Genomic DNA, 283,500 nt, shown 5'->3' with positions numbered 1-283,500 from the left:
TACAGGCCATTCCTGCCTTGCAAGGGGGCTCCAGTACCCTTGTCACAGTCCTCACCGGTGGAGGAGACCAGATGCTGATCCTCAGAGAGCCCCCCCGCTAGCCCAGCTGTCCCCAGGCCTCTGAGTAGGACTCAGTAGTAGTCCATCCAGGACTCAGTAGTAGTCCATCCAGGACTGCGGAAGGGAGAGATACACTGTGTCCTTTTCACCTCTGTGCTCTGGGGCAGGAGGCAGCCGGCAAAGGGTTTTAGCCGCTGCTTACCGCTCCAACCCTGGGTGAGTCACTTACCCTCCCTGAGCCCTCCCTTCCATACCACACAACAGGCCACTAGCCAGGGACCTGAGGCCTGGGCAGCTGGTGGGGTGGTGCGGGCAGGCCGGCCAGTGCCTGCATAGCCTAGGAATGTGTTTACTTCCCCCGGTGCTGGGAGGAAACTGAGAGGGCCCCTGCTGGATTCCTTCCCAGCCAGGCCGGCAGGCCTCTCCTCCTCCTTCCTGGGTTGGCCACATTGTTTTAGGGAGCCCCTCCTAGCAGCCGCTTTTGGGGGCTTTCCACCTTACTCCCTCCCTTCACAGATACAAACCCGACCCAGCTGGGGCTGCCCACTGGTGTCAGGCCCTCAGCCCGGAACCAGGACCCTGCTGTCCCCCCAGCTCTGTGTCTAGCCACTGAGGGACCCTGACAAGTCCCTTGCCTTCTCTGGCCTCAGTTTCCCCTTTTCTAGGACGCAGGGACCCTTCCGTCTCAGGACTCAGAGCCTCCATGTGGCCTCCTGGAAGGCGGAGTAACCGGATGGCCACAGGCGCCGGCTATGGTCCGCTCACCCCGATTTCAGTGTCAGGATGTGCCGGGCCCTGTTCTAGGTGCAGCTGACCCAGCCGCGACCGACACAGAGGCAATCCCTGGCCTCACCGGGCACCTGGATGGGTGTTGGACAAACGCCTCATTCTAAACTGTGGCGTGTGCTGAAGAGACTTCCTATGAATGAACTCTCCGAGAGGGAAGAGATCAGGAGTCAGAGGAGTCCTCACCCGGGAGGTGACTTTTCAGCTGAGATAGGGAAGAGTTCGTGCCAGTGTCACCAAGAAAGGGGCAGGGAGGCGTGTCCCAGGCTGTGGCGCAGGTCTGCCTGAATGAGGACAAAACACTGGGTGGGGGAGCATGGGGTCAAGAAGCTGACTCCACCATTAGCGCCCAAGAGACCTTAGAAAGGGCCCTTAACCTCCAGGAGGTTAATTGTCATCATCTGCAAATTAGCAATAATAATATTTAACTGGCAAGAGACATGTGAGAACGTAGTCACGTAGCGCCCCCTGTTTATTTCAGGACCTTGTGAAAAATAGACATCCCCACATCCCATAGGGCTCCCTGCTGAGCAGAGAGCCCTATGCGATGCGGGGCTCCATCCCAGGACCCTGAGGGCATGACCTGAGCGGAAGGCAGAGGCTTAACCCACTGAGCCAGCCAGGAGCCCCTGCTCTTTTTTTTTTTAAGCTTTTATTTTCAGGTAATCTCTACCCCCAACTTGAACTTGGGGGCTTGAACTCGCAGCCCTGAATTGAGACTCACACGCTTCACTGACTGAGTCAGTCAGGTCCCCCATCCTGCTCCTCGTTGTACTTTGCATTTTCATGTTACATTTTAGGTATTCCTTTAAATTTCTGTAAAGGGGATATTATTATTACTATCCCTAGTATGGCTGTTACTATTAAGTGTATAAGCTGGTCAGCAAATGTGAGGACTTCTTATCACATATTCCAAGTATCTCCAGCTGCACTGATCTAAAATATACTGCATCATAGGATCGAAAGCTCCTTGCAAACCCAAAGCCTCACCTGTGTGCCTGGGCACTGTGGACATGGGCATCTTTTCCCATGGGGCTCTGGGAAATGGCATGAGGAATGCACTGAAAGTGGACAGGCCCTGTGAGGAAGGAAGAGAACTGGAGGACAGAAGTTCTGGGAGCCCGTGGGCACCATCAGCAGGACACTGGCTGGCCCTTCTGAGGGAGAGAACTTGGTGGTATGCAGATGGGATGAATGAAGATGAGTAAGAATTTTCTAGCACATCCCCAAGAATTCTACTCCAGAGAAGAAATGACCGTGAGACGTAGCAGTGGTATGAGCTATACGATTATCCTTTAAGCAATGCTTTGGATAGAATTCCGTATATTTGGGGGATGGTGGTAAGTGACATGGGAAAGTCTGAAGAGATAACGTCATTGACGAGGATTAGATCTGACTACAGGAAACATAAGTACAAAACAATAATGGCTTACACAACATGGATGCTTATTATCCCTCCAAAAAAGTACCAAGATGGGTGGTCCGGGGCTTCTTAGTGGCTCTCTAAATCTTTCTGGTTCACATCCACCTTCCCTAGGGAGTGGCCCTATCCCTCATGGGACAAAATGGTGGCCATCATACCCACATTCCAGGAAGATGGAAGATAGGACAGAGCCAGAAAGATGAAAGGACGGGGCACTTGGCTGGCTCAGTTGGTGGAGTGTGAGACTCTTGGTCTTGGAATTATGAGTTTGAGCCCTACATTGGGTGTAGAGATTATTTAAAAAGAAAAAAAAAAGAAAGAAAAGAAAAGAAAGATGAAGGGACAAAGATGGAAAGGGCAAAAGAAGATCCTCAGAAGCTCCCAGGTTCTGCATCCCATTGGCCAAAACTAAGTCACATGGCCATGCCTAATGGCAAAGAAGGATAGGAAATGTAGTCTTCATGTAGGTAGCTACCATTCAAGCTAGTAAGTCCATCTTTGTGGAAGGGGAGAATGGAAAAATTAGCATGATATTTCTGATCTCTTTCTGCTCTGAAAGTTCAGTAGATTGTGATTCCTCTTTTTTTTTTTTAAAGATTTTATTTATTTATTTGACAGACAGAGATTACAAGTAGGCAGAGAGGCAGGCAGAGAGAAAGGAAGGGAAGCAGGCCCCCTGCTGAGCAGATAGCCCGATGTGGGGCTCGATGCGGGGCTCGATGCGGGGCTTGATCCCAGGACCCTGGGATCATGACCTGAGCCGAAGGCAGAGGCTTTAACACACTGAGCCACCCAGGCACCCCTGTAGTTTGTGATTCTTGACCCTCTATCACTATGGCAAGGTCTTAACCCTTGCTTTCTCTGTCTCTTTTTTTTTTTTTTTTTGTTAAGATTTTATTTATTTGACAGAAAGAGACACAGCAAGAGAGGGAACACAAGCAGGGGAGCTGCAGATGGAGAAGGCAGAACCAAGCTCTCCGCTGAGCAGGGAGCCCAACGCGGGGCCTGAACCCAGGACCCTGGAATCATGACCTGAGCTGAAAGCAGATGCTTAATGACTGAGCCACCCAGGCACCCCTGAACCCTTGCTCTTGATCCAAAGTGGGTATCTGAGTGAAATGGGACACACCGAGATTGCCGAGGGAAGCCGGGGAAGGCTTGCAGGGTTGCCTGATGTGAGAGGGGACAGCCTCTCTGTTCTTTAGGATGACTGAACACCACCCTGATATTTGGAAGCTTCTCACTGGGAACCTGTGAGCTCAGCAACCTACAACATTGCTTTTCCCTGGGGCAAATGAAATGTTCTGTCATTGACTTTCACAGGTTGAGAACCTATGAAAAGCACACTTGAAGGATATTTCCACATCTATGCAAAGATGGAGGTGAAGCTGTTGTCCGCTATGCCGGGAAATGTTCTGGATTGAACTCCTACAAGGACATCCATTCTGGAATTCAGAATCAGGAAAATACTTATCTCTAGCAGAGCTCCTGTGGTTTTCTTTCTCTGCTAACAAAGTGGCCCTCTGTTTTGTGTTTGCGCTCTCAGCAGTATGACTCCTCGTCCTATGGTAACACCACTTGCTTTTCTTTGGCTTTCATGTTCTTCTGGTTGGGCTAATTCCACCCCTTCTTCTCCTTTAGGGGGAGGGCGCCGTACCCAGGCCTGCCAAATAGAGTCATGATGATTGTTTCCTAGATTGGCTCATGGGGAAGCCTGGCTTCTGAAACGATGCCCCTGGGGCTACTGCTGAAATTACTGAGGGGTAGAGGGGTGGGGGATATAATTTTTCCCGTGCGAGGTACAAAACAAGACGTATATCTGAAGTTGATGGTGACCTTTTTTTTTTTTTGATGGTGACCATTTTTATTTTATTTTATTTTACTTACTTACTTAATTGATTTTTGAGTAAACTCTATCCCCAATGTGGAGCTTGAACTCACAAGAGTTGTATGTTCCACTGACTGAACACGCCAGGCATCACCCCCTTTTAAAAAAACTCTCCTCCTCCTTCTTCTTCAATTTGCTGGTGAGCATCTTTGCACCCTGTAGAATGAGTTTGCTTGAGAATAAGGGGAAAAGGCCAACACCGAGGACAGCAGAACAGGGATGGAAAGTGTGACATGTGCCCAATGACATGGTCTGAGCTTCTGGATCCAGCCATCCCAGAATTTCCCAGCATATGCGTCAATGTTATCTTTTTGGCTCAAGACAGTTGGAGCTCGGTCCCCATCAATTGCTGATGGAAAAGTCCCCCATAATACACTAACCGAGATATAATTCTCCCTGGAAGGGGAGATAAGAATTTTGCTGAGGAATGCAGAATCATCCCTGGTGTGATACACGTGCTGCTCCGTTTCTTTCCCAGGAAGCATTTTGGGACCTTAATGCGCATGCCTGCTGGGGTGGCGGTGCCTGAAGAAGCGGTTGCCAGGGACTCTTCTCACCTCTGTGCATGCGTGACAGTCCTCCCACTGTGCGGTGAAGTCCGTTTTTCCTCCCCTTCAATTGTGAAGCTTGGCTTGCTGTATGACTTGCTTTGACCAGCAGAATGGGACTTCAGGGACCCTGTGCTCGTTCCAACCTTGGGTCTTAAAAGGTTTGCAGCTTCTGCTTTTGCTCTCTCAGACCCTGAGCTGCCATGGAAAGAAGTGTGGCCACGCTACTGGAGGGAGCATATGAAAGACAAGGCCGGCGCAGCCTCTGGATAATTCCAGTCACCACACGGAAAGCACCAAGCATGTGAGGGAAGCCATGTTGGACGTCCTACTCTCAGCCACACAGAGCACAAGGGGCAAAGTGTGCCAATTTCCTGATGACGTTACCTGGGCCTTCGGATCCAGCCACGCCTGAAGCCAGCCCAGCTGGAAGCCGCTGAAGCCAGCTACCTGAGGGCCAGCACCATGTGGAGCAGAAAAACTACCCAAATGAGCCTGGCCAACCCATAGAATCATGAGAAATAATGAATTGCTGTTTTAAGCTACTAAGTTTTGTTCTGTTTTGTTTTAAGATTTATGTATTTATTTGAGAGAGTGTGGACTCGTGCTTGCACAAGTAGGGTGAGGGGCAGAGGGAGATAATCTTCAAGCAGACTCCCTGCTGAGTGTAGAGCTGGTCTCCAGGCTTGATCCCATTACCCATGAGATCATGACCTGGGCTGAAACCAAGAATCCAGAGCCTAAAGGACTGAGCCACCCCTGCACCCCTTAAGCCTCTAAATTCTGAGTTGGTTTGTTCTACAGCAAGAGCTGACTGATCTCCCCCCGCTTGAGCAACTTTGGAATGTCTGGATGTGTCACTGGGTAGCTTATTTGAATTTCAGGAACTTATCCGCTCATTGAGATATGCTGTTGGGATGTGCCAGAAGAGCAGAGCATGAGGACTGAGAATCTAGCACAATGAGGGGCGGCACTTGCTTTGGCCCTGCAGAGTCTGGGTGGCAGGGAACTCACCTCAAGGAAGAGAAAGCTCAAAGCCCACATTTCTGCCCGGGAGCCCACGCGTTGGTGAATGGCTGACATCCTTTGGGAGGAAGTTGTTCCAATGCCCTCCAGCCCGGCAGCCTTCAGCAGAGCCTGATAGTCCTGGCAGCCCAGGCGGTGCTGGCTGAGCTGGCACGGAGTAGGGACAAGTGGGTGGAGAGAGACAGTGCAGTGGAAACGTCTCCCCCGAGGCAGGCTGGGCCCAGGGCAACTACAAATCTTTGGGTCCTTACAAGGTTGGAAGGCCCGGGGCCTGGAGATGCAGCAAGGGTAATGATTTTGAGGCTCCTACCCTCCTTTCTGGGGGCAGGATTTTAACCTAAACCATCTCAAATCCTTTCAGGAAGTGGACTGGAGGAAGCAGTGGGTCATAGATGCCTGAGAGTGGGGACTAGCTCACAGAACCCGCCCCGCTCCCGCCTGCCCCACCTGCTCATCTCTGGGCAGGGCCCGACGTGTGTGAACGTTTGTGTGTGACTTAATACAGTTGAGTTGTGAACGTGGGCACTTGTGGGAGCTGTGTGAACACGGGTGTGTGTTTGTGTGTGTTTGAGAGTGAATGTGAGAGCTGAGTGTATACACCAGTGTATGAACATGCTGGTGAGAGTGCAAGCTGGGTGTGCATTCACGTGTGTGTGTGTTCGTGTGAAAGTGTGATCAGGAAGCGTGTGTTAGTGTGTACCTCGATGCATTCCTGGGTGCACATCAGAGCTGTGAGAATGTGTGTCAGTGGGAGTGTGTCTGAGTGTGTAGGCGTGGGCATGAGAACGGGAGTGTGTGTGCCTGTTGAGTCTGTCCTCTCATAGCACCCGCAGGATCTTTAGAAAAGGAGGCAAAGACCTGCAGGGTGCCGGTGCTCCCAGGGCGAGCCCAAGCCCCAGGGGGCACAGTCACCCCGCCCACGCATGACCGGGCGGGGCTGCCCTCCCTGGCCTTTCCATTGGCCCCTCCCGGGTGTGGTCCCAGCTGGGCATTTCTGCCTCGCCCCTGGACTGCCCACCCGAAGGCTGCCCTGGGAGGGGCTCCTGCCAGGACTGCAGAGTGTGGGGGTGTGGGCCGCCGGCCCGGAACCAAGAACACGCTGAGATGCAGGAGGCACTTGTGAAACTTTTTCCTGACAGCAGTGAAGCTGAAAATCCCCAGGCCTCCGCCTTCGCAGATTGCCAAGGTCACCGGCTCCCTTTGGCTCGGAGCTCGCTCTCTGTCGCCCTCTTCTGGCCGTCTGTGGCGGCAGATGCTGCGGGAGGCCCCCATCCTCATGCAAAAGACAGCTCTGCCCGCCCCCACCCCACCCCGTGTACCCAGCGCCCCGGGGCGCACAGAGAGGGTAGGCAGGCCGTACACTCCCCAAGTCCTGGGATCTGGGTTCACTGTCTCCTGGATGGCACTTGCAGGTCTGACACTCAGTAGATGCCCCACGTTGGGGGGGGGGGGGGCGGGTATCATGGCAATGAATGCATAGATTGGGTCAGGAGTCAAAGAACAAACTGAGGCCCAGAAAGGAGAACTCATTTAGCTAGTGGCACATGCGGGATTCATCCTGAACCCTCCAAGTGATGGGGGCAGGGCTTCTGCCTCAGCTTCACGGTGGAGCGAGTCTTGGCCTTTTCCTGCTTCGCATGAGCCAGACTTTCCCATTTGACTGGGCTGCCCCAGGAGAAATAGGCTGTCCCCAAATTGGGGCAACCGGGCCAATGGAAGCTGAGGGGGCAGGCAGCCAGGGCCTGGAACCCGGCCTGTCTCGCTGGGCACTCTGCCAGGCACCCTGAGGGATTCTGCTGAGCTGGCCCATGCCTGGGGTGGGGAGATGACGGGGACACAGACATGCCTGGAGCCAGAGGGGGTGGGTGGGTGGCCCAGACACCTCCATTCCACCCCCTGCCTCCACCATGGTGTCACTGTCCCCCAGGGACACTGAGGGCACCGAGTTTCAGAGGGTCCAGGCTGCCCCAGCTCTTTCCCCGGCCCCTGGAGCTCATCCCTAGTCTGGCTTGTTCTCTCCGGTGGCCCCGAGCTGCTCCCCTGCCCTTGGGTGACACAGGCCACTTGATTCCTGCCCTGGGGCTCCTAGACAGTGATAGCTTGCCCCCTCTCCTTTAGTTACTTAGTGTAGAAGAGGGGAAACACACAAAAGCAGAAAGAAAACGAAATCACCCGAGATACTGCTCTAGTGATCGGCCCCCCCCCCCAAGTAGACTCCGTAGCTCCGCCTTCGCCTGAGTCTGGACTGATGCCTCCCCTACTGCTTTCTCCAGGACTGAACACCTCCCCTACTGCTCTGTGTGGCCTCACCCAGTCCACCCGCAACTCTCCCTCCATCCCCAGGGGAGGCCTCATGTCCCACCCTCTTCCCTCACTGTTCCTGCCTCAACAGCTCAGAAGCGCTGCAGGCTGCAGGCACCAAGACTCCATTTCCAAACGAGGTGACAGGGAGGGCCCCTCCCCTGCTCTAAGACCTTCTATGGCTCCCAGGCAGACAAGAGAAGGCCCAGATGGTTTAGTCTGGCATTCGAGGCCCTGTATCATCTGTCTAACTCCACCCCCACCATCATTCCACATTGTAAGTCCCCAGGAAGGGTGGGCTTCTTTCTGGAAGGCCAGCCTCCTCTGATGGCTGGTAAGGTAAGTGAGAATAGGAACTATGTCCATCTTATCTCTGTATCCCCAGGGTCTGGCTCAGAGCAGGCTCTTAGTAAATGTTCACCAAAAGGAACTGAACAGGTTCGAGCAAATCAGTTTGCTCACCAACAGCAAGAAGCGTTTTTGAGCAGTATTTATATCCAGGTGTCATGCTGTTTGCATCACAAGGATTCCTCACTTCGTCCTCAGAACGATGGTCGAAGGTTCTGCTGCTATAATGCCCATTTTCCAGATGAGAGAACTGAGGCCCAGAGGTACTAAGTGATTTGCTCAAAGTCCTATGCAGCATCCTGCCCCAGCCCGTGGCCTACCCACTCTCCTAGATGGTAGGGTTTGCCTGATCCTGTCCTGTGAGCCCATGGGCTGTCTGCTGCCTTTCCTATTGCTTTTTCCCACCCTCCATCTGGGCCCAATGGCCTTCCGTTCTGCTCTCACTTCAGGCTCCTTCCGGGACCTGAGCACTGCCTGGCAAGGCTCTGTCTGGTCTCAATTTGCCTGGCTGTGACTGAGCCTGGAGTGTGTGGGTTCTTTAGAAAACAGAGCACACCTGCTCTTTCGTGTGTCTAAGTGAGGTTCAACAGGTCTATTTTAGGTCCTGAGACTCAAGTTCCCCATGTGAGCTTGAACCCGATGTAGCAATGGTGAGGCTGGCCTGGGAACTGGGGCCCACGGACAATCGCAGACTCACTCTGTGGCTTTGAGCAAAGGAGCTGAGTTTTGCTGGGCCTCAGCTGCCCCATCTGGACAATGGGCATGAGAATATCGACCTCACGGTGTCACTGGGAGGATTAAACATGAGCTAGCAGGGGAAGGGACTCCCTAGATGGCAGAGCTGCTAATGGTGAGTGAGGACCCCATGGGCTGGGGTCATCAGTGCCTGGTTTCAAGGCTGTGAAGGGGAAAGGGAGGATGGATGGTGCTGGGGCCATGCACGGGCTCTCCAGTGAGGATGTGTGCAGTGGGGGTGGAGGGGGACAGGAGGAACATGGGCTTGTGAAGTTAGGCAGGGCCCCTGCTGAAGCTGCTGGGGATCCTACAAGAGCTGCTGAGTCCCCTCTTCCTCGTTATGCTTCTTTTTTTGTTAAGTCTTAATTGCTCTTTCTGCTTACAAAAGCAGTCTCTGCTCACTGCGTGAAGTTCAAACACCACCAAACTGTATCACGGAGGAGGTAGACAGTTTCCCAGATTCATGTGCCCCAGATGTAACCGCTGTTGACATTTCCATGAATGTTCTTCCAGATTTTTGATGACTAGATGCATATTTTGTAATTAAAGGAGCATGTTCCTTGAAGAAGATTGAAAGCAATGCAGAATATATAATATGTACTCCTTCCCACACCCTCCTCAGACCCAACCAGAATTAACAGCTTTGGAGGGATCTCCTTGTACTTTTTTTTTTTTTTTTAAGATTTTATTTATTTAGGGCGCCTGGGTGGCTCAGTGGGTTAGGCCGTTGCCTTCGGCTCAGGTCATGATCTCAGAGTCCTGGGATCGAGTCCCGCATCAGGTTCTCTGCTCGGCAGAGATCCTGCTTCCCTCTCTCTCTCTCTCTGCCTGCCTCTCCATCTACTTGTGATCTCTCTCTGTCAAATAAATAAATAAAATCTAAAAAAAAAAATATTTTATTTATTTATTTGATAGAGATCTAAAGTTGAGGGAGAGGCAGGCAGAGAGAGAAGAGAGAGAGAGGAGGAAGCAGGCTCCCTGCTGAGCAGAGAGCCCGATGTGGGCTCCATCCCAGAACCCTGGGATCATGACCTGAGCCAAAGGCAGAGGCTTTAACACACTGAGCCACCCAGGCACCCCATCTCCTTGCACTTTTAATATGCCCCACAGTCCACAAGCGGGCATAAATGAGGAGGGAGAGCAATGGTTATAGACACCAGTGAAACAAAGCTGTGCTCGGTAAAATACGTCAGTGAGGGCTTGCGATCATTCTATACACACATAAAGAGAGTTGTTGCTTCCTCCCACAAAAATGGAATCACACTGTGCATATACTGCCCTGTCTGGTCTGGGAGGCAGGATTATGTGGAAAGATTAGTCACAGGGATCCCGAAATTTACATGAAATTTACACTGGAGATGGGAAGTCTTGCATTTAGATGAAAAGAACTGATTGCGTAAGTGTAGGTCGGGAGAAACCTACATTCCCAGGCTGAGTCACAGCCGCCTGTGGGACGTGGCTGCAGCCCAGGCTTGCACGAGTAGATGCTGAGCTTTCAAAACAAGGGAGGTGATGGGGTTTGTGTAGCCTGGGCCTGTCCTCTGTCCGCCTGAGGCTTCCCTTCCCTTAAAGGCTTTTGTAGCCCTTACCACGGTCCATCCAGTGACCTATATGGTATCTTCTCTCGTGAAAAAGTCTGAAACTTCTCCCTTCCATGTCTTATTTCCCACCTCCCTGGAGCTCCCATGTCCTCTCAGCTTCAGTGAAGGCAACAAAGTCTGCCTATTTGCTCAAGCCATCCCCAGGAGGGTGGGTGGGGGGAATGCTGCTCTCTGACCTTCCCTTCCCTCCCACCTCAGATCCCTCTGGAGTCCTATGGGCCTTTGCTCCCACACATACCCATCTCTCCCCACCTCCTTCCTATCCTGCTGTCTCCACCCTGACATCTGACAGTCCAGTAGCCACCCCAGAGCCAGAACAGAGATTTAAAGTCAACTCTGATCTTTTCGAATAGGTATTGTGATGAATAGAATGGTGGTATCCCAAAAGCTACGTTCAGATCTGTTCTTAGAATCTGTAAACATGGGGCGCGTGATGGGCTCAGTTGGTTAAGCATCTGCCTTTGGATCGGGTCATGATCCTAGGTCCTGGGATTGAGCCCTGCATGGAGCCCTGCATCAGGCTCCTTGCTCTGAGGGGAGCCTGGTTCTCCCTCTCCCTCTGCCCCTTACTTTTCCTGTATACTCTCTTTCTCTCTTTCAAATAAACAAATAAAATCTTAAAAAAAAATCTGTGAATAGGATCTTACTCAGAAAAAGGGTTTTGCAGATGTGATTAAGTTAGGATCTTTTTTTTAAAAAAGATTTTTAAAATTTATGTATTTGACAGAGAGAGCAAGCACAAGCAGGGGGAGCGGCAGGCAGAGAGAGAAGCAGACTTCTGTTGAACAGGGAGCCAGATGCAGGGCTTGATCCCGGGACTCTGGTATTGTGACCTGAGCCAAAGACAGACAGTTGACTGACTGAGCCACCCAGTCACCCCCAAGTTAAGGATCTTGAGATGAAGAACTTATCCTGAGTTTTCCGGATGGGCCCTGATTCAGTGATAAGTACCCTGACAAGAGACAAGCATGCACAGTGGAGATTGGACAGAGAAAGAGGAGGAGGCAATATTGGGCAGAGATTGGAGTGATGTGGCCTCTGGCCAAGAAAACCACCAGAAGACAGAAGAAGCAAGGAACAGGAGCTTCTCTAGTGTCTTCAGATGGATCAGGGCTCTGCTGTAGCCTTTATTTCAGATTTCTGGCCTCTGGAACAAGGCGGGAGGACATTTCCATTGCAGTGGGCCTCCTGGTTTGCTATCACCTGTCACTGCAGGAATCCAGATGATACACACCTGTGGTTACAATAATATAAAATGTAAATGCTAGGGGGTCTTGCTTTTCTAGGTAACCCCTGTTCCTAGTTTCTTTTCTATTTTCCTAGGATTTCTTCATAGAGACAGGACTCTGTGAAAGGGGAGGGGCTCCTGGCCAGCTCTGTCCGTGGAACACGTGACTCTGAATCTAGTGCTTATAAAAAAAAAAAAAAAAAGAAAAAGGAAGTGGGAAAGGGGAATGCATTTTGATCCCTCTCCCCCCTCCCCATTTAAGCATTTAAGAGTGACCTTTCAAAATGTATCCAGCTGTGTCACTCACTGCACTTAGGTGCAGTGGCCACACCCCCATCATGCCCCTTGAACCTCATCTCACGCCCCCTCCCCTCCAGGTTGCAGCCTCCCTGGTCTCCTGGTGTGAAGATCCCACCTCATTTTGCCTCAGGGTCTTCACACCCATCCTTGCCCCTGCCTAACCCCTAGGCCCTTCTGTCCCCATTGTCATCTGACCTCTATTCAAATGTCACACCATCCCCCCAAGCCCTCTTTGGCAGTCCTCATCCTGCCACTTCTTATTATACCACTCCATTTCATTTTCTTCCTTGAATTTGTCACGATATAAAATCGACTGTGTTGGCTTCCTTGTTTTTGTCTATCTTCTGCTCTAGACAGGAAGTTCTTGGAGCTGTGATTTGGTGTGTTCACACTTCCATTCTGGGTACCTGGAGCGGTGCCTGGCACATAGTAGGCCTTCCCTAAACATTTGTGAAATACATAAATTAACCCTGAAGGCCAACCACTTTCTAGAAACTATGACATTAAGGAAAGGGTTCTTAGAGTCCATGGAACTCCTAACATAATACTTAACATTTTGTGTGGATGTGCATTATTTTCCATGGAGATGGTTTGACAGCTTTTATTAGATTCTTGAAGGGGTCCTGATCCCAAAGATGTGAAGGGGGTCTTAAAATCAGGGCTTGATTGTGCAGGAAGAAAAACAAAGTTAAATTCAGCTGCCAAGGTCCACTGGGAGCTCTGGGCATGTTTAGCCTAGAGGAGAGAAGCCCAAGGAAGCCAGCTTCATTGTTTGTAAATCTCTGTAGGCAGTGAAGAAACTTGGGAGAAATAAGAATTTCTCCCCAACAAGGGAAGGCCCTTCTGACAGTCAAAGCTGACTTAGGGCTGACTGTTGAAGTGATGAGGTTCTTGACACTGGAGGTATGCAAGCAGATGTGTATACCCTTTTGTCAGAAATTGTTCTGGGATGAGCAGGCCAAGGAAACACATAGTTCTGGGATACAGGAGTGGCAGATGGCTTGAGTCAGTGGGGAAAGTCTCTAAATTAATGTCGCTGTGGTTCCTTCTAGCCTCCCACAAGCTGGAGTGCAACTGACATGCCCCTGCATGTCCCAGAGTGAGCCACCTTAGTGACATCCTCATATTCCATAAGTTGGTGTCCACCGTGCCTGGTCCCATGACCCTGAGAGGGGCTGTCTGGATCTGAAATGCAGAGACAGGCCTAGGTGCTCTCTTCACAGCAATGACCTTGGCCTGTTCAGGCGGCCAGCCAGGATCACAGGACTGCTGGGGTGTGTTATCCCCTGCAGCCCAGACTGTCCTCCTCTGGGGTTCCTCAAGCTCCCTCAGTCTCCCTCAGGGACAGCAGCTTTCTTTCAAGCCCTTTCTTTTGGGACCAGAGCCTTCCATTTCACTTCCTTTGTCTTGATCATCTGATCACCTCCTGCAGCAATTTCGGGGTGACTTTCTGTTGTCCCCATAGGAGAGAAGCAGCTCTCAGGGAGCCAGAGATCCCTTCTCCTCGAAGCAGGATGTAAAATCTCTCTTTGTGGACCCAAAGGTCATTTTCCTCAGGGCACACCAGAAGGCAGATGATATGGTGCCGCAAGAAGGGCTCTTGGCTTCAAGGTCAACAGGATGCCCTTGGAACCAATAGCCTGTTGGGATCTGTAGTGGGGTCAGTCCTGGTAGGCAAAGTCTCCCAGGGCTTTCTTCCCACCGTGAGGCAGCTGGAAGACCAGATTGGACACTCCTCTCTCCAAGGTTATATAAGAAATGGTTGGCCTGTCTGTGGGGCAGGTGCTAGATGGTCCCAGGTCCTGACCGAGCTCTTTCCTGGTTATGGGGCTCTGGACACATGTCTAATGCTTGAAACCTGTTTTGTGGGTGTACTGTAAGGGACCATCACAAATCTCACAGATGTGACAACACAGTATAAAACAAATTCACAGGGCCCGGCACAGAGTAAGGACTCAATAAACCAGGCGCTATTATTCTTATTATTGTTAGTAATAGTACTCTTTTAATAAGTATTGCTTAAACTCTTTGGGCCTCTGTGAAAGTGAGATGACAACATGCACCTCATTGCAAGGATCAAATGAGGTCATGGAATGGAAAGTGCATTTTGAAATGCAAAATCCGACGTAAATGTGTCATTGATAATTGAGCTAATGGTCAGTGAGAATTAGTAACAGAAGTCCTTCTAAGCAAGGAGGCCTGTCTTTCCAGGATAGGCCACGAGGGGGCAACCTCTCTTCCTTCCCCCAGTCACGCCCCCTCAGCCTCTCCTCCAGGAGGGACCAGGTCCAGGCTTCCCAGCAGGAAAAGGAGGTGTAGACTGTCCTGCCAGAAGAGCCTGAGCCTATAGTCCTTGGGATATGTCACCAGACTTGTCCCCAGGCGTGCCAATTCCGTCTCCTCACAGGACGGAGGCCTGTGGTATTTAGGGATGCGTTAAAAGCTGTTGCTGTTTGAGGGCGGTGTTCAGAAGTGGTCTCAGCACTGACCTTCTGCAAGGGAAGGTGGGATCTCATACTTCCGTGTGTGTGTGATGGAGTCTGTCCTCACAACGCGGGAGTCCTCTGGTTGCCTTGTTGGCTGCTGTAGACCCCGCGCCCGATGCACATACGGGGCTTCCCAGGGAAGGCCGGCAGAGTTCACTGAGGTGAACAGAGAGGGTCATCCTTCTGTGGGATACTTGCTGTTACTCCTACGCACCCCCAGCACCCGGCCACCTCAGCCCACAGTGTGCAACCCTGTCAGGAAGGCCCAGCTTAGCTGGCGATAAGTTCCCCAAGGGGTACTGTGGGAGTTCTAGAAGGACCCACCCCAAGGACAAGGCCAGTGAGCATCTGACTGGGTCCTGTTTCAAAGTGAACAAACTGGGGGTGTATGGTAGGGATGAGGAGAGTGGAGTGCACAGTGACAGGGGCTCGCCCTCGGCCTGCCTCTCCCACCCCTTCCCTGCATCTCTCAAGTGGCCACAGGGACATCCGGCTCCTCAGAAGAGGAGGGCAGACATGCAGGCGCTCCTCCCAGCCAGTGCTGGAGGGCAAAGGAGAGACATGGGAGGCGTGTGCGTCTGGGAATTGTCAGGTAATTGGTTGTTTGTCAGGTGGTTGGACTTGTTTTCCCTCCAAATGTAGCAGAGCTTGGAGGATTGTGCTAAAGGGGAAGGGACTGCATTTAGAACGACGCCAGGTGTTGGTGATGATCCCAGTACAGCTGGAGTCCGGAGTTCACTCTGAACCCTAACACTTCTGTGGGGTGTGATTTCCTATTTGACCTGCTCAGTCACACCTTTGGGACTAAAGGGGACAGGTTGCCGCATGGCTAGGCTCCTCGGCTGATCCCTTGGTCCCACCCCAATGGATCTTACCTCATGGGACTCTTTCCTTCCCTAACCTGCCATAGCCGGGTGTTCCTAGACGTGGCATGAAAGCTTCCTGGGGCTTTTGACTGCCCTGATGCGGGTCCTGATTGGTATCTCTGCTGGCCCCTAGAAATGGCTGGCAAAGTGAAGGCACTTGGGGATTATCTCAGCTGGGGTTTCGTTCTGGGCTGAATTGTGTCCTCTCTCACCCAATTCATGTTGAAATCCTAATTCCCAGTAACTCAGAATGTGGTTGTGTTTGGAGAGAGAGTCCTTAGAGGTAACTAAGGTTACACGAGGTCATTGGGCCATCCCTGATCCTGTAGGACTGGCTCACAAGAGGAGGAGGTTTAGGCCACAGACACATAACCGAGTGAGAACACAGAGAGAACACAGCCATTTACAAGCCAGAGAAAGAGAGAGAGTTCTCAACCTTGCTGACACCTTGATTTTAGACTTCTGGCCTCCAGAAGTGTAGGAAAATGTACTTCTCTGGTTTAAGCCCCCTGGTCTGTGGTACTTTGCCAATGGGCCAAACAAACTAAAACAGGCTGTTGGGTTCTCCCCTGCCTTTTCCTCCTCCCCCTTTCCCCATGTTCCCAGGAAGAAACAGGACACAAGGCAAGGGTCCATCACTTTATTAGAACCACAGGGCGCAGGATGGACCACTTGGGTCTCAGTGAGGGATTGTTTTACCCTCTCCCCCATGGGAAGCCCCAGGCAGACTGCCTGCCAGTAAGACTGTGATAAGTTCCTCAGGGGGTGCTGTGGGAGTTCTAGAAGGACCTGCCCCAAGGACAAGGCCAGTGAGTATCTGACTGGGTCCTCTTTCAAAAGTGAACAAACTGGGGGTGTATGTTAGGGATGAGGGCAGTGGAGTGCACAGCGACAGGGGCTCGTCCTTGGCTTGCTTCTCCCACTCCCTCCCTGCGGCTCTCAAGTGGCCACAGGGACATCCGGCTCCACAAAAGAGGAGGGCAGATGCACAGGGGCTCCTCCCAGTCTGTGCTGGGGCCAGGCGCATGGGAGGGAGGGCATGAGGGCCTCAGGTTAAAAGCATAAACACAGACTTGATGGGATTCCAGCTTATTATTAGGTGGGTGACTTGGCAAGTCTCTGAACCTCTCTGCGCCTTGGCTTCCTCGTCTTTGAAGTGGAGTGAGTGATGGCAGCTCCCTTGCTGGGCTGTAGTGAGGACTGAATGAGATGGTGCCTGGGAAATGTCTAACACAGTGCCTGGGAAATTGTAAACGCTCAACAAATGGATGCCATTATTATTGTTGTTGTTGTTATTATTATTTATCGAGAGCAAGTCAGCTGTCTCCGTGGTCAGGCCAGCTCCACTATATATAGGAGGAGTCAGGGAACCTCATCCTTCATAAAGGTCCTCAATATGGTCTGCTAGGAAGACAGCTAGAGCCCCATGTTAGAGCTGTCTGGTCCTTCGGAGTATGGGGACCAGACCCGCAGGTGAGCATTCTGGGGCTATGGCACCCGCCTACCTACCAGCTCTATGAAAGCACTAGGAAAGGTTTTCGAGAAGGTCTAGTGCAACGGCAGGACCACCTCGGTCTGTGGCATCGAGTCGTCAGCACTTCCTGTGTCTATTCAGACAGTTTGTTTGTTTGTTTTGTAGATTTTGCTTTTGGCTAAGGAATTGCCACAGGCCGCTGAACTTGGAATCAATTCTGGCTCTGCCTTTGGCTGCCAGGGTGACCCTGAGGTGGTCACTTCACCTCTCAGCCTCACCAACCACACTGACAGCTGTGAGGACAGAGCCAGGCTATAGAAGCCGGACTGAACTCCAAGTGATGGAGGCATCATAGGTAATGAGATGGTGGGTGGGAGACTGAGTTCGCTGGTGCAAAGTGCCTGGGGCAAGGGGAATGGGGGGCGTGTGTGCTGTGTGTGTCAGAGAAGCTCCGGGGCTCCTGGAAGGAAGGAGAGGCAGGTATCACCACAAGAGGGCGCTCTGAGCTTTTTTTGTCTTGGGGCTTTGATGAAAAAAGTTATTTTCATTTTTCTGTGGTTGCATTGCAAATTGAGCTAAGACTTATGGTTTTTAGTTTATCTAACTGCTTTAATAAACTACTAAAATAAACTTGTGTGTGTTTATTAGTTTATCAATAATGTAGATACCATATCCTGTCCCCCATCGCAGGGCATGCTGGGAAGTGGGGTGAGGGACAGGGGTGGGGACGGGAAGAAGCACATACTTTATGGTGACCTGGTTCAACCACGCCTCAGCTGAGTGCCTGCACAGATTTCCCAAGAGTACAGCCGTGGTGAGGTTCCCTCATCCAGTCTCATAGGAATGTTACGAAATGGACAAAATGGAAAGAAAAAGCAGCTTAAAGGTCAAGAACACTGTGTGCAAGCCCTCTTACCTCCAGTGCATGGCCTCTGCTTGAGCCTCATCCTGAGCTTGAGCTGAGGTCCCGCGGGGACAGCTCGGGTGGGGGGCAGGTGAATCCAGCTGCTAAACCATGACCTCAAGAACAGTATTTCCAGGAATCCCCATCTTAGCATCTAAGGGATTCCTGGGAAAACTGGACCGTGAGGACAAGGTGAGAGAGGGGCCTTCAGCACCAAGGCACTGCCGAGTCCCTAAGGACTGGCGACAGTCTTCTTCTGTGCCCAGCCCCATCTGCAGGAGTCAGTGTGGACGCCACGGGGTGCAGGACCGGCTGATTGCTCCAGCAGGAGCACTGACTGGAACTTCAATCGCCCTGGAAAGTACCTTTCCTGTAGTCAGAGGCCGTGTTGTTGACCAGAAACCATCTGGTGGCATCCCAGCCCCCCGTTTCCCCCCATGACTGCCGGGACTGTGTATGTTCTCGAGTCTCCAGCCAGAGGGACGGTTTGAGTCTAAACCCTGGGCAGATCAGTTCGCAGTGTCCGGCCACTTCCTCCCTGGGGATCTCCAGCAAGCCTCTAGCCTCAGCTTTCCTCAGCTGTCAAATGGGAGAGGAAAGGACCTCCCGGATGAGGTGTGACAGATGCAGTCTGGGACGAGGGATAGGAGTAAGGCCGTCCATGGGATTAGTGGAAACTCCCTAGATCTGTCTTTGTGAAAAGTGACCCAAGATGAAAGGAGAAGACCAGATTTCTTTAGTATGTTCTCCTCCTGCTCTCCCCCCTCCCCAGTTCTAAAATCATATGCACTGGACTGGGTAAGAACACAAACCTGAAAGCAGGCAGGTTAGGCCATAACCCAGGCTGACACAAGCATAATGGTTAAGTCATTCCCATGTTGAATGACTTAACTGAGCCTCAGTCTCCTCATCTGTAAAATGGTCAATAACACTGGCCACCTCCCAAGCTCGTAGGGAGGTTAAAGAAGATGGCACTTAGCCTGGTGATTCTCTGCTATTCCTTGCTTGTCGGAAGCCTCTGAGACAGGCTGGACATTTGTGTAATGTCAGGACTGGCTCAGGCAATAGCCTGGAGCCAAGGTTAGGCACCCGAAGAATGAGGAGCCCAACTCAAAGCTTAGGACTTTTGTCTTTAGGGACGCAAGTGTTTTTAGGAATTGTCCAATCCACAAATGACGAATGGCTTTCAGCTCTGAATCATTAACAATAGCTCTCCATGACTTAGTGTTGAGAAGGATTCTGAAGGCGCCTCTGAACTCTTCTAGAAAGGATGCCGTGACTGATGGACAGGGTCCACCATGGGCTCGGAAAGAGAAAGCAGAGGCAGGGTGTCGCGTACCGGCCACCGCAGAGTCGCCCAACACCTCAGTTACAGATGGACCCACTGGGGTGCCCAGAGGAGTCAGGATTCAGTCAGAATCATGAAGCCGATCATGGCATGGGTCAGACTTGAGTCCAGAAACTTCCTTGGCATGAGCCGCTAGCGGCGGCATGGAAACTGGAAACTCTTCTATCCTTCCCGATATCTCCAAGCAGCGTCACCACTTACCACATCCAGGCTGATGGTGGCAGACCAACTTCTCCCTTCCCGAGCTACAGTGCTTCATCTCAGACTCCCAACTGACCAGAGATGCAGCACTGCACCTCAGGCTGGGAGACAGGGCGCGGCTCAGAGCCGGGAGCTGCTGGTGGGGTTCCACCCTAGGCAGGAGAGGGGGTGTCAGTGGGGCCACAGCCCCACTCTTCCCAAGACTGCTGTGACTGTCCCCACTGCGTCTCCCTCCCATGCTCAGCCTGGCTTCCCAGCCCTCTGGGACCAGCCCTTCGCCTCCCGTTTCTTTTCTTTTGCTAAAAACCAGCTTTATGGAGAGGTAATCCCCCCTCCCCACTCAAAGTGTACAATGAGACGGTTTTTCATACATTCACCACTTGTGCAAACACCGCCACAATCAGTTTGAGAACACTTCATCACCCCAGCCAGAGACTTCTTATCATTCAGCCCTCCCATCTCCCATCCGCCCCTCACCCCCACCACCCTCGGCTTTGGGCAGACTGCTTTCTGTCTCAAGAGCAGCCTGTTCTAGACAGTCCAATAAATGGACTCATCCAATATAGTGACCCAGTGCCCCACCTTTATGCTCTGTACACTCGAGCCAAACATCACGTTCACAGTACTTGATAGTTTACACCATCAAACATTAGCCTTGGCCTCCTACCTGTTGTCCCTGCTTCCACTCCCCCTCCCCCCTCCCCAACTTCCCACCCATCCTTCCCAGACACCCTTCCAGAGTGATTTTTCAAATGTAAGTATGGTCATTTCTCTTCCATGTGTAAGATCGTGAAGGTGCTCCTCCTCCTTCTGGCTCACTTCTGAAACTCACCAAAACCCCCGATGCCTCTTCCTCTTCCCCCTTACCCCTGCCTCTGGGCTCTCAGGGGCTGTGCTGTTCCCCCTTGTGCCCCCTGCCCGTCTCTTTGTGAGCTCAGTGTCTACTCAAAAGGCCACCTTTTCTGGGAAGCCCTCCTTGACTTCCTCAGACATCAGGACACCCTGGTCCATGTCCTCACACATGCTGGGCTCTCTTTCTAATCCTGCACTACACCTGTGGGCTGCATGACCCCCCTGGGAGGGAAGAGACCTGGCTGCTGGCTGTGCTCACCCCTAAAAGCAGCTTCCAGCCATATCCAGGCCTGGCGTGGCTAGTATGCAGTTCCCTGGGGATAGTGCCCACATTTGTTAATTTGGGGGTTTCCTTGGGGCTTGCTGAGGTCTTTGTACATGGTGATGGGCCCAAGGGAATGCCTTTTGGTGGATGACTGAATGGTCCATGTAGATAATTCATTTTCCTCTTGAGACCTGGCTTGTGTGGGAACCTCTGAGTGAGCAGGCAGAACTCCCTCTGCTCCTCCCGTCCCACCAAGCTCCCAGGGCACCCCCGGAGGACCTTCCTGCTTTGCTGGATGTCTACTGCTATGGCTTTGATAACAGACGACAGATACTTTCAAAGATATCTGAAGGCCTAAGGGGGGGGTGTGTAGACTTTCCCTAGGGCTGGAAGAAAGCCAAAACAAAAAACAAAAAACAAAACAAACAAACAAAAACACCTCCTTAAAAAGAAAGGGTCTCTTAGGCCTCTACCAGAAATCTGAAATCTGGCCTCTCTCTCAGGTCTGCCTCTAGGGGCAGGTCAGTCCCCATGGCCCCCTGAGCGAGACAGCCCCTTCCTGAGGTAATCCCAGCCAAAGAAATGCCTTTCTCTAATATGGAATTCTCTTGTAGGAAATCTTTCCGAACTGCATCTGTGTGGGGAGTGATTCCGGTGTCGGGACCCACCAGGCCCACAGCCTGTCCACTCCACTCTCGGATGCCCCCCACCAACAGCCCCGTGAGAAAAAATGCTCAGCCTGCCCCACTCGGAGGTTTCGTAAGAAGCTGGCGTGTGGGGTCATGCCGACAAAGTGAACTTTCATGACCAGGAACGGAGCTGATAAAGCTAGTCCTGCATTCCTTGGTGCACAACTGTCTCCAAAGCCTTCCCCAGCCCGACTTTGGCCTCCCCCCTCCCCAGCACTCCCGGGAGCAGCTCTGTGGGGTACTTGGGGGGGGGGCGCTCAGCACTCACTGCCTGTGGAAGACAGTAACCCGAGTTACTACCTGTCAGTTTGCTTTTCCATTTACCCTGGGGACAAAGCCTGTTTGGTGCTCTCCTGTCTCTGACATTTTGCTCGCTCCTGCTTCTTCCTCTCAGGCCTCAGGCCTCAGGCTCAGGGCCTTGGGCCAGGGGAAGTGTGGTAACACCCATCCATTTTCGCTCCGTTTCCTCTAACCTTCATCTCCTCATGATGGGCAGTGTTACAAGTTTTCACGGGCAGTACAAATGACTCATCTTAAATGTACAGGTACTGGGGTGCCTGGGTGGCTTGGTGGGTTAAAGCCTCTGCCTTCGGCTCAGGTCATGATCCCAGGGTCCTGGGATTGAGCCCCGGGCTCTCTGCTCAGCGGGGAGCCTGCTTCCTCCTCTCTCTGCCTGCCTCTCTGCCTACTTGTGATCTCTTTCTCTCTGTCAAATAAGTAAATAAAATCTTAAAAAAAAAAAGTTGTTAAATGTACAGATACTAAGACTATTTGCAGAGAGGGGAAGAATACTGAAGGGGGTGTCTGAGAGGTAGCGGTTGGGGAAACTGTGCCCCGCTGCTTTTAGCCTTCAGCTCAGCCAGTGAGGCTGCTGGGGCAGTGTTGTCACCTCCACGTGGAGGACCAAGGTGGAGGGGAGATGGTGCCACTGTCACAGCCCGGCTTGAAGCAGGGGAGTTGAGGGCTGTTTCCAGCATACCCCACTAGGCTCCCAATGTTGTTGCAAAGATGGCGCCTCTCCTGGGTATGGCGATGGGAAGTAGATGGGGGAGGCAACCCCACGGTCCAGTGGGAGAAACTCTGATGCAGGGACAGGGGCTCCATGAGCAAACTTTGACCGGGAGAATATTATTTACCTCCCTCTCCTCTGGCTATAGGCTGCACCGTCCTGTTCCCTTGTATCTAGAAAAATCTGGGGATGCTGACTGTCATAAGAATAGTCATTTATTGACTGTTTTAATTGTGCTAATCCCGTGTCTCCAAGTCTCTGTGGGAAGGGAATTTTCCAAGTCCATGGAGTTAGGAGCTGAGCTGGGTTCCTAACTCAGAATAGCGCCCTCATTTTAACCTCTATGCTGAATGTCTCCTCCCCCAGCCACGTCACCAATCCTTTGGGTTTGGGACAGGGTCTAAATATTTCACTGGAACATTCAGCCAACTTAGGGCGGCTTCTATCTGCCAAGCGGAGGTGGGACTGAACCTGACTGGGTCCTTGCCCTGGAGGAATGCAATCAGGCTGAGATGGAAGGAAAATGTCCCTGGCAAGGTCAATAGGGGGCAGACCCAAGTGGCACAAGAGGGAGCCTGAGAAAGGACTGCCAAGGTCTTAGAGGACAAAGAGTTTCCTGTTCTAGGGGGAAACTGGGAGGGCTTCCTGGAGGAGGTGCTGGTGGGCTGGGGGGGGGCAGAGATGCAGGAAGGGTGTCTTGGCTCTCTTTGCCCTGGGAACTGCTTCTTTGAGTCTTTCTTACGTGCCCAGCAGGCAGACAGTGCTGGCCCTGACCCCTGGTCTCCTTCAGATGAGAAGGGGGTCGGTAGCCCTCCTATTCCACTTGCCCCACGAGAGGCTCCTGGTCCCCAGTCAGGAGATGGGGGGCCACTTGGGAGACCTGAGCTCTATCACCAGCTGGTGTGGTCACTCTTCCCAGGTGCTTCCCCTCTCTGTGGCTCCATTTCCCCTCTGTCAAAGGAGATGGTCGAACAGGTGGCCTTGGTCTCTTATAGGGCAGATTCTTACCTGGTGCTGGCTGGTGGCAGGCTGGAGGGTTGCTCCCAGAGAATGGGCCAATTTCCCCTCCCTGCTCTCCACTGTCTTCAGGAAATATCGCTAAGCCCAGCTGGGGGAACCTCTGTCTTCCTGGGAAGCTCCGGGAGGCTGGGAAGGAGAAAATAAACAGTGGCTGTCTGGGTTTTCTCGCCAGGCCTGAGTGAGGAGGCCTCCTTGGCTCCTTCCCTTATATGGCCAGGCCGCTCTGGGCTGGGAGCCCGTCCCTTTGCTTCCCCACCTCCACCACCACTGAGGGCTGGGGGCCACGGCTGGTCACCTGGGACTCTGGTGCTGCAGTGGCCAGGGCAGGGCTGAAGGTGTCGGGTGGATCCCAGGACATGTCCCCAGAGTCGCCTATATAGGCTGGCCGGGCCTCTGGGTTACTTGGGGTGGGGCCAGTGAGGAGGATTTATACTGGGAGGACGGGGGGGGGGGGGGGGGGGGGCGGTCTCAACCTGGTCCCGACTTCATCCCCAACTCACTGTGTGACCTTGGCCAAGCCCTCTCCCTCTTCTACCTCTGTTTCTCCCCGTGTCGAAAGGGGATATGGAAAAATACTCATTAATCCTCACAGTCAGTCCCACGAAGGGGGAGTTTTGTACTCCATCTCACAGAAGGGAAAACAGGCTTGGAGAGGCCAGCTGGACAACAGCTATCCAGCTAGAAAGGGAGCAAGGCAGGGTTTGAACTTGGGGCTGACTTTGGGGTCTGTGTTCTGATGGGCTGATTGCTGAGGCTGCTCTCAGTGATAACACTCAGACGCGTACATGTGTCATAGGAGACCGGGGATCCCAGTGCCCAGGACCCAGGCCCGAAGGAGGCTGTACTGTTTAGGTGTCCCCAGCACCTCACACAGGGCTGGAGAGCAGACTCGGCTCCGGAAAGGGAAGTTGTGGAATCATTTAATAGCAGACCTCAGTAGTCAGAACTGTGCTATGGGCATCATCTCCCAACTCCCAGGCCCATTCTGAGGATTGAGCAAAACAATGGATGGGAAAGCACCGAGATGTCTCTTTTATAATTGGCATTGTCTGTTCATAAGTCCCTTTTCGCTGTGTGAAGTGCCTGCCTTGTCTCGTCCCTAGGCCGCTGTCTCCCAAGCTGAGCCGTTCCCGCTTGCCCAGCTGCAGGGCTGAGGGATGAGGGTGGATCTGCTCAGGGCCTGGGCTCTGGGCCCTGGCGGTCAAGATCTCGGGAGGGGCTGCGGGAGGGGAGGTAGGGGTGGGTTGCTGGGAACAGCTCAGAAACAAGCCTTGCACAAGCACCGACATCCTGTGTGCTTTTGAGCTAGCCCATCCATCATCCTGGCATCCTGTCCTACCCGAGGCCCTCTTCCTGGGGCCCGGGGGCAGGTATCCGGGGCTGAGGCCGGGCTGTCAGCGTGGCCGAGAGACCGCAGCTGGCAGCTCACAGGCCTGCTCAGTGTCGGGGCTGGACAGTGGGGGCGGCGGCGGGGGGGGACGGCGAGGTGCCTGCAGCCCTCTTAATCCAATTTGTTTAGACCCAGGCTCTGAGGCTTGCTGGTTAGCGAGGGAGCGCTGCGTGTGTGTGCGCTGTGTTTGGAGCACCCGCTTGCTCGCAGGTGTGGGCCAAGCCGAGGTGAACAGGTGTGCTGCATTATGTAAGTCAGTACTGGGCCTCGTCACCTGTCCTAGAGTGTCAGCGTCTTGCCAGAGCCATGTGTCCTCCTCCCGCCCCCAGATCCTCATCGTACACTCTTTCCACCCTCAGGAGATCTGGTGCCGGAACCCCTCACTGCAACTGACTGTCCGTGAGAGAGTTCCTTCACTTACTTCCCCGTGCCTCAGTTTCTCTACCTGTCCTACGGAGACTGCACCTCACCCTGCCTGCTCCACGTGCCAGGGACTGGAACTGGCAAGTGTAGAAGAATGTGATGGATTGTGGGGGGTACTGCTCTGGTTTCTTGAGCCTCACTGTTGCCCAGCGCTACACACCCCAGGCTCCAGCCTGAGCTCCTGGACCCTTCCTAACCTCTGGGAGCTGGTTCTATTATCACCAGGCTGACCGACCTTGGGTTCACCTGGTCCTAGAGCCTGGCCCTGTCTACTCCTTCCCAGGGAAACTTGCTGTCGTTCTCCACGTGGCCCCCAAATCTGTTTTCTGTAGCAACAGGCTTTGCCTTGCTAGTTGGTTGGGAGCCTGGGGCGGGGTGGACTTTTGCCTCCTGATTGGTTTTCCCTTCTTTGATTCCATTTCTTTTCGCCCACAACCCATGCCTAGCCACCTTGAATTGCCAGCACCCCCTCCATCAGCAGGGGCCTTCCTTCAAGTCTTCCCATTCCCAAGACCTGGTTTCTTGGTCATTCTGAGGGCTGGGATAGGGAGTGTGTCCTAAGAGGCAGGGCTCCTGCCTGGGCCTCCAGCAGCAGGGGTGGGGCTGTAAGAGGGGGTGTGGGCACTGGGTAGGGGCCGGGGAGACACTCACAGCTCTGTTCTTGGGGGCCCCTGCTGCCGCCCTCCTCTCTGGTCCTCAGGAGGGCCCTCTCCGCAGGGTCGTAGCAGTGGCTCCCACCAGCCAGCGCCTTGCCTGTGAGAAACAAAGACACCAATGGCCTCTTAGAAGGATGCTGGGGTGCCCTCTGGCCAAAGCCTACCCTTTGGGGGGTCCTGACTGGGCTTCTGTGCCCCAAGGTCCTGAGGATGGGCCTGGCCTCCCGTTGGGTCCTCAAAAGCCACAGGCTGAAACTGCTGGGAACTTCCAGGCCCCAAAGAGCCTGCTCCCCGGGCCCTAGGCAGCCAAGGTGCCACCTTGCTTGCCTGGTTTTCAGTGGGTGTCTTGTGAGGGCCAAGAAGCCCTGAGAGCAGGAGGGGCTGCTTTCCCTTCCCTGCACACTAAGGCCCCATCACGAAAGAATGGTTCTGGAAGGAAGTTTTCCAGCAGACCTTTTGACAAATGGCTCCACTTCCGGCCTCACAGGTCAGAAAGGAGCCGATTAGGGACAGGTCAAAACTTGGGGTTAAAACCATGGCCAAGGCCGAAAGGACAGCCCTGGGGCTACCTGTGACCACTTCCAGCTGCACGAGGCTCTCACCCTGCAAAGGGCCTCCTTCCATAACCACAGGTGTGCTCTCAACCATGGCCAGAGGTAGGACTAACCCCCGCTTAATTGGGCTTCCGAGCCGCCCTGCAACGTGCCCAGGCTCATCACCACTGGCGAGAACCAGAGGCAAGCTTGACCCTGGGGCTGCTCATGCTCCCTCCAGCTGTCTCTGGAGCCCGAGGGGCAGCCGGCTGGTTGACCCTGAAACAAAACTCACATCGTTACGGTCATTGCAAAAGCCGCTGTGCCCTCTGCTGGCCTTGCTCATTTCCAGGGAACACAAGGGCCTGGGAATGGGCCACATCTGCGAGCCAGATGGCACCACAGTGGGAGAGGGCTAAGGTCAGGGCTCCATGCAGGCACACGAACCCGTGCCCATAGTCGGCTCCCTCTGGAGAGGACTCCCTGCCCTCAGCTCCCCTTCCTTGACTCCCTTATGCGTGTGCATGTCCTACAGCCTGTGCTCTCCTTGGGCTCAAGGGTCCTGGGGTTTCCGCCATTTACTTGCAAAGAGCAGAGAAGACAGGCCCTGGAGCCAGATGGATCTGCCCTGAATCTCTCCCTCAGCTCTTTCAAGCTGTGTGGTTGAGAACTGGTGGCTTCACCTCTCTGAACTTGGGCTCCAACCTCAGGTTTGTCTGTGAAGGTCAGATAAAGTCAATGTCAAGCGTAGAAGTTCAGTTGGTGGCACGTTGTGAGCCCACTTAAATGGCTGCGATTTCCATTATGAGCCCAGGGCTGGGCCCACAGCAAGACATAGGCATGGGAGAAAGGGAAGCAGGAAGGATGAGGGCAAAGGTCCAGAGAGGCATCCAGAGAAGATGTGGAAGCTGGGGGTGGGAGCTACCGTGTGGGGCCCTGTTCCATGGCCCCTCTGTTATGTGGCTTCTCTGGGCCTCTGTTCCCAGGACGCCCTCCCACCCCCTCGACACCCCAGCTAAGTTCACTAGCCTCACACGCTCCCTACTTCCTCCCCAGGGAAGGCGGCTGCTGGGGACTTTTGAGCCAACCCTGGGAATGCAGTTGGAGGCTGAATGGAGAGTGATGGAGGAAAAGGAGGACAGGGAGAGGAAAGGGGCCCCCACCTGCCTGGCCCAGAAGATCAGGGCTGCCTCGAGATGCTCAGACTCTGGGGCGGGGGTGGCGCAGGCAGAGGATCCCCATGCCTCTCCTACACCCTGACCTTTCAGTGAGACCAAAAACAGGGACACGCAGTGACAGTGACAATAGCCATCATATAGTGACTTATACTGGGACATGCTGTAATCATAACAATAGCTTTCAAGGTGCTAAACACTTGCCAAGTAGTTTCTTGTACAGAGGCTTTCGCACAGTCACTCAGGAGTTAGCTACCATTGTCATTCCCATTTTACAGATGAAGAGACTGAGGCCAGCAGAGGTTATAGCACGCCCTCAAGGTCACGTGGCAAGTGAGTGTCAGGCTCAGGATTGGCTTCAGGCAGCCTAACACGCATTTCCACGGCTCCCCTGTGAGATCGACTATTCCTGCTACCTTTTTTACAGAAGGACAACCTGAGTCAGTGTCTCATGGCATTGTGTCAGGCCTGTGTTCTTTTTTACGGAAAGGCGGTTAGAGCAGAGAAAGCATTTTTCAGTGTAGATGGAGGCGTGTGGGCCCTGGCAAGGCTGTGCGTCTCCAGAAGCGAGGAGACTTCTCATTTTGGTTTTTATTGTGCCTCTTGTCCACAGTACTTCCCCCTAGCATGCTGTCTGTTTAAAAAAACACACACACAAAGAAACATGACAAAGGGAATAGTTTTCCCTTCTGTCCTGTCCACTTCCCAAAGAACTGGAACCTCCAGGGTCCAGTTTGCTGAGACTGAGTGATGCCTTTTGGATAATACAAATGCTGGTTTCTTCTGGAATGTGCTGGAAAAAGCAGCAGGTTAGACACCAGGTCACCTGTAGACAGGCTGTGTGATTGTAGACAAGTGCCTTCCCCTCTCTGGGCCTCACTGTGATGTGGTGGGAAGGGTCTGTGCTCCACGGATAGATAGATAGGGGGAAGGCTCGACCAGGCCATCCCTTCAGGGTTAGCGTCAGCGTGAAGGAAGCTCTGCATCGATCTTCCATGATCTCATGAAATGAGAGAGAAGGAGCCTCAGGGTGGAGACTGGGGCAGTTGCCTCTCCCTTTCCCCCTTTCCCACCCTATGGCTCAGCCCAGAGCAGGCCCCAGGGACCTGCACCAGGTGGATTTTCTGCAGCAGGACTCAGTCTTAGGACGTTAGTGCTGCAGGCTCTCTAGTCACACACCCATTGCTCAGATAGGGAAATTGAGGTTCGGAGAGGAGAAGCAACCAGGTCAAAGGGACTCAGGCAAAGGCCCAGCTGGGACTGACCCTTTCTACTCACTGAGGAAACCTAATCAGTTAGATCTTAGCAAAGGGGCCCTGGGAGGAAGGCGGGAGAGAGGGGGCCTTTAAGTTCCTTTGGCTTTGAAGATGGAATAATCATGACTTCCTTTTCTAAATATCTTTTGGCCCTTCCTAGAACCAGATGGCGGATGTTTGGAATTTATGTTGTAAATAGTGTTTAAGAAGGGGATGGGGGTGCAGATGTCTTACTTTCTCCATCTTCCCAAAGCAAGATCTGAAGGAGGGAGTTGGGGGAGGGGAGCTGGCTCTGATACTGGGGAGAAGAGTGAAGTGAGAGGGAGGAAGAGAGAGGAGAAGGGGAGAATAAACGAGGAGAGATTGACCGAGAGTGAGGGCAAGAGGGAGAGAAGCAGGGAAGGGAAGAAAGTGAGGGAAGAGGGGGTGAGGGGCGAGGAGAGGGGAAGAGGGAGAGAAGGTGGGCGGAGGAGATGGGGAAGGGGCTCTCCGGCTAAAGGCTCAGACAGACTCCATCTTGAGTTCAGGAGCAAACCCTTGAGTTTTCTAAGAATAGCTCAGCCTTTCCCCCAGCGGGGCTGGCAGCAGGGACGGGAGAGAGGCACACTTGCCCTTTTATGGTAAGAAAAATTCAGATCCTCAGAGGGGGAGCTGGGCCAGAGCCTGTAGTTCTGGACAAAGCCCAGCCCTGGGGTCTGGAGTGGGACAGTCTGGGTGGGAGTTGTGATTTGGTAGGATGTTCTGGCCTGGGTAGCTCCATCCCCTGTGAAGCAAGGGCTGAGGTGATTGCCCTGGAAAGCCGGGGGTCCTGGTGTAGCCCTAGTGATGGGGGTGGAAGGGCTCATAGAGACATCTGGTCTACCCTATCTCCCTATTTTTAGAAGAAACTGTATCCCAGAGAAGGTAAGAGACTGTAGGACAATTGAGGTGTCAAGGTAAATAGATCCCAGGCTCACATGCCCATTATCCTAACAGACAGTGGGGTTAGTGGAGAGAGCACTGGCCTGGGCGTCAGGAGACCCAAGACCCACTTCCCTGTTTGCACACAGTTTGCTGTGTGACCTTGAGCGATCTGCTGAACCGCTCTGGTCTCAGGTCTTCTCACTGGAGTAATCTGAAGGGCCTTCTTAGCTTTTGGCCTCTCTGGGAATTCCAAGGCTGGATGGCAGAGCTTGGGCATAGAATATGCTGCCCCAGGCAGAGGGGAATCTGTAGGCTGTTGTTTTCTTCCTGGGCCTGGCCTACTTCCTGCGCTGGGGCCAAAGCTCAGATGGACAGAGACAGAGACGAGGCCTCACTGGAGACTGAGGTAGATCACGAATGGATCCTCTGACGGTTTAAGCTGGTTGGGGCCAGCCCCTCCCCAGACGCATTAAGACTAGAAAAGGCCTCATGCTCATGGTCATGATCAAGGTTATGTGGAGAGTTGGGGCAGAGCCAAGAATAGGACCCAGGGCTTCCCCTCCCAGCCTTGGGCTCTTTCCTCTGCAGGAGGCCTCCCTCTGCAGCAACCAACAGTTTGGGGGATTCTCTCTGGCCAGGAAAAGGGCCTTCCTGGGCAAAGCAGCCAGAGCTCAAACACGCCATCACCTTTTACCTACTTTTGGAGATAGTTACATTCTGGAGGGGCACCTCACTCTCCCCTGATCCCTTCCCTTGGCTTTGAGGACCACACCATCCTTTCTATCTCTGGAGAGAGGCAGGGAAGAGGCAGGGAAGGACGTACAGGTCTGGGCAGCCACTCTGGCAGTGTGATCTTGGCCAAGCCCTCCCTGCCATCGGCCTCAAGGTTTTGTTTGCATCTATAACCCGAGGAGGGGGCCTGATGTTCTTGAAGGTGCCTTTTGGCTCTAACAGGATTATGACAGGAGGAGTTTAAAATTCCATGCCAGGAATGATTACTAAGCACCTGCCCAGATCACCAGGGAGAATGAGATGGGTTTAGTACTGCTCTGTAGCTTTATACTCCCTTGAGATGGGGACCCAGAGCCTGAGACTCCTGGGAGCCCCCATCCTGAGACCTTCTGTCTATTCTGGGAACCTGGGCTGATTCTCTGACCCCAGCTTGAACCCATAGTTCACGGAGCTCTGGTCTTGAGTGTCTAGGCATCCCTCGTGCTCACTCCCAGGACACCGCCCGGGCCTGGCTATCCCCTTGACTCTTTCCCTCATGGCCGTCTACCTCCCCAGGCCCTGTATGGTTCCTCTTCCCATCTGCCCACACCCCATCTCTCCACACTCATTCTTTCTGTGACTCAGCCCAAAGAGGAGGCTTGCTTTCCTCTCCCAGCCTCCTGCGACACCCCCACCCACTGCTGGGGGAGAGGAGGGACAGGAAAGAAAGGGGGACAAAAATAAAGCATCTTGTTCTAAATTGGAAGTTTTCCTGTGACCCTCCTGGAATTTCCATGTAGACTCTCCGGGGCGTGTGAACAGAGCTCCCAAGGACCCCGGGCCCCTCTGCCTCATTCCTGCTGGGGTGGAAGGCCATCGGCTGAGTGTCCCCCAGGGATCCAGTCTTAAAACCAGGCTCCAGGTCTCCCTGGTCAGTGCTGGCGCTCCCTGGGAAGGGCAAAACGCAGCAGTGGGGTGAAAGGAAGTAGGAGGGAGGAGGGTCCCTCGAGAGCCCTTGTGAAGTCAGGGCAGAACTGATGTAATCCCTAGCTGGGAATTTGATATCCCAGTGGCGGGGGAACTCAGTCCTTAAGGATTGTCCCAAGACAGCTAGGGCTGTGATGCGAAGACCCAGGCTGGTGGTGGGAAAGGCCATGAGGCCCTGACTCCTCTAATGTTTGATTTGTCTCCACAGTGTCTGTGCTAAGCTTGTATAACTCTGGTGATAGGGAGCTCACTGCTTCCCAATCACCTTATCTTTCTTTCAACACAGGATTGGACTACACAGGATTCCTAATATCCCACTGACATCAGCCTCTCTGGGGCTGCATGTCCCGTCCTTTAGGGCTACAAGGAACAAGATCCTGTTCCCTAGAAAACTCTTCTGAGGTTTATAGATGGTGACTACAGCCCTTGGGCTTCCTACCCCTCTTGACCCCACCCCGGGGTCTCCTGTCCCGTGATTTGACATCTCAGAGTCACCAATGCCCAAGTCCCCAGGTCTCTCCCCTGCACTGGGGCTCCTGGCCTGGTGGTATGGAGGCCCAGGGAAACAGGCTAAGTAAAGAAAGGGCCTCCCTCCCAGAGACAGGTGCCAGCAAGGACTTCCACCAGTCTATGGAGCTTGGTTGCAGGCTATTCAAGTCACTCCAGGGCCAAATCTTCCTCTACTTTGCCAGCCTCAAACCTCACTGAGCTGCTAGACCTACCCTCTGTTCCAGCCAAACGGGCTCATTTGCTGTTCTGAAATGTCCTTCCAGTCCCGCCTCCACACCTTTGTACACAGAACTCTCTACCTGAAAAGTCTTCTGCCTTCTTCTCTATCTATCCAAAGCATGCCTCTGCTGCTCTGACTGCCTCCACTCCAGATTTCTCTCCCTGAGAGTCTGGGGAACCACCGTCACACGTGGGATGACCTGAACTCTCTCCCTTCCATCCCAAATCATGGACCATCACAGCCTGACAGGCCCACAGGGACAGAGGAACTTACCCGAGTGTGTTGGCTGCAGAACTGGGGTCAGAGTCTTAGCCTGAGTTTTTCCATTTCTCCCCATCTTGTTCCAGCTTATCTCAGAGGACACCCTGGGACTCCATGAGGTTGTTGGGTCATATGCTCGAGGTCTGGCAGTCTCTGGGAAGACTGGTCAGTGCCCTCTGACCCTGGTAGACCAGCTGTGGGTGGGTGCCATGGCCACTCTAGACGCCATCCTGCGATGCCAGCCTCCCTCTGGACACTTTGCCCCCTTCCCCGTTTGCCTGAATGAGGATGAGGAGGAGGATGGTATGGGGTGGCAGCTAGTGACAGCTGAGCTGTGTCCCTGTTAAGTGCACAGTATATTTTCCAGTTTGGGGCTTTTCCATCTGCCTTGGAGCATGGCGTGGGGCAGAGGAGGGCCATTCAGGAGGGAACCTAGGCTTGTGGCTGTTATGGGCACTTGACGAGGAGCCGGGGGAGGCTGCTGCTTCCAGCCTTGGTCTAACTTACTGCCCCCTCCTCAAATCTCTGATGGGCTGTGCTGGCTCAGGGGCACCCAGGACTGATGGGGCCCCCAAAGGTACTCAGCCCACACTAAGGGGCGCTCATTGGCAAGAAGTACTGTTTGGTACTTTGCACAAACGACTAAATCTCTCAGCCTCTGGGTCCCCAGAGAGGAGATGGTACTTACCTCAGAGAGCGCTGGGCAGAGGGCCCAGCCCTTGGGAAGACTTGGTATATGACAATTGTTATTTTTGAGGGGACAAGGGTCACTTATCCTCCTGGGGGAAAGAAGAGTGGAAGCCCACTATGGCACCTCCTTCCCTCCCAAAGAAGCTGCCTGTAGTTCAGCAGTCCCTGCTTCTCCCCAGCTCTGGTTCTCATGGACAGCTGTCGCCCAGAAGCAGATGACCCACCTTTTGCATTAGCTTCAGAAAGTCAGGGGTGGCCCAACGCTATGTCACGGTGCCGACGTGGTGACGTAGGCACTTTCTCTCCCAGGAAGCATCACAGGGAGAATGAATGCAGCTCAGCAGGGGATTTTGAGAGAGAGACCACGTTCCTATAAGTTTTATCACAGTGGATTGTTGTAATTGTTCTATTATATTATTAGTTATTGTTGATGTCTTACTGGGACGCATGTGTAAATGAAACCCTATCATCGGTTTGCATGGATGGGGAAAAGCATGGTACGCATAGGGCCCAGTCCTAAGTGTGGTTTCAGGCATCCACTGGGGGTCTCAAGACTTGTCCCCTGTGGCTGACGGGGGACCCCAGTTATCACGTTTTAGCAGCTAGTGGTTGTCGAGCACTTCCTGTGTGCTAGCCCCTATTCTGAGGGTCTCAGGAGTCTTAACCCATTCAATCCAGACAACCCTACTCCCTGACGAGACAGGCATTCTCAGCACGTCTGACATCACAGGTGCTACGAGGATCATCTAGAATTCAAACCCAGGCGGCCCGATGGCCACTCAGCACCTTTAACCACCAGCCTCTTGTGTCTTAGCTCTGCTCTGGCAACCCTCTGGCCTGCCACCCTGGTCCCCTCTTTCCCTAGGTGCAGAGTTTCACCCCACCTCTGAAAGCCCACTGGCTCAGGGGTCGGTCTCAGTTTCCTCATCTGGACAAAAAGGGGGCAGGATGAGTCAGTCTCCATGGGCCATGAGAATGGGAGACCGGTGCTATGCACGAAGGCATGTTCTGAACTGGACACAAGGTTTCTGGTGGAGAAGCCTGGCTGTCCACAAGCCTCTTTTGCAACGGGGTGGGGGCCGCCTCTGTGGGCTCATGCATGCGTGGTGAAGCCCCATGGGGCCTGTCTAGACAGGCTGTCAGGAGACGGCAGCCACCACGGGCTCTTTCCCCTGAATTCCAGCGGATGATCTGGCTGGCGGCCTCTGCTTGGGACATATTGTGTACTCTCAGGCTGGGGATAGGTCACACAGGCAGTGCCCGCTCCTGCCTGCAGAGCCTTCTGGATGTTTTGCCCCTTGGGGCATGCTGTGTGCATTTCTAGATACCCACATGGACCATGGTGGGCGGCATTGTTGTTTCTTACCTTTTTTTTTTTTTAAAGTAATCTCTAGGCCCAACACGGGGCTTGAACTCACAACCCTGAGATCAAGAGTTGCATGCCTGACTGACTGGGCCAGCCAAGCATCCTCCTGTCATTCTTTATTATACAAATTGGAAAGAGACAAAATAAAACATGTTGAGGTATATATACTTCAAGGAATCTGACAATGTTAAGTGTGGCCAAAGACGGGGACACTTGGATGCAGCCGGTAAGAGTGTAATTTGGTTTAGCCACTTTGGAAAATAAACTGACAGGCAGGTACCCCGGAACCCAGCAAGCTCTCTAGGTATCAATTCCAGAGAAACTCGGGTTCCTGGGCCCCAGGAGACATAGACAAAAATAGTCATAATAACAATAATACGGAAAAGCCCTTATCACGGTTTTTGCATGACCCCATGGGCCTGAGCTCTGGAGACTGTTCTCTTGGAAAGCTGCGACTGAGGCAGGACCCAGGTGTAGCCCAGCGGGGAGGACCTCAGCAACCATCTCCCTAGCTCCTTGAGGCTCACATGGGGAATCAGATACAGCCCCGAGGGTCCATTGTAGCTCTGGGCCTGAACTTTCTATTCCTCAGTGCTATGCGTACCAGCAATTCCCCACAACTGGCCAGTCTGGGTAAGGGCTGATTTTGCTCAAAGAGCTGCAGGGTGGTTCTTAGGGACCAGTGACAAGCAAGGTCCTTTCCTTCCTGGGGCGGCAGAAGGACTGAAGGGAGAGCAGTGGCTTTGAAACTAATACAACATGGGGGTACAACTTCTGGCGAGCTCACACTCTTAGCCTCGTCTCCTCTCTGAAGCAGGGTTCCTCGTCACTGCTCTCAGAGGGGCTGTGCTGGGCCGGCTAAGAGCAAACATTCTGGAGTTGCAGACTGGGTTCAAATCCCCTCTGGCCACGTTTCATCGTGTGACCTCGGGAAATTCTCTGTAAATTAGGGATAATGGGAACGATGCGGATTCCTGCCTCTCTGTAATCCTAGGAGATCGAATGAGACCACAAGCCCTTCAGCCTGATACCTGGCCTCCCAGGAAATCTTCTGTGTACGTTCACGAGTAATGTTGGAGAGTCTGCAGGCAGTTCTGGGATGGAGTGGTTGAGGGGCGGGGCAGGGGGTGGGAGAGCCCTGGGGAGGGGGGGGGGGGGGGCAGAGGCAGCTGGCACAAGACAGTGTGACATTAGGCAAAGCCGGTTCACCTTGGTTCCCTCACCTGTACCATGGGGATCATGATTACACCACGTCACAGGGTCATTGTGATGACTAAGTGAAGGAATTTCCATAAAGGCCTTCGGGATTGCCCAGAAGTGATAATGCGAGAGAATTCTCTCTATACCACTGTGGTGCCCAGGGCCTGGTGGAGTGGCTACTTCCGTCCCAGCCCAGGCATCCACTCTCTGAGGGACCCAGAGCAGTGCTCTGATCAGGGATGCAGTTGCTTCAGCTGTGTCTGGGAAGGACCCAGGCTGATCGATAGCCTAGCATTCCCAAAACTCTGTCTGTGTGGGAATTCTCCTGGGAGCTGGAAATGCAGATTTCTGGGACCCCACCCAGACTCCCTGTCAGTGGATGAGGGTACTGTGGTTCAGACACCACACTGAGGGACACATTGCCCACACCGTGTGCTGTAAATGCAGGAAGGGAGACCTCACGGAGCCTCGTAGGCATCTCAAGCTGATTCCACTTCCGTGTCCCTTCACCTCTGACCTTTGAACTCATGCCTCCTGCCTTTTTCCAGACCCTGTTATCCCTTTAGCAACTCTGAGCGTGCTCTGTCTGGGTCTCATTCCCACTTCCCTTTAACATGGCTAAGGTCATCTTGCCCCTCAGGAGGAGTAGGGTCTGGCGGTAGCCTAACACCCACCCAAATAGGCCCTTGCGTGCCTATGTCCCTCACTCTCCATGACAACCGAGTGATGCTAGAACCAAGACCAGACCCATTTTATAGAGGAGGAAGCTAAGGCTCAGGGATGGCAAATGACTTGCCCAAGGCCACTTGTCTGGTAGGTAAACCAGCCAGAACTGGACCCTGGCATTTGGATTCCAGAGCCTTTTGGACCATTATGGCCTCAAGCCTTTTGTGACGAGAGTGGGGCAGGTGAGGGTGTTGGGTGGGCTGGCGCTGGAGGATTGTGTCCCCTCCGGGCCCTTGATGCGGCCAGAGCGTATTCACAAGAGCCGTGTTGCCTGCATGCCTCCCAGTGTGGATCCCAGGCCTCTGCCCCCACACAGCCTGCCTCCCACGTCTCCTGCCGGCCTCTGAGGCCCCCACCACACCACATCACCCCTCCTGAAACCCTCTGCTGTCTGTTCTCTCTTCATCCCACTCTGAGGCCCTGCACCCCTGATCGGCCCCTTCCCCACTGGAGGCTAGTGGCAGGGTCAGGGGTGGGACAGGCTCATCTTGAGGCCTCAGACCTGTGGGCTGGTCCTCCCCTGGCTAAGGCCCTAGTCAGAGACCATTTAGCTCCTTTCTGTCACTTGAGGCTCAGCCTCCAAGAGCTTCCGTGGGCTTCCGGCATCTGGTTGGACTCTAAGTCTCTGGTCAAAGGGCAGACTCAGCTCAGAGACTCTGGGGAAACTTCCTACCACCAGCTGCCTCTTAGGCTCCAGAAGGACTCAAGAAGCCACATCCTGCATGGAGACCATGTTGTCCAAAGGTTTCATGATACAGATGGCCCAGAGAGGCTCGGGTGCCTGTCCAAGGCCGCAGGGCCAGGCAGCGAGAGGCCGAGCGGGGACTGGAGCCCATGTCCCCGTCCCCCGGCCAGCACCCTCACCTTCCTGCCTCTCTGCCTGTCTGCCCGAGGCTGAGCTGACAATGGCTTTGTCTCCTGCTTTGCTTCTTGAAACCATTATTTGAAAACAGTTTTCCTTGCCAGGAGCCCCAGGCTCTCAGAGCTGTGAAATCAAACCTCACAGAAAAGGGAAGAAGCAGTGTCACTGCAGAAGCCGGGGAGACGAGGCCCAGGCCCGGGAATGGCTGTGAAGCTGGGGACGGTGGGACATTACCACCCACCGCTCCCTCTGCCTCCACCGCCATGTAATCACAGCCGCCGGGAGTCCTCCCGGCCGACAGGACTGCAGGTCAGGGCGGGATGGGCGCTTAGAGATCATCCAGTCCAGCCCCTGTACAGATGGGGAAACTGAGGCCCAGAGAGGTGGAAGCACAGAGCAGGTTAGCAAGAGAGCAAGGACCAGGCCCCAGATGCCCCCCCCACCATTTGCAGACCCCGTGCCGGCTACTGGTTCTTACCTTTCCAGGGGTCTGTTCCAGGAGTGGCTCCTTGCAGCCTGGACGCGGGGGCCAGCCCATTTAGGGGATTGTTGTGGGGGTGTCATTTCTTCTCAACTAACTTGGCCGGGCCTCTGGCACCCCTCATTGCCACGGGGCATTTTTAAACGCCTGGCACGGGGCCCCCCTCCCCTTAGCTCCTTGCTTGGTGCTCCTTGGCCGCAGACGCCCCTCTGCCTTTTACCTTATATGAGCTGAAGAGGCCAGCCTAGTGTTGGGGTGAGGCGGGTGCTGAGTCCTCCCGGGGCCCCCCATTGGCCCGAGCGCCCGCCACGTGACCGCCTCGCCTTGACCTGCCCCCGGTGCCGAATGTTGCTTTTACCCCCTAAGGAAGGAGTGGTTGACAATTTTCATATTTCTTCTAAATTTGGAGATTTCAGACAATGCTGGGAGGCTTGGCTCCAGCTGCCAGAGGCCCATGTGGAAGTCATTAAGGCAGAGAAGGGGGCCGGGGGAGAGAGGGAGACAAGGAGAGGGAGAGGAGGAGGAGGAGGAGGAGGAGGAGGAGGAAGAGGAGGAGGAGGAGGTGGAGGAAGGGGGTCGGAGTTCTGAGGGTTGCCAGTTGTCAGCCTGGGAACATGAGCAAACTCCCTGGGAGTTTGCTGTGTATGAGAATTTCCTTCCTCTTTCCCAACCCTAGTGTCCCAGGACTGGAGAGGGTGTTCTGAGACTTTCTGGGAACCCCAGTGGGGAAGACACTAGTGCTGGCTCCTGAAGTCCTGTGGTCTGGTGGGAATGGCAGGGGATGGGAGACCATGAGGAATTAAATTGCCTCTTGGGAAAGCTGGGACCCCGATAGACCAAACCTTCATCATTGTGCAAAGGAGGCCCAGGGCCCCAGACTGGAAGGGCCTGTCCCATCACACAGGAGGCCATGATGGTGTAGGACCTTGGATCTGGCTCTCCCCGCTGGGGCACTGTCCCAGTGGTGAGAAATGGCCATCTCTCACCCTACGCCCCCTTTCTCATTATGCTTCCCGTAGATTCCTTAGCATTTTTCCTGCCCAGGGTCTTTGCACTTGTAGTTCTTTCTGCCAAAAAAGCCCTCTCCCCAGAGTTTCCCATAGCTGGCTCCTTCTCCAGCATCTGGTCTCAGCTTAAAATCTCCTCTGGGAGAGGCTTCGCTGCTCACTGTGGTACCCTCTGCCACTCGCCTCGCTCGTTGCCTTGCAGGCTGATTTTATACATTTCTTGGTGTAGGCGGCCCACAGTGCCCTTGGAGAATGGCAAGAAAGCTGTCTTCCGAGGGGCGGCTGCCATAACATGGAAAGAGCCTCTCTGAGGCCCGTGGAGGCCTCCTGCCAGTGGCCAGCCGTGCCCCGTGTCAAGCACTGCCACCTCGTCCCTGCCTTTGTTGCTCAGAGCTTTCCCCTCCGTGGCCAGGTCGGCTGGAACCCAACTACCTCTGTTCACATTCTCCTTCAGTCTCCCAGACCCCTGGCCTGTACCCATCCGCCAGGATTCCTTCCAGTACATGATCTTGTGCCGTCCCGTGTGGGGTGGCTGAGTGTCCCTGAGGTGGGTGGGGTGCTGAACCTGACACTAGCCGTGACCTTCAAAGGCTCCTAATCTGGTAGGAAAATCTTCACCCCTGCCTTGTTCCTTCCGAGGGAAGAATTCGCTTCACGTCAGGAGGCCTGTGCACTTGCTGCCGTCTTTGCCACGTCCTAGCTGGGAGGTCTGGGAGGTCTAACTGCTGCTCTGAACCTCCCTTTCCTCCTCTGTGAAATGGGTCAAGACTGCCCTGTGGTGTTGCCATGGGGGTCAGGTGGAGGAGGGGGGGCACCTGCAGGCCTAGGGGACAGGTCAGGCCAGGCTCTGGAATCAGACTTAGACTATGCTCAGCACTACCTTTGCTGTTTCTGGAGAGGGTGGATGGGGGTGGGCCTGGGAAAGTTATTCCTATCTGTGAACTTTGGCTTTCCTCCTCTGTAGGATGGAGCAAGAACAGTCCTCCCTACCTCCCAGGGTTGGTGTGAAGACAAAACGAGACCCTGCTAGGAAGGGGTTAGGCCAGTGCCGGCTTGTGAGTGAGGGCTCAGGTAGATCTTAGATACTATTTATTAAGGGTTATGATGCCAGACCAACACATGGCAGACCCACCATGCCTTTGATGTCATCCCTTCATTCCCGAACCAAGCACACGGGTTCCATTCACGAGCCCATCCATGGACAGGGAAGATCTCGGACAGGGAAGGGCTTGTGACCCTCCCTTCCCACCCTGGTCACTGTTCGAGTTCAGCGCTCCAAAGCACCACCAACGGATCCCAGGGTAAAGCGAAAAGCAGCCCAATAGAACTATCAAAATTAGGGAAAATCCCCTTTGAAGACTGTGAAACTTAAGTTATGCTTCTGTTCATCCTGCTGCTGTATAAGGATCAAAGATTTTTCCTCAAGACAGGAAAGAAAAACAGTAAAACTACCAGTGTAAGTGGCAGAGAGACCCACCATTTCAGAACCCGAGAACCCCGTGCCTGGCTGAGCAGAGAGTTGGCTGCCTGTGAGCCAGCAGGCTCTGTTACCAGGAAGTCCGTCACCAGGGGTCAGGACAAGGAAATGAAGTGACCTGGAGACAGATCCTAGGACAGGAGGTGTCCCGGCACCGCAATATTTTAGAAGGCTAACCAAAGGCAGCCGTTGGTGACTCAGTCCCTATAAATCTGTCTCAGACATTTTGAAGCCCATTTCTATTTCCTCACATACACTCTCTCGGGAGTTATGAGTGCTTATGTGTATTGACCACTCTGTTGAAGTGGCTTTCTTTCCAGACTGTGGAAAGCAGCCTTGAAATCCCTGCACTCCCAGAGGAAACAGGTCAACGAGACTCGGGCGTGGTGTATGTGAGTAAGGCGTCCCGGGAGGGGAAGGGGGCTTCTGGTTAGGAGGTGGGTATGAGAGTGTGCTTGGTGAGTTGCTGTCCTCAGAGCGGGGGGTGCAGCTAGGGGCGAGGGGGAATCCAGCCAGGATAGTGAAGGGTTTAGACTTAGACCGGAGACTCCTGGGAATTGGAAGAGCTGCCTATCTCTACAGGTGACCAAGGATGAGATTGAGGTGCTACAATGGGGAGCTTCAGGGAGATTGAGTTTGTATCTACATAGGAAGGACTTTTAAGTCATGGAGGTACCCAAGGATGAAATGGGCTAATGAGCTGTCTTGGTAAAGGGATGAGTTCTCTCTCTGTCACTAGAAGAAGGGAAGCAGAGACTGGATGACAAGTCTCTTCCATCCCAGAGATCCTCTGACCCCCAACCTTTCTCTATCCCCCCCCAGTCCCTGACTTCATGCTCATCTGACCCAAAAGGCACGTCTCAGAGGTGATGGGTTAGGAGATAATCATGGATTGAAAAGGGCCATAACCTCTGAGTTCAAAATCAAGGTTCAGATGTTTTCTTTGGTGAGCATAAGACTTTTGTGCCATTGAGTTTGATTCTGAGATGAAAGTACTCGTTAGTGAAGAAATGCTTAGAATTGTAATTAAGTCAATTTCTCAAAAACATCATTTCATAGACAGCTGTCCCCCGGTATTACTGAGGCTAAAAATCTTGGCACAGAAAAAAATATATGGTTATAATCCCATTTTAGTAAAATTATGTGCTACAATGGGATATCACTTCACACCCATTAGGATGGCAATAATAATAATGATAATAGCCCCTAGATACTTCCATACTTGTGCACTGATGTTCACAGCGGCAGTATTCATAACAGCCAAAATGTGAAATACCCACATGTTCCACAAGTGGATGAAAGGATGACTAAAACATGGCACATACACACAATGGAGTATTATTCAACCGTTAAAAAGAACAAAATTCTGGTACTTGCAGCAACATGGATGAACCTTGAACAGATGAGCAAGTGAAATAGCTCAGAATCCAAAGGACAAATGCTGTGTGACTCCACTTCCATGAGATTCTTAGAATAGACAAATTCATTGAGATGGAAAGTAGAATTGTGGTTGCCTGAGCCCGCCGGAGGGCAATGTGGATTTACTGTTAACGAGTATAGATTCTCTGCTTGGGATGATGAGAAAAGTTCTGGAAATGGATAGTGGTGATCGTTGTACAACACTGTGAATGTATTTAATTATGTACTGAAAAATGGTTAAAATGGCCAATTTTATGCTATACATATTTTACCAGAATAAATGATGTGTCCGTTGTTGGGGATAAGAGCGAATGTAGCAGGGTGCCCGCTGGAGGCTAAGTTTGTGTTTTGTCTGTCTCTGAGGCTGCTGCGCAGACCGACTAGGACAGAAAGTCACTGAGGAATGCCTGAGAAGCATGTCTCTGGGAAAGGAAGGAGGGCGAGCTTCCCATTGTCTTGGGAGAAGGAAATACCCAACCTCTTGTCTGGATCACCTGGGAAAACCAGTTGTGGGGAGGGAATGGCCACGTCGCACAACCCTTCCAAACCTCTGCAACCCGCTGGCACATGAATGTTGACGGGATGTGGGACAGGCTTGCGTTGCAGGGCCCTGGGTGCTTGGCTTGGAGCCCTTCCCTGGTCTGGGAGAACATCAGCTTCTACCTTTGTGGCTGCTTTGGGAGTGTGGACTTGATGCACAACTTAGGATATGACTCACCGACACCAGCTTCTGCTGGATATTCATGTCTTTCTACCCCAGTCTGCATACCTGCCTGAGACACCTGTAAGGACTTGGGGCCCCCTGGACGCATGTGAAGAAGGTGGTGAGAGCCTTGGAGAGATAAGCTCTGCCGCTCATCTGATCTCCTGCCGTTACCATCCTTTGGGCCTTGGACATTTGAACCCTTGGGATCAGTTGGGTCACACCGATCAATCACACCTTGAACCATGCAAAGGAACCCCTCCATAACACGTGTGAGTGTGCATGTGATTGCACATGTGTGTGAAAAGGCACGGTTAGATGTCTGAGAGAATTAGGAATTTGAGTGATTTTGCCTTACTTCATTATTGTTTTCTGTATTTGAGATCCCTGATTTATACTGAGCATTTATTGTTTTTCCCTATCAGAAAAAAGGGGAATTATCACTTTTTAAAAGGCATACAACATGGAGATCCTGCAAAAAATTAAAATAGAAATACCATTCGATTGAGTATTCACTACTGGTATTTATCCAAAGAAAAAGAAAACACTAATTGGAAAAGATACATGCACCCCTATGTTTAGGGCAGCATTATCTACAAGAGCCAAGATACAGAAGCAACCCAAGGGTCCCTCCATAGATGAATGAATAAAGAAGTGGTACATTTACACAATGGAGTATTACTCGGCCATAAAAGAAGAATGAGAGCTTGCCATTTGCAACAACATGCAGGGACCTAGAAGGTAGCATGCTAAGTTGAAATAAGCCAGGACTGAGAAAAGACAAAAGCCATGTGATTCCCCCCCAAGCGTGGAATCTATCAAAGCAAAACAAACGAATAAACAAACAGGGGAAACAGACCCATAAGTCTAGAGAACAAAGGGATGGTTGCTAGCTGGGCAGGGTTGGGGGGAAGGGTGAGCAAAACAGGCCAAGAGGAGTGGGAGGTACAGGCTTCCAGTTAGGGAGTGAATAAGTCATGGGGACAAAAGGCATAGCAGAGGGAGTGAGCCTATGTCATTCTAGCAGTGGTGTGCAGTGTGTGGGGACAGACAGTAGCTCCTTCCAAGGTGAGCGCAGCTGAATCACTGGTGGACGCTTGAACTGATGTCCCATTGTATGTCAGTGATACTTCAATTTAAAAAAAAGGCGCACAAGCCTTCACCAATGTATTTTGTGTTACAACTTACAAATGCCGACTAGGCAAAATCAAAAATTGAACAGGATGTGAGTCATCCAGGAGATTAGGACGAGTCAGGGAAACCACTCCTGCTCATTCCAGCAGAAAGGAACTCACCACAGGGAATTAGGCACTCCTGCAGTTAGGAAGGCTGAAGAAGCTTCCAGCATGGCCTGGAAAAAGGACTCAGCTGACGACACCACAGGGCTGTCCCTCCTGCTGCTGTTGGAAGCACCGAGCTCCAAAAGGGCAGCTCCTGGGGGCCGGTCAGCCTGCACAGGTGGGTCAGGTGGTCACCATCTTCCCGAGGAGTTTCACCTCCCCACCCGGGAAGTGGTTCTTCAGGTCACAGAAATGGTGGTCTGTGAAGCAGAGCCCATGGCATGCAGCTCCAGAAGGGCCTGTGTCAAGTTCTTCTCCAGGACCATGCGGGCCTCCGTGGTGTCCTTGCATGTTGGAATGGCTCCTGCAGGTCCGGAAGAGGGCACGGCCAGTGTGCTGACTTTGCATCTTCAAGAGCTCGGTGCCCTTGTACTTTTTCTAGGCCAGCTCATGGAAGTAGTGGCCCACGTCCAGAGCCACATCGTCAGGGTTCGAAGCCGAAGCCTAGAGAGAGGTCGGTGTAGGAGGCCTGCAGGTGCGTGTTGACCCAGCAGTTAATGGAGGCCCCCGTCTTAGTGGAACATTCTAGGAAGCTCATGGCTCATTGGCAATAAGGAGTTAAGCTCAAAATACAGTTTTGGCTGGTCCCAGAGGCAGAGGATGGCTGTGAAGATGGTCCCAAAGATTGTGGCTGGAAAAGAGGTTGGAGGGTGGTAGGAGGCTGAAGAAGAGGCACACTTGGGTCTGTTCTGTCCAAACACTGTTGAAGCAAGAGACAGATCCACGGGCCCATTGGGTGCAATGCCTGTATTCTTTTCTTAGGGCTGCCGTAAGAAAGTACTAGAGCCAGGTGGCTGAACCAACAGCGTATTGTCTCCAAGCCTGGGAGGCTAGAAGTCCAAGAGCAAGGTGCTGGCAGGGCTGGCTCCTTCTGGAGGCTGCAAGGGACAATCTGCTCCTGGCTTCTCGTAGAGGTTCTGGTGGTTTGCTGGCTGTCTTTCATGTTCCTTGGCTTGAGATGCATCAGCCTACTGTCTGCCTTTATGTTCACGTGACATTCTCCCTGTGGGTGTCTGTCTCCAAATTCCACCTTTTCATAAGGACACCAATCAAATTGGATTAAGGTTCACTCTACTCCAGTATGACCTCATCTTAACTAATTACATCAGCAATTGCCAGATAAGGTCAAATTCTGCCACATTGGGGGTTAAAACTCAAACCTATGGATTTGGGGGATTACAACTCAGCACATCCGTGATAGAAAATTGCTGTGGAAAACACGTAGGGTGGTACTTGGCTTCAGCTACAATGAAGAAGCAGAGATAGGACATTCATCTAGAACTCTAGGAGGTCTGGGAAATGTTTCAGCCTATTAGGTTCTGCATTAATGAAGGTACTCTAGGGGTAGGTTGGAATGCTGCTTGGCCAACCCACCATATCCCCCACCTAAATCCAAGATCCTCCACCTGAATTCTCAGTCCTGGTCGTTTTGCAACTGGCAAAATTCACACCACTGAGCCCATGAGCCTGGGGTACTGAAAACAGCACTATCTTAGAAACCAGGAGATGGGAGTCAGACCCTGGCCTTACTGACTTGTTGGGTGACAGCCACAGCTAATCAAACCTACCACCATCCACAATTCACCCAACAAACACTGCAGGGTTCACAGTTATCACCACAACTCCAGAATCTCGGGCCACACACTGGTAAATCTTTTTTCTACAAGACCTATCCACTCAAATTTGCTTCTTTATTCTTTCTATCCTGAGATCTTTAAACAAGATTATTGTCTATTCCCAACCATGATCGATTTCCCGCCACCACCATTTTTCCTTTTTGGGCCCTGGTTATTGTGTGTGTGCGCAGGCCAAGCCCGACATTCTCCTTTGATGACAGGTAAATGATCTAGAAGGCAACAGAGGCAGGAGGTCAAGTTCTCCTCCAAGCTGTGCCACTAACTCGCTGGGCGACTCGGACCCCAGTTTCTCCACTTGTAAGCAGGGTCATTACTATCTGCCCACCTGGCAGAACTTGGGCAGGGTCCCCAGAGCTTTCTTTAGGGGAGGGACTGTGGTGTTTGGGACTGCTCTGTTCCATCCCTAGCCTCAGGGTCTGGGTCTGTGTCTGGTGCTTTCTGTTCTCATGCAAATATAGGTAACTATCGTATCCAAAGTGTTGTGGAAAGGGAACCAGACCATGTGTGGTACAGTTTAGGGTGTTCTCACACAACACTCTTTTATGGCGAGGGATGAAAAAACTCAGCTCTTTAGTGGCTTCAAAACAAACAGGAATTCATTGTTGCATGCGACTGAAAAGTCCACAGGTAGATCAGCTTTAGGCATGGCTGGATCCGGGGACTCAAACAATATTCCTGGAAACTCTCTCATTCTGAGGATGGATCCCGGCAAAGGGAGGAAGGGAAGAATGGAGAGAGAAAGGTGGCGTACAGAGCAAGATGGAGTCACGTCAAGCAGTGACCCAAGAAGCCAAGGGCGTTGTAGCTAAAACCGGATATGCCAAAACCAGCACAGGCTGACCACACTCAGAACCTCTGACCCGCAGAACCAGGGGAGGTCTGCAAAGGCTCAACACTGATTGAATCCTTTTAAAAGGAAGAATTTTTGCAGCAAACCGTCAGAATTCAAGATGCTGACCCTTTCACATCTGACCACATCAAAAAGCAGCTGCCGTCAAGGGCTCTGCCCAGTTGAGGTCTGAGCAGACCCGAGATCCTCCACTGCTCAGACATAGCAAGCAGCACGCTCCGAGAGCTGCCCTGGGCAGACGGAGGCCTCATCCCAGCCGGGCACTCACAGGCTGACTCCCCATTCGGTTCGTTAACTTCCTTGTTGCATCTTGTCTGTTCTGAGACTTTGGATTGTGTTTTGTTTTGTGTGACGTGTAAAAAGCCGAGTTAAATACGTAGTGAAATGTCACGAGTTTGGAATCCCAACCTGCTTATCATTGTGCTAACCTTGCTTTATGACTGAATAAAGCTGACATTGTGAAAAGAAGACACAACTTGTACATGCACTTTCATGGTGTGCTGGCAACAGACGGGTGCTACGAATGCGCCCAGAAATAATGATGCTGTAGAGGACACAGTGCTGAGTGATAGGAGAGGTCTCGGTGAAGCATGGGAGGATTTCAGAAGAGGGTTGAATGAGAGCATTCGTGCGGGCTTTTACTCATTCATCCAGGTCGTCAGCACTAAACTCCCATGCGGGGCTTCGCACTGGACCAGGGCCTGGGGCTCTCAAGGAGCTCACAATGGCTAATGGAGAAGGCAGGGAATTTGGACAGGACTGTGCACAAGGCACGCTTGGAGGTCATAGCCGGTCTGGGAATCTGGGGAGCTTCTTGGAAGCAGGCTGTTGGACTGGAAGAGTGAAAATAGGAAAAGGCATTTGGAACAGAAGGAGCAGCATGAACAAAGGCACTGGGTCTGGGTTCAGAACTGCTCGGAGGCTGACTTACTGGGTGGCACTGGCCACAAGACTTTCCCAAGCTGGGCCTCAGGTTTTCTCTTCGCACAGTAAATGGGCTTGGACAACTTGCTACATAGTCAGGAAGGGGAAATGAATGACAGGCGCTGGTTTGGGGCTGCTCCTCCCTCTACTGGATGAGACCTGACTCACTTCAGGTGGCTTCCCTGGCTTCCTGAAGGCCACACCCCTGGGGCCCAGCCAGAGGCGAGGGAGGGAGCGAAAGGAACACATCCTGAGTAACCTGTATTTACGTTTGAATAGGCGATCTCTGCACTTTTGTGACCATCAGAAAGCTCTAGATGGCATATCATAAAATGTAAGTGCCCCCCAAGCCCACCTTCTCATCTCCCCACACTTCCCCTCCCCAGCGCAAATCTGTTACTGAGTTTTGCTTATCGCGGCGGCAATGGTCTATGCAGATGCTAGCAAGCTCCCTCGCGTGCTGTGTACACATAGGAGCACACTATTCACACTGCTCGGCACCTGCCTTCCTTTCCTTAATCGCGAATCTCGGATACAGCCGCCTATCATTTTGGAGAGGGCTGCCTTGTTCTTTTCAATGGCTGGAGAGGGGCACTTTGTGGATGGGCCCTGCTGCAGGCCATTAGTCCTGTGTGAATGTAGGGGTGAGCCTTTTGAAGGTTCGCAATCCTTTGATAGCATCAACAATGCTGCAAAGCCTGTCCTGGTATGCGGGGTGTTTTTGCATGGGGCGGGAGGGGGGGGGATTCTCTGTCACAAGAAGGCCTAGAGGAGCTGTGGTTGAGCCAAGGTCTTATGTGTTGGTGGTTCTCACATATTGCTCGAGTCCCCCACGCCCCCCCACAGAAGCAGTAACCGGTCTGTCCTCCCTGCAGACAGTCTGGGCCCCCGGGGGGGGGGGGAGGGGGAGGTATGGGACCCTGGGGAGGAGCTCAGGGCCAGCTCCCAAGGGGGGTGAAATCTGGAACCCGAGCAGAGACAGGGCCCGTGAGAAGTCCCTGGGGTAATGACAGTGACACAGGGTCTTGAAAAGCCAGGGGTGAGGTGCGTGCACCCTGCCAGTTGCCCTCCCTCCACCAACAGTTCAGTGAAAGGCCTGCTTACCATTGCAGCCTTGCATTTCCAGGAATGGTGCTCAGGTGATGAAGGAACGGGAGCTAGTGGTGCCCGGTGTGTGTGTGTGTGTGTGTGTGTGTGTGTGTGTGTACAGGAGCTCGAGTTAGGAGCCGGGGCCTTGGAGAAGCAGTTGTGTCAAGTGAGGACTAATCTGGGAGGAACTTAAGTGCCTCTAAAACTCAATGAACGAGGGAGAATTCCCTACACCTGCCAGGAGTGTGGGTAGGGAGCTGAAGCCACTGGATCTGGACATTAAAGAAAAGTGACACTGCGGTGCCTGGGTGGCTCAGTCGGTTAAGTGTCTGCCTCTGGCTCTGGTCATGATCCCAGGGTCCTGGAATCAAGCCCCACATTGGGCTCCCTGCTCAGCGGGGAGCCTGCTTCCCCCTCTCTCTCTGCCTGCCCCTTTGTCTGCTGCTCTGCCTACTTGTGCTCTCTTTCTTTTTTCGGCTTTTTTTTTTTTTTTTAATTTATTTATTTGAGAGACAGAGAGAGAGCATGAGAGGGGAGGTCAGAGGGAGAAGCAGACTCCCCATGGAGCTGGGAGCCCGATGTGGGACTCGATCCCAGGACTCCGGGATCATGACCTGAGCCGAAGGCAGTTGCTTAACCAACTGAGCCACCCAGGCGCCCCTTGTGCTCTCTTTCTATCAAATAAATAAATAAAATCTATAAAAAGAAAAAAGAAAAGTGACAGTGGACAGGGAGAAGGCAGCCACTTGGCTGACGTGCCCAGTGACTGACGTTCTCAGCACCTCTAAGACTGGGTGGTGTCCCCCTGTCCCCCTGCTGTTCGTCCCAGTTTCAGTCTGCCAGAACTGCAGTGTCTCCTTCCCTTGCCTTCCTGTTTTGAAAGGGCATGAGTAAGCAATTTGACCTTGGTTTCTGGGGGACATGAGAAAGGAGGTACTCCTGAAGTGTTTGGTGATGGTGGTGGGGCGGGGGGTTGCTTCCCTGCTGCCGGTCCATCACCAGCTCATCTTTTGACTTGGGCAGTAGAGATCCTGGACCCAACTCCCTGGGGTCTGGGACCATCGGAACAACACTCCTTCCCCAGCACTATTTTTTACCAGACCACCTGCCCCCAACAGCCCCTGCCCTCGACTCTGTCCTGTATTCTGTGGATCCTCCCAAAGATCCCCAAAGCAGGCAGACAGGTGGGACTTTTTGCCCCACTTTGCACAGGAGTAAACCTGGGGTCTAGAGAGCAGCCTCCCAAGGAGGTGCTTCCTGCCCCCCAGCATTGCCTCAGGGAACTTCCTGCCTCCAGGAGGGGATGTGCGAAGAAGCAAAGCCCAAGCTCTCCCACACCAACAGGACCCCAGAGGTGGTGAGCTGACTAAGGGGACATTAGGAGACATGGAGGGTGGACTGGCCCTCTGCGCCTTTCATGCTGTTGACCCCATATTACCAACAGCAAGTCCCACAGAGCTGGGCCATGTTGTTAAGTGTTCTGTAAATGTGTCTGATGGTTATTCTGTGCAAAAGTACTGAGTGAGGGGCTGGAAGTAGGGACAACTCTATGTCACTAAACTCTGTGTCACACCATAGTGGCTGGAAACCAGCACAGCTCTGGAGCCCGTTGGACCTGGGTTTGAATCCAGGATTTACTATAGTTTAATAATGAATTTAGGGGTGCCTGGGTGGCTCAGTGGGTTAAGCCTCTTCCTTCAGCTCAGGTCATGATTTCAGGGTCCTGGGATGGAGCCCCGCATCAGGCTCTCTGCTTAATGAGGAGCCTGCTTCCCCCTCTCTCTCTGCCTGCCTCTGCCTACTTGTGATTTCTCTCTCTCTGTCAAATAAATAAATAAAGTCTTTAAAAAAAGGATGAATTTACTATTTACTTGCTATCTTCGTGTGTCTAAATGTTCAAGCCGCTCAGAATGTGGAAAAATCGGAAAGAATGAGAGGTACTTTTGTTTCCCAACTCAGAAGAGCAAGCAGGAGTCAAAATCCTGGAGGCTGGGGGTCCCCTTACTCTACCCAGAGTTAAGGAGCACTAAGTTCCAAGTCTGGGTCCAGGGAAACCTCAACATTTTTTATCATAATACCCTAGAAGTAAACAACAGTTTTTTAAAAATAAATGTATTTTATTTTATAAGTCGTTTTTCAAAGATTTATTTACTTATTTCAGAGAGAGAAAGAGAGAGCAAGTGAGAGAGCACGGGGTTGGGGGGGAATGGCAGAGGGAGAGGCAGAGAGAGAATGTCAAGCAAACTCCCTGCTGAGCTGGGAGCCGGACGCCGGGCTCGATCTAATGACCCTGAGATCATGACCTGAGCTGAAATCAAGAGTTGGGTGCTTAACTGATAGAGCCACCCAGCTGCACCTTAAGTAAGTTGTTTTTTTAAAGATAAATCTCTATAAATTCTGTGAAGTACTATTTTATGAATATATCATATTCTCTTAGAAATAAAAAATTGAAATGAGAGGAGAGAGAAGTAAAAATAGAAGACCCTAATATTTTCCCTGAGCTTTGAATGACTCCGCATGGTGGAAACCATGAACCTAGCTTTAAGATAGCACAGGCCTGGGCTGTCCAGGGGACTTAGAAGGGGGTGTGTGTGTGTGTGCATGTGTGCATGAGCCCGTGCGCTAACTCAGAACTGAGGCGCTGGGACATTTGGGACAAGGTGAGGATTTGGGGGGTTTCCTGCATGGTGGGGGCCTGGGCTGCGCTTGCAATGGAGGCCTGAGTGAGGAGGAAAGTGTGTCTATATTGTAGGTGGGCTGGACATTTCGTGTCTTGGCCTGGGAGCAGCGTGGCAAGATCCTTGTACCCCGACTTGGGCTGCATTAGTGCTGGGGGGACTTTCCCTTTCCCCACCCCCAGAGCCCCCTTAGATAACCCCCTTGCCTCCTTAGATGGTGAGCTTAATCAGAGGGACTTAGTTACATATTATATTATATTGTTAGTTATATATAACATGAGGGACTTCTCTTTTACTTCTATCTTTGCTAATTTCTATCTGTGTTAAGGGAATAAGTATATTCATATAATAGTATTTTACAGAATTTATAAAGATTTATTTAAAAAAATAACGCCTGGGTGGCTCAGTGGGTTAAAGCCTCTGCCTTTGGCTCAGGTCATGATCTCAGGGTCCTAGGATCGAGCCCCGCATCGGGCTCTCTGCTCTGCGAGGAGCCTGCTTCCCTCTCTCTCTGCCTGCCTCTCTGCCTACTTGTGATCTCTCTCTGTCAAATAAATAAATAAAATCTTTAAAAAAAAAATAACTTACTGAAAGTCAGGTTATTTATTCATATAAGCAAGGAGCTCGAGCAGCCTCTAGCCCATGTCCCCCGGCTAAGAGTGCTAAGAATGACCTGCTGTTGCAGGGGTTCAGTTTGACAGAGCACGGAACAGTAATGGGACCCCTGTTCCACCTGCTTGCCCTTGAGCTCATTCATATTCGTAGTCCCTGTATGAAAGGGTCATGGGCCCAGCACGCTTCCGCTGCGCTACTCTGCTTGAAAGGGTTATGGTAATGGTTATTGGAGATAATTTTCAACTGGGAGCACCTGGCTGGGGGGATTAGGGAAAAATTAATGCCCCTAGGCCTTGGCTTAAATTCACCTTACTTATCATCTCTCCCTTTGCCACTGAGACCTCTCCCTGCCTCCTAGCCTCCGCCCTGCCTCTGTCTCCCCCCGCTGACGCTTCTGGGGGCGGAGGCTGATCCAAGCCTTCGTAAACCATTCAGGACTGTTAAACAAATCCTATAATTAGAAGCCAGGTTTCCTAAACGAAGTGAAAAATGTAACGTTACCCTTTGTTTGTTCACTGGATGCTCAACGCAAGTCCCATGACCCAGAGGAGCTGTGACTTCGGGTTTTCAAGAAGCCTTAATAAGGTAATGTTTATAAAGTTAACTTCACAGCTCTACTGGAGCACAACTCCATGAAATGAAGACAAGCCGTAATTCCAAGGAGGTTCTACTCTCACCACCCCTCCATCCCAGCGGTGAGGAATGTTGTCCCCTTGTCCTCTTCTGTGGTGTGTGGAAAGGCCCAAGACTGGGACTCAGGGCAGTGGGTTCAGGCCTCAACTCTGACACTGAATGGCTGTGTGACCTTGTGTCAGTCTCCTTCCATCTCTGAACTTGTGTTTCCCCATCTATAAAAGAGAGGAGCTGATGAGACTTGCTTATTCTATGTCTCTTCTAACCTGGATAGTCTACGGTTTGATTTCCGTGTCTCTCCACCATTGGGTTTTATCTGAAGCAAGGATTCGTCTCCAAATTTGACCTCCCTTCTCTGGACTTTCCAAAAGGTCTTGGTATAATGAACCTTGGGAAGAGAATAAATCTAGTTTGGGATTGGCAAGACTTGTAGATACACCTTTCCTGCCTCAGCTTTGAACCCTCAAGCTCCTCCCTCAGGAAGTGAAATGCATGACAAAAAATGTGAAAATGACCCGTGGAAGGAAGAAGAACTCAACTCTTCCAAGGAATTCACGCTGGCCAAGATGGGGAACAGTGGAAAGAACAGGGGGTTGTGCTCTCTGGAGATGGTAGCCCCTTGTAAGTTAACAACTTATTATGGTAGCGTCATAACAGCTGACATTCTTGGAGTTCTTGCCATGAACCAGACCCTGCGCTGAGGGCTTACATCCATCCTCTCAGTTAACCTCACAGTAAATCTGTGACTTAGGTATTTTCTCATTGTCTTCATTTTACAGATAAGAAACTGACACTTAGGGGCACCTGGGTGGCTCAGTTGGTTAAGCGTCTGCCTCTGGCTCAGGTCATGATCCCAGGGTCCTCGGATGGACACCCAGTCGGGTTCCCTGCTCAGCGGGGAGCCTGCTTCTTCCTCTGCCTGCCCCTCCCCTGCTTGTGCTCTTTCTCTGTCAAATAAATAAATAAAATCTCGAAAAAAAAAAAAGAAACTGACACTAAGAGAGGAAAGAATGTGCTGGAAGGAAATAAATGGTTGCAAAGACTCCAGAACCTATTCTTGACTCCTGTCAATGCACTGATCCTGTTGGGGTACTTGTGGAAGCGTCCATCACTCTGGGTCACCGAGCGATTCTGATGAGCAGAGCACACTCTGACAGCCTACGTGGGACTTGTGACAGAGGCGAGAAGGACACCTTTGCTGGAGTGAGCCTCTGAGGTCTGGGGGTTGCTTGTTACTGTAGCACAATGTGGCACATCCTGACTGACACTGCTTGTCATAGGGCAGAAGGAGCAGCTTTGTTCTGTATGTTCTCAAAGAACAAATTTGTCTTCAGCAGATGGAGGGAGCAGGGGGGGTTGACATTTAAATCAAGCAAAGCCTAATAAGAGACTTGGGAACATTTGCTAGGAGTATCCTTGAGAAGCCAGCAAAAGGACTGTAAAAATCCTGCTGATCCTGAGGTTTGAAGAAACAGTCTAAAACATGCAAAGGTTTGTAGGGTATTCTGGAAAGATAGTGTCAGAGCTAGGCCTGGGGTCGAGTTAACGGGATAGAATGCAGTGGAATCCCAATATGGAAGACAAACACTGTGGACATAGCTATGTAATCACCAGACTGAGGAGCCAAACAATTCCAGTTTTTCCAAGAGCGCCCTACTGGGGGAGAGAGAGACTGGGGTCAGCCCCACCCTAGAATTCTCTCCAGAGCTGACTCAGAAAACATGTCTGCCTGGCACAAAGCCCTCTCGCCAGACACATCTCCCTTCAAGGTAGGCTTCTTCACAGAGCACAGTCTGGCCACGTCAGAGAGAATTTGGGTGGACTTTGGTCCTCTGTGTATACTCCTACTGACCTGGGGCGCCCACCTCTAACCACTGCCTTGTTCCAAAGCTTATGCCCTAAATTGGGGCAAAGGTTAGGCTGGTGGCCAAAAGTGGCCTCGGGATCCAGGCCTTCATCCTAAGCTCTGCCCCTTTTCTCTATGCTTCCCTTCCCTGGGCCTGTTTCCTCTTCTATAAAAATCTTTATATTAACATGGGGTTGCTACAAAAGGAGTAAATAAAGTCAAGGATGTAAAGGGCTTTGTAAACTGTAGAGTACTATTCACACACAAAAGCTATCACTCTTACCACCAGGCAATTATTAGCAGCTTCTGACTGGATCCTAAGGCTGCATCACCACCATCTCCCGGGGCCAGAGACCTGGCCTTGGGTTTGCGTTAATAATTTGTCTTAAAACATTTTTAAAAAGTTTGCTTATTTTTCTAGTAAGCTCTACACCCAACATGGGACTCGAATTCATGACCCTGAGATCAAGAGTCGCACTCTCTTCTGATTGAGCCAGCCAGGTGCCCCCTTGACATTATCTTCTAACATTAGGACAGTTTGGAAGGCTTCTTTCCTGGGAACCAGATTTTGGATGTGGTTGGATTCCCCACCAGCCATTTCTTCTTCCCTCACAAATACAATTTTTATGAGAACCGAACTTTCAACAGAAATTTGGCAAGATGGGGCGCCTGGGTGGCTCAGTGGGTTAAGCCGCTGCCTTCGGCTCAGGTCATGATCTCAGAGTCCTGGGATCGAGTCCCGCATCGGGCTCTCTGCTCAGCAGGGAGCCTGCTTCCTCCTGTCTCTCTGCCTGCCTCTCTGCCTGCTTGTGATCTCTCTCTGTCAAATAAATAAATAAATAAATAAATAAATAAATAAATAAATAAAAGAAAGAAATTTGGCAAGATGTTACATTCTGGAGACATTGTACCTTCTTCCACATGCTCTGAGAGCTGAGGTCGTGGGCTCCAGCCATGCTCACAGATGCAGGAGGTATAGGAGACTGAGAGGAGGGGCACCCAGACACAGTCCCTAAGCCTGGTCCTGAAATCTCAGTATTGTTGTATCCACCATCCTCTTTTGGAACATAAGCTCGGAACTGTCTTGGCTGTTCAGTGCTGTATGCCCAGTGCTGAGCATGGTATCTGCCACATTACGTATTTGTGAAGAAGGGAGTGGACCCTCTTCAAGGACTCTCAAGGCTCTTTACGGCCCCTACCGTAAGGTCACAGCTCATAGAAACTTCTAGAGAATCCTGGGCACAATATTCAAATTCCCACCTGGGCAGTTTCTCATTACCCTCAGGAACAGGTTCCTACCACACAGACGGGAGGTTCAGACCTCCTTCTGCAGGAGCCCTAGGAGCCTGTACATTTCTGAGGCTGGTTTCTGGGTGGGGAGGCAGGTTGGGGACAGAGGCCTTGGCTACAGCCATTAAGGCTCCTTGCTTGCCGAAGGGCAGTGGGATAGGCCTCACTGCCTGTTCCCCAAGTGGTAGGTACTGGGGAGCTCCTCTTGTGCCTCCGTAAGTCCTGCCCTGGTCACAGCTGCCCCCAGGCTCCTGAGTCAGGCCCTGAGAAGCATGTGGGTGAGTAGGCCACATTCGCAGTCTGCAGGGGGCTCCAGAACGTGCACATGTAAGAGCCCATCCACAAAATCGCACTCACACAGACACCAAAACAAACACAATGAAAACATGGCTCTTTGAGCCAGTGACAGAAGCCAATATGTGAGGCAGACTCTGATAAGTACCATGCCTTTCAGCTGTGTTTGGGGAGCAGGCCTTTGACCCCAAGCTATGAAGGAATTCCCCTCTCCATCCTGCGTCCCCTGGAGGATTCCTCTTGTATAAACAGCCAGGAGGCACCAACCTCTTTCTCTCCCACCTCCCCCCAAAGCCAGCCTTCTTCCGCTACCAGCTCTGGGCTCTGGAGGTCTGAAGAGAACATTTCTCATGCTGTACCCTTTTCCTGCTTCTGCTGGAGGATCGGGCCTCCCACCCAGAACAGACACAGCCCCAACCAGCAGGAGGAGGGCCTGACAGCTTTCAGGGAAAAGTCAGGACTCTGGATCTTGTAAGTCCAGACGTCCTATAAACTCTGACCAAAGGATAAACATCCCCTGGGACTGAGGGGAGGATGTGCCGGTGGGCCGGGGGCCCGGCGCCTCTGTCTGCCCCGGGGACAGGCTGTTTAGCCCATATTTCTCACAGGCCTCTTCGGGCTCCTTCCTGTTCCAGGTCTGGACAAGCGGAGGCAGGCAGGACAACCCCACCTGGGAACCCGGGGCCTTAGACATAGGAGACTCAGACCTCTCAGGGCTGGAGGGGAACTTCTAAAAATCAACAAGCCCAGGCCTTTCTACTTTTTATTTTTATTTTTTTTAAGTAGGTTCCATGCCCCAGTGTGGGGCTGGAGCTCATGACCATGAGATCAAGAGTTGCACAGTCTACTGACTGAGCCAGCCAAGCATCCCCCACCTTTTCCTCTTCTTAAATCTCCCTCATACCACTCCCAATGGGTCTTTGGCCCTCTACTAAAAACAACTCTGCCAAAGGGGAGCTCACTTTTTCCCAGGGCAGTTCATTTTATGACTGGGACTCTGACAGTTAAAAAGTTCTAAAAGAGCTGACCAGAATTGTTCTTTGTGAAATGGACTAAGCAAGAACAAAGAATAACAGAATGTACAACAGAATGATAGCGGGGCCGTTCACTGAGCACCACGCCGTGCCAGGCACGTTACCTGCATTATCTTGTTAACCCCCTCCTTTCCAGGAGGACACACACAGGCTCAGAGAAGTTAGATCACTTGCCCAAGGGAACCCAGCTGTTGCGTGCCAGGGCTAGGGGTTCAGGTCACTCTGGTTCAAAATCCATGCTTTAAATATTAGTCTATACTGTTTTTCCACCATCAGAAAGCAAATATAGCATACACACCCACAAAAATACCATACACAAGACATAGGCACACACAAAACCAACCAAATGACAATAAAAACAGCCAAAATTCGCCAAATATTAAGTAACAATTGTAGGCCAGGAAAATCATAATTTTTAAAAATCTTTATTTTAAAATTTATTTTATTTATCTGAGAAAGAGAGAGAGAGAGCACAAATAGAGTGGCAGGCAGGGGGAGAGGGAGAAGCAGGATCCCTGCTCAGCAGGGATCCCGATGCGGGGCTTGATCCCAGGACCCTGAGATCATGACCTGAGCTGAAGGCAGCCGCTTAACTGACTGAGCCACCCAGACACCCCGGCAAATCATGATTTTTATGATGAATCCACTGAAACAACCCTCGAAAGTTACTGGGTCTTACTGATGTTAGGAGAAGAGGATGTGGCCACATCTGAGGGGATGGGTGAGTGTCCGACCACCATTTCTGAAGGCAGCCATCTCCCACTACACCATATTGCATTGTAGGAGGGGACTGCCGCATAATGAAAGAGAAAACTTTCATAATTATAATTATTATTTTCAACCATGAAAGCTTTAGAGAATAGGATGTGTGTCCTCAGAGAGAAATCATCTCTGGACAGGATGTCCAGAAGGTGTCCTGCTAAGATGTTTTAAACGGAGATCCTACGTAGGTAGGAGCTACACAAGACATCCCCCAGCTCGAGGGTCTGTGGGTGCTGAGCGCTCACAAGAGACGAGGTCCGGGGTCCGGGGTAGAGTTCATCTGTAATTCGGAAATGCGAACTTGGTGTCTTCAAGGCTGGCTGCTGGGCAGACACCCAGTCCCAGAGCACATGCCCACCTCTTAAGAGTCCTGCCCCGACTCCCATTCCCTTGACTGCCCCCCGCAGGGGAGGAGGCATTGGCACCTGGCCTGGGCAGAGGATCCTGTGGACGTGGCTGCCCCTCAGCCCATCTCAGGGGCCGCCCGTTCACCCAGGCCTTTCCCTTTTTTGAGAACTGGGAGCTTGCTGGCTGGGTCTGTTCCCACCAACAGTGTTCCCGTCCAGGGAGCTTAAAATAGTGCCTCTTGGCTGGGGCTCTGGAGTGAGCAGTGAGGCAGGCATTTGTGCAAATATGGGCCTGGGAGAAAGACTCCTACCCAGGAGGGTGGCGGGCGGGGTGGGCCGCGTGGCAGGAGAGCCAAGACCTCCTGTGGAGGATGCATCCTCCTGGCCACAGCCCCCCTCCATCTCAGAGCGGAGGCGCCTCTTAGTCTCCCGCCTCCCCAGACCTTACTGGGCCCACTTGGGCAAGTCTTTAACTGCATCCCCCAGGTCCTCCTGGCTCCAGGGTGGGCCCACTGGAAACGGGGCCGCTGCGTTCTTCTGCATGTTCTATCCTTGTTCCCACCTCACAACGTCCTCTCCACCTAAGAACATTCCAGAAGCATCCTTAAAGGCACAAATCAAAATGTGTTTTCACAAGACTGGTGACAACTGCAGCCCCTTTAACCGAGCATTTACTTTTGTCAGGCGCTCTGCTAACTGCTTTCACACTCATTATCTCTTTGGAGCCTCACAACGTGCTAGCCAGGCCAAGTTATTTTCTCCACTGTGCTGAAGAAACTAGGGTTCAGAGAAGTCAAGTGACTGTCCCAAGGTCACAGAGCTGTGGGTTGGTAGAGGTGAGACTCAAAAACTCAGGTCTGTCAATCTCTAGAGTCTGAACCCTTAGTCCTGGGCAATCCCCTGTCTACAGGTCCCTGCTGCTCTGGCCTCCCATTCTCCATTCGAGCAGTAACACTCCATAGTACAGTGGCTTGCATCAAGGCATCTAATATCTTGTGAATGCCTACTAGGCATTCACTAGGTGCCAGGAACATTGCTGGGTGCCGTGCTCACAGCCTGGGAGTTCTCAGATCCCCTGAGGATCTCTGATTCGGGCCTGGGCTCAGTGACCTCCCCAGCATTCATGGTCCAGGTCGTTTGAGGATGTCAGTGTGAAGCTGAGGCAAGCATAGCCCCTTCTCGGTGACAGCCCCTCCTCTCCTTCCCCCACAGCAGGGGACAGCATGGACAGGAATCAGACAGATTTGCTTTGAAGGCTCTGTGACTTTGGGCTCCCTGAGCCTCAGTTTCCCCACTCATAGATGACGGATAAAATTAGGACCTCACTCCAGGGTGCCTGGGAGAGTTTAACGAGACAGTGCGCGTGAGGGACTTAGCACAGTGCCGGCAGTCAACGAGTAGATATTAAGCAGTAGCTGTTATTATTACTCATTGTTCTTTTCTCAAAATTACGATATCTAGCTGACAGGTGCCTAGGGCCTAGCACCTGGGAGGTGCTCCATGTGAAGGGCATCACTCAGGAAGCAGACAGAGGCGCCCGGCCCCGATCACACCCTCTCACTCTTGGTGGCTGTGCCGTTCCTGCTCTGACGTGTGAGCTGTCCCTGGAGCTGGACCCTAACAGTAGGGTCACTCAGGCTGTCAGGGGCAGGCACGGGACCCATGCCCCACCACCTGGTCCCCTCATTTGCAGCTCCAGGGCCCATTCCAGGGAAAGGGGGGAAGGGCAGCTTGAAGTTCCCTCAGGGCTTGCTGCGCTCTCCAGGGCTGTCTGGCTTTCTGGTGGCGCCCCCTGGTGGCGAGAACGGCACTGCTCATGGTGGGCCCACCTCCTAGGGCTCTGGTGGCTCTGAGCAAGACAGCACACTGCTTCTGACTCTCCAGCTCATCTGCCCCTTCCCTCATTTATGAGTGCTGACGACCCCAGCCTTGCTGTGGGGCAGAAGGCCCTGAAGCCCAAGTTCTTACGCCTCCCCCTCAGGCCTGGGTTGAGTCCCGCAGCGGTCAGCCAGCATGGTGGGCCAGGATTCACACTTAGGACATCCCTGACCACAGATGACCTTCAGTGGTTTCTAGAAACCTAGGCTGGAAGAAAGGACTGCCTTCCAGGCCCGAGATGGCCCAGGAATGGGACACCCAGTGATGGTCACTGGGCCCATCCATGACTCCCCAAGCACCTGTCCGGGTACCCCACAGATCCCCCTCCCTACTGGGAGGAGTTTCCCCCCCACTTCTGGAGTCCCAGCCTGGCTCGGAGCTGTAGGTGTAAACTTTGGGGAAGAACAGTAAGAGGAGATTGAGGTGTGCTCTACCCAGCCTCTCCCGGCTCTGGCACCAATAGGCCTGTGGGCCTGCATGAGGCCCACCCCTCCTGGGCCTCTGTCTCCTGTACTAAAGTGGTGGTGGGGTGGGGGAACCGGAAGAGGATGGGTAAGGGCTCCTCTAGCTCCCAGACTGGCCCCTTGTTAGGTGTGGATTCCCCGGGGCCTGCATCGTCAGAGCTCCGAGGCTGGGAGCCTGGAATCTGTATGGACAAGCCCTGAAGCTGGAAGCCGGGAAGCTAAGTCCTGACTTGGGGCTACAGAGGCGAGGGTGTGTGTGGGCCAGCAGGTAGGAGAGTGTGGTGGTTTCAGGGGTCCTGGGAAACAGAGGAACCCCCAGGCAGCCAGGTCCCTGCCTTTTAATTTCGCATTTTGTGGGTGCCTAAGTGGGGGTGGGGTCCCCCCAGCTGTGTGCTGGTTGGACCCCCCCCTACCAGTAGCAGCAGAGGGGGATGGAGGAGGCTGCCCCATCCCTCGCCTCTCACGCTTGTTCCGAGGACAGTGGCGGTGGGGCTGGGGCTGCCCGGGATGGGAGTGGGGGCCCTTGCTGCCTGAGGAGGTATTTTCAGAGTCCCCCTCCCTCCAGAGTTTCCAGTGATAGAATAGAGGCCTGTCTAGTATTTGACCAAATATGGTGGTATCTCTCGAAGAGCTCCAGCCCCAGCCGGTTTCTCAGTTATGCTGTGGAAACCTGCCCCAGACAGATTAATCTTGTGACATTCAGGAGCTCGTCGCACTCTGTGTTCTCCTCCTCAGCCGATTCCTGTAAATGGCCAGGAGTGGCCCTCAGCAGGACGGTGCCGTCCTAGATATTTGCTCACGGTGTCCTTCCCTGTCCTCTGTGTGCTCCCTCCCACCCCTCGTCTGCCTCCCTGGGTGGACCGGCTCGCTCATGTCGTAGGGCTGGGCTATTCGCTTGAGGTGAGAGACCTCAACCCGCGGGGCTGGTCAGCTCAGTGTGGGATTCCAGGCCTCGTAGACCTTGGGGTCACCCAAGCTCACCACATTGTGGCCAGAGCCTGGGAAGCCCAGAGCTCTCTTAGGAGGGTAGGCCCGAAGGGTAAGGAAGGAGAGTTGGCTGAGCAGTGAGAACCGATGCTAATTAGAACAGCTAAGGTTTATAGTAACAATTTTATGATTATTTCATCATAATCGTTTTCATCATTAACAGCTAAGTGTTTACTGAGCACTTACTTCATGCCAGGTACCGTGGCAGCTGTTCAACACGGCGTATTTCCTTTACCCCTTTTAACAGTCCCAAGCAGTGGCCACTATGATCACCCCCATTCTAGAGAGGTGGAAAGGGAGACTCGGAGACATTTCAGGAAGAAGGGGGCCAGGCCACTGTTGATTCCTGGGCATGACTCCCATTTTCCAGAGAAGGAAACCGAGAAGAGTCAAAGTCACAGACAGCCACACAGGGACAGGCCCCTGGGGTGAAGACCCTCTCCATGGGGTGGGGAGCACTACGTTGGGAAGGCCCGAACAAGCAGCCAGAAGTCCCCACAATCTGCGACGCAGCCTGCGTGAGAGCACCCATTCAGAAACATGTCCGCGGCAGGCCGGAACCCTGCAGAAAATATCCCAAGACAAACAGCATGGGGTGGGGGATAGAGCCCTGCACTGGGACCAGGTATGAATCCCAGCTCTGTCATCTCTAACCCATTGCGTCATCCCAGACAGGTTCCTTCCTCGCTCTGGCCTCAGTTTCCCTGCCTGTGAACTAAGTGGGTGGGGCTCCAACCCCCAAGGTGGGCGGTGCCACAAAACTCACCTGAGGCTGGCTGAGGCCGGGGTGCCTGAGGCTATTTTCCTGGGAGATGGGGCTTATGTCCCGCTCCTGGCCGGCACACTCGAGAACATTTGCTCTCCTGACCAACGGACAGCCCGTCCCTCCTCCGCCCTCACCCCCTCGCCATCCCCAAAGCAAACGAAGCTGATTGTCTTAGCTGGCCCTGTGGGTGCTGGCCGGGTGGCTAGCCGCAGGCCACAGGCGGAGGTGCCACCCGCCAGAGCCCCGCCAGACACACAGGGCATTGTCCCCTCAGTCAACAGCCCCTGGGCACCTCGGCCCGGTTCCTGGCCCGCCCCCATGCCCCTCGCCGCCGCCTGCCCCTGCGCCAGGCCCAGCCAGCTGGGGGCCCGAGGCTCCCAGCTGATGACGAGCCCACCCAGCCACCCCCCAGCAGCCCCCTGACGAGCTATAATTGCTTCACTCCATCCTGCTGCTGCCATTCTCTTGGCGGAGGCACCTGGGGTTCCAGGCGGGCGGCAGCTGCAGACCAGCCTCGCGGGGATGGACTGGCCGCACAGCCTGGTACGTGGCGCTTCCCCACCCCACCCCACCCCCACCCCACTTTAGGGCCTGACTGTTTCGTTAACTTCTTTCCTATTGATTAATAGCTGCCTCTGTTTGGCTTGGAATCTGCGGAGGCAACTTCTCCCTCTGCCGTCTCCCCCAGGGTGAGAAAGAAACAGAGACTGGTCTCAGAGCCCGCAGCCATGGCCAACAGCTCGGGCTCCTGACCTGGGCACAGTGAGGCCCTTTCAGGCCAAAGCCGTCAGGGGAGACCCTGGCCAGCTCTGTTATCAGGGGTTTTTCCAAAGGGTGTCCGACCACCCCGCCTCCCCCTGCTGGGGTCCTGAGATCCCCCGCTGTGTGACCTTGGGCGAGTCCTTTTGTTTCTGGTTCCCAGGGAGGGGGACTTTGATTCTGTTTGGGGGTTTCTCTGAGTGGAGAGCCAGAGTTTCAGCCACGTGAGAAGCTCAGATGAGAAAGCCAGCGGTTAAGGAGACATTTTTCTGTACCGGAATCCGGGACCAAAAGGGAAGAATTTAGCTCCCTGAGTCTCTGGCACCAGGCAGCGGTGCTGCCAGGAGGGGCTCTGCTGAAACTTGTTTCCCAGGGTCCAGACTTGTTGGGGAGCCTGGGTAGTTCAGGCGTGGGCCCTGCAGGTGGTGACATGAGTGACTCAGGGCAGGTAGGAGCCTGCTTAGATTCAGGGACCAGAAGAAACCCTCTGGAAAGTTCCTCCCTTCTGGCGAGCGCCGCGCCGGGCCCCATTCAAGTTCTGGTCCTTGTCTCCCAGGCCTGCTGAGGAGCCTGGCTTCTCTCAGGCCCCTGGGGCTTCTCCCGAGCAAGCCAGAGCCTTTCCTGACACTCCCAGTTCTGTGGGAAGAGGGGGACGATGGTTGGTGATGTTGGATACAGGTGGGTGAGGTGTGGATGGTGGGTGGCAGGCAGAGGGTTGGGCACAAAGGAGGGGAGCATAGGTGTCATGGCATCCCACAAGGATCCTCAGCCGAGACCGGCCTGTCTCCCCACCTTTGTCCCCTTCCTTCTTCTGCACCCTCTATTTCAGCCTCGTGGTGTTCCGAGCACAGCTCTTCACTGACTCAAACCTCCTTTTACACTGCCCCCGTGTAGATATCACCACCCCGTGAGATATTTAGACTCCCTCTGCCAACATCTGCCTCCCTCTCATGCTTCAAACCTCACCTACGCGCCTGCTCCCCAGAAAGGCCTTGCAGAGCCAATCCATTGCCACCAGACTAAGCAGGTAGCCCTGACCTCTAGCCACAAGCAGCCCACCTCCTTGTCATCAAAAACAAGCCCCAAGAGATTAGGGGATTGTTCCTTGTCCACTGTGTGCTTCCCGTCCCAGAATGGGAGCTACAGACGGGCTGGGGTGGGGACAGCCGTTCACTGACCCAGTCACAGGGGTGAGCCACTATGTGGAAACTGCTGCAATGTCTGCCCATATGGAGTCTGTGCTTAGTGGGGATGGACATATGAAAGAGCTACACCCACACACAAACTGTAAGTCTACAGTCACGCAAGGGGCATGTGGTGTTGGGAGCCCAAGAAAGTCCACTGAGGCATCCCTAAGGGCATGACCCTGGGCTGAGACACGAGGGGTAAGAGGCATTTAGAAGGTGAGGGGAGGCAGGACTCTGTAAGTAGCAGCTGGTGCAAAGTCCCTGTGGCAGGAAGGAGCATAGTGGGAAAAAGGGTTTCAGAGAAGGCCAGAGGACAGGTGTGAGAGGACGTCGGGGGCGATCTGAGGAGGCAGAGCTCAGCAGGGGTCAGACCGTGTGGCAGAGTTGGGGTGTCGTTATCCTGAGGGTGAACGGTTAAGCTGGAGAGTGTCATGATTACATTTGCCTTTCAAACATTTATCCTTGGCCATGGTATGGAGAACGGATTGAAGGAGCCAGGGAGGATGTGGGGAGCCCAGGCAGGAGGCTTTTGAGGGAAATGAGGATAGTTGCCCAGACAGAGAAGTGGGAGTGTGGGGAGATGTTTAAGAGGTGCTACAGGCAGGAGTTACTGATGACTGTGGTACATACACACAAGTGTGGTACACGTGTCATGGCCTGGTGGGACCAGGCCAGGCATGGCAGGAGAGGGTGGTCCCCACAGAGCCTCTCATCCCTCTCTCCTTCCTGGGCCTTGAGTCTTGGCCCAGAGTGACACCTGGATCTCCCACCTTTGACATGTGGCCTTCTTCCCCAGCTGCTCCTTCTCACCCTCTCCATCTTCCTGGGGCTGGGCCAGCCCAGGAACCCCAAAGGCAAGAGGAAGGGGCCAGGGCGGCCTGGAACCCTGGCTCCAGGGCCTCACCAGGTACCGCTGGACCTGGTGTCCCAGGCGAAGCCGTATGCCCGCATGGAGGAGTACGAGAGGAACCTCGGGGAGATGGTGGCCCAGCTGAGGAACAGCTCCGAGCCGGCCAGAAGGAAGTGTGAGGTCAACCTGCAGCTGTGGCTGTCCAACAAGAGGAGCTTGTCGCCCTGGGGCTACAGGTAGGCCGGGCTGGGCAACTGGGGGCGAGCTGCACACCCCACTGTCCCCATCATTGTCGCACGCAGACCTTGGATTCAGAGACCTGAACGCCTGGTTTGAATCCCAGCTCTGCTTCTCACTGGCTGTGTGGCTTAGGGCAAGCTTAGCCTCTCTTAGCTCCAGGTTCCTCAGTGCAAGTGGTGGTGATACGGGTTTATAGTCATAGGTGTTGGGTTTTTTTTTTTTTTTTCCATTTTAAAAGATCTAAATACAATTAACCAACATATAGTACATCAATCATTTCAGAGGTAGTGTTCAGTGATTCATCGGCTGCACATAACACCCAGTGCTCGTGACATCACGTGCCATCCTTAATGCCTGTCACCTGGCTACCCCATCCCCCACCAACTCCCTTCCATTAACCCTCAGTTTCTTTCCCATAGTTAAGAGTTGCACCTCATAGGTTTTATAGGCTTGTTATTGAGTGAGCTATGGAGGCAGAGCCCAGTGATCATGGTTCACGTTCCTGCTAAGGCACCTGCCAGGCTCTCACTTCCCCCCAGTTACAGGTCTTGCAGGCGGCATCGAGTTGCCGTGTCTGCCTCTGTGTCATGTTCGCCTGGCACCTTCTCAGGGCTTCCGTCAGTGTCATGTAAGGATGCTTGTGGCCCACTCAACCACAGTGTCCAGGAAGAGGCCCAGAAAGTAATATTTTATACATCTTCTCGTGATTAGAATGTGTAGCCAGGTTTGCGAGTCAAGACCAGCTGTCCCTGCATGATCGGGCCGGTACCTCACCTTGGCTGTGGCTCTCCTTCCAAGCACAGACTCTGGCATGCAGAAGGGGCCAAATGTATGTTTGTTGAACAAGTAATGAAGAAATAGACTAACTTGGAAGGGTCTTCACTCACAATCAGGCCAAAGATTTTTTCTTTTTTTTTTAAGATTTATTTGAGAGAGAGAGTGTGTGTACACAAGCAAGGAGGGGGCAGAGGGAGAGGGAAGAGACACTCAAGCAGATTCGTTGCTGAGTGTAGAGCCTAATGTGGGGCTCGATCTCACAACCCTGAGATCATGACCTGAGCCGAAACCAAGAGTCTGATGCTTAACCAACTGAGCCACCCAGGTGCCCTCAGGCCAAATATTTTTTAGCTGCACACCTTAGGTCCCGAGACCCAAGAAGGGCATTTTCAATAGAACTTTCTGTGACGGTGGACAGTCTAATATGGTAGGCACTAGCTTCATGTGACTGTGGAGCACTTGAGATGTAGCTATGCAACTGAGGAACTCATTTTGCTTATTTCATTTATTTTAGATTTATTTATTTTAAGTATAGTTGACTAATTTTGATTGAGTTAAATTTAAATGGCCATATGTGGCTAGTGGCTACCATATCTGGAATGTGGCAATCAGGAAGGCCCATTAAAATCCTGCAAAGCTGGGTTTCAAACTTTACTGTGCCCTTGATTTTTTGGGGGGGTGGATCTTATAAAATGCAGGTTCTGACTCAGGAGATCTGGGGTAGAGATGAGATTTTGTATTTTTTTTTTTTCAAGATTTTATTTATTTATTTGGCACAGAGAGAGCACAAGCAGGGGGAGCGGCAGGCAGAGGGAGAGGGAGAAGCAGACTCTCTGCTGAGCAGGAGCCCGACGTGAGGCTTGATCCCAGGATTCTGGGATCATGACCTGAGCCGAAGGCAGACACTCAACCACTGAGCCACCCAGGCACCCTGAGATTTTGCATTTTTAATAAGCTCCTGGGTGCTACAGATGCTGCAGGTCCACAGACTCCCTCCCACCCATTTAGCAGATGAGAAAGTTGAGACACAAGGAAGGCGTGGTCACAAAGCAAGCCCCCATACTGTCAGCTCTACGAGGGAAGTGGTGCGTTGTCCATCAGTGAACACCTCATGTCTAGGACAGAATCACTCACGTGGTGGGTGTGTGAAAGTATGTCTTGAATGAAGAGAAACGCAGTCAGCATAGAACCCGGGTCTCCTGACTTCTCTTTTGGTGAGGATTAGGCATCAATGTGTTCCTATATCATTTCCTGTGGATGAAGTTTCCCAAGAATATAAACACATGATGGGGAGGAGGCGTGAGACACAGAAAGCTTTAGCTTCCTTGTGATCCCACGGAACAATCTAGTGCAGAGATGGGCAACTTGGGGATGAGAGAAGGGAATTGGGTGACTGACTGGTGCCCTTGAGCCTGGATAACCTTGGGGCTGGCTTGCCTTCCAAGATCTTCAGTTTTCTCACCCGGAACCCAGAGTTCATCATTGCCCAGCCTCCAGCAGAGCACAGTCTTGCTGCAGGGATCAACACCCGGGTTAGGAAAGGTAGGGGTGTGGGGGATGGCCCTGTCCTGAACACCTGCCACTCGGGGCTCTCTCCTGCCTTCCTGCAGCATCAACCATGACCCGAGCCGCATCCCTGCAGACCTGCCGGAGGCGCGGTGCCTGTGTCTGGGCTGCGTGAACCCCTTCACCATGCAGGAGGACCGCAGCATGGTGAGCGTGCCCGTGTTCAGCCAGGTGCCCGTGCGCCGCCGCCTCTGCCCGCTGCCGCCACGCACTGGACCGTGCCGCCAGCGCGCGGTCATGGAGACCATTGCCGTGGGCTGCACCTGCATCTTCTGAACCGGAGGCTGTGGAGAGCCAGAGACCGCCCTCCCGGTGCTCCCACTCCAAGTGAGGCCCGTCAGAAGTAAATGCTGTCTTTCGTTAAGCAAGATCTTGGATTTGCTCCTTATGGCTCTGAAGCCGAAACCAGGGTGGGGATGGGAGGCTGCCGGGTGGTAGACTTCAGACCAATGTAAAGGAGGATATCCCATCACCCAGAGTTCTCCAGCACTGAGATGGGTTATTTTAAAATTATCGCATTCATTTCTACATTGGTCTAAACCTATACAGGAGTGAGGAAACCCTAGTTCTCCCCAAGTAAGTCAAGGACAATTGCAAACAAGCTTTTAGGAAGCAGTGGGCTCCCAGTTTCTGGAAGGGTCCAGCCAATGCTGAGGCTCTGTGGATACTGTGCAGCAAATTTCAGGTCTGGTTGGACTAAGTGACCTGTAAGGTCTCTTTCAGCTCCAAGATTCTCTGCAGGACAGCCTTAGACCCAGAAAAGAGCAGAGCCTCTGGGTTGCCAAAGAGTGGAGGTTTTTCACCTAGGCCAGCCAGCCCCTGAAACTTCCACGTGGACACGGCATTTTTCCCAGCTGGGCTCACTAGCTTTGAGCAAAGGGAGAATCAAGAAGCACCAGTGTAGATCATTCTTTCCTCCAGCCTTATGTACAAGGAGATCTGGCTAGATGGTTTGCTGTTCTCAGTGCTTCTCAAACCTTAGCTAGCACCAGAATCATTGGGAGGGCTCATTAAAACACAGAGTGCTAGGCCCCACATGCTGTGGCTCTCAGTATTTTCCAGGTGGGAGCTGAAACTTGGCTCTTTCTTTCGTTTTTTAAAAGATTTTATTTATTTATTTGAGAGAGAGAGAGCACCAGTGGCCTGGAAGGGCAGTGGGAGAGGGAGAAGCGGACTCCCTGCTGAGCAGGGACCACCCCCCACCCCCCGACTTGGTGAGGCTTGATCCTAGGACTCCAAGATCATGACCTGGGCAGAAGGCAGATGCTTCACTGATGGAGCCACCAGGTGCCCAGAAATTTGGCATTTCCAATGCAGTGGTTCCCAGATGACACTGATATTGTTTGTCACACTTTGAGAACCACTGTTTTTTTTTTTCTTCTTCTTTTTTTTAATTTAAATTCTAGTTAACATACAGTGCAATATTGGTTTCAGGAGTAGAATTTTGTGATTCATCACTTTCATACACACCCAGTGCCCATCATAACAAGTGCTTTCCTTAATGCCCACCACTGTCTTGCCCATCCCCTTCCCTCCATCAACTCTCAGGTGAGAACCATTGGCTTAGATCAAGACACTCTGCTGATCAAAAAGGCACTGGACTGACTTTTTGTAAAGCCCCTGTTTGTTCCTGCCCCCTGGACAACTCCCTGCTCCCCCCCATTAGCTCCTTGCAATTCAATCCTTCCCCGACCTCTTAGTTCCCGCAGGGAGCCTAAATCAGCTGTTCTAGGGTCTAAAAATACCTTCCCTACCCCCAAGGCAGCTGAGGGGCTGAGGCTATTTTCTGAGGGTAAGAATAGCCAGCACTCAGGGGTAAATTCAGTAAGAGGAGCCAACAGCCAACATGAGGATACTTTGCTTGGCTCCTCTATCTGCAGTTTTCGCTCTGAACGCTTTCAGAGTCGAATTCATGAAAGGGCAATGATTAGGTATGCGCCTGTCTGGGGTAGTAAGCAACTTACCTTTTTTGGTATTGTTCTAGAGTGGATACTGGTTAAAATTACCCCAGGAAGCTTTGGCCTGGTTCCAGACACATGGAAAATAGACTTCATGTGCCAGCCTGGGCTGATGCCCTCAGCAGCCGTTCCTCCTCCCCGGGGTGGTTCATCGCTGAGGCCCCCACAGCCTGCTCTCTGGGCCTTAGGACATGGTCTTCAAGCCTGGCTGTGGGGTGAGGGCGTGGGAAGAGCTGAGCTGCAGGAGGGTGGCTCTAGTCCTGGGATACCCTGGGTTCCCTGGGGGATAGGGATTGGGCCGGGAAACTCCTCATCTTGGCGGGATAGGCTGTCCTACTCCTACCAGGCCATCAGACACACAGACATCCTCAATAAATGCTGGTTAGTTTTATACGGATGCTGCCTTTTCCTCTCTCTGGGCTTCAGTATTCTCGTCTGTGAAATGAGAAGATGGGATTTAGGATCTTTGGGGTCTTTTCCAATGTTACCATTCTGCAGCTTAGGAACTTGGCCTTGTGAGCCTGGACTGGCAGCTGGTCCTCAGCCCCCTGGTCTAAAGGGTAGCAGCAAATTGCTCAGGACCTTTGGAGGTCCAGGGAAAGCACCGGGTCTATATTGTGCCCAGGAACCTCCTTTGGTTTGAGTCTATGTGTGTTTTATGTTTTGCACTGCTTGGCGAGAAACCGCCCCTTCCATGAGAATAGGGGTCGTATCTGTCTTCCTTCAGCGAGGCATCTCCAGCACCTAGCTCCCCGTCCAGGGCTAATCCGGCTGCAGGGCTTGGTGAATGAATTTATGCGTGCATGCACACATGGAGGTCTCTAGGGGGAGCTCAAGATCTGCCCCCGCTTCTGTTGTTCCTTCAAAGGTGGATCAAGAGCTAAAGGCATTCCTCTCAGCCCCTGCCAATCCTTAGTCGTCCCCAACTCTACCCTCCACAACCTCCCCTACCTCCAAAGTGTTGAAGTTTCACTCAGGTTACCTGCTCTGAGAGTGGAGTCCCTGCGAAGAGTTTTAAATGTCCACCACACCACTCCATGACTATTGCGGACGAGGGTGGCCTCCTTCCTTCCTTGTTTGACAGATTATAGGGCTCTCTCTGTCCCAGCAACTGCTTTCTCTTCTCCCGGAGGGCTGTGGGTCCTTGGGGCTTCCTGCCCTGGTCTGAGAAGGCTAGGCTGGGCCCTGGGGCCAAGGTTTCCTGCCTGTCCCCATGCTCCCTTCTGCTGTCTTCAGGAATCTCTGGATTTTCCTTGCAGGCAGAGAGGTGGTGACCAGCTCCCAGGTCAGGGCTTGGGGAAGCAGTCCAGCAAGAAGTGTGGGCATTTTGGCCCGCGTTGGTTCTGAGCTGTTTAGGCTTGTCTACCCAGACAAAGGAAGTTCCTGAAGGACGAGCCTGCTCTACGGCATTGAGGCTGGGGCATGGAGCCAAACAAAGCCCCAGCCGAGGACTGGGGATCAGGTGTAACTGTCCTCGTTTGCCTCTTCTGTACGCACAGCCTTAGGAATGCAAGGGAGGGATGGTTATAAGGGACCAGTTTGAAATTGGCCTTGGCTCTCTCTGGCCCAATACCAACGCTCATCAAAGACACCATGACAGCCTGTGGCATCTTCATTTCAAACACAAACCATGAATGGATGTCGTTACATATTGATTCCACTGGCCTTGAGAAGAGGGCGAGGGCACAGCCCCATCCTGCATGTGGTTGGTCTCTCTAACACCCTTTCCACTTCTCCAAATTGGTAGTTTGGATGAGACCCCACTCTGCTACTGGAGAGGGACTTGACTGTTTTAAGCCAATCGACTTCATTTCTTCCCCTGCGTGTCCTGACGAGCTGTCTAGCAGAGGAGTAAGCCAATCAGCACGCGGGGCATTTGCTTGGTCATAGCGAATTCTAATTCGGTCAGCAGGGACCCCCCACCACTGGCGCAGAGCCTGTGTGAGAGACCTCTTGCCCTGGGCGCTGTTGGCAGCCATCCTTGACCAGGAGAGAAGAAATGGGTCTGGCACGGCACAGAGCTGATGCTTGCCCTGTGCCTGGACTCTCATGACCAGTGAGACCTTTTTATTGCTTAGGCCAGTGTAAGGCTGTTTTTTTACTACTGCAAGCCAAAGCATTCTCACCGATGCGCCGGCTTTGTAAATCCTATAATAACCGACAGGTAAGTGCTAGGTGCACTTCAAAGGCATCCTTCACTTCCGCCACTATCATCCCAGAGCAGCAAAAACAACTTCGAGGCCAGTTTAGTCCGTGCTGAATTAAAAAAAAAATTTTAAAGATTTTATTTATTATTTATTTATTTATTTTAGGAAGAGCGAGAGAGTGTGCAGGAACCAGCACCAGCAAGGGGAGGGGCGGAAGGGGAGGGAGAGGGAGGAGGAAAGACTCTCAAGCAGAGCAAGTAGCGCACAGGGTCCCAGGCAGGGCGCGACCCCATGAAGCTGAGAGCAAGACCTGAGCTGAAACCAAGAGTCAGAGGCTTAACTGACTGAGCCACAGGCACTCCCGAATTTAATTATTTTTTAAAAAAATATTTTATTTATTTATTTGACAGAGAGATCACAAGTAGGCAGAGAGGCAGGCAGAGAGAGAGGAAGAGAAGCAGGCTCCCTGCCGAGCAGAGAGCCCAATGCGGGGCTTGATCCCAGGACCCTCCGATCATGACCTGAGCTGAAGGCAGAGGCTTTAACACACTGAGCCACCCAGGCGCCCCTGAATTTAATTATTTTTAGGGAGACGCTCCAGATTTAAGCCCCCTGAACTCACCAAGAGACCTTGGGTGAGTAATTTCCTCATGCTGCGCTGTTGTCACCATCTTTACAGAAAGCGGGAAGTTTGCAGGATGACCTTGGGAGCCATTCCTGTTAGGAAAGCACAGTATCAGTGCTGTTTGGCTGTGTCGTGTCCTCATGGTTTCTGGGCCCTCCCCCAGAGCCAGATTAGCAGATCTGGGTGGGAGCTTGGCATCAGACTTAGCTTCATCTCAGAACTCCTTCTGACACCTTTTCATTCTTCCTTCTGCTGGGGTGAATGTTTGTAAGGTAGGGCTGCCCTCCCCCATCTGGGAACTTGTATTCTTGCAAGAAAGATCCACCGTGTTACTCTTCAACCCTTGTGTAATGGACAGAATGGTCAACTCTTCCGGGTGCCAAGGAAAAGCTTTTTTCTCCCCATGGCCTGGTGTATTCCCCTTTTCCCCCTGGTTGCCAGGAAGCTCAGAGGTATACTAACAGTTTCACTGAGGTGAGTATCTCAGTAACCATCTCTTCCTTGGGTCCTACCACAGTCATCTCTCCCAATACTCAGTGTTGTTGAGAGGCTTGTTGAGAGGTGGTGTCTAGGTACCTAGTACCTAGTACCTAGTACCCTAGTATTTAACTAGGTACCTCATATCTAGCAAGCACACAGGAAATAGGAGCTATTACCATGTCTTATGTTTTCTGGTCTTCTACTTTATTTGTAACCATCTGGTACATGTCTTGGTTTTTATTAAAGATTTACTTATTTATTTGAGAGATGGGGCAAGAGAAAGAAAGAGAGAACAAGCAGGGAGAGGGGCAAGAGAGAATCTTATGCAGACTCCCTGCTGAACACAGAGCCCAGAGCCTGAGGCAGGGCTTTGATCCCAGGACCCTGAATCATGACCTGAGCCGAAAACAAGAGCCGGCCGCTCAACCAACTGAGCCATCCAGCCACCCCGGTTTCATTGTACGTGCTGCCTCGCATACATTTTGGGAGTAGGCAATGAGAAGCAATAAAGAAATGTGACTTGGCATTCTCTGCCCCTTATTTCCTCCCCAGTCACTCCCATCTTCCCCTTAGGAAACCAAGTCAGAAGCAGCTGGAGAGGATGGATTTTTATTTCTTCTTAAAAAAAAATAAATAAAATGAATACACAGGCTTGAATTTCCTTCCCTCTCTTAGTCTCCCCTTAACAAGAAGCAAACACTGTGAAAGTCCTTAAGAGAGAAAGGCAGAGAGTGGGCTGCAGGGACCAGGCCGGCAGGGGCAGCGGCTTGCCACACGAGGCCTGGCGGCCAGCGCAGCCTGTCCAGCCCCGGCTGCTGTGGAGGTGAGACGTCTTCCGTGGGGGATGGGCGCTTCCAGGCTCTCCCCGGACCCTCATAGCTCGGTTTTCACCTTGTGCATCAGATCCTTTTGGTCGATCTTGTCCAGGTCCTGGTACCAGCGGTTGTAGGCCAGCAGGGCCACGTTCTTGGCAGCCACGGCCATCACCTCCACCGAGCTGGCCGCCCACTCCAGGGCATTGAGGTGGAAGAGCTGGTCGTGGAGGGCGAAGCGCGGGAGGGTGCCGGGGGAACCATACACGGGGTGGGCCCGCCACTCGGCAGTCTGCACCGAGTAGTAGGAGCGGAAGAGGGTCTTCAGCTGGGACCGGAGGAGGGGCTTGGGGGACTGGACTCGCCAGACAGCGGCCTCCTGGGGCTGCTTCCGCCGGAAGTTGGCCGAGATGTTTACAGGACAGATGTTGTCCAGGGCGCAGAAGAAGTTGGGGAAATCTGTGGTGAGGATGCTGGCGAAGGGGAAGAGCTTGGGGTCGGGGAAACCGAAGTAGGAAGAGTTGAGGTAGCCGTGGACCAAGGAGACCACGGTGGGCTGGAAAGAGCCCTGGGCGGCATTGATGGGCGGGTCGAAGCCTTCAAAGGTGATGGAGCTGCTGCTGTTGTCCAGGTGCAGGGGCGTGGCGATGACCACTATGTCATAGAAGTCGGACCCATTGCCCACCTCGTTCTCGTACTCCACATAGTACAAGGGTTTCCCTTCTGGAAGGAGAGATAATAGAGCACAAAAGTCAATTTACTTCTTGCCCACTACCCACTGATGTCCACCTGGGGCCCAGCGCTGAGGGTATGAGGCTTTAGGTGTAGCAGGGCCCTCCGGATGCTGGGTCCTGGGCTTTCCCCACTGGTGTGGCTGCAGAGGAAGCACTGGACTGGGAGTCAGGAGTCTGGAGCTTTTGCTCTAGCTCTGCAGCTGAGTGGCTGGAGGGACTGGGGCAAGGCTGAGGCTCAAAGTCAAATGAATGGGGCTGGCTGGAGTCTCAGCCTTCTGGCTCTGACATTAAAATCAGGACGACAGTGCCCTCTGGTGTCATTTGGCAGTGCTGGAACTTCCCACCGGGTTTTTGGAACCACTTGGCACCCTTTCACAGACCAGGGTTTAGGGACAGGCTGGTGGAAGTGCCCCTGGTCTAGGAAACAGGGTGGCCGTGCACCCTGCTCTGCTCACTCACCCGTATTCTGTAGGGTCACAGAGGTCACTGTGGCGTGGATCACGTTGGCCTTGGTGAGCTTCAGCAGGCCGGAGCAGACCAGCTTGTTACCTCCTTCCACAGACCACAGGCTGCCCTGCGCCCCAGCTAGTGACATGGCTCCTGGGAGGGGGGGAGTGGCCAGTGGGTTCTCAGAATCACTGGGCTGTGAGGCTGCAGAGTCCAGCACCATCCTACCTGCTGGACCTCCCCCGTCAGGCCAAGAATCCCCCAACACGGGCATGGAGAGACAACACATGCACAAGTACAGCAAAATTCACAAGGCTATCAACTGAAAACACGCTCAGTGCCGGGACCATGTATAAAAGATCACAGAGGGTAAGATTCTGTTTGTACAGACTGCCCAGAAGAGGCAAATCCCTGGAAGCAGAGTGGATTTGTGGTTGCCCAGGGCTAGAAGGTGGGGGGTTGTCAGGGAGGTGATGGCTACAGGTATGCGGGATTCTGGAGGCATTGAGAATACTCTAAAATTGATTGTGAAAATGGATGCACAACTCAAATTCACTTTACATCGGTGAATTGGGGGCACCTGGCTGGCTCAGTCAGTGGAAGGTGTGACTTTTGATCTCAGGGTTGTAAGTTCGAGCCCTGCGCTGGGTTGTTGGATATAGGGATTACTTAAAGATAAAATCTTTAAAAATACCAATGGGACAATTGTGTGGTATATGAATTGTATCTTCAAGGATACACACAAGCTACTGGAAGAGTGAGCAGGAGAGCCTCGCTGAGGGGACACCTGGTGGGATCTCATGGCTGGGAGGGAGCCAGCCACGCCAGCAGCAAGAGGGATAGCATCCTGGACACTAGGGAGATGCTTGTCAAATATATACCTTTTCGTTCATTTATTCAACAAAAATGGGCTGAGTGCCTCCACGGGTCCAGGCCCTGTAGTAAGGGTTGGGGGTACGTCAGTGAGCAAAGGAGACAGAGCTTCTTGCCCTTGGGAAGCTGACATTCTAGGGGGAAGAGATGAAAGAAGTAAATGATGCCGCCAGGTAGGGGGACTGGCACTGCAGGGGGTGGGGGGAGGTGTCCATGGGATTGAAAACTGGGTGATGGGACAGCGTCAATGAAAAGGAACCTCTGGGGGCGCCTGGGTGGCTCAGGGGGTTGAGCCTCTGCCTTTGGCTCAGGTCATGATCCCAGGGTCCTGGGATGGAGTCCTGCATCGGGCTCTCTGCTTGGCAGGGAGCCTGATTCCTCCTCTCTCTCTGTCTGCCTCTCTGCCTACTTGTGATTTCTGTCTGTCAAATAAATAAATAATCTTTAAAAAAAAAAAAAAAAGAAAGAAAGAAAGAAAAGGAACATCTGCACAAAGACATTTTAGGGAATAAGAGTTTACCATGACTGTGTCTCAGGGAAGAATGTTCCGGGTGGAGAGATGGCTGCCCAGAAGCCCCAAGGTAGGAGCGCATCTGGAATGCAGGGGACATGCAAAGGGGTCCAGAGTGGCTGGACTGGGGTGAGGGAGCAGGGAGGTGGTGGAGCCTGGGCCACGGAGGCCTTGCAGGCCACTGGAAGGACTCTTGGCTTTTATTTGAAGGCAAGTGGGAGTCCTTACAGACCTTACAACATAGGTCAACCTAGGTCTGACCTGATGTGTCTTTGTTTCAAAAGGCTCAACCAGCTTATGTGTTAAGAATAGCCTGCAGGGGGGGCACCTGGGTGGCTCAGTGGATTAAAGCCTCTGCCTTCGGCTCAGGTCATGATCCCAGAGTCCTGGGATCGAGCCCCACATCAGACTCTCTGCTCAGCAGGGAGACTGCTTCCCTTCCTCTCTCTCTGCCTACTTGTGATCTCTCTCTCTCTGTCAAATAAATAAATAAAATCTTAAAAAAAGAAAAAAAAAAAGAAAAAAAGAATAGCCTGCAGGGAGGGGCTCCTGGGCTGCTTTCGGCTCAAGTCATGATCCCAGGGTCCTGGGATCGAGCCCCGCATCGGGCTCTCTGCTCAGCAGGGAGCCTGCTTTCCTTCCTCTCTCTCTGCCTGCCTCTCTGCCTACTTGTGATCTCTGTCTGTCAAATAAATTAAAAAAAAAAAAAAAAAAAGAATAGCCTGCAGGGGGAAGGGGACGGGGGTGGGGGTGGAAGGGGGGCCTGGCAGGAGACTTGCAGTAATCTGAGTGAGGGATGCTGAGCTTGGACCAGGGAGGAAGCAGTGCTGGGAAGTGGTCAGATTCTGGCTCTAAGTGGAAGGCAAAGCAGATTCCTTTCATTCCCTTTTTTGTTTCCTTTCCTTCCTCTCCTCTTTCTTTCTTTCTTTCCCTCCCTTCCTTCCTCCCTCCTATCTCTCCTTCCTTCCTTCAAGGATGAGATATGATATGTGATGGATATCAGAGAAGGCACCAGTCCGGGTTTTGGCTGGAGCAACGGAAAGGAGCTGTGGAAGACTCTCAGAGAGGCGGGCTTGAGGGGAAGGTCAAGAGCTCAGGTTTGGCCACCTTGAGTGCCCACCAGGCCCACCAGTGGAGATGTAAGGGTAGCACTGGACATGTGAGTCTGCAGTCCTGAAGGGAGGTCTGGGCTGGAAGGCGTGCTTAGGAGTCGGTGGGTGGAAGTGTGAGTAGTTGAGACACGGACCAAGGACTGAGCTTGCACTTTCCCCGTTAGGAGGCGGGGAGGAGAGAAGGCCCCGGCCTGCGCTGGAGGGTGGCAGGTTATGTACATGCCCGCTGGCCCCAGCAGGCCAGGTCCTGAAACCAGCCCCAGCAGGAGCGGTGGAAACACACTGGAACTAAGATCTGAGCTTTGCTTCCAACATCTGAGAAATGGGGTGAACATCATTTCCTGGCAGCCTGGAGGTCCGATGCCAGAATCAAAGAGGGTTGAGGTAGGAATGTGCTTAGACAGCTGTACTGAGCCTGGTGGGTGTGGGGTTGTCACTGGCCGGGGGTGGGGGGTGGGGGTGGCAGCCCATCCTGGGTGCTGTGGGCCAGGGAAGGGCAGCAGGCAGGCCGAGGGCAGAGGCTCACCGGCGAAGGCGGGCATTGATGCAGACTGGCCATAGCTGGCCCGCAGGACAGCGGAGACAACATCGTCGATAAAGCGCTGAGTGACGCCCACTTGGAGCAGGGACTCCGCCACGGAGCGCTGGGTCATGTTGACGAAGGCAGACTCCCCCAGTGAGTAGAGCAGCTCCTCCACGCCCGAGAAAGCGTAACCATGGGCCTGGTACTTGTAGATCCTGGAAGACACGCAGAGCTGGAGCCCGTGTGCTGGCTGACCAGCCAGTCCTGGCTCCCAGCACCTGGGCGGCCCAGCAGGGCTCCGCCCTGCCTCTCCATGAGGAGGGTGAGAGAGGAGGCTGGGTTTCTTGGCCTGTCTGCTGACGCTGGTGGGCCTCCCCCAGCTATAGGGACAGCGTAGGGGGCAGGGCAAACTGTCTGGAGCCCCACTAGACCTGGTTTCCCCACGGCGCGGCTAAAGGACAACTATGTTGTCTGAACTGCCCCGCCTGAGGGCACAGTCCTCTTCTCTCCCACGGGGGACTGCCAGGCAGTGGGCCACAGCCCACCCCCACTGTCACATGGCTTGCTTCAGCAGTGTGCACTCTGTGCTGAATTCTAGGGACACGTTGGACCCGGTGGGACTGGCCTTACACCAGTGCTGTGCTAGCCCAGCCTGGCCTCCCTCCCAGCCTCATCGGACAGGGCTCCCACACACCCCAGCGAGCTCCCGTCTCGCCCCTCCGCAGCAGCCCCAGTCTCAGGGACTGACCCGCTGATCTTTGAAATGCTGCCTCTACCTGGGCTGCTTTGTCAACGTGCTGAGTCTGGTCATAACGGGACAATCAGATAGAGTTCCTCTCCATGAAAGAAAATCAGCATCGTAGGTTTGGGTAAAATGGACAAGGGGGAAAGATGTCAGAAGGGTAAGGACATTACGTCTGGGGGATTCCTGGAAAGTAAAAGATAGGGATGCCATGAAGGGCATAGGTGTGGAGGTGGGAAGGGTGGCGAAGCACCAGGACCCAGCAAGGAGGCCGGGAGGCCATCCTGAATGTCTGCCTCTGGGCCAGGAAGCAAGGAGGACCCTCAGGGGAGAGCTGGCGTGCCAGGTGGCGAGTGGGTGAATGGTGAGAAGCAGACAGAGTGACATCAGACCACTTGTCCTCATCATATGAAGGAGTGGGGGAAGAGGCCAGAGCCCAAGGAGGAGGGAAGTGGTAAAAAAGGAGTTTGTTCTACATGGGAAAACCGGGGGTCAGTTGGGCTTAGAAGGGCACAGCCTGAGGCTGTAAGAGGCCTCTAGATGTGCTTCATTTGGCTTATTCCTAAGATGAATTGGTTGCATATACTGAAAAACCAGGAGATTTCACACATCACTCTAGATTTCTAGCGTCTTCTAGAAAATCGAAAGACCTAGCCACAGGAGGTCGGCATTCCCACAGGGCAGAGTGCTAGCCACCCCCTTCAGACAGGGCCCTGCTCTTCGGGGCAGCCCACTGCCCACTCTCCTCTCCCACCAGCTGCCTCCGCTTCCGCACACCCCAGGGGTGTCCTTGTAGGCGGTGGCGTTTGCAAGCCCCGCCCGGCGTACCTCATGAACTTCTCCATGACCTCCTCCACCCACATCTGCAGCCGCAGGAAGCTGATGCCGTAGTGCCACCAGAGGCGGAAGAGGTTCAGCAGGTACCAGTCCGTCTCCTCCAGCACGAAGTGCTCCCCGCTGAAGATGGCGCTCCTGCCCACCACCTCTCGCCGGTGCCTCAGGCCTGAGGGGACAGGCAGGAGCCCCTCAGGTCCCTCTCAGAGCGCCCCCCTCCCCCAGGAGATCTAGCAGTGACTGAGGGTCCTCCTGAAGGATGCAAATGGATTGGCTCCATTAAAGGGAAGAGCCAGCCACTATGGTCTGCTCCTCTGTGCTGCTTGTTTGGAATAGTCAACAGATGCCCTGGGCAGGCTAGTTGATAAAGACGTGAGATTTAAAGTAATGTACCAGTTTACAGTGGTGTTTTTGAACAGGGATGCACTCAGCCACGAGTGCGGGGAATTCGGCTGTCATCCTGGAATGGCCAGGGACTGACTGCTGGCTCTTGGATGGCAAGCCCCGGCACCAAGACCGCCTGGGCAGAGTCCCAGCTCTTTGCAACCGTCCACACGCGACAGCCTACAGAGCACCGGGACTTCAGCATCTCGCTTCATCCTCTCTCAGCCTGGGAAGAGGCAGAACAGGTGACAGCAGCCCCCAGTTGAAAATGTAGAAACCGAGGCTTAGCTTCTAGGACCTGCCCCAAGTCATAGGCTTCTGTTTCTTCCCCCCATTCCTGTCCCTGAGCCACCAAGTTCCCCATCACGGAGGCCACATTCCTTCGGCATCCTTCCAGAGAGATTTTCTGCCAACACTCCTAAGGATGGGTATAGCCAGGAGTCACTCCTCCTCCGCCCCCACATACTATCTGCAGCTCTGCATCCTACTGACACACTGTGTCTCTGCGAGTGCTCTACACTAAGCCTGAAGGACTTCCCCAGTCTGGCTGCTGTGCACTTAAACAGTATTCACTCTCAGATCCCAGTGGGGGGGCAGGTGGGATGTTTTCAACCTTCTGCTACCTCCGGCAACGCTGCGATGAGTAACTGTGTGTTTGCCACTTAGCTCTCTTTAGTACACCTGGTCGCTTCCGAGAAGCAGAGCTTGTGTGTCAAACAGGACCGGTGTCTGTGGTTTCGCTAGGTGCTGCTGGGGTTGAATCAGGCTTACTCCTCGGCAGCGGGGCCGCAGCAAAGGTGTAGACACCCTCTGAGCCTTCCTTTCCTCAGGAGACCTAACACCTGCCTCACAGGAGGGTGGCTGGGTAGGGAGGACGGAATGCCCACATCCCACCTGGAAGGATTCCAGGTACCTGGCAAGCCATAGCACATGGAAGACATTATAATTATGGCTACCGAGAGGCAGCAAGTCAAAAGGGAAAGAAACTGGCTTGGGTTCTAATCCCCGCTCTGCAACTAACTCACTGTGTAACCTCAGGCAAGTTCCTTCCCCTCTCTGGTCTCAGATGCTCCATCTGTAAAACGAGGAGATGGGGCTACATGACCCTCTGGCCCTGACCTCCAGGGCCATCTGGGAGAAGCCCAGTGGTTGCCACCAGCCCTGGGCAAGACACGGGGCGGGGGGGTGGAGAGGACCTTGGCGCAACATACTCACCCAGCTGCTTGACGAAGTCCTGCATGTGCAGGCTCAGGGAGTGGAAGGAGGCGGCCCCGCTCTCGTAGTGCTGCTTATTGACGGAGATGGTGGCCAGGCGGCCACCCACAGTCCCCTTCTCAAACACGTCGATCTGCACCCGGGGCCCAAAGTGTTGCTGGAGGAAATGGGCTACGGCGGAGCCCCCGATTCCGGCCCCAACCACGGCTGTCAGCAGGCCAGGGAGGCAGAGAGGGGAGAGACAGCGCAGGGGGTGGTAAGGCCGCAGGTCCCACACTGACCACCCCCTGGGAGGCGGTTCCCAGGCCCCTGCATTTCATCTACTTATCACCTCTCAAAAAGGAAATCTGCAGGCTGGTTTTTTAGTAAAGCTATTTGCAGAGAGCAAAGGACAACCTGAAAATTGTCACCTACTGTAACGCTCATTTTATAATGAAAAAGACACGTTAGCAGGAAAGAATGTCAACATTCTGGATGATCATGTAAAGAGAATACATTTAGTTTTATACAAACTCACTACATTGTCCCTATTTTTATTTCATTCTGAATTGGTGAAGACCTGGTCACTGCAGGTACTGTTAGGCAAGATCAGTGTTTGGAAATGACTCCTTAATCCAGGGGTCAGCAAGCTATAGCCTGCGGGCCAATTCTAGGCCACAGTTCTACTGGGACACAGCCGCCCTCTTTCTGGAGCCTGCTTATGGCTGCTTTCACACTAGGGCGGCAGAGGAGTACTTGCTGCAGAGACCCTATAGCCTGCAAAGCCTGAGGTGTTTACTCTCTGGCCCTTTACTGAAGAAGTCCACCAACCCTTGGTCTAGGGCAACCTACCACCTGACACTTTAATCACTTCTACATTTGCTGTTTGCCAAGACTGGAATGCACCCTGGGACGGGCCGCTAACTACTGTGCAGGGCACCCTATGCCGGTTTGGACTCTTGTTCCAAAGTTTCAGCTTTGATGTCTTCGGGGATCTCATCATCTACTGTCTTTACTGTGCCTCCTGCTTTCCTGCTATTTGCAAACTTGGTTCATAAGCCATGGGTGCTCTCATCCAAGTCACTGGTAAAATGTTTCACTGGCAATGTGGGCTCTGTAGGTTACGAGGCACCACTGTTCAGACAGCCTAATCTAGATACTCATAATAGCACTGTGCCAAGACAGCAAGGCAGCTAGGAAGCTACTGAACTGGACAGCCACACCTCCCACACTTTGAGACCCAGCCTTCCTCCCATCTAGCAGTCTGTCTAAATAAAAAAGGAGGTAAATTTGGCGTTGATTTTTCCTTCCCAGACCCCTGTTAGACCCATGACAGACCGCCTAGGTCCTGTCAAGAAGGCAAAAACACAAAGGTCTTTTTGATCTGGCCTCCATTTACTTGGGCACTCCCTGCCCCACTCCCCATCCCTCCCCCTTCTTGTTTGCATCAACTTCTTTGGCTGTGGAGCCCATGACTTTGCTCTCACACTTGTGCCTTGGCCTACGTTGCTTTTTTGGGAACGCTGTCGCCTTTTGCCTTGCTGCTTCTAGGGCCGCCTCTAGGGCCGCCATGTGCAATTAGAGTTTTGCTTGCCTCACTCACCTAAGACAAGTCAGGTGTCACTCCCACATATTCCTCCAGCACACGCTCCTTCCCCAGGACCTTATTCTTGCACACTATCCTTCACTGGTCCATTTAAGGACTGAGAGCACCTCCCTAAGCCCCCCAGACCCTAGCAGGCAGTAAAGCTAAGTATTTGTTGCATCTTGGGGGGGGGGAGAAACAAACCCACTTCCTCCTTTTCAGTGTTTACAAAGCCATTTCTAAGAGTGCCCTTAACCTTTTTCAACCAGTGCGCTCCCTTCCTGTCTGTGACAGAGCCCCAAGTTATCCGTTTTTCAGAGGAACTAATATCATGAGGCCTCGAAGCTGCGCACAGGGCTCTGGGGAAGCAGAAAAGCTCACATCATTGAGAAGCAGCACATTCAATGCCCACAAACCAACGCCCACTCCCTGGTCCATGATAAGATGTGCTAGGGCCCAAGAGAATCAAGCTTGGCTTTTATCCTCCTGAGCTCAGGCAGGGAGTGGGCAGACAGACTCGAGCACTGCAAGCTATGACAACGTGTGACCCCTGTGACAACAGGGTTCCGGGGAATCCTGAGGAGGAAGCAACGTATTGTGCATGAGCACGTGGAGACACAGGCCTCGCAGGGGAAGTAATGTCTGACCAGGGCCCTGGAGGACGATCGGCTTTGCCTGGCAGCAGAAGCACATTCTCCCTGGAGAACAGCACGAGCAAGGTGGTGTGTGGAACTGTGGGGGTGGGGGTAAAGAGTCCAATGTCACACAAGAGGTATTCAGATTTGACCCTGCAGCAGTCTGGGGGTGAAGCCATCCTCACAGGAAAGCTCCACAATCTTGTGTGTAGAATCCAAACCACCAAGATGAGGACAATCAGAAAAGCTACCAAGCATCTTGGCATTGCCAAGTGTCCTGCCCTGGGTGACCGCTGGGCCAGGTAGGCAGGGACGAGGCAGGCAACCAGCCATGTACTGCTGGGAGGAGGCCCTGCCCCTTCCCAGGGGCCAGTGTGAAATGTCATGCCTTGTTGCCCATTTTTGGGGAGATGAAGGGAGTGCCCTGCCCCTCCAGACACAGCGTGCCTAACTTCCCCATCCTTCGGAGCCAAAATCCACCTTCTCCCTGAGGTCTTCTCTGTCTGCTCTAGCTCTCAGGATTCTCTCTCCCCTGAAAACCCTAGACTCTCAGTCCCAAACTGATTTCTGGCAGGCTCATCTGTCTTAACCCTTTATGGCCTGAACTGCAGTTTTGTAATCCAAAGAAGCCTTAGCACTGTACTAGCCCAATAAGTCTGTGGTGCTTTCAAGGGACACGCTCCCCTGCCAAAAAGGGGGCAGAGAGGGCAGCTTAGTGGAGTGGAGACTCTGTCCCCCGACACCAGAAGACTAGCATCTCTGCCTGTGGGAATTTTATATGTGAGGGACTGGAATATCTTTAAGAGCCCTGTCGAGTTAAAATTGACAATTGTTAATAGAAAGAGCAAACAAATATGGAGCTCTAGTCAATGAGATGCAGGAAGAAGTATTTAGCAAATGTCCTGATGCCTGCAGTTTATTTTGAAATGCATTAAGATGTAAGTTGAATTCATGGAGGGAGGGGAAGATAGTTATGTAATAATGCAAGTACAGGAGCAGTTTGCTAAGGGCAGAATCTAGGTGGTGAGCACACAGTTGACCACTGTATATCCAGTTCTTTCAACTCTGCTGTACATCTGAAAATTTTCAAAATAAAATATTTTAATAAAACCCAAGATGACTGCTGTTAAAAGTTCTCCACTGTCATTCAGCAAATTGATCTCCAGCAGACCTTCCTGGGTTCTCTCTCCTATTCTCCCTGAGGTTTTGGCTTAGATGTTCCTTCTAGGAAGCCCTCCAGAGCCTCTCGGAGCCTGGAAGATGGACGAAGTGCTCTTTCCATCGGGGTACCTTCTCAGCCTTACCACTGACTTCCCTGTATTGTGCAGTCTCGCCTCCAGACAGGAACTACGGAGCACTGTGCCTGCTTCACAGACGGCCCTCAATAAACCTTTATGAATGACATCACCCAGTCCCGGGCCTCTCTGTCATCCATCGGGGCACCTGGCAAAGAGCCAGGTCCACCGTAGGTGCTCAATGCTCCCGGCCCTTCTGGTGAGATCAGTGGCCAGTCTGGTCCCAAGCCTCTTTTCCGCCCCAGGCAGCCGTAGCCACATGCCCATGCCGGATCAGCGCCTTGCCTCCCACCGGTCCCCTTCCTCTCCCAGTCTCAGACCCTTGCCTCTTCTCCAGCCCGTTCCTCTCCCGAGGACCCCTCCCTCGCCCAGCTTCCTTCCCCTTCCCCCACCCGGTAGCTGCCGGCTACGATCCCTTTTCCCTCACAGCCCTCCCCCGCGCAGCCCCCCACCCCGTCCTTCCCGCACCGATTTTGCTGGGCCGGGCGTCTCCGCCTGTGGCGGCGGCGGCCAGGATCGCGGCCAGCGCGGCGAGGAGCCGGGCAGCGCGGGCCATGGCGGGCGGCGATCTGGGCTGCACGCCGGCGCTCGGTGCTGGCGGGTTGGCGCTGGGCTCGCCGCCCCGCCCCGCCCCGGCGCCCCACTGGCTGTTCCGCCTTCAGCCCGGTGGGCCACCGCCTCTCATTGGTCGAGCCGCTGTCTCTCTCCAGCACGAGGCGCTCATTAGCTGCATCCCTCTCGGGAAGGCTCCGTCAGTAGCGGCTTCTCCGTCCCGCCTCCAGGACGCGGGTTCTCCATTGGCTGGCTCGTCCTGCCCCCCCGCGCAGGTGTGCGCGCTCCGGGTGCTCAGCATCAGGACCAGGGCCGCGCTGAGGGGAGATCGACCGGAGAGGCGGGCGACCTCGGTCCCAGTCCAACCCCTGCGGGTTCTAGCTCTCTAACGGGCCGTCTCCGTGTCTGCTTCGGTTTCCCTTCTCTCCCGCTCCCGTTCTGGGTGGTTTTGACAATCACGTGAGATCAGAGACTTGATACCGTCTGGCAGGATCTGCAAGCGCAGCGAATTGCTGACCAAGCGTGTGCAGGAGTGGGGGCGAGGCGCTCCCCTGCGAGCGCGTGGAAGCAAGGCCAGATGCTTTCGAGACTGCTGTCACCCACGTGTACTTGCAGGTTCTACATGCACTTTGTGTCTCTGCCTTCTACTTAACCAAAAGAGAAGGGTTTCATCCAGTCTCTTCTCTGGGGAAGGAAAGGTAGGAAGGGAGGAGTAAGCTCCCATTTTCACCCTCAGAAAAGAAGAGCCGCTCAGTGTGGTTAGTTCATTACACGGCGAAGGACAGATTCCTCTGGCAGAAAATAAAGCTGGGGATGAGCTTCAGGATAAGTAAGGAAAACCCATATTTAATTTGGCCAGATGATGGCTAAGAGAAGAAACTGAAAGGATTCAGACGCTAGTAAAAGAGCATGTAGCTGAGATTCCAAGTCAGCTCTCTGAGTCACAGAAGGGCCAAGCTGGTTGCTAGTAAAGTAGTAGACAAACATGCATTTCTTATGATCTTAAAAAATAATCTTTTTGGTAATGTTTATGTCAGAATGTAAAGCTCCTTAAGTTCATTCCCTTGACTCAAGATAATTCCTTAAATTTTTTCTTATATAAGCATTCATCAGTTACTTTGTGCCAAGTTCTCTTATGCGCTGACTTAATCTGATTCTTGTAGCTTTTTGAAGGGTAAATTGTATTAACTCTAAAATTCCTCCTTTTCTCCCACCAAACAAAAGGCCTTACATATTTATTACTGAACCAACCTACTGGTGCAGAAGCATAGGAACAGAGAAAAATCATTTTCCCAATAAAACATGTCTATCGTTCAGGTAGTGGTGATGTTGACACTAGGAGACCAGGAGTGAAGCTGGGTGACTCTATCAGTTACCTATTGCTTCATAACAAACTACCCCAAAACTTAGTGGCTACCAGTAACAATCATTTACTTTGCCCATAAATCTGGGCTTTGGGCACGGCTCTGTGAGATCAGCTCATTTCTGTTCCATATGGTGTCAGATGGGGGCTGTTACACTAGGGGCTGGAGGATCCAATTTCTAAATTACTCGAGATGGCTGGCAAGATGGTATTGGCTATCAGTTGAAATCTCAGCTAGGGCCTAGTTCCACTCCACAGGCTGTTTCAGTTTGCTGTCAATTGAAGGCTGAGTTGTTGTAAGTGTGAGCATCCAGAGATAGGATAGTTTGGGTCTGGAAACCAGCAGTCACTTCTACTACATTCTTTGGTCAACCACAAAGTCCGGATTCAAGATTTGGAGCAATGTTTGAAACCTCCACAGCGACCTTGACCATGTGGATGGTATGAGCAGATAGAAGTAAGAGTATACTTCCTAGCACTGGGAATATGGGAAGCAATGGATTGGGGAGCCAGGATATCAAGACAAGATTAGAAGAGTAATGAAATCCAAGGCCGAATTGCTGGAAAGGCTGGCTCCAAAGAGGACCACTCAGCCAGGAGGCTGGGTATTTGGCAGCCAGTTAAGTAAATGTATAGACAAAGCCAGGCAGAGCTTGACAAGGACTCACGGAAGCTGAAGATCTGTGTAAGGCCACATGTCAGTGATCTGGTTGAGAGGATCAGAAGTCCAGGAGTTCAAGTGACATGATTGAAGCAGATAAGACAACTAGAACCAAGAAACAAGTGTAAGAAAATAAGGCAATGCCAGAGAGGAAGGCAAAAACAGAAGTCCAGATCTAGAAATACGTAAGAATCAGAATGAAGCAAGGCCAAGGAGGTAGGAGAACAGACAAGACTTCAACCCCAAGGCAGGGTGTAGAATGAACATCTACACCACATCCATTTGGCTGGGCTGCTGTGGGATCTCAAGGTACCTCTGCTGAGTGTTGACAAGATGGGTGAGGAGTCAATGAAGTGACCATAATGTCAATATATAGGCAGACAAAGACACTAAACACAGGAACTAGTTATGTCAATTCAGGTTTTATTGAAGTTGCTTCTGAATATTCTATTTCATCCTTAGTTTTCCCTATTTGATTTGCTTTAGTGTACAAGAACCTTTCTTCACTTATCAGATCCTTTGCCATGAAAGAGCACCAATTAACTTATCAGTATCAAACTAATTCCCTTATGACAGTGAAGAAAATCTGTGAAAGGTTTGTAGAATCCATGTATTAAAACACCAGGATCCCCTCTTCAAGCCAAAGCTTCCTTACATATCTGCAGGCCTACAACAATTTCACTTTGCCAACAAGATTAAAGTAATGAAGAGCAGACACAATTTTCTTGCTTCTCCAGTCTGAAAGTGTGGATTTCTTGCATTACAGTTAAAACAACATCAACAACAACACATATACACAGAAAAAAACCAGAAAGCTGGAAGGAAAATAAGTCACTGATAGATTAAATTACAATTTTTTTTTTAATAGAAGCACCACTTAACCAGTTTTCCCCTATGCCTAGACTTTAGACAGCTATTAAAAACATAGGCAAAATAACATGTATAATAGAAAGTAATAAAAATAAATATTTGAGGGCCTATTGTAGTAGACAATTTACACATTTCATTTAATCCTCACAATATTGTGAGGGAATTATAATCATTGTACAAACAAGGAAGCAGGCTCAGAAGGGTGAAATGTAGATGTAGATCACAGAGGTGACTGGGCTGGGATTTATGTTCAAGTCTATGCCTCCACAGCCTATGCTCTGTTATGCTGCTCTGGCTCCCAAAAGCCCAACTTTTGAGATTCTTACCATTATAGCTCCATCTTCTAAATTTACACTTTTAAATCTGCATAACTACTGAAAAATAAAAACATAAAATTATTCTTAATCTACTTGCTAAAACAGGAAGTTGCAAGGAATATTAGAAGACTCTTCAAGTACTCGAACATTTCATACCTAAAACTATGGTTGTTCTAATTCACTGATAATGACAGCTAGTAATTCAAGAACACATAGGTAATTGGCTCCTTTTCTTGTTGTCACCATCTGTCAATCTCAAAGGAATGAAGGCAAAAAAAAAAAAAAAAAAAAAAGACAAATTTCTATTGTGAAATCTGACTGCTCATTAAATTTACAGTATGCACTTACTGGAAAGCCCAAAGAGGTTCTGGTTTTAAAATCTTACCACCAGTCTTTCGTTTGCTTCTTAAAAGCACTCTTTTTTTTTTTTTTTTTTTTTTTTTGGAGTATCTAATTCTGGTGGAGATGGCAGGGCTCACTGGGGGATGGTTTTATTGATACATATGTGGAGTGTGCTGGAACTATCTACCACGTCTAAGAGGGTAACTTGTAACACTCCACAGAATGGGGTCATAAAATTCCAGTAGAAACAGATTTACTTTATGGATAACTAATTTAAAAAACCTGAACCTACCTATGCAAGCTGTACGTCTAATAATCTTTGTCCACTGGGGACACATTTGCATGTTCATTACAGAACTGCTGGATCTTAAATGATTAAAGTTAATATCTAGTTGTTCCTTATTCAAGTTCTCACTGAAATTTAGTTTACTAGTTTTAGACATTTTGAGTCCAGTCCTAAAAAGACGTTTTCATGCTTAAGAAGCTGAAAGGGTGAGATGAGATCATCATTAAGGCCTCTTCTAACATTAAAATCTCCGTAACTGACCTCCTTTCTAAAGTCAGATTGATGGGTCATTCACTTGCTCCTTTATTGAACAAATCCTTTACAGAACACCAGCCATAAGCAAGACTGAAAAAAATAAAAAATAAACACATAGGCTCCTTAATTCTATGAGACCAATACATAAAGGACAGCTAGATGTTAATATACGTAACATGACAGATACAAAAACTGGAAAATAAAGCTTATCAGCATGAGAGGTAGTGATTTGTGAGTACCAAATTAAAAAAAAAATTCAGCATTAACTAAATGAAATGAGAAATAGTAGGAACCTAACATTTTTGCCCTGAACACCTCCTGCATAATCTAATAAAGGATGATGAGGCAAATTTGACAAAGTGGAAGATTTAGGGGCTAGTGGAGAGAAAAGCTGTAGGTAAATTACCTACGTAGACTGATTTGGGTCATTAGTTATTGGTGCTGCCTTGGTTTCCCTGAAATGATTATATACCTAGGGAGGCTGAAAAGAATTGTAAGGTAACCCAGCAAAGCACAAGGTTTCTTGGTCATACTTGCTTGAAAGGAACCTGGCACCTTGAATTTCTTGATACTCCCTGTCTTCCAAGTCTTGCCTGGGCCTTAATTAGCCCTAGTAAATGGGACAATGAGTGTGAATATACCTGGCGGGGGCTACAAGGACAAAAGATGGCTAAAAGGAAAATAATAAAAAGGGGAAGTCCTAAAAATCTATGTGTATAAAAACCAACCCAAATGATCTAAATTCATGTAACTCTAAAGCTTTATCATCTAAGTACCCAGATGTTGAACCAATCCCTACCATCTCCTTTCCCCATGAAATACAAGATTCCTGTTGTAGGGACCATTAGAAAGAAACATTTAGTTGAAAATACATAAACATATACTCATTTCCACTTTTAAAAAGATTTTCAATTGACAGTCATCAGAGTACCAATTTTAAAATAATTTTCTTAAACATATTTGGACAAAGGCCATAGGATCACTTGTCACATTGTTCAAATGCCCAATGGCCAAGACTTCTGATGAGACCAAATAGGTAACATTCATCAGTAGAGTATCTTAGAAATAAAGCCAATATGACTAAATCCAAAACAGATCACATGAAGTACCTCATGTACAATACAAACCTAGTTTAATAAATAAAGGAAACATAGGTGGCTGTACTCTGGGAGAACATTCAGTTCTTCATGGCCCATTCATAGTCTTCTCTGAGACTCCACTGCTACTTCCACCCTGGCAAGTCTAATGGTTCGGCCGTGAAGCTTGTAGCCATCTTGCCTTACTAATGCCACGGTGCCAGGCTGTACCCCAACACCTGCTGGCACATGACAGATGAGTTCATGCTCATGAGGGTCATATTTGTCACCGATGGGTGTCATCTTCTCTAGGCCATGTTTGGCAAACACACTTTTCAGCTTTGCTTCTAAAAGTGATAACCCTCGGAAGATCTTCTCCAGAGTGAGCTTCTGGTCCCCAGGCTCTGTTTCTTCAGAAATGTACTCTGTAGTCTTCTCCAAAATGTCTGCCACTTCTACCAAGTCCTTACAGAAACTCTGAATTCCTAGAGAAACCAGACACTTTTATTGTTTGTGAAGAAAAATCACTTTGCTCCTAGGGGAGGAGTATGTGGAATGCCTAGGGGAGTGGCTAGTATATGGATACCCCAGGAAGTGGGAAGACTGCCACACAGGACCCAGGGATCATCATCAATGATTACCACCTTAATCCAACTGACAAATCAGGGTTTCTCTTGGAAGGCATATGACTGGGAAGCCTATTAGGAAAAGGGGAAGATGGTTAGAACCTAAGGACTAGGTAAGACTGAATGCAGGATGTCAGAAACCCGTGCTTTAAAAACTGGATCATTGGGCTCCTGGGTGGTTCAGTTGGTTGAGCGACTGCCTTCAGCTTAGGCCATGACCCTGGAGTTCCAGGATCGGGTCCCACATTGGGCTCCCTGCTCAGCTGGGGGTCTGCTTCTCCCTCTGACCTTCCCCCTCTCATGCTCGCTCTCATTCTCCCTCTCTAATAAATACATAAAATCTTAAAAAAAAAATAGGGATCATTGTTTCTTGTATTTTTATGGCTATTCACTTTTAGTACTGACATGTACAGTTTTGAAAATTCTTGTATGTCTTAATTTTGCTAAGACATGCACTCTCAATAGGGACAAGATATTGGTATTTCATGGGGTAGAGGGCAATAATACAGAAGTTAGTTGACAACACTGTGCTAAGCGAGATTCAGGAAGGTTTATTCTTGAGGACTGGTTAAATGGGGATAGGAAAGTAATATACTCTATAGAGGAGGTGAGTCTCCAACTCCCTGGTCGGAAGTTACACATGTATGTACATACATATACTTGCTGGAGATGGGCCACAAAACTTCTAAAATCTTTTTAGTTCTATGAACTGTTCTAAAAGTAAACTCAATTGTTGAGCAATCTCATTACTCCCAATGTAGCATCTTGATTTTTCTTACAGAAATGTTAAGAATGTCATCATTACAGATATCTATGGTAACAGCAAAGCCCTGGTGGGATAACTAGTGAAGGATGAAGGACTTTGTTCATCTGGTTTTAATCCAGGGACAGTTTTTTTTAAAAAGATTTTATTTATTCATGGTGGGGGTGGGGAGTGCACCCATGAGTGGGATAAGGGACAGAGGGAGAAGGAGAAGCAGATTCCCTGCTAAGCAGGAAGCCTGACTTGGGGTTTGATCCCAGGACCATGGGATCATGACCTGAGCCGAAGTCAGTCACTTAACTGACTTCTGGGCACCCCAATCCAGGGACAGTTTTAAGGCTATGCATCAAAATAGGGAGCCACCTTAACTGTATTCAGAGGTAAAAAGGAAGATCATCCACAGGGAGGCAATAAAAGAGATGACAGAGAAGAAATTTCCTAGACTGGCTGCCTAGATTCTGGAAGGAACAACTGACAGAGGTAGGAATTCTATCTTTAACTTCTGGGTGACAGAGTCCATTTATAGCATCTTGAGCAAACAAGTGTAATAGGATTCAAATTAGTCTAATAATAATGTACATAATGGATTTGGGGTGCCGGGGCATGACAGATGGACAGGAAGAGAAGATATCAGAAGAAATAGAAGAACCAAAGTGAAGGAATGCTGGTATAATGTGGGAGAAGTCTGGTGTGGGAGAGGAGGTAAAGGAGAGGAAAGAGCAAAGCCAGCAGGCATCTCCAAGGAACCAGACCTGGTGTGAACAAAGTTCCATGAGATACCTTCTCCACCTCTACTGGGGATGGCAGCTATAAATATTAATGGCTATTAATGAAATCAGCTGAAAAAGTAGAAAAGGTTTGCCTCAGGCTTGAGAAGTATGCCGATTAGATCAAAACTCCACCCAAGAGACAAGAATGTCTCATAAAGATCAACCAGGGAGTACTAAAGGCATCTCCTGGCTACTAAAAGAAGACATATACTCCAACAGAATTTTGAAAGCGGTAGGCTTCTGGGCAGACTTGTACATTGCCATGGTACAAAGAACCCTGACTTCTGTCCAGTCAAGTTGTATGAATTTGGGTAAAAAGAAGCCCAGGTTCTCTTGTTTGTATAGTGAGTGTGGTTCAGTCTCTGATTCTATTCTAATTAGGGAGTTGGTGTCTGAACCATTTCTTGGGAGTGGGGGTGGGGGAGAATCTTTATGACCTGTTTAAGAGTAGATGAGTTACTGAGACAAAAACCTTCCCTGGAAGGAGAGTCATCATGCTCTATTACATATTAATTAAATAATAAAAGCTTTCTATTTTTTTTCTAACCCCATGCTCCCTGAACAATCTTCAATTTTTCTAAGTATTCCTGGCCACTAAAAAGAAATGACCCAAGCAAATGACTTAGGTGGCATACTGCTAGACACACTGTGCTCTCTACATGAATAAATTCGATTATCAAATTATTTTTGAGCTTAGCTAGTATTCGTTTGTTCCTGGGAACCTTATCAATTCTTGAGGAAACTGATACAAGTGATATAACCCATCAAAGCCGGACTTCTAGTAAGCCAATTTACCCTGCCCCCTCAAGCAGGAAAGAAGTCTTTCCCAGGTACCAAGTTAGTTTACTTGCTACCGAATTCCTTGTAGCTCAAAGGTCAGCAAACTTTTCCTATTAAGGGCCATATAGTAAATATTTTAGGTTTTGTGACATGAGGCAAAAATCAAGGATCTTACGTAGGTGATCATTTCTACAAATTTTTATTTTTATTTAATTAATTAATTAATTTAAAGATTTATTTATTTACTTACTTGACAGAGCTCACAAGCAGGCAGAGAGGCAGGCAGAGAGAGAGAGAGGAGGAAGCAGGCTCCCTGCTGAGCAGAGAGCCCGATGCGGGGCTCGATCCCAGCACCCTGGGACCATGACCTGGGCCAAAGGCGGAGGCTTTAACCCACTGAGCCACCCAGGCGCCCCAATTTCTACACATTTTTTTTTTTTAAAGATTTTTATTTATTTGACAGATCACAAGTAGGCAGAGAGGCAGGCAGAGAGAGAGAGGAGGAGGAGGCAGGCTCCCCGCCGAGCAGAGAGCCCGATGCGAGGCTCGATCCCAGGACCCTGGGATCATGACCTGAGCCGAAGGCAGAGGCCCTAACCACTGACCCACCCAGGCGCCCCAATTTCTACACATTTTTAATAATAAAATTCAGAACTGTATTTATGGACTTACACATAGGCTGTAGTTTGCAAAGCTCTGTCCTGATGGTTGGAAATAAGACATTAAAACTTGGATGAAACATCAGTAATACAATTTGGGGGTCAGTACTTAGCTGATATCGTAGCCCTGAAACGTGGTATCTCTAGCACTGAATGCAAAGCAGAAGGCTATGCCAAAGCACTGGGGCTGGATAGGACAGGAATGAAGTGAATTCTATGCACAAACAGCAGATAAAATCCAGAGAACAGGGACTAGTGTGACATGGGGGAAATAGACTGGGGGTCAGGAGCCAACGGACTTACGTCTCTCTCTGTCACCAATTAACTTTTTCCAGCTCATTTGTAAAAGGAGACTGGACTACATACAGTCCAAGGGCTCCTGAAGCACCTGCATTCTATGTGCAATGAAAGTATAATCCTCTTAACGAAACTGTAAGGCGAGTAATCACAGATCTGCCTTCTACCCTTCAATCCATTACTATCCCTTACATGAACACATTTGGAACGAGTTGTTTGTTGTGTGTTCAGAGAAAAATTTGTGAAAGACTTTATTTTTTTTTTTTTAAGATTTTTTTTATTTATTTATTTGACAGAGAGAAATCACAAGTAGGCAGAGAGGCAGGCAGAGAGAGAGGAGGAAGCAGGCTCCCTGCTGAGCAGAAAGCCCGATGTGGGGCTCGAACCCAGGACCTGGGATCATGACCTAAGGCAGCGGCTTAACCCACTGAGCCACCCAGGCGCCCCAAGACTTTATTTTTTATTGTTTTTTTTAAAATGTGTGGACTTCAAATGTATATATATATTTAAGATTTTATTTTTAAGTAATCTCTACGCCCAATGTGTGGCTCAAATGCCTAACTAGAGATCAAGTTTCATGGTCCACTGACTAAGCCAGCCAGGTGCCCCTGAAAGACTTCAAAGATTGAAAGACCAAGATTATTCAGTCATCAGTGAAAAAACAGATGTGATCTAGTACAACTTCTACCTGCTCCCATATGGTCTGAGGCTTTGTCTTTGAGTTATTTGCTAACTTATTAAGTTGTAAACACTGATGGTAATGCAAGTGATTTTTGTCCACAGTAGTGAAAACTGTCTGGCGGAGACACAGTTGATCACTGCACTATGGTTACATACCAGTTTTGCTCTACGAAGCAAATTTTAGTATTCCTGATTGCCCACGCGTCTCGCTCTTTGGATTCTCCTCTGAACATCTTAATGATTCACTTGTTTGTTAATGAGTTAAACAGAATTGGCTGCGTAAGCACTAGAATGTTAAGTGTACATGCTTGAAAAATTAAGTAACAAAGGTTTTGGTCAAAACAAAGGCAAGTATTATTTTAGTAAATAGTTCACTTGGTAACATTCCCAATAAAAATCTCACAAGACATATGGCAAGAGTGGAAGGGCAAAGGAAGATTGGTTTAGGACCTAGATGTGTTTTTTACTATGTTCAGTTTGTAAGGATACTGTCAGTATCCTTAAACTAAAAGGTATTTTTTTTTTTTTGAGAGAGAAAGAGAAAGAGAGAGAGAGAGAGAGGTAGAGAGATAGAGGTAGAGAGAGAGAGAGGACACACCTGCACAAAGGAGGGGAGGGGCAGAGGGAGAGAGAGAATCCCAAGCAGGTTCCATGCCCAGTGCAGATCCCAACATGGGGCTCAACCTCCCAACGAAGATCATGACCAGAGCCAAAATCAAGAGCCTCACGCTTAACCAAATGAGCCACCCAGGTGCCCCAAACTAAAAGGCAGTTTAATTTTTATCATGAATAAATCTCTCACCAAATATCTTGGCATCTTCTACACATCTCTGGGTTCGCCGCCTTATGTTTTCACCATCGGCTACCGCTCTCTGGTATCTCATCTGACACCAAAAGCAAAGTCAAAATGATCAGAAAAATACATGCTTGCTAGTGGAAAAGAATTTCTTCTAAAAAGATTGTATTTATTTATTTGAGAAAGAATGAGAGAGAGAGAGAGAAAACACTCATGAGAGGGGGAAGGGTCAGAGGGAGAAGGGGACTCCCCACTGAGCAGGGAGCCCGATGAGGGACTGGATCCTGGGATTCCAGGATCATGACCTGAGCTGAAGGCAGTTGCTTAACCAACTGAGCCACCCACGTTCCCAAGAATGTTTTTCCTTACTTTACAAACTTCAACCTTGTGATAGGTTTAAAAAAAAAATAAAAATTAGGAGCTGCAGGAATCTTACATCAGCTACTAAAAATTCCGAGTCAAAGCAGGAACCTACTTTGTACAGCAACCCCGATAGGCTGTCATTTAGCCTCCTACTCTGAAGACTCAACAAGGTGTTTTCAAGCTCATTATCTTGAGAGAAAGCTTCCTTTTTCACACGCAGCCAATGCCACCCTCTTTCTTCCATTGAACTGAACTCCAGGGCAACAAACATTAAGTTTTAAAAGTGTGTCTTCTATTTGAAGGCAGTTAGTTTAGCTCCTTTAATCTTTTCCTCTTTCATTCTTATAATCCTGATTCCTTTAATTGCTCTCACAAGACATGCTTTCCTACCTCCTTACCATTCTGGATGGTCTTGCTTTGGAACTAACTAATTACCGCCCTCAACACGTGTCTGTCAACCCTGGTAGGCAGAGTATGCCAGATGTAGTCTGACTGGCAGAGGACAGTGATAAATGACACACTCATTCAACAAATATCTACAGAGTTTTTACTACATGCCAGGCCCTGGGCCTCCTCTGAAGCTACCACAACATTAGGTATATAAGTACTGTGACTACATGTTTTTAACGATGATAGACTATTTTGCCTAATATACCTAGCAGGAGAGTAGATATGGGGGGAGAGGTAAAGAGCCTATGAGAGGAAATTTAATTTAAAAAAAAGGACACAAAAACTGTGTGGATATTTCAGCCAGAGAGGGGATGTGAGGAACAGACAAAATCTACTCACTGTTAAGTCCTGGACTTCCTTCTCCAGTTTCACAGCTTTAAGCTTTAAGGCTCGTTCTGCAAGAGAGGGCCCAAGCTCATCGGGAGGGTCCTCAGAACTGCAGGCCTCACCAGCAGTTCTCTGGGTGGCAGTGCTGAAAGGATGCGGCCATCCCCTAAAGTGATAGGGAGGGGGGCACATGAAGAAATGCCATCACACACAGCCAAACTGCTTGCGGTCACAGTAACACCACCAACACTTATAAAGTATACAGTTACTGAATGTCAGACACCACTGTCAGGTTTTACGTAAATGATCTTCTCATCTCACAGTGTGTGACAGAAATTATATTATCAATTTTTCTTTTAAAGATTTTATTGATTTATTTGAGACAGAGCACGAGTGGTGGGAAGGGGCAGAGGGAGAGGGAGAAGCAGATTCCTAGCTGAGCAAGGAGCCGGACGCCAGGACCCTGAGATCATGACCTGACCGGTAGGCAGACACTTAACCAACTGAGCCGCCCAGGCTCCCCTATCATCTCAATTTTATAAATGAGAAAACTGAAGCTCAGAGAGGCTTGTGACCACATAACCAGTATTCCGTTGAATCAGGATACTGAACACAAGGCAGCAGAACTAGCTAGAAGTGAGGACGCAAAAGTCAGCAAGAGAAACCGAGTTCTTATGCCCAGAACCAGCGGGGCAATATCGGAAGTGGGAAATCAAAACACAAAGCCGTACATTTCTGATCAATCCTTCACTTTACACATGGGGAAAGTGAAGCCCAGTAAAGGGACTGTGTCAAACTGGAGTCAGGCCTAGAATTCTAAAGCTTTCTTGACCACAAGCTCCTAAGTTAGGCTCCTATGAAAGCGCACCTGTGTTAAGAGAAATCCCGACTTGGGAACTCACGTCTGTGTAAAATCAAGTCAGTTAAACACTTATAAAACACTATACGTTCCAGGCTGTGAACTATAAACAGGTGAATAAAATGGATCTTTGTATTCAATCATGTCTGTAATCCAGAATTTCACACAGCTCAAACGTCTGACGTATAGTTGCTTACAAAGGAAGAACTTTAGAGCAGGGCCTACTTTACAAATCTTGGATTGTAGCAGTTCTCACTCCTCCTTCAAGGAAGTTTCCATTACACTTCCTGGATTCTCATAATTTGAAGTAAAATCAACAAAATCAATCTGTGAGTACAAGAGGTCTTTAAAACAAATAATTTACTCATATGAACAGGCATATATCGAAGAGCAGTCATTGAGGTGACATCCATGCAAAGATTTAAAAGGGGTAAAAAGTGTTTGCTTCAAGCAAGGGAGAGGGAAAAGTCAGTAGAAAGCTACAGGCAAGATGACTTTTATGTCCTAGACTTTCCAGGCCAGCCCTGAACTCAGTTATTACAATCTGGTTTCAGACTGTAAACGGTTCCACATTTCTGGTTCACAAAATATGGTCACCATAGATTTGGGGCAAATCACACAGGGTGAAATACCACCTTCCTCCTCAACTAACTACATTTATCCAACTGAAAGTAGGTCATAATACTCCCAAGGGCCAGTTTAAAGAGAAAACGGCCAAAGCCCGTGTCTGAAGCAGAGAGTTGAGGCTGATCCCTTCAATTCCTCCTGCTCCAGAACTGGAGTGAGGGGAAATTTTATCAGAAGCTAACTTTTTTCTTCTAGTCACTTCCCTACATCACAAACTGCCAAAAAGACTTAAAAAGCCCGAAACCCAGAATTCAACAGAATTCAATCTCGCACCCAGGTGCTAGGGCAGGGTGTTAGGTCAAGTGTGTAAAGATAAAAAGGCGGCAAACAGTTTTGCGAAATTCCCGGATACCCCGCAGCTTAATTTACACTTCAGAAGTCCAACCTTACTCACCCCACAGTTCACTCATTTTTATTCTTTCTGAGGAACACACAGTCAAACACGGAGTCGCCCTGAGAATAATTAACGTTGTTCACTAGTTAAAAGAGCCGATTCTAGAGCCTTGAGTTTGGAAAAGTTACTGAACTTTTCTAAACCTCAGTTTTCTGGATTGAACGGGAGAATAAAAAGAACTACCCATAAAGTTCTACAGTCGGCATGATAAGTAATCAAAAAAAGGTGCCGTAGCTGATGGTGAAGAGCAGCAAATGCAACTTCATAGACTCAGGTGAAAGAGCCGTTTGGAGACCAAGTCGACCGTCCTCCTTTTACCGACAGGTAAAGTGAAGCCGAGATAATGTGGAAGGGACTGGCCTAGGGTCACACAGGAAGTCGGCGGGGAAAATTCAATATAACTGCAGACACCCCAGCTGGAGGAAAAGGGGCCGGTAGACGTACATCCCCAATTCAGTCGATGCTCGGGGCTGAAGTGTTCCCACCTCCAAGGAACGTGATCTCGGCTCTTTCTTGGCCTGGCAAGGAAACGCAGCTGTGTGCCTCAGTTTCCTTATCTGTAAAATGGGGCCGTGAGTGCCGAATCGGACAGCCGAGAGGTCTGGTGAGTCATCTCGCGCCCTCCAGCCCATAACCGCCCTTCCAGCTTGCTTGTCTCGCATTACCCTCAATCCGCGACCCGCGGCCTGCCTCGCTCACCTGCCTTCGGACGCGGCACTCGAGGCCAGGAGGCGTTGCACCAGCCGCCGGACCGCCCATACGGACCGCGCGGCCATATTCCCGATCTCGGCTGACGGAGGCAGCGCATGCGCAATTGCTCCAAATGACGAGATTAGCGAGATTCCACGCTTCCCGGCAGCCTTCGCGGGCGCTCCCATTCCAGGACCCCGAACCCGTACGCCACACTTCCGATTGTCCCTGCGCGCGGTGCTCGTGCATATCCGGTGTCCCCGACGAAATGCGACACTTCCGGTCCCCAGCGAGTTGAGTGCGCAGGGTGGGTTCCTGTGGCGGGAGTCAGGCTCCGTTCTGGTCGCGAAATCCGCGGTCACCACAGAGGATCGCAGCTGTACCCTCAAGTAGGTTACGTGAAATCATAAACAATAAGTGAATGCAAACGCGACTTAAAGTCAAAATATGACCGGTGTTTAACGAGGGCCGTGGTGCCGCGGAAGCCTAGAATACGTTGTGGCCGAGTGTCGGTAGTTTTCCCAGAGGAAACACTTGACAGAAAGCTGAAGAATGAGTAGATTAAAGGAGGAGGAGAGTAGTTCAGGTAGAGGTAAACAGCATGTGCAAAATCCCAGTCAAGCGGGAGAGTGTATTTCGAGTAAGGCGCCGAACTACTGGAGGGAACGGGGGGCCGGCAACACAACACAATGAGCGAAACGGGTCCCGCGAGGGATTTAAAAAAACTTAAAGCCCGACTCCGCCATTACTCTTACCTGCTTTTTTCTTCCAGTTCCCTTGTTTTCTGACTTCGCTATTTTTTTAAATGTGTATTTTCTCACTTCCCTTCACTTGAATGTGAGCTCCATTAGGACAGAGATTAGTCGGTTATTGCCAATGAACGATGGAACAGTTTTTTAATGTAGTACCCAAATTTTTTGCTCCATGAACTTGAGTCTTACTGATTGCAATGCGAGCATGTTACAAAACCTTTACGTGTTTAACGGGTCGCTTTGACTCCTGTATGATGCTCGGTCTAAACAAAGAGGCAGGGAGACAAGCTGTCGTACTAGTCCATGCAAGGGGAGGACTGTACTCTGTCCTGGGGACCCCTTGATAGATCTTTGTAACACCCTATCTAAAGTAGCTACTATTTTAGATGTGTCCTGCAATTTCTGTTTCCATATTTGTATTTTGTTTTGTTTTCTTTTTGTTCTCCCAACTAGAGTTTGAGCAAGAGGGTGTCTATCTTGTTCATAGTGGTGATTTCTGACATCTAGTACAGTAGGTAGGTATCCATAGTAGGTGATCAACGAATATTTGTTGAATGAATTAATGGTTGATGTCAGTGGAGATAGGATGAAGTGGATGAATTGTAGAGAGATTTAGTGTGGAAAACTGTCAGGAAGTGAGGATAGATTGGCGATTGGGGTTGAGGGCATTTGGAATTGCCAGGCTAGTTCCTGGATCCTCCCTAAGATTTAAAATATATATATATATATATATATATATATATATATATATATATATATAAGAAATGGGAAGTGTGCTCTCATCATTCTAAATCTTCACTGTAGCATGGCTTACATGGTAGCTGTTTGGGTCAGGTTTTCTTTCTACTTGTCTGTGAGTTCCCTGAGGACAGAGCTGGAGACTTTTGCATCTTTTAATTCTATTCAAGGCCCAGTCCAAATGTGTTGTAACCAACACCTGATGTTTCCTTTTGGCCTCAGGAGAAGAGCAACATGGGTTAAGGAGGGATTATGATCTGCTTTTACATTTGTGAAAAGTGAGGCTCAGAGGTTGGTACACCTGCTCAGGGTCCCCCACTGAGGATTTAGGGACACCAGAAATCCTGATAGTCCCAACACTTGGCAGTGTCGGAAAGGATGGAGCTTCAAATCCCCCTAGACCCATGAGCCTATACCTTGAAAACAAAACAAAACAAATCAAACAAGGCATTTTAACAGATGAGGACTGGCATCTATGTTTTAGCCATTTTGTTTGCACTTCTCTTAGCTAACTAGCTTATACCAAATGTGCTGCATATGTACATCTTTCATTAGTCTGTTTATGAGGTGCTAGTGTGCTTCTGAATGCTGCAGTGCAAGATGGGTGGTGGGGTAAGACGTGGATGAAATGGAACCTTGGACTAAGAGGAAGGGCGGCTGGCTCCATCACTTACTAACTGTGGGTCGTGCGAGTTACATAACCACTCTGGGTCATGCAAGTTACATAACCGCCCTGGGCTTCAGTTTCCCAAACTAAAAACTGGGGTAATAGAGCCTGTGTCACAGAGTTTTAGGGAAAATGCCTGGGAAAGTGATTAGTTAGCACCAGGACTGGCTATGCAATTTAAAGGGCAAAAGGGAAACGTGATGCCCCTTGTTCAAAAATTACTGAGAGGGTTAACAGCAGAGCACTAAACCAAGCTCAGGGCCCCACTAATCTTTGTGACTGCACAGGTTGTGTGCCTGTGAACCTTGGCTAACACAGTAGCTGATGCGTGGGGTGCTCACTGTTCCCCTCTCAAGGATTCCCAAGGTCTTTCAGTGGGGAAAAATGCTCAACCGCAGAATAACCGCACGAGAAAAAATACACACCGAGGACAGAGTTGGGGTGTTGGGTGTCATTCCAGGGTCCACATTTTAAAAAAGAACATTAACAATGTAGATTATGTGAGCTCCTTTTTCATTGAAGATAAATGGAATCTGGATGAAAACTGTCAGTTATGGATTAGTTGCTTTTTAGCTTTTTGATGGCTGTGATTATCATATAAACATCATTTCTTCAGTGGAAAGAACACAGGGTTTTTAGTCAGACGTTTCTTATCTAGCTAATAATAAGGGCCACTATTGACTGAGCATTTCCTCTTTCTCAGACAGTGCAAGATGCTTCCCCTGTGCTATCTCACTGAATTTCCCCAATAGTCTTGGGGGTGGGGGGAGGATATGGAACTGTTAACCTGGGTTTTGTAGATAAAGAAAAGAATGAGAGGTCAGGTGACTTTCCCAGACTTAACCAGCTGGGCAGTGGCAGAGGCTAGGCTCAAATCCAACTCTGTCTGGATCCAGGCTCACAGGCCCTAAGTCTCTTCCTCTGCCACGGACCAGCTAGGTGATTTTGGTCAGGCTATTTTCCCTGCTCTGGTCCTCAGCTACCTCAAAGGGTGGTAAAGTTTGGATAAGGCAGAAGTATGTCAAGCCCTAGGTAGGGTAAAGTGTCCAAAGGTTATTCTGTGTGTGTGTGTATGTGTGTTTCTCTCTCTGGAGCTCACCTTTGAGCTCTTAGCAGTTAACTGGTTTTATCTTTTTTTGGAAGGAGATATAAAGACCTAAAAAGTGCCTACAGTGTTGAGAAAGCAGTGAGTGGCACAGTAAGGAGACTACCCAAGACTTGAGGTCCCGCTTCCCTATAAAAGTATCAAGTGTTAGTAAAAGGCACTCCCGGCAGAAATGAGCCACCGTCCTTTGATTCTCCCTGATAGTTTTCCTTGACAGCAGGTACAGGAGTGCAGACTGGAGAGCCTTTAAGTGCAAAATCAGGATAAAGATATACAGAGTGTCACTTGGTTCTCTAGCCCTAGCTCCTGGAGCCTGAGTGTCAAATGAAATAGGTAAAGGACTTGAATGACTGCAAATGACCCCACCCTACAATGCCTGCACTGTCCTGTGGACATTAGGAATCCATGTTCCTGTCACTATCACTGTGGACTGAAAACAAGTCCGCCGCTGAGCCTCCCCTCGCCTGCTGCGTAGCAGATCTCTAATTTGAAAGCACCTCAAATGCAGGGTTCTGGTAGCCGCACCCGCCCAGCTCTGAAACACAGAAGGAATGACTGCAGAATTTGTGTGTTGTCTGTAGCTTTTGTTCACGTTCACGCAGGCAGGGAAATTCTATTGATTTTTCGGCCTCTTTATGTTGCCCAGAGGTTGTCAGTGATGCCCCACATGAATCCACTTGGCACAAGTGTGATCAGATGATCAAAGCTTGGCTCTTTGTACTGTACTACCTACTGATGCTTCAGCACTGTCTTCCTTTGCCCTATAGCCTGGGAATGGGACGCTAGAATGGGATGGAATGGCTTATTCACGTGGGCTTTCATTTCTTCAGAAGTGAGGGCGAAGACAGTTAACAAAACCTTTACAGTGGGGCAGATTTCTATCTCCCTCCATCCCCGTTTTCCACCCTCTGGGAAGTTAAAAGGACGCCCTCCGTGTCCTTCCTCCCTTCCATTTCTTCCCTCCCCGTTTCCCCTGTAATCATGCAGACAGTAAAAGCTGGTCTTCTGGGTGCCCTGGAGAGGCTACTTCCAGTGGGGGCTACTTCCAGTGTCCTGGCGTCTCCTTGTGAAAAAAAGTGTTTCCAATACAATCTTGTATTTCCTTTGGAATGAAATCTTCATCCTTTTTCTAGGTCTTCTTCATTTCCCATTCCTGAAGTCCAGAAAGATAAGACAAATCAGGTTGCTGAACATTCTAGTGTGACTTACAAGATAAAAACATTCCACTGCACCTGATTACATAAAGATCTCCACTGGCCAGAGAGCCACGGGTCCTAGTCTCACCCTCCTTCGGTAGCCATGGGTAAGTCCTTTCTCCACTCTCTTCTTTTCCCTGAAGCCATGCAGGACTTCCATCTGGGAGGGATACTGAAGTCCTGGCCACTAGTGAATGGCTTTTTACCCACAAGTGATGCATAGGGTTTCTAGCCAGCTCTGGAGGTGATGGTGTAAACCAGGGTTACATGGGAGGGTTGGAAGAACATCCTTGATGGGAGGATTCCCCACTCCCAACCTGCTGCTCTTCTCACAGTCTTCACCATCTAAACTGCAGTTGCTCAGGGCAATGACTTTGAGTCATCCTTGGTTCCTTTCTTCTCCTTATCCTTTACATCCCCATCAGCAAAGCCTTTGGCTCTATCTCCAAAGCCAGCCGCTTCAAATCACCCCACTATACCTTTTTCATCTCTCATCTGGATAACTCCTAACTGGTCTCCCCTGTCTCCTTATCAGTTCTCAACATTGTTCCAGAATGGTTTTGTTTTGTGTGCTTTTGTTTTTTTAAAGAGGCAGGGGCAGAGGGAGGGAGAGAATCTTAAGTAGGCTCCATGCCTAGTGTGGAGTCCGATGCAGGGCTCGATCTCACAACCCTGAGATCATGACCCTGAGATCACGACCTGAGCCAAAATCAAGCGTCTGATGCTTAATCAAATGAGCCATCCAGGCACCCCCAGAATGGTCTTTCATTTTTAATTTATTTTATGTTTTATTATTTAAATATTTATTTTTTATTAAAAAAATTTTTTAAAGATTTTGTCAGAGAGAGACAGAGCACAAGCAGTGGGAGCAGCAGGCAGAAGGAGAAACAAGGCTCCCCACTGAGCAAGGAGCCCAATATAGGACATGATCCCAGGACCCGGGGATCATGACCTGAGCCAGAGGCAGGCACTTAACCAACTGAGCCACCCAGGTGTCCCCAGAATGGTCTTTTAAAAATGTAATTCATATCCACAAATTTTTTCTCAAAACTTGCCAATGACTTTCCATTATGTTAGAACAAAATTTACAGTTCTTCCAATGTCCTACAAGGATCAAAGAGAAACAAACTGGCCCACAGGCCCATCTGGCCTACTGTGTGTTTTCAACTAAGAATGTGTTCATCAAAAACTAATGGTTTTTACATTTCTAAATGTTTGAAAACAAATCAAAAGAATAATTTTGGGGGAGCCTGGGTGGCTTAGTCAGTTAAATGTCTGCCTTCGGCTCAGGTCATGATCCCAAGGTCCTGGCATCGAGTCCTGCATCGGGTTCCTTGCTCAGCAGGGAGCCTGCTTCTCCCTCTGCCCGCAGTTCCCCCTGCTTTGACAAATAAATAAATAAAATCTTAAAAAAAATTTGTTTCTTGACATGTGAAAATTTTATGAAATTCAAATCTCAGTGTCCATAAATAAAGTTTTATTGGGACACAGCCATTCCATCATTTGTTCACAAGTTGTCTACTTTCCTGCTGCAGTGGCAGAGCTGAGTCATTCTGAAAGAAGCTCTGTGGTCCACAAGCTCGCAAATATTTACCTTTACAGTTTGCTGATGTCTAGTCTAGATGATCTAGCCTCTGGCTGTTTACTTCTCTAATCTCATGTCCTTATGCTCAGGTGTTAGTTTTTCAAGTCTACAATTTCTTTTCTCCTTCCTTCTTTTCTTTCTTCCTTCCTTCTTTCCTTTCAAGATTTTATTTATTCATTTGAGAGAGAAAAGAGAGAGAGAGCATGAGCAGGGGGGAGGAGCAAGGGGAGAGAGAGAAACAGGTTCCCCGCTGAGCATGGAGCTTGAAAGAACCCTGGGATCATGACCTGAGCTGAAGGCAGATCCTTCAGCTGAGCCGACTGAGCCACCCAGGTGCCCCTCAAGTCCACAATTTCTTATTCCCAATTCTGAAATCCAGAAAACCCTAAAACCAAATTTTTTCTCAAGCATTTCGGCACAAACACAATTGGTGCAAAACCTGACCTGAGCTGATGTGAGGCTGTTTATAATCTACATCACATGGTGTGAATATTTATGTGACTTCTTGTAGAATACTTAACATGTTTGCTTTCACAGTGCTTCCTGAGAACTTGCTGGGGTTTTTCATCATACACAGTACATGTACCATATTATCTTTCTAAAATCCTCAAAGTTCTGGAACACAGCTGGCCCTGAGAGGACTGGACTGTGGGCCAGTATCACGGAGCGAGCCTGGGACCTAGAACCGGAAGAGGCGGGGCCAAGAACCTCTCGGTGGAGTTCTGTAGGAAGGGGGCTGCCAGATCTCTGAATTTTGATTCGCTGAGCTATTGGAATACCTTGGCTTTCTGTAGCACCCTTCCTTGGTTGGAGGTTACGATGGATGGGCTTCTCTTCCTCAGCTCAGAAACACAGTTGACAGGGAGAGATTGCTCTGGGGCGTTGTTCTGGGGTTTATTTGCAGTTTCCTGTTAATGAGGATAAATAGTTACATAGGTGAGGCCTAATGCTGGCTTCCCACACCTGGCTTGCCCTCCAAAGAATGCAAATAGAAGGTGCTGTTAGGCCAGCACCAAACAGGGCGAGGGGAGGAAGGCCCCTTGAGGGCCTTGAAATGAAAGTAATGACCTCTAGAATTATGGAGCCCTCATTATGAACCAGGCTTTGCATGGATTAGCTCATTTAGACTTTCCAAGCCTACGAAGTAGGTACCATTATTAGTCACCCTGTTTTACAGATGAGCCAAATGGGAAGGTCAAGTCACTGCTCAAGGTCACACAGTTGGTGAGCTGGGATTCAAACCCTACCGCCCTCTCTCTTCACCTCTCCCATATTCCTTCTCTTCTACAGTGCCCTCACCCCTTAACTTTTCCAGATAGTTGCTCAGTACATTACTGGATGTAGTTCTTTAAGTGTGGCATATTAACGGCTAAGCCTGCAGGGAATTTAGAGAAGACATCTCTTTCTCTCCAAAGGCCTTCAGAAAGGTTCACAAGTCTTGGGAAAAGCCATCTGGGATGTGAATTTCAGGGCACATTGGTGGGAAGAAGCAGCTGGGAAGAGTGAAACCACTTCTAGCTCCTCCTCCACCCTCCGTGAGTTTGCCTTTGTTTTCTTAAGCTCTTCATCTGTAAATGAGGTTGGAAAGCCCCAAGGAGAGAAAGCCTGCAGGCAGAAGGAACAGCCTGGCTTGGAGACGTGGGGTGTGGTCTGACCAGGCGGTGGCAACTCAAAACTTATCCGACAAGCTATTTCATCTGTCTGAATCTCCCTGTCCTTTTCTGAAAGCAGGTATTGAGTTTTATTCATTCAACAAACATTTGTTGCACTCCTATTTTGCGGACTTTGTAGAAGGGCTAAGGTTATAATGATAAAACAGGCATAGTCCAATTTTTAATAAAACTATACAACCCATTGGGGAGATAGACATTAGACCAGGAAGGACAGAAAAATACACACACACACACACGTATACACAAATTGTGGCCAAGTGCTATGAGAAAGAATAACACATTGGACTCTTCGCAATTTAGACTAGTGGTTCCCAAATAGGGGCGATTTTGCCTTTCCAGGGGACGTTTGGCAATTTCTGGAGACATTTCTGGTTGGCGGGTGGGTGTGGAACTACTGGCATCTAGCAGGCAGAAGCTCGCAACGCTGATAAACATCCTACATGTACCTGGCAGTCCCCTATAAAAAGAATTATTGGCCCCAAATATCAGTAGTGCTGAGGTTGAGACATTCAGACGGAGACGGAGGTCAGCCAAGTTCTCCCTGAGGAGCTCTCATTTGGGGCGAGAGGATCTACCTTGCAGGGGTGCTTGGAGCCCTGGAGATCATGGCTGTGCAAGGCCCAGAGGACCACCTGGTACACTGAGAACCCTAAGACAGGGCACAAGCACCGTGGCTAAGGCCGGGATCTGGAGTCAGTCTTCCTGCATTGCAAATCCTGCCTCCCACTTACTTAACTGAGTGACCTGGCATAAGTCCCTCAGCACCTCTGACCTTCGTTTCCTTGTCCATCCAGTGGTGCCAACATACCTAGTGTCCTACCTCCCGGGACTGCCATGAAGATCGGGTGAGATAACAGGAGTTAAAGGCTGTACTGACCTACATACAGTACAGTTATTGACCTACAATACAGTTATTGTTCAACACAAACTTGTTATTCAGCATACCGTAGTTACACTTACCAGTAACCCAAAGGCTACTTCTAGGATCACATTCAGGATAAAAAGTCAAATGGCAGGGTTTTGGGGGAGACAACACAGGCCAGAGCTTTCTCTGACGGTCCCCTCCCTAGCAGTGCCACCTGTTCTTTGGCAGGCTGTCTTCTGGCATGTTCCCGCTCCTCTTTGGGCATCTACTTGCTCATCTGTAAATGAGCATCATTCCTACCCGCAAAGAGTGACCATGAAGATCTATAGCACATGAGGGGATTAAGAAGCAGCTACCCCGGCCCACATGGGCGTGGACTCACCCCACTCTTGTTCTTGCTGCTCACGGAGAGCCCCAGCGTCGGGCCCCCTGCCAGGGACTGCTGCAGTCGCTCCTTTACAGCCACAAGCCGCAGCTCCAGGTCAATCCGGCGCTCCTCCTTTGCCCGACACTGAGCTTCCAGGGCAGCCACGGCCTCCTCCAGAGCCTTTAACTTTGTCCCTGTGTCCAGAGACATGGCAGAGAAACAGCTGAGCCTGACCTGAAGCCTCAGCTAATTTGGCAGGACCTCAGGTTCTAGTCTGTCCCTCCCAGGGGGCTTTTCCAAGCCCTCAGTCCCAATTCGGAGAAGGACTTGGGGCCTGGGGTTCCAGCTCCAGGCTGGGTTGTGTCATTTTTACCTGCCCTGTATCTGTTTCCCCACCTTCTGGATCCAGAACCCTGATTTTCCCCTGGGAAACCACCTTTCTCCTCCAATTCCCTTTAGTTTGGATGGAGCCGACCTCACTTTTAGTTCAAGGCGTTGGCACAGGACTTAGACCTGGCCCATAATCCTATCTCCATTTTCTGGTCACAGTGGTTGGTTTAGAGATTAAAGTTGGTCCAATCAGAGTGAATCCTGAGGCTTCTGTGGGGTCCATTGGGAAGAGAAGTTTTCTCTGCAGGGGCGGTTGAGAGGATTGGGTGAGGGCTAGAGCTGTGCAGCCATTATGCCACCATGAGGGGCAGAGAATGAAGCCAACACAGAGGAAGGCAGAAGACAGAATTATACTTCCTGGTGACATCGTTCCAATTCCTGGAACTTGCTATACCTGATCGCTCAGTTTTCCAATTAAAATTTTTTTTTCTTTTTTTTTAAAGTAAGGTCTAAACTTAATATAGGGCTTGAACTCATGACCCTGAGATCAGAAGTCATATGTTCTACCAACTGAGCAAGCCAGGCACCCCTATGGTTTTCCTCTCATTTCTTTCTTTTTTTTTTTTTTTTAATTTTTTTGGAATTTCTTTTTTCCTTTTTTTTTTTTTTAAGATTTTATTTATTTATTTGTCAGAGAGAGAGAGAGCGAGCACAGGCAGACAGAGTGGCAGGCAGAGGCAGAGGGAGAAGCAGGCTCCCCACAGAACAAGGAGCCCGATGTGGGACTCAATCCCAGGACGCTGGGATCATGACCTGAGCCGAAGGCAGCTGCTTAACCAACTGAGCCACCCAGGCGTCCCACTTTTTTCCTTTTTTTAAAGACTTATTTATTTTAGAGAGAGAGGGAGCAGGGGGAGGGGTAAAGAGAGAGGGAGAGAAGCAGATGCCCCGCTGCGTGTGAAGCCCAATGCTAGGCTGAGCTCTGGGCTCAATCTCATGGCCCTGAAATCAGGACCTGAACTGAAATCAAGAGTCTAACCCTCAACTGGCTGAGCCATCCGGGTGCCCTCCTTTTCATTTCTAAGCCAATTTGACTTTGGTTTCTCTTTTTTTTTTTTTTTTTTTTTTGTATTTATTTATTTGACAGACAGAGACCACAAGTAGGCAGAGAGGCAGGCAGAGGGAGAGAGAGGAGAAAGCAGGCTCCCCGCCGAGCAGAGAGCCCGATGCGGGACTCGATCCCAGGACTCCGGGACCACGACCCAAGCCGGAGGCAGAGGCCCCAACCCACTGAGCCACCCGACTTTGGTTTCTCTTACTTGTAACTGAGTTATAATACAGGGCTTTACATCAACCATGGGCTCCTACTGGGATTTTGTTGGTTTTCAATCTAAACTAACAAACCTGTATTAGTATCTTTTCATGCCAAGAGGTGTGTTGGGTCTTACCAGGTTTAAAAGTTAGTTTCTTTCTCTCTTTCATTCATTCATTTATTCATTCATTCATCTATCCAGTAAATACTTATTGGGTGCTAAGCCCTTGCTTTGTACCGGGTGCTGTTCTGGATCCTTGGGATAGATCAGTGAACAAAAACAGGCCAAGATTCTTGATCTTACAGAGCTCATATTTGTGTGTGTGTGTGTGTGTGTGTGTGTGTGTGTGTGTGTGTATGAGAGAGAGAAAAAAACAATAAATAAAAATGATAAACATAATAATCAAATGTTACAAAGTGATGTGCTATAGAAAAAAGTTGAGCAGGATAAGGAAGATAGCCTGTTCCAAACCCTGTTTTGACTCTTAGAAAGTTCTGTACATTGAGACCAAACTGCCTTCTTATGCTTCCCTCCCACGGATTCTGGTTCTTGGCTACACAGAAGAAGCCTTATCCTTTAATCTAGAAGTTCTCTGTTAGGTTCATGGATTCCTAGGCACTCTGTGGGTGAGCTCTGAGGGCACACGAGCTCTGGCTGCTGAAATTGTCCGCAACATTGTGAATTGTGGGGTTTTTTTCCCCCTTGGGAAAAGGATCCATAGGTTCCATTAGATTCTCACAGGGCTGTGTGACCTTGGATGTATTTTATAAAGGACAAGGCCTCTGTTCCTTCAAGCATGTGGGCAAACCTCAGGCTGAAAGTGTGCCAAACTCCAGCTATAGAGAGAACTCAGAGGAGAGAGCAGAAGGTGGGGTGCAGAGGAACCTCGAGCAGGCTGGGCCTGCAGAGGTCATGGCCATGGATATTGGAAGAGGATGTCTCTGTCCATCATTCCCAGCACTAGGACCAGTGTCTCACACGGTTGGGTGCTCAGCACTTCTCTGAATGAGTGACTTAATGGGAGGTTCAAAATGATGTCTCTTATTTCCTTGATTCTAAGGCACACTCTGTTTTCCACATTTTAACATTTTTAAAATCAGATTGAATTTTACTATATTAAGTGTACACGTTTTTGTGATGCCTTTTTATCCCCTTACCCAAGAGCAGTTACTAGAGTGACGGCACTTTTCATTACTCAGGAAGGATGATGACAATGAAGTTGAGGAGGAGGAGGAGGAGGAAGATGGGGCAGAGAAGCACACTGTCCTGGAGAAGCAGCTGACCTCTGCCATGGGAGGTGTCAGGGCTGAGCCCGTGCTCCCCTCCCCCCCAACTTGAGTACCCAGGACATGCCCATGTAGGTACCTGGATTATTCCGGATGGCTTCCTTCATCTCCCTCTTCTCCTGCCTCAGTGCCATCAGCTCTGTCCGGATTGTCTCCTTCTCTTTTTCCAGCTTCTCTTTTTCTACCAGGTACCTCCGGGCGTCTTCCTCAGCTCGGTTCTTGCCGTATTTGTATTGATTGGCACCTGCAGAGATAAAAGGCAGGCAAAGGCCCCCCCACTTCTGATCTCTCGTAAAGGTACTTGCGTGGCCTTAGCGTCTTTCTCAGCCTCAACTTCTCCATCTATAAAATGGGAACACTCAGATCTATATCCTTAGTGTATAAATCCTCCAAGGAAACAGGAGCAAATGGGAGGCAGCAGAGCATCGGGACTAGGAACAAGGGCTTTGGAATGAGGCCGACCAAGGTTTGTATCCTCTTTTACCTTTTGCTGGTTGGGTGACATCGGGCAACAGTGATTAGTGGTGTTTCTGTGCCTCACCCCAGGCCTTGGTTTCCTCATTTGTAAATGCGGACATTGATCAAATTTACCTCGTTAGCATTGTGGTAAGTTTTTGTTTTGTTTTTAAAGATTTTATCCATTTACTTGAGAGAGAGAGCACAGAGGGAGAGCAAGAAGGAGAATAAGGCTCCCCACTCAGCAGAGAGCTAACGCACGGCTGGATCCCAGGATATATAACTCAGAGCCGCAGAGAATCAAGACCTTGGGCTAAACTCAGGCATTGCCCATTTTATTCCTGGAAAATGGGTGGAGGGAGAGAGGAGCCCAGGAATCCATTCCAGGCTCCACATTATGGTGGACAATTACAGATAATTTTGGCAAAAATTTATCAAGCATGTACTATATGCTAGGCCATTTACATGCCTGTATGCCATTCTATGCACTTAGTCTTCATAAAACCTTGCTATGATTAGCTCTGTTTTGTTGCTGGGGAAATTGAGGCACAGAAAGGTTGGCTCTTTTTTTTTTTTTTAAAGATTTTATTTATTTATTTGTCATAGAGAGAGAAGCGAGAGTGAGCACAGGCAGACAGAGTGGCAGGCAGAGGCAGAGGGAGAAGCAGGCTCGCTGCCAAGCAAGGAGCCCGATGTGGGTCTCGATCCCAGGACGCTGGGATCATGACCTGAGCCGAAGGCAGCTGCTTAACCAACTGAGCCACCCAGGCATCCCGAAAGGTTGGCTCTTAATGCTAATGATGGCAGAGCCCAGTTGGAGCCCATGTGTGTCTACTCCGGGCTCCGTGCCATGCATTACTGCTGTGGGCGGTAGGGGGGTGTTTGTGCCATAGTCCAGCGATACAGGGAAATTTTTTATTTATTTATGTTTTTGTTCCAGACAGTCATTTACAGTCCTTTAAGCTGGTGGGGTGTGGAATTAGGAATGATTCCCTCGGTTTACTGATCATTGGGGTTTTGTCTCTCCAGCTCTTGTAGGGACTGCAGTGGCCCCTGGTGACACATGCAAAGATCAATTCCTGTGACAAGTACCCTGCAGTTGGAGCCTGATCACAAACAAAGCATGGAGGGCACAGAAGGGGACCCATAGTTCCCCCAACCTCCCAGGTACACAGTGGCATCCCAGGGGAATTTTCTCCCAGATGTTTGGATTTTATAGCCTGGTAAGCTAAAAATAAATGCATAAAGCAGCAAAGTGTTGTCAGTGTTACGTTGTATCAGATAAGGACTTTAAAACCCCCAACCACCATCTGTCATTTCCAGTATTTTATATCTCTTTTATATATCATCAGTATAACATTTCATTTGAGGAAAGAATACGTTTTGTGATATTTGTTGTTGTTGTTGGAATGTTTTATGATTTCTTTAATCTTACATGGTTATTTCAGTTTACTTTTCCATTTTATTTTGTTTTTTTTTATTTTTATTTTTATTTTTTGGAGAGAGAGTGAGCATGAGCGTAAGTGGGGGGTATGGGCAGAGGGGGAGAGAGAATCATAAGCAGACTCCACGCTCAGTGTGGAGCCCTAAGTGGGGCTTAATCTCAGATCCTGAGAACACAACCTGAGCCAAAATCAAAAGTCAGACACTTAACGGACTGAGCCACCCAGGCAACCCTACATTTCCATTTGAAAATGGGCACTCCATAAAGGCCTGTATTTCCAGTGCCAAAGAGAGCATAGTGTAAGGAATGTGACACAACCACAAAGAAGGGACTTTTCCAAAGTTAGTTAGTAATTTAATGATCAAATGGGGGAATGGAATGCAGGTCTTCTGACCCCCAGAAGAGATAATCTACATTACTGAAGTGGAGATCTAATAAAGAAAAGTATTTTAAAAATAAATCTTCAAAAAGCAAGGAATAGAACTTGACTCTGTTCAGGGGCAGGGGGAAGCACTATAAAGCAGTAACTGAAAAGGTTCTTGGAATATGCTGTCCTACAGGAAGCCGGCCGGCTTGTGAATCACACAGGAGCAGAGATTAGTGCTGGAAGTCAAACAGAACTGACCAGAGTCTGGCATGCTTAGCCTTTATTGTGCAGTGTGGCAATCGGGCAAAATTCACGCAGCTCATCTATGGGGTGCTAGGGAGAGTGTGGGCTGGGACACAGAGGTGAGCCGTGCCTTTCATGGCAGCTGCCCTGAGGGAATTGGGAGGGGTTCCTTTCTCCATGTACTCCCCCAGATCAGGATTTGAAAATATTTTTAGACTTCGGAACAGACAGAACTTGAGGATGAATTTTATCTGTGTATATGTGTATTCATATATATGCAACATTGCAGCATAAAAACATATTTGGCCTTACTTAGTGTTAAAATTTTTGAAAACTAGCTGCTGATATTAAGAAGTCAGTAGATTTCCTATGAAGGCAAGGTTTCTGTTCTTTTTTTTTAATTTTTTTTTCTTTTTTCTTTTTTCTTTTTTTTTTTTAAAGATTTTATTTATTTATTTATCAGAGAGAGAGAGGGAGAGAGAGTGAGCACAGGCAGACAGAATGGCAGGCAGAGGCAAAGGGAGAAGCAGGCTCCCTGATGAGCAAGGAGCCCGATGCGGGACTTGATCCCAGGACTCCGGGATCACGACCTGAGCCGAAGGCAGCTGCTTAACCAACTGAGCCACCCAGGCGTCCCTGTTCTTTTTTTTTTTTTTTATATTTTATTTATTTATTTGACAGAGATCACAAGTAGGCAGAGAGGCAGGCAGAGAAAGAGAGACAGGGAAGCAGGCCTGCATCGGGCCGAGCAAAGAGCACAATGCGGGACTTGATCCCAGGACCCTGAGATCATGACCTGAGCCAAAGGCAGAGGCTTAACCCACTGAGCCACCCAGGCACCCAGGTTTCTGTTCTTGAATGATCTGTGAAGCTGGGCTGCCCCGCTGCGGGGGAGCCGCTGGCTGGAGCTGAGTAGCAGCGAGCCCTCTAGATGGAGCTTGCAAGCTCCAGATTCCTGCAGTCTTTCCCCACCCCATCCCCTCTTGTCTGCCCTCTGGAGGCCACAGCCTAGCTGCCCTCTGTCACATGACTTGTGCTGTCATTTTTCTTATGGTAGAGTGTTTTCTTAATATCTCACTTCGCTCATTAATTTACATGTGCGCTGCCTGGGGTAATCTGATTGGAGATCCCCGACCCCGGGGATGGTTTCATTCCATTCCTCGCTCCCACCCAGAACTCACTGGAGGCATGGCGCTTGACTTTAGCCTGCGGATCCACTCGATGGGACTTCTCGCTGCAGGAGGAGGCATGGCGTTTCACCTGGGCGCCTGCGGGACGCTTGGGCTCCTCGTCCTGGGGGAGATGGAGAAAGGAGGTGAAGAGCAGGTAGGCTCAGAGCCCTCCAGGCAGGGGTATTCTGCTCCGAGTGGAGGGGGTGAGCACTGCAAGACCCCTGAGATCACGGCCTTACATTTTTAGACTGGGGCCACACTCAACAGTTTCTAGACTTCTCTTACTAGTATGTATCACGTGATTGGGTCGAGGGCCGCAGAAGGTGCCCCTAAACTAGAATATCTGGTGAGAGGAAAATCTGGAAGACTTGGGGCTCTGGGTGAGCATATTTGATTCATCATAGATACTTTTATCTTCACGTCATTTGGAAGTATCCTTCACATTTTCTGAAATCACTAAATGTAGATTTCCCAGTTAAGATCAGAAGTCGTGGATGACATCGGCCAATGGTGGATGTTATATAACCTAATAAACTGGCTCTGCATTTTTAAAAAAGATTTTATTTATTTAAGAGAGAGAGAGAGAGAATGGAGAGAGTGTGTGAACAGGGGGAGGGCCAAAGGGAGAGGGAAAAGCAGGCTCTCTGCTGAGTGAGGAGCCAGACCCGGGGCTCGATCCCAGGACCCTGAGATCAGGACCTGAGCTAAAGGCAGATGCTTAACTGAGCCACCCAGGCACCACTAAACTAGTTATACATTTGTGCATGTAGAGTATTATGGGCACTCAGAATCTGGTCAGAGCTCAGGGAATCACGAGTGGAATATAATAATAATGTAACATAATAATGATATTGATAACAGTAGTACTCTACTCAGTGTGAGACCTTCTGATGTCTATGTGCTGCTAAACTCTTTCTATACAGTATTTCATTTGGTTCTCACAGTCATCCAACCAGGTAGGTTTTATAGTATTCATCTGAAGCCAGGAAATGAGGATTAGAGAAGTGAAGGCCAAGGTCACCCAGATTCAGCCCCAAATCCAAAGTTCATGCCATCAGATACTAAGCTGTCTGGCTACTAATCTCTGCAGCTGAGAAAGATCTCAAGCTGCATCCGCTGGTTCATCTGAATCTGAAGAAAGACCATATAAGCAGAAGAAGGATGGCTGGAGAACTTTCTAGAAAAGGGAACCTTAGAGGTGAGAGCTAGGGGTCATCCAGCTGTGTCCAAGGCAGGGGGACTAGTGTGCAGACATGTCTACTTTCCTTGAAAGCTTTTCTCCCTCTTTCTCCCCAGTTGTGAGGCCTGACCCACCCACCAGTGTCTGATCAGAAGGTGGCTGTCTTGCTCTCGCATGGGAGGAAAAGACATGGGACACACTGCCAGAAGCAGTCTGTTCATGTGATGGTTACCGAGGCCTCACTGGCATCTCCTTGATTTAGTGAGCAAACGGGGAGACTCTGTCCTGGGAGCTCAAGGCCAGACTGTGGATGCCACCAAGTGAAGGTCTATGGGAGTGGCCACCCAGTTAGTGGCCAGCACCCCCCCCCTCCGCCCAGGCACCCCCGAGTCAGAAGCATCAGTTCACAGAGCAGTGAGCCAGTGGAGAGCCCAACACCTTGCTTGGATCAGCACAGTGATTTGCGGTCATCAAATCCTGCCCTCTTCCCGGTCTGGGGGCTCTTTGCTGTGCCACCCTGCCTCCTCTGTCAGAGGATTCCGTACTGAGCCAGGATCTATGATAAGAAGGGTCCTCCCGGGTGCCTGGGTGGCTCAGTGGGTTAAGCCGCTGCCTTCGGCTCAGGTCATGATCTCAGGGTCCTGGGATCGGGTCCCGCATCGGGCTCTCTGCTCCGCGGGGAGCCTGCTTCCCTCTCTCTCTCTCTCTCTCTCTGCCTGCCTCTCTGTCTACTTGTGATCTGTCTGTCAAATAAATAAATAAAATCTTAAAAAAAAAAAAAAAAAAAGAAGGGTCCTCCCTCCCCTTCCAGCGGATGGTTCAATGAGGATCATCTCTGAGTACAGGAAAAAAGAAGTAGTGGCAGAGAGAGAGAAAGAGAGGAAAGAGCTAATCAGTGGCCTTTGCCACATTCCCGGCCCTCCCAAGGGAGCGCACCTGTATCTTTTCATAAGGGACATCATCGTACACACGGGGCTCAGGCCACTGATCCTGGCAGGATCTTGCATATCTAGAAAATATAAGGTGTCATGATGATGGCAGTGATGATGACACTTTGTGGCTTACAGAGCTGTCTGTCTACCCTCCTTTGATTCTTTGATGAGTGCTAGAAGCTTAGTGACAGCAGCCATGCCACGCAGCTCGGGGCCGTTGCTATGTTCAGGGCCTCAGAGGCAGGAGCCGCACGATTCTTACAGCAACCAAGAGGTGAGTGACTCGTCACCTCCATTCTGTAAGTGAGAATTCAGAATTCAAGCTGGCAAGCAGCTGCCCCAAGCTGTTGGTCGTAAGAGTCATGACTTGAACCCTGCTCTTCCAGGCCATGTACCAGCCCCGATGGCCAAAGGTGTGAGGCCCTGAGGTTCCAAGGCACGAGAACCGAGCCCTGTCATGACTGTAGCCAGGCTTCTCTGCTCTTTTGCTCACTGTCTGCCCAGTACCTCCCCCACACCCCCAACCTGGGGCTCCCTTCATTAGCCAGCTCGTGCCTGCCTGCTGGAGGAGGAAGGCACCCCCCTCTGACTTCCCAAGGAGGCAGAGCCCTCCTCAGCTCCTCCTCCCTTCCCTCCCAGCGCCCAGGGCTCTGAGAGTCTGTGGGGGGCTGTGGGGTGCCGGCCCTCACAGGAAGGAGTTGCGCCCAGCACTGACGATGCTGGTTAAGGTCTCCACATCCACGTAGTCGTAGTGCAGCGCCTCGGGAGTGACTTTGGAGCCCATCTCCACCAGCAACAGCCCAAGCCAGCGGCCCATGTCCTCGGAGCAGTTTGCCTGCGGGAGGGAGGCACCGGCTGATGTTATGACCTCAGGCTACCTGCTCACTTCAGCCAAACCCGTATTTGTACAGTACCTGCTATGCAGCCAATACTTAGGGCTCCAACACACATCCAGAAATCCAAGTGGCTTCTATCCCTTCTTTATTCAGGTTTTGGCTCTAATGCCTCCTCCTCAGAGAAGCTCTCTCTGACCACCTCTCTAAGACACACACCCTCACTCACAATCCTCAGAGCCTTCATGACCATTTAGATGTGAAAACAGCATTTGGGTGTTTCCTGAATTTTTAAAAAAATATTTATTTTTTTTTTACTATAGGAAACTATTTCTCACATAACCCAATCGAAATTTCTCCCTTATAACTGCCAATTATTTGTAGTACTAGTATACAGGAAAACAGCCAAGAAGTTGCTGGTTAACTGAACCCATAGTTCTAGGTAGTTCTCATTTAAAGAGCATTCTTATAAAATCAGCTGGGCACACAAATGCTAGACTTGTATAAGGGAAGCATGCTTCTTGCCAGAAAGCTCTGTGTTTGTTTAATTTAAGAGAAATAAGAGACCTTTATCAACCTATCAAAAGTAAAAGTGAGTGACAGAGGCAATATTTCTCGATATTTAAGAACTGGGTGAGGCAGTGGGTACTGGACAAAGCAAACAAGATCAAGAGGCCGGATTTTCATTCTAGGATCAGAACAAGAGGCCGCTTACACCCTTGGATCCTTGGACAAAGCACCTGGCTGCCCTGGCCTCAGTTTCCCTGTTTGTAATGTGAGGGGGTAGTTCTTTAATTTTCCTTCCAGGGTTTACATTTTAAATCCCCAAAAGCCAAACGAGGGCCATGTGGAGGAGAGGCTCCATGCGTGGGTGCAGGACCTCAGAGAGGAGGGTGAGGGCCACTGGGTAGGAACGACCATGAATGGGTGGATTGAAATCACGTTTTCATTCGGCCATTTGTTCTACAAATAGTAATTGAGCCCTTAGTATGGGCTGGGCATCATGTTGGCTTCTGGAAAAACCGAAAGTATGTAGAACAGGCATGGTTACTGCCTTCCTGGAGCTCAAAGATTTCAACTCAGTATGGAGAACACCTTCCTAAAAATGTAGCTGCTTGATGGGCAGGGCAGGCTGCCTCGAAGGGCAGGGGTTTATCTGAGGCGGCCGGCCACTGGTGGAAAGGTTTTCGGGAGGTTCCGATTCAGATCCAGGTTAGATCAGACTAGATGCCTTTTGGGCTTGGGATTTTAAGACAAGTAGAGTAAACAAACTTTGGTTCTAGGGTTGCCAGATTTAATTAATAAAAATGCAGAATGCTCTGTTAAATTCGACCTTCAGATAAACAACGCATACTTTTTCAGTACAGGTATATCCCAAATATCACATGGGATATACTTGCATTAAAACCATTGTTTATCTGAAATTCAAATTTAAGTGGGTGTCCTGTTTTTTTTTTTTTTTTACTGGTAGTCATTCTCGGTCACTTGGCAGCCTGTGGGCTTACTTTCCCTTTTCCTCAGGCCCTGTAATGTCCGTTAGCAAGGTCCCCAAGACAAAAGCCCACACTCAGGCCAAAGCTCCTCAGCCAACACCACCAGGAACCCCCTGGATTCTCTCCTCTCACCTCCAAGATGGCAACCTCCTGCCGGTTGCGCAGAATCCTGAAGGCAAATGGATGTCTGGGCCCAAAACCTGGGGCCACCTCACAGCCGTGGAGAGCAATGGCATTCACATGGGTCCTCAGGTCTGTGTGATCCTTGTGGAAGTACAAAGTGTTGCATTTCAGGCGGCACCAGCGTTCCTTCCAGCCCTGGTTCACCAACACGTTCAGGTAGCCTGGGAGGGGGAGACCAGCGGGGTGACCTCCTGACAGCCCGGCCCTGGGGAAACCCAAGGTGGGGGCTATGAATCTTTATGGGTCTACACCTTAGGGACAAGCGCCTGGACAACCCTCATTCTCTAGCTGGAAAGAGGCCTTGTGGGTCCTGGATCAGCTCACTCTGTCTGGGTCTGCGGCCTCTGGTACCCTCTTCTCCCTGAGTTTCGTTTCCTTATCTGAAATGGGGATGATGAGCGCACTCCTATATTGCTACACAGTCTTTGTACCACACCCAGCTTGGTGAAAAGGGCAGAAGACTACTGTAGAGGTGAGTAAAAGACGACACTATCCCTTTTTGCCTTTCCTCCTCCCCAAATACTGAACCCATTAGAGACAGAAAATAATGGGTGATGCTGACACCTGGTGGCAGCATGCGGGAACAAAAGCATCTCGCCAAGAGAAAGAATTCTAAAATGTGCAAGGCACAGGCTGATGACCAAGGGGTTTAGAATTCACTCTCAACATTTTAGATTTAAATAATTTTTTTCCTACAACATGCCCTGATTCACTGGTTACAAAATAATTCTTTATAGCCATGTGGTTTTATAATATTTTTTCGGGTTTAAGGGAATATTACTACATATCCAAAATACAGAATTTTCTATTGGAGTCCAGTACACGGAACACTGCATTAACGAGAACAGAATAATATATCTTCCCTTCTAAGCCATATTAAACTTCCATTGAAGGCATTTATAACCATGTTTAACTCACACTGATTGCATCTGTTAGTACTTAAATATTTTTATCCGAGAAATTTCCCTATGAGACTGGGTTGTAACTTACACACCTGGCATGTTATGTGCTGGGAGGAGATAAGAGGCTCTCCTCCCATCACAGTGGAAGAAACTGAGGCCCACAGATGGGCAGTGACTGGAGCTGAGGTCACAGGGAACACAGATGGGGAGTCAGGTGGCTTTTCCTTTTCCTGAGTGTTAGAGCCTCACCGGAGACAAGTGATGGAAAGGCATGGATTGTTGATGGAGTGGGGGTTGGGTGGGATTCTCTCCTCTGCCCTGAGAGCAAGGTGGAAGAGGCCTGGAGGGTTTTCCTGCTTAGCCCAGGGGCCCACAGCACCAGGGTGCGACTCTTCTCCTGCCGATGCCCAGGACCCACCGCAGCACGGGACCTCCTCCTCGGAGCAGGGCATCTGCGGGTCGTCAGCCAGCGGCTTCTTCTTAGAGAAGCTGATGATGCGGGTGATCTTGCAGCCAGCAGCCCTGCTCACTGAGCCCTTCAGCTCTGCCAGACTGCTCTTCTTCGCTTTGCCTGTTGCCATGGAGATGGGTGAGGGGAAGGGAGGGAGCCCCACATCCCAGACCCACCTACCCCAGCCTTCCCAACGGCCCTTTCAGCCTGCACTTGGGGCCTGACGGCTGCTGCAGGTCTGAAGAGGCCAGGTGACCTTCCCCAGATCTCCAGAGCCCTTGGGACCTGCTCTGCACCGTGTCCTCCGGCAAGGCCCCTCCCGGCTCTGACATTCTCTAGCCTGAGCCCCCAGAGTCTCCTACCATGGTCGCAGGCCTCCCTGCGGCCCAGAGTAGAACAGCTGTCACCCATGCCCAGGCTGTCCGAGTCTGAGGTTTGCTTCTCTTGGGACAGTCTCTGGGGAGGAACACAGACAGCCTCTTGTCAGAGGGCACACTCAGAAGTCGCCCTTAGTTGGTTCAATCCCCCCAACCTCTGCACACAATGATCACCTAACAAATATTTGTCAACATCTCTCCTGGGCCTGACTCTACTCCAGGTCTGGGGAGGACACGCTGACTTAGGGCAGTTGTGCCTTCGAATCTCTCATCGTCCATTTGGGGAGCCAGGCACCTTGTTGTAACGCGCTGTAAGAAGTTCCTAGGATTTCCCATATTCAGTAGGTGACAGGGTCTGGGGAGATATTTAAGTGGGGATACTAATGTCATGTAACTGGTTTAGGTGACCTCCGTAGGGACAGACTGTCAGCAAAAGAACCATATTAAAGAGTGTCATCCTCGGCAAGGTAAGACGTGGTTAAGGGAGGAGCTAAGACGACAAGATGTAGAAAAAAGGGATGAGTTGGCATGTTCAGAATAGTTATGGCCAGACTTGGTGACCGGGAAATGTGAGCGGTGACAACGGAGGGGTCGTCATAGCCCTGACTCGGTAAAGAGGCAGTGAAGACGCGCACATGCGTCATGACAGCAACTCCATGGCAGCCAAAGCAGCTTTACTTGTCCACCACCTCCGGACCAATCGCTCACCTGTCTGTTCATTCGCTCATTTGGACAAGGTCAGCTAAGTGCCTACCAGGTACTGTGGAGGTGGTAGGGCAGGGTCAGATGGACCTTGGAGAAGATTCTGTCCCTGGTACCACCTGTTAGCTGTGGGAATGCAGGAACATCCTTTCTTCTTGTCGAAGCTTGGTCTTCTCTCTCGAAGCACACCCTTTCCCAGGGAGCCAACAGATGGTCTCCTCTCCCACACCTGCGGGCTGTGCTGCCACCTCGCTTTAAAAGCTAAATGGTGCCAGTCAGACTTGGGACAGGATTAAAATGCCACCAACACATTTAAACAGTAGAAGAACAGAGCTCTGAGGGCTCTCCACCGTTCCTGCCAAGGACTTCCCGGACCAGGCTCAGGGATGCTTTGCTCTAAGCATGACACTTGGCGGCCTGGAGAGACAGGAGAGGCCTTGGGCTCCCCTCAATTTCCAAAGGCTGGAAACATGGCCACTGTCCGAATTGGGATAGATCTGTTAGTATAAATGATCTCCCCTGTAAATTGTGAAACAACGTATAGTTCTATTCGTCCTGCAGTGGTATACGGATGGCAAGTTTTTCATCAAGATAGAGCACAGATACAAAACACACTCTGAAACCTTTGGAATGGGCTTCGCGTACAGGATTCCATGGAAACACACAGCCCCCAATCCAACTCACTTCCAAAATCCCACCCTCAACCTTTGAGCAACCCTCCCCAGGACACTGAGTGTAGGAAGTGTCCTCTGCACAGGCTCGCCTCCCCGTCCTTCACACACACCTGGGCCTGCACCACTGCATGGCCTGCGGGTGTGTGCACGTGCACACAGGTAGACACTGTCCACATGCACACACGTACACACTGTCCACGTTGCATTCCTTCAGTCCTTACAAACGGCAAGGGCCAAGTGTAGGTAGGGTTGATCTTCCCCAGCCTCTGCCTGGCATGAGAGCCCTCTACCCGTCCTCTCCCAGTGACTCTCTGTTGACCCTGCGCCTTTGCTTCTGCTGCTGCCTTGCAGCCCCTGCCCCTTGGCCCACCTCTGCCCCCATGCAGTCTCACCTGTTCTTCAAAGCTTAACACAGGTGCCATCTTCCCTCCCCCTCCCCCACGGCCCCTCCAGCCAGTGAGAACCCCTATCCCCTTCAGGGCTGCCAGAAAGGTCATGGAAAGGGCCACTCTAATAGGCCAGGGAGCCCCCTTCTCTCTGAGTCCAGCCACACTGGCCACCTTCCATTCCATGCTTTCCCCCTGCTCTGGGGCCTGCTCCCTGGGCTTGGAATGCCCTTGTCCTCCCCTTCCTTACGAGTTATTCGCCCTCATCATGAATGCACTCTCTCAGAGAACCTTCCCAGATGCCTGGAACAAGAGCTGGCCCCTGACAGTTGCTCCCAGGGTACCTGGTACTTTCCCCTCCCAGAGTTCACGCAGCGCCCCCCAGCGGGGGCGGGGGCACGGTGTTTCTGTTGGCATTGCGCCTGTGTGCCCAGCACAACGCCTGGTGCTCTGGGCTCACAAACGACTTGCCAAGCAGAGCTCAGCTCGCCCCCCCGCCCCACCTTGAGAGATGGGATGGCAAAGTCATCAAGAGCCAGGTGTCTGGGTATATCTTCTTGCTCTCCTTCATACGGACTATGGGACTTGGGGTAAGCCGCTCTGTGTCCCAGCTTCCTCACCTGACAATGGAATTCGTCGAAGAGTCATCATAGGAATGAAAGTAGGTAATACGTGTGAAGCCTCCAGGACAATGCCGGCCACACAGTCTTATTCTAGAAACACTAACCTTTATTACATGTGTGTAGGTTTGGGGCTGAGTCCCTTGGTCACCCAGCTACACCTGGCAAAGCGAAGGGGACTAGCGCATAGGATTTCCGGCTGCCTGAGCAAGTACCAAGTGACCACTTCACTCCCGTCCCAGTGTGGCACACTCCTCTGACGGTTTCTGATTTGCTTTTCATGGCTCCATTCAACGGTGCCCTCCTCCTGTCCTGGAAGGGTTACTTACTCCCTCCTCCGGCTCACACTGTGCCTTGGAGGTGGGCATTCATTCGTTCCCGCGCGCATTAGTTCACGGCTGCTCTCATGCCGGCTCCACACGGTGCACTCACGGCTTGCATGAGGCCGGTGCCTGGCTTCACCACCCACCCGTGGATTCCCTGGGGCAGAGTCTCTGCCGCCCAGCACAGAGGAGACCTTGAGGAGACGGATGTACCTTGTCTAGGTCCAGCTTGCACAGGAGGACGGGGGATCTGGGCACGTCTGCGCCCTCCGTTGCCCCGGCAGGCCTGCTCACCTCTCGGATGACCTGCGGAGAGGGGGCATGGCTGTGAGCAGGAGGGCAGGGCTACTGTGGAGGCAGAAGGAAGAACGCAGTCTGTGGTCAGGGCCATCAAGAAGCGGGGATGGGATCCCTGAGCAGAAGGGAGGGGTTGATGTGGCCTCCTGCACATCGGGGTTTGAACAGGCTTTCTCCTGCATCTGCCCCTTGAAAAGAGAACAGGGCTGGGGAATAAGAGGCACGGCTTCTAGACTGGGCTCCGTTGCTCATCAGTTGCATGGTCTTGTGAAAGCCACATTCCCCCTGTGGGCCTTGGTTTCCCTGTGTGTCACATGGGGATAATACTATCCTCTGCTTTCGTCCTTGGGATGCCTGAGGACCCGTGAGATCGTGGGTGTGAAGGGCCATGTGACCCAGCACGCCCCGTGCAAGCACAGGAGACAGGCTTCTGTGACGGTGTGGAATCTTGGCAACAGCCTGCAGACCACCAGGCTACCCCCACCGTTTCAAAGACGTGGACGCGGAGACTCTAGGCGCTCACTCCCCACCGCAGAAGCACCCAGGCCATGAATAATGGCAGCCGTCCCTGTTGCTCACCCACCTGCAGTTTTACATGGATTACCCTGTTGTATCCCCACAGCGGCCTCGAGGGGCCAAAACGACTGTGATCTCTACGTCACAGACCAGGATGATGGGGCTCTGAGAACCAAAGCCATGGTTGGCTGCCCTGAACCACTGGGTTAATGACCACCCCCCCATATCGGATGTCAACAGTCTCCAGTCCAGGCTTGACTCCAGTCTCAGGCTCCAGTCTAGAGCTCCTTCTTCTGACTCACCCGGCCCTTGGAGGGCAGAGGCTCCCCCAGCAGGCAGGTTCTCTCCCTTCCTTCCCCTCCTGAGACAAAGATAATGAGCACTAAGCCTCCCAAGGCTAGAGCTGGTTATCACAGGAAGGAAGGGAGGATGGCGAAGGAAGGAGGGATCTGGTTCCTTTGTTCCAGCAGGAAGATCAGAGGAGGAGGGAGAAAGGTGTCAGTCGGGGAGCGGGACAGGGTGCAGGGACACGGCTGGCCCTGGCTGGCCGGAGGTAAGGGACTGGGGAGGGCAGCCTCCATCACAAGATGATCACTTACAGTTACTAAGGACTTACTGTCTGGTAGGCACATATTAAATGGTCTCCAGAATCTTTACAAGAACCATTTTACAGAAGAGGAAACTGAGGCACGGATAGGCAAAGTCATTTGCAGAAGATCACCTAGCCAGTAAGTGCCATTTAGGCCTGAGACCTGAACTCAAGTCTATGCCACCAAAGTCCTCCCTTGTCATCACTGTGCCACCCTGCCTATGGCCTTTGGAGTAGATTTCCTTGGTAGCTCCTAATCTTGCCCCCAACGACTTGGTCGGGTGACATTTGGCAAGTCACAGAAGATTCCTGAGCCTCAGTTTCCTCATCTGTAAAAGGGGAACAATAATAGTCCCACTGCCAAGAGTAAATGAGGTCAAGTATATAACGCTCTTAGCACAATGTGTGGTACAAGATACGTGCTCAGTACACGGAAACTCACTGCTCTGCAGTCAGAGGCAAGATGTGGAAGCTGGACCACAGGTGGGTGTTACAAGGATACACATTTCACCTGAGACAGGAAGGATTTTTCCTTTTTAATTTTTTTAAAGGATTAGCTTACCTAACGATAAAATGTGTTTCCTTCAAAGATACTAAGCTCCCCATTCCAGGAGGCATATTCTAGGCTGGACGAGCCCACAGAAAGGACGTTAGAAAGAGGCTTCAGAGCACTGGAAGGAAGGCAGTACTCCAGCCTGAGGTCTGTCTCCTGGAGATGTCTGAAGCCCACCTCCACAGGTCAGTCGTAGCCATGCACGGGACTCTGATCGCCACCCCTCCCCCGAGCAAGGCCTGTTCTTCCAGGGACTGGAGCTCACCTGGCTGAAAGCTGGGCCTGGGGAAGGGGGTGAAGGAAGGGCCGGTGCCATGTACCTTCAGCCACTCCTCGGCTTGCTCCCGGCTCTGCAGGGCCAGCACCAAGACTTCGGTAGCCCCCTGGGAGAAACGCAGCTCGTGTCTCTTGTGCCGGCTGTCCTTGGGCACGTAGGTGACGCTGCAGACATCCAACGCCAGCCTCAGATGCGGCTGCCGGTCCTTGGAGCTTTTGTAACACTGGACAGGAAGAGAAGGGGTCACCCTTCTGGACTGCAGGGCAGGGGAGGGAGATGCCCTCCTGCAAAGGCTTGGGAGAGCTCGACCTATCCCCCTACACCCAGCTCATGAAGACAGGCGCTGTGGTTATTCACCCCCAGAGAAGAGAAGCCTGGGAGGGGGGTGCCTTTGGATACCCTTTAGATCTCAAGAGCCACCCAGGGGCATAGCCATCTATTAGGAAGAGACAGAATTTAGCACAATCCTAGGAAGACCGTTCTAGTCTAAGGAACCAGAGAAGAAACAAGCTGGCTCAGAAGGGAACCAGCTCCCTGCTACTAATGAGTTACCTAGCAGGAATGCAGCAGAGAGAATCCTAGCAGAGATGGAGTGCTGGGCTTAGGAAGTCAGTTATTTATCAATAATGATTCTCACTTCCCAATTCTTATTACGAAACCAGCATCAAGGTAATCTTGATACCAGGACCTGACAATGACATTACAAAAAGGGAAAATCATAGGCTGATCTCAATATGGTTGCAAAAGCCCTTAAAATACCCACCAGCAAATAGAATCCAGACACATATAAAAGCAGATTGTATCAAGACCGAATAGGGCTTATTCTAGGATTTCAAGAATGCATCAGCCTTCAAAAACCAACCCTATAATTCATCATATTAATAGAAAATAAGGAGAAAAGCCACATATGTCGATAAAAACAGAAAAGGCATTTGGTAAAATTTTCCACCTGTTTGTAATATAAACTCTTGGCAAAATAGAAATATAGAGGGGACTGCCTTAATGTGATAAGGAGCTTCTACAAACCGCCCACAGCAAACATCAGCCTTAATAGTGAATTATTGCAACTTTCCTTTGAGCTTTGGACTGAGACAAGGATGCCTGCTCTCACCGCTTCTACTTACATTGTGTTGGAGATCCTAACCAATGCAATATGCCAAGAAGAAAAAATGGCATAAGGAGTGGGAAGAAGTAAGTCATGACCTTTGGAGTGGTTCTGGCCTGGGGTGAGCTTTTCACTGCTCCAGGATGAGAAAAAAAAATCATGTTTCAAATGGTTATATGCTGGACAAGCCTTCTCTATGGATTTGGGGGTAAAGAACTATTTTTTTTCCTTAAATATCTATATTCCTACTCTGGAATTAAAGGTACATTTTTCTTCTATGAAATTATGGTGATGAGAGATGGCAGATTAAAAAAAAGCTAAGAAACCAAGTTCTGTAGTAAATGCTTCACAGGTTCAGTTTTAGAAAAGGCAAATGAATGGAAAAAATGAGAGTGGAAACCTGGATATTAAACTTACCAGTGGTTGGCTTTTGGTCAATGGGATTTTAGGTGGCTTTAAAAATCATTTTCATTAAGTTTTTCTCTAGGTTTATATATAAACACATTTAGTTGCATAATGAAGACAATAAACATTGTTTTAAACAGATAAAAAATTCATTCCCGGTGAAACAAAAACTTGGCAAAGTCTGTATCAGGTCTTTGAATGTGTGTGTGTGTGTGTGTGTTTTCATTCTGCTCCAGTGGGAGAGCCCTGATCTCAGAAGCACTGAGCCTGTGTGCACAAAGCAAGCCCAGAGGAAAAGGCAGACACACCTGTACACACACACACACACACAAGCAGTCCATGTGAGGCCTAGAGGCACACTTCCGCAGCCACTCACCAGGAGCTGGTCCTCCTTGATGACGGTCAGCTGCTTGGCCCACTGCCCGAAGCGCTTTTTCCGCAGCAGGAAAGCGCATATCCTGCAGTCCCTCACCAGGTGCATGGAGGCTTCCTCTGAGGGCCACTGGTGTGTGGGCTGCGGCCCTTTGCCTTCCTCCTCCTCCTCGTCATAGGACTCGTAGGAGCTGCTCATTGGGTCCGAGTCATTGTCTGTGGGAGCCATGGGAAAGGACCCGTTACTGCATTCTCCCCTGGGAGGCACCTTCTTACCTTTCTGTAGGTGTCCTTGCCCTGGGATTCGGGGACCAGGAGGGGGTGGACATGAGATGTGATCACGGTGATTGCTACACCCCTACACGGGCACTGTGTTGTACAGATTTACTGGTGGCTTTGTGACCTCAGTGACTTCTCCGAGTTTCAGTTTTCTTATCAGAGAGATGGTCACGGTCAATGACACTGTCTCCCTCATCAGGCTATTAGGATCAGTGACCACAGGGCATTCAGCCCAGTATCTGGCACTCGGTGAGCGCTCTGCTAACATCAGCTACTGTCATATCCCATCATCGTCATGACCTTAGTCGCAGGTGACTCTCATAGAACCCAGCAAATGCCTATTTTATACTGAAGGCAACTGGAGGCTCGAAGAGAATAAGACTCATTCAAGGTCAGTCACCAAGGATCAGGGCAAGGGCTAGATCCAGGGCTCCTGACTCCCATGCCGGTGGTCTTTCCTCTGAACCCTGGGATCACTGAGTACAAGGGCTTGGGGCCTCTGTGGTGACCCAGAGGGGCTGGTGTGCACGTGCATGCCAATGGTCAGGCCAAGGCCTGTTCTCTGAGGTTAGGGCCATTCTGAACACCTTCCCAGTACTTACAGGAGTTCTTTAGCTCCCCATTCATCCTGGTCGCGGGGTAGCTGCTGTCTGCATCCTCATAGTAGCCATCCATGATGGAGTGGGCTGGGCTGCAGCCATCTGTGGGGTTGGTGGAAGGAGCGGCACCTTGGAGAAAGACAGGCAGGCTGCAGGGGAAGACTCCAGACACCCTGCCCCTCCTTGGGGAAGATAGAGTACAGCTCCCTTGCCAGGATGAGGGGCCTCCTCTCTGCATGTCATCTGCTCTAGCTCCCCACAAGCTTTCTGTGCTCCTGTCACCAGGAGCTGCCCTTTTGGGCCCTGTCACACCTCTAAGGCCGTGTTCATGCTATTCTGTGTGCTCTATTAGCTTCTGCTAGAGAACTCCCACTCATCCTTCAATACCCAACTCAAAGATTCTTCTTCTGACCTTCTCAGGCAGAGAACGGTCAACACCTCCTCAGTTATCCCACAGCACTGGTGTGTGTGTGTGTGTGTGTGTCTTGGTCACAGCCATCTCCCTATACGTTGCTCTAGCTGTCTGGGCTCAGCACCCCCTCATCTTCTGTCACCTCGGTCCTTCTGCTCCCTTCCTGATACATGTGCTCTCTCCTGTGACAGTGATTCTCCCAAACCTCTGTGACCACGGGCAGGAACTGGACTAAAGGAGGTAATGGAAGCACATACAACAGTGAACACAACAGCTGGAATGTTCCATGGAATGTTCCCAGCACATTCCCACTCAGGGGGGAGCACAGTGCAGGGGAGGGGGCTATGTGGCATTGTATTCTGCTTCAGATTTACCTGGGGTCTCTTTAAAATGCAGATCCCTAGGCTATCTCCCTAGAGATTCTGATTCACCGGTGGGGACTGAGCTGAGGAATTGACATTTTAAAAAAACCTATTTAATAGGACATTAAAAACCTGTACAAATAGAAACTATATGGAACGCCAGGAAATCAGATTTTTTTTTTAAACAGTTAAGGTTATTTTGTTGCAGATGGTCCCTGGGGCACACTCTGAAGATCGGGGGGTTAAAGGCATGAGCTTTGGGTTTGACCAGATTTGAGATGAATCTGTCGCCACCATTTATTGGTCATAAAAGTCTCGGTTTCTCTGCATTTCAGGGTCTTCACCTTATAGTGACGGGAGCAGTTCCCAGTTTGGACTAGTGATACAATGCATATAAGCTCTTGGCACAATGCCTGACACATAGAAAGCACTAGACAGATGCCAGATGTCATGATTATTACCATTTCCTTTGACTCCTACAATGCAGGGAGGTAGGTATGAGGCCCATTTTACAGATGGGGATGCTGTGGCCATACACCATTTGCTAGGGACAGAGGCTGCATGAGAAATGAGGTTGTCAGCTCAGGGAATAGATGCACATCCCCTCTTCCAGAAAGACTTCTTTCATGCAGTCCAACTGGCTCTCACACCACACTGTTCTTCAAAGTGCTGCTCTGGGCTCCCAGCCCCTGCCATCCATCTGTTTCCTGAGGACAGCAGCACTCAAATTCCCAGTGACTGGGAGACCTAGTGCTATCTCCCTAGTGATGATCAGAGCCTGCCTTTCCCAGCAGGTCCTCTTCGGCCTCAGATGCCGGCAACATCCTGTGAGATGGAGGGGGAGCGGGCGGGGCACGATTGGAAAGAGGGAGGGGACAACCGGGCAGCGCACTTGAACACCTGGCAGGGTTGGTCACTGTGTCAGAGGAAGGATATTCCCCGACGGGCTTGGCACCCTCTCCCTGGTCAAGCTCCCTGGCCCTTCCTGAGGCCCTCCCTTCCCTCCTGCCCCAGGATCCCCGCTGCCCCAGTGGAGAGGAGTGTGAGCTCCTGGGGAAGGTGGAGGAACCTCACCCAGCCGAGGGCCTTGATCTGAGCTTCAGCACTTTGTCCTCACCTTCCTCTCCTGTCCTCAAGTGGATAAAACAGAACAAAGTCACCTGCTTCGCATCCAAATAGCCGTTTGCAGCAACACAGACCGCAAGACTTTCAAGGCCAAAGAGAACAACAGACCACCTGGTCTAAGCCCACCCTTCCACTTTGTTTTCACTAGTTGATTCATCCTAAAAATAATACGCCACAGTAGCCCCAGGTGGAAAAAACCCAAATATCCACCAACTGACAAAGGACTGAACAACTATCCGTACAATGGAACACGACACGGCCATAGAAAGGAGAGGAGTACCGATTCACGCAGTGATGCGGGTTAACCTCGAAAACATTAAACTAAGGGAAATAAGCCAGGCACCAGAGGCCACACATTGTATGGTTCTATTTATGTGAAAGATTCAGAATTGGCCAATCCACGGAGACGAAAAGCAGATTGGTGGTTGCCAAGGGCTCAGGGGAAAAGGACAATGAGAGTGTCTGCTTAATGGGTACACGCTTTCCTCCCTAAGTGATGAAATGTTTGGGAACGAGGTAGAGCTGATGCTGCCCGACATGGGAGTGTACTAAATACCCCTGATTGGACACTTTAAAGTGGTTGAAATGGTCCATTTTATGTTATGTATATTTTGTTACAATAAAAAAATATGCCCATGGTGATAAGCACTATCAGTATAAAAGAGGATGAATGGGAAAATACTATGTTCCCTTCCCCCAGATGTCTATTCATTTCCCACAGGGGAATACTGTTCATGGTTCCTTGCACATCCTAGAAAAATTGCTAAAATGCATGCGTGAGTGTGTGCGTACCCCATTCAGGAATAAATGGAATCCTATTATAGGTAGTATTCTGTGTTTGAGGTTTTGATCAATGAAGGTATCTTGGAATTAAGTTCTGATCAGCACAGACAGACCCGTTTCATTTTTTTTTTGGCAGTTGGAGAATAATCCACTGTGCTACTGAGTGAGAGCAGAACACCACATAAACATTACGTCCCTGCACGATTACATGCATGTATCCAGCCCCCTTCTTATTTTCAGGGTAGGGAAGGGGAATGTCCAAGGCCGGACAGAACTGGGGCTGGAACCAAGTCCCTGATCACTGGGGCTAGGCCCACTGGCCTCCCCCCTTAGAGAGGCTGGGGGCTCAGGCAGCTTTTACCCCGGTTGTACGGAGGGCTGGGTGGGTGCTGGGCTTGGAGCTCCAGCCCTGGCAGGGCACACGGGAGCTTTAGGAGAGGAGTCCCAGTTTGGGGGGAGGGAGACCAGAAACTTACTGTGGGAGCTGATGTACTCAGGGGACTTGCCCGGTCCCAGGGGTAGGGCCTCTTCATAGTAGTCCTCCGGCGGGGGCCGTTGGGGAAGCGGTGGAGGCAGGTCGGCTGACTGAAGGGGGACAAAGGAGGCAGGTAAGACCAAGAACGCCAGGAGAGCGGAGGGAGTCGGTGGGGTGATGGAAAGGAGGCTGCGGCAGAGAGAGGCAAGAGCCCCAAGGAGGTGGAGGGGGGATGCAGATGTGAAGCGGGAACTTCCGACAGAAGGGCAAAGGGCAGAGGTGGGAACCCTGAGAGGCCACCTGGTCCTCTACTTCTTGCCCGACTTATTTCAGCATCAGGACTTCTTGGGAAGATCTAAGAGTTTTGTGGAAGGTCACATAGATGTCGTTAGGCTTTTGATTACGTAAGCCCACGCAGAATGACCAAAAACCACTGGAGTTCAGCAGTGCTCTGCGAACATGTCAGCACACCTGTGAGGAAGCACGACAAGCCCATGGAAGACAGAGTACTCAGTGAGGTGGCATGGCCTCTTGGCTAAGAGCTTAGGCTCTGAGGCCACGGCACTCCCGCTTCACCGGGATTAAGCTCTGTTGCTCACGAGTTGTGGGCACTGACATGTGTGCTCACGCTAAGCCTCTGTTTCCTTATCTGTAAAATGGGGATAACAATGGTGCCAACCTCGTTCAGTTATTGTGAGCGTGAAGAGGATGCAGTGAGGGGTCAACAGTTGGTACCACTGGACGGCGATGAGTATAGTGAGTTATGCAGTCAACGCAGTGTTCAAAGTGATTATGAGCCCCTTGCCTTAGTTCCATGCATGAAGGCAGGGAACCCCAGGTATGGCCCAAAACTTTATTTTGCAAGTGAAAAACAGGCTCAGAAAGGGGAGGTGGCTCATCTAAGACTGCACGGCAGCAGGAGGAGGGCAGAGGCCACCAAGCCCTGACCCAGAGCTTTCCCCACACTCACTCCACGTTTATTATGGCAATCAGAAGTTGGGGGGGGGTACATTCTCTGTGCCTGGAGGGACAGGGCAGTTCACCACCTTATCCCTGCTCAGCATGGGCGAGGTGAGCACATCATGGGTCACTGAAATGTTCTCACAGCCTGTTTCTCCTCTTAGAACAGGGTCCTGCACAGCCGGGGGGGGGGGGGTCCTAGGCATTGGCAGGAGAGCTTCGCTGGCCACTTTGGAGGGACAGAGGGCCGGAGGGTGTTGGAACCCAGGCCATGACTCACGTGTCTCAGAGACGGGCTCTTGGCTGGCTCAGGGCTGGCTCCTTTGCAGGGTTCCCCATCATCCTCTGGCATGTCCCGGAGGTCGCTCAGGTCACAGTCTACCGAAGGGCAGGCCATGGGGGCAGAGGAAGCCAGGGATGAGCTCGGTAGAATGGGAGGAAGCCTGGACCTGGGGTCTGGAGGCCTCTACCACCTCCTTCGTTAGAAACCCTCAGCAAGTGACCCCATCACTCTGAAACTTGGTCTTCTCCTCTGTAAACTGGTCCAAATAATCCCTCGACTTGTCTGTCTGCCAAGGTTACCAAGAGGGCCAAAGGAAATGGTATCTGGTGTGGTGTTTTGGGGATTTTCAAGAAGTAGGTCATGAAGGCACTGTGTCTTCCCTCAGTCTCTCCATCCCTGAAACTTTCACCTGACCTGCAGCTTTCTCAAAGCGGAATAGTGCTGTCTTCCCTCGGGAGGGAGCAGGGCTGGGACACGTCCTGCCCGCAGCCCGGCGTGGCTGCTCCAATGCCCACTGGCAGCTCTCCTTTCTGCTGGGGGGCAGGGAGGCTCAGCCCAGGGTTCAGGCAGCCACCACCAGCGGCTGTGAGCAGCAGAGCGACAGCGTCTTCTGTGGCCTATGCATTCCTCCCTACCTTTCTTCAAATCCTGGGGATGACTTCCTGTGACCATACAGATTCTGACTGGATTTTCAGACCCGGCAGGGCCTAGAGAGGCCAAGGGACTTGCCCATTGTGACTCAGTGCTGCGACGTTAAGAGTCAGACTCCCACCCAATCCGAGGGCCCTTCCGGAGACGGGGGCAGGGGGCTCGCACACGCAGGGAGAGGACAGCACCCAGCTGGGGGTGGGAGAGGGTCGCTTACCAAACTCTTCAAAGAGGGACTCCACGAAGCTGGGCCCAGAGTGGAGGTCTGCTGTGTTCACATACAGGTAGGAGACTTCCTTGGCTGTGAGGAGTGGGAGAGCTCAGCTGCGGTGAGGGGGCTGTGGTCTGCTGCTGCCCACTCTGAGGACGGCTGGGTCTCCCCCTCCCGCCACTGGGACACAAACCCACTCAGGACTCGGCCCCTTTGACAAAGCACATGCACATCCTAAATGAGTTCCCTGGTTTTCAAACTTTGTTCTGATTTTTACCGCGTTCCTGAGCGTCTCCTTCTCCAAGGGAAATGATGCTCAGAGCACAGTATAGAAAACAGAACGTAAGGCTGCTCTGGGGAGGGCGAGGGGACAGGGCCAAGCACGGCTGGCAGACCACCGCCCCTCCCACCCTCCCACAGTCCTGTGAGGCCTGCCGATGACATCAGCCTGTTTTGTCCCTGGAGGAGAGGCTCAGAGAGTCACCCAGGAGTGATGCCCATGCCCTCAACCCTCAGACCCCCACAACACTGTACGGGCACAGTACGGCTTGTCAGAGTTTACTGAGTGTGGGGCTGACCTGGGGCGTCGAGCACAGGCAGGAGTGGATGGGGAGCCCTTGCTGCAGAGCGGACGGTGGGACAGAGAAGCCATGGGGTTCCTGGAGGGGCATGAGGGAAGCCACAGGGCCGGGTACACCTCGCGGAGGGGGTGTGTGTGATGTGTGTGCTGCTTGTGAGTGTCATGCATGAGAGTATGTGGGGTGCACAAGGTGTACCTGGGTGTGCTGTGTGTCGTATATCACGTGAGCTGCGTCTGGGAGAGTGTGCTGATGGTGAGTGTGGGGCGTATGTCACGGGACAGCATATTTGCTGTGGATGTCCTGTGTTGGTGAGACTGTGTTGTGCACACGAGTGAGCATGGTGTGTGTGTGAGTGTGTGTGGCAGCTGTGTTGTGTACATAAGCATTAGTGGATCGAGTTGGGAGGGGTACGAAGAGCCGCGATGGAGAAGGAACAAAGTGGCTAAGGACACCGGTCAGGCCCTGAAAGTGTTTGAGGCACGCTGTGAGGCTTCGGCCCTGGGGAGTTCCTGAAGGTTCTTGAGGAGCTGGGGGCAGAGGGCCTGTGGCTGACCTGGGAGGGGCTGCAGGCTCTGCAGGATGGAGGCCACAGCCATCTTCTTCTCCAGGGCTGTGTCACTGAGGTACTCATGGTCCAGGAGGCTGAGTAGCCCCGTGAGCTCAGGCAGCAGCTGCTCCAGCACTAGAAGGAAGCACAGGGGAGGGAGGCTTGGGGTCAGGATCCCAGCCCTGCCCTCGTCCACCAGAGGCCAGGGCAACCCGGGCCAAAGGCAGGGCGGGTGTGACAGGGAGACCTCAGAAGCCCTCCCACAGCTGTCCCAGGGCTGGCCGCTCGCCTCCAGAGGGAGACCCCTGCTCAGTTAACCATAACGTTCCGCTGGGCCTCCCCACTCTCCCTCAGACCTCCTACGGCTTGGCCTGAGGACAGATGCTCCCGGCTTAGGCCTGGTGAGCCCAGGTAACCTGAATAGAGGCTCTCGGCCTGCCCTTGTCCCAGCATGCCTTCGGCTGTCCAGGCCCAGGTCTCCTTCCTCGCTGCAGCTCGGGGCTCAGTGCAGGTCCCGGGCTGGAGCCCCTGGCCATCCAGGACACAGGCAGGAAGGGAGCCTTCCTGTCCCATCAGTTCATACGCTTCAATCTCTGGAACCTTCTGTTTCCGGTGCCTTGGTGGGAGCCAAACTAAACATTAACCCTTCCCATCCCAGGCCCCAAACCGTTGTCACCAGTCTTTCGGTGATTTATCAGCATTTTTCAAACCTGAGGGTATAGAGGAATTACCTGATGAGCTCATCAAAATGCAGAGGCGGGCTCAGGTCTGGGGCAGGACCTGAGATTCTGCACTGCCAGCGAGCTCTGGGCTGACTTTGACACCGCTGGTTGAGACCACACTGAGCAGCAAGCCCCACAGCACGCAGTCCTTTAAGACCGGAGCATACTGCAACCATGATGTCATTGATGTGTCCCTGTCCCAAACAGTAACTTGGGACTTGGTTCGCCTTAGACCAGCTTTGTACAGTAGTAGTACTGTCCTGCTTTGTGACTTGCTAGTCACTTGTGCAGAATACTAAAAGCTAAGCGTGTTGAACGATTCTCGTGAGCTGTGCTAAGCCTTCCATACTTATAATTGCATTTAAATTAACTATCGAGCATTTTATGGCTTAGAGTGGTTAAATAACTCCTCCAGGGTCACACAGCCAATCACACTTCACCTGGCCCTAGCTCCCTCCCTTCTAACTACGGCACTAGACTCCCTTGCAGGACTGCATACAACCATACCAACGAGTTTTGAGATTGGTCCCATGAGCACACCTCCTTTTTAGAGGAAGAAACCAAGGCTCAGAGAAGAGCGGTGTCTTGCTTGCAGTCACACAGAGGCCACCGAAGAGCCAGGCCTTTAGCTTATAGTCTCTGGACTCCCAGCCCCATGGGCTTCTCTCCACCCTGGACCCTCCTAAAGAAACAACCAGACTCCGACTTACAGTTATAGGGTCTGGGTGTGTTAGAGGGGCTATAACCTCGTGCATAACTGCTGGAGCCAAACTGCTGGGTTCAAGTTTAGATTCCATTCATTATGGTGAGACCTTCGAAAGGTACTTAGCCTGTGACTCAGTTTCCTCCTCTATGTAGGAGTAATAATAGCACTTGTCTTAGAGGGTTGCTGGAAAGATAATTAGGTTATGCATGAGGAGTGCCTTGCCCTATAGAGAGTAAATCTCACCCCAACTCAGCTGTTGCCGTTGTCACTGTGTTTAGCATGCTGGTCTATGCTGGGTGGGTCTCTAGAGCTGTCTGCTCCCCCAGCAGGCTGGGAGGCTCTAGATAGGGCAGACCATCCCAGGAATCTCAGCTTCCTCGGCATCTAGTCTGGGGTCTTCTCAGTGCCGGCTCTCCATATGTGTTTCATGAGAGAGGCTGTGAGCGGATGACTACGCCAGGACTTTTTAAATACTAGAATCGTACGCACAGATAGTGGCACTTGTTGGAAAAAATGGGATGTGGCCATCTCTCTGTAGCATTCCGTCATCACCTTCAACCTGCTGGAAATGAGCTAAGGGCTGATGCTGTCAGCGGCCACCGCGTGAGCTCCTCTCTGCTGCTGGGCACTGAGATAGTGCACTGTCCTGTCTCATCTGTGAGCAGGTCCTGCTGGGGTACCTTTGTTCCAGAAGAGGACCGAGACCAAGGGAGGCTGCGGGATGGTCGCACACGTGAGAGAGGTGGAACCTGGCTGATTCCACGTTTGTGTGATTCCTAGAGCTGTGGAGTCGCACAACGCCAGGGGGCGCCACTCACTTTGCAGCCCAAGTGCAAGGGACCCAGAGGCTCTGCTCTCTCCACGGCCCCAGCCCTGCCAATGCCCCCTGAGCAAGGTTTCTGATGGGAAGATTTCCTTCCTCAAAGTAGGAAACCACTTAAAGTCAGAAGAACATCTGAGGTAGATTTTAGCTGTTGCAAAGGAAATCTTTACAAATGGAATCACAGACTTCTCGGGCACCCTCAGCAGACACATTGAAAGTCGGTTAACTCAGTTTTAAGATATTGACTGAGCGCTAATTGTGTGCCACTCAGGGGATTAGAAAATGAGTAAGATTGTTTCAGTGGGTATGCTCCCCTCACACACACACACGCACACACACACACACACACACCCCTAATTACTCATGAGGGAGGCCATGGTAAACGCTCCTAGGAAGGTACCACGGGGGACCGTGGTAGCTTTCTCATGGCCTGCAGCCATGGTTCCTATTTGAAAATTCATGACATTGCTCTGATATTACGTGCGAATGTCAAGGCTATGGGATACAGTGACTCTTTATCCCTCTGAAACTTTTTGGCTTTGGGATTCCTTTGCACGTTAGGAAATTATCAAAGCGCCAAAGAACTTTTGTCCTATGTGCCTTACAGTTACCAATATTGACTGTATTCACAATTAAGGCTGAGGAAATTTTAAACCACAAGAACACACCAGCACATATCCCATTAGCCTTCAGAGCTACTGTGTCATCACACAACACAACCTCTGGAAAACTCCACAGTAAACCTAGAAAGAATGGGAGTGAAAAAAGGCATACTGGGTCTGAGTATTATAGAAAAGTAGGTTTGACCTTGCGGACTCCCAGGAAGCATCCCCAATCATACTTTTCTGAGAATCGTGGCCCTTCAATGAATGACCTTGGATTGCTAAGTCTTGTCCCTGTGTCCACTCCTCCCTCCCTCTCTCCCCAACTCCCTCCCGCCCTTTCTGCCTCTCATTTTACTCTGCGGGTCCCAACGATTTCTTCTTGCTCTTATCAGCCAAAGCTTATGTGCCAAAGCTTAGATTCCTGCTTCTAAAAGCTCTCCTGCTTCTAATTTGAGGTTTGTTGCAATCGTTTTCAAAGTAAGAACAATTAGGTTCCGTGTGAGTTCTCTGCACGGAAAGGTGGGGGAGTTTTAATACCTAAGCTTTGTTAACGGCTCTTTAAATTCTTTTCCCTGATTGTTAATGGGATTCTTAACATGGGACCCTGACTTCTAAGTGTTCTTGTTGAATGGAGACGTGATCACAAAAGTCCAAATAGAGCAAAGGAGAAGGAGGGAACCGAGTGAACCTGGGAGAGGCAGATGGGCAGTGAGGAACTGCCCAGGACCTGTGGGAGCTTCTGTAGCCTGAAAGGACCTGGCAGGGAGCAGGTGGCTGAGGGACAGTCCCCCAGCATTTCCAGAGTTGGTTGGTGGAGGGAGCGTGAGCCACAGGCGGCGTCTCTACCTGCAGAGGGCAAATGGGCGAGAACCCTTCCCCCAAGGCAGAGCAGTGACTGTGTGCTGGGCACTTAAGGCTCACCTTCTCATTTCAGCCTCATAAACTGCACAGGAGGGACGTAGTGTGGTGCTCTGTGCCTCAACGAGGGAGGGAATAGAGGCTCGGAGAATCGAGGCCACGCTGCTAGTAACTGGTAAGGCCAGCCCTGGAGCGCAGGTCTGTCCAACGTCACAGTGTACACCCTGTGCTGGAATCTTCCATCAGAAAACGTGGGCTCTGGGGCGCCTGGGTGGCTCAGTGGGTTAAGCCGCTGCCTTCGGCTCAGGTCATGATCCCAGGTCCTGGGTTCAAGCCCCGCATCGGGCTTTCTGCTCAGCGGGGAGCCTGCTTCCTCCTCTCTCTCTGCCTGCCTCTCTGCCTACTTGTGATTTCTCTCTGTCAAATGAATAAATAAAAATCTTAAAAAAAAAAAAAGAAAACGTGGGCTCACAGCAGTGGAGGACAGGCTGGGGCAGGGAAGAGGCAAGTAGCCCCTCAAAACCCTCCTGCTGAGGGCTCTGGGCCATGACTTCATCTGGGTTCCCGACCTGGGGACCATAACCCTTACTGGGGGGCTGAAATTCTTGCTCAGCCCATCTCTTTGCTCTGGGCCTGTTTGTGAACTTCAGAGCCCTCACTCTGGAGATCTCAGAGAAGCAAAACAAGCCTCTCAAATCATCTACCTGGCTTCAACAGCAGGATCTCATCCCAGGGGGCCCCTTATACCTCCTGGGCACAAAAGGGTTTTCAGCGGGTGCTCGGCTCTTCAAAGGCAGTCTCGAGCTCTCCTCCCAAAAACTGGCTTTCAGGGGCAACGACTGTGGCAGTCCTTCTGTGGCAGCTTCGTCTTTAGTGCCAGAGAACTGAAACCACAGGGATTTAAGTGATGGCAGAATTGAACATGGAGAGAAATCGTATGTGTATAGTGCATATGGCGAGGGTTTCTGCCAGGCCTCAAACACAGGACAAAGCCAGGACAGCAGCCTCAAATTTTAGCAAGAAAGAGACTCTCCCAGGGGCGTTGTTGGAAAGGCTGATTCCTGGATCTCCTCCCTGGGCCTTCTGGTTCTGCAGACCCTCTACTGAGAACCAAGAAGCTGCATTTTATTTCATTTTATTATTTATTCTTTTTATTTAAAAGATTTTATTTCTTTATTTACCAGAGAGCGAGAAAGCGAGAGCGCAGGCAGAGGGAGTGGGAGGCAGAGGAAAAAGCAGGCTCTCTGCTCAGGATGTGGGACTCGATCCCAGGACTCCGGGATCACGACCTGAGCCCAAGGCTGCTGCTTAACCGGCTGAGCCACCCGGGCCCCCAGAAGCTGCATTTAATAAGCACTCCAGGTGGCTCTGAGGTTCAACCCGTGAAAGCTACTCCGCCAGAAAACCCACACTGCAAGGCACGTTGTGAACCCAAGGAACATGGGAAGGCGTTTCTCCTTTGCTCCCAAGTTGTCATCAGACCTCACCTTAGAAAAACCGCACGTCCAGGTGGGAACAGGAGCTCCCACAGATTATAACTAGCCAGAGCAGGGGGGCTGGCTGAGAGGAGCATGGTGCGTGGGCCCTTGCGGTCAGACCCGGCACCCTGCAATTCTCCAGCCACTGCTTCCAAGCGACAGCAAGATGGCACGCTGGGGAGCTCCGCGCCCTGGCCTTCTGTCTGTCACCCTGATGGCGAGGTGAGGTCAAGTGCCGACCGACCCCTGCAGAGCGAGGCAGCTGAGTGTGTGCAGCGCTCTGTCTTCGGTGCCTGGAGCCTGCACTCAGTCGGGGCCCTGCTGCAGTGAGGGCTGCTATCTCCTGATCACCTCCGAACCGTGCTGGCTCCGGAGCACCGCTCAGGTGCTGTCTGGCCACAGATCTGCCATAGTTGGGTACCAAGCTCCGTGAGGACAGGAACTGTGTCTCGGTCACAGTAGCTGTCCGATAAGCATTTGTTTAGCCAACGTGGCATTTTGATGACCTAGTCCAACTTTCTCATTTTAAAGACGTGACAAGGAGGTCCGAGAGGTTCTTTGACTTAGCTAGGGCCTCACAATGAAATGAAAATCAAAGTCCCTAGTGTTAAAGTCACACAAAGCTTGCGACTTGGCGGAGTTATCAAAGAGTGAGCGAGAGCACCGGCCGTGCACCATCTGGCCCCTCCTCGCTTGGCTGCTTTCCAGTGGTGGCCCCCCGGGGAAATTTCCTAACTTGTCCAAGCTTCCAGTTCTCTATCTGCAGACCCCGGGGTCATCACAGTAACTGCTTCATGCAGTCATTGTAAAGATGAAAGGAAACCACGCACGGGGGCTCAGTGCTCTGGACAGGTGCGTGGCCATTCACGTGTGACCTCCAGAGAGTTTTGGGTGCTGGGGCACAAGGGAGGGGAGGGAGGGGGTGTCCGGGGACAAGAGGACACGGGGACTCTGCAAGTCTTGCCACGTTGACAGTTACATAGCTCTGAGCCTGACACTGAGCTTAGGGTAGCTGTGGCGGTAGGAAGGGCTGGAGCCCCTTTCCTCAGGGGGCTCCTACCCCAAGGACCCCCCCATTCCAGATGAGGGGACATCTTTCATTTGGAGGGTCCCTAGTCAGGAAGAATCTCCTTCACCAATTCCTAACCGGCCCCCTCCCATCTTCACTCCTGGTCCAGGTCTTGCCTGCTTTCTGAGGACAGACTAGGGCATCGGGACAGCATTATCTTTTGTGTCTAAAGTTTATTTAGAACCACGAATACATTTCATTGATCTTGTTTGGTTTAGCTGAGCCTTAGGGAGGTACAGTGAATTCCAGTGAGGGGAAAAAAAAAAACAACAGGAAGAAATGGTTTAATCATTGTTTATAAAACTTCAATCTTTCACTAAGTGGACAGACAGGCTCGGAAACCCAAGATGGGTGATAATTGTTCATTAGGTTGCAAAAAAATTTGCCAAATAAAATCAGGAACTATTTTAAAATATATTTAAGATTAGACCACTAAGTGTTTACTTGTTACTGGTGAATACCCAACTAAGATCAATTTTCTCTCCGCTCCTCCACCTTCCCCACTTCATTTAAATCAAAATGAGATGGTGCAGAGCAGAAAATAAGCCACAGGCAGAAAGCACTGTTGCTTGCTCCCAGGACTGTACCCCCATGCAGTATGAATGAAGTTTTCAATCCAAAGGTCTTTATCATAGCCGGTATGGGTTCTACCGCAAAGGCTGGATTTATTTAGAGATCTCAAAGGTAAAAGAGTCTAATTTCCGAAACAAAAGAGAAGTGAATAATTAACCTTCTGCAAACCACAGGAATAATAACCCCTGTTTTGGCACTGACCTGGTCAGCCTAGTGGGCGCCCTGACTTGTGATCTCATTCCTGGGCAATTTTCAGACTATGGAATTTACAAAAATGCTTGGAAACAGCTTGCAAGTTACAATGCCATTAAATGCAAAGCAGTGGGAGGAAATACAATTTCTCTTTCCCCCATCTCCTTTTTTGACAAGCCTCTCTAGGACAAAGATAACTCATCCTTCTTTGTCTTCAAAGTCAGAGAACATGCAACAAGCATGATTCAAAAATGGAAAACAGGAGAGGTGTCAGTATGTGGTGTTTACAAAGGGCATACCTGTTTTGTTTGTTTACTCAAATTTTCTTTCTCATTTTCCGAACGGCAAAATAACCCATTTTCCAGCTCCTGAGCTGGAGAAAGGACCAATGTGTTACTTTAAAAATTTTTGGTCATGATCTGAGAGATGACTTTCTGTATCCTGTGCTACAATAAGCTAGCGCATTCATGAGGTCTGACTCCATTGTGGGGGTGGGGAGGCAAGGCACCCTGAAAAGCCAAGCAGTCTACTTAGCAGGTGTGACTTCAATGTTTGGGTAGGGGGAAGGGAAGGAAGAGGAACCCTTTCCTGTGGACTTCCAGTTCTGCAGGCCCTTCCAGAGAGACTTTCCTCTAGGTTGTGCCTTCATGCTCCTTTCCTCAGCCTCTTAATCCAGGGCCTTTGCATACGCTGTTCCTTCTGCTTATCGGAACTCCCTTCTCCTGCCAACCAGTGATGCCCTCCTCCGCTCTCTGCTCACTCATGACTGCTTCAGGGAAGTTTCCCCTGTCTTCTCCACCACATCTGTCCCCCTATTTTATAGTACAATAGCATCACTCTCTCTGTGGTATGTGCCATGGTGAAATGTTACATTTAAGTGTGCATTTCTTCAATTAACATCAGCTTCCCCAACTTGAGCCTGAATGCCTTGAGGGCAGGAATAGCACCAGCTTTTGCTGGTACCTGACACAGAGTACATGCTTAAGTTATTTGTGGAATCAATGAATTCTTGATGCAAACTTAGGAGTTGTTAGTCTAGTAGTTAATGTGATTGAAAAACCATGTCTTTAATAGTGGGTCAGCATTGTAAAAAGATGCTTAAAAAAAGAAAAAAAAAAAAGCAGGTAACAATAGTCCCGGGAGCAGAAGAAAGCAGAGGTCCAATTTCCTACTTGGCTAAACTCCCCAAACCCTATTTGGTTGAGCTTGTATCTCTCGTGTGAATACGGCTGCCAACGGATTCAGTGATGCACATTTTGTAGTTGGTGGATTTTAATCCTAACGTAGAAATTGGGAAATAATAATGACTAACATATATTAAGCAACCCAAACTACTTACGTTCAAGGCCTGTCTCCTCCACCCCACCCCCCACGGCCTAGCTGTGCACTTTTGGGACACTTACATTACCATACGTGTCTCATGTACAACACCAGGGACCTATGAGCCTATGTACCTCATCTGTGGGAACGAGCCCTAATGCAAGGAAATGTGCCTACTACGGTGCCCGGCACATAGTAGGTTCTCAATAAATGTTGGCTGTTTATATTACTCTCGCATTGTTATTCTGTGTCACCCTCTGCTTTAAACGATTTACTTGTATTATTTACACAATTTAATTCTTATGGCAATGTGGGCTAGCCCCATTTTGCAGGTGTGGGAACTCCAGATTCCAGAGTGGGAAGAACAAGGAGGAGCTCTTCAGGGATGCCCGCCCCAGTGGTCCCTCATGGCAGTACTGCCGGCTGCCCAGCTCTGGGCTAAATGCACACCAAAGGTCTGCAGAATTCTCCCTTAATTTGTGGGTGCAGACATCTCTCCTTCTCCTGCCCACAGTCTCTTCCAGGTTGTTGCAAATCTACCTATTGGGGGCCACGGGGACACCTCACTTCCTCTGAATTCATAAGCCCTTCTCTCGGAGCCTAGGTGAAGGCCAAACAGTGGGCACAATGGCAGAGGGAACCACGCTGGTTGGACCAGCATTATTGGTCACTAAAACAAACACTTCCTGTTGTCCAAGAGTGTTTGGGGAAGACCATGGGTCATGTGGGCTGGAAAAGAATGAAAAAGGAGCAGCAGAGAAACCCAGCTGCAAAGCCAATGTCTTGGTGCTGACTGCTTTCCAGGAGTTAAATATAGCCCCTGAGTGAGGGAGGGCCAGGGAGGGTCACCTTGGAAGGCTTTGTGCGTGTTCATTACAGCTGGTGCAGGAAACACAATATCCTTTATGCTGAAGAGAATAGTACAGGTTTGACTCCACAAGCCAGAAGCGCAGAATCCTAAGGGAGGGAGGAGGGAAGGAAGAGGGGGAGGACTTGGGGGTTCGGTCTGAGAGGACTGGTTTGGGGCCACACCTCCCATCTGCTAGGGTGGAATTTGGGGTAAGTCACTCAACCACTCCGAGCATCCCCTTCCGCTCTGTAAGGAGGGGCTCAGGTGTCGGTTCGTATGAGGAGGGAAAGGATTTTATTTTTTTTTATTTTCATTTTTTTAAAAGATTTTATTTATTTATTTGTCATAGAGAGAGAAGTGAGAGCGAGCACAGGCAGACAGAGTGGCAGGCAGAGGGAGAAGCAGGCTCCCTGCCAAGCAAGGAGCCCGATGTGGGACTCGATCCCAGGAGCTGGGATCATGACCTGAACCGAAGGCAGCTGCTTAACCAACTGAGCCACCCAGGCGTCCCAAGGGAAAGGATTTTAAACCGTGGATCATTATTAGAGATGTTAGGGGAGCACACTTCTCTGATCTGTTATTTAAGGAAGACAGGGAGGCCAGAGGTCAGGGAGGTCACAGGTTAGTTGGGAAGCAGATCATAGGGGCCTTTTATGGGACTCTCTTTGTAGGAGTCAGGCCAGGGTGACAGGCTCAGGGAACCCCCGAATCTTAAATGGCCTTTCTAGCAGCCGCTCTGCCCAGGCTCCCCCATCCACCAGCAGCATCCTCACTCTGGGCATCTGGTGTCCCACCCATGGGCCACCAGGGAAGCCATTTCCAGACAGGAGGGGGTGGGGCAAGCCACTGACTTCCGAGGAAATAGCTTTTGGCTGTGGGACTGGGCTCTCCCAGAATTGTTCCTTTGTCTGCAGATTCCTCCCTGTTTAGCTCACAAAGGAAATGGTTCCAGGAGGAAGTGGAAAACTGTGACCCACACATGCACAAGATGGTGGCTGCTTCCGACCAAGGCAGTCTGCACCATCTCTTTCATCAGAGCAGGGCAGAGGCAGTCCGGAGAGTAGCCCGGGATACCCAATGATAAAAGCAGGTAGTTTTTTTTAAGCTCTTAAATGATGTTCCAGATGTTGTGCTAAGCATTTTGTCTAGATGACCTCACTTAATTCTCATAATGATGCTGTGAGGTAGATACTATTTTTACACCTGACTCGTGAAGCTCAGAGATGCCCAGTCATTTGCCTAAAGGCACACAGCCAGCAGAACCCAGATTCAAACCTAGACTTAACTCTAGAGCATAAGCTCCCAATTGCTGCATTATAAGAGCTTCTGGCCTTCTTCCTCTAACGGGGGTGCTTTACCCCCAAAGCTTGCTAGAACCAGCAGTGAGTGCTTCAGGACTTTCCCCACTGCTGTCCATTCACAGGTTCCGGGCCTGAGGTCTAGATGGAACAGGGCTTTCTGCTTCTGAGAAGTTTGAGTTTGAGGACTCATCCCACAAATACCCTGGGGCAGACACCAAAGACATCTGGGTAAGTGTATGTAGATAATAATAAAGATATCCAAGAAAGACAGTGAGCATTTATTGAATGCTTCCCACGAGCTGGGTACCTTGCCTGACACTTTGATTTCTCTTCTTTTCTTCTTTTTTTTTTTTTAAAGATTTTATTTATTTATTTATTTGACAGAGAGAGAGAGAGAGATCACAAGTAGGCAGAGAGGCAGGCAGAGAGAGAGGGAAGCAGGCTCCCCGCGGAGCAGAGAGCCCAATATGGGGCTTGATCCCAGGACCCTGAGACCATGACCTGAGCTGAAAGCAGAGGCTTTAACCCACTAAGCCACCCAGGATAGAACTTCAGGGGGCACCTGGGTGGCTCAGTCCAGCATCCGACTCTTGGTTTCTGCTCGAGTCATGATCTCATGGGTTGTGGGATTAAGCCCCAAATAGAGCCCACCATCAGACTCTGGGCTTCATGCTGGGTAGAAAATCTTCTTAAAGATTCTCTCTGTCTCTCCCTTCTCCCATTCATGCATGCTCCCCTGGCCTCTAAAATAAGTAGATAAAATCTTAAAAAAACAACAAAAAAAGTAGAACTTCGGGTGGATAAGAATTGAGTTAATCCTGACCCTTGCTTCAGGAGACACTGTCCTCACTCTTTCAAACATTCTCCACTTGTATTTACTTATTTGTTTATATGATCGGTTATTTTTGCAAATGTAGTAAGGACCCACAAATCTGCCATTCAAAGCAAAAGCCGGGGTTCAGATGATATCTTACATCTAACTACGATCCCGTGCTTCTTGGCGCTGAAACCCAGCCTAACGGCCATCCTGAATGCTGTGTTTGTCACACCCTTGTTTTCCCTTATATATAGTGCCATTGCAACTAGACATAGCCACAAAAACTTTTTAAAAAACCTATAGTTGTAAAAACAAACAAACAAACAAACAAACAAAAAAAAACAAAAAACCTATAGTTGTTTCTAACTTTATTAAGAGGGCATACAATGCCGTAGGTAATCTTTGTGACTTTTTCTTTACTATTATCCTGCTAAGATCTACTCTTACCGTTGTCTGTCATTGTGTTCATTCATTGTGTTCTATGATAGTCCATTACTGGAATAGTCTCTGTGGCCGCCACTCTGTGCCTACTATACTTCACCTAATCTTTGCGGTAGCCCCAAAGGAGCTCTTCTTATCCCCATTCTACTGACAAGAAACTGAGGCCTAGAGAGGCTAACGAAATTTCTGGAGGTCCCAAGTGCCCGGTTTGAAACATTCCGGTTTCTCATTCCACCGTGTTTTAGTGTAGAGGAAAAAACACAGGCTCTAGAGCCAAAAGCTCAGGGCTCAAGTCCCAGCTCCACACTTAATGGCTGTGTGACCTTGGACTAGTTGCTGCATGTCTCTGGGCCTCAATTTCCTTAAGATTAAACTGGAGTGATGGTGGCTGCCCTACCCACCTCTCACGCCTCTTATGAAACTCAGATCTGACAACGTCTGTGCAAAGTGGAGCACTGACGCTTTGCAGATCAGTGAAGTGTGATTATTCCTACGTATATAGATCATCCGTTCCGCCTCTCCCCCAACGAACCACAGAACCTCTGCAGGACTCAGGAGATGAGTCGGAAGAACAGCGCTCCCATTCAGAAATGCAAAGGATTAGGTTGACAATGAGCCCACAGAAACCTCAGTGTGATAAAAGAACCAGAAAATCATCAGTAAATGCCTCAGGCTGCACTCTTAGGAACATACTCTGTACTTATCTTTGTTATGTTTGATGGTTTTTTTTTTTTAAGTCACTTTTTACTATTTCTTACCTATTTTCACTATCTGACACCATGGTATTTCCTCTGCATGGCTTGTTCTCCTCTAACGGCTCACAAATACTGTGCGGCCTGATTCAGCGTCTGCCTCTGCTGTCCAGTGCCCAGCACAGTAAAGGGTGCACAGCAGGTGCACTGGGGACTGATTAGCTGACAACCCAGAACTCAGAGAAGGACCACGGACTAGGGAGAAGACCAGGTAAATTCTACCTAGGACAAGTGTCTCCAAGAGCAGAAGGGCTCATGGCGGGGTGGGGGGTGAGGGAGGCAAGGAGGCGGAGCAAACTTGTCCCCTGGGGGTACCAGGGGCACTGGGGGATAGAGCTGCATGGTAGCTCAAGACCACACCAACTTAAGGAAATCTGAACTAAGAAGAGAGGCAGATGTCCCTTCCAAGAGGGGCTGAACCCCAGGGGGACAGCTCTTTCGCAGGGAGGTGGAAAAAGAGTCAGTACAGTGGGGAGGTGAGACATGGGCGCCCAGAGTAACACCTGGGATTTGCCTTTCCTAGCTTGGAGACCCAATGTAGGAGATGTCACCTTAGTTTTGTCATCTGTGACACAGAGATCATGAGAGGGCTCCCCTCAGAGGTTGTGGTAAGTGGAAAGGGAGGTCAGCCTAGCCATTCCCTCCCTTCCTCTCTCCTGCCTTCCCTCCCTCCCCTTCCCCTCCTTGCCTGCAGAAACCTCCCATTGCCAGCTCTGGATTGGTGCCTACCAGGTGCCCAGGACTCCAGGCCGCAGGGAGCGCAGGCATCCTGGGGCAGGCTCTGGGAGACCCCCAGGCTGATTCCTGTCCCCAGGGCTAGGGCAAGGCTCCAAGAAAGTGATGACAGAAGGTCCTGGGGATGGGGAACTTGAATTGCAGAGAGCCCCAGACAAACGTCTTCTCTGTTTCCACATCAGACCAACGATTCTACACAATTAACTCTATTTGAAAATGGATAGACTCTGAAGTTTTAAGTTTCTCTGTTCTTAACCGAAACACAGAGGTGAGCTAATGTTACCCAGTCTGCTGTTTGTGTGCCGCTCCTAACTGGTCACCTCCTTCCAGTCTCAACCTTCCCACTGTGATGTGAGCTCACTGCTGCCCCTAACGATTTCCCCCAACGGCAACGCACCTGCCCGATTGACAGCTCCCCAGGGCCCCGACACCAGTTTCCTCTGTGACATAGATGATCGAAGACCTTCCCATGTGCTCCCTATGGCTAATCCCCGATTCCTCTGTCGTTTTATCCCTTCCCAGGATGGGCAGAATCTAGAGGGAAAGCAGAATCTAGAGGGAAAGCGGCTACAGAGGGAACCTGAATCCCAACCTGATTCATTAAGAGAAGTGATCATTTACAAACCTGTATTTTAAGTATTAGGCATTATTATTATTATTATTATTATTTTTAAACTAAATGCTTCCTGTGTGCTGAGTGCCTGCCTTGCATGAAGCCAATGACCCCTTAGGGAGACAGGAGATTGTGATCTCCATTTTTAGTTGAGGAAACTGAGACCCTGGGGGATTAAGTGGATGAGGGGAGCTAGGATTCAAACTCTGGGCAACTTGACACCACAGCCAGTGCACGGAGCTCTTGCATTATGCTGCTTCTGTCATTAGTTACAAATCCCAGCAACCTGGCTTCTCAGGGACTGGCAGAGGCCCAGCTGGGGACCTGGAGGATAAAGCCCTCCTCTATCGAAGGAACACCTCTACCTGATCTTCTGGGCTGTAGGCACGCCCACCCCGTTGCACACTGAGCACACTTCTGGGGCTTTCTTCTTTTCACTCTGGCTTTTTCTCTACCTACATGCTGCCTCCCCAGGGTTTCTGAGGTTCCTGGCTAGAAAATGCCCCTTGAATGCTCTGTATTCCCTGATGGACACAGAGCAGAGAGGACCTCATGTCACAGGCATGGGGGCCTTGCTGGGAGACGCGGGTGCAGGGACTCTGAGCTTCCCCTCCGCCACACCTCAGAGCTGCACCTGGTTGCTGGCCATGAGGAAACGTGATCAGTCTTTCTGGCTTCCCAGCACACTCCTAGATCAGTTTTCTTCTGGGTTCAAGTGGAGCTAAAAAAATTCCCCTTGGTTTCATATCAGCTGCATCTGCTCTCAGCAAACCCTTCAACAAGAAGGGGCAGGGAGAATAAATATTTATTCTACAAATGAATAAATCTGATTCCATCTTCAAAAGAAAGCTGCCGTATAAATTATCATAATTTCTCCATTCTAAAATGGCATCAATTTAAAGATGTTTTATCTGCCTAATAACAGCTTTTGGGAGGAAAAACAGAAAAATGAACTAATTGATATATCAGTTGTGAGACATGTTCTATTTTTTAAAAAAGGTGTCTCGGTATCAGTTAATTTTTTTTTTTTTCTAAACATGGTCCAATTCAATTCTCATTTTATTTTTTTTGGGCTCTGGTATTCTCAGAAAAAAAAGCTCCCAAGCCTTGCTTAACTACTGTGAGACATGGCAGGTTATCACCAAGTGTCTTGGCCCCCTTGCAGTGCTGTTTAGCGCTGTGGGCTGCTGGGTCAGCGCGGGTACGGCATGGCCACCCGTGTGCTAATGGCAGCTCTGAGGCCCCCAAAGCCAATGGACGTGATTTCTCCCCAGCAGAGATTACGTCTGAGCTTGCAGATACCTCACGACCATGCTGGTGGTCCCGCGGAAAGCCCGTTGGAGCCCATCATAGAACCCGAGGCAAGACACTGCCCCTTGAACCTCAGTTTCCCCAGGTGTAAAACAAGAGTCATAGCGTAAGATAGGTGGTCTTCAAATGTTCTTCTAATGGAGTTATGGGAACTGTGGAGCTTCCTTCAGGGCTGCCTTGGGCGTAGGAGGGATGGAATGGACTGTACTGTGTTCTCACTCCCACTTCACTCTGAACAGTTCTATTGCTTAAGATTTTGTTTGCAGAAGGATTCTGGGACTAAAAGTAGTTTGAAAAACACGAGTGAATGGCCCTCTGGGGTCCTTCCAACACTACTCTTGAATACATACTCTTGTATGGTCTAAAGGATAGAGCTTCCTTTCTTAGTCTGGACACCGTCAGAATTCTTCTTAGCACAGTGCTCTGGGTTGATACTCCCAAACTCATTGTAGTCTAATCCAAGGGTTGGCAAACTTTTTCTATGAAGGACTAAATAGTACGTATTTTAGGCTTTACCAACCACATATGACCTCTGTTACAAGTACTCCACTCTGCTCTTGTAAGTGAGAAAACCATAGACAATGCATAAGGAATGGGTGTTTCTGTGTTCCAATAAAACTTTATTTACAAAAGCTGGTGACGGGCTGGATTTGGCTCGCAGGCCAAGGTGTGCAGATCCCTGCCTCAAAATACTAATACTTCGACCAGACAGACGAAGAAACTGAAGCCTACGGAGGGGGGTCTAGGAACTGGGTTTGCTTGGGATCCCTGTCTCCCAGACAGCGGACCTGCTTCCACGGCCCCACACGGCTCATTTAGCCGTGAGTCTTAGCCCAATTTTAACTGCGGGCTACACGTTTGAGGGCATGGTGCCTGGAAAAGACACGTGCCCCACTTCTCTCTCTCAAGAGATCAGTTTTCCCCGAGGCTCTAAGAGGGCTATAAAAAGCCACTGAGCGGGCTGTCGACAAATTCCCCAGAGCTGGAATGACTGCAATGTGGTGCCACATTCTGTCCCCTCTGCGGCCTGACAGCTGCTCCGGGGAGGAGAATCGCGCCGGACCGGCTCTGTACCTCCACCCTCATCTGGGGCGAGGCTGGGATTCCCCAGATGGAATTTTAGATGGAGGACAAGCCCTGCCTGGGGCCTCTTTCTTCGTTCCAGGAGGATGAGAGCTTCTTGAATCCTGAACACTAGAACTCTGAGGCCACAGTGGGAGGAGGGGAAAGGGTAAGAGATAAGATCTTATGCAGCTGCCTGACCATATCACTCACTGACGGAAGGTGCCCTCTTTCCCTCCCCTGGTTCTCAGCACCCTCTCTGCCCCGGCCTTGAAATCCGGACCTAGTAAATCCTTGTAGCTTATCTAGCAAGTCCTCCCTATAACTGACTTGGGGATGACCCTCCAGCATTCAGTGAAAAACTGAGGTTTGGAGGTAGGCAGGGCTGCGTAAATAGAAGGACCTTTCTAAGGCTCAGTTTCTTCATCTGTAAAATGGGGATACTTAAAAAAATATGTGCAATAAATGTTCAGTTATCTAGCGAAAGTAAATTACGGGAAATAACTTTAAAATCCAACAGAGGGCAAAGTTACGATACACATTCTTGCTGAATTCCCTTGGCAGGTGAGATGGCAGTGCTCAAAAAAGGTAAGAATCACAAATACACCAAACACTGTCCACGCGTTCGCACACTGACAGGAGCCACGTTCCTTCTTGGGAACACACTTAATGGCCTACTGCAGATCTAGATTTTGCCATAAACTTTTTTTGTTTTTCTTTTTTAGAAGATTTTATTTATTTATTTGACGGAGAGAGAGAGAGAGATCACAAGCAGGGGGAGCAGCAGCAGGAGAGAGAGAAGCAGGTTCACTACTGAGCAGGGAGCCCGAAGCGGGGCTCGATCCCAGGACCCTGGGATTATGACCTGAGCAGAAGACAGACGCTCAACCGACGGAGCCACCCAGGCGTCCCTACTGTAAACCTTTAATACAAAATCATATTCATACTTTTATAATTCACACACATGCCCTGGCTATACGCGGTACAGACGCGGTACAGACGGTCTTAGCCATAGCCGTGGGCGGCAGTTTGGGATGGAATTTTCCGTCCAAATGAAACAATGAAACAAACGGCACGTTTGCTCTGCAGAGAGGCTAAAACACATCAAGCTCGTGGCAGTGCAAGCATGAGAGGACCCCTTGTCAAATGCAGATGCCCCGACTCCCAGGGAGTGCTCAGTGGGCTCTTCTGAACATCCGCTCTGTGTGAAACACTGGCCACAAGAAGACAAGACCACCCCAGACCACAGGACTCACAGATACCTAGAAGGAGCATTTCGGTTAGTGCAATAAAATCTTCTAAAAGCCAAGACTGAGGAGGGCGCCGGTCACCCCAAGTCAGAGAGGAGGTGGAAGGGGGTGTGGTAGAGATGTTTGCACAACGGGGTGATGCTGAGCTGGTCTCTTTTTGGACGGGGGGGGGGGGGGGCAGCAGAGACATCGTTCTGAGACCCAGTGTTTGCATCCGTCCAATGGGGACTCAGCTGTCCACTCCACAGGGCTTTTACCAGGGTTGAGAGAAACCACAGAAGAGAAACTCAGGCTGCAGGGGTTCGCAGAGAAAGGCAGTTAGTGGTCATTTTTGTCTGAATATCCCTATGGCACAGGTTCCTTCTTGTCCATGGCAACCCCCGAGTGTATGACTGTGGAGAGAGAGTGGGTATGGTTACAAGAGGCTGCACGGGCTCTGAACGAAGCCTTCGCCGTGCTCACCATCCCAACACTGTGCTGCAATGGACACAACCCGTAAATGTAGAAATGCTTCTAAAAGTTATAAGTGTTATAAAAACGTACGTTCTCGTGTTGCCGAGCGAGTGGCTGAGCCAAGGCGAGGCTGAAGGATCCTGCTTCCATGGCCAGACTTATGTCTACTCTGAACTGTGTGCTGAGCCATTTACTGGAGATGGGTCTCCTCGGGCTAGAGTTCACACACCCTGAGAGCCCACAGCAGAGGGCAGGGTGGGGTAGGGAAGGAGAAGCCCCACGGTGAACACGGGCATGCCTAAAAGTCCAATGGGCACAGACTTGTTGTTGTTGGGTGTGGGGGGATGTATTCAGATATATTATGGACTACAATAGAAAAATTGCTTGGCGTTTTAAAGATAAAATGAGACATTTCAGAAGACTACTTTGGATAAAAGATCCAGACCCTAGAGTCCCACTTGGCTGAAAAGTACACAAGACTGTGTTTGAGACAGCAGCAGGGAATCCTGGCCGGTGTTTGGGCAGGGTCAAGGGTCATGATAAAAGCAGGTCACTGCTTAAAACAGTGAGCTCATCAGACTCAGCTGGGAGCTGTGCAAAGGGCACACAAACCCAAACCTGACTCCAGACCCACTGATTAGATCTCTGGGGGCATATTTTCAGTGGGCCCCACGGGAGGGGATTCTGATCCCAGCTGGGGTCAGACAAACTGAGAGCGGTCCTCGGGGCAGGCTGGAGAAGGTGAGAGCAGAAACAGGAAGCTCCCATCGGGTGGAGAAGAAGCCATCCAAGAGACATTTTTCAAGAATAGTCAACAGGATTTAAGGTCTTCTTGGATGAAGGATGAAAGCAAAGGAAGCAATGAGTAACGATGAAGCCTCTGTTTCTGTGTCCCTAAGGTAAGACTCATTGAAATGGAGAATCCTGAAGTTGAAAGTGGCCATATCCAACTTCTACGTTATGAATTTTGTATTTTTTCATTCATTAACTCATCATCTCAACAGAGGCTTTTCCAGCATTTACTACGTGCCAAGCATGAACTCCGGTGCTAGGGAAAGAGCTGTGAACACGGGTAAGAAGGGCCCTGCCCCGACAGAGCTCACGTTCACAGCTAATTCAATCCTACGACTGATTCTCATTATGAAAAGAGCAGCCAAGGAGGAAGGAGGGCCCCTGCCTGGGAGATTGGGATAGATGGCCTTGAGGAAGTCAGGTTTGAGCAGACAGCAAAGGATGAGCAGGACTGAGCAGGCAGAGCTACAAAGCCCAGTGTGTGGAGACCCCGCAGCCAGAGACGGACAGGGCGCAGAGCATGCAGGTGACAGGGCAGCATCCTGAGGACCGCCGTGGAGATTTTCGTTTATACCTTAAAAACACTGAGAATCCACTGAAGGGTTGAAGCGTGATTGGATCTATAGTTTAAATGACTGTCTTTGACGGCATCAGGTCCTCTCCTTTCTGAATTCTATCCTTGAGTGTAATTTATAAGACCCACTAAAAGTTATGATAAAGTGCAGTTTTTTCTTATTTATTTATTTATTTTTTATTTTTAAAAGACTTTATTTATTTGACAGACAAAGATCACAAGTAGGCAGAGAGGCAGGCAGAGAGAGAGGGGGAAGCAGGCTCCCTGCTGAGCAGAGAGCCCGATGCAGGGTTCAATCCCAGGACCCTGAGATCATGACCTGAGCCGAAGGCAGAGGCTTAACCCACTGAGCCACCCAGGTGCCCTGACAAAGTGTAGTTTAAATAAAAGGTGGATACTTCAGGCGGAAGTCCCATTCTCTACAGTTCACAAAAGGGCCAGGCCTAGAGAAGCCACTTGAATATTATGTGACGGCTGTTCTCAGTTTATATGTTACTATGGTCCCCATAGGAAGCATTCCGTGATTTGCTGATCTGTGGCCACTCAGCCTCTGCTTCCTATGTCCCTGGCCAACTTCAGTTCTCGTAGTAGATAATTCTTCTCATTTATGTGCTTCTCCTAGATCAAGCCCAAATCAGCCTCTCTTTGAGCTCCTGTACAGCTTTCTGGAGAGTGGTTCTATTATCTCTTCTACGGGACTGATCCTGTGTCCCCCTTTCAAATTCGGTCTTGTTCACAAACAGCCCCATTTCCTCCAATATCTCCTCACATGGTTGTGTTGTTAACAGAAAAAGAGAAACAGGAAAGGTGATCTGATTTGGTGGTGAATAAGAGGAGTTCAAAACCGGGTCACTTGGAGGTCGAGATGACTTCTGCATGGAAATGCACCATAGGCAGGAGGTAAATAATGCAGGATTGGACCCAACTCATGGCTGAAGACGGACCCTAAGCATCACCCTCGAGGAGGTGTGGCTCTCTACACAAGGGAGTATAAAGAGAGGGCTGAGAGTGTGGGGAGAGAGGGGCAAGTGTCTTTAAAGAAGAAAAAAGCAAGTGAGCCAGAGGGCAGCACGGAGAGTAGCAATTCGTAAGCACCTGCCATGGGCCGGGTGCTGGGCACTGTGCAAATGATACCACGGTCCAGTTTCCCAGTTCTGGGTGTCATTCTTCCAGCTTTGCAGACTGAGGCGACAAGGCTTAGTTGGTTAACTTGTCTGAGGGCTGGAGAAGTCCAGAGGCTGTGAGCACTGATAGCAGTGGGAGTGAGGGACAGGAGGAGACGCAAGAGACACTAGGAGGGTTGGAGCAGTGGTTATTTAATGGAGACTTATTTGATTCCAAAATGCATGCTTTCTTCATCTCCACCAAGTAGCAGAATACATTTAAAGGAGTCCATAGTGGGTCAATAACACTACAGAGAAGTCCAGGGGATGGGACTCAGAGGAGGGGAAAGATGAAACAACATGGAACGATTTGCGACCCAGAAGAGCGGGCTTTCTGCAGAAGGTGTGATTGGAAGGGAGAATGCAGGCAGCGCACGGGGTGTGGGGGACGGGGCTGGAGGCTGACATGCTGACTGTGCACTTGAGAAGTTTGGCTGGGAAAGGAAGGAGGAAAACACTTAGGAGTAGAGGGCGTGTGTGCATGCGCGCGCGTGAGCAGGGACTTTAATTTTTTGTTCAGTTGCATGTATTTTTTTAGAAGGGTAAGAGAAGTATGAGAAGCGGATGGTGTCCAAACACAGGATTGTTTTTCCCAAGCAAAGATCAGAATGGAGTAATGATAGGCTTCTGGCAGAGGTTAGGGAGGGAGGAACTTACTTGGCAGGGTTCTCACCCATGTGAGAAGGGGGGTTTGAAACTGATATTTGAGGGAGAGGCAGAAAAAACCTTGACTACAATGGAGAAGCCAAACACCATGGAGTCTGAGTGGGATAAGGACATAGAAGCAGTGCCCAATGATAGCAGAAGCCTCTATATGGAAGAGAGTAAGTTCAAATCTCATGGCCCCATGGGACCATATACACCCATTGCCAAGAGTGGCTGAAATCCAAGCAACTGTATTTGATAAATATAATAGCTATCCCTCCTGAATGTTTAAGAGCTAGCCTACATGTATTACCCTTCCCTATGACACTGAAAATGAAATGAAACTGAAGTTCAGAGAAATTAATTTATCCAACTCATACAAGATCATACAGCTAGAAAGTTGCAGCCCAATCTCAAACCCTTGGGGTGTCTGGTTGTTCAGTTGGTAGAGCTAGCAACTCTTGATCCCAAGGTCATGAGTTCAAGCCCCATGTTGGGCATGGAGCCTACTTAACAAACCAAAAGACCTCAAACCCACATTTATCCATTTTCTGAACCATTTCAGCTTTACTGAGTCTCCAGGCTGACAAAGAGGATGTCACAAAACCTATTTGGATGGAAAAGATGAATATGGTTGAGTATTCCTTTCAGAAGGCCAGTAATGGGGCGCCTGGGTGGCTCAGTTGGTTGAGTGACTGCCTTCAGCTCAGGTCATGATCCTGGAGTCCCGGGATCGAGTCCCACATCAGGCTCCCAGCTCCACGGGGAGTCTGCTTCTCCCTCTGACCTTCTCCTCGCTCATGTGCTCTCTCACTGTCTCTCTCTTCTCTCAAATAAATAAATAAAATGTTTTTTAAAAAAAAAAAAAAGAAGGCCAGTAATGGATAGGAGTAGACAATGAACTTACATGTCAGGGAAGAGGTATGTCTGAATGGCAATTCATGGCCTTGGTGGTGGAAGTTGGGTGCTGAGTCACTGTGGAGAGCTCATTCTAGGAGTAGCTACAGGTTGCTTGGCCCATGAAAGCTGGATAAGGAAGATGTGGCTTTCCTAACATAGATCTCAAAGCTGGTCCAACAGCGGAACAATAGTTAGAATGGGTTCTTCTACCATCTCTCAAACAATAAAAATCTCATTTAATGAAAGGCAGAGTTTCAGATTATTTCTTGAGTTGCCCAGAAGACAACCTGCTCTCCCAAAGAATACAGACTGCAAAAGAAATACCCATCTTGGGTTGAATTCAGCTTGTTGAAGAAGAACTAGTTGTGAAGTGGAAAGGAAAGGAACCTTGGGGAAATCAGTGACTTCCGTGAGGCAGGCAGATCAGACATCACCTTGGACATTAAGAAGGCATATGACAAAATCAGGAAAATATTAGACTAAAGTCTTCAAAGAGAGAATGACTTGGGAAGACTGGGAAGTTTGCAGAGGCAAACTTATATAAAGACACAGCCAGTCAGTAGGCATGAATAAATAGGATAAATAAGGGAAAATGGAGACATTGGCATGTGTATTAATATTTTATCAGTCACTCAGAGATGTCAGTTGGATGGTCCAATTACTGAAGGTCAGAGATGGATTTTCAAGAGATAAGCAGCACAAAGGAGCTCCAGGACACAGAGTAGATTATGACACAGGCCCTGTCCTTGAGTTGTGCACAAAACTGTCTAGCTCAGTTCTTAAAACAGAGTAGGGACTCAAAAATCTGTCATCAGAGTCAGACTAGCTTGTGGAAGGACCAAATGAAGCTTTATAAAGCAATTTTATTATGCAGAGTCTAATGAAAAAAGACTGTAATTACAATAGCATTTATTGAGTGGGTCCAACATGCTAGGCATTGGTTAAATTATCTTCCATGCATTTAATATTTACAACAACCCCAAGAAATAGCTATTATCAGTATCCATTTTTTTTTTAGCCTCCTATGAGGACAGAGAGTTGGTTACTTTGTCCTGTGGAAGGTGGTGTCTATGGACATCAGTCTATGATTCTCTTTGTACGATATTCATGAATCGGGAATTCCTACTGGAAGAGATTTCATTATAAGCGGTTTCTCTGTCTGTTCTGGTGTCCTACGAATCTTGCTCTACTCATGGAAAGACACACATCGTGTTAGTAGAGAAATCCTAATTCCCAGGTTTGTTTTCATTCTCAAGGCGGTTGACTTTGGTGCTGAGCTTTTGTGTTGTCATGACTGATGAAGATAAGAGCAGCACAGGTAAGGTGTGGAAGAGGCCCCTGGAGCTGGAGCAGGGAGACACGGCATCCAAGCCTTGCTCCAGGGCGTTGGCAGGTCACCTGCCACCGTGGAGGCAATCAGCAGTAAGCTTAAGATCAGGACTTTGGTTCAAACCTAGCTCTGTCCTTTACACAGCAAGTGACTGGGCAAGTTCATGTCAGTGACCCAACCTTGCTGCTCTGGACAGGAGTGTATCCCCCCTCCCCCACCAAAATCCATATGTTGAAGCCCCAACCTTCCAATACGACTGTATTTGGAGACAGGGCCTTTAGGGAGGTAATTAAGGCAAAATGAGATCATAAGGGGTGGGCCTGATAGGACTGATGTCCTTACAGGAGCAGGAAGAGATCCATTCCCTGCCTTCCATCTGGGAAGCTTCCATCTGGGCAGGGAAGGTAGGCACAAAGCATACAGTACGAGAACTAACTCTTAGAATCAAAAGCGCAATGAGATAAGAGCTGTGAAAGAGAAGGAGAGTAGGTGGGGAGAGCCTGCAGCATGGGAGAGAGTTCTAGAACGTTTTGAGTACTAACAGAGCCCCAGGAAGTCCAGCTTCCTAGCAGGAGTGCTCTGGAGACAGTCTTCTTAAGTGAGGTGTCAGTTTCTAAGCATTTAAAGCTAACTGAATTATTGTCACCCTTGGTCAGTCTAAGGAGGACACAGTCCTCCCACAATTCTGAGCAGACTAGATATGGATTTTTGTACTGGGGACCAGACAGGGTGATATGTGACAACTTTCTCTATCTCCCGGGTGGGGGTGGGGGCTCTTTGGTTTAGATGTACCACGTGGGAGGTGGGAAGGGAGGACTGAGGGACATTAGAGGTGCCTCTTCTCTCTACTTTTCCTCCCTGGTGAGTGTGTATGGTCTCTGTAAACCTATCCAGGTGTCGGCTAACAGGTGAGCGCTGCTTTTGGGATCACAATCTCGGTCTCTAAAACGCGGATCAGAAGCCCCGCCCATTTCCTGCCTGCCCTTCCAAGCATGAAAGGAGGTGTAGGCGGTATTTTGTGCTGAGAGCAGGTGGGCGGAAAGGTTTTCCCCAGCATCTTGAAGTGGAAGCTGGGGTTTCCTAGAGCCCTGGGAAGTCCTTTAGACTGGCTGTCCTGTACTGGGAGTGCCGGCCAGCTTATCCGGAAACCTCACGCACTCACCCCGACCCCAGTGCTCTCCTAACCGCTTCCACACCCCGGTCACTCGGTCACTCTTCCCGTCCCCCACTCCCCGCCTTGGGGGCCTCAGCACAGCAAACAAGCAGATGGAGGAAAGGTGTGAGATTATTAAGGAGGTAGAGGAATTTTCCATTAATAATAACAACAAAAAGAATAATAATGCTTCTCATGTCAGCACAGCCTTGACCAGTTTACCAAGCGCATTCCCACCTGTGATCGCTCAGCCTGGCAGAGGCGGGTGGCTGGAACCCTGGCGTTCCGATCCCCAGCGTTAGACACTGCCCCCATATCCAAGCAGGCCACTACTTCTTCGCAGACACATGCCTTTGAAGTGTCTAGGCCTTTTCTTAGGCAGGGTACCCTCAAGGGCTGCTATCTTTTCTCACGTCAATGTACACATGCCCTCTCCAATCTCTGAAACTTTTATCAAACACACTCAATTCCTGAAAAAGCGTGGGAGCAAGAAGGGGCCTTGCAGAGACCACAATGCAACTTTGTCACTAGTCCAGAGAGGTAGAAGGATTGGGTGAAGGTCACACAGCCTGGCAAAGGCAGAGCCCGGGCTCAGATATCCACGCGCACAGAGGCACGCACGCCTGTCCCTCCTCTCAATGCCCTAGGCAGCCGCAAACTCTGGTCTCCAGGGGCGTCTCGCTGGGGGGCACACGGTGGGGGGTTTTGGGAGTGTACCTGCCAACCCCATCTTACCCTTCCAGAGGGGAATGGGGGTGAGAGGAGCTCGCTGTCCTCAGGAATCCCGTGGGGGCATTCTCTCATGAAGTTGACTCTGAGTGTATGAAACTGGTCTTACACACAGGATGCCACTCGGACCCGGGACGCGAGGGACTTATCTACACCCGTGCTGCCCCGACGGAAGGAGGCACCTGTCTACCCTGCCCCGTACCTCCCACCCCCGACCCCGCGCCGCTCCGACTCCTCCTCAGCCCCCCACCCCTCTACCTCCTACTCCTCCCCTCGGGCCCCTGGATTGCCGTTCTCCTTCCCCGCCCCGCGCGGCAGCCAGTGTGGCTTCCGCGGCTCCTCTTACCCCGGCCTCGGTCCATGGCGCCGGCGGCGGTCCCCGGGCGCGCCGAGCAGGGCCCAGCGGCTTGGTTAGGGCTGGTGGCGGCCGTCGCTGCGCTCTCCGGCCCGGCCCCGCGGGAGCGCCCTCCGCGCACGTCCCCTCCCCCAGACAGGATGCCCGCCCGGCGCCCCCCCCCCCCCGCCTGCGCGCGCCCGCCCGCCCGCGCCCGCCCTCCACGCCGCTCCCGGAATAGACCCGGAGCACGCCTCGCCCCCTGGGCGGCTGGCCGGCGGGTGTCCCCGGTCCCGCACACACCCACGCCACGCCCTGCCTCGCGCACGCCCCCGCGCCCCTCCCGCGGTGGCCGGGGGACCCACTGTCAGGTTCACGCGCTCTCTCTCCGGAGCGGCCCACCCCTGCCCGGCCCGCGCGGTCTTGCGCTCTGCTAGCGCTAGGCTGCGGATGGGGGAGCTTACTGTCGCACCTTCCAACCATTTCATCTACAGACTGCCCAGACTGTTAGAACTTGTACCCCGTCCCTCCACCCCCAGGGGAATAAAAACCTGTCCCTGCAGCTGCCCCTCATTTCCTGACTCTGGGTTTATGGTCTCTACCCGACAGGTCTTGCTTGAGCACTTTCTAGTGCTGATAGTGGACAGGACACTAGGCTGGTGCACCGTCAATAATAGTGTGAGAGAAGAGCGGAATAATAAAGATCTCCAGAAAGGAAGATCGCCGAAGACAAGGACAGAGACGATTAAAAGGTGGGCAGAGGGGCGCCTGGGTGGCTAAGTGGGTTAAGCTGCTGCCTTCGGCTCAGGTCATGATCTCGGGGTCCTGGAATTGAGTCCCGCATCGGGCTCTCTGCTCAGCGGGGAGCCTGCTTCCCTCTCTGTCTCTCTCTGCCTGCCTCTCCATCGACTTGTGATCTCTTTCTGTCAAATAAATAAATAAATAAAATCTTTAAAAAAAAAAAGGTGGGCAGAGCTTGGGATATTTCCAACTTCTGAGATCCTTTGTGTATTAACGGGTGAAGAAATACCAAAACGGAGGGGTACAACGGTGTGGAAGTGAATGCTTTTAGCATACTTTTGTATGCTAGTGCAATGTAAGTGTGCTCTTTCCAAAAATTATTGGAGCATATAGAAAAAATACTGCTGTGGCCAGTGTGGCTGGGCCAGGAGTGGGATTTAAGTTTAAGTGTGTATGAAGAATGTCAACTTCTTTCATCCTATTAGTGTTATCTCTGTGAAAGCAGGTACAACTCATTTACAGACTATATCAAATGTCTAAATTGAGGACCTTTTATAATATGAAGTCCAAGCCCAGTTGTCCTCCTAGACAACCTTCCTCCCCAAGATGGGCCAAGTCTTCTGTTTTCAGTTTTGACTAGGGAACTCCTTTGACTTAGAACATCCTGGCATTGGGAACGCCTTTGCAGAGGCAGAGAGAGGAGGAATAGCTTGGGAAAGAGAAGCCTGCAACTTCCTGGCTTGGGTGTCTTTTATCCATGGCTTTTATGGGAAAGTTGTAATTAATACTGTCTTCAAAAAATTGTGTGTGTTGTCTGTAGTGTGTATGTGTGAACACGCAGAGGAAATGTGGTGTACTGAAGAAAACAATAGGATTTGAGTCTGAAAACTTGTGTGTGAGGTCTTGCTCTATAAAGTGCATAAGCCTGGCTTGCTCATTTGTGCTTGGGGAGACCTCTTACTGACCTCATAGGGCTGCTGAGAGGGCAAATGATGATACAAACCCACTTTATAAACCATAAATAGCTATAAAAATGTGAGCCATTATTATTTTCCAAGTTCCTCTTTGTTCCTGCCTACTTTTCCAATTTGAAAAGGTCAGTTTAAATTCTAAAGCAGACAACCAACAATTTAGAAGTGGATTAAGTTCCCTAAATTCACTGTTGGAACTCTGAAACCCTTGAAAACAAGGCTATAAATGGCAGTTAAGTTCCTAGGCCAGCCCATTAATACTTTTAAAAACATAATATTTCACTTGAAAGAATAAAATAATATAAAATATAACAATTGCCAAGACAGATGGAGTCTGGTAGATTTTTAAAAGAAATTTCAGACACTTTCAGGGACCTTGGAGATTCCTCAGAGAATTGGGACAGAAAAGTAAAAAGGGATAGGGAGAACTTATATGGATCTGTGGAATAATTTATGGAGTAGGATTAACTGAGCTGTGAGCTGGAGAAAATGTATAGGTGGAGGAACACAGTTCATGCGCAGTTCTGCTAAGGAGTAAGGAAAAGAATGGGTTGTGGAGGCCGGTGGTTCTGGTTTACATAATTACTCATAATGCCCACTGGGTGGCACTGTTGACTAAGTTGACTACAGCTTGGTTGCAGTCAGCATGACGTGACGGAATGAGAAACCCTGTTTGTGGGTTCCCCGGGCAAGGAATCACTCTCTCTCTCTCTCTCTGTATATATATATATTTTTTCTCTGTCCCTTTCATTTAATGGGGTCTATCATCACCATAAAAACAACACCACGTTTCATCAGTTCACTTAGGAATATGTGTTGCTTTCTGGGCAAGTTCTTATAGGGAGAACTAACACGAAGTAGGAAGGGGCTCTATCCTCAAAGAATCTGTAGTCCCGTAGAGGAGATAAATATGTACAAAATGAATGAGCAACAGATTATTATGTGAAAAGGACCAGAGGAGAGATAAAGTGCTCTTCGAGTTCATCAAGACAAGGTGAGGACTTCTTGCTAATTACGGAGGCAGCACTGGATGACTGACATTTGGGTGAGCCCACAGTGGGGGATTACATGACTGGTAGAGCAAACAGTGGGAGCAGAGCCACAGAGATGGAAGACGGCAGGACGTGCCTGCAAAGCTGTTTGGTTTGGTGCGATTGGGGGTGTCAGGTGGTAAGCGTTGGTGAAGGACTGGGATGGAGGTTGTAGATGTTCTGTTTCCTCCTTACCTTCCCATGTCTCTGCATGACTGTGACCCTCAGAGAGGATTTTTTTTTTTTCTCTGTACTAGATTTATCTGGTGCTGTCTAAAGAGTTCTGTGTGGAGAGCTCCGGGATCTGTAAAAAGATATCAAATTTGATCCTGGGAACAATAGCAGGAAGAAAGCTTTCAACTCCCCCATGCTCCCAGTCTTGTGAAAACAAATGATACTCCCCAGTCTCATTCTCAGCTTATCAGGTGGAGCTGGGAAGACCTGGGAATGAAAAATTTGGAGGCTAAAGATTCTGCGTCCCAGCAAAAGAAACATACTCTCACCTTCTACCCTGTCACCTTGCCTCTAGGTCTGTTTGCACCCCGGATACCAAAGTGAACATTCCACGACTCTAATCAAATCCCCTGTAAAAAGATGTGTTGGCTTCCTCTGCCCTCAGTGTAGAGCCCAAGTTCCTTATTATGGCGTTCGGGGTGCCTTCTTCACTGACCCCCTTTTTCATTACAGACAAGCAGCTTGGGAGACCCTGGGAAGAGTCAGAAGAACCACAGGTCAGGTGTTCAGACCTGTGTTCTGTTGCTCTGTGAATCTCAGTTCTTCGGTTGGGTCACCAATGTTTCATTTCCTTCTTGCTTCTCTCCTTGCCTCTTCCTGGTCCCCCATATTGCAAGCAGCGTGAGGATGGGTGCTGTGTTTTATTTCCCACTAAATCCCTACAGCCTAGTGCAGTTCTCGGCACCTAGTGAGTGATAGTAAGTACTGGCGAGTAAGTCCGTGAATAATTGCTCAAGGGCTCCTGGGCTTCCTTGAATGCACACATCCTGGAGGGTGCTTTTGATCCTCTGGGAGTGTTTGTTTGCTCACTTATTTGCAGGGGGAGATGAGATCGCAGTGAGGTGTTCTGCAAGCCATTGGTCTCTGTGCCCCTGCCTTACTGTGTGCTGCTGGAGGCAGACAGCCCAGCCCACTGGGCTTCTTCTGGGCCTGGGGCCCCTCTCCCCACTCCTTTGTGCAGAGTGAGCCGCAGAGCCCCCTGCTCTAGTGTCTGCCCAGGGCTGGTGGCCAGATGAAAACTTCTCTTGTTCCACTCGGCACAATGTTGCCATTATGGCCCCTACCCAGGGAAATGACACATGTCTGCTGGTCTACCCCGGGCCCCGGAAAGCAGATAGAGATCTGGGTGGTGGCTGTTGGGAGAAAGAGAAGGAGTTTCATGGCTGAAAACCCCTCCCTCCGTCACACTTTCTGGTGCCTGTTCCCTGGGCACGGGTTTCCTACCTTTACCCGGGCCACCAGGTTCGGCTTCAGTAGTGAACGGAGCCCAGTGCTCTGGTTGTGTTTGGAGGAAAAGAACTTTTGTTTTTATGCCCAAAGGCTGCATGAAAACTGTCCCCTCTCTCCGGGTCCTTTCTTAAAAACAAGAGCTCTCTTGGCTCCGTTTGTGAGGTTCCCATCCTGAAAAGCCTGAAAGGCCAGCCCGGGCATGGGCATGTGTGAGGGGTCAGGGGAGCGCTGGGTCCATGGCCAAGGAGAGCCCTGTTGTGCCCTCAGAAGGGCCAGTAGCCAGCTGTGTGGGTCAGTGTGGCCAGTGGGAACATGGGTCCCAAGAGGCCACCCTTTTAAACCTTTCTGGAAAACCCAGAAATCCAGATTTTAGTGTAAAATCTCTTGATTTAAAAAGGTTGGTAATGAATTACAGTTGCTTGAAAACATTGTGAGCTGGTCTTCATGGCGCCCACAGCTACCTTAGTGGAACCTTGAGGCAGAGTATGGCCTCATGAAGACTTCTGGGGAGTCTGTCCAGCTGGGTGCGTCCACCCCGATGGCCCAAGGTAAGGCCCAGCCCCTAACACTGCTGCAGGGGCTGCCTCTATTCTGAAAGGCTGCCCTGTGTGCCCCATCTTCACATCCATGCTGCAGGATGAGACCAGGCTGCAGAAGTCCAAAGGGAATTTCTGAATCCTGGAAATCCAGAAAAACTTTAGAGCAGAGAGGAACCGGAAATGTTAGCTAAGATGGTCTCTTCGTTGGTCAGTTACGGAAACTACAACCCAAAGCACACAAGGCCCAAGAGGCAGGGCCAGGAGTGGTGTCCAGGACTCCAGACATGATGTCACGGGAGCCATACTCCTGCCTCCATAACTGTCATTCTCTGCCATTTGTGGGACACACGGGAAGAGCAAGATCCAAGACATGATCTTCAACCTCTCTGAACCCTCGATGGCTCACCTAAAGATCATCTAAAAATCGGGGGCTAACAATAGCTTCCTCATGGGGCTTGTGAACCTTCAGTGCGACCGTGTATGTAAGGTGCTTGGTGCCTGGCCTGGCCCAGAGAAACGTCCTCCAAATTCAGCTCGCACTCTGTTGAGGGAGGGAGTTGTTGTACAGTGGCCAAATCATGGGCTTCGGGGTGAGACATCCCTGAGTTCAGGTTCAGGCTTTGCTATGTATAGCTGTGAAACCTTGAAAGAGTTACTTATCAAGAGCTCAATTTCCTCATCTGTAAAAGGAGGGTAAAAGAAGTAGCCAGAGGCTTAAATGAGATAAGTCAGGGACCCAATCCGGTGCCTGCCCCATTGTCAGTGTGACTTATTCTTGTAATCAACATGGGTTTCCTCTGCAGAGGTGGTCAGATGCTGCTGGAAATCGAGGGGATACTGAAATCGCAACCACATGCCCAGGCTGCCCCCTGCAGGGGGTCTTATGTAAATCAAACCGTTGGAAAAGGGATAGATTCTGCCAGATTTTTTGCCTTCTCTGAAAGAACACCTCATATTCTTTTTTTTTTTTTTAAGATTTTATTTATTTATTTGACAGACAGAGATCACAAGCAGGCAGAGAGGCAGGCAGAGAGAGAGGGGGAAGCAGGCTCCCCGCTGAGCAGAGAGCCCGATGCGGGGCTCGATCCCAGGACTCTGGGATCGTGACCTGAGCTGAAGGCAGAGGCTTAACCCACTGAGCCACCCAGGTGCCCCAACACCTTATATTCTTAAATAGAAGGCTAACAGAGCTTCCAGCTACTGTTACACGCAGTAGAATTTTGTGTGTATATTTTTAAAACAGTGTGCTATTTTGTTCAAAGGACAAATTGCTCAGGACAGTTTCTCCTGGTCCAGGTGGGTAAAGACCCTGTCTGTGAGTTAGATGGACAATACATTCTTTATCCACAAGAAGGCGTGGGAGACTTCACTCGAGACTCCCCTGTGAGGGTTAATTTCCTCTGGAGCCGGCGTACTGGTCACAACTGCTCTGGTGGCAAGTGACAGAATCACGCTTCAAGCCAGCTTAAACCAAAAAAGGAATTCATTCACTCAGAGGGTAACTGGGGAGCGTAAGGGATGAGGCTGGCAAACAGAGCAGTCTCCGCTTTGTCTCCAGCTCCTGACTCGTCCTTCCTCTGCTTCATCTTCACCTTCAGGTGGTCTGTCCCAGTCTGTGGCAGAGGAAGTCACGCTGCTGAAGGCCTGCCGGTCTTTAGAGGGACAGAGTGCGGCGGTGAAAGTCAGTCCTCTTTTCTTGCAGTTCCAGAACCGGCCAGAGGGGGCACTGTAGTCCGGGTAAACCACCTGATCTAGGAAAGCGGCAGATGCCCAGCGGTCAGGAGGCCCCTTGCCCCGCAGCCCAGTACTGAACCTGAAGTACACCATTCCGCCCTTACCGCCGTGTGAAGTAAGTTCACCCCGGCACAATGTTACCATTATGGCCCCTACCCAGGGGAAGGGTTTTTCATTCCTATTTTGCAAGCTGATTTCACGTGGTATATTAGTGTGCTAGGGCTGTCCAAAAAAATCCCACAGACTGGAGGAAGGGTCGGGGGAGAGGGGCTTAAACCATGGAAATTTATTTTCTCACAGCTCTGGAGGCTGGAAGCCCAAGTTCAAGGTGTCCTCCGAGGCCACCCTCCTGCTGCTTCTTCACATGGGCTTTCCTCTGTTACCTGGTGTCTCTGTGTGTCCCAATCTCTGTTCTTATAGGGTTACCAGGCTAGTTGGAGTAGGGGCTGCCCTAGGCGCCTCACGTAAAGGCCCTCCGTCTAAATACAGACACATTTTGAGGTACTGGGTGTTAAGGCTTCAACATAGGAATTTTGGGGTGACAAGGGTAGCCCACACCCCACGCATGGTAAATGGAGAGGCTGGGAGTAGCACTCAGGGAATGCTACTGTCCCTGCTGCAGCTCATCATGGCACCCATGAAGACAAAGGCTCTACAGCCCGAGGTGGCCGGGAAGGAACTGTATCCAATGAACACTTTTCAAGGTCCAGGGACCTCCTGCCAGCACAACCCCTGGGAAGCAGCCAGCGGTACGAGAGTCTTGGCTGGCTCTCTGAGGTGGGCAGGGGTCAGTCAGACCCTGCTTGATTGTCAAAGTAGTTTGTGGTTTCTTCTCTGTGCAGCATCTTCTGATTGTTCTCCCTTCTGCTTCTTAAAGCCCAGTCATCCTGAAGGGACTGAGGGAATACAAAGCTTCTCCCCTCCCACTTCTGTCAGAGCAATTCCCAAAGTACGGAATTCAGACTCTTGCTGGAAATGTGGGGTGGATTTCGGTGTTCCACAGACCGCCATATCTGAGGAGTTACCAATTGATTTGCATTTGTGTTAAAAGCATATCCCTGGTCCTTATAAATCCATACTTTCCCTGATATTGCTTTAAAATAGAGATATCAGGTATGAGTCAATTGAAAGAAAAATATCAGGCAAATAGCCATTAAGAACAGAATCTGATGACAATTGAGAAGGTTGTGTTTGAGCAACTAAAATTTGGGAAACACTTTTGGTCATGGGCCAATTGGATCATTGACCCAATTCTTCTGCACACTTGGCCTTAATTTGCCCTGAGGACTAACCGTGTGTGTGTGTGTGTGTGTGTGTGTGTGTGTGTGTGTGTGAGAGAGAAGAGAGAGAGAGAGAGAGACGGCAGGCCTTTACTCTCTCCCGTCTGTGTTCTTGTGCCCACCATCTTGGATCAGGGCAGGTGAAGAGGGTGTGGGTTCCTGGGCGGGTAATGAGAGGCTGGCCCTCATCTTCATAGCTTCAGGATTTTATTTATTGAAAGTCTCAGCCCAGGGCTCTTGCATGGGTTGGCAGCAGCTCGTGGCTCAGTATATAAGTAGGTATTTATCATTGTGGAGGCAAGATTTTGAGCACCTTGAAGTTTGATGTGAAATGAAGCATTTCAAACTTAATTCCACATGGGGTATTCACGGAGTTGGCATGGTTCTGTGAAGTTCATTGCTATGGATTTTAGCAAGGCTTTCCCCTCCTTGAACTTCAAGGCCTTCTCCTCCACGTGTGGCTCTGTTCAGTGGCCAGCGGCAGCTGCTGACCCCTTCCACAGCTAGCCCCGTGTTTCTGCTCCAGGGGCCTGGTGAGGATGACGGGCCCCAGTGCAGGTGAGCTGGCTGCTTGTTCTCCTCTGCTCAGATGCTCAGGGAGCCTGCTTCCACGGCTGCGAAGAGCGGCCATTGTATTGACTTTAAACTCTCAGATTCTGTGATTTCTGCACTCTCCCCTTTATGTTCTGCTTTATTAATGTGAGGTTGCCCCCCAGTGGTTCAAAAAGGTCATGTGCAGGGAGAAAAGGTTCCCTTCTCCAACTTCAGAAAGGCTGGCTCCAAGGTGTTGGCAACTTGTCCATAAAAGGAAGAGGGTTTAGAGCAGCACTTCCCTAACCTCACTATGTGTGTGAATCACCCAGCAGTCTTAGTAAAATACAGATGTGGATCGAGTAAGTCAGGGGTGCGGCCTGAGATTCAGCATTTCTCACAAACTCCCAAGGGGACTCCACAGCAGCTGGTTCGGGATCACAGTCAAAGGAACAAGGCTCAGAGCAATTTTCCCTGCATCTGGTGGGTTAGCAACCACAGTGCAATCCAGACAATGTCCACAAAGCCTGAATGAATGGGAGGCATACAGTCTCCCTGCATGTTCTGGACCCTGCCTGCCTTCTCACTACTTCTCCTCCTTCCCCCCACCCCCGAATTAACTGAGCCACCCAGGCCCCCCTCCCCTCCTCCCTTCTTCCAGTCTCATTCTCCCCTTCACTCACTCCTCTCTGTCTTCTCTGGAGGATTCAGTTCCTCAAATACACCAAACTCTCACCAACCACAGTGCCTTTGCACATGCTGTCTCTGTGCTTAGAGTGCCCCCACCCCTACTTTTCCCTTGCATACTTTGTTTTCATCCTTCAGTGAGTATGTGAAGCCTGTCCCTTTCTGCTCCCCTCTCTGGTGCTCCATTTGTTGTCTGTGCAGCTGTTATCTTTCTGTGTCATCTCCTTTGCTGTTGCTTACCTACAGTCTGCTCCCTCCTCTAGGCCAGAGCTTCATGAGAGCTCATACTGCCTTACACCCTGGTGATCTTCAGTGCTCCTGCCTCCCCCACCAGAGGCTCAGTAAGTATTTGCTGGGTGTGTGTGTAGGCAGGGAGCAAAGGAGCATTCTTTAGTGTCCTTTTGTACATTTGAGCCACCTGGGTGGAGGGGCCATGTTGGGGATAATTCTTAGAAGACTCATATGATGGGAGGTCAGGAAAGGATATACTTTTAAGCCACATCTCATCTTCAAAGATGTCAGAAGTGAGATAAGTGTTTATCTTAGGATAGAAATAGGACGTACAGTAGAAATAGAGTAAGTCTCACATTTCTTAGAGTTATTTCCAATGAGTTTGTGAAACTTTGGATTAAACAAAGTTACTGTAGAGCTTTGTGGGACATTTTGGCAATGTACATTGTGGGTCTCTAAGGACAGGGATAGTGACTGTGGCAGGGACACTGTGATTCACTTATCCAGAGGCCCTTCCTTGTCTTCCCATCTCTTTTCTTTCTCTGCACAGCACTTGCCACCCACTATCGAGGCTCAAAATGCCAAATACTCAACTTCCAGCCTTCTTGCAAGCAAGGGCATGAACCTGTTCCATAGCTCTGCTGGTGCGACCTGAGAAGTCTACTGAGGTCTTCTGGGATAGTTTACTGGTCAAAAGAGACCCATAAAGGGAAATTTCTTTCCTGCATTTTGTTGTGGTGTGAAGACACAATGCCTGGAGCCACGGCACCATTTTTGCAAACATGAGGGGTCCCATCTCGGGACAAAAAAAGCCACTGTACTGAGGATGGGGGAGTGGAGAGATATGGAGAGCCTGGGCTCCCAATGGCATCCCCAAACTCTTGAACTGATTAGCCCTGCACTTGGATTCCCAGTTGCGCAGGACAATATGGACTCTCATTGTTTAATCACTTTTAAGAAGGTGCTCCTTACTTGCAGCTGAAAGCATCCTGACTGCTAAGAGGGGCTAAGCTGGTCTCTCTAAGCCCATACAGGCTAGAGTTGGCTTCTGGCTCCATCATGGTAATTATAAGTCCTCCTGAAAGCTGTTTCCTCATCCGTGAGATACAAAGAATTATTCTTATTTCCTCCCTCTTGTTTGTTACAGAAGCTGACATGACACGATGGGTGCCAAGTCTTAAGTGGAGAGCTCGGCACACTGTCAGTACTTAGTAGCGAGCTACTGTTATTCTGGTGAGTTTCTGGATCAGAGCCATATTTGTTGGCATGTCCTTCACCGTCTTGCAGAACCCCGCGTTCTGCAGGACACACTCTGGGTGATGCTTACCTTGTCAAATTTTCTTAATTTACAGAAGGAGAAACTGAGGCCAAGAGAGAGCTGCTCCCTAGACTCTTTTATTTTGGAAAATGTGTACGGTTCAGCCTCTTCCCATATCACACATTTCCACTCACACCAGAAACAACAGAAGGACACGGGTCTGGGTTGGAATTATGTGCTTTTATGGGAAACAAAAATACCCAACAACAATAACAAAAGCCTTTCATCTTGCCAAGTTCTCAACCGGTGATAATGAGGCAGTTTCAATGATTGCGTCTGGCTGGGGACATTTCTAAAGGGTCAGGACAGTTGAAAGACACTGGCCAAAAGGAGAGTTGCAGAGAGGGTTGACGTTTTAAATGAGAGAATATTAGACCCCCTTCTGGCCCCTCACCCTGTCACCCTTTCAAGTTACAGTCTCCTCTCAGTTTACAGAGATCCTTCCTGAACTTCGCTCAAATGCAATCTCTTCCAGAAAGTTCCTTGGTCTGCACCAACTTGCATCTGCTCTCTCGGTAATCCCACAAACACGTTCTCACGCCATCTCCATCACTTCCTGCCTTACTTCCATCACGTGTGAGTCCATGTCCGAGGACACCCAGTGCTAGCAGGCATGCCCCCCAGTCCAGATCCCGTGTTGATCATCTCAGTGTCCCCACCTCCCTCCCCCTTCAGTGCTCAGGATACAGCAGGTGCTCAGCATCACAGGGGCTCAGTGAGGGTTCGCTGGATTGGAGTCAGTTCTCTATTTGCCAGGTCACGACACCAGCCTCTTGAGAGTCATAATGGTTATTTCCACTTCTTCGTCTTCCCTCCGTGACCTCAAAATGATCTACATCAAGGCATCTCCGGGGAGGAACAGACCCCACCACACATTGCCAACTGGGGGCTGGGGGTCAAAGGTTTGGGGAAGGGAGGAGAGAAGTTAAAGTCAAGCTTTCATCGCTGTTCAAGAAGGCCAGAGGGCAGGAAAGGCAGCCGCTGGGGAAATCCAGGGTGGTCATGAGCACTGTTGGCAAATGCTTCATTTTGGAATTCCATAAGCAGCCATTCTTCCAAAGGTTTCCCCTATGAAACATGGCCAACTTTGCAGTGGGAGCCAATGACTGGTGAGGGACAGCTTCGGTTGCCTTCTAGCCCAGGGGCCTGCAGACGTAGACCAGGAGGCTTTCTTTGGGACATGGCCTGTATTATGTTTGGTGGGGAGTTAGAGGTTGTCTGTCTAGCTGTTCTGTTGGAACTGTGATGGGAAAGTTAGCCCTGTGGTGTGTTGAGTTGTCAGGCACATAGATCGTAGTAAGGCTGTAATAATGGGCCCATCCTCTGAAGGGGGGAAGGGTTAGGAGGTGCTGGGGGCAGTGAGGGTGAGAGGAGGGTTGCAAAAGGTCCTGTAGCTCCAATTCCAACAGGTGCCCTGCTCTGGCTCCTGTGGCCGGCTCCCATGCCTTCCCTCTCATCTCCACATTGGGGCCAGGCAAAGGGACCAGTTGGAAGTGGTGGAGGGAAGGGAAATGACTTTTCTCCTCCTACCATGAGACTTGGACAAGGGAGAAGTTAGGGCCAAGGGCAGGAGGAGGAGGACTGAGAAGCTGCAGAGAGGCCCAGGCCCGAACCACTTCATTTGCTGCTGTAGTGAGTAGATCCAAGGCCCACACAGCTAAGGGCATCACCCCTAGAGAGCACCGAACTCCTAACTGGGGGAGATGGGAGAATTCTTCACGGGCTCTCCATGGCGCTCGGTGACTTTGGGAGATCACTGTGGATCCTCCCGTGGGAGGGCCCCTCTGGGGCCAGTAAGGTGTGAAACTGCCTGGTCAGCATCCACCCTGGAGACTGGGGAGAGAGCCGAGAAGCAGAGAGAAGAGAGACTTCTTCAGGCACCTCCTTTAGGAAAGAGAGTTGGACCTTGGGGACTCAGGTTAGGACAGATGTTTCAGTATAAAAAGGATCCCCAGTAAAAGGATGGGAGTCTCCTCAAATCCCTTCCCGAACCCCAGAGCACTTAGAAAAGAGAAAGTAAGGAGCATAAAAATATCTCGATGACGTGGGCTTGCCTGACAGTACAGAAAAGCAAGTCTCATGGCTGGCAGTGTGTCCCATTACACAAGAGAGGATTATACCGAGCTTCAGTATAGAGATTTTACATGTATCTTTATATAAATGCATATATATTTATAGAGCCTCTGCCTAGAACAGCCGGGCTTGCTTCTTCAGTTCATTCCTCTTCCAGAGGGCCAGCCGGTCAAACTCCGAGATGGTCATGCCGAAGACCTGGTAGAACTCCTCCTGGGACAGGTGGCGCTGAAAGGAGGTGGGAGGGCACAGAGAGGGAATAGCTTGAGGATGACAGGTGGAGACTGGGGGCAGGTGCAGGCAGAAGGGGACGTTGGGTGTTTCCTCTGGCTGTGCCGTGCTTGGCACAGACCCGAAGACGTGTGGGATGAGTAGTCGGTGAATTCGAGACTGTGTGCAAGGATGTTTCCCGGGAGGGGCCTCTGTAGCTGGTCTATGGGGGCCTCCCCTGCCTGGACTTAGGTGGGAATTTGGCTTCACCTAAGTGCCTCTCGATGCATCCTGGAGGACCTCACCCATCTGCATCCGGCTTTTTGCATTCTGTGCCCCGGAATGTGTATGAATTAATAGGATTCTTCCTAACTTTGGGAGTAAAGGGGGGCGTGGCCAAGATTTTAGGGTGTACTTTCTCTTATTACTATTTTTTACAAATGAGCTGGAAGGTTATTCCTTTTTCCAGTCAATGAAAAAAAAACAAAACAAAACAAACCTGCTGTTCCTACTTTCTATCCACTGAAATGTCCTTTCATATCTATCTTACATGAAAACAAATATACCATATAATGAAACATCGTTCTGCCTTCCTTGGCAGGTTTCCCCCCTCCTTTCTGCCTGTTCTTCCTCCTGCCCTTTCAAACAGTCTTGAAGGTTGATACATTGTCAAAAGCTCTCCCAGTTAGAAATATATGGCACCTGAAATGTGGCAAAATGTTAACAATTCGCATTTAGGCCAAGGGCAGAAGGATGTTCACTTCACTCTTCTTGCAACTTTTCTGAAGGTCTGAAATTCTTCAAAATAAAAATTTAAATTCTGTTTGAAGAGAGATATGTAGGGTATATATCCTCCCTGAAAACCTACGGGAATCCCTGAGATGATCTGTTGGTAGCAATCACGTTAGCTCATTGAGTATTGAAGGAGATTGATTCCCTGAGAATTAGGTATATGGCCACACCATAATGAGCCAATTCTCTGACCTATGTGAACTAATATTTTGGTCACATTTCTGGATCTTGAAGCAAAGGTAACTTTGATACTTTTGATAGATATCATTGGTTGCTGGAGGCTTTGAGCTGGTTTTTCAATACCTAAGAGCATTTAATAACACCAGCAATTCCTTGCATTGCTTTTCTGCCATGCCCATGACTGTGTGGTTGCCCCCATTTTCTCAGTTAATCTTTCCAACCCTTCTGAAAATCGGACATTATTTCTATCTAATTAAAAGATGAGAAAACCGGGGCGCCTGGATGGCTCAGTGCGTTAAAGCCTCTGCCTTTGACTCAGGTCATGATCTCAGGGTCCTGGGATCGAGCTCCACATTGAGCTCTCTGCTCAGCAGAGAGCTTGCTTCCCCCTCACTCTATGCCTGCCTCTCTGCCTATTTGTAATCTCTGTCTGTCAAATAAATAAATAAATAAAATCCTTTAAAAAAAAAAAAAAAGATGAGAAAACCAAAAGTCAAAGAGTTAAAATGACTAACTTAACCAAGAGGGAGGGAGAGAAGAAAGGAGCCTGGGTGAGTAGCAGAGCTGAGACCAAAGGCCAGGCCTTCGGCTTGCAAACACAGTACACTCTGGTTTCCCCCTTGGCCAATCCCATTAAAAATTCATAAGTAAGTCTTTCTATTATGAAAAATTTCAAAAATACTCAAAGGGGAAAAATAGCACAGTGTACACCCATGCCCATCATCCGGATTCAATAGTTATCAAGAGTCTGTCACATTTCTTTCACCTATTGTATTTTGCTGAAGTATTTCAAAGCACACTTTAGACATTGTATGGATTCCTGCCTCTCTAGGGTCCTATGTGTCTCCCCCGGAGATAGCAAAACTTACTGGATATTTTCTTAGGTAACCATGAGGGCATGAACAAACTTAAAAACAACTGACAATCATTCCTCGCAATTACCCAAACCCTGCTCATAATAAAATGTCCTTCATTGTCTCAAAAATGTCTTTTTATGATTTGGCTATTTGAATAAGGCTTCAAACAGCATCCACATATCACATGTGGTTGTTGGACCCCTTCAGCCTGTGCCAGGCCAGACAGTGCCTTCCTTTGTCCATGCTGTGGCCATGTCTGCATTTGTCTCGCTTGCACTCAAGTGAGGGCTGAGAAATGCTGTGGATACGGGCGAGTTCTGTTCTCAGCTCCTTCCACCGTAAAGACTGAGGGGGACTGTCAGTTAGTCTCATCTGTTCTTTTTTTGTTGGAGGGTGAAGGTTACTATTGATTCTCTAGGTCATTTTCTCTGCTGTGCCCAAAAGTCTTTTTCATGAGTTTCGATGTCAAGGAATGGCCGACTCAACCTTTGGATGGTGTCCTCACCCTGGAGGAGACCCGGGCACTTCTGCTCCCCCTCTGTGAAGGGCCAGCTGGAGCCTCCTTTCTCTTGTGAGTTTAAAGCACCCAATGCCAGCGCTTTCCCTTTGACATTCTGCACAGACTTGAAAGCATAAAGGTAAAGCACACAGGCTTTAAAGCCAGGCAGATATGGGTGTGTGACCTTGGACAAGTTACTTTACCCCACTGAGCCTCGATTTCCTCTTCCGGAAAGTGGGGACATCCTAGCACCTACCTCCTGGATACATCGAGGGTGAATGAGATAGTGCGGGTCATGGACAACGGCCCAGATTCGGGAAGCACTCAGAGGCTGTTCACTCTCACCCCTGTAACGATCTTATGTGTCTGTCACATGGTGGAGTCTGGTCCTCATTTCCTTTGATTTCATTTCCTCCTCAACCTCTTCCCTGTGCTCACGTGACCCAGCCATACTCACCACTTGCTAGGGCCTTCACAGTGGCTGTTCCCTTTGCCTGGGATGCTCTTCCTCCTTATATAAGCATGGCTAACTCCCTTTCCTATCTTGAGTCTTTGTTCGGTCAGGTAGGCAGGGAGATCTGCTCTGACCACCTGATTTGATACGGCCACTTACCTCTCCCTCTAACCTCCAATTCTCTGCTCTCCTTTTACTTCTCCCCTCAGCCCTACTAGGTTCCATGTTCTAGATGATTTATTTATTATTTGTGTCATTTGGGGTCTGTCTTCTCAAGTGAGAATGCACCTCACTTTATTCACTGATGCTCTGCAAGCACCTGGAACAGGACCTGGTCTATATAACAGGCTTCTAATCCATATCTTTTGGGTGAAGACAATCTACACTCTGAGCTCCTTGAGGAGCCCTTCAGTCCCGTCCTTGAACTGACGCAGGGGGCTAGGGCAGTGTTTGTAGCCCTGTGGTCTCAGCTCAGGCTCCCTGTTAGACATCCCTGGGAGCGTCTGAAAAATACCAGTCAGTGCCTAAGCTCCTTCCCCAGATTGCAATTTCATTGGTCTAGGCTGAAGCGCAGTACTGGTATTTTTAGGAAGCTTCTGATTCTTAGGGGATGTTACCCTTCGCTGGCCAGAGCTTCTGGGAGTCCTGGAGGATGTAAGAGGGCGATTGGTCCTTCAGGTTGAAACAACCAGGTTTCCATCCCTCAATGCAGGTTCCACTGAGCTGCCCTGGGAGCTGTCCCCTTCAGCACCGGCAGCTTCTCGCTGCTAGACCATGAGGGAGGCCCTTGTTTTAAATGTGGGGATAATCACCCACTTGCTAGGCTGCTAGCCCAGCCTGCTAGACCTGGAAGGACTCACAGAGCTTCCTGGCTTGCTCACATTCCCTTCCCTCCGCCCCAACCCTTTATTCTGGACAAATTCTTAGCAGCCAGGTGAACGGTGGTTGATACGCTCATCCCAAGGGGTGCTGAACCTCCTCTTTTAGAAACCTGCATTCAACTTAATGAACATTTTCCAGTACTTCCCCTGGTTCAGGCCTCATGGTAGAGGACTGACCATCTTTGTCAGACAGAGGAAGTGGATAGCCCAGTGATCTGATACAAAGGAAGGACAAGAGGTGCTTGATCTCCACTCCCAAGACAGGGCTGAGCGAGGCTGGAGGAGGGGTGAGGGACGCATCCTGGGAAGAAGGTCTGGGGGGCTCTAGGACACAGGCATCTCTACAGGGGGGCCCTGAGGAATGAGGAGGCTGGCAAGCTGGGAAGGGTATTCTAAGAGAGGGAGAGGCAGGGAGAGGCACTGTAGAAAGGGCAAGAGTGTGCTCTAGGATCAGGGGCCCAGGGCCTGGAACTCCAGGCCAAGTGGAGTGGACTGCTGGAAAGCCCCATGCCATGTTCAGCCCTGCCTCTGTGCTTGATTGATGCTGTCCCGCTCATCATGATGTTCTCCTTCCCCTCTCCACCCCAAACCTGCTCCTTCAAAGTCTGTGCACCTAGGAGACCACAAGACTCTGTACCAAGGGCTCTGTGGCTAGTGTCTCATTTACTTCTCTGGCAACTTGAAGAAACACAACTGCCCCTCTCCACAGAGGAAAGAACTAAGGTTTGGAGAAGTTGTTACTGGGCTCAGCTGACTGCCTAGGGATGGCAGGACCAGGGCTGGACTGGGGTCTGCTGTGAGATTATCTTATGCTTTCATCCTGTATACAGTGCTGACTACCCCATGATCCCCACAGGGAACACCAGCTTTCTGTACCATCCTGCAGGAAACCGGGGCTGTGTTTCTTCTTATCCACCAGCCTGCAGGCCCCCGTGGGCAGGGACCAAAACCAGCTCTTGTCTTATGTCTATAGACACATCAGGTAGGACAGGACATAGCTGTGCACCACAGACGCTAATCGAATTGAGAAGGCAGCACAGCAATGTTTAGTCTTAGGCTAAAGACACCAGGTTGGCATCTCTGCTCTTTTCCACAAGCTACATGACCTTAAAGCTCTTCATTCTGCTGGACCTCCCAAGCTGGGTTACATCAGGCAACTTCTAGAAACCCTTCAAACCCAAAGGTTCCTGCTGAGTTTTCTAGACTCACCTCTAAACGCGTCCGGTCCACATCCTTGGGCAGCCGATTTCTTCCTCTCGTGGTCACCAGCAGCAGTTCATAAGGGTAGATCTGAGGAGAGAGGATGGGGTGGGGGTGGGGCGCCAGGCTGGCTGAAGGTGGTGGGCTTGTCCCTCCAGCCACATTTTGTGTCTGGGTGTCCTCCCTTCCCCAGAGAGGGCCAGAAATGAAAGTCTGAAGGAAGGGCTCTGTTTGTTCTCCTTGGGGTTGCCTGGCGACCTCAAGGCACCTTCTCCCCAAAGGGAAAACCCGAGTCCCATCATACTGCCAGGAATGAGCTTGGTGGCATTTGACATTAACGCGGCATAAGGCCTCATAATTGTAAATGTCTGATGTCTGGTGATTGGCAAGCCTCCAGAAAGTCTATGAGGCCCACAGGGAATTGTCTGATTTTAGTGGGCAAGAGAGATAGGGCAGAATTCAGGGAAAGGAGGCCAAAGAGGGGCTGGAAATGCTGGCCTGAAGAGGAACCTTGAGGTTATTTATTTGATATCCCTTCCCTGAGTAGATAGTGCTGACATCTTCCTGCTGGGTCCCAATGTAGCAGCATCTGGGATGGGACCCCCAGTGTCTCTGTATCTCCTTTACCTTGTACTCTGCAGAGAGAAAAGAGAGACACACAAAATGGAAATACATTGGTTTTTGCTTTGCATCATGACACTAGCCTTGGTCTTAGAGGCTCCTTGTCGAATTCACCCTGAATCAAGTCTGGTAGGAGCACAGTGGATGGCTGGAGAGAGGGGTTGGGCTGAGCCAGATATAGGGTTTTAGAACAAAAATGACTTTTGAGGTAATTAGAATAGAAATAAGAAGATTCTGAGATTGTGAAGTACTTGGGCAAGGTCCTCCATCCTCCGGAGGAGTCCTCCTGTGTTTTGATGTAGGCTTGTCCTCCTGCCTGAGCCTGCTTGTAGGAGCTGGCGGGGAGGCCGGCAGGGGAGTGTCACTGGCAGAGAGCATGAAGCTCATGGAACGTTTGCCGGGAACAATGTGCATTTGGCTCTGAGTGTTTCCCTCCAACCGGGGCTGGCAGGCAACTCTAGCTCAGCAGTACGACTCTGCAATGGCTCTGAGAACCCAGATGGGACAGATGGCCTGGAGATCACCCAAGGCCAGGGACTCGAGAGGATGAGGGAAGAGGAGGGGAAAAGGGAGGGAATGGGAAGTGAAAGGGAGTGTGGGAACTCGGGGTCTGGACCGAGCCCAGCATGGGGGCCAGAATCTGTAGTGACTATGGGTGGAAGGTCAAGCCACAGTTATGAGCAGGGCGCCCAAAGCTGCTGCGAGTCCCAGGAGAGGCTGGCACTCACCTCGCATGCCCCAGTTGACGGCGTTCATGCTGTCATAATGGAAGAGGTCTGCGCTGGGTGTCTGCAGGGGAGACAGAGTCAGGGCTGGCCTGAGCAAGCTCATAGCTGCCTCCCTGAAGCACTCCCCCACCTCCCGTATATGGCCCCGGGATGGATGGGACGTGGTCCATCTCAGAGCAGCCTCGGTCTCAAGTCAGGGTGAACTTACTCACGGCCACATCCCTGGTGCCTAGGGCTGGCACGCATTTGGTACTCAAGAAATAGTCATTTCTTGGTGCACTACATTTCATGCTTTCTTTTGCTGCTCTAGTACCACTTTTCCTATGAAAACTGCCCTGGCAGCTCCATTTAAAATCACAAGGGCCACCTGGGTGGCTAAGTCAGTTAAGCATCTGCCTTCGGCTCAGGTCATGATTTTAGGGTCCTGGGATCGAGCCCTGCATCAGGCTCTCTGCTCAACAGGGAGCCTGTTTCTTCCTCTCCCTCTGCCCCTCCTCCCTGCTCGTGCGCGCTCTCACTCCAACAAATAAATAAAATCTTTAAAAATAAATAAATACATAAAATTGTAAGTTGCCCCTGCCCCAAACTGCCAATCCTTATCCTGCTAGTTTTCCTTCTTTTTTTTTTCTTTCCTTAGCACATTATTATCTTCTACATTCTCTCTAGTGTGACTCGCATACTATTTACTACCTCCTTTTTGTTTCTCTCTACAAGAATAGAAGCTCCAAGAGGCAGGGGTCACTGATGTATTCCAAGTACCCGGAGTATATGAAAGCTTTCAGCAAATATCTGTTGCATGAGCCAAAGTCATGTCTAGTCTCTGAGCGTGTGGAGCTAATGCCGGCATTGCCAACATCTTAGGAGCGATGTCTCAGCACAGCCCCTCTTACCCTGTGCAGCCCGTTCCTTCGGTAGGCAGGCAGGGAGGCGGATTTGGAGATGAGGGGGTCTGAAAAGAAATAGCCAAACAATTCAAAGGAGTCCCAAGCCAGGGGTCCCTTTCCTGGAGGCTGTCCAGCTGCACATGGCCAGTACTGTTCCCCGACTCCATGGGAGGTTAGAAGGGGTGGAGGCCACAGGCTCTTCCCCCTGCTCTACAAACAACTGACCATCTCAGGGATTCCTCGCCAGGGCAGAACTCCAGGCCCGCCTGAAGCCCATGCGTGCAGTCTCCTGGCCTCAACCTACACACATCTATGTTCCTGTGATGAACCCCTGTGTCCTGGCCACAGGTGGCTCCACAAAGGCCCTGGCTTTGGAGTTGATCTCAGAGCCCAGACAGGCAGACTCTCAGGTGGGTGGAAGAGACACATGTTCTTTCTCTCTGGGATCTATTGGGTATGGCAACCCTGGCTCCCGGGTCAAAGATGGAGGCCCAGGTCTGACAAACACAATGGAGTGGACCATATGAGATCAGGACTGTGTTGGGACAACTCAGCTACAGAGGACCTGCAACCAGCTCGGCTCTGGCTGTCACAGGACGCGAGAGGCTGAAGGTAGGGCAGGCGGAACGTACCGCTGTCAGCAAGGTAGTGGGATCGAGGGGCTGCAAGAGAAAAAAGCCAGAGATCAGCTTTCAGGGGGACAGATGGACATGGTGGAAAGTTCATGGGGACCAACAGACATGGCTCCCATTTCTGGGCTACCCTAGCTGGTGGAGAGGAGGGGCCTTTTTCACTACCTCCTTTCTCACTGGTCAGTTTCAAGTTGCCGCACCTGTACCGCATCCTCTCTCCCTTGCCTCGAGCACCTGGTGCAAAGCAAGCAGGTGCTCTCTGGTATTTGCTATACAGATGCCATTGAACAGAACTGGACTTTGAGCCGCCTTGGTGCACTGCACAGAGCCCAGAGCCAGGGACTGAAAACAGCGTGCCTCGGTGGTCAAACAGGGAAACAGGCTCATCAGTTTAGCCTGGCTCTGCCATAACTTCTATACATAACTTAATCATGATTTGGTTTTCTCATAGTAAAACGGAGAGAGATGGTGTCTCCTTTATAGGGTTATTGGGAAGAATACAAGACACATAATACCATGAGGTATTAGCACAGTGTTCGACAACATACAAAACCCTCAATGAAACTGGCTTTGTTGTCTTTACCATCACCATCATCTTCCATCTCAGCTCAAGTCAAGATGCAGTACAGTAAAGAGGGAAATGCTTATGGCCTTGGAGTCCCTCTGACTTGGGCCTGATCCTGGCTCTGTCATTTACCAGATTTTGACCTCGGATAAGTAGTAAACTCCGGTCTCTCATCTATAAAGTGGGTGATAATAATCCCTCTACTTGCCAGTCTTTGTGAGGACCAAGAGTAATAAGGATTATCTATCTCATGGAGTTGAGATAGGATTTCCCAGCAGGACTGACTCCCACAGGGGTAAGAAAGGGAGGGAAGCATGTGTTTGTCCAGAAACAGGGAGAAGTTTACAAATGAGAGGATCTCTGGGCAGAGTTCTTGCACCAAGCTTCCGCATGTTTACTTCCTGTGATGTGGGGCTCACTACCTCAAGAGCCATTCCCTTATATCTTTGAGCCATTCAGACAATTAGAAGACTTTTTCCTTAGCACCGAACCTGACTTCAAGTCACAGCTTTCAGATGCCCCAAAGAAACAAGTGCCCGCTCTTGGCAGAATATGGTCTGTCTTAGTGCCCCATACAGCACCTCACCAAGTCCATATGCTAGACCCAAACAAGGCCATAGGAGTTCAGACTCTTTGAGGGAGTTGAGAGGAAGTGCCCCCAGCCCGGCAGACTTCCAGGGTGGAGCTTACAGCCATTGAGGGACATCTCATAGCCAGCCGTGTGCAGGGCCTCCCGGCTGCTGGTGGAGCTCCGGGGTGGGGTCCAGGGATCCGAGTAGGAGCTGGACCGGGCCTTCATTTCCTCCTTCAGAATGAGGCGGCCAATTCCGCTCTGGAGCTGGGCATGCGGGAGGAACAAGAGAAAGTGGGAAGGAAGCAGAGAACATGAAACAGAACAGGGTAAGGACAGAGGCTGGGTGGCCAGATTCCAGGGAACCTCTGTCATTCTTGCCTTCCCAGCGTCCCTCCCTCCCTACGGCCTCACAGTTTCCTTTGGGACTTCGCCTCTCTTCCACAAGTGGTCCTGGGGGCTGGGGAGGGGAGGGGGGTCTGGTGGAAGGCACCAAAAGCCGGAGTGGCCCATGGCAGGTGGGAAGAAGGCTCCAGCCGTGCCTGGGAGGGTCTTCCTTGGGACTCTAGCTGTTGTTCCTAGCACACATCTTTTTTAAAACATTTTTTATTGAAGTGAAATTCACATCAGATACAATTAACCACTTTGGACTAAACACTTCAGTTGCATTTGGTGCAAACACCATCTCTGTCTAGTTCCAAACAGTTTTAAGCCACCCGCCCCCCCAAATTAACCCTGGACCCAGTAAACTGTCATTCCCTCTCTCCCTCCCCTCCCAGGCCCTGATAGTCACCAGTCTGCGTCTGGCTCTGTGGCTTTACCTATTCCGTGCATCTCGTATAAATGGAATCAGCCCATATGTGGGCTTTTGTGTCTGGCTTCTTTCCCTCAACATAATGTCTTCAAGGTTTGTCCACAATGTGGCCTGTACCCATCCTTCATTCCTTTTTATGTCTGGCTAACAGTCCATTATACGGATGTACCACATTTTGCGTCTCCATTTGCGGGCGGGTGGACATTTGAGCGCTTCCCCCTTTTGGCCCTTGTGACTAGTGCCTCTGGGAAGATCAAGGACATGTGCTTGTTTGAGGCCTGGTTTTCAGTTCTTCCAGGTAAATCCTCAGGAGGGCAATTGCTGGGTCATAGGGTAGTTCTGTGTTTAACTTTCTGAGGACCCTCCAAACGGTTTTCCCCGGTGACTGTACCACTTTCCACTCCTAACCAGCAGTGCATGAAAGCTGCCGGCAGCCACTTGCCAGCATGGAGAGCCTGCATGAGCATGAGGCCAACGCAGCAGTGAGCCAGCCCATGAGGAGAGAGAGACAGCTTTCCTAAGGCAGTTTGCTGAGCAGCTGGATCCAGCCATACCTGAAACTCCTCCTACTGTTTGACTTTCTGGTTATGCAAAGCTACATGTTTCTTTTTTCTACCGTAAGTGGGTTTGAATTTGGTTTCAGTCACCAGCAAGTTATCATCAGACCCTCATCTCGTCCAGGTGAAGCTTGCTTACCTTGTGCATGCTGCGGTCAAAGTCCTCCTCCTCTCCTCCAGATGAGAACCTTCTGGCTCGGGCCGCTGCCAAAGGACAGCTAGGATCAGCTCCTGTTTGTGCTCCTCATTCAGCCTGTCCCTGACAGAGGGCACGGAGGGAAGCCGAGACTCTACAGGTGGGGGCTTCCTTTCTAGCTGAGTGGCCCTGAATGAGTGTACTTTGGGGAACCACCCCTCTGCCAGGGGTCGCCTGTATGGAGGGGCCCAGAAGCCCTTCCCATTCTTGGGTGTGAGGACCAGGTGAAACTGATTACCCCAACATGGCTCATGAGTCTCGATGTTGGGACTTTGGCTGCTGCTGGTGGGAGAGAGAAGACCTCTTTTTGTCCTGGGTAGGACAGAAGGCTAGATGGGCTGGAGCTCATCTTGCCATGACTGGGGCAGGGCCAGCCTGAGAATGAAGCTACCCCAGGGACAGACTTCGGGGGTAGCTGTGCTTGTGTCTTAGCTCCTTTTCCCAATGCAGACTCTTCTGAGGGCAAGGAAGGGACCATTTCTGAGCTCCTGTGAAGATCTGCTCAGAATGGACATTCATTTAGGACAGGTTGTGTGCTGAATCAAAAAGGAGCTTGATGGAAATGCACTCCCTGTGCTTGAAAGAAATAGCTCAAGATGCCCAACTGGGTGGGATGGCCTCCCAAGGACCATGGAGACCCCAGCAGGGTGTCTACGAAAGTCTTCCATTCATACAAACTGCCTTTTCTATCTTCCAAACCGCTTTCCACCCCATAGCCAAAGTGAGGTCTTAAACCCCCACACCTGACCCTGTCACCTTCAGTGGCTTCCTACTGTTCAGGAGAGAGACCCAAATCCTTGCTTTAGGCACAAGGCCTCGTGGGATCTGGCCCCTCATCCCTCACCTGCTTCCCCCTTTCTCTGGCTCCCCATTAACCTGACAGCCTTTCCTTTCCTCCAGTGGAAGCTGCCCTCCCACCTGGGGGCTCTGCAGGTGTGATTCTGTCCTCTGCTGGCCCACCTCTGCCCCACTCTTCCTGGGACAGTTGAGTCTCTACTTTGAGAAGCTTTCGGCACATTCCGGGCTAGACAGCACGCCCCTGGCATCGTCTCCCACCTCTCGTGTGTCACCTCCTTCCTGCACCTTACCTCCCTCTCCAGCCGGAACCTAGATCTCCTCCACAAGGGCAGGGACCTGGTCTATTTTGCTTCCTAGTGATTCCCTAGAGCCCAAGGCTGGCCCTCAGTACATGTTTGCTAAATGAATGAATAAATCAACGATCGTGGAAGGAGGGGGCTGCTGTCCTAACCCTGTGTCCCTGGCGTGGGTGACAAGGCTCTGGTCCAGGCTCCTCTGTGGGGCACATTACCTTTGGGGGACCCATGGTAGGTCCAGTACTCCGACTCTGCAGCAAAGTAGGGGTCTGGGGAGTAGGCCGGACTGTACTTGGAGGCCTGGCTGACGTCTTCACTCGTTTTGCTCTTGGTTGCTATTGACAGATCACCTGCAAAGGAAACAAGGGAAGAGCTTCAGGGAAGCAGAGTGTCCTAGAAAAGTGTGCTGTACACTGTTTATCTGTCCCAGCCAGGCTTTGGCCCAGGAGGGTGAAGACACTTTGGGGCCAGGGTCTGGGACACGGAGCATCAGGGCTGGAAAAGCCCCGAGGCCCAGCCCCCCATGTTACAGCTGGGACTCTGGATGCCAGAGAGGGGAAGGGGCTTGCTAAAGCCCACACAGCAAGTAGACAAGACTTGAACGAGACCTCAGCTCAGGGCTCCTGCTACCACATCCCATGGACTCCCAGGTCTGTTCTCAAGTGAACACTAGGGCCATGGCTCCTCCAAGTAAGATTAGACGGGTCTCAGGTGATCCCGGGCCTCTAAATTCCTCTGATTCCTCAGCCTCTAAAAGCCTGCCTCGTCTGGGATTTGAGCCGTACCTAGGGTGGGAATTGCCAAGGAGAGCCATGTAGCCTCTCAACTTTCTCCTCACACTGAAATGCCAGACTTTGTCTAGGGAGACAATACGTCCCAAAGAAAGGAGCATTGGACAGGGAATCAGCAGAGCTGGGTTCTGGCTCCTGCTCTGCCACTGAACTTAGTTGTAACACTGGGCACATCCCGCCCTTCTTGGCCTCAGTTTCCTTATCTGTAAGTGTCTGAACCGGTCTGCTGGATCCGGTGCCACCCAGCTTCAAGCTTCCACAACATGGACCATCAGGCCTAGTGCAGACACAATCCTGACAGGGCAGCGACTTTAGCCCTGCCCAAAGCCAGGCAAGAGGATGACTAGGGCTGAGAGAGGGCTGGGATAACAAGCGGGCCCCTGACGTTTCTCAGGAGAGAAGTGGCAGTCCCACACCCGTACTGCCAGAGCAGCAGAGGGGTCTAGGTTTGGCCCTTTGCCAGCTCCTGCCTCTGCACCCTTCCCCTGTAGCACTGGCTTCCAAAACTTCTAGAGCTTGCAGATTCTCTTAGACCTGGGTCTTGGGCGGTTCCTCCCCCCCAATGGATGCCATTCAGCCTTTTTATGTGCCCACTGATCCATGCAGTCTATATCCCCACTCCCAACTCGTCCTGAGCCTGCTCCGGTGCTGCCCCTCAGAGCCCATCTGGAGAATCCACACACATTCCTGAGGCGTAGCAGACCTGGGGGGCTTCTCCTGGACAAATTGGCTTTGTCAGGGTCAGTACCTTTCTGTGACCCCTCGGGGTGCATGGCTTGTACCCCACAGCCACACAGAGATATGCACGTGCTCACAGACTCACCTGGAGCCCAGCCTGGGCCCCTCTGAAACCGAGGACGTTTGTCTAAATTGTCAGGTCTTAAGCCAGAGCCATCGTTTATATTGGTAGAATTCCCCCCCCCCCCCCGAATCAGCTCAGTGAGCTCAGATTCCAGTCCTGGACTGTTTCCACCCGTGTTTCTGTGCTTCTCCCAGTGTGTGCTCCCCTCGGTTGCCCAGGTAACCTGCAGGGAGGGCAACACAGGGTAGCCGCCGCCACCTCTCTGCATCCCAGAGGCAAGGGGTGTGCTTTGTCTGCTGAGGCTCAGTAAGTGCCTTTGCAAGAAGGAACCGGAGGTCTTGGTGCTGCCTGACTTGGTGCTTCTCATATGGAGTGCAGGTAGGAATCATGAATGAGGCCAGTTCCCGTGTAGATTCCTAGCTCACACTCCCAGTATTTCTAATATGAAAGTCTAGGACAGAGGAGGGGCCAGGGCACCTGCTTTTTAAGTCTCTCAGGTATGGGGGGTCTATAGATTATTCTCGAGGAAACATTGAATGAATGAATGGAAGAATGAAGGCACCCTTATTGAAGCCCCACTCCTTTCTTATCCATGTCTCCTCCCCAAGCCTTCATTTACTCTCAGGACACTGTGACTGAGAATAGCTTAAAGCAGCGGTTTCCAAGTAGGGGCGGGCTTTGGAATCACATGGAGAAACTGTTACAAACACAAAATTGCGATTCAGTAGGTCTGGTCTGGGGCGCAGGAATCTGTACGCATCCCACATGATTCCAACGACCGTCAAAGTTTGAGCAGCCACGCCTGGGAGTGCTCCCAGTGGTCCGCGCATTTGACAAGTGTTGCTCTGCGCCTGGAATTTAGGACACCAGACAGCAGGGAAGGGCGGGTGGAAAGGAGGTGGGGAAACATTTAGGGGACACGAGGCCTTCCTTGCTCCTTTGAAGTGACACCAAACGCCTCCCCAGTGTCACCTCAAGTGATTGGAGCATAGCCCCCAAGAGAGACAGAATTGCAGCCTCGCAGGCGTCCCTCTTGGTGACCCCGGCAGACCATTCGCACAGGTGGCTAATGGCCCCGCCCCCTGTCTGGCCACGCCCTCTCTGCCCAGACCGTACCATGCCGTTTGTAGATCGGGGGTTTCCGGTAGATGTTACTTTCTCCAGCTGCCAGGCAGAAAAGGAATTGACGATGGGGAGGAGACAGAGAGGAACAGAGAGAGAGAGAAGAGGAAGGACACAGGAGTTGGTCAGCTGATCTCAGAAAGAGAGGCTGTCCCCATCTTTCCCCAAGGTCCACTATCTTTCCTTGGTGGACACGCTCTTCCAAAACTCAACTTCCCACCTCAACGCGTGAGGTTCTAAGAAAGGTGAGGGGAGAGGAATGGATGGCTTCTAACGGTGCTGAGGAAGGGACTCGGGCTTGAATGGTGGGCATGCATGCACGAGGCGGTGCGCGCTCAGCAGGACCCCATGCACGAAGGTGCCCCCTGCTTCCACCCAGCAGCAACGCCTCATTCCACATGGAAGTCCCCAGAATGCTGCAGCCGCCCATTCCGCATGATCCGCCGCCCTCTCCCTCAAAAACAGACAGGATGGGACCTTTCTGGGGCAGTTGAGAAAGGTACGGATGAAACAGCAGGAAGCGATCCTGGGGAAAAGTGAGTGGGGAGTGAAATTCTGAGCTCAGAGTTGAAAGACCAGGTTCCAGACCCAGCTCTAGTGAACTCAGGGTGAGACCTTGTCCAGACCATCTACAGTGTCACTGAGCCCCTGCCTTTCCCTTCTCTCCTATCACTCGCCCTCCTGCTCACCACTTCCAGCCATGCTGGACTGCTACCAGCTCAGTGTTCCAGGGCCTTTGCCCTTGCTATGCCCTCTGCCCAGGATGTTTTCCCAAGATCTTCACATGGCTGGCTCCTTCTCATCTTTCCGCCTCAATGTCACCTCCTTCAAGAAGCCCTTCCTGACCACCCTGCCTAGCCCAGTCTCCCCACCCCAATCACTCTATCACATGCCTTGTTTTATTATGTTTACTGCCCACATCATTTACCTGAAATTACCCTTTTACTTGTTTGTGTACTCATTTATTAACTTTCTCCCCATGTATAAACACCATGAAGGCAAGGATCTGGGCTACTTTGAGCACATTTGCAGCCTTAGGGCCCAGAACAGTGCTGGGCTATACAGAGAGAACAGAAAGCCTCAGGGAATTTAAGGAACTGGCCCAAGGTCGCAGGTTTCCAAATGGGGGAATGGGGATTTGGTCCCAAGAGTTTTGATGCAAAAGTACGTGACTTTCAGCATGGTTACTGCTGCGTCCCTTCAAGGCTCTCAGACAGTCGAGGCCCTTCTCTGGCTGCTTCCTGGCCGGCTTGGTCAGGGCTGGCTGTGTCAAGCGGGGAGACTAAAGCCCACGGGTGTGTGGGGACCGAGGGGAGGGTTAGTGTGGGGGACTGGTTAGGGAGGGTCCCAGGGACTGGCTTCTCCTCGCTGCCGGTGCCGGCACCCGGCGACCCCATTTAGCATGCACCCATGCTAGGAATTGCGGGCTGACAGCCTACCTGGGATGTGAAAGTGCTTGGGAGCCTGGTAAGAGGTCGGAGTGGAGGACCTCACATCTAACTGGCTATGGTATGGAGAGCTCCGGCCACTCTCGGGCCCTGGAGCGCGCAGGCAGTGGTCCCCAGAGAGAACAGAGGCACAGAGAAAACAGGCATTACCGCAGTGGCAGTTAAGGCAGCAGTGACGTGATGACAGCAGGGATGGCAGGGAGGGGCTGTGCTCTCATGCACCATGTCTGCGGATACAAGCTCGACCTTCTTTTTTGGCCTCACCCCAAAAGTCAGAGTTCGTGGGCCATAAGCGTCCACTCCACTGGGCTTCAGGAAGGTGCCTATGGACCCCTTGGCTCCCCTCCCCCCTTCAATTGCTTCTTTCCTCCACCCAAACACCTGCTTCATCCCTGACCTCAATGTGGCTGTGGATGACCTGACCGAATGGGGTAAGGCTGGGCCTGTGTCCAGTCCTCCAGCCCTCTGGATGGGGCAGGCCAAGGGACAAGGACAGAGGAGGCTTCTTCCAGCCAGGGCTGCTGGGTTGTCTGCCACTCTCCTCTCCTGGCTGCTTACCGCCCACCTTCCTGCTGCTTCTCAACTCTGGGTGCCCCTCCCCCCGCCAGGGGCACGTCAGTTAGGCCTGGCTGGTCCTCTGGGTGGTCACCGGCCTCCAGAGGGCCGAGCTGTGATGGAGATCCTGGGGGAAGCCCTGGGCTGTCTCTGCAGTGGGCAACAGCCAGCCACTGTGTGGTCCCCCTGGTTCTTCTTGTTCCTTTAGGGGCTTCCCCCTTCCTTACCGGAGCGGTAGTAGTGGTGAGGCGAGCGGGAAAAGGTGGGGGACATGCCCTGCCGGCTGTAGGTGGGAGAGTCGATGTATCCTGGGCTGGAGGCCCTTCTCTGTCGGAGGTCCAGGTTCTCGTAGATGTCCTGGGAGAGGAAGTGGGCCATGAGCCAGGCCGGCAATTAAGCTAGCCTGTGGCCCAAGTGTCTAGCAGGCAGGTGGGGCTGTGATGCGGAATCCAGGATTCTAGGGGGCTGAGGATCCAAAATTCATGGTGCTGCCCTTCCAAATACCAAGGCCCCCTCCCTGGGTTACACACATAGCCCAAGGAAAGCTGCAGACAAGTTTTGGGGCCTTTGCCCATCACTCAGAGTCTCTTGAATAGAACCCGTGGGTCAAGGATTCCAGGAGCGCCAGGGAGGCTCCCTTTGGGTAGAAAAGGCACTTCCTCTACCATTTATGCCACAGCTACTTCCTCCAGGTTATGCTCCTAATTCTGCCGTCTGTGCCCTGGTCAGGGGCACACCGGGGTGCTGGGTGGGGGCAGTGAAACTGGGGGTCTGCTCGGTCTGCCTAAAGGGACCCAAGTATAGAAAAGTCCTCCCCAAACTAACCCTGTTACCTGGGAGTAGGGAGATAATGTTCCCAGCGACTTAGGAGCGAAGAGTTGGAAGGCCATCGTGAAAGGAGCAGAGGAGAGAGAGGAGGGAGAGAGGAAGAGGGGTTAGGCAGCGGAGCGGAGATGGGCCAGCAGCTGCTTGGGGCCTCCTCCCCAGACAGCAGTTGCGCCGAGCGTGCTGGAACACCAGCAGTGCCAACATGTAGCAGGGAGACCTGAGATCACACCCTTCATGTACCAATGGGAAACCGAGGCCCAGAGAGGGAACGGGGTGTCTTGGGGACTCTTGGGTACAATGTGGTGGGGTCTCCACTTGGACCCAGGATTCTCTATCACACACTCAGAGCCATTTCATGATCCTGTCCTGTCTACCAGTTCGTGACTACTCTGTGGTTCATGAGGACAACGTGCAGGGCTGGGGACACACAGGTTGGGCCAACCAAGGCCTGGGCTGCTGCTGTCCACGTGGGAGTTGGGCCAGTGGGCGGTGTGGTGGGCTGGAGGTGGAGCATCCCGTCTGCAGAGGGCAGTGGCTGCTCAGCCCCCCATGTTAACTCCACTCTTTCCGTTTCCAAGACAAGTGAGAAATGCAGGTTCTTATGTGAAATCTCGGCATGTTTAAATGTTGGCAACTAATTTACATTTTTGAAAGAAAAGATACTTAGTGAAACAAAACAAATCTGGGAGTTGGCTTTGGCCTGTGGGCCCAGTGTGCCGTTTCTGGCTTCAGTGACATCAGTCTCTAGCTGGTCCCCCCTCCCTGGTCTATTTCAGGGGCCAGAGCCCCGAGACTCTCAGCATTGGGCTCTCCGACCAAATGAATGCTAACTCCTTTAGAAAGGAAGGGGACAGCGGTGGAGTGGGGACAAGAACCCAGGTCCCTGCTCCCCAGGCCAGGGCTCCTTCTTTCATCAATCTCTGCTCAGGGGCCCTGAATGGGGTGAGGACTCACCTGCGATACAGCCTGCCAGGGTAATGGTCACCTGCCTTCTCCAAAGAACACTTTCTCTTGTCCAGCAACCACTTAGTTCTTTCAAAAGCTGGCTTTTGACAACTCAGAAGAACTCAGAACTGCTGAGTTCTTAAAAAGCGTCTCTTGCTTTGAGCATAGGGGCTTAAGGCCAGGTGCAAAACCCAGAGAACCTACGCACCAGGGATTATAAACCTAAGTGGCCACTGAGCCTGTCAGGGATGAAAGCCGTGGGCCGTGTATAAAATTACTCCACTAGGAGAAAAACAGTAATTCAAGTGATAAGCAGTCACAGGTTTGTGGCTTCAATGCTGGGGTTCTCGGGGTGGTGGCAAGTAGGGAGAAATGGGGAGCCCATGTCCTGCCTAAAGGAGGCGCTCTTCCCCCCACTCCAAATAATGGAAAGACACCTGCTCTGATTTTTTAAGAAAAGCCAGATTTTTGGATGAAATCACTCGATTTTTAAATGATGACTCTAACTTCCTGTTTAAAAGAGTGCAGGGGCTGACACTGTGGAGGCCAAAGTGTGTGTGATGGAGTGATGGGGACCATGCGGGCCTTCTCTCCTCCAACAGCCCCGGGGAGAGGGGCGAGACCCCATACCTCTCCATAGCCACATCTCTCCAGCATCTCGTCGGACGTGTATCTGGAATGAGGCTCGTAGGAAATGAGGTCGGGGCGTTGTACCTCGTAGATGGACTTAACCTTGGGGAGAGCTGCCAGGTCTTTGTAATTAAGGATCTCATTATCCACTTTAGCCTGGGGAGGAGGAGAGGTATAGGAAAGAGGCAGAGAGATAAGAGGGAAAGGAGAGGAAACAAAAACCAGGCACAGGGGAAACGAGCTTCTCCAGTTTCCACTAAAAACAGAATATTAGGATGGAAGATGCACAGAATATTAGAACCCGGCAGGTCTTAGAGGCCCTCCCTTCCAAGGGGGCTCACACTGGTCGAGTGCATTTTATGTGTGAGAGCCTGCACTTTGCAGGAATTATCTCCTCCAAGTGTCCTGATGGCTCTGTGAGGTCAGTGTCAATGTTATTACTGTTTTCCAGGTGAAGCTCAGACGGTTCTGCGCTTGGTGCCCCTTAGCCAGTAGGTCTGAATCTGTCTGAACTACCCAGGCTTGGTGGGGACTGCCTTCCGAACCCATGCGGGGAGGACATCCTCACTCCCAGCTCCTTGAAGGTGATGGTGAAGACAGAGAGTTGAAACCTGAGCTCACGTTTGGTGAGCACTTACGATGAGCCAGACTCTGAAGTCCCTGGTAGGGATTAACTCCCTTAGCTCATACAACTCACAGTGCTACTAGCAGGCACTAATACCATCTTCTTTTCTGAATAAGGAAACAGGCACAGAGAAGTCAATGAATTTGCCCATGGTTACACAACTAATAAGTAGCAAAATCAGAATTCAAGCCCAGCCCGCCTAGCCTTAGGACTTGCCTTCCCAGCTGCCTCTGTTGGCTTTACAGGGTGGGGAGCTCACTGTCTACAGCTGGCAGAGGGCTGCACTCAGAAAGCAGAGCCTATATCGAACTGAGACAAGCCTCTAGCTGTTACCTGACCCTGGCTGAGCCCAGTCCTCTAGAACAGCATGGATTAAGAAACAGTTTCCCTTGCATGGGGCAGACCACTTCTCGTGGCTCCCGAAGCCCTGTCCTTTCCATGTTGGCACGCTCCAGCTGCTCCCTCTGTGCCTGGCTTCTGCTATGGTCAGCCAGGATCTGTCCCCACTGCTGTGACTTTCAAGATCTTGATGTGAGAGAAATTGAGAGGCCACCAAACAGAGACTCCAAGGAAACTGTATTTATCCAAATAACATTCTTCTGGTGCCTGGGGGCTCAGGTTAGTCTCAAGCCCAAAACTACTGTAGAGAGAGTAACTTTCATAAAGCCCTTAGAAGCTTTGCTATTCGAAACATATTCCAAGGTCCTTCCACCATTCTGTCCCTGTCCCAGCCCCCTGATGTTTGGATACTGTGATGCTCATTCTCCGTTGCTCCTAGATCCACCATCAGTTCCTCCTCTCCCTGATTTGGGCTCCGAGGCCCCATGGACTGCTTCAGAGGCTCCCTGGCTTTCTGCTGGGCTGGGCCAGTGGGGGGGCACCTGCACACTGGGAGTGGTAGAGAGAGACACTGTCCCCTCCCACTGTCCTGCCATCAGCAGCCACGGTGGGCATAGCTCCCATCCGGGGCTGCCTTTCACAGCTCTGGCTTTCACTGGACATTCTCTTTAGGCCTAGGGTGGTGACAGCTCCTGCTTTTGTAGACTCTGGATGCCACATGATGTCTTGTGGGTCCCCTAACCCTACCTACACCTCTGTAAGTGGTCACTTCACAAAACCATCTTCAGTAAAACCCTTAGAAGGGTGCTATCTCATTTCTGCCAGAGTCTGCCCGGGTTAGACATCATGTCTGTGCCAATTTGGGGGTGTGTGGGTCAAGGGAACTTTATTAGAATGGTCCCCTTGCTGCCTTTTGTCGTGGGATGTTAGATCTTGACCCTGAGAGCTCTTGGCATCTTGCAAACTTGTCTTGACCCATCAATAGTCATCTCAGCGCTTCAGTCCAAACCTCAAAAATACTATATTTATATTTGCTCTTATAGCCACTGTGTTCATGGGGTTATAAATGAGCCTCAGGTTTGGAGACACAATGACTGGACAGAGGCTTCCTGACATAATTAGGCAAGCAGGAAGGAAGAGAACACGTGGAGCTGGTTCGAGGTCAGACCTCCCGAAGATGGTTCTAGCCGTCAGTGGGGGGTGGGGCAAAGTCTGAGAGACCTGCCCCCAACCCCATTCACTGATGATTCTATTTTAACACCAAACCTCAGCATTTATGAAAATCAGACAAACACACACACTCTCTCTCTTTGCCTGTTATTGTGTGTCCCGAAAGTGGTCAGCTGGTTTCTTCCCTGAGTTTGGAAGCCACCTTTAGAATGGTTTGATTTAAAATACGGCCCCTGTGACCTGTGGGGTCATTCCCGAGAGCGGCTGAAGGTGAGCCGTTATAACAGGCAAGAAAGGAGAGTATGAGCGGGGAGATGCCTGCCTCTGCCAGCATGCACGGGTCGCTGAGCTTGGTGTGCGAGCCCCAGATGGATGGCCCAGTGGCAGGTGTGCCCGGCTGCCCTTGTTTGTCTCTACGGAGCTGACCTTAGAGAACTGCCATATCTATCTATCTATCTATCATCATCTATCTATATCTCCCAAGTTTGCATATCCTAATAACTCTCCTGGAGACATGCTCAGTTTGTTAATAACCTTCTCACTGTGTAGACCCTGAAATCTAGCTCATTAATCCTGCTGTGTCTGGCCCCATTCATAGCACCGGGTCGGGGGCGGGGGCAGCGGTGCTAATCATCTGTCTTGTTCTGGACAGGAATCTTCAATGAGGACGGCCTGTGATCAAAGAGCTTGTCTTCTGTGGGAGCCGCAAGGCAGTATTGACCACATGGAAGTTGCTGTCAGTGATAACTCTTATGTCTGATTTTCATTTGAACAGAGGAAGAAAGGAAAGGAAACAGCTCCATTAGTGGGCATTATCCAGGGATCAAGGAGGAAACTAGATGTGGATTTGGGGTAAAATAATAATGGAGCGATGGTGGCCAGGGCCCACCCAGGGCTGGCTGGTTTGGGGACTGTATCTAGAACTTTTAATCAGGAGCCTTCTTCCTGCTCTAGACCATTCCCCTCCCTCCATCCCCTCTCCCCAGCTTTGGTCTTCTTGGCCCTTCCAACTTGGGGGCTTGGGGAAAGCTGGAACAGTCCACAGTCAGATGGCCCATCTCCTTGGCTCGTTTCTGTCCTCTATGGCCCTGCCTCCCTCACCTGCTTTAACTTCTGTTTCTCTGTCAGGTCTGAACTTAAATGTTTCTTCCTCAGGATTCTTTTTCCAGGTGGCCCTAGATGGCCTGTCCTTCTGTCCCTCTGTCCCTCTGCAGCATCATTAGAGCACCCTGCACTTTTCCTTCCTAGCACATACCAGAACTGCGACTGCTTCTCCTTGGGGTTATATATTCAAGGTCGCGAGGATGGGCATCAGGTTGGTGCGGTTCACCACGGTTTTCCAGCACAGAAGCCAGAATTTAGCCCAGAGGAGACACTTAGCACATGTTTGTTGAATGAATGAATGAATGAATGAATGATTGAATGGATGAATGATATAGCCAAAGGACCTCAGATCATCTGCCTCCGTTCTTATCCTTTCTTCCATGTCTCTGCAATGATGAGTGTCTCTGTTTCAGTGTCTCTGAGGATGGGGGGTGCAGATGCCTGCTTGTGGTTGCCTCCTTTTCACACAGCCATATCTCCCCCTACTCCCCACTCTGCATACCACTCTGACCCCAGATTTTTGTCCCACTCTTAGCTCACTTAAGCAGTGGGGTTGCTGTGCTGGTTTTAGAGCTCACCAAGGGTTTTAGAGCTCACCAAGGGTTTTAGAGCTCACCAAGGGCTCTTCTGTCTTTGACCTTCCTGTGCTCCAGCTGAAGTTGACCTTATCCCCCATAACTCTGTGTTTACCAGGCTCTGTGCTCCATGCAGGCAAGGCCCTCGCTGTGCCCCGCTGTGTCTCAGGACCTAGCACAGAGTCTCTAGCACATGACAGGTGCACACGAGATGTTAGTTGGATGAAAACCTGACAGCTGTCTTCGGCTATCCTTAGAAACTCTTTAGATAACCAGACCTGCAGATAACAAAGACCTCTGGGGGGCTGAAGAGCGATACGTACGCAGATGACTCGGTTGGGTGACCCAATGCTGGATCCGGGGGGTGAGATGGAAGTTTCAGACGTCCGCCTATGCTGTGGGAGAGATGATAAAGAAGGAGTGAGAAGCCTCACCTCCCGCCAGTGGGGAGGGGAGGACGGGCAGGGAGGAAGGCAGCTCTTTAGGGAACAGCAACAACGTGGTTAAATACACTTGACAGCTTTCTGTACTTTCTCTTTTTTTTTTTTAAAGATTTTATTTATTTATTCGACAGAGAGAAATCACAAGTAGGCAGAGAGGCAGGCAGAGAGAGGAGGAAGCAGGCTCCCTGCTGAGCAGAAAGCCCGATGGGGGGCTCGAACCCAGGACCTGGGATCATGACCTGAGCCGAAGGCAGCGGCTTAACCCACTGAGCCACCCAGGCGCCCCTGTACTTTCTCTTTATTTTCCGCCTTTGTAATCAATGTCTGAGTGTGAATGAAATGGGAAACGTGCAGGACTTCAGGCTGTTGGACAGAATTTGGATTTGTGGTTTTTTTTTTTAACTTATTTGTAATCGACCTTTTAGGTAAGTATTTATTCATAAAACTTGTCATTTGGGGTTATCCTGCCAATATTGTATTTTCTTTAACTGAATAAAATTGGTTGGGACTCATTCCTTAGCAGTTTGTTTATGTGAAATGTACAAACACGTTCAACTTCCTGTAATTTGCAGAGAGTACTGATTCTTCACAGTGTATCCATTGCAAATTGACATCAGCCTAAGTGATAAGCTTAAAAAAATCTTTCACTGAACAAAGACAATGAGGCGTTAATGGCTCCCTCGGCAGAAGGAGGGGCTATGATGTAGTCACTACATCAAATACTAATGATGTACTGTATGGGGATGAACATAACATAAAAAAATTATGGAATAATCATTAAAAATTAAAAAAAAAAAAAAACACCCAGACCGGGAACTAAGAGTCCCTAGCGAATGAACTATGTGATTTCAGAGATCCCAGATTCGAGATCTGTAACATGAAGGGGCTGGTCTGAGGGACGGCGACATTGACTGCCTCAGTTTGTCTCAGATGTCTCAGGCCACAGTTTAGAATGAAAGCATTCTACCTGGGGCTTTATAGCCAGCGTCTCCCAAACTGTGCCTCCTGAACTGGTGGTGATTCTGGCAAGATGAATTTAGGGGGAGCATTTGATGATACTGAGTTGCAGAATGGGAGAGTAAAATGTAAAATTGTATTTCATTCATCTCCCTCACATCAAGGAGGAGGTCTTAACTTAGTGCTGATGTATTTCAGCAACTGTCTCCACTGTTGTTCATTTCCCATTTTTTTTTTTTTTAAACAAAGAGAGTAGAGGCAATACCATCCAGCTGGAATTTCTAAGATTTGTTTTTAAAAAACATTTTATTTTCATTGAATGTATTTTATGGTTACCTTCTATTTATAGTAAGTAATACTGGTTTTCCACTTGGCGATATCAAGATTTACATTAAAATAAGTTCCTTTAAGTGAAGAGTGGTGGGTTGATTTCAGGAAGAATATTAAGTCTGTAATGACACAGGTGGTGCACGGAAGTGGCAAAAGCATCGGGGTTGTAGAAAGATAACGGAATTTGAGAAATGCCACCAAAAAGGTAGAAATTGAGGAAGGAAAGGGCAATTAGGTCTTTATACATCTTAAATGGAAAGGATTTGGAAGAAACAGGGGGAAAAACACATGGCTGAAACCAAATTATACATCAATTATACATCTATTGATGTATAATTTGCACATCTCCTGATGTGCAAAAGGTGCAAAAGGTAGAGGCACTTCTGATATCATCAAGTGCCTGTCCCCAGCATGCACCCGGCTTTCTCCCCCACAGCGTCAAGGACTCAGGAGCTGGGCTCCTCCCTACGGTCCTTGGATCAAGAACCCGGATTCACAGGACTTCCTGGGACTAGTCAGAGCACAGTAATTCAGAGGGACACAGGACCGCAGGTGGCCTGGCGCGTGCCTGGGGACACTGGCTGTGTTTCTGCCTGCTGCATTACTGTGGGCAAAGCACCACCCTTGTTAAACTGTGACTTTCATACCAGCAAAGAGAACATACAATGCCTTGCGCCATCTGATCCACGGGGTTAAAGGAAGCAAATCAGACAGTGGCTCTGAAAACGCCTTACAAACTGTCAGTGCCCACCGTCAACTCTATTCTTCCTAATACATGACATGAGGCTGGGGAAAAGCACACTGGCTTCAACGAGGCCACCGTCTTGGTGAGCAACACTAAGATGAAGGGCTGGCCCCAGAAATGCTAAAACCTCACGATTTGACAGTTTTCAAAGTGCTCTCGCATCCCATGTCTTTATCCCCTCAAATGCGCCATGAGGCAGGTGTTCCCATGAAGGAAATCTAGTGATATGGGCATGCATCTGGGGGGGGTGCGTATTAAGGAAAGACCCCTCTAAAGTACAGTGCCCCCCACCAGACGCAAGAAGTGTGGTCTGGTATTTCTACCAGCTTGCTTACCTTTAACTTCTTCTCTGCTCGGGCTGCCTGTTTGCAGATGGGGTGCCAAACCTCAGAACCTAAAGGGACCAACAAAATAACAAAGGATCAGACCTTTCACCCCTAGAGTTCTCTTGCCACCCCTCACCTCCCTTTATTTTGTTGGCAGCGCACCTCCCCTACACGGCAGGCAGGAGGACCCCCTGGGGAACCAGGCTCTTTGCAGCTCCATCGATCAGCCACTCCTGCTCTTTCTACCTGTCCAAATCCTACCCATGCCTCAAGGTCCAGGTCTCACACAGCATCTTCTTGCAAACTTTCTTACCTGCCAGCTGGGAGTGACTTCTCTCTTCGTTTCGGTCCATAGTTCCTGGTATCTTTCCTAACACACACGACCTCAAATCACAGTGGCCTGTGCATTCAGGGCCCTAACTAAATTAGAAGCGCTTCCGGGCAGGGCTGAGTTTTATTCATTGCTGGCCCTCCTGCAGCAGGCAGCATGGGATCTGGCTCTCGGCAGAGGCCCCATCCATGTTTGCGGGGTGAACGGGTGAGTGCATGATTGGCAGTGAGTGACACACAGCAGGTGCTCAGTGAATACTTGGTGAATGAATGAATGGCAGTGGAGGTGAAATAAAGCGGCCGACCATGGTGACCTCCAACCTTCCTTTCTCTTCAAAGACTTCGGACAGGGTCTGAGAGCTATCACAGGAAGGGGGGGGCGGGGCCATCACGTGGAGTTGGTTGCAGAGGACGGCCTTGACCTGCTAATTCCTAAGAGGCTCCAGACTCTGCAAATCTAGTATATCACAAATGCCTGCATTTTATTGTGTGGGGAGCTGTCCAGTTGGCCAGCCCCAAACTCGAGAGGCCAATTTGGAAAGGCATGAACAACAGGTGGCTGGTCACATGTTGAGAAGCCCCAAATATTACACATTCCCCAAAGAAGAAACAGGTGTCATGGATTAGAAGGAAAAGTAGGAACATATTATCCCTATGGTGCCATTGCTCTTATCACCAGCCCAGGAAGGAAGGGGGCCAGCAAATAGCTGGATTCCTGGGCACCCAGATGGCATTTGTTTGTCTGACTTTGTTTTTAGGATACGCTTTCCATTGTGGTTTGTTGCCTGGAACCCCCAGGACTGGAATGCTGGCCAAGCGACAGTGGGGTGGTGTGAAGTTGAAAAATTAGCCCCCAGAATGGAGAGAGGATAGGCCTGAGGTAAGGATCCTGGGATCTTGTTTCTCAGCCTGGATTCTTATCTCTGCTTGGCCCCTAACACATTCTCTCTTCCATTCTGGTTTCTTCATCGGAATATAACAATGAGGTGGGATTTGGATGGAGCTGGAGATTGTTTTCATCTCCAAGCTTTTAATTCTAGGCCCAGTTTGTCATTTATGAGATAAATCAGGATCTTTCAGTTTCGTTTGCTGATTTTTCTTGTGGGTTCTTAGTAATTCAACAGGAGTTTAATTCTTGCTAACGTAAGGTGCAATGGCTCTTGGAGCCCAGTAGAGGGACGACTCCCGGTCTGTGGCTCAACCAAGCCTGGCCATCACAGGGTGTGTCTGCTGCCAGTGGTGGGTGGGGATGCCTGCTTTGGGGAGTTATTCAAGAGAGCATTTCCAGTCCCGTTGAATCCACTAGGAGCTGTTTACCCCCGGGACTCCGGCAGGAAGCCTATGTCACAGGTCACTGCAGGAAATGGGTGAGGGGGATACAGATGTCTCAGAAGGTGGTGAGATGAATGGAAAAGGTCGGGCAGAAGTCCTTGGGCGGGGGGGCAATGATGAGTTAAGAGAGGAGGTCAGACTCGATGGTCTCTCCACGTCCCTCACATAATCTGTTTTGAAATAGAGCTGAGCCACAAATGACTTCAGTATTCAGCTCATAGGAAAGCAGGTTTATAGAAGAAGTGAGAGGGGAGAATCAAAAGGGAGAAAGGAAATATTAGAGATGGAAAGAAATCAGAAGTTTGCGAGTTGGCGGGATAGCATCTAAAGAGGGAAGATATTTTTTGGTTGTGAGCAACAGACTTAGGTAAATTACAGTAAGAAAAGTGATCTGTTCATGAAGACACCTAGGAAGTGGTGGTTGGCTGAGCTCAATGTCGTGTCACAGACAGAAAGACAGCATCCTGAGTGAAGAAGGCCATTACTCTCTTCCATGGGCTTTCTTCCCAGGACTTAAAACAGCACCTGGCTCATGTGTGTTTCATAAAGACATAAATGAATGACTGGTTGGATCCCACCTATTTTATTTTATTATTATTATTTTTTTTAGTATTTTATTTATTTGAGAGAGAGAGAGAGAGAGAGAGAGAGAGTCTCAGGCAGACTCTGCACTAGCATGGAGCCTGATGTGGGGCTCGATCTCACGACCATGAGATCATGACCCAAGCTGAAACTTAACAGACGCTTAACAGACTGAGCCACCCAGGTGCCCCCACCTCTGTGTTTTAAAATGAGACACAGGATGAAAGGCACCCCGAAGATGATGGTAACCAGGACGGAGAGGGGACCCAAAATTAGGCCATAAGGCAGGGTCTTCGTTGTGGAGAAGAGAAGACTTAGCAGAATGGTGAAAAAGAGTTTTGAGTATTTTAATGCCTCTCTGCGGGAAGAGCAATGAACTTGTTCTGCACGTCTTGTAACGTAGAACAAGGACCAAGGGCAGAAGTTTCAGGGAAATAAAATTCAATGTCCGAGGGCTGAATGGGTCCATTCTGAATGTGAGTTCCCCTGTCCCTAGAAGTATGTAAGTACACATTGGGTGGGTACATGCTCAGCAAGGATATTATAGAGGAGACATATAATGAGGTAGTTACCCTAGTGGATGTTCACTTTCCCTCCCATCCCTTGGGGAGTCTGTATTTTCATCTTCACAGATTTCTCTGTATAGAAAAAATGAATTATTTGCTCCTATCCAGTGAATTAGACTGGAATGTAAGTTCTACCAGGAGCGGGATTCACATCTGTCTTATCTATAGATACAGCTGCAGGGATTGCAGATTCTCAATAAATACTTATGGAGTGAATGAATAAAACAAAAGAAACATATTATTCTGTTTTAGGCCAGTTAAGTTCTCCAAGCTGGGCTCCAAGATTTAGACAAACAGTACAATTTAGACTCTGATTTGACAGCTACAATTCCAGAGTGAGTTTCTATCAGCATATTCACTGGACTGGGGTTTGCCCAAGTGGGAGCTGTGGCCCAGTTGTCCAGAAGCCTGGTAAAATGCAGATTCCTGGGCTCCTGGAAGGCCCCTGAAGTCAGCTCCTGGGGGCGGGGCCTGATAATCTGTGACAAGCTCCCCAGGGACTTAGGATTCCAAAGTGGAGAACCATAGGGCTGAGTACTCTTTGACACTCCAACTCTGTTCCTTTGGAATGTGATGGGATAAAGAACCAGTTGTATAAGACAGAGGAATGTCTTGACTTCTTGTAGGAAGTTAACACCTTTTGCTGGTTAGACTCCTGGTTCCATGAGTCATACCCTTGTCCTCGGACACTGTCTCAGACAGTCCAGGTCCTGCGGTTCAAACCTTGTGTAGAAGTTACGGGGTGGAGGGATTAGCTATTTCCTTGTGAGCTGACTCAGAGGCCAAGATCGGAATCTCTGAAGCTGTCCCTCGGCCGATGGTAAGGCTCTTCTTAATCCCCAGAACAGGAAATATCAGCCTTGTCTCTCCAACCGGTGATGGCACACCCCACATTTGGGTTATTCTTTTGGGTTACTTAACGTTTGGGAACCCACCCGTCTCTCCGCGGGACATTGAAATGCAATTTGCCACACTTCTTTTTTTTTCTGCATTAGTGGAGATTTTAAGGCCGAAGCCAGACCTGGTCCCACAGTCTTCCAGACCACCCAGTCAGGCTTATGAACACAGCAGTGAAGGAACCCAGCTCACCCAAAGGTTCTATTTGCCCAGCACAGCGTTTTTTTGTTTTTCGGTATCTGAATGCTTTTTGACCCGGCAGGTGGCCAGTGACCCTCCCTGCTGTCTGCCTCCTGGCCCTTCTCTTCCATTTCAGTAGGCGGTTAGATTTTCAAGCCCAGATCCCAGCCAGGATGTACTCTCACAGCAGCTTTCTTCCCCGGACTTCTCTTGACCCTTGCAGGATGAGGTTTCTCAAAGTTCTGCCTGTATGTCAGTGGGACAACCTCCGTGACTCAGACTTGCTAGGATCATGGAATGGCTTTTTTTTTTTTAATTTTTAAATTTTTAAATAAATATATAATGTATTTTTATCCCCAGGGGTACAGGTCTGTGAATCGCCAGGTTTACACATTTCACAGCACTCACCATATGGAATGGCTCTTTTAAAATCCCTGCCCGGACACACAGACATGCTGTATCCACACAGTGGAATAGCGTTCAGCCATAAAAAGGAAGGAAACACTGATACATGTGACAACATGGATGGATCTAGAAAAAATACTGTGCTAAGTGAAAGAAGCCAGACATAAAAGCCTGTGTATTGTAGGATTTCATCTATATGAAATTTCTCAAATAGGTAAACTATAGAGACAGATGGCACATTCGTAGTTGCCAGGCTCTAGCGGAGGGGGAATGGGAAGTGTTCAGTGGGTATGTGTTTCCTTTTGGGGTAAAAATGTTTTGTAACTAGATAGAGGAGGTCGTTGTACAGCACTGTCAATATCCTAAAAGCTACTGAACTGTACACCTTAAAATGGTTACTTTTATGATACATGAATTTTACCTTGAACCTGAAAATCCCCACTTCCTGCCCCTAGCAGGTGGATGGCTTTTGTAGACCACAGGATACTTGACTCTTCACTTACTACTGAAGGGTCCCAAACTCCGCAATAGGGAGATGAGTGAGCCTTTCTGTCAAATCTGACCCACAATAACAGCCCAAGTATAATCTTGGGCCCTGGTAAGTCTTTACCGCGTATTGGGTAATCTATGCCTTATTTGTCATAATATTCTTCTGGGGTCTGAATGCCAGTTACGTCACTGCTTACCTGCATCGTCTAGAGCAAGTCAGTTACCTCTCTGTGCCTCAGTCTCCCCACTGATAAAATGGGAATGATAACACTATCTGCCTCAGAGGTCTGTTGTGAGCTTTAGTGAGTTCATGTTCGTAGAGCACATAGCACAAGGTCTGTTAGCATGGGTACTATGCAAGTGTTAGCTGTTGTAATTATCATCATCTACCCTCCCCTACCAAAAAAACCCTCTTTGCCAGGATCCAGTGTGGGGAAGGGGAAAGGAGTACGGGAGAGACCTGAGGGCAGGCTGTATAGAGTTTACTCTTCTACTCCCGGGAACCTTGGCCCCGGGAGAGTGAGGGGCCTGCGGCAAGCACAGGGCTGGCTGTGTGGGTGGAGTTGGTGAACAGAAGCCGGGCTTGGCTGCCAGCACACCCCTCGGGGAGCCTGGGCTTGGGCCCAGGGACGAGGGCAGCTCAGGAGACATCGAAAAGCCTCATTTGCCTCGCGCTGAGAGGATCAAGTGGGCTTGAAGCTTAATAAAGAGGTGGAGGGAGAAAGTGCTCAGCTCCCAGGAAGCTGATTAGCATGCAGGCTAGGAGGCGGGATGAAGGAAGGAGTGTGGCAGCACCCAGGTGCAGAGGCTCACGGGAAATACTAACTGCTGATCACGAGAGCGAGGCCGGCAATTACACTGCAAGGAGTGCTTACTACGTGTCACCCACTAAGCTTCCTTATTATTGTTAGTATTATAACTAACATTTAGAAAGCGCCTATGCCAGGCCTTACGCTACATACCTTAGAACAGTGGTACTTAAGTCAAGGCTCACCACGATAATTAACGTTTACTGACCATAGAGGCTAAGCCGTCTGCTAAGCGTTATTACTAATGACGGTAATGTTGACGATAGCCAGCATTTTTGAGCGCATGTGTCACGGGGCGTGGCCATTTCTACATTCCCGGATGTTTACATGAGCTCATATGGGCGGACCTGGGAGGGCCAGGCTCAGTGCAAAGCCTTCCTCGTGTGTTTGCTCACCTAATCCCACAGCCTGGCGAGGTGGGCCTAGTGCTCTCCCTGTTTTCAGATGGGGACATTGGGGTGTCTCGCTCTGTCCAGCATGGTGTCCTCGCCTGGCCTGGGTATGCACATATGACCGACTCAGGCTCCACAGAGTCTCTCTGGGACTTCTGTGCTGAACTTGGCATGGAATATTGCCCCTCTGGGACCACGGAGCCCTCCTTCTCCAACACCGAGGCAGCCGGTGCAGGGCTGGACACTGGGTGGTCACGTGCTGAAGGAAGCAAGGAGCAGAACCACCTGCCGACCCCTGTGGGCTCCTCAAACCCATCGTGCCGCTTCTAGATGCTTCTCAGTTCTGTGGGATGATCAATCCCCTTTTACCTAATGTTGTTTCTGCCACCTAAAAAGTCCAGACTAATAAAATTTCTCATTGAGTGAAAGCCCGAGTATCTGACAAGTTCTTGACTTGCCCAGCGGGCAATTTTGTTTCTCAGGAAATAGAGGAAGCCGCCAGGGAAATTGCTACTCAGGACCTAATTCTGACCAACACGGACAAATTGGCTAGCGAAGTAGATGTGACATGTAACTCTCGAGAAAATAGCCACATCGTCTCGAGTTTGAGGTTACCGGAGAGGAGAAGCAAGTTGCAAACAGACTTTAAAATATCAACTTCAAACTACTACGCTATAATATTTTCTATAGGCTGCAAGATGTTTGGTAACCCTAAAAGTCTAAAAAAAAAAAATCGCAGCTCATCCAAAATGAAAATGTAGTCTATTTCAAGTGAAATAGGCTTAGTAGATTCAGACGTTAGGAGGTATCAATTTAGTACAGTAACAGGATATGTTTGAAGAGTCTAAAATTATGTAGCAGGATTGGGGAAACATGAGATTTAAAGTTTTGAAGCATTACTCCTACAAGCTAAGCTGTCAGTAGAGAGATCCAATTTAAAGTAACAATGCTAAACTACTAGCTTATAGCAACCAATAGTACGTTGGTGCCTTTTAAAGTGTGGTTTGATGAGACACGTAGATATGACAGAGGGCTGGTGTTCTCCAAAGCCGTAATAACGGGAGGCACCTGCCCTGAACATCTGTTTGTTCCATGCACCTCTTTTAAGGTACTTGTCAGAGGAAAAAGAAGCCTTCCTCTATGTCAGTGGCATCCCCAGCTGTGCCAGAAATACACACCTCCTGGTGCCAGAACCTTCTATCATCTGAACTAAAAAAAAAAGTGATCTGAAATAGACTACCTTATAGAAGAGAAGGTTTTGGGGTAATTACCAAAGCAAGCATTCAGGGTTCTGTTTTGGATTTGTGTTAACACAGAACTGGGCTCCTGACTTGATGTTGGGCCCTGGATACCTCTGAAAATTTGAGAAAAGCTATGGACCCTCTCCTTCGAGAAATATACCTACATGCAAACTTCAGCAATCAATTTCAAAGAGATTCATTGGATTCAGAAGGCCAACTACAAACTATAACTACAGGTTAATAATTCTGAAAATTGGGGCTCCTGGGCGGCTTAGTCAATTCAGGGTCTGACTTCAGCTCAGGTCGTGATCTCGGGGTCCTAGGATTGAGCCCCGAGTTTGAGTTCGGCTCCCTGCTTAACGGGAGAGTCTGTTTGTCCCTCTTCCTCTCCTTCTCCCTCTGTCCCTCCCTCTGCTCGTTCTTTCTCTCTCAAATAAATAAATAAACAAAAAATCTTTAAAAAGAAAAGGATTCTGAAAAGAAATGGGAGAAAGTGCCTTAAACGAAGTCTAGGAAGATAGGCCAGCTAACCTTGGCCCAGGGACGTAACCTCTCTAACATTCTTCTTCTCTACATGGGGGATATTCATGGCTCTTAACTCACAGGGCTGTTGGGAGGATACAATGGGAGACTGCATTTAAAACTTGTAGTACAGTGCTTGGCACATACTAAGTACTCCACCAGTATCAGCTGATGGGCCATTATTATTATTAGCAGGACCTATAATTTGTTACATTTCTTCCTTTAGCAGAGCCAGGTTTGTCAGGATTTCTTGCCTGTGTAGTTCACTATACGATGATAACAGAGACCTGTTTAAAACTCTGCAGCCGAGCTCCTGGGTTCCCAGTGTCCTTCTCTCTCAGACCCTCAGAGGAGGGGTGTATGCAGCATAGAAAGACGGACAGGAACAAAGTCTATCTCTCCTTTTCCCTGGGTCCAGATGTTTTTAGAATAAAGCCAGATTCTATCTGATGAGCCACATTTTGGGTTTAGAAAAACTCCCGCTGACCCAGCAGCTGTAAGCTTTGTGATTTCGGTGTGTTTTGCCTGAACCTGTAGCATCTCGGCTATTATTCCGCTGCACGAAATCAATGACGTGATTTCCTGGTGAAACCCAAAAGAAGGGTTTGGACAACAAACAGTTTAGAAATCTGGCATCTTTACAGAAGCAGTTAAAAGATAATGCACAACAGAACTTAAAACAAATAGAAGAAAACTTGCTTTGGTCTCCGGGGGGGCCCCAGAAGTTCTCCCCTCGACAGACGTCAGCCTTCTCCCAATTAGAGCTCATCAGAAAGCCATCACACCGTAATTAAAACGCAAACAAACTGACCCGAAGAACCTCCTGAGGCCCGCTGCCAATGCCTCGTTGCGTCCCGCTCCAGAACTGGCGAGACTGGGTTTTTAAACTTTGCAACCTTCCTAATGCTTGCTCGCTGGCTCTCTGTCTCTGTCTCGTATGTTGCTTCTGCACCGGGCACTTTGCACTTTTGCATTCAGTCTCTGATATTCATGAGGACCTTGTGGAGCACACCTGCTCTCTGTAGGCGGGTGGTGGGGGTGTGTGGGAGCCTGCCTCAGTTTCTCCACCACACGATGCTTCCTCCCACAGCGGGCCTTTGCACCTGCTGCTCCCCCCGCCTCCACCATCTTTCCTCCCTTCTTCACCCTCCCACCTCCTACTCATTTCCAAGATCTTGGCTTGAAATTTCCCCTCTTCAGCAGAGCCTCCTCTGACCTCCCAGACTAGATCAGGAGCCTTCTAAGCATACTCCCATGGTTCCCAAACTTTCCCTTCTCTGCATTTATCACAGCTGGTTGTTATATCTATGCTTCTATTTGATTGAAGTCAGCCTCCCCTCCTGAGAGCACACTCTGCCGAGGAAGCAGGCACTCCTGCTTTGCTCATGTCTGAGCTCCCAGCACATCACAGAGAGCCTGGCACATAGCATGGCCCCAGTTTGAATGTATGAATGAGGGAGAACAATTATTCTCATTTTGCAGGTGAGGGAAGAGACCCAGAGAAGGAAGTCATTTCTCAAGGTCACAGCCCATCCACAGACGTGTTGGTCCTTGAACCCAGGACTCCCAGCTCTCTTCACTTCTGTGCTGCCTATGCGGACAGTTTTCTTGCCATTTCTGGGGAATATCATTCTGAGGGCTAGTTACCCCTCCCACGCCCCCCGGGAGGATGTCCAAGACAATCAGAGGCCCAGCTTTCAGGGGTAGCAGAACCTCCAGGTGGCTGCATCCCCTAAGACTCCCACAGCCAGAGTCAGCATGACTCCAGCGTGGGAAGGCCTGGGCCCCCTCACTGTACAATCACACAGCATCCCTTGAGGCAGGTCCTAGAACACCCTGCAATTACTCCCACTCTCCTAGGAGCCAGGAGGGTAGGAATGGAGATAATTAAGGAGGAGGGTGACAGGCCCTTCTTCATCACCAAAAATATCTCCCACCTCCCGTAGGCCCCTCTCTCATAGGTTTGATTGCACATTCTCTCGAATGATCACCAAACTGTTCCCCTCATCACTTAACCCTTTCAGCATTCTGTGACGTTCTGGCCAGAAGCAAGGCTTGGAGATTCTGGATACACGAGGACATGAGCTCCGTGAGGGCAGTGAACTTGTCAGACCTGCTCGCTGCTACATCTCCAGTTGTTAAGGGAGCACTGGGCACATACAGGCAGTGCTCAATAGATATGTATTGAATGAATGAAAGAACTAAGAACTTTCCATGTGTCACAAACCTACCATATCTTATAGGGACTGTTATTAGCCCATTTTACAGGCTAGGTAACTGAGGTTCAGTGTTAAGAGACCTGCCCAAGGTCAAAAACTTGGTAAGCAGGGCAGCCAGCCATTCAATGGAGAGATCGGGATTGGGAATTCGGGCAGGTAGATAAAGATGTTGATGATTCTAGAGATGTGAGTGAGAGAGTAGTTCCAACACTAGGAAATGTGCTTACCAGGAGAGGAACACCATGCAAAGAATTTCCAAACTAAGTGCACAGTCCAGATTCCTGGCGGTCGGGGTGCACAAAGACATCATGCAGGGTTCTGAGACTCAGGGGGACTCCCCGCACGTAACCCAGTGTCCTGCAGCAGGAAGCGCTAGGGATCAGTGCTGATGGAAGAGGAAGGCCCAGTCCTTGTTAGGACCTAAGTAGCAGGCAAAGCCTGGGTCCCAGGAGGTGAGGTGGGAAGAGCCCCCCCGGGGGGGGGGGCGTCATAAAGCCAGTCTGCCCCTACATGCTCTACATTCCTCTGTGCCTCATAGCTCCTATCTATACAATGAGGGCTGTTCCGACTAGTCTAGAGTGACTTCTGGGACCTTCCATCTGTGCTGTCTGACTGTACATATAAGTAGGTAGTTGTAAGCTCATAGCATCTTAGAAATGGACACCTAGTCCAACCCAACCGAGAATTCCTGCTCCAGCATTCCCAGTAGAAGATATGAGATTCTCTTGACTATCTTTGGGCCAGTGGTTCTCAACCGAGAACAATTTTGCCTCCCCAGGGCGGATGTCTGGGATATTTTGGGTTGTCACAACCGGAAGGAGTATGTTGTTGGGATTGAGCGAGTAGAGGTCAGGTGTGCCTCCAAACACCAAGCATGGCCTAGGACAGTCCCTATACCAAAGACTTTTCTGGCCCAAAGTGTCAACAGTGCAAAGGTTGAGAAACCCTGTTCTAGGCAAAGCACGCACTGCCTAGCGTGACAGGAAGACACACGCTCTGTGACTGCTTCCCTGGCCTTAGTCCTGCTTTGAAGGGAAATGTGGAGGAAGGGCTCTCTTAGCTCACACATCAGCCAACAATGATCCCCTGTAGAGTGAGGACTTAGTGGGGTCCATGTCAGGAGCAAACAGTCTCCCGGAGAAGGCCGAGGACTCCACAGCAAGCTGGCGGGACCAGGAAGGAGGGAGTGTGTAAGTTGTGGGTGGGGTTGGGGGCACCAGAGGGGATCGTGAAGTCCGGAGTGACCCACCTCGGCCTAGAATGGCAGGACTTCCAGAGGAGGGCGTGGGAGACTGGAGTGAGCCAGCAGGCAGGAGAGCAAAGCGCAACAATGAGGATGAGGATGCAGCAGGGAATGAGCTCCCTGTCTGCCCCTGCCCCCCACCGGGCCTCACTCCCCCCGTCCCCCCACTATGGCCCCCACACCTGTGCTTTCTTTACCCGCCTTAGAGCCTGGTGGATTCTGTCCCCTCAGGGGGCGATTCTTAGCTCAACATCCTTCGGGGCCCGGATCCTGACCCTTCCTCAGGGCATCTTCCCCAACGCCCACCCCACACATGAGGGCTCTCAGAGTCCCATACCTCCCCCCTTCATGAAGCTTATCGCGATGGCCGGTTATCTGTGGGATTCCTGACTGTGGCCCCTTCCGCTGCAAGGGGCTGGGGCTGGAACTCGCTAGGGGCCCTGGGACAGAGCCCGCACATGGTAGCGTCTCAGGAAATGGTTGCTGAGTGGACAGAGAAGCACTTGCAGGCGGGCTCTCACAGCCGACGTGTTGGGTTTATTCAGGGCTAGAAGTGGAAAGGCAGTCCGAGACCTCGGTGAGAGGGTACCTACAGTGGTGGGCAGCCAGGGGCCCTGAAGACAGGGATCCGCCGAGAACACTACGAGATTCTGGGAGGATGGACGGGGCCGAGGCTGGAGCAGAAAACAGAGCCTGGGGACTAACAGGCCGACTTGCAAGAAGCCTGGGGCCAGAGGGCTAGGCCTTGGGAGGGGGCAGAGGGGGACCAGTCCCTCTTTACTTCTTGGAGACTGCTGGTTCCTTTCCATTCCTTTTGGTGTACCCCGAGAGTCTGCGGGAAGCCCCAGGCAGTCTGCTGTGGTGCTCTGTGTTGTGGGGGGCGGGAGAGGGAGGTGGGGGAGAGGCCATGATGCTGCAGACGTCCTGCAACACAGCCATCTTTGTAGGGTTCTCTGACCCCTCAGCCTGGTTCTGCTCCTGCTCCCGCCCCCTGGGCGGAGCCAGGAGAGTCTGCTCAGAGCATGGCCCGGGAAGCAGGCCAGCTGAGCAGCGGGCGGAGGCGCACAGGGACCGAAGGCAGATTACATGTCACTTCACATTAGCCACAACAGCAACTCTCCCAAACCACCCAGAGTGGGGCGAATTAATTGCAGTCTTGAGGACAAGCCAAAAACAAAGATAACACTGAAATGAAGGAGATGGTCTCTCCTTTACAGACGTGGGTGGACAGGGATGCCTTCCAGAAGGTCTGGTTTACTTACCTGTGAGGTACATCTCCTCGCCTTCCGTGAACATCTGGTGGCAGCGGACACACCGGGCGCACGTAGGGTGGTAGTGCTTCCCTCCTGCCTGTGGAGATCGAGAGAGGAAAGAGGAGGTCAGAGCTGGGGCTGCTGTCCACAGGGCAGGTCGGGTTTGAACATCTCCTAGGCACGTTAGCATTGTTGGTGCCTTTGTGACCCTAAGGTTGGTTGGGAGTCTTACCCAGAGGAGCCCAGAACCATCTAAAAACCCACCCAGGATGCTTGGTGATTCTATGCCGTGGGACCCCGAAGGTAGTTCAGGGGACTTCCCCGGACACCTGCACTTCTATTTTGGCAGTGGAAGGACCCCTCGGAGTCCACTGGTCCCACCTCCTCATTTCTAGATGAGGAAACAATCTTGTTTGGAGGACATCTCATTATTTCCCCAAGAATGGGACCTTTATCACTGGCTGTACCAGAGTGACTCTGAGTGGTACAGGGACCTGGGATTTAATAACATTGGATCAATGAAGAACAGGAACTCTTTTCAATCCTCTTTCAATGCTTCCATTTAAAAAAAATTGAATTTATTTAGGCAATCTCGACACCCAACATGGGGCTTAGATTCACAACCCTGAGATCAAGTCATATGCTTTTCTAACCAAGTCAGCGGAATCGAGAGTACCAGTTGGCGCTACTGTGTCTTTAACATTTGTCGGAAACTTACTAACCTACCTTTCTCAGAATGAGTATAGGTTTGAGGCTTGGCACCTCCATAAGCAGTAGAATCCAGTTAGAGCTGTGTGTGTGTGTGTGTGTGTGTGTGAGAGAGAGAGAGAGAGAGAGAGAGATTAGAGGAGATATATATATATATATGTATACACATATATATATGTATATATATTTATTTTGGTTACTGGCAATATAGGAAGCGATTTTGGTTTTCCTATTACGTGTTTGTTTGTTTGTTTATTTATTTATTTATTTATTATTTGTAAGTGAGCCAACTTAAAGCCAATGAAAGTATTAGGTAAGGAAGTATTAGGTAAGGTCCATAGACATGGCAAAACTTCTGAGAGTGGCACATGAAAGACAGGCTTTTAGGGCTCAGTGGACAAATAATGGGCCCCACAAAGGCAGGACCTGCTGACAGTGAGGCTCCAGGCTTGTGACGGCTGCACCCCAGTGTCTCTGCCCCATCCCCCAGCTCACCCCAGTCTTGTTTTGGTGAGCCCCCTTGACTATCCCCACTTTCCTTTCCTCCAACTACTTTATTTATTTTTTTTTAATTTTTTTAAAGATTTTATTTATCCATTTGACAGACAGAGAGCACAAGTAGGCAGAGAGGCAGGCAGAGAGAGAGAGGGGGAAGCAGGCTCCCTGCTCAGCAGAGAGCCTGATGCAGGGCTCGATCCCAGGACCCCGGGATCATGACCTGAGCCGAAGGCAGAGGCTCAACCCACTGAGCCACCCAGGCGCTCCCCTCCAACTGCAGCGCAAATTCTTCTATGGGGGAAGAAAGAGCCTCAGAGAAGGTTACACCTCTAGGTGTCACTGGAAACTGGTAGCAATACTGGCCCCTGGAGGAGAGGTTATGGGGGTGGGGGTGTTGGGGTGCAGGTCCCCCGTGTAGCACTCACTTCTATGCTGACTGTTCTGATACTACAATCCAAGCCCAGAAGACTTGGCATGTAGGGGTCCTTCAGTGGTGGTTCCAGACTCTCCATATGGAGGAACTCAGCTCAGCGATAGGGTGGGAAGGAGGGGCTTGTTTTGAAGGTACACCTGACCCTTGTACAGCATGGATTTGAACCGTGTAGGTCCATTTACAGGTGACTATATTTTTCTATAAATACAGCATTGTAATTGCACTGTCTTTTTCTTATGATTTTCTTTATAGCATTTTCTTCTCCCTAGCTTACTTTATTGTAAGAATACTGTATATAAGACATACCTCACACAAATACGTGTTAATCGATGTTATGTGATGGGTGAGGTTTCCAGTCAACAGTAGGCTATTAGTAGTTAAGTTTTTGGAGAGTCAAAAGGATACGTGGATTTTCAACTGTGTGGGGTCAGTGCTCCTAAACCCGTGTTGTTTAAGAGTCAAGTGTATATTCTGCATGTTAGGGCAAGTTTAATTTGGGGGGATATGCCTGCAGAAAATTAATGGATATTGGAAAATTGTTATAGGCCCCTTCCCAGTCTGGTGGGATGCTAATGGGTTCCTTTTCCAGTTCAAAAATTACAATTGAATAACGCCGAAGGCTTATTTCTGAATTTTTTTTTTGGGGGGGGGTGGATGGGTAGGCATGGGCTTCTCTATTCTCGAAATACTTGATTTATTCTAAAAACTTAGCAAGAATGAAGAAAGGGCAGATTTTTCAAAAAGGAAAAAAAAAAATTTCCAGTGTTCCTTATTTGCTCTGGTTTGTGTGGCTTCCAGCAACGATGAAATGCCCTTATCATCACCAAAGCAAACTGTGTTCAAACTTTGGGAGAAGCCTGCTATTTTCCCAAGCTGGTATGTCGTGGGACTGAACCTCTCCTACCATGACAAGGACAATCGGTTTAATTAGTAGCCTCTTCCTACTTTGTGTCTCTTTTTCATTTCAATTATAGACCTGTTTTCCAGGGAGGCAACAGCGCCTTGGCAAAACCAAGCTTGGCATCTTCCTCAATGTCGCACCCCATCACCCCACCCAGGCCGAGAGACGCTGTGCACCATCAGAGTGACAACTTGGAAGCAAGTTGGGAGGGAGGCTGCCAGAACAGCTGGCACCGATTAAGGGAAACCAAGTCAGTGAGGTTAAGATGGGACAATCTGTTAAGAAACAGAAATCAAGAAAATAGTGCAGAAAAACGGGGCATATCGGAGAGGCTGAGAATCAGAGCAAGGTCAGGAGAGGTGGTACTGGGCATTCTGGCTCTCCTTGGAGAGGACACAGACAAGGAAGGAGGGAGTGTGACTGTCATTCAGCGTGTTGAGCTCTGTCACTGAGGAAGGGCCTAGGGAGGGAATGGGAAAGGGGAAATGAAATTTCATTACATACTGTTGTGTCCCTACATATGCCCTGGGCCCTGTAGTGGGCAAGTGTTTTTTGCCTGGCCAATATTCTTCCCTCTTCTTCCAGAAAGAGCACCAGGGTTTACCCAGGTGGTCCTACATATTCCCCACATCAGTCCATGTGGTTAAGCAGGGCTGACCCCACCAATAAGTGTATTCCAATTCTCTGGTCACAGCTATTGGTTTGGAGATGGCTCTGAGATTGTTCAGTGAGAACCAGTCCCAAGCTGAGCTATGAGAAAAGAGAAGCTCTCCTTCCCCTGGAGATGCTGTCTGATAGGCTTATATCCTAAAGCGGCTGGTGTCCAACTCTCCCATCATGAAGGACAGCCTTCCTGAGAATAAAACCAACACAGGATGAAGTGGAGCCAGGATGGCAAGATACTCCAAATGCATTCGTCTGAGTCCTGGATTTAGCTGTGTGCCTGAAGCAAGCCCTCCACCTGGGTGTTTTATTATGGGAGCTGATAAATTTCCATTTTGGCCTGAGCCATTTCAGTATAATTTCTGCACTTGCAACCAAAAAGGTTCTGACTACCTATAAAGATACTCCTGTATGTGTCCTTTACTCTCACATGACTACCCTACTCACAAGACATCTGACACTAGATGTGTGTTGGGGGCTGGATTTCCACACCAAGCAATTCTCTGAGACACCAGCTGGGTGTCCTACAGCTTACTTCAGTTCTGAAACTATTTACCTGGAAAGATCGTCAGACCCCACAGGTTAAGCGCTCAGTCTCACAAGGCTGCCTCTTCAGATGCCAACCCAAGTCCCAGGTTGTCAGACCCCGGTTGCTTCTGACCAACTGGCTATAAATTGGGGTCCCCATGCCCCCCAAGCTGGGTTTGATAATTTGCTAGAATAGCTCATGGAACTCAGGGAAACACATTTACCTACAATAAAGGTTAGAGATGAGCATCCAGCTAGAGGAGATTTGTAGGAAAAGGTGTGTGGGAAGAGGCTTGGAGCTTCCATGTCCCCTCCTGACCCACCACTCTCCCAGAACCTCCACAGGTTCGGCCACCCGGAAGCTCTCCAGACCCCATTCTTTGGGGACTGCTATGGAGGCTTCATCACTTAGGTGTGATCCCCCATTACCTCAGGCTCCAGCCCCTCCCCCTTCCCCTCCTGGAAGATGGAAGATGGGGCTGGAAGTTCCAAGCTTCCAATCATGGCTTGGTCTTCCTGGTGATCAGCTCCCATCCCTCCAGGACCCCATCCAGCCTCATTCACAAAAGACACTCCTATCACCACCCACCCAGGAAATTCCAGGAGATTTAGGAACTCTGCATCAGGAACCAGGGTCAAAGACTAATATTAGAACAACACATGCTCCTAGTGCTCTTAACACTTAGGAAATTGCAGAGATTTTAGTAGCTCTGTGCCAGGAACTGGGGACAGAGACCAATAGCTTTACTTTCTATTATTTCACACTAACATATCCATGAGAAGTTGAATGACAGTAGAATTCGACAGGATAGAGAAAGACTCTAAGTCTCAGAGAAAGTGACTTGCTTCCAGTTTCATGGCTAGAAGTGGTAAAATTGGAATCCAAATCTGTTTCATTCCAACCATGTATCTCATGACATCACGAAACCTCAAAGACCAACCCCTGAGTGGCTGAGAGCTGTGGGCATGTGTCATGGGATACAGGAATTTCGAGTTCTAGATTTTTAGCTTTCGCTTTACCAGAAACGCTGTGTATGACCTTGGAATAACATCACAGGTCTTAGGGCTCACTTTTCTCATCTGTAAAACGAGGAGGGTTAACTAGCTGATAGCTAAAAGTCTCTTCCAGCGCTAAGGAAAAAAAAAAATCAATAAGTCCACGATGCTAATGGAACCTCGTATAATTGGAATCAATAGAAAGCTGGTTACAACAGCAGCCCAAGAGGAGGCTCCCATGATGCTAAACCCAATAACATGAGGGAGAGGACAGCCACCGCAGACACAGTTTCAAAGCCACTTGGAAATGCCACGATGAATTCTCGTCTGCAGCCCTGCATGTGATCCAGATTTCCTCCTTTTCCAAAGAAAAGTCTGCTTTGGGGCGCCTGGGTGGCTCAGTCTGTTGGGTGTCTGCCTTGGGTTCGGGTCATGATCCCAGAGTCCCAGGATCAAGTTCCACCAAGTCCTGCCTGGGGCTCCCTGCTCAGCAGGGAGCTGCTCATTCTCTCTCTCTCTCTCAAATAAAATCTTAAAAAAAAAGTCTTCTTTTATGATCTCTCATCCCATAGACCCTTTACCCACACTACGGTGTAGATGCCTCTCCTCTTTAATCCTGCAGACTTGAAACTTTCTGGAAGGCCTCCTTCCTTCCTGGCTTTTCCCCAGCCCACATAGACCTCACCTGCTCCACAGAATCTGGCCAAGGCTGGTGGACCTTGCCCTCCTTTCTGAAGCGCTGTCTGAAGCGCTCCATTCTCATCCCATAGCCCTGACTGCTCTTCCTCTTTCTCTGACAACCCCTCAGTCTCCTTGTGCCACCTGTTCCCCAGGATGCCTTCAGCTCACTCCTCCCTCCCTCTTCCTCCCTCTCTTCCTCTGTTTCCCTCTCTCAATCCTGGGTGACTCCCCTGGTGCTGCCGCTTCCTCAAATCCTAGCCTCTCTGAGATTATCCCGTCCATGCCTGAGCTGTGTTCCTGAGCTCTGCTCCACATTTCTGACCGCCTTCCTGAAGCCTTCCCGGAATTTCAATCACAACCTGTCTCCGATGGAACTTGCTGTTACTGCCCAGATCAGCTCCTTTCCCAGCCGCCCCTAGTTCCCCAGGGGGCAGCACCAGACTTTCTCCCATCCAGGCTTGATGCTCTGGTACAACTTTTTTTTTTTTTTTAAAGATTCTATTTATTTATTTGACAGAGAGAGATCACAAGCAGGCAGAGAGGCAGGCAGAGAGACAGGAGGAAGCAGGCTCCCCGCTGAGCAGAGAGCCCGATGCGGGACTCGATCCCAGGACTCCGAGATCATGACCTGAGCTGAAGGCAGTGGCTTAACCCACTGAGCCACCCAGGCGCCCCAACTTTTGACTTCTTTTCCTTCAAACCCTATGTCTACTGGTGGCCCCAGAACAAAGCTGTGGGAATCCCACTGCCATCACTCGGGAGGCAGGTGGGTTCTCTGTCTGCTGCCACTACAGGTCTCCAGTCCTGCCAGCGGTGTCATGGCCTCCTTGCTGGTCTCCCACTTCCAGGTTCTTTCCTCTGAATGTAACCTGTGTCCATTACATCATCCCCCTTTGAAGAGCAGCTCTGAGTGGGTCACTCATGCTCAGTCTTTCCACAAACTCTGTTGCCCAATGAATCCCATACAAACTCCTCACCCTGGAATGGGGCCCTGGGAAACCAGGGCCAACACCTTAGCTGTGCTCCTATAGCTTGCTTTCTCCTCCACACCTCACTCCTATTGCTCCCTGGGAAGCTTTCATGGTTTATCAGCTCTGTGCCTTTATCTTATTCGGAATCCCTACAATCTTAACACCGTTGCTCCTCAGTTGAAAACTCTCCAATACCTTTTCATTGCGCTTACCACAAAATCCCAACTCCTAAATGGCTACAAAGCCCTATGCGGTAAGCCCCGTGTGCTAGACCATCCTTCCTGAGCCTCAGTTTACATAATTCAGCAACACTGGCTTTTTTCTCTGTTCCCTGAAGGGGTCAAGTTCTATTCTTTTCCTAGCGCATCCCCAGACAGTCTCCTTCTCGTCCTTGGGGCTCAGCTTCAGGGCATCTCCTGGGCTCCTCCTTCCCTGGTTTCGACACTCTCTCCTGCTGGGCCCAGAGGTGGCTGCAGAATCCTTCTCAACACAGTGCAGACTGCAGGTCACCACCACAGACTGGCCACCTGTAACACGATTGATGAGCCTGCCCGTAAGAGCTGCCCCAGTCTGCTGTCCCCCAGCCACCGCCAGAAGGGAACACTGAGGCCTGGAGAGGCAAAGACACTCACCGTGAACCTGAGCATGAGTTAGCCCTTGAGTCAATATCCGACCCCGATTGTTCCTGCTCTTAGGCTATTGTTCGTCTGTTGTACCAAGCTCTTTCCTGTTTTTAATTCCTCAAGGTGGATGGTCCCAAAGCATAGGAAGCTTTCTGGACCCACAGGGTGTGGAAGGAAGGCCTGGAAGGGCAGCAGACAGGGGGCCAGGGCAGGGGGTCAGCTGCGGGTCGCCTGTTAAAGGTAGAGTGAGCTGGTCATCAGAGGCAGGGGACAGCTGTTGTCATGGCGATGGACCAGCCAGGGAGCCAACCGCTAGACAAGCTGGTTCTTAGATCAGCACCTTACCAAATGCTTAAAACTTAAAAATGGCTTCCATCCTTTAGCAGGGCTGGGAAGAAAACCACAATTGTCTCTCCGTGGTGATCTATCTGGGTCTGAGTTCAGAGACGACACTGATAGTCCCAGCACAGCATTTTTGGAGCCAGGAATAATTTTGTCCAGCTTCTCATTTTTGAGGTGCCCAGAGAGGCAAAGTTATCTACTCAAGTCAGGGAGCAAACTCAGCTGAGTTCATGGCAGTGGGGGTGGGGTAGGCTATGGAAGGAGGGGTCCTCGGTGATGACCTTTTGGAGTCATAGGCCATCCCGCACAAACACCTTCCCAGTTACTTGAACCCACTCACCTCCAAGACCCTGCCGCTGATGTACCGGTCACAAGTCTCACATTTGATGCCGAACTGGGAATGGTAGTCAGACTCACAGTATGGAACGCCATCCCTGCGAGAGGAAATGCACACAGGGAGAGGAGGCTGGGGGGTGGTCCATGGGGGGGTGTCATAGGCAAGTTCCTGGACCTGCAGCCAGTGATGACTGGATCGAGATTAGAAACACTGGGGGATCTTGTTAAAAATGCAAACTCCCCAGACACCCCTCAGATCTATGGAATCAGAGAACCCTTGGGAGGGGGGCCCAGGAATCTGCCTCTTGACAAACTTCCCAGGTGAACCTGGGAACCACTGGTCTGGGCTGCTGGCCATGGAGATCCCTCTTCTAGTCCCCTTCTATTTCTCTCCCACAAGTTCTCCACATCCACTTTCTTCTCTTTATCTCCAAGGACTCTTTTTAAAATGCATTGCAAAAATGTATGAAGTTTTATTTTATTTAGAATAGGTAGTATTTGCATTTGGCACCTTACAAAGACATAAAGGGAGAAGTCTTCCCCCTCTTCCCAACCCCTTCCAGGAGGTCATCAATGGGGTCAAGTTTTGGGCATAGCCTTCAGGGCTCCTCACCTGATAAAAAAATTTTACCTGTAGTGAATCATCTAACCGCTTCAGGTCAGGAGATAAGAGGAACCTACCCTAACCCCTTCCCATGTGCTTATCAAGCAGTAATAATATTATTGTGAATCATTCTTACACTGCCCCCTGCTACTAACAGCCACTGACATGGATGGCCCGGTATATGGCGGCCCTCCGATGGGGTGTTACATAGATTATTTCATTGAATCCTCATGGCAGCCCTGGGAAGTCAGAACTATCCCTCTCCCTCTAGCATATTGATGAGAAAACTCAACTCAGAGGACCTAAAGCTGGATTCAAACCCAGGTGCTCTGGTCCCCCCCCATTCCCCTGGCCCCAGGTGGTCATGTGGCCTGAAGGACATGGCTGCCATATGCCCCGGGGCTCAGGCGCAGGGCCTGGCCTGTCATGAGCACACAGCAAATGGCTTGCAGAAGAAACCCCGTGATGGCAGAGAGGGGCCTTCAAGGTGGACATGGAGGTAGCTGGGGGCATCAGACAGCTCACCCCAGCTCTGGGCCCTGCCTGACTCTAAGGACCGGATCTGACGACACAGTTCTGTGGTGCTAAGACGTCCCTGAGGAGAGAGGGACGCCTCCCCCACTTTTGGGTGTCACAGAACTGGCTGGCACAGAGAGGCCCGAAGGACAGGCATGTCCTTGTTTCATCTCTAAGTTGTTGCCATGCTGGGATTGCTGGAGCCCGCCCCGAGAGGCAGGAAGCGTGTGTTCTCCTGAAGGCCAGTGGTCAGACTGTTTTTTAAAGGCCCCTGAGACAAGCCTCCTCCCACCCCTGCCAACCCTCTGCCCTCCACGGGTGTGGGAGGATGACTTGGCTCAGGGAGAAAGTCATTGGTCAGGAGGTGGGTACAATGAGCCAGCAAAATTTGTGTATACATGCCAATCCCGCCTTGTTTGGCCCCGGGGTCAGGAGGCCTTTGATAATTTGAAATAGCCCTGATTCTAAAAAGAAAGAGATGGTCCAATTTGTATTCACTAGACATTTATGAGGGTGCTGTCTCAGCCTTGGCACCACCCTGTGAGGTAGGTCTTCCTATCCCTGTTTTTATAAACGAGGAAACAGACTCCAAAGGGTTAAGTCCCTTGCCAAGATCACCCAGGCTGGGCTGCCAACCCAAGGCGTCGTCAATCCCCAAGGCGGTGTCTCTCTGCCCCCGCCACTGCACCAGCAGCCAGATGAGGAGCTCAGCGCCAGGCTGCAGAGGCCTTAGGAGGGCTGGGCCTTCTTGAGAGGAGCTCTGCGTGAACCCCACACCCCCGGCTGAGGCTCACAGACTCAAGGACTCCAGGCTGGAGACTCAGTAAGGGCACTTCTTACTTGGCAGGCACGGAGTGAGATGCCAACCTCCTCCTAGCATGGCCTTCAAAGCTCTCAGTGCCGTGACCTCAGCTCCCCTCTGCAGCCTGGGACCGTGGTGCACCTGCGCACACGTCGGAGCTCCGGGCAGACACGATGGGTGTGTAAGCCCGCCCTTGCCCAGGCTGGGCATTCCACCTACAAGCTTTCCTTCTGTGTGTTTTCAAATCTTACCCTCGTTTTCAAGGTCTGGCTCAAAGAGTGCTCTCTTCCATGAAGCTCTCCCAGATTCCAGATTTCACTCCCTGCTAGTTAGAAGTGCTCCTTTCTTTCTCAGAATAATCTGAGACTGTCACTTGGACCTCTGACCCAGACAGTGCTGTCTGGCTGCATCTGTGTCCCCTTTCTGCCCATAGCCTCGCGGTTTTCCTTCCCACTCACAGTTACTGTGGGTCACAGAGGGCTGCTCTCTGGCTCTAGGAGTCACGTCCTCCTGGCCAGTGATTGGTCAGGAATGGGAGTGTGACCCAAGGGTGGCCACATCAGAGACAACCGTGGGACTCTTGCTGGGGTCCTTGGGAAAGGGGCCTCTGTCTCTGTGCTGGGCTTGCTACACTGGTAGAATGAAACCCTGAGATGCTGGTGATCATCTTTAATACCCTTGGGGGGAGGGCTTATTTGAGAATAAATCCAACACAGAGGAAGGGAGAGCTGAGGGGTGGGTAGAAGGGGAGAGAGAGAGAGAGACCTCCGCAGTGCCAGTAACATCTTTAAGCCCCTGGATTCAGCCGTGCTGGAAGTCAGCAGGCCTCTGGCCTTCCCATTTCTGAGCCAATAAACTCATTTTTGCTTAAGTGGGTTTGAACTGGGTTTTCTGTTGCTTATAATCCAAAGGGTCTGAAAGAACAAAACCCTTGAGCTCCCCATCACCTAAGTCCTGGTGCCGTGATTTTTTATGTATCTAGTTTATCTCCCTTGTTAGACAATAGCTCTCCTGACAGAGAAACCCAGACACGCTACGGTTTTACGTGCTTGCCCTCTCCGGGCTGTGGGTCAGCCCGCGCCTCAGCAGTGTCTGGCTCAGACAGCATCAGCGCAGTGAGGGGCTGTGGCCGTCAACTTCTTTCTGGTTCCTGATTTTGGGAATGTGGTCATTAGAGTCTGGAGGAAAGGGGGGGCGGGGCTCCTCCTGTGGGACCCAGTGCAGCCCCGGGGGGTGATGTCCTCTCTGCTGATAGCTTCCCGTGTCCCTTGTATCTCATCTCAATTCAATTCATTCAACAACTGTATTGTTGGCCAGGGGTGGGCATCGTCCTAACGGCAACAGCGGGTAAAACAGACGCCCCGCCTAGGTGAGGACGACATTAAATATCATCACAGAGCAAGTTACTTACTTCCTCAAGCCTCAGCTTTTACAGTTTTTAAAATGGGGATAGACGCCTCACGGGAGGGCGGGGGACGGTGAGTTGTGGGATTTAACGTGATAACCCTTCCACGGCCATTAGCATATCCTTTGTACATCATAAACCCTTGGTGAACGGTAGCTAGGGTTATCGTCATTGTCAGAAGTTAACATGGATGAGAGTATGATTGCAAATGGTGTGAGCCTGCATGAAGGGAACAGACCCCGAGAGGGCTGGGGTTGGGGGAGCGGAGGCAGCAGGGACGATAGGAGACCTCCGGAGAGCGCCTGGCTGCAGACAGAGACCAGAGGGAGGGGAGGAGCAAACGTGGCAATGGCATGAAGAGCATCTCAGGGAGAGGAAGCAGCATGCAAGGGCCCGGAGGCTGGGGAGCTGTTCTTTGTGGCTGTGGGAGTGTGGCTGGAGGCCAAGTGGAAGGAGGTGGCCCAGGGGAGATCCAGGCGAGGGTCCCCTGGGGCAGGCCGGTGGAATGCAGGGGTCCTGGAAGCCGGGCAGGGATGGGGGAGGGGGAGACACCCACTTGCTGATGTACTCCCCGGTAAGGATCACGCTGCAGGTCTGGCACTTGAAGCAGCTGACGTGCCATTGCTTGTCCAGCGCCAGGAGGGACTGGCCATGCTTGATCTCCTCTTTGCACCCAGCGCAGTCTGCAAAGACAAGGGGACGCCACTGAGCAGAACATCCCAGGGCCCATGACCTCTGCTGTCCTCTCAGTCCCGGGGATGTAAACCCCTCCCTGAAAAGCGGCCTTCCCATAGCAGCTCCCAGCTTGGCCTGGGCACCTGCCTGAGCTCTACCAGGTGGAAGCAAGGGCCCCAGAGCCCAGGCTGCTGGACAGGAGGACTGGATGTGAGGGAGAAAGAAAGACATGCTAGGATTCCTCCAGAAAGCTCTCTGTCATCCTGACCGCTCTTCATCCCTCACAGACGGACCCTGTCCCTCGTCTGGCTTACCCTCAAATAGCTAACTAAGCGCACTACTATTTGTGGCCTGGGCACCGGTCGCATCAGCAGCACCTGGGAGCCTGCAGACCTACTGAAGGTCTCCAAGCAGAGTCAAGTCGAGCAGCACAGCTGCAGGGGATAAGCTCAGTATCTAATTTTTTCCTGCTCTTGGACCGTATGCTCCATGACAAGGACCCTGTCTGTGTTTTGTGCGTAAATGCACTCTCTGTGCTGTGCTCAACACATAGTAGGAACTGGATGAGCATGAAGGAGAGGACCTCATAGCACCCAGGAGGACAGAGTTTCCTGTGCCTGCCCCCGCCCCAACATGCTTATAGTATGCGGAACATTCCCCTTGCCAAGGGTTAGAGTCTGGTAAGACCGACCCCAACCAGGGGCTGTTCTCACTCCCCATCCTCATCACCCTGGAACGCACACCAGGGCCCCAGAATGTGGCGGCCGGCCCTCTGCCTGTTGCTCAAGCCCTGTCTGGGGAGGCAGGAAAGGGAGCCAGCATCCAAGGTGCTTGGGAGATGCTGGGAATGCAGGCCCACTCTGAAGGGGGAAAGGGTCATGGGACAAAGTTTACCAGAGGACGAGCCTCTCTATTGGCACCACCAGACAGATGTGTACTTCAGAGTGGTGGGGGGAAGAGAAACTGCAGATCAAGTTGGGAGAGGCTGGCTGGAAGCCCTCCTGTCCCGCTGGGAGCCAGGCCGGGGAGAGAAGATGAAGCGGCCTGTTGAGGAAGGGGGTGTGCCCAGCTGACTTCGGGGAGGGTCTGAGCCCCACTGAGGTGCTTGGAGGAGGCAGCTCCCACGGTTCCCGCCTCTTGGCTCCCTAGCCTTTCTTTCTTTGCTTAAAAGATATTTTATTATTTATTTGACAGACAGAGAAAGAGCACAAGTAGGCAGAGCAACAGGGAGAAGCAGGCTCTCCCAGGCAGGGTTCGATCCTAGGACCCTGGGATCATGACCCAGGCTAAAGGTAGTGGTTTAACCACTGAGCCACACAGGCGCCCCTCCCTAGCACCTTTTGAACATCCCTTAGCACAGGCTGGGGTGGGAGGGGCTCACATTGCAAAATGCTTCGAGCCCCAGGCCTTCAGATAGGGGCTGGGAGAACAGCTTTGGGATTTCTTTTCCTTCCTCACTCTTCCGGAAAACGTCTACCCACCTGCATCCCAATAATCGCAGGCTTTAGAATGTAATCGTTTAGAGATTATCAGGCACCCCTTCTCCTTTTATAGACATGACTCGCGCATGCCCAGCACAGAGGAACTTGAGGGCTCAGAGGTCAAGGACTGAACCCCGCATACTGAACCTGTGTCCGGGGCCTCCTTGATAGACTTAGATAATTCCACAGGGGCGCAGGGTTCACAGAACCCTTAGTCACTGTCCCACCTAATGCAGGAACCTAAAGCATTCTTGACAGGCAGGCACCGTCCTCTGCTTAACTGCCTCCAGAGGTAGGAAGCTCACCCCCTATGGAGGAAGCCCCCTTTGCCTTTGGACAGGCAAAATAGTCACAAGTGCGTTCTTTATTTTTTTTTCATTTTCATTTTTTAAAAAAATATGTATCCTATAAAGGTTTATTCTTTTTTGTTTTGTAACTCCATTTTAAATTTCCTATCTGATTTTTTTTTTTAACTGAAGTGTCGCTGACACACACTGTTACATCAGTCTCAGGCGTACGATAGTGACTCAATAACTACGCCTCATGCTATACTGAGCACAAGGGTAGCTCCCATCTGTCCCCACACACTGCTGTTATCGTGTCACTGGCCACGTTCCCCATGCTGTGCCTTTCATCCCCATCACCTACCCATCGCATAACTGGAAGCCTGCGCCTCCCACTCCCCTTCACCCATTTTTGCTCATCCCTCCTCCCCTTCACCTCTGGTAACCATCCGTTTGTTCTCTGTATTCGTGGGTCTGTTTCTGTTTTTTTGGTTTGTTTGTTCATTTATTTTGTTTTTGAGATTCTACATATATGGGGAATCATACAGTATTTTTCTTTCTCTGTCTGACTTATTTCACTTAGCATAATACCCTCTAGGTCCATCCACATTGTTGCAAATGGCAAGATTTCATTCTTTTTTGTGACTGAGTAATATTCCAGGATATATATCTGCCACATCTTTATCCATGCATCAACTGATAAGTATTTGGGTCATTTCCATATCTTGGCTATTGTAAACAATACTGCAATAAACATACGGGTGCCTATAGGTATTTTTAAACTAGGATTTTTGTTTTCTTTGGGAAAATGTCCAACAGTGGAATTACTGGATTATATGACATTTCTATTTTTGGTTTTTTTTAAAGATTTTATTTATTTATTTGACAGACAGAGATCAAAAGTAGGCAGAGAGGCAGGCAGAGGGAGAGAAGGGGGAAGCAGGCTCCCCACTGAGCAGAGAGCCCGATGCGGGGCTCTATCCCAGGACCCTGGGATCTTGACCGGAGCCAAAGGCAAAGGCTTTAACCCACTGAGCCACCCAGGCGCCCCTATTTTTAGTTTTTTTTTTTTTTTAGGAACCTTCATACTGTTTCCCACATGGGCTGCACCAATCCACATCCTCACCAATACTTGTCATTTCTTGTCCTGATTGCCCTTTTTTTTTTTTTTAAGAGAGAGAGAGAGAGAGTGAGAGAGCATGTGTGAGTGGGGGAGAGGGGGAGAGGGAAAGGGAGAGAGAATCCCAAGCAAGCTCCATGCTGGGTGTGGGATTTGATCTCACAGCCCTGAGATCATGGCTTGAGCTGAAAAGAAGAGCCAGACCTTAACTGACAGAGCCACGCAGGTGCCCCATGACTGCCTTCTTTATATGGAGCTGAGACCTGACTCCTTGTGATGTCCCTTATTTTATGCAATAAGAACTACCTCCTTTGCCTCCTGACATTGCCTTCAAATATTTAGAGACAATTGCAGTTTCTCTCTTCTCCCTCCTTCCTTACACGTCACTTTTCTTTGCTTGATGGGGTCATCCTTCCACCAACTTCATTGTTGACTCCATGGACTTGGTGTATTAGAGCCAACAACACAAAGCCCCGCCTCTCCAATAGATCTCATTTGAATATCCGCATCCTATGCGGCCACATTCTAGTCCCGAGTCCCATCTCCTTAAGTTGCTGTGATGTGTCTGCGATGGACGAGGTAACTTGAGTCAAAATTCAGGAGGCTGTGCAGGGGCGTGGTTAGAGGCTGGGCCAGGAGGACAGAGTGAATGGTGAGAGGCGGGCTGAGGGCACAAGCCCAGCCCCCTCAGGGACTGGTTGTGTGACCTCGAAGCCCCTGCTTCCTCATCTGACTGTCTCTCTTACTGCACTGGTGTGAAGATGAGCTACTTTCAGGCCTGTAAGGACTCAACACGCGAGCTCAATGAATGGTCGCTGTCATCCTTACTTCACATTCTTGTGTTTCTGACCCATTTTCTGTGCTTGGTCCTGTCTCTGGTCTGAGGCCAGGAGAATTTTCCTGTTGCCGGGAAGGCCTGTGGATTCCCTGAGGATTCTGGGATGCCTCCTCTAGGTGGTTTTCCTTTTCATGTTATACCGCGGGTCCTCAGATTGATCAAGACCCTTTTCTCCTTCTTCTTCCTCCTCCTCTCAGCCTTGACCCCTGGTGGAGCTTCAGGCGCCAGCCGGGAGCCCGTGAGTCTGGTACAACAAACAGGCACAGTCAGGAGAGCGACCCCCTGCCCCGCGGTGGTTGCTGTGCAGCCAGCTGTCCGCTCCTCGTGTGCTCCTCTCTCTTCCAAGATTACAACCTTCAGCTGGCAGAAAGTATGAGTCTACCACCTGTTCCCCCAAGTCCCTCAGTCTCCTGAGGTCTCTAGAGACTGCAGGCAGCCATTTTTAGCTTTTCTTGACTGTGTCATACATTCCATCTAGATCAACGAAAACGAGTGGGTTTTGTGAGTCATAGCAAGTCAAAGCATTCCTTGCTTTAGATAACGAGTCCAGGAAGACATGACCCTTCCCTGTTAGCCAGTCATATCTCTGGTATAGGGTGTGAAGGGAAGAGGCCCCAGGGCCGGACTGCCTGGTCCCACATTCCGGTTTCATTACTTACTATTTGTGTGACTCTGGGCAAGTCATTTACACTCTTTGGGTCTCAGTTTTCTCATCTATAAAACAATTACTTTTCTCTCCCTCATAGAACTATAATGAGATATTATGTATATAAAGAAAACTTAGTGCATTGCCTGACAATAGTAACAGTCAATCAGTGTTAGCAGTGGTGATGATGGTGATGGTGGTATTGGTGGTGGTGGTGATGGTTGTGACAGTTGTGATGGTGATGGTGGTGGTGGTGGTGACAACTGTGATGGTAGTGTTGGTGTTGGGAGTGATGGTGGTGACAGTTGTGATGGTGACAGTGGTGATGGTGGTGGTGGTGATGGTGGTGACAGTTGTGATGGTGGTGGTGGTGGTGATGGTGATGGTGGTGGTGATGGTGACAGTTGTGATGGTGATGGTGACGGTGATGGTGACAGCGGTGATGGTAATGGTGGTGGTGGTGATGGTGACAATTATGATGGTGGTGTTGGTGTTGGTAGTGATGGCGGTGACAGTTGTGATGGTGGTGATGGGGATGGTGGTAGTGGTGGTGACAGTTGTGATGTTGATGGTGGTACTGGTGTTGGTAGTGATGGTGGTGACCGTTGTGATGGTGATGGTGGTGGTGGTGGTGACAACTGTGATGGTAGTGCTGGTGTTGGGAGTGATGGTGGTGACAGTTGTGATGGTGATGGTGGTGATGGTGGTGGTGGTGATGGTGGTGACAGTTGTGATAGTGAAGCTGATGTTGCTCCCACTGCTGATTCCTCTTAGTGAGGATGGTGAGGAAATGCTTATTTTTATAAAAAGTTATTTTTTCTCTTGATAGTTCCCGAGTCGTCTTCTTGATCTATTTTGAGTAGATAACTGCTCCTGCTGTTCCAGAACATCTTTATTCACCCTCCAGGGATGAAAGGTCACACCCTATAGATAAAAATACATCAGGTTTTTCCTCTTCCTTTTTCTTTTTCCATGATACACTCTTCATCTCAGTCCTCTTTTGAATCTGGTTTTGGTTCCGACTCTCTTTTGGGAACTCAGCAGACCTCCCAGCACCCCCTCTAGTTATCTTTTAGCATGGACAGTGACCACCTTTCGGGAGAAAACACTTCCATGAAACATATTCCCCGTAGATCCACAGCTCGCAGTCTTTGCTTTGTGAGTAACAAGATGAGCCACGATCCCGTGTCCTCCCCCTGGAGACTGCTTATACGCACACTTGCTTCTCATTTTTCACTCTTCTTCACCTTCCTCTGCTTTTGGACTTGCAGAATTATGGTGGAGACATTTAGCACCTCTCCTCAAGGACACACTCGCATACAGGATTCCCACACTCAGCCAAGGAACTGTCCCACCTCTCCGAGGTCCCTGATGCGTATACTAACACAGCACGAGCCAAGAGAAGTAACAGATTCAGGAATCATACTCTCTCTTTGGTGTGCTTTCCAGATTAAATCTCCAAGTCCACAGCATCCTCACTTTATAGTCAGAGAACGTATTACACACCACAGCGTATGCTAGTCTGGCTCCTGGATACTAACACATTTGCTTTCCACAGAGCTGGGTAAATGGAGCCTCAGCAAGGCTCACGCTCCTGCCCCAGCCTGCCTCTCTCTACTGCCTCACACGCCGTCTTGCTGGTCTCTGGGCGCCTTCACAGCATCAGTCACAGGGCCGTGGCCCCGCATCCCAGCCCTCCAGCCCTGCTGTCATCCTGCACGAGGCTTTCAAGGAATCATGAAAGAGAACAGTATGTACACTCAGGCACTTTGAGATGGGAACCTGCTCAGACCAGCAAAGTCTTCTTGAATGTCACCAAGGATGCCGAAGGAAGTGTTCTGAGCATTCTGCGAGCAGATCTGATTAGATCGGGAGCAAGGAAGGGCGAGGGAGGAAGCCTTCCCATTGTCTTTCTCCCCAGCTCCCCACGGCAGGCTCTGATGGAGCCCCTCGGGGCTCAGCCCTGCTGACTCGGGGTGTTCTGTCTCAGCCCCTCGGAAGCATGCAGCCCCGGCCTGCTGACTCTCTCGGTGCCCACGCCCACATGCATGCAGCTAATGGACTTTCATTGATTTTGCTGTGGGGCCGGTCGGGCTGTCATGTAATGGGAAAGAACCCCCGAGCCTAGCGTGGCTTGCGGCAAGCCCCGGGAGCCAGGGTCTTGTGTGGGCGGCACCTGCCGTCAGCAGCCCATCGAAGGCATCTGGGACCAGTGATTTAGACATCTTACCACTAGACACATTGAGTGGAATGGATGTTCCACGGATTCAAATGACTGTTCTGAGGTGCACTCCTGAGCCTCAGTTTCCCCCCAAATCTATAGTTTGGTGATGAAATATAACATTCACTCTGGTGTTGTAGATGTTCCCTTCATCTCTAAACACTGGTTCTCAGTCTTAGGAGCAGCAAACGCATCACCTAGGAAGCTTATTAAGAATGCAGACTTCTAGGTTCCTTTCTTAGAAGTCCAAAGTTGGGGGGTGCCTGGGTGGCTCAGTGGGTTAAGTTTCTGTCTTCAGCTCAGGTCATGATCTCAGAGGCCTGGGGTTGAGCCCCACGTCGGGTTCCCTGCTCAGCAGGGAGTCTGCTTTTCTGCTTTTCCCTCTGCCCCTTCCTGCCCCCTGCCCCGGCTCGTGCTCTCTCTCTCTCTCGCTTGCTCTCTGTCAAGTAAATAAATAAAATCTAAAAAAAAAAAGATTAAAGAAAATTAAAAAAAAATTAAGTCCAAGTGGGCCTAAAAATTTGTATGTTTAGCATTATGCAGTGAAGGTTTCCCTGGGACACTTTCTAAGAGACACTAGCCCATCCCTTGTGGTTTGCTCCCATATTTCTCCTTTTTAAGATGTGTCTGTGTATACTTTTTAGTGGCATTTGTAGAAATTGAGAAACCTTGGTGACTTCTTCAGCCCTGTTCGGGTGCCCTGAGGAACACAGATCCAGAAGGGAGATGAGATGGGGGGCCTAGCTCATCCCAGAAGAGCCCCACCCAAGCGGCCAAGCATGGTACAGGCTGTCACTGTTTCTAGTCAGCAGCCTGCTTTCCCTGCATTTCTGCTTAAGGAAGCTGGTGAGTCTGGGCCTAATGCCAACTGGGTCAGGCTTCAGGAGTCCTCCAGGGTGGAAACCTCCCCCACTTCCCTCCAGGCCTGCAGGAACGGATGCCGGAGCCTGGACAGGGAGCCCTAGGACGCATGGCCCGCAGACACGGAGGTGCCTGGGGGGAGCACTCACGGCTTGGTCCGCGGATCTTGATGGGCTTACTGCTGGTCATGGACTGGGAGCATGTCTGACACACGCATTCCTTCCCACTGAAGGTCACCTTGTCTCCAATGGGGAAAGGCTTCCTGCAAGGGAGATGGAAGAGAAATTCAACACCTCTTCTCTAGAGGGATTCCATGTCTATTGGTGAGCTGACAGAAGATGGGCTCGAAGCTCGCTGGCACCAAAAGCAGCCTGCCTTCTATTAGACAATTCAAGTGCTGTTCACGGTGCCAGACTGGCTGAACCAACTCAGTTGGGACCACGACTGGAACTGGAGGCCCACTTGGACCACTGATAGGACTAACACCAGGCCAATCATGACACTTAGTGAAGCTCACATTTCTCATCTGTGAACGAATTAGTTAATAATTCCTCTCAGAGTTGCCCCTTCTTCCCAGAAAGACTTTTTCCATCCCAACCTCCTCTATCCCCAAATATCAAGAAGAACTCATTCAACTCCTAAATTCACCAAAATGTCTTCCTTTCACTAGCCAGGACCTTTAGAAATCCACCAATAACCTCTTCCTCTCCTCTGCGATGGTGCAGTTTGGGTTTCAGAGTTCAGAGGTCTCGAACTTGTCCGTGTCCTGCCTCCCTAACAAAGATGAGCTGTACATTGAGTCCCCGGCAGCATCAAGCCCATCGTTCAGGGGCTCTCGCGCATGAAGTCTGGGAGAGCCCATCACACAGACTCTGACGGCAGCCCCGGACATAGGCTTCCGGGGGCTCCCCTGCCCTTGTATTTGCAACGCGGGGCATGGGAGGGAGTGCTGGGGTGAGCTGGGGGAGCTGGGTTCTCATCAAGGCCCAGATACTGACTTCTGGTAAAGGACACAGCATGATGCTGGGGGAGGCACTGCCTCTGTGTGGGGCTTGACAGAAACTTCACTTTAAACTGTCTGGACCCGGGACACCTGCGTGGCTCAGTTGGTTAAGCAACTGCGTTCGGTTCAGGTCATGATCTCGGGGTCCTGGGATTGAGTCCTACATCGGGCTCCCTGCTCAGTGGGGAGCCTGTTTCTCCTTCCTCTCTCTCTCTGTCTGTCAAATAACTAAATAAATTCCTCAAACAACAACAACAACAACAACAACAAAAACCAACATATGAACCTTACTGTGCTAGCCTCCAGTGGGTCTGGGATTCTGGGGCCCAGCACCCAGGTTTTAGGAGATGGATGAGTGAATGAATTCCACTGGGTGATTTTATTTTCTTGTACACTGTGTCATCAGTCTCAGCAGGAACCCTAACTTGTAACTAACAGGTAGTTATTTTATGGGGAGAATAATCCATAAATTCCTTTCCTAATTAAAAAAAGCATACATTTATTCCAAACCACCTTTCTACATATGACTTAATTAGAACAGTCCATTAAATTTTAATGTATTTGTGGGCAAGGCTGAGGCCTCCTTTATTTTTTGCATCTCCTTAATGCAGTGCTTGGCACACGGTGGACCCTTCACATATGTCTGCTGAGGTAACAAGGAACCGGGGCGCAGGGCATGAGGGGGAGGGAAGGGTGAACTTCTCATCACCTACCAGCTTGCCTGAGAGGCTAGATCGTTGTCATATAATGACAAGAACAGCAAAAGCAGACTCAATTACGTCCCCGTCACTGAGCTACAGTCTTTGCAAATGCCATCTCATTATTCTTCATAAAAAGCCAACAATGCGGCAATGGTTTTGATGCCCATTTTACCGATGAAGAAGCTGAGGCTTATAGAGAGGGCATCACTTGTCAGGGTCATGGGGGAAGGCTACAAACATATCTCTACACTACATGTGGCTGAGGGGGTAGGAGCTGGCCCAGTTGCCCGGTTTCCAGAATGGGCTCAGGGTACTCGATAGTTCCTCTGAGGACTTCTGACGGGAAATGGGAGGCTGAGGGTGGGGGCTCAGGTCCTCACTCTGTCTGGATCTCTAGGGAAACTAGTGTTTTGGAGGAGACCACCTTTGACAGACAGGATTCGGCTGCTGTCACATCGTTCTGCCCAGTCTAGAAATCCAAGTGTCCAGCATCCAGCCCTGGGAGCCCCCAGACCGCCACGGGGCCCAGGTGGAGGGGCCGGCCTCCCCCACCTGCTCACCTGCACAAGCTGCACACGAAGCACTTGGGGTGATAGGTGCGGCCCAGGGCGGAGATGACCTCGCCAGTGATGAAGTCCCTACAGCTGTCGCAGCGGGTGCCGTAGAGCTGCTGGTAGTCCTGGGTGCAGATGTACTCCTGGTTCTTGAAGAAGAAGCCCGACTGGGCCAGGCCGCAGCCACATACTGCGGGGCACAAAGAGAAGATCGAGGGCAGGGTGAGTCCAGGGAAGGTTGGCCAGCACGAGGTTCTTGCAGGGGACAAGGCTGGCATGTGACTTGGTCATGAGTGGCCCCAAAATGGTGGCACATAGGACCTCGTGGGGCTAGTTTTCCTTAGAGTGTGTCCTGAAGACCCTTTGCATTGGAAGAAACCACGGGCTCCTTAAGAGGCTGATGCCTCGGCCTGAATCAGACCCCCTGGGAGCAAGGCCCCAGGGATTTGTGTTTTGGCGTACCCCGCAGCTGATTCAGATGAGACCACAGAGCTCCTACCCCCTCTCATGCACAGATGGAAGTTTCGGGCTGCGGGGCTCACACAAGGCCATACCATCTCATGAATTGGATAAGATCAGTTAAAATGTCCCTGGGCACTTTCCCTGTGTATGATTCTGTGCAAGGTGAAGACAATTTAGGATGGCAATGGGATGAATGGTTGGAAATTTATAATCTGCTCTCACCATAGACATAAAGAGTTGGTCTGTTCCCAAGGCAAGAATGATAAAACGCAATCCCTGAACCATGAAGAGCTAACAGTATATGCCAAAAGACGACCTTATAGAACATACATCATGGGAAACAGGCCATGGGCTGGAGCGGGCAGCAAGTGCCAGGAGTGGGGAGGAAAAGGGAGCAATGTTGTGGGGGAGGGATCATGGTAGGCTTCTTGGAGGAGGTGGCACTTAAGTTGAACCCTGAAGGTGGAAAATGAGCTAAAGCACACAAGCAGGAAGTTGCAAGTGATATCTGTGTGGAGGTGTGGTATTTTTAGGGTGTGGAGGGCAGTAATAACAGGAAGACATTGATAGGCCTATTGGAGGAGAGCCTGAGTCCAGCTTAAGAAGTTTAGGCTTTGTGGGATATCGAGGAGCCATGGATGGTTTTTCTCCTAGTTTTTCAAAACCTTAAAAAAATATTTTGAAACTCTCTGACATAAACAAAAGAAGAGAGAAGGTTATAATGATGTCCCATCACCCAGTTGCAAAAATGACCAGTTGCATTGCTAGCTTTTGTACAGACAGGCGACGTATGTCACCAGGTCTTATGGGATATCCTTGCGGACAATATGAAGATGCATAAGGCCGATAACAGAGGAGTAGGTGGAGGTAGTTATAGGTGCTTGAACAACCAAAGCATGTAGGACTCCCTACCTCCAAAGGACTTAGAAACGTGGGAAGTGAGATTTCCCTCCGAGGGTTAAGTTACAAAATCCACACCTAATGGGAAGGACAGAAAGAGGCAAAGTTTCTTCCAAGAGATCGAATGGCTTTTAGGGCCACCAGAACTGCTGAATGTATTGATCTGGCTAAAGCAGGGGTGGCAGCCCAGAAGAGGCTGGCCAGCCATCAAGGGAAGGCCATTGGGGAGCCCATTCCAACCCTTTGACCTTGTTCTGAGTCTGTATTCACTACGTGACTTACAGTTTGACTTACTAGGTAGACTTTTGGGAGAGAAGCTGGTCAGGGCAATGCAAACTACCATAACAGAGAATGACATCTCTCCATTAATAAAAGGGCACTCTGATTTTATACATTGGTTTCCTGAGGTCTTGGTGAGCATGGATCAGCTTTCTGAGGCATGATCAATGGTGTGGAAACCAATAAGATAGAATTCCAAGCCTGTAATTGTGGGGACCTGGCCTGGGTTGGGTGAGGCTACCCCAGCAAATACTGTCTCCTTGTTCATAGGGAAACTTGTCATGCAAAAGCAGTCAGGTTAAAGAGAGATACGTGGTACAAGTGTGTGTTCACCTTGCAGGCCAGAGGCAGGCTTATGGGGCCAGGATGAGTGAGCAAGAGGGCAGCCCCAGAGGTCACAGCATTAGGGGGACTGTGCAGCACAGTGGGAGTCATGATAGTCTGCGAACTGGACCACCTGGGCTCTGGGTTTGTCACTGCTGCTAACTCTCTAGCTGACAATGAACTTGGTCTCTGTTCACATGCATGTACAATGAAGAAGGTGGATTAAAAAGTGACCTAAGCTTTTCTTCTGACACCAGCATGCCATGAGTCTAGGAGAAGCATTGCTCCTTTCGGGGTCTACCAGGGGCCTAAACATTTTAAACTCAGTACGAGGTGGGGCTGGCGGGCCCTGGAGCCCACCCCTGCCTGCAGAGAAGCAGGGCCTATTCGCGCAGGGGGTGGCGGTGGTTGATGGCAGGAGGGTTGATCTTCTACCAGGCTTCGTGAAAATTCTTCACAGCAAACAATGCCTCAAGAGAAGGCCGGGCCAGGGTACAGGGCGTTCTGGGGCATGCAGGTGGCAGATCGATTGACTTCATGGCTGTGGAATTAGTGAGGTCATGGCCTACGACCTCATTGGAAACAGCTCCTGTTTTTTTCCTTCTTTTCTCCCCTTTGTTTCCCCGGCCAGCTCCACCCCCAGAGCCACCTCTCCCAGTGGACAAACCCAGGAGGCAGTAAGAAAACTTGGAACAATCAGTTCTTCCGTTTTCCCCAAGGAGCTGCAGGAGGAAGTTTTTGGTAGAAAGGATGTAAAGGTTGATAAGAATCTCAGGGGGTTCCTGGAAATACAGTGGGGAGCACAGGGATGGAAGGCAAGCTGGACAGCACGACAGATGTGTCTGAGGCTGAGCAGAGCCCGACATCCAAATAACAGGAAAGACCTTGGAGAGGGTCTGCAGCATGGAACTGATGTGGAAGTTAACACACTCAGGGCAGACGTTATTCTGTGAATCAAAAAAGTGAAGTCTATTAACGAGAAAAAAAAAAAAAAGCAGATCAGGGGTGCCTGGGTGGCTCAGTGGTTAAAGCCTCTGCCTTTGGCTCAGGTCATGATCTCAGGGTCCTGGGATCGAGTCCCGCATCGGGCTCTCTGCTCAGCGGGGAGCCTGCCTCCTCCTCCTGTTTCTCTCTGCCTGCCTCTCTGCTTGCTTGTGATCTGTCAAATAAATTTAAAAAAATCTTAAAAAAAAAAAAAAGCAGATCAATGGGTTTGACAGTGGGACAGAATATGAGAAATCAGAATCGCTTTGAGAAAATCCAGAATGAGGGGCGCCTGGGTGGCTCAGTGGGTTAAAGCCGCTGCCTTCGGCTCAGGTCATGATCTCAGGGTCCTGGGATCGAGTCCCACGTCAGGCTCTCTGCTCAGCAAGAAGCCTGCTTCCCTCTCTCTCTCTCTCTGCCTGCATCTCTGTCTGCTTGTGATCTCTCTCTCTGTCAAAAAAAAAAAAAAAATCTTAAAAAAAAAAGAAAATCCAGAATGAGTGTTCATTGTTAAAAGATGCCCAGAAAGAGACCTTGCCCACAGTCATAGTGCATTTCAGGGGAAAATGGACTGACCGTGTTGCGGGTCACTGGACCGTGGTCCATATTTCTGTTCTACCACTCAGGTGCCGTGTGGCTTTGAAAAAGTTCCCCCACCTCTCTCAAGCTCAGCTGCCTCATTTGTGAAATGAAGAAGAAACTGAGAACACACGGAGACCCGTGAGTACACGGGTGTCCCATAGGATTCTGTTGGTTTTCAACTTTGCAAACGAGAAGGAGTTTTCAAAACCAAAGCTTTAGAAGGGTTTCTGAGGGCGATCCATTTAACATTTAAATGTTTAACTGTGAACTACATTACACATACAGAAAAAGGAGTAAATATACAAACACGGTTTAAAGAAGAAGAATAAAATACACTTCCAGCTACCCGCTTCCAACTCTATGAAACAGAACATTCCCGGTGCTTCAGATGCCTGTTTGCATCTCCTGAAAGCATCCCCTTCCCCATGTTGTCCCTAACTGTTGTTTGTTATTCTCTTGCTTTTCTTTCTACTTTGACCACCTCTGATGTATCCACAAATAATGCCTTTTTAGTTTTGCCTTTTTTGAACTTTATGTTCGTGGAACCCCACTGCATTTACTCTTTCACGCTTGCTTCGTACTTTCAGGATGATGTGCTGGAGATGCGTCCAGGTCGATGCCCGTAACTGGGTTTTTCTGCTGTATCCCATGGTCTGTATCACAAGCGATCTACTCCATTGTCGAAGGACATTTGAGCTGTTTGCAATTTTTTTTTTCTTTTATGGAAATGCTGCTTTGGGCATTCTTGTACCTGTGAGGTGAAGCCTCGTAGTTTTCCAAAGAGTTTTTCCCATTTGCTTTCCCACCAGCAGTTTCCACCGATCCATATCATCAATAGAAGCTGATAATATATGCGTCAACCTAGTGGCTGTAAAATGTCATCTTATTGTGATTTTATGTAATTAGTTAATTAATTTTTAAAAACACACTCTTTCTTTTCTCCCTCCCCTCCCCTCCCCTTCCCTTTTCTCCTTTTCTTTCTTTCTTTCTCTCTCCCTTCCTCCTTTCCTTCCTTCCTTCCTTCCAAGTGGGAGCACACATGTGTGCATGTGCACAAGCAGGGTGCCGGGGGGCGAAGGTAGGGAAAGAGGAAGAGGGAGAGAGAGAAACCCCAGCAGCCTCCATGCTCAGTGCGAGCCCGACTTGGGGCTCAATCTCATGACTCTGAGACCATGACCCAAGCTGAAATCAAGAGTCAGCCGCTCAACTGACTGAGTCACCCAGGCTCCCCATCTTATTGTGATTTTAAATTTCACTTCCCTGCTTATTAATGAAATTGAGAATCTTCTTATATTGAGATTATTATGAGATTATTATGCGATTAGTGCCCTATATGTTTATGGGCCATTTGTGTTTTCAGGGTTCATCCATGCAGATGTATTGCTACAAAATATTCCACTGTATTTTATTTATCTGTTCATTGGTTGATGGATATTTGATTTGTTTCCAATTTTTGACTTGATGAATAATAGTGCTGTGAACAGTCATGCACAAGTGTTTGTGTGGACATGTGTTTTCGTTTCTCTTAAGCATACATCTTATGACTTTGAAATTGTTAAGTCATAGGGTAACTCTACATTGAACTCCTAGAGGAAATGCAAGACAGTTTTCCACAGCAGCTGTGCACTTTGCATTCCCACCAGCAGCGCATGAGGGTTCCAATTACTCCACATTCTTGCCAATGCTTGTTGGATTCTCTGTCTTTTTGAAGATGGCCGATCTTGTGGGTATGACATGTGTCTCCTTGTGGTTTGATGTGCATTCTCAGATGGCTAATGCTATCGAACATTTTTTCCATGTGTTTGCTGGACGTGTGTAGAACTTCTTTGGAGAAACGTCTCTTTGGAACCTTTGCCCATTTCGAAATCGGATTATTTGTAAGTTGTAAGAATATTTTATATAGTTTAGATACAAGTTATTTACCAGATGTATGTTTTGCAAATTTCCTTTCCCATTCAGTGGGTTGCCTTTTTACATTCTTGATGGTATATTTGAAGCACAAAGAAGTGTTTAATTTTGATGACACCTAATTCATCTATTTTTCTTCTGTTGTTTGTGCTTCTAGTATCCAAGCCAAGAAGTCTTTGACTAACTCAAGGTCACAAAGACTTACTCTTGTATTTTCTCCTGAGATTTTTATAGTTTCAGCTCTTACATGTAGGTTTTTGACTTATTTTGAGCTAATTATTATGTATGGTGTGAGGAAGGAGTCCAACTTCATTTTTTTGGTTGTTTTTTTTACATATGTATGTCCAGTTTTCCTAGCACCATTTGTTGAAGACTCTTCTTTCCCCAAAGAATTGTCTTGGTAGCTTTGCTGACAATCACCTGACCATAAACCTAAGGGTTTATTTCTGCTCTCTCAATTCTATTGATCTATATGTCTATTCATGTGCTAATACCACATTGTCTTATCTACTGTAGCTTTGTAGTAAGTTTTGAAAATGGGAAGTTTGAGTCCTCCAGCTTTGTTCTTTTTTTTTTTTTTTTCCCAGAAATGCTTTGGCTACTCTATGTCCTCTGCAATTCCGTATTAATCTCACAATCAGCTTGTCAATTTCTTCAAGGAAGTCAGCTGGGATTTTTATGGGCATTGTATTCGCTATGAACAGAATATTGTTCTGCCCCAGATTTGTATTTTGAAGCCCTAACTTCCAGTGTCATGGTATTTGTGTAGGGGCCTTGAGGAGATACTTAGGTTTAGACGAGGTTATAAGGGTGGGACCCTTATTATGAGATTAGTGCCCTTTTTATTTTTTTATTTTTATTTTTATTTTTTTTAGATTTACTTTATTTATTTGACAGAGAGAGTTTAGAAGTAGGCAGAGAGGCAGGCAGAGAGAGAGAGGGAAGCAGGCTCCCTGCTGAGCAGAGAGCCCGATGCGGGACTCGATCCCAGGAACCTGAGATCATGACCTGAGCCGAAGGCAGCGGCTCAACCCACTGAGCAACCCAGGCACCCGAGATTAGTGCCCTTTTTAGAAGAGACACCAGCCAACTTGCCATCTCTCTCTCTCTCTCTCTCCCTCTCTCTTTCTCTTTCTGACATGTGAGAGCACAGAAAGAAGATGGCTATCTGCAAGCCAAGAAGGGAACTCTCACCAGAACCCAACCATGCTGACACCTTGATCTTGGACTTCTGGCCTCCGGAACTGTGATAAGATAAATTTCTGTTTAAGCCACTCAACCTACAGTATTTTATTGTGGAAACCTGAGGTGAGTAAGAGAGCATCAGATCTGTGGGTTAGTCTGAAGAATACTGCCATCTTGACAATATTAAGACTTCCGATCCATGAACACGAGATTTCATTTATTTAGATCTTCTTTAATATTTCTTTTCAGAGTATAAATTTTATACTTTCATTAAATTTATTCCTATGTATTTTATTTTTGATGCTATTACAAATAAATCATTTCTTAATTTTATTTTCAGATCATTCATTGTAAATGTATAGAAATTCAATTGATTTTGGCATACTGATCTTTCACCCCCAAACCCTGATGAACTTAGTTGTTATTTCTAATAGCTTTTTAGTGCATTCCTTAGGATTTGCTATTTATGAGATCATGTCATGTGCATATAGAAATAACTTTACTCTTACTTTTTCAATCTGGATGTCTTTTACTTCATTTTCTTACGTAACTGACCCAATAGAAGCCTATGGTACAGAGTTGAATGGAAGTAGTAAGAGCAAACATCCTTTTGCTACTTTTGACTTTACAGGAAGGCAAGCAGGCAGGCAGTCTTTTACCATTAAATATGATGTTAGCTATAGGTTTGTTTGGTTCTTGAGAAATATTTTTGCTGAACACATAATTCTAAATTTACAGTTATTTCTTTTAGTATATACAGGTATTACCCCACTGGTCTCTGGCTTCCTTGTTGCTACTAACAGATCAGCTGTCAGTCTACTTACCATTCATAGGCAGATGATCTATTTCTTCTCTCTGGCTATTCTTAAAATTGTCTTTTGTCTTTGGTGATCTGTGGTTTCACTCTGATGATATATGTAAGTGGAGTTCTTTTATATTTTTCTACTGGGATTTATTAAGTTTCTGGATCCAAGGATTTGTGTCTTTGCATGGTTCTAGAACATTCACAGCTGTCATGTCTCCAAATATCCTCCCACTCATGTATTCAATTACATATCTCTAGAACTCTGATTGAATATATGTCAAATCTTTCCACTATTTTCTCCATGCATAAATTTCTCTTTTATTTTTACCTCCTTCTTATATTTCTGAACCAAATGTATATATCTATTTTTTGGCTAAATCCTACAGTTCATTAATTCTTTCTTCAGCAACATCTAATCTGCTATATAATCCATACACTGACTTTTAAATTTCAAATATTATTTGTTTTTATTTCTAAAATTTGTTTCTTTTTCAAATCTGCTGTGCTACTTGCTATAATGTTTCTGTTCTTGTTCTTTTTTTAAATGGCTCTTCTTACCTATTTAAATGTATTGTATGTAGTCATTTTATAATGTCAGAAAATGCCAACTTATGAAGTCTTTGAGGTTCTGATTCTTCTTTTCTTTGTTTCTGTGGTGTTCTACCCCCAGTATGATTTGTGTGTTTTTGACCGTGAGTTACTCATTTGGCTAATAATGTTACATGTGGGAGTTCTTTGAGTCCTGGAGTAAAGCTGAGTTCCTCCAAAGAGGAATATCACTTGTTTCTGCCATTTGCCAAGTATAGGATGACTTTCTTTTAAATTCTGTTTCACCTTTTTAAATATTTATGCCAAATATATAGCATGAATATAGAACATGAACCCATGTTAAGGGTGGATTATGGGTAGACATTTTGATACAAGTTTTATTCTCCTCTACCCAGTGCCAAAGTTGGTACAGAAAAGGTTCCTTGCTGTCTCCTCCTCCGGTTTATTTCTCACCCATCCATACATTGAAAGTAAGATTTTCATAGGGGAAAATCTCAGCTTTACTCAGAGGTCTCCTATTAGATTCCTACTTAGACCAGGCTCTAGCCTCTACTTCCTATGTCTCCGTTATCTATGCAGCCATCAAGGCAAAAGCTCAAGGTTGCCGAGGTTGAGCATAAACCATCAGGATTAAATCTTGCACTGGCAGGCACACGAGGATTTCTGCTTTTACTTTTTTTTTTTTTTTTTTTTTTACCTCTGTGGGTTCTTTCATTCCACGTCAGCACGGTAGTGCATGGTAAAAGAACTGTAAGAAATATTCACAGAGATTTTAGTTTTTTCAAATGAAGCTATTTAAGGTAACTATAACTGTTACTGCTGGAAACAAAAATTCTTTCATTTCTTTCACTTCTAAGCAAGTTGACACTGAAAACAGTCAGAAAAGTAAATCTATTTTTTTTTCCTTAAAATCTCCATGAAAAGATGTTTTCCAACCTCCCTGTGGTTGATTGTCAAAATGTCCAAATTCTTCCTTTCTCTGTATTCACACCCTTGAAGTCTGCAAATCCTCCCACCAAGGGCAAGGTTTATTTCTTCATGATCTTGAACCTGGGTAAGCCCCTTGACTTGTTTTGGCCAATGGGACATTGGCAGGTATGACATAAGCTGAAGCTTAAGAAGGTCTTGCTTTCCGAAGCTTGCTCCCTGGCTGTGCTTGGAACTCTGAGACCACCATGCAAATGAGTCCAAGCCGGGCTACTGGAGGATAAGAAGCCAGATGCAGGTACTCAGCCCGACAGCCTGCCAACCACTGCCAGCTGACCCAGCAATAGCATCATGATGAGGCGAGTGGAGACAAGGAGAGCCAGCTCAGCCAGGAGAACTGCCCTGCCAACCCAGAGAATCATGAGCTAAAACAAAAAATTACCTAAAACTATTAAATTTTGGTCTAAACAGAGGGTAACTAATAGACTTTCTTAAGAATACGATCGCACAGTCCTAGCTCAAGCCTCCTTCGAACAATTTTACTGTTTTTACCCTTTGTCCTGCCCCAGCTTCTGGGGATGTAGAAATGGTCACTCGCCAGGACACTTTTGCAAGTCAGCTTACACTAAAGGGGTGTGCCAAGCCTCAATCTGGAATTCAAATCACATCAATTAAAATATATTCCATATATGCTTCCACTAAAAACATTAGGACATATGAATATGTCATTTATTTGCTCAATGCAGAGTCTCTTGAGATCCAGAGAAAGAAATCCAAAATTTTTCTCAGTGGCAGGGAAAGTCAATCTCAGACACATAAGACTGAGGTTGGACGCAGTTATTAAAATGAAAAGATCTGAGGTTTCAATTGATCTTAAATTCAATATATGTCATGCCGTGAAGCAGCTCCTCCAGAGGTCAATTCAACATCAATCGTATTAACAGAAACGGTGCCCTTGCTCTGTCTGCCAGACTTTGAGAACCGTGGTCTGTTCTGGGCACCATGCTTTAAGAATGATAGTGACAGACCAGAATGGATCAGGAAGAAGACTCCAAGATGATACAAGTTGGATCATTTCAGATGAAGCTCAAGGTGAGGACCCACAATGTCATCAGGGCTGGGGAGACTTGGCTGCAAATATGTGAGCACCAGCCCCAGGGAACAGCACACATGAATGACTTGTCACACTTCGTGAGAACAAATCTAGAACCAGCAGGTGCAAATTACTGGTTTGGGCTCAAACATTTCCCAAACCCACGGGGCCATCCAACCTCAGAATGGCTGCTCTGGGGAAGAGAAAGCCTGGATGAGGAGTTCAAGGTGGAAGCTGGAGAGGCATCTGTCAGGGACCACGGCGGAGGGACGGCTGCCCTGCCCAGACCAGAGGGCTCCAGGGCTCTTTCAGCAGAGTCCTACTTTCTTCTTGCTGCTAATTATCCTGCTTGTTTAGGAACTTGTAGTTTTTAAGAGGTAACCCAACATCCATCTGCTCCCAAATTACAGACCTCAGTGAAGTCATAATGTACCTTCTCCCCTGTTAAGCCTCACCTTTGAGGACTGGTCATAGAAGAGGGGCTCATCTCAGAGCCCCACTCTTTCATACACTCTCAAATTGGTTTAGAGGAACGAGACAGGAGTCTTTCCAGATGTTTAGGTAAAACTTGCAGGATTGCTTTTTTCCTTCTGGGTCAGTACTGCCATTCTGAGGTCCCCAGCTTCCCTCCCTCCCCCACGTCCAGAATTTTCCCTCCCACTTCTCTCCATACTGCCTAAGGGAGAATTCTCATAAAGGCTCAAGGAGAGTTTCTCTAGGGCTGTAGAGGTAGCTCAACTGCCTGTGTTTTTTCTGTCTGCCCCTGTGGCAGGTCCTGCCATCTGACAAGGGAGCTGGGAGCCTGGGCTTCCTACCTTGGCAGGTGAAGCATCTGATGTGAAAGTGGTTGTTGTGGACACGGACCACTTCTCCTTTGCAGGTGTCTCCACAGCGGTAGCACTGGATGACATTGGAGCTGCCTCGGGGATTGTAAGGATTCTGCTGATAAGGAACTGTAGGAAGAAACAAAGAGATCACTATCCAGAAGGCCTGTCTCCTTTACAAACTCTGTTACAAGACATTATCATAATCCTAACTGGGAGAAAAAGCAGAACATGTGCAGGTAATTAGCCAAGTACCTTCAATACATCAGCAGGCTGCATATGCCAAGCTAAGTCACCATGGAGATGTGAGTCCATGAATCTCCTTAAGCAGGCAAAGACTTATGAGTGAGCATAAGCTTTCCTTGCCATAATAGAGGTCAAATTTATAGAAGAACTAAAGTAAAGTACTAAAGTAAAGTAAAGAAGAACTAAAAGTAAAGTAAAAGAAAAAGTAGAGTATTTCAAGGTAAATGATTCAGAAATAACAGTTCTTGGGTGATTCTGGATCAAAACCAGGACTTCTCAAGAGAATTTCTTCTCAAGGTCCCAGACTTCTCAGGTCCCAGACTTCTCAAGAGAATTTGGTTCTTGCAGTTGACGTGGGTCTCAAAGAAATGGGCGACTGACCCTACCTCCAACGGGCTTGGAGCAAAGCAAGTGACATTCCCCTCTCTGGGCCTCTAGTTTTGACATCTATAAAATGAGGGTGGTCAATGGTAGTATGGGTTTTGTACAAAAGAGGCATAAAGGGGTGGTACTCTAGTTGGAAGGAGGTTGGAGAGAGGACTCATCTGAGTGGCACTTTCCATAACACTGAGAAAATGTCAAAAGTATATAATTAAGAAAAGAAATCTGGTAGAGATTATGAAGGGCCTATGGTCACTGAGGTTGGGTACTTGACGATACTGTATAGAGCTACTACCCTATAGGTCTATTCTCTTGCCCAGACTCTCCATGGCCACGTTTCCAGAACTCCTGTCCCTGAGATATACTTTGCTTGGCCACTCTAAAATCTGGCCTCTGGTATTTAATATTAGTAGGCACCTGCTTAGAATAAAAAAATTCAGGGTTGGGAGGGATACTGCCAGCTCTCAGGTCCAACCTCATTATGTATAAGCTACTGAGATAACTTTGCCAACGTGGAACCAGATCTTCTCTCTTGTAAGAAGTCCCTGGGGAGATCGGGAGAGAGCTCCTCAATTCCTCAATTCTCAAAGTTGAAGCAACAGTCCCAAATCTTTTGCTCATACTCTATTAGGAGGAAGCTCACTCTTGTCCTGGCTATAAAGATGACCACCTGATTGGAGGGGAATTGATGTTTACCATTTAGACATGCAGGCTTACTGCCTAAATTTTGAATAAGTTTATTATAAATTAATCTGGACTCACATGAACCTTGAACTGCAAAGGAATTTACAAAATACTTGCTTCAGGGCTTCTTGACCTAGTGTGGTCATGGTTAATGGGTGTTCACTGAAATTTGAATCTTTTATTCTAGGCACAAAGAAGGATGGCACATGGTGTCTTGCTTGGCAATGAAAAGTGAATGGAAATCATGTGTGTCACTTTCAACTGGAGCCAGCCAGTTTGTGATCTGCCATATTGCCTTTTCCATAACCCAGCAACCAGGGATATCCCAGATGGTGTGCCGGGTGCATCAGCTCGGATCCCTGATTGAGCCCTGGAGTGCAGATCCAAGACTAACCCAGGACGAACATCTATGGTGAGCAGGGAGTAATTTTTGTTGTCATGACCTTGTTACTGCAGCGTATCTGGATGGATATGCCTGGGATCTAATATTTCTAATTAAATATAAAATTTGGTATTATGTACATTATGCTACAGCTCTCTTCAGATTCTCAAAGATGGCCTCCAAAACTGATCTTAGCTGCCTTCCTCCTTTTAAAGACAAGTAACAGGAAAACAGGATTTCCTTTTTCTTTCTTTTTTTCTTTTTTTTTTTTTTTTAAGATTTTATTTATTTGGGAGAGAGAGAGAGGAGAGAGATTGAGAGAACGAGTGGGATGAGGGGCAGAGGAAGAAGCAGAATCCCTGCAGAGCAGGGAGCCTGATACGGAACTTGATCCCAGGACCCTGAGATCATGACCTGAGCCAAAGGCAGACACTTAACTGACTGGGCCACCCAGGCACCATGGACTTTCAATTATCTTCCACTTACAGGTCTCCCGAATCCCCCTTGTGCTATAGGGCAAGAAGCTGGTTACTGAGCCCTGAAAGTGTTGCATCTGACAACTTTGCTGTCTGAGGCGGGAAAATAATATCCTTCTCAGAATCTTTGTCTCAAAGAGTCCCTGCCCCTTATTCAACTTTTCTGCTGTCTTAAATTTAAGACAAAATGTAGTGAGTTAGCTAGTTAACTGAATCATTAATTAACTCACTAAATGGGTTAATACACACGAAGCATTTCAAAAAGTGCATGAAGTGTTCCACAAATGCTCACCGGTACCATGACCATCACACCCGCCCCACAGCTCGGAGCAATCCTTCCCCACCCCCAGAACGTCCATAACCATTCATCCCATCTCCCCTTCTGCTTTCTTTGCTTTGTGCTCACCACCCCTGGAAAATATTTCACTCTTCCCTCTTCTACCAGTTCGTGAGAAAGGTATCTGAACAGTGTGCGGATCCACGACTGTTGAGGGAAACAAAACTGTGAGTCTGAAAATCAAGTAAGAACTAACAGGATAATCATCACCGACAGCAATGAGAAGTCTGAAAAGTACCCAAAAGCCCCCCTGCCCCAGAATCACTGCCCGAATTCTCATTTACCTTTTCTAATTTAACCTGCCTTATTGCTTGAGAACCAACTTCTACGATCAATTAGATTTTCCCCTGATTTGATTTTCTGGGGGAAATTGACTTGGGATCATGGTTTTCAGTCAAGACTCAGTCTTTTTTTTTTTTTTTTAAAGATTTTATTTATTTATTTGACAGATCACAAGTAGGCAGAGAGGCAGGCAGAGAGAGAGATGGAGAAGCAGGCTCCCTGCTGAGCAGAGAGCCCGACTCGGGGCTCGATCCCAGGACCCTGGGATCATGACCTGAGCTGAAGGCAGAGGCTTAACCCACTGAGCCACCCAGATGCCCCAAGACTCAGTCTTTGACCCACTCAGATAAAAAGATGTAAAATCTGGTGGAGGGGACAGATTAGGAAAATGGGTTTTCTGGGCACAGAGTTAGTGATGACCCTCCCCCGCCAACTCTGCTGCTTTCCTCAGGATAAGGGTGCTCCTTTGGTGCTGCTGACTGTGGCTGGAAACCCACAAGCGTCTGATGTTTGTAAATCGTCCCACAAATAGAAATGCAGGCCTCGTTTGTGTGAGTTCTTCCAGATTGCTGATGTAAACTGTGATTATAAAAGGGCAGCAGTGTAGCAAGATTTGAGTTTACAGACATGTGAAGATTTTCCTTATCTAGATAATGCCAACAGGAGCTCTAGGGGTCAGGGGAAGGTAGGCTGAGCTGTGCCATATCAGCTCTTGCCCTGAAAGCTACCTCGTTCCCAACAAGATCTTGTATCTTTGGGTAATTAAGTCAATGACATAATCAAACCATACTCTGTGTGTGTGGAAGGTGCCATTTCTTCCCACCAATCTCTATCCACCCTCCCCCAAAGCACTGGAATTTTATTGCTGATTTTCTGCTGGTTATTATTTCCACGAATTTTGATCTCAGAAAGAACTAGAAGCTAGTCACATGATTTATAACATTTGTCTTATGTACAAATGTCTCTTTAATTCCAGATTGACTTGTACTTGTATTTTGAACTACCTGTCCTTGACAGCAACATTTTAGAGAAGACATGAGCCTCAAAGGACATTAGCTCGGATGACTTGTGAAATAATCCATGAAGTTATGAAGTTTAGAGACCTGGATCATGGGATATGTTTCTAAAACATGGCCAGGAAAGGGCACATAGGAGGGACATTGGCAGTGACAGTCTGTAAGGAGTGCTGTCCAACAGATTTCTGAGTACAGAAATGTTCAATATTTACACTGTCCAAAATAATAGTTACTAGCCCTATGTGGCTGTTGAACATTTGAAACACGGCTAGTGTGACTGAGGGACTGAATTTTTAATTTTATCTCATTTTAACAATATAAATTTACATTTAAGTAGCCACATGTGGCTAGTGGTACCATTACTGGACATTTCAACTTTATAGAGCCATAAAGAGAAAACCAGGCACTAGGACTGGGGAAAGAAGAAATGAACTCTGCTGGAGCCCTACTTAAATAAAAATAACATGTGCAAATTAATTCGGGTATACCACCTCAGACTTAAATTATTCCTTTTCATCCTTGAAGAGTGTTAAAGTTGTACTCAAAAGCAGTTTGCAATCTGAACCAATTACACACACAGTCACCCATCCTGAATTTGACCTAGAAACAAAAGATTCCGAGCAATGCGATAAATATTAATTTTTTTAAAAGTCACAATTTTTCAGGTACTGCGAGACTGAACAATCTTAATTTTTCCAAGACTAGAAGCAAAGAGGTCAATTGGCAATGGCTGTCAGTATACTTTTTTAAGACAGAAAATCAGCCCAGTCAGCACCTGTGAGATGAAAAATGAAGGGTTGGCTGCAATTGCACTAATGGGTATTTACCCCAAAGATACAGATGCAGTGAAAAGAAGGGTCATCTGAACCCCAATGCTCATAGCAGCAATGGCCACAGTCACCAAACTGGAAAGAACCAAGATGCCCTTCAACGACAAATGGATGAAGAAGATATGGTCCATATATACAATGGAGTATTATGCCTCCATCAGAAAGGATGAATACCCAACTTTTGTATCAACATGGATGGGACTGGAAGAGATTATGCTGAGTGAAATAAGTCAAGCAGAGAGAGTCAATTATCATAGGGTTTCGCTTACTTGTGGAGCGTAAGGAATAACACGGAGGACATTGGGAGAAGGACAGGAAAAGTGAATTGGGGGAAATCAGAGGGGGAGACGAACCATGAGAGTCTGTGGACTCTGAGAAACAAACTGAGGGTTTTCGAGGGGAGGAGCGGGGGAGGTTAGGTGAGCCTGGTGGTGGGTATTATGGAGGACACGTATTGCATGGAGCACTGGGTGTGGTGCAGAAACAATGAATCTTGGAACACTGAAAAAATAAAATTAAATTAAAAAAATAAAAATAGGGACGCCTGGGTGGCTCAGTTGGTTAAGCAGCTGCCTTCGGCTCAGGTCATGATCCCAGCGTCCTGGGATCGAGTCCCACATCGGGCTCCTTGCTTGGCAGGGAGCCTGCTTCTCCCTCTGCCTCTGCCTGCCACTCTGTCTGCCTGTGCTCACTCTCGCTTCTCTCTCTATGACAAATAAATAAATAAAATCTTTAAAAAAAAAAATAAAAATAAAAATGTTATTTGTGCAGGTGAAAAAAAGAAAAGTGAAGGGTCTGAAACAGACACGCAGCAGACCTTTAGTTCTAAGAGAAAATACAACTTAATTCCACAACTAAATTTGCAAGTAAAGCTCTTCCCAAGTGTGACAGAGATAATTTAAAAGTGTGGGAGCACAGCCACAAATTAGAAGGGGAGGGGCGCGTGAGTCAGAGGAGCTAGAAATGTTCCCGCACCCCGCTTTCCTCCTTCTCTCCGGGGGGCTGTTGTTCCTGTCTCAGGAGTTTCTCATTGAGGAGCCCCAGCCGGCCTGAGTTCCGGTTCTCTCTCCGTTGTTACCTGCTTTGACCCTCTTGGACGCGCCCTCCATCTGCAGTCACTGAGGATGAGATGCGACAAAATGATTTACAAAACCCCCTCCAATTAAAAGCTAGTTCTGGCTCTGTGTGTCCTTCTCTGTGCCTCTTCTGCCCTCCACACACTCCCTTCTCTCCATTAACTGGTCTCACTCTTCAACTCCCGGGTGCTGCCATTCGATTACTCTCTCTTAAGAGCCGGTCATGGCATGCTTCCCCTCTCACAGACAACGTGACCTAAGTTATGCTCCCCTCACCGACGTGGTGCCTGCACGGTTGGTCCTTCCCCCTCTGAGGGTGGCCTGACCTTGTAGAAAGAGACGTGCCTCTGTTCTAATCGCGTCATCTTTAAACTCGTCTTTAGGAGGTAGAAGCACCTATGGTGTCCTGGGGCGTAATTAAAAGAGTGACAAAGCTGTCTTGGAGACAACAGAACCACTGTGAAAAATGGCTGGAAGTGTAATAGAAACAGTGCGGCTTCTGCCTGAACAGTGCAACATCACGTAGAGAGAATCAACCAGCTCCAAAATGAGCTCGCAACCGCCCCGGGCCCGGGGAAGCAGCCGGGTGCCGCAGCTGTCACACGTCGGCAACTCACGGCTTCATTAGGGCCCAAAGTACCCTGAGTGTGTTCACAGGTATTTCCTAAGCATGGAGGAGGAGACCCGACTGTGGATCCAGGCATTTTACGGGTGGAAAGCAGTCTGCCTGACAGGTTAGGGTGGGGTCTGTGGACAATAGTCTCTGGTCCTTTACGACATGACCTTGAGTTTGGGGTTTTGGAGTTGAACCGGGATCTGCAGCCCTGATCCCATCTCCTGGGAAAAGGCGGCAGTGACAGGGGATCCCTGCATTGACAGGCACCGGGTGCAGGGGTTCGGGGTGTGGATGCTGGAGTCAGGGGGGCTGAGTTGGTATTCTAGCTCTGCTGCCTGCCGGCTGTTGTGACCTTGAACAAGTTAAGTGCATGATGACGCCTGTCTCAGTTTGCTCATCTCTAGAGTGGGAAAAATTCAGGTCAGCTGTGAGTATTAAATCGCTTCAGTTATATAAAAGTGCTTGGGACACTGCTTGGGCTTAGCGAATCTAAGCAAAAATTAATATTAAAGGCTCTCTGAAGTCACGCACCCCCCACCTCAACTCAGTGCGGGAATTGTTTCTGAATTGCCCCTTGCCACTCGCCCCGGGTTTGGCTCAAATATCGTCAAATCCGTTTTGGGGCTAGTCCAACTTGGGCAAAGGTTTTCTGGTTGTCCCTCCCTGCTGCCGCTCAGGAAGAGAAGCCCCGGCTGCAGCCGGTTCACCCCCTTAAAGCAACCTCTTCTTTCTGCCCCCATCCCTGAGCTTTCTGTTGATGGGTTTCTGTGGGCTGCAGAGGTGGGTGGCTGACACGCTTTTGATGTATCCTGCTGAGGAATGTGTGAATTGGGTGTTTCCTGTTGTGGGAAACAGAGGCTATGATCTATGTTTTCCTGGGGTGGTGTATTTTGGGCACATCTGCTGTTTCCAGGGTGATGTGTTGGTGTGTCAGTTGTGTGTCCATACTTAGAAGAGATGGGGAATTTGTTTTCTGAAAACTCTGCTAGGGAGACCGTGAGAGCTGCTTTTGGTAACCCCTAAGGGCCCCGCGTGTATCATTTCATTGTGTCATGACATCTATGCTCATCGTGCGAATCCCTGGAACCCATCAGAGCTCCCTGGGCTGAGAGGTCACCTAATACAGAGATTGTGAGCATCGTGAGGGCAGGGACCACGGTGTCCTGTCTGTCTCTGCACTGTCCGTGCCAGGTCTGTAAAGGCTCAGTAACTACTTGATGGTAAATACAAGACCGAGTAAGATGAGTCCCATGGTTTCATTTAGCAAATGAGAAGGCTGAGGCCCAGAGGGAGATGGAGAGAACTTGGGCGTGCCGTGTGTCAGTGTCTGAGGGTGTATGTTCTAGGATAATAGGATAAAAGAGAGCGCAACCTGCAGTGTAGCCCACGGGTCACAGACAGGTGGGGGAGGGAGTTCACAGTAGAATATGCTTCCATCAGTCTGGAGTCGTGCTGAGGCTTAGCATTAGCCTAGGTGGGCTGGGAGTGGGGATGGGGGGTCCGAGGTCCAAGATGCAGAAGGATGAGGAGGGAGCTCGGAATGAAGCCATGCATGAAGAAACAGCAGGGGCGAACGCCCAAAGAAAGGTCTGGAAGGATAAGAGAGCGTATTTGCAGAGTGGTTACTCTGTCAGGAACTGGGCTCAGCAGTGTACATATGCCATCTCACTGAGTTCTCATAATTCGGGGAGGGGGGTGATATTATTATCCCTATTTTACAGATGGGGAAACGGAGGCCCAAAGAGCTGAGGTCACTTGCTCACAGCCATATCATTAGTAAATGGCAGAAGGACCTGAACTTAGGCAGCTCTCACGAAGCTCTACTGCTGGCCACGCAGAAGGGCCAAGAGGGGTTCCCTTTGGGGAGGGAGTGAGCTTGGGGGAGGCTACGGGGGATCTACTATCCCTCCCCCCCAGTAATCATCCATCCATTACCCGGCTGACTTAAGATACGTACATAAATTCCACACAGGTTGGGGAATAATGTTTGTGGGGTACAGACCAGGAAACCAGGCGCAGTGACTGAGCATCTGTGGCTGAAGGTGAGGATGAAGGGGCTGTGATGGCTGCCCCCAGGGCGAGGGGATGGCCACCTGGAGTCACTTCTGTGGCTCAGGACAGACGGCCTGGCAGGTGTGCGTGTGGGGCTCCCTGGAGGGGCAGCTCAGCAGGTGCTGGCAGCTGGTGCTGGGAAGAGGCAGGAGCCCTCTGGGGATCCCCGGGTCCCTGCCCAGGTGGCCTGGCCTGGCCACACTTTCCCGTGTCAGCAGGTCAGGAATGTCAGTAACACAGCCTGTAACCCCAAGACGCTCTTGTCAAACCTTTGCTGCCACAGAAACCCTTTCCCAGCCTCTCTCTCTGCCAGGCTCGGCAGTGTGCTCCGCGGTCAGGGAGTGCGGCTGGCAGCAGGGCTCGAGCAGACGGACTTGCTAGACCCAGCCGGGCCCCTTAGCACGGCCAGGGCCCTGGAGGGGCTGGGGAGGGCAAGGCCTGACCCGCAGCCACAGCTGGAAGGTATTCTTCATGTGAGAGTGGGGTCCCTCACTGAAATGGGAACAGCGTATTTGTTATTGATTTGGTGAATTCAGAAAGCTGGTCCAGATCCGGAGTCAAAGAATTAGGTTTCCCCTTATTTCTATGTTCATCTTATGATTGTTAAAAAGAAAAAGATAAGAAAAAAAAGAAGAGACTGTGTATTTCTGATTGAAGTCAATAAAACACTGTACGATTAAAAAAAAAAACAAAACAAAACGAGAAAAGCCCTCAATTCTGTAAGTCAGAGTGGTTCCTCTTTCAAGATAAGCAGAAACTAAGTGGCAGGCAGTCTGCACCTCCGTTCCCCTCTTCACTGGGGGGTCTGGTCCAGGGCTCAGCCCAGCGGGGGCAGCATGGGCCTCTTTTCTAAGGACTCAAATAGATCTGTGTTCTCATTTCTTTCCCTGAGATTCTCCTCCCCACCTCTGGGCCAGGGAATCATTTTTTGTTAGCTGGGGCTAAAGGAGCCCTTTCTGCCCTATCTAATTTATACTTTCTCTAGAATATTTAGCTTTGTAATGGATCCTTCCTGTTTTGAGGGCACAGACTTGAAACTCAAAAGCCAGGAAGCGACCTCTTTTTGTCTCTGCCTTCTGCTGCCCATCCTGGCCCTGAGGCCTCCCTCCCTGAATAGAGGGGGAAGGATGAAGACGGCGGCTGAAGGAAATACCAGTTAATATTTCAAGAATATCATCTCGCTACACTGGGGCCATGAGTTTTGAAAATCTAATCTAGAGACCTGGGTATGAACGGCTGAGGGTCTGTTGAGCCCTGACGGAGAAGGGGAAACTACCTAGCGAATCTGGCATTTTTCCCACTGGGGTTGCCTCCTGTCAGCAAACACCAAAGTCTCTTGTCACACTGCTGACTCTCTTCCTCACTACCTTTACCAAGTCCCCAGTCAGGGACACTGAGGGGCTATAAGAGGAGCCCAATACGAACACAAATTGAGCAATTACTTTGTGCCATGCCCCTTGGGCTTCATACCTCCCAACTCACTGAATTCTCTCAGCCCCAGGAGACAGATACCATGGGATCCCTCTTCTATCTATGGGCAATCTGAGGCCCAGGGAGGTTTGTTAATTTGCCTGAAGTGCCATCACATGTAAAGGTTGGAGCTAGGGTTGAGGCAGGCACTGTAGATCTAGAAGAGATTTGCCCAGGGGATATTTCCAGCTGGGCTTCCTTCTGCCCAGTGTCTCCTGAGGGAAAGAGGGGGACCTGCCCAAGCATCGCCAGCAGGCAGCATGGGGCTGTCTTGCACTGGGGCCTTGACACACCTTTTCCAGCATCTCTACAGCTTTTTGGGAATACGATTTGGGTTTCCTCTGGGGTCCTGGAAGCCATGTTGGAAGTAGAGGGACTCCAGGAAGCCAGTGATTGTCTGTGCTCTGAGTGACTCCGTCCCTTGGCCTGTGAGCCGGAGGTTTGAACACTTATACAATGTTTGCTTCCTGAGGCTGGCAGGCCATCAAGCTCTGAGACACCGTTGAGAAATGCAAGAAACATCAGCTCCCCTTGACTTACGGGTTTTTAGCGGAAGACACACAGAAAACATCTTGTCTAGAGGTTTCTTTTTCGTTTTCCTTTTTGGTTTTTTTGGAAGCTTCAAACATTTCCTTGAAATGCTGAAATGGCCTCCAGGTTGTACAGATTCCATCATAAACCATGCTCGGAATGCAAACATCCAGTCCCCTGGCGGGCATTCGGGGACAGCCGCCAGACCAGGGGATGCTTGCACTGCATGGGGCTACCAGACACGCTTTACTTGGGCAGCCTGGTGTTTGTTTCTGAGCCTTCCAGAACACCATGGTTCCTACCTCTTCCTTTCTGCCTCACCCCTGGCAAACTTCTCTCCCTCACAACCAGGCACCTGAAGGTACGGGTGTCGCGGTTCCCGCCTGGGGTCCATAGAGCTTCTATAATTGAAGAGGTGGAGGGCCTGACACGGACCTACTTATGACCCTCTCTCTCTCCAAGCTGGCCCCCAGCTCCCTCTCCCACACAAGCACACCTTTACAGCCCTGAGGCGCAGAGAGGGGCTGAACCTGCTCAGCGTCCCCACCATGCTGGCCACACTAGGACCAGCAGAGAAATGCTCTGGCTTCAGATCGGGCAGATTGCCTGAGAGGACGCCAGAATGACGGCCAAGTGACACAAGTTAGGGAATTCTCAAAGTCATTCCAAGCAGCCTTAGCACTCAGAGGGCAGAAGTCCCCCAGAGACCCCTCTTTGGTGTCCAGAGTGCTTGTTCTATAGGGATCTCCTGGATGACTTTTGCTCCGTCCATTCACCCTCAGGCGTGATTGCTCCAAGAGCATCCCCCCAACCCGAAATCTGCGCTATCAGTCAGGTCCCCCTCTCCCCAGGCTGACGGGATGGCTCACATCCTATCACTGTGTCCCATCTCCTCCCTCCTTCTGTCTTGCTCTTTCCCTCGATTTCCTTTTCCCTTTCTCCCTTCCCTTCCTTCCTCTGTCCTATCAGGATTTCGGTTAACCCCTGGCTCTTCCTTGAGAGGGGGATGTAGGAGTCCTCAGGCAGGACATGCCCCATTCTTGAGTCACTGTTTTCCCATCTACAAAGGAAAAGGCTTGCATTCTTGGATCTCTCACTTTGCTTTCAGATCCAATAATCTATGCATACTAAACAAGGTTGCAACACAAAATGCCTTCAGGGGCCAGGCAGGTAATGTTAGTGGATAATCAATCCTAGGGGACGAAACTAAGGAGGCTGGCTCACCTAAAGGAAGAAGAAGAAGAAGCAGCTGCTGGGCCCCAGGGGATTTCTGTCCTGCAAAGGCACGTGAAGGTCCCCAAAAGGCTTGTCTGTGGGAGTGTATTCTGCCCGTGGGCCACCAATTTGGGATCTCTGCATCCAGACAGATAGATGACCACAAAGTCACTTCCAATTATCATCTGAGAAGTCACGTGCTCACCATATGCCTGTAGGATCTGGAAGAACAGAATATTCCTAAAATGAGGTCTTGCAGAGCCCCAGGCTGGATAAAGGAGTGCCACAGAAGCCTGTTACTCTCAAGGTCTCTATGACATTACTCAGGGACAGGCAAAGGTTTTCAAGGTTTTTTTGACCGTGAATCACTAGGCGAAATTAATTTTGCAGAATGACCCAGGACACAAATAGGTGAAACAAAAGTTTCCCAGACAAAACTTCTTTTTAGTAGGCATGATGTGTCCTGGTATTTTTTCTATTTCTATTTTCTTTAATAGCTCATGCCATTTCATTAAAAAATGTTGTCTGCAACCCAATAATATGTATAAGATCAAAAGGGAAAAGAATGATAAAGATCCTTCTAGGTTTGCCCTGCCCCATACGGTAGTCATTCTTTATATGTGGCTATTCAAATTAAAATTAAGTAAAATTAAAAATCCCATTTCTTAATCACACTAGCCACATTTCAAGTCCTCGATGGCCAGCATGTGGCAAGTGGCAATTATATTGGATAGCACAGAAATAAAACATTTTCATTAGTGCAGAAAGCTCTATTAGACATCCTCATCTACAAAAAGCCTCACAGTTTTGTCACTGAGGAGACCAAGGCCCACGGCCCTTCAGAGAGATGCATTTGAAATTGTGGATGAAAGGGTTGGGGACAAATGATTGTAGCCTCCTAGATGTCTTCCAATGTCACAAGAGGAATTAGGATGAAGAGTGGCCCCTTGCATATTTATCCTCATGACAAGACCCACAACTCAAAGACCACATCCTTAAGTCTACACCCAAGGTTGTGGATCAGAACCTTAACCCTCACGGAAAAACAAAAGCAAATTTTCATTGCCATCCATGAAATTTATGGAGTGGGTTCTGGGAACCGGAGAGAGAACCAGTTATGGAACCTGTCAAATCTGGGCTCAAATCCAGACTTTCTCTCATAGCCTGTATGAGATTGAGCTGAATGCCATGTCACTGGGCCTTAGCTTCCCGATCTGTAAAATGGGAATAATATATTTGCCTTTTAGAAGTTCTGAATGGGGCAGAAGTGGTGTACACATAGTGCTTTTCTTTTCTTTTTCATGTTTTATTTATTTATTTGAGAGAGGCAGAGCATAAGCGGGGGAGAGGGAAAGGGAGAAGCAGACTCCCCACTGAGCACAGAGCCTGATGCAGGGCTCCATCCCAGGATGCTGGGATCATCACCTGAGCTAAAGGCAGATGCTTAACCGACTGAACCACCCAGGTGCCCCGACATAACGCCTTTCTTCAAGGAAGTGCTTTTTGCCCCATCACCTGCTACGTTGCAAGTGCTACCCCCAAGCCCGTTGTAATGACATGATCGTGATAATGGTAGCAGCAGTAATGATAACAAAATGAAGCTAAATATTGTGGCAATGTAAGACTAAACTAAATACACCTCCCACTCCAAAGGAAATTCCAGGATGGAGGAGGGAAGATTTTTTTTTTTAATTACCTTTTTAATGTTCTACCCAGTCCTGGAACTAGTAAGTGCTCCATTCATACTTGCCAAATGAATGAATAGTGGTAACACATAGTCCCTAAGTGCTACAGTCTCAGGGAGAGTTTGGTAAGAGAATCAGAGAGGTCCAAAAACGGAGTAACATTTTTAAGAATTCTTTTTTTTTTTTTTTTAAGATTCATTTATGAGAGAGAGAGAGAGAGAGAGAAAACACTAGTTGGGGGAGGGGCAGAGGGAGAGGGAGAGAGAATTCGCAAGAAGACTCCCCACTGAGTGCAGTGCCCAAGGCGGGGCTTTATCCGGGGGCCCTGAGATCATGACCTGAGCGGAAATCAAGAGTCCCTGCCTCAACCGACTGAGCCACCCAGGCATGAGCGAATTATTTCTGATGGAAAAGGGGAGGAGAGACAAAGAACACAACTGGAGGAGGCACCATTTTGTATTTGCCAGTAGGCTGTCGACACCTGGGATGAAGTCAAGACATGAGACACAACCAAGAAGGAGAATAAAAAGACTAACAGATAATTAGGAGGGAAGATGAAGACTATACTTCCTCTGGAGAGAAAAGATTTTATAGAAACAAAGATCTCCCCCCACCCCAAAATCAACAGGCAACAGCTGCTTTTTGCCTTCAGGAAATAAACCATTGTTCCAGGTTGAAAACTGAACCTGTTTCATCTGGGGGATGAGGGGGAAATGTTTACTTTTTGTGTGTATCAGCAAGTAGTTCTCAATTATCATTTGGCCCATGGAGAGTGCCCTGCAAACAGATTTTTTCCATCCATAAGTGTAGTGGACATCTGTTGTTTTGCCTGCTCAGCATCTGCTCAGCTTCTTCTGGCAACACAACTTCTTTTTCCCGTGGGGCACGTGTTCCGTGGAGTTCCGGTGGGCTGACCCTCTTCCAACGCCGGATCCGAAAGCAGCCTGGGCCTGGCCAATCAGAGGATTCTCTTCCACTTGCTTGGCAGGCACATGACCATGTCATCTCTGGGGTTTTTCTACAGGAGCTCTTGGAGGAGCCATCTGGGTGGATACTGTGGGAGGAGGTGGTCTGGGGCTCCTGCTGCCATCTTGCTCATCTTGGGTCCCCCCGCCCCCATGTTGGGAGAGCCTACTAGAGATGGAAAAAGAGAATGAACAGGTGCTGAACCCATCACTTGTGTCTGTGGCTCCAGATGGGCCTGAAGTCACTGGCATTTTTGAACTTCCCAATTATATGAACAAATATAGCACAGTCCCTTTCTAAAAAAAATATGAGTTAGTCTGAGTTGCAGTTTTGTCACTTTTAGTTGACTACTTTATGTCTTAATTAATCACAGTTTTCCTTCTAAATCATAATCTGTTATCAATTTAAGTTAAACACATTCCAGGACCATTTCATGCTGGACCTCATGGATCTAACACAACTCACAGCATCTAGTTGAGGACACAAGGACGGATGAGGTGGACGGGTCCCTCTCCTCATGTGACACACTCCAGCCTAGAAAATGGCAGGCAAAGTGCTCCAAGAGAGGAAGAGGAGTCTGTTGCTGACTCAATAGCCATGCCTCTCTTTGTCTGCTAACAGAACTTTTCTCTCCTGGAGGAAACCTGCTTCTGTTTACCTTCCCTGAGCAGCCATGTCTTCCAGTCTTCACCTGGGGAGGGAATCTTGGTTGGGGAGACAGATTCTTTTGCCAACTGACTGGCTTAGGCAAAGGCATGTGATATACTCCTGGCCAAGGAGACACAAAGGGAGGACAGGTGGAAGGGGAGGGTTGTCTTTGCTCTTCTTAGCCTCTGGAGGTTTTTGTCCACTTTGGATGCTGGAACTGCAGCCCTGCCTGCCCACGATGGATTCTGAGGGATTCTGGAACTGTAAAGAATCCGGGTGCTTGAGGATGATGCTGAGCCTCTAAATCAACCTGCCTTGGTTCAGCTCCTCGTTGGCTTTTCTAGTCTACGAAATAGACATGGCTACATTCTTTAAGCTACTTTTAGGTGGGGGGCTGTCACTTATTGCTGTGGACCCTCTGTGGAGCCAAGAGGGCTATACTATGGAGCATCCAAGCAGTCAGGAAAAATTTCTGGAGCCACTCTGGAGGTGAAAATGTTAACCGAGTATAGGTGGGGTGAGACAAGGTGGTTGTATAGTGGAAGTCAGTGGTGGAAGTGAAATGGGAAGAAATTTCATCACGGTGGTGCTTTTTACTGTCTGAGTGTTTCTCAAAGTGATCAGCTAACCACCTGCTTCAGGCACCTGGGGAAGGGTTGTTATGGATTGTCAAAATGCAGATTCCTGGGCTTTCCCCCATACCTGCTGAATCAGACTTTAAATTTTAAAACAAGCTCCTCTGGAGAGTCTTTTGTTCATGAAAGGCTGAGAACCCTTGGGTTAGTGACTAGGAGACTCATGTACTCTCTGGCATCAAGATGAGAATTTTAGAAATCTTGATATCTGATAGTAGTGCATATCAAAAGTGTTGTCACAGATGACTTGATGCCAATATCCTTCTGAGCATTACAAAGTATATTTTCTCCGATGTGTTTGCCAGTCTTCACAAATGTTTAAGTCATCTGGCAATGAAATAATGTCCTAATACAAGCAGATTAAACATGCATTTAATTTACTCAGCCCCTTTCTTTTCTCAAGTTGTCATTTCTATTAGGAAGAGCTGTTTCTGGTCTGTGATTAGAGCCACTCCCCATCAAGCAGAGATGAACAGTGGTGTGGGCAGAGACATGAGCAAAGGGGTTTCCTCTCTTTCCACTGTGTTCTGAGGAATGCACTTTTTGGGGTCTCAGAGCCAGCTTCAGATGGTGTCATTTGTTCAAACCAGAGTCTGTTCTTCCACAGGATGAACCCTGAAATTCGTAGGTTTGTTGAAACTCGCATGGTCCATCCATTATCAAGGCATATAGATAGATCCCTTACTAAGCTCCCCACTTCAGCCTTTTCTCTCCATCTCTACCAGCCCCGTCCTAGCCATAAACATCTCTCACCTAGACGACCTCAGTGACCTTCCTACCACACATCTTTTCTCCATCTCAAGGAGGGGCCATTCCCTGATCCCCCTGACCCTACCCACTGGTAGTCATTTCAGCGTCTTGACATCTTATCTCATGTTTTTGTTTTCAGTAGCATAGTGAGGACCAGAACTCAGGACTTCTGATGCCAAGTTTAATGCTCATACTATGGTGACAGGATCTGCTGCACCAGAAGAAAAGGATCTGAACTTAGAGGAGAATGGATTGGGTGGAATGAAATGGAAATGGGCAGCACAGGCAGGAGAGTCAAGCTGACCACAGGGGCAATAGGGGGTGTAGTCAACCAGACCGGAGCAGCTCACAGAGAGAGCACAGTCCATTCGGATCTCGTGAGCAGCCACTCAAAGGTCAGGAGCCAACAGAATCCTGCTGAACTTGAGCTAATCGGAACTTGCAATCTAAGGGTTCTTGCAGATATAGCCTTAAGGAGGGGATTAAAATTTTGTACCACTGTAGTGCAAAAGCAAGCCAGAGACAATAGGTAAATGAATGGGCATGGCTGTGTTCCAATAATACTTTATTTACAAAGATACGCAGTGGGCCAGAGCTGACTTTTGAGCCCTCATTTGTCCAGCCCTGCTATATAGAATCGTTCAGCGGGCTAGCAGAAGTGTGTGTGTGTCTGTGCTCAGTGTCCTGATGCCACCCATCTTTCTAGGCCAGCTCAGAGGCGCTCTGACTGGGTCTTAGACTAGATGATTTGAAAGATCCCTACCCACTATGAGATTCAAGGCTCGTTTGGCCTGATTTTACCTCAAGGATAGAGAGGTAGAATCTCCACCTCCAATTCAAGCTATGTTTGGAATGGAAATTATCCTCCAACAAAATGCCTCCAATTGTAACTGCCAGTTCTATAACTGAGCATATGTTGGTGGAAGCTTCAATTCAAAGCGAGCCAGTTAAAATGCAAGGAAGGGACAGCTAGCAGATCTTTCCAGTTAGAGTCCAGGCTGTTAATTACTTTTGTAAAAGAAATACATAAACATGCAGATGGCAATTGTAGTAAATATGATCATCTACATATAAATATAAAAATCCAACCCACTCCTCAAGGCCTATCTCGTATGCAACATACTTTTAGAACTATTTCCAGATTCTCCCCTCACTCTCCTCTAAATATGAGCTCTCTTCTTTAAAAACTCATGGCATGTACTTTTTATGACTAAGCAGTGGTTCTCAAACTTGAGCCCACATCAGAATCCCTAAATGTCTTGTCAAAACAGATTGCTGGGCCCCACCCCCAGGATTTTCTACTGAGTAGGTCTGGGGTGGGGGCTGAGAATTTGCATTTCTAACAAGATCTCCCGTGATGCTCCTGCCACTGATGTGGGGAGAACCACGGACCCAGACCATGTTCTACCCTATAACCATGTCACTTTTGTGCTTGCTTTATTTCCCCCAGCAGCTTTGAAATTACTTGAGGAGAAATGCTACAGTCTGGAGGATTCTTGTGGGTCCCCTGGACAAACGTTTAGACACACCCATGGGATAAGATGAGGAGTTACGTTTCTGGTCAGGATGAACTTGACAGCTGTTTCCTACAACAGGTATTTCTTGAACCCACAAAAGAAGCAAATGCAACAGACTTGCTCCCAAGGAGTAACCTGTAGCCAGTACAGGAAATTTCTGTGGCTAAACCACGCTGTAACAGAATCACAACATGGTCAAGTTCAATATTCTGGTGGAAGACCAAAACCCAAATGGAATCCATCAAGTGGTTATACAACTCTTCTTATACACAATGTGGTTACTGGGTGTGTGTGGGGGGCCCTGGGAGGGGGGCGAACAATGACAAATACTAGAAACACTAAAGTTTATCTCAATACCCTTTATAAGGAATCCAAAAATAAAAGTACATTGGGTATCAGAATGTGGCTGTATCTGAAGTCAGGGACTTTAAAGAAATGATGAAGTTAAAAATGACATTATCAGTGTGAGCTCTCATCTAATATGACTTGATGTCCTTATAGGAAGAGGAGATCAGGACGTTAAGCATGCCTAAGAGAAGACTGAGTGAAGACACGGGAGAAGATTGCCATCTATAAGCCAAGGAGAGAGGTGTCGGAAGAAAACAACCTTGATGACCCCTTGATCTCAGACTTCCAACCTCCAGAACTATCATAAAATAAATTTCTTCTGTTTAAGCCACTCATGTGTAGTGTTTTGTTATGGTAGCCCTAACAAAGTAATTCAGGCTCCAAAGCAAGCAGTATTTTAGATAGTCTAAAGGGTATAAAAGCTGTCAGAGAATCAAGACCATGTAATGCCCTGAGAGGAGAAGATGCCTTGCACCGTCTGAGCCCTAACATCTCTTGCCCGGAGGATGCTAGTAGGTCTAGACTGGACCTTTCCCTGACTCACTCTCTACTCAGGAACCACAGTGATGTTTTCAAAATGCAAATCTGGCGATGTTTAACCTTGACTCCCATCACCACCAATGGCATTTAAAACCATTCAGTGGTTTCACTTGGCTGTTGGGATAAAGCCAGGCTCCTTGCCATGATCTGCAAGGCCCTGTGTGGCCTGGTCCCCGCCAGCTCCCCCATCTCACCCCAGACGCCTCGCCCCCTCTGGCGGCACCTGACAGCCACACTGGCTCGCTTTCCTTTTCCTCAAATGCATCCTGTTCTCTCTCCACACCAGACATTTCCAGTGGGAAACAGACATGCCAGGGGCCACTTCCACATTTAGATGGGTGGCAGGTCCTGGAAAATGCGTCTGGAGGCAGATGGCTTCCAGCAGGAAGAAGTCTTCACTGCTTTTGCCCCACTGCCTTCGTCAGCCTAGTCACCAGCAGAAATTGTCCAAAGAGCAGCTGAAAAGTGTCAGAACTTGAAGCGAGGGTGCAGTAAAAGGTGAGGCCTACAGAGATGGACACAGGATGTCCTTCCCAAACTAGACCCAGGCGTCACCACTCACCTGGGAATTGTAAAAGGAGCTGAAGGGTGAAATTCTGGGCCTGTTGGCCAAAACAAGTCACCTGCTTTCATGGGCATGATGAAAGGGCTCTTTCTTTTTGGTCTGGCTTGCCCACTGTCCTTCCAGACACAAAGAGAAGAGCAAAGCTTCTATCCTGTGCTCACTGTCCTGTGTCCTCTTTTTATCATCACTTAATTACAGAGACTGTGCTTTCTGAATGAGAGACCGAAATGCACGGTTGGACGCGTGGTCTAACAATGGGATGAAATATTTCAAATGAGGACAATTATACATAAGAACACTAGACCCACAATGGACTGACTCTCTTTACCCTGCCCCATTTACCTATAACCCAAATAAAGCTCGATTTGCCTTGTGCTCAGCTGCTGTCAGAATTGTATTAAATTTTAATGATGAAAAGAAACATGGCCAGCAACCAAAAGTAACAATAATAATAATAAAAAAAGCCAAATATATGTTCGCTTCTCTTTCAAAGACTAGCTAAGGGAAGAAGCTAGCAAAGCAGAGGCTAACTCAAAGGCTTTCTCATTCACTGCTTCATTTGATTGTCACCCAACATGGGAGTTAGGAGAGGTGAGGGTCATGTAGCCTGTTTTATGGATGAAAAACTTGAGGCTTAGGGAACTGGAGAGATGTGCCCAGGCTTCTACACATGCCTTCTGACCCTAGTCCAGTGAGGTTTCTTTTCTGTGTTGGTGCCCATGAGCACATGCGTGCGCACACACACCGCTAGATTCCCTTCCCACCATTTTGCATCTTATAATACTTTTTAGAAAATTTCCTGGCATTAACGTCAGCAAAAATGATGATCACCAATATAAGTTCAAGAAATCCTAGAGATTCATTCACATTTGGTTCTCAAACCCCAGTTAAATGTGTTACTCAGACAAGAAGGAGCAAACATCAATGAAACATACAAGCATTTTCACTCTCTTGGACTCTCTAAGCTAGATTAATGCTTTAAGGGAAAAAAAATCCTACCAGACTACATCTCTTCTAGCCAAAAAGCCATTCTGTCCCTAGTCGACTCCAGGAACCCTGGTACAATAATTAACATGTGGGCCAGAGGCCCAAACTCATTGGCACAGGACAGATTCTCAGATGAGAAACAGAGAAGCCCCAAATCCCACTCACATAAAGGGCTTATTGACATTATCTGTTGAAAAGAATACAGATTTCAAGGGACTTAGGCAGAGAGAAAGTAGAATTTTGGCTATGGAGGAAGTAGGTGGGGGGCAGAGGGAGGACTTCTTCCCGATTTCAAAATGCCTACATGTTCACCAGAGCTTTCTCTATGTTCATACACTCATGTGGACTTTGTAACTTGCTAACAAGCATTTCCCCATAGCACTGATAGCACAGAAGCCAAAATAATCTGGGCCAGCCAACACATTCCAGTTGTAAAACAGAAGGTCGCAGAGAGTTCCCACAGGCAGATTAGCTATGTGTGATGCTCAGGTGCCCTGGGCTTGGGGGGTGGCCCGCTCAACTTGGGGCTAAATCCAGGAAGAGAGATGGTCTCAGTAACAGCAATGGCATTCTGATCTGGAAAACTAAAAGAAGATAGTGGTTCAATTATTAGTGGGAGAGAGACCGAGGGGATTAGGCCTAAAAGACCCATGAGAAAAACCAGAGGTCTAAAAAGTGCCAAAAAAAGAGATGGACACAGGCATTCATTCCATTTTCTCCTGGTCCCTGTGCTGAGTGTGGGATGCGGAGGACACACTCCGCGTTGTCCTGCTAGAGCTGGAGGACAATCCCTGCATGTTGGATCATTAGTTTGTGTTCAGATTCTTCTCCACTGGAGGTGCATGCAGAACCCTGAGTTGTAGCCCAACAGATGGACTATAAAGCATCACTAGGAAGAGAGGCTGTCTCAGCCTTCCTAAGGACAAGATGTCCTAAGGTTTCCTCGATTTCTTTGACACAGAAAGCTTTTCCCACATGAGCACACTACAGTGACACTAGCATTATTCCGGCGTCACTCTTCTGGCACCCACCAAGCCCCAGGGAAGACCTGGCTCCAAGTCCCAAGTCAGCACGAACAGATTTTAAAGTCTGCACAATAAAGCTCATGTTTGTTGGTATAGTCATTTATTTGGCAACAAGTTTGTGTCATCTTCTGTGGATGGGTAATTTCTACGTGCTAAGGACTCGGGATACATCAGTGAATAAAACCAGTACATTTCTTATTTATTGGGAGTTCACAAACTCCCCAAGTTTGTATGCGAAAGATATGGGAAAGTTTATACGGGGAAGATAGATGGTAAGTAAATAAACAAATAACTACAAAGTAGGACAAGTAGAATGAAGGAAATGAGTAAGGGGTAGGGATACATAACACATTTCTGATGACACTGCAAGAATTTGAGGAAGCCAGTCATGGAAGCCCAGGGAGAAGAACCATGTGGGTGGAGAAGCAGCATGTGCAAAGGTCCCGAGGCTGGAAAACACAAGGCAAGTTCAAGGGGGCAAGTGTAGCTAGAACATCAGGGCCAGGGAGAGGGCTACATGAGAGAAGGCTCTTAAAATACACAATTAAAAGATTTCCAAACATTTCCCAGAAGTTATTATAGTTGAAACAGCTCTTCGAAGTAAGCAAGCCTGATAGGATGGGTCCACTGAATTGATGAGGACACTAGCAGATATCACAGAGTTAGTGGGAGACCTGAGATTTGGCATCAGTTCTTCTGTTCCTAAGCTTAGGAATCTTTTAGAAGGTCTCCTCTTGCTATCTATATACTTATATGTATAAGTTGTATTTATGTAATTATATATTTACATATATAATAAGTATTATACACCTATATATTTATATACCTATTACCTACTCATAGACCTGTATATTATTTATTTCTATATGAAATATAGAGTATGAAAGTATATATACATATATAGAAATTGGGTATGAATTATAAATAAGGAAATATGTGGATCTTAAAAACAGTGAGTTTTGACAAATGTATAAACTCATGTAAACAGCATCTCAGTCAAGATGGGGTGGTTTCTACCACCTCTGATAATCTGTAATCAATCACTCTTCCCTCAACCAGAGGCAAACCCTGTTATAATTTCTACCCACACAGATTAGTTTTGCAGGTTCTTGAAGTTCATATAATGGAATCCTACAGTATGTGCTCTTTTATGCCTGGCTACCTTTTCTCAGGTTTTGACTAAGGCTTCTGAGATTCATTCATGCTGAGGCCTGTACCACTTGTTGGTTCTCTTTTACTTTATTTGGTGCGTAGTACTCCACTGTGTAAAATGTAACACAATTTGCTTATCTACTTGCCTGTAGATGAGCATTTGGGTTGTTTTCAGCTCTGGGATGTTATGAATCAAGCTGCCAGGAACATTCCTGCACAAACCTCTTTGCAGATACATGTCTTCCTCTCTCACCTGTAAATACCCAGGAGGTGGAGGTGCTGGATGGTAGGTAGGCATAGGTTCGGTTTTTATGAAAGTCACAGTTTTCCCCAGTTCTAGTTTCTATTCCCACCAACAAGGTATGGGGAATTTTAGCCATTTTAGTGGGTGTCAACTGGTGGTTTTAATTTGCAGTTCCCTGATGAGTAATGATGTTGAACATGTTTTGTGTACTGACTGACCATGTGTATATGTTCTTTTGTGAAAAGTCTGTTAGAATTGCTTGCCCATTTTTGCTGCTTTCGGTGCTCTAAGAAGTTATTGCCTACCTCAAGGTCATAAGATATTCTCCTCTATTTTCTTCTGGAAGCTGTACAGTTTTGGCATTCAATTTATTTAGGTCCCTGATCTATTTCAGATGAATGTTTGTGTATTGACTAGTGATGGACAAGTTTGTCAAATATGAGGATTCCTTTATTTTTATTTTTTTAATTTTTTTTTTTAAATTTTTTTTTTTAAATTTATTTGACAGAGAGAGATCACAAGCAGACAGAGAGGCAGGCAGAGAGAGAGAGGGAAGCAGGCTCCCCGCCGAGCAGAGAGCCCGATGTGGGACTCGATCCCAGGACCCTGAGATCATGACCTGAGCCGAAGGCAGCGGCCCAACCCACTGAGCCACCCAGGCGCCCCTATTTTTTTAATTTTTAAAAAGATTTTATTTATTTGAGAGGGAGAGAGAGAGGGAGTGAGCAAGCATGACGGGGAAGGTGTGGAGGGAGAAGGAGAAGATGATGTCCTGCTGAGCAGGGACCCGGATGTGATGCGGGACTGGGTCCCAGGACCTTGGGATCATGATCTGAACCAAAGGCAGACGCTTAACCGACAGAGCCACCCAGGTGCCCCTCCTTTACTTTTATTTTAGTTTTACTTTTTATCATGGCATGCATCGCATGAAGTGCACAGATGTTGAGTGTAAAACTCAAAAGTTTTTCACATACGTGTCCATCCGTGTATGCATCTAGACGCTTAACCAACCAAGCCACCCAGGAGCCCAGAGGACTTGTTCTTAATATCAGAAATATTTGCTAGCCTCTCTGTATCAATCTTACAGTTAAGTAATAGTTATGGTCGCTTTTTGCCATATTGAATTTTCTCAAACACATGCACTTGACGGACTGCTATGCATTCGAGGCTGAGTGCACACATGGGTTTACAAGCCCCGGAACAACTTCTCTGGCTCCCCACTTGTCTGTGGCGTGTAGTTAGGGAGCAAATATACTATATACCCTACTGACATATGGCTCCTGTCCTCAAGGAGCTTATAATCTAAGAAGAGAGCTAGGAAATGCACATAAATAAACCACGTGGACCTAGAGCAAATGACCTTAAGGATGTTTTAAATCAAGGGTCGGGGGCTTCAGAAGAGGGAATAGCATCACTTCAGGAGTACATGAGAGGAAGTGGGAATGGAAGAGTCTTGTAGCCTAAAGATGACTAGGATTTTGACAGATGGGAATAATTGTAGGGGGTAACTGCCAATGGGAAGAATAGTTAAAAAAGAGGTGCCTTAGTTAGGATCCTTTTGGTTATAATTTACAGAAACCCAGCTGAAATTACTTTGAGCAAAAAATAAATGTGTTGGTTCTTGTGAGGATGGGGTCTGTGAGGGAGAATGGTAGGTAGTTTCTGGCTTTAGGTCTTGACTAGATTCAGGGCCTTTGTTACAGGGTCAGAGCTATGACTTTCTTTATTTTTCAGACAGCTTCTCACTTCCACATATTGGACAAGAATGGCCACTGGAATCCCTAGACCCTCCCAGAATCTCCTCAGCTGCACAACCTCAGTGAAATGACTACTTCTCCTTCCCAATATCGCCCTATTCAATTTCAGGGAATACTCTGGTTGGCTTCTCTTGGGTCTCAAATCAGGAACTCATGATACCAATCCCTGTGGCCAAGGTAGATGAGAACTCTGGCCAACCAGTCTAGGTCATGGGCCATCATTTGGGGGAGATGCAGAACCCCACACATGACAGTCTCTTAGTACTATGTGGTATTGGTGGGAAAGAATCAGAGGAAGGGAGATAACTGAGCAGACAATCAGCTGCTATATTTCATTACAAGGGAACGTGGGCTTTGAGTAGGGAGGAGACTCTGCTTTAGACATGGAGCACGGACATGGAACATCACCTGGGTGTCTTGCCCCAGTGTCATTCTCTGCAGCCCAAGAGCCATTACTGAGCGGATCCCAGAGCAGCCTGGGCAGCCTGACATTTAGTGGCCTGTTGGGAAGAGTGTGAATGATGGGTGTGTTGTCTGTGCAGGGAGCATGAAGACTGGAGACAGCTGTGTACAGGCCTTTCTGTGTCTATCTTTCCAGTGCATCTTGTCTGTCACACTTGGAGTAAATTCCTCTTGGAATTAAAAGGATGAACTAACTGGGGATTAGGCATTTCTGTGTCATCATTTTGGAGAGCAATGTCAAAGCTGGAAGAGACAGTGGAGGTCATGTAGCATTGGGGGCAGCAAACTCTGGCTCGTGGGTCAGATCATTCTCCATCTTTATTTTTGTAAATCAATTTTGACTGGGCTGAAGCCTTGTCCATTCAATGACACACTGTCTGGGCCTGCTTTCAGGCTGCAGAGACTGTGGGGCCTACAAAGCTCCTAATCTTTTATCACCCAGCCCTTTACAGAAAAAGTGTGTCAACCCCTGGTCTAGTAGGACATGCTTCTTACTCAGTCAGGATTATCCTCTACAACATTAATTTTATTTCTGACTCATGCCTAAGATCAAAAGAGACAATCCACGGACAGTTTAGAATGTAGTCTGACATAAAATAACGCACTCCTTAAATGTCAGCTAAACAGAATAATGGGATATCAATATATACTTCCGTTCCCCTTTCCCAATGGAATGACCAAGAGGTGACTGTGTTGTAACAACACAATTAATTATGTGTTGATTAATTTCTTATTTAAAGGGAGTTTCCCTAACACAGTGAATGTATTTGTATTTCATTACTATACAAGTTATTAACCACTGCTGGGTGTTCTCATGAGCCAGGCCCTGCGTTCAGCATCACACATCCATCCCTCACTCTGTGCTCCCCCAATATTCCCATCTTGAGAGAAAAAATGCTACTTTGGAGATAAAGCAAGGCACTGAAACCTGCACAGCTAGTGAGTGGCCAGGCTGGAATTTGAACCCAGGCCGTCTGACTCCACAGCTCAAGGGTATATCGAACACACTATCTAGGCAGCTCGATTTGGTTAGTAACCTTGTTTTCAAAGTATCAGTTCACAGTCCCAGAAATCAGAATCAGAAACAGATAAAATGTCCACCTGTGGGTATAAGAACAGTAACGCAGCGCAGGCTATAGAACCGGGGCCACCCTCCCTGCATCCCGCACCTCCCCTCCCTGCCACTCCCACCACACTGCTGCCCTTAATCTGCCTCTCACTGTCCTTGGACTCTCCCATCCATCAGGTATGTGTTGCCAGGGAGATCGTCCTAAATAATGCACGGCTCTGGTCGGATCCCTGCTTGGCTCAAAACCTCTCACAGCTTCTCATTGGCCGGAGACTGTAACAAACACCTTCCAGAACGGCTTTTAAAACTCTCCAAGATCTGATCCTCACCAACGGCCCAGCCTTATTTCCTCACTGGCCACCTAGTCATACTCTATAGAGTACAGACCAACTGGACATCCTGATATTTCCCGGAATATTCTGCATTTGTTTATTTCACCCTCCACTCTAGCCAAGGGCTCAGGACGCAGGCGTTGTGCAACGGGGACTGTGGAATCTTGCTGGAGAAGGATTGAGTAAGCCCATCTGGGATGCCCCAGCTTTCTCTTATGCTCTGCCTAACGCAAGTTTATTCACATCTCAAGGTCCTCTCTACAACGAGGTCCCAGGTCTTCCAAAGGAATTTGGCCCGCCTTCCCCTTCACTCCTTCCCTCTCAACACTCATGGGCTTCTCCAGCATTTTAGCCACATATCGTGTTCACTCCTCAGCCACACCAGAAGGAGGCAATCCGGGGTCACGCTCTCTGTCCTGTGTGTCGCCGTCCTATGGCACCTGGCCCACTGCCAAATCCAAAGCACAGATTTGTGTCATGGTCCCAGTGAAGGGGACAGCAGTGCTGGGACAGCGAACAGGAGACGGACTGTGATGTTCATCAGTGTAAAATGAGGAAAGAAGGTGAAAAGAAGGGAGCAGGAAGGAGTGAAAGGAGATCAGAGTCCCATGGACATGGTTTTGAACATCTGCCTGACGCTGCCTGTTTGTGTGAGGGTGGCCAGATGACTTCGCCTTTGAACCTCAGTGCCCTTTCATGCAAAATGGGGTATTAAATATTCCTCGTTAAATCCACCTGTTCACATATACATTCAAGGTTTCATTACTTATTTTTTTTTTTTTTACTGAAGTGTAGCTGACACACACTGTTACATCAGTCTCAGGCGTACAATAGCGACTCAACAACTCTACGCCTTACATTGTACAAGGGTAGCTCCCATCTGTCCCCACACACCGCTGTTACCGTGTCATTGGCCATGTTCCCCATGCTGTGCCTTTCATCCCCATCGCATAACTGGAAGCTTGCGCCTCCCACTCTCTTTCACCCACTTTGCTCATCCCCCAAACCTCCTCCTCTCTGGGAACCGGCAGCATATTTTCTGTATCTATGGGGTTGTTTCTGCTTTTTTCAATGTTTGTTTTTGTTTTTAGATTCCACATATAGATGAAACCACATGGCATTTATCTTTCTCTGTCTGACTTGTTTTACTTAACATAATACCCTGTACATTGATCCATGTTGTTGCAAATGACAAGATCACATTGTTTTTTATGACCGAGCAATATTCCATCATATATAGAGATATGTGCATGTGTGTGTGTGTGTGTGTGTGTGTGTGTGTGTGTGTGTGACATCTTTGTTATCCATTCACCTATCAGTGGACACTGAGTTTGCTTCCACATCTTGGCTATTATAAATCATGCTTCCATACACATAGGGGCTCATGGATCGTTTCAAATTGGTGTTTTTATTTTCTTTGGAATTACTGGATCAGATGATATCTCTATTTTTAACTGTTGAGGGACCGCCACACTGTTTTCCACAGTGGCTGCCCCTATCCACATTCCCACCAACAGTGCACGAGTGTTCCTTTTCCTTCACATCCTTGCCAACACTTGCTATCTCTTATCTTTTTGATCCTAGCCATTCTGAGAAGGGTGAGGTGATAGATCATGGTGGCTTTCATTTGCCTTTCCCAGATGATAAGAGGTGTTGACCAACTTTATGGCCAATGACCTGGTCCTAGAGCCTTAGCTTCCTCATTTAGAATATGAGGGTACTATTACTACCTATCTCCTACAACCTTCATGAAGATTAAGTGAGCTTGTGTCTGCAAAGAACTTAACACTGTGCCTGGTACATAGTAAATGCTCAACAAACGTGAACCATTTTAAGCCTTCATCCCTCTGGGTCAAGCACTGTGATGAGTTTGGAGGACTGGGCAGTGAATGAAACAGACAAGCTTGTCACATGGTCATCACGTGGTTTACAGTCAAAAGACAGAGACAGAAACAAAGGAAACGTGCTCACAGACGAAGCAATTACTGACTGTGGTAAGTTCCATGGAGGATGGCGAGAGCCAACATAACATGGGGACCTGTCTTAGGTACAGAATACAGGGAAGGCTCAGGGAGGACTGATGCAAGGATTAACTAAATTGTATATGTAAAAGATCTGCACTCAGGCTATATCTGGAAAAGAACATCTCTTGATTAGGAAGGAGATTAAAAAAGTGGTCAGGGGCTAAGAAATCTCTGATGGGCATTGGGCTTCTTTTTGTTCCTGAAATGCTGCCTCCCTAGGTCCCTTCTCCCCATGTGTAATGGGTCCAGGCTCTGTCTCTGTCCCTTGAAGGAGGGATTTTTCTTCACTCTAGGTGCTGCCCCATATAATCCTGGCATCACAGGCGATTCTCCTTCCAGAATAACTCATGCTGACCGTAAAAATATCTAATTTTACAGTTGCCTTAGATCGTCCTTGCATGGGCAGAGTCCGGATCCCTGGGCTGTTTCCCCAGATTTCAAAGAGCAGAAGACCTCGGGCTGCCTCTTCCCCTACAGGCTGAGAGCAGCTTGCTGCGGGAAGATTCTCACTTGGTGGAGTGTGCTTCAGGTGCTTAAAATAGATCAACTGTGTCATTAGACAGACTATCGCAAAGCACTTGTTTCATTGGCCCTGCTGGTGCTGGTGAGGGCAAGAGATAACAGCCCATGGAGAAAGACCTGCGCTTTGCACAAAATTAAGCAGATGCGAGGAAGAAGGTCTGGAAGTGATACAGGCAGGAGAGAGTGGAATTCTGCCAGGAGAGGGGGTGGGGATGGTTGCGGGAGCACACAGCCATAACCACAGCACCGGGAGCAATGGGGACTGCCAAGTACAGCCTGTCTAGTCCCCTTGTCTGGCTGGTGATAAACTTAGAAAAGAAGCTAGAGACTTCCGGGCGGCAGGGCACATCCCAGCAGCGCTGTGTGAGATTGTCAAGGGGTCATACTCTTCAGGGGACACAAAGCCAATGTGTGGGGCTGGCTCTCGCATCATCTCCCTACTGCTCCTTCAATGCCCTTTCTCTACTATTCTGGCTGCCCTTTCCTGGGCACGCTCCAGGGTGCCTGAATGCCACACTTCAGATGCAGCTTCAGCAGGGTTCTGAGAAGCGATGCTATGACCTTGCCTGTCCACGCAACCTAGAATTACATTGTCCAGCAACCCACATCGCTCCATTGCTTCCTACTGAACTTGAGACCAACGTGTCCCCTCCCCCAACCTTCTACTCCTGTGGCCGCCATGCCTGGTGTCATGAACAAAGGGAAGTAATGGGAACAGAGAAATGGAAGAGGTCCAGTTGGGACGTGGGGGTGACCAGAGGTGGACACAGACTGAACACCAAAGTGTGAAGGAGACGAGGACTCCTTTCTAATGACTAACTTCAGTGAGTGTTCTAGCCATCAACTGGGACCATAGAGTTGAAGTCATTTTTCTCTTTTTTTCTTTTAGGGAGAATGGGTTGGATTTGAAGTACCCTGGGATATCCAAGTGGGCAACTTAACAGATGGTCAGAAAGATGAACCTAGAGCTCAGTAGAGAGACCTTTATCATAAAGACAGAGAGCAGGCTTTTCGTCCAAATGAATTCATCAAATATCTTTGAGCACCGACAGTGGGCTAGGCACTGTGCTTTGCTTTTTGTGAATTATCTGCCTCTCTATTTCTTCTAGAGGAATGAAGAAAAACCTTCTCCCAGCTGTGGAAATTATGTTGACATTATCCACTCACTCCTACCTATCTTTCCCAAGCAGGAGAACCTCATACTGATAGAGGAGAAATCTTGAAGAGCCAAATGGGATCAATGCTGTCTGGGGTCAAGTTCAGTGATTCCCTCTCACGAATCACTCCTTAGCTGGGATACACCGACCTTTCCGACCCAGAGCTAATGCTGCTGACCAGTTGTCCTCAAATGGGCCAGGCGTGCCCCATAGGTCAGAACAATCCCTGGAACAGTTTAGCCTGGCACAGTACCTCCTTTGGTCTAGAAAAAGTACCCCGGGCTGGGATCAGTTATCCAGAATTGCCTTCCTTTGGTCTATGCCCCACCCATTACTACTAGGTTCCCCTGGAAACAAAACTGACCTCTAGGAGACGGGGGCAGACATGTTTGCCCAACTGTATCAGACAGGATATGATATCACCCTTCTGGGAATGGGTCAGCTGGGGAAATCCTTATTTATGCAGCAGGATTCTGCTCACTTCAAGAGGACTTTTATAGCATGGCGCTGTTAATCAGTGGCTAAGTCTAGATAGAACTTTCTCCAGTAAAAATGAGCAGATAACGTTGCAGTTTCTGCATCTTGGGGTAAACACACTCTTCCCCATGTTTGACGTTATATTGATCATCTACTAGACTGGGGGTTAAAAATTAAAATGCCTCCAGCAGCAAGGGAACACAAAAATACAAAGCTGTCCTTGTGCAGTTTACGAGGACAGTGTGGCAAGTGGGCAGCCTGGAGACCAGCACATGTCCCACGGAAAGCAGGCAGTCCTAGTGCTGTCCTCATGCAGGAAAACGGGGGCTGGGATGCAAAATCTTCCCTGCCCCGCCCCCACTTTTTAAGATTGTTTATTTATTTATTAGAGAGAGAGAGAGAGAGAGAGAAGATGAGCAGGGGTCTGGGCAGAGGGAGAGGGGGAAGCAGACTCCCCGCTGAGCAGGGAGTTCCCAAGGCAGGTCCATCCCAGGACCCTGAGATCATGACCTGAGCTGAAGGCAGATGCTTAAAGACTGGGCCACCCAGACACCCCCACTGTCCAGCTTTTTAAGAGAAGCTAGAAATTATCATTTTTATATCTCAATTTCCCCATTTCTCACTGTTGGCTAAAAATTCAAATTGACTGAAAACCTCATGTAGGGCAAATAAAACCTGTCCTATTATGCTAGTCACCAGGTGGCCCATCTTTCAGGGCCTGTGTGACCCACAAAGGCAAGAGGCCCACTGTCTTTTAGATTTACTGCCATGTCCCCAGCATCCCACCTGGTGCAGAGTTGGTGGTCAGTAAATATTTGTTGAGTGAATAAATGAGCAATCCAATTCTCATTCCCCATGTTGGACATTCCCAGGAACGAGGCCAATTGAAAACCAATACCATGACTATAAATTCTGTTACACCATTGAGAGGCTACGGTTGTGCATAATGACCTGGATAGGGGGTGGAGTGGGAGTTGCCTTTGCTGCAGACAGACAGAGTGTGGAATACTAAGTCGTCCCCGTCTTCCCTTCTGGGGACCTCCTACGTGTGAGCGTTATGTTTCCGGTTCTCAAGGAGAGGCTCCACTCCCGCTGGTCAGAGGTCAGCCTCCTCCATGAGCCCTGGGGAGGGGATGATATTCCGGGGAAAACCCATCCACAGAAAAATCTTCTTGATGAGTCATTTAGGTAACAAACACCGCATCATGGATTGTGTTCCTATGTTAGACTCCTTACCCCCCAGTTCCCCAGAATGTGACTTGTCTGGAGATAACGGTCTTGATAAAGGTAAGCAAGTTACAGTGAGGTCATTAGAATGGGCCCCAATCCAGTGTGACTGGTGTCCTTATCAAAAGGGGAAATTTGGACACAGAGGCAGACAGAGGGAGGGACACAGGTGGAAGACAGCCATCCCCAACCAAGGACAGAGGCTAGAAAAGATTGTTTCCAAGGCCCTCAGAAGGACCCCATCCTGCCAACACCCTGATTTTGGACTTTCAGCCTCCAGAACTGCGGGACAATACACTTCTGTCGTTTAAGCCCCCCAATCTGTGCTGCTTTGTTATGGCAGCTCTAGTAAACTGATACACGCTGTTTTTGTTTTATAAACATTTGCGTGGCCCGGAGGCGTATGAAGCAATTCAGAGCTATCAGCTCACGCATTCTTTCCCATAGCTCTGTGAGACAGGAGCTATCAGGAGCTGCCCCGTGATCAGATGAGGAAGCAGGTACAGAGAAGGTATGCGACTTGCTCAAGGACACACAGCCAGTAAAGGGTAAGTTTACCCTTAAGGGCTAAAGGAGGACGACTTAACTGGTGAAATATTCAGAAGGTCAGAGGTGCTTCCACTCTTGGGGTTGTTTTCTGTTCTAGTACAGTGGTATCCGGCCACTGTTGGGGGTCCGCCAGGGGCTGACCATTCACCACACCAGATGTTATCTCAGCAACATAAAGCCTTTGCCAGATAGGAAAGCTGGAGCTCAGAATTGGTATCACTTCCTTTGTGCACTACAAATACTCTTGAAATCACATTGTGATTTTCAGAGCTGTGTTACACTCATTTTGCATTTTTTTTTTTTTTACAGATTTTTATTCATTTATTTGAGAGAGAGAGAGATTGAGACAATGAGTGGGAGGAGAGGCAAAAAGGAGAAGCAGACTCCCTGTGGAGCAGGGAGCCCTCTGAGGGTCTCCATCCCAGGACCTTGGGATTATGACCTAAGCCAAAGGCAGACACTTAACTGAACCAGCCACCCCGGCACCCTCATTTCGGATGGTTTTAAAATGGTTCCTTACGTTATCCCTCAACCCTGCTCCTAGCCTCCAAGATTCATTTGTCAACAACTGCTTCATTCATTTGAGAAGCATGGTTTAAAAAAAAAACAAAACAAAACTCCATCCTTATAAAGCATACAGTCATCTCTACTTTATCTGAATTTTGCAAATGTAAAATTGCTTTAGAGGGCAGCCTACCAAGTTAGTGTTTGTAGTGGATCCCTCTTGTAAAGAACTCCGGGAGTTCCTGACCTGGCAGAGGACCGTCATCTCGCTCCTTACGCTGGGCATCTTCAATTCTGAGCTCCCATGCATCTCCACACCCACTCTGCTGCCTTCTGTACCTGCACTGTGCCCTTCAAGGCTGAATATTATGGGCCCATCAACTGCCTTCCTTGCCCTCTGGCCCCTGGTTGGATTGGGCCAATGGGGAGCAGAGTAGGAGATGGAGGAAGGGAGGAGAGGGCAGTCAGGCAGTTACCAGCCTTCTAGTACTGGGCCATCCTGGCTTCTTGTTTGTTTCTCTACATCCTTCTCACACACTCGCATAGACTCTTTCTATTAAACTCTATTTAACTTTAACTTCTATTTAACCTTCAAACTGCCTATGTGTTCCCTTCCAGGACCCTAACTGGATAGACTCCTTCCCTCCTCTTTAATTATATTATAATTTCCTCTATAATCCAACAGCTGTGAGGTCATGCAGATTTTATTTTCTAAAAGCTCTTTCCCCTGACTTTTATTCTTACCACCACCAAAATCCTGGCCCTCAGACCTTTTCTGAACTAGGGTGATTGCCTCTCAGCTAGGATCCTAACTTCCTGTCTTGCACTTTTCAACCCATGCCCTATACAACACCAGGTTAATAATCTTCCCAGAGGTTTCCTTCAGGAAGCTATGGTTTTCCTATGAACAGGACCTAGTGCTAGCCACCACAGCGGCAAAACATGCTCATTTTCCACCAGAGGGTTCAGTTCTTCCGATCCTGTCATTCCAGAACTTTGCTCCGTGGCCAATTCAACTTCAGATTCGACTCTATCCCCCAGGACCCGAGGCCAGCGAGCCTCTTATGTTATTTCTCTCAACCTCACTACAACCCTGCCCTTTGGCATTACTGTTCGCCTCCTATACATGATAAAGTTTAGGTTCAACGACGTAAGCTGTCTGGTCTGAGATCACAGAATCTACCACAAATCCTGCATTTGAAGTCAGGAATCCATACCCCCGAGCGCTGGTTCTTATAGCCCCAGGATGGTGTCTGCTTATCTCATGACACGGGCGCTAGGAGTCTTCGATGCTCTTTTTAGCAAAACAGTCCGCTCCAAAACTGTAACCTTTCCATGACAGAGACCAAGGAAAGGATCAGAGGACGGGAACTGCCAATGAGCTAAAGGAGGATGGTTCTTGGCCTAATTGTGTATGGTGCTCATGATGACCCCCAACCTGGAGGATGGGCTGCTGTTCAGCTCTGGGCCTCTGAAAGCCACAGCATACCTCAGGGGGACGCCCCCTTGGCTGCAGGGCTGGGAGGGCAGTCTGCCACGTCGGTACCACCACCCGACTCCATCCTCCCCGGAATTACCTCTTCCTCTCAAATTCCTGCTCTGCGGTGTATGGAAGCTCAGCTAGATTTTGGAGGAAAGGATTCAGAAGACACTAGAAGTGCACTGAGAGATTGCTAACAGAGCCCTAATGTCCCCCGGTGTTACCATCTGAGCCATGTGTGTCTCATTTGTGAATAAAAACAATTCACATACGCGTACAAAGCATTTTCTCCTGATCCCACTTAATCCTCAAAAACCTTCTGGTAGCCTCGATTCATGACCGCGGTGTGACATCAGAGAGGCTGAGGGACCTGCTGGCTGACGACATGGAGCCCACAACAACCACCACAATGACCACAGTGGTGACAAGAACGGCCTGACCGCCATCGCTGATACGAGACCAGCGATGGCTCAGGCCCCACACTCTGGCGGTGTTAATGCCGTGTTAATATTTCCCTCCATCCCACACGAGGTATGTCCTATCATCTCCACTTTGCAGGCGAGACAACCACGGGGAAGACCACACAGCTAAGACGCGAAACACGAGGACCAGAACCTGGGACCAGCTGAGCCCAGAGCCTGAGCTCTGTCAGTTCTCACGCGCTGCCCCAAGCCCTCAGCCCGGAACTCCTCTTGCCCAGATGAAATGATTGGCCCTTCGTCCTCATCCCACTTTGCCCTCACTTCAGTGGGGCCATCCGAACCAGCGATCAGGAATGCTGCTGCACGCGGTCAAAACACAACGCGTCCAAACACCTCTCATAACCCCCAAGCTAACCGCATGGCTTGAAGACGTTAGTGAATGTTATTAGTTACAAGGTGTCCCCCATGAAACTGGAGCAGTCATGCCATCTCCCAGGGTCAGGGTAGCAGTTGGGGAGATCATACAGGTGCGATGCTGGGCACATGGACCGGTAGAGGCTGAGGACCCAAAACACGGAAGGGAGAGAAAAACTGGGTAAGACTATCTCTTAGGTTCAGTTTCAGGCACAAGGGTTAAGTAAGAATTTTACATTCCAAAGGGGAGAGCATTTTTGCTGACATTGGGTCACCTCAAGGGCCTCTGCCAACGCCCAGTCCCTGTAACCTTATGACCTTGTCATGGCTTCACTCATGTGAGGTCGGATTTCTCTTCTCTACTTGCAGACTCTCAGGGCTGGGAGCGGCCACAGGGATGATAGAGCCTCTCCCCCGTGCTGGAGTGGCCAACGTGTTCCCTGGTGTAGCCTTTAGAGAAGCACTTTTTTTTTAAAATTTTTTCTTTTTAGAGAGAAGCACTTCTTACGGGCCCTCAGCGGCTGCCCAAGTCATTCTACTCTGTTTATTTTCCACTACTCCTGGAAAATAAACATACTTCCCCTATTTAGAAAAAGTATATGAAGCTGGTATCACATTTTTGTTAGTCCTCAGCATTCAACTCTATTGGTTGTTATTTCTTTAAAAAAAAAGTAAAAGCTGTTTCCTTTTTTCAGGAATATTCAATGTTGCTAATGGGACAAGAGAAAAGGACAGGGGGCCAGCGGCTTGGGAACTTAATTCTAAGTTTCTTGAAAAATAGATGAGCCATCTTTCTCTCCTATCATTTGATGAGAAAGGACTCCCATAAATATGTCTTTCCCCTGGCGACAGTGAGAGACAATGACAGACAGCTCACATCTTTACTTCTCCGAAAACACTCAGAGGCAAACATGTCGCCCACTTGGGTGACCAGGTCTATGGAATTTGGCTTTTTTTCTGGAGCCTGGTATGAAGCCAAAGCACCGTTCCTGACTGTCAAAAACAGGAGGCAAAATTCTCTGGCTGGAAGAGGCTTGGGGAGTTCAGCCGTCCTTGCTCAGCAGAGCTATGCAATACACAAAGGAAGACAGCAGAGAGATGAGTCATACAAATACATAGTAAATAAATATATTTCACTTCCATCTCCCTGGCTTTTGCTTTGTTTTCTTCTCCTCCATGCCAACAGCCTTGACATGGAGGGAGGCTGGAGAAACAGTGGCTTTGGTCTGGACACAGCCTCAGAAGGGGCTGAGTTTTCTGGCCTTGTTTTTCAGCTCCAGCTTTTTAAGAAGAAACTTACAGATTTAGATCCAGCCGTTCTCATTTTACAGATCAGCAATCTGGGATCCAGAGAGGAGAGTGATGGGAAAGTCACAGACCCAGGGAACCAAATGTTCCTAGGGTTCTCTGCTTCAACAATCTCACCTGCTACTGAAAGGACCCAGACAAGCTGAGCTGACGAGGAGGCCGGGAGAGGGGGGCGGTGGGCGGGGGGAGACTTGAACCCAGACCTCCTCTCCAGGGTGGTGGTCACAGTGGGTGCCCATGGTCCAAGGGACTACACCGAAGAGAAACGAACGGGGCCTCCTTGTATTTTTGCCTGCATTTCTCAGCAGCTGAGGCCCAGCCTAGCAGCAAAATGTCTGGTCCTGTCTCTGCAGAGCAGTTGCTGCCTCTGGCCTGTTAGCGATCTTGGCCAAAGGGCTTGTCCTCTCCTCTCTTCTCAGGATGGCTACACAGCCTGTAGGTGTGTGGAGAAATCAGCCCCAGGCCCATGGGGCTGCAGGCACGAGATCAGGATATTTCACAATCTCTAGACCCAAAGGTGGCTTCCTGATGATTTGTTTATCAAACTGCTCGCTTCCAGCCCACTGCCTGCCCACATCCACCCACCACCAGCCCGGGGCTGGCCTGCCTCCTCCTCCCAGCTTCAGGACAAGCCAGGCTGTCCACGGCTTTCCAGCTGTGTGCAGGGAGGTCTCCTCAGAGCCCCCACAGTCAGACAATGGCCACGTTCGTTAGTGCTTCCTAGGCCCTCCCAGGCATTGCTAGAAGGAGACAAGCAGCCTTCCCTGCAGAGGCAAGTGTTGCTGCCAATAAAACATGAGCAAAATTGTCATGAAAAGCCGGACCCCCATCCCTCTTCTGGGGAGCACAGAAAGGACCAAGAAGGAGTCTGGGGGCCATGTGTCCACCCCGATGCCAGGCTTCCTTCCTCCTTCCAGGCAGCCCCAGCGCAGGCTCCTGCACCTCCCGCCCCCACCCTGTTCCCATGGCAAAGGAGAGGAGGACCCACTTACTGCTCGTGTTCATGGTGATGCCTTTGCACTGGGTCTTTCATTCGATACGGAGGACCCGGTTGCTTTTTAAATCTTGCGATCTTCCGACCTCACTCATCACCTGGGGGGCGAAAAGGCAGTCCAGTGCCAGCTCTGTATCCTCAGGTGCTCTCTCTCCCTCTGCCGTCCCCTCGGCAGTCTGGGCTGCAGCCACCGGCCTTGAAGGCAAGTGGACTAACAGGCGCAGGTGAGAGCAGGGAGGAGGAGGTGGCGGCGGGAGGACACGCGCGCCGGGTCCCGCGGCCCCTCGGACCCCGGTGACCCGCAGAAGCGGGGCTGGCAGCGCCGGCCCGCGCGCACCCCCGACTACTCCAGCCCCGCGGCTCCGGAGCCCAAAGGGGGTGTGGACCACGGGGAGGCAGGGCGGGGGCAGCGCGTCCCCGCCCGGCCTCGCGAGCAGCCACCGCCCCCGGGACCCACCTCTCGGCCGGCGTCGGGAGCCAGAGGCCCCTGCCTGGGCCCCTGCGACCGGCTCATGAATCCTGGTCCTCGTCTGGAGTCTCGAATTCCAAGGCGAGCAAAGCGAAATAGGAGAGCTCGACATCCATGATGCGGGCTCGCGGGGTGGCAGCGCGGGGGGCGCGGCCGCTCGCTGCCGCCACCTGCTGGACGCGCCGGCGCGTGGCCAGGCCCCGCCCCGCCGCGCTTCTCCCGGGGGGGTCCTGGGGTGTGATGGCGGGACGGCGGGGTCCCTTGTGCCCAGGGGCCGGCCAGGGGGTGCTCTAGCGCTGCTTTCCCCTCCCTCGGTGCTGGGGTCTATGGGCTAAACAGTTTTAGGAAGATAAAGCCGTCAGCGGGAGGGCCTGCGAGGGAAGGATGGGCTTTGCAGGAAGCCAGTTCTCACTTCCAACTCCACTTCTGACCAGGGCCCTTGTACTCTGGTCTTGAGCAGACCACTGCTGTCTCTGCCTCATTTTCCTCATGTGTCTAAGGTGGCTGCTGGACCGAGTGGGTGAGACGTTAGGGGTTCCTCTACCGTCCTCATTTGAATCCTTACCTCCCTCTTTATACCCCTTATCATTGCTTCACTGGGGACAATTGTTTCTCATTTCCCTAACCAGTTAGAATGTTGGTTCAGTGAAAGTATGGGTTTCGTCAGTAGGGTTCACCACAGGGTCCCCCATACCTAGAACAGTGCCTTGCACACAGTAGGTATCAATAAAAAATTGCTGATAGAATGCCCCAGATCTTCTGTGGATCTAATATCGTGTAGCCCTCAGAGTGGAAAGTCTGGGAATCCCCACCTTGAGCTATTTCCCCAACTGAGGCAAAGGCTGGTGTATGGCTTCATGACTCACCCTCACTGGTTCATCCAGTTTTCGTCCGGCTGACTGACTCTTATCCAAAGTATTATTATTATTATTTTTGTAGTTAGTTCTCGTAGGTGTGTATTACAGAAACCTATATTCTGATCTTTTGGTCATGATGAATTCAGTGGGGTGAGGCTCCTGACTACTTATCCTCTCACCTTCTGAACCTAATTCACAGTCACAGAAGCATGACTTCTGAGTATAGCAAACCAAGACCGAGAGATTCCATGATCCCTGTCCTTAGAATGACTCTGGTTCGAGCATGCATAGAATCAAAATGTTGTGAACGCTCCCACCCTCGACGTATGGACAGGGAAACAGTTGGTCACAGACGCCCAGCTGCCTGCCTTTGGACACACTGTGTGTCGTGGCAGATATGAGAGTGACTCAGTGCACAGGTGGTATGGTAGGGCAATGGCAGGTAACCACCTTCTTAAAAACGGGGAAAGAATATCTTATAGGTAAATACAATGTTTCTGCCTTATACAGGGTTCAAAAAATAGCTATGGCTCATGACCCCTAAATGTGACAGGCTTCAGGAATCCTTTGATACAGGGAAGGGTCACTGGTTCTGAAACACATTTTGATAGCTTGTTAGGGTTTTTTTTTTTTTTTTTTTTTCCAATGGATCAGGAATAACCTTCACCTCCTCACAGCGGGCGTCCAAGTTTTGTTTCTGTTTCAAGGGAGATGACTGCAGAAGGCAGATTCCCAGGCTCTTGGTTTTCTTGCTCTGCATTTTTTTTTCTTAAACATTTTATTTATTTATTTGACAGAGAGTGAGAGAGAGAGAGCACACATGAGCAGGGGGAGCAGCAGCAGAGAGAGAGAGAGAGAAGCAGACTCCCCGCCAAGCAGGAAGCCTGATGTGGGGCTCGATTCCAGGACTCTGGGATCATGACCTGAACAGAAGGAAGATGCTTAACCGACTGAGCCACCCAGGAGCCCTTGCTCTGCCTTTAAATAAGTATCCCAGGTGATTCAGAGACCACTTTGGCTACTGAAAAAGGCAGGGGCCTAGAACAGTTTTATAAGTGATTAACAAAAGATCTCTTTAAATTTACATTTTCTCTTTACATTTTCAGATTGGGATTCCTTACTCAATTCCTACATTTCATGTAACTTGCTAGGTTCTGATGCTTGGAGAAAGATATTTCTTTTTCTGGGAGGAAGCTCAAGTAAGTTAAATGGGTAAAAGAAATAGGACAGTTGGATGAACATATTTAAGCTCAACCAAAATCTCAGTGTTCAGAATTTTTCAGATTACAAGACATAGTTCAATAAAAACATAATATTCATTCATTAACTCATTCACTCAGTAATCATTTATGAGGGTCTGCCTTGGGCTAGGCCCTGTGCTGGCAGCTGGGAATATAACAGGACAGACAAGGACCTGCTCTCCTGGAGTGTAACTCCTACTTGGGGGAGGAGGGGTAGACAAGAATTGAGTTAGCAAAACATGAATTAGGGAAACCCAGTGGTGGCTTGGTTAAGATCCCAGAAGCTATTTGCAGCCTGGCTGGTTTTTAGTCTCAGCTCCATCAGTTAGTGTCTGCATGACCTTGGGTGAGATACTCTATGAGCCTCAAATTCTTCATCTGTAGAATGGGTATAATATGGTACCTGCATCATGGATTATTGTGTGTATTAAAATACTCAGTGTAAGGCTTAGCAAAAGAAGATGATATG

At 49.7% G+C, this 283,500-nt stretch overlaps 5 protein-coding genes and 2 long non-coding RNA genes across 16 annotated transcripts; 2 read left to right on the top strand and 5 right to left on the bottom strand.

Moving 5' to 3' along the window:
- Window positions 1–22,050: 22,050 nt before the first annotated feature.
- Window positions 22,051–37,893, bottom strand: LOC125100531 (uncharacterized). The gene is made up of 3 exons (XR_007127581.1): window positions 37,706–37,893; window positions 25,823–25,924; window positions 22,051–23,484 (listed from the first exon to the last, which is right to left on the bottom strand). It is a non-coding gene; the product is annotated as an uncharacterized LOC125100531 (long non-coding RNA).
- Window positions 37,894–62,222: 24,329 nt separating this feature from the next.
- On the top strand, window positions 62,223–67,488 carry IL17B (interleukin 17B). The gene is made up of 3 exons (XM_047731100.1): window positions 62,223–62,291; window positions 64,491–64,780; window positions 67,172–67,488. Exons 1-3 carry the CDS (start codon window positions 62,271–62,273, stop codon window positions 67,401–67,403), a joined length of 543 nt encoding a protein of 180 aa, XP_047587056.1. The 5' UTR covers window positions 62,223–62,270; the 3' UTR covers window positions 67,404–67,488.
- A 5,442-nt stretch (window positions 67,489–72,930) lies between these two features.
- Window positions 72,931–84,639, bottom strand: PCYOX1L (prenylcysteine oxidase 1 like). The gene is made up of 6 exons (XM_047731073.1): window positions 84,487–84,639; window positions 80,525–80,731; window positions 78,920–79,094; window positions 77,353–77,564; window positions 74,343–74,483; window positions 72,931–73,872 (listed from the first exon to the last, which is right to left on the bottom strand). The coding sequence occupies exons 1-6, from the start codon at window positions 84,572–84,574 to the stop codon at window positions 73,211–73,213; spliced, it is 1,485 nt and encodes a 494-aa protein (XP_047587029.1). The 5' UTR covers window positions 84,575–84,639; the 3' UTR covers window positions 72,931–73,210.
- A 2,358-nt stretch (window positions 84,640–86,997) lies between these two features.
- On the bottom strand, window positions 86,998–98,979 carry GRPEL2 (GrpE like 2, mitochondrial). Its single transcript, XM_047729758.1, has 4 exons — window positions 98,832–98,979; window positions 96,265–96,418; window positions 95,119–95,200; window positions 86,998–90,225 (listed from the first exon to the last, which is right to left on the bottom strand). The coding sequence occupies exons 1-4, from the start codon at window positions 98,906–98,908 to the stop codon at window positions 89,861–89,863; spliced, it is 678 nt and encodes a 225-aa protein (XP_047585714.1). The 5' UTR covers window positions 98,909–98,979; the 3' UTR covers window positions 86,998–89,860.
- A 28-nt stretch (window positions 98,980–99,007) lies between these two features.
- LOC125100013 (uncharacterized) lies at window positions 99,008–112,615 on the top strand. Of its 2 annotated transcripts, XR_007127419.1 has the most exons (6): window positions 99,008–99,211; window positions 103,218–103,387; window positions 106,043–106,089; window positions 106,281–107,960; window positions 110,775–110,996; window positions 112,185–112,615. It is a non-coding gene; the product is annotated as an uncharacterized LOC125100013 (long non-coding RNA). The 2 variants fall into 2 exon arrangements; XR_007127420.1 differs by lacking the exon at window positions 106,043–106,089.
- Window positions 100,419–160,536, bottom strand: AFAP1L1 (actin filament associated protein 1 like 1). 2 transcript variants are annotated; one of them, XM_047729757.1, is made up of 19 exons: window positions 160,380–160,536; window positions 134,823–134,951; window positions 133,695–133,778; window positions 132,827–132,924; window positions 131,588–131,696; window positions 128,433–128,531; window positions 127,556–127,767; window positions 125,713–125,892; window positions 123,651–123,743; window positions 120,718–120,811; window positions 120,323–120,475; window positions 118,952–119,163; window positions 117,183–117,328; window positions 116,498–116,570; window positions 114,391–114,502; window positions 110,779–110,943; window positions 107,786–107,964; window positions 105,645–105,773; window positions 100,419–103,237 (listed from the first exon to the last, which is right to left on the bottom strand). In XM_047729757.1, exons 1-19 carry the CDS (start codon window positions 160,393–160,395, stop codon window positions 103,214–103,216), a joined length of 2,307 nt encoding a protein of 768 aa, XP_047585713.1. In that variant the 5' UTR covers window positions 160,396–160,536; the 3' UTR covers window positions 100,419–103,213. The 2 variants fall into 2 exon arrangements, with proteins under 2 accessions (XP_047585713.1, XP_047585712.1); XM_047729756.1 differs by having other exon boundaries at window positions 100,420–103,237; window positions 128,433–128,558.
- A 10,519-nt stretch (window positions 160,537–171,055) lies between these two features.
- Window positions 171,056–281,093, bottom strand: ABLIM3 (actin binding LIM protein family member 3). 8 transcript variants are annotated; one of them, XM_047731397.1, is made up of 24 exons: window positions 280,922–281,092; window positions 280,463–280,562; window positions 243,102–243,239; window positions 232,295–232,478; window positions 230,180–230,292; window positions 222,461–222,587; window positions 218,582–218,675; window positions 210,907–210,994; window positions 198,447–198,505; window positions 195,960–196,031; window positions 191,824–191,979; window positions 190,254–190,283; window positions 189,648–189,777; window positions 188,857–188,955; window positions 187,412–187,459; window positions 184,918–185,052; window positions 183,552–183,616; window positions 182,161–182,308; window positions 180,906–180,935; window positions 180,280–180,338; window positions 179,390–179,450; window positions 178,668–178,675; window positions 178,050–178,130; window positions 171,056–173,195 (listed from the first exon to the last, which is right to left on the bottom strand). In XM_047731397.1, exons 2-24 carry the CDS (start codon window positions 280,473–280,475, stop codon window positions 173,082–173,084), a joined length of 2,052 nt encoding a protein of 683 aa, XP_047587353.1. In that variant the 5' UTR covers window positions 280,476–280,562; window positions 280,922–281,092; the 3' UTR covers window positions 171,056–173,081. The 8 variants fall into 8 exon arrangements, with proteins under 8 accessions (XP_047587353.1, XP_047587355.1, XP_047587357.1 ...); XM_047731399.1 differs by lacking the exon at window positions 180,906–180,935 and having other exon boundaries at window positions 280,922–281,093; XM_047731401.1 differs by lacking the exon at window positions 188,857–188,955 and having other exon boundaries at window positions 280,922–281,091.
- Window positions 281,094–283,500: the final 2,407 nt, after the last annotated feature.

The sequence above is a fragment of the Lutra lutra genome, chromosome 5, assembly GCF_902655055.1.
Source record: "Lutra lutra chromosome 5, mLutLut1.2, whole genome shotgun sequence".
Taxonomy (NCBI): Eukaryota; Metazoa; Chordata; class Mammalia; order Carnivora; family Mustelidae; genus Lutra; species Lutra lutra.
This window is presented reverse-complemented; position numbering and strand designations above follow the sequence as displayed.

Excerpts from the sequence above, each read along its gene's own strand:
- IL17B (XM_047731100.1), top strand. The coding sequence starts at position 62,271 with ATGGACTGGCCGCACAGCCTG. Across the intron at positions 62,292-64,490 it reads TGGACTGGCCGCACAGCCTG|CTGCTCCTTCTCACCCTCTC; the intron begins GTACGTGGCGCT and ends CTTCTTCCCCAG. Across the intron at positions 64,781-67,171 it reads TTGTCGCCCTGGGGCTACAG|CATCAACCATGACCCGAGCC; the intron begins GTAGGCCGGGCT and ends GCCTTCCTGCAG.
- PCYOX1L (XM_047731073.1), bottom strand. The coding sequence starts at position 84,574 with ATGGCCCGCGCTGCCCGGCTCCTCGCCGCGCTGGCCGCGATCCTGGCC. Across the intron at positions 74,484-77,352 it reads ATCAATGCCCGCCTTCGCCG|GAGCCATGTCACTAGCTGGG; the intron begins GTGAGCCTCTGC and ends CCCCCCTCCCAG. Across the intron at positions 73,873-74,342 it reads TGTGACCCTACAGAATACGG|AAGGGAAACCCTTGTACTAT; the intron begins GTGAGTGAGCAG and ends CTCTCCTTCCAG.
- GRPEL2 (XM_047729758.1), bottom strand. The coding sequence starts at position 98,908 with ATGGCCGCGCGGTCCGTATGGGCGGTCCGGCGGCTGGTGCAACGCCTC. Across the intron at positions 96,419-98,831 it reads AGTGCCGCGTCCGAAGGCAG|GGGATGGCCGCATCCTTTCA; the intron begins GTGAGCGAGGCA and ends CTATCACTTTAG. Across the intron at positions 90,226-95,118 it reads AGAAGATGCCAAGATATTTG|GAATTCAGAGTTTCTGTAAG; the intron begins GTGAGAGATTTA and ends TGGTTTCTCTAG.
- AFAP1L1 (XM_047729756.1), bottom strand. Across the intron at positions 131,697-132,826 it reads AGAGCCCGTCTCTGAGACAC|TCAGCCGACCTGCCTCCACC; the intron begins GTGAGTCATGGC and ends GTCCCCCTTCAG. Across the intron at positions 114,503-116,497 it reads TCCCTTATGAAAAGATACAG|GACGAGGAGCCCAAGCGTCC; the intron begins GTGCGCTCCCTT and ends CATCTCCCCCAG.
- ABLIM3 (XM_047731397.1), bottom strand. Across the intron at positions 180,339-180,905 it reads CCACTACCTTGCTGACAGCG|ACCCCCTCATCTCCAAATCC; the intron begins GTACGTTCCGCC and ends ATTTCTTTTCAG. Across the intron at positions 173,196-178,049 it reads TGGACCGGACGCGTTTAGAG|CGCCACCTGTCCCAGGAGGA; the intron begins GTGAGTCTAGAA and ends ACCTCCTTTCAG.